Source organism: Mesoplodon mirus (assembly GCF_964341445.2).
Source record: "Mesoplodon mirus genome assembly, chromosome: 3".
NCBI lineage: Eukaryota > Metazoa > Chordata > Mammalia > Artiodactyla > Ziphiidae > Mesoplodon > Mesoplodon mirus.
In genome coordinates, this window is record NC_138978.1 from 123650952 (window position 1) to 123939309 (window position 288358).

The following is a 288358-nucleotide window of genomic DNA, read 5'->3' on the forward strand; positions in this document are numbered from 1 at the left end:
TGAGTCCTCTCCGTCTTTTTCTTGATGAGTCTGGCTAATGGTTTATCAATTTTGTTTATCTTCTCAAAGAACCAGCTTTTAGTTTTATTGATCTTTGCTATTGTTTTCTTTGTTTCTATTTCATTTATTTCTGCTCTGATCTTTATGATTTCTTTCCTTCTGCTCACTTTTGGTTTTGTTTGTTCTTCTTTCTCTGGTTCCTTTAGGTGTAAGGTTAGATTATTTATTTGAGATTTTTCTTGTTTCTTGTGGTAGGCTTGTATAGCTATAAACTTCCCTCTTAGAACTGCTTTTGCTGCAATCCATAGGTTTTGGATCAACGTGTTTTCGTTGTAATTTGTCTCTAGATATTTTTTGATTTCCTCTTTGATTCCTTCATGATCTCTTGGTTATTTAGTTACTTTTTGTTTAGCCTCCATGTGTTTGTGTTTTTTACATTTTTTCCCCCTGTAATTGATTTCTAATCTCATCCTGTCGTGGTCAGAAAAGAAGTTTGATGTGATTTCAATTTTCTTAAGTTTACTGAAGCTTGATTTGTGACCCAAGATGTGATCTATCCTGGAGAATGTTCCATGCACACTTGAGCAGAAAGTGTAATATGCTGTTTTTGGGTGGAATGTCCTGTAAATATCAATTAAATCTATCTGGTCTATTATGTCATTTAAAGCTTCTGTTTCCTTATTTATTTTCATTTTGGATGGTCTGTCCATTGGTGTAAGTGAGATGTTAAAGTCCTCCACTATTACTATGTTACTGTCGATTTCCTCTTTTATAGCTGTTAGCAGTTGCCTTGTGTATTGAGGTGCTCTTATGTTGGGTGCATATATATTTATAATTTTTATATCTTCTTGGATCGATCCCTTGATCATTATGTAGTGTCCTTCCTTGTCTCTTATAATATTCTTTATTTTAAAGTCTATTTTGTCTGATGAGTATTGCTGCTCCAGCTTTCTTTTGATTTCCATTTGCATGAAATATCATTTTCCATCCCCTCACTTTCAGTCTGCATGTGTCCCTAGGTCTGAAGTGGGTCTCTTGTAGACAGCATATATATGGGTCTTGTTTTGGTATCCATTCAGCAAACCTGTGTCTTTTGGTTGGAGCATTTAATCCATTCACGTTTAAGGTAATTATCGATATGTATGTTCCTATGACCATTTTCTTAATTGCTTTAGGTTTGTTTTCGTAGGTCCTTTTCTTCTCTTGTTTTTCCCACTTAGAGAAGTTCCTTTAGCATTTGTTGTAGAGCTGGTTTGGTGGTGCTGAATTCTCTTAGCTTTTGCTTCTCTGTAAAGCTTGTGATTTCTCTGTCGAATCTGAATGAGATCCTTGCCGGGTAGAGTAATCTTCATTGTAGGTTCTTCCCTTTCATCACTTTAAGTATATCATGCCACTCCCTTCTGGCTTGTAGAGTTTCTGTTGAGAAATCAACTGTTAACCTTATGGGAGTTTCCTTTTATGTTATTTGTCAGTTTTCCCTTGTTGCTTTCAATAATTTTTCTTTGTCTTTAATTTTTGCCAGTTTGATTGCTATGTGTCTTGGCGTGTTTCTCCTTGGGTTTATCCTGTATGGGACTCGCTGCACTTCCTGGGTTTGGGTGGCTCTTTCCTTTCCCATGTTAGGGAAATTTTCGACTATAATCTCTTCAAATATTTTCTCTGGTCCTTTCTCTCTCTCTTCTCCTTCTGGGACCCTTATAATGCGAATGCTGTTGTGTTTAATGTTGTCCCAGAGGTCTCTTAGGCTGTGTTCACTTCTTTTCATTCCTTTTTCTTTATTCTGTCTGCAGCAGTGAATTCCACCATTCTGTCTTCCAGGTCACTTATCCGTTTTTCTGCCTCAGTTATTCTGCTTTTGATTCCTTCTTGTGTAGGTTTCATTTCAGTTATTGTATTGTTCATCTCTGTTTGTTTTTTCTTTAATTCTTCTAGGTGTTTGTTAAACATTTCTTGCATCTTCTCGATCTTTGCCTCCACTCTTTTTCCGAGGTCCTGGATCATCTTCACTATCATTATTCTGAATTATTTTTCTCGAAGGGTGCCTATCTCCACTTCATTTAGTTGTTTTTCTGGGGTTTTATCTTGTTCCTTCATCTGGTATATAGCCCTCTGCCTTTTCATCTTGTCTATGCTTCTGTGAATGTGGTTTCTGTTCCACAGGCTGCAGGATTGTAGTTCTTCTTGCTTCTGCTGTCTACCCTCTCCTTCCAATTTTTTTGTATGCATACAAAATACATTTATATCTTCTCTGCTCACCTCTCATACAAATGATATTCTACTGTTTTGCACCTTGTGTGAAGACATGAAAAGGATAAACTGTAGAAGATAATATTGATAAACTTCACTGTATTGAAGTAAAACACCTTTTGTTTAACTAAAAAATTCCTTGATGTGAGTAAAAAAGATTCATCATAGATGGGGAGAAGATATTTACAATGTATATACTTGTATTATTATAATGGATAAATACATATAGATCTCCTATAAATCAAAAGAGAAAAGACAAATGATTTAATTAAGATTGGGCTGCAGAGATGACAGGGAATCCAAATGCCCAATAAACTATTAAAATATCAGAGAAATACAAAATAAAATTGCAATGTGAACTAAAACTTCCTTTCACATTCATCAGATTAGCAAAAATGGATGTATGACAATATCAGGTGCTGGTTGCAGATGAGGCAACAGAAGTGAGAACTGCTTCAATCATTTGGAAAACAATTTCATATATCTGGTAATCTTGATGAGGCCCCCACCTGATAACTTGTAATTCTGTAATTAGGCAGAGGACCTAGAGAAACTCTGAATATGTACATAAGGAGACATGTACATTTCAGTCTTCTTTTAAATAGATAAACAAAGCAAAGGGGGAAAACCCCTCAACTTAAATATCCACCATTGTGGTTTATTCATATAGTGGAATACTACACAGCCATGAAAACAAACCATAGCATCATGGATAAACATGAATGAATTTTTCAATCACAATATTGTGCAAAAAAGAAAATTATAGAAGAATACATGTAGTATACTACTTGAAAACATACATCATAATAGCTTTTGTTGTCTAGGGACACAAATGTAGTCAAAATATTTTAAAAATGCACAGGAATAATAAGCACCAGTATACTTGGCAAGTATACTTTCAATTAAGAAAAGATAATTTATATGGTAATCTAAATTTATAAACTAGGTCCTGACTACACAGATTTTATTATTATCCTTTATATTTTTCATTTGTCTGAAATATTGAAAAATAAATTGTGTGATTTTGTGTAGTGCTGTTAATTTTGCTGAGATCCAAATGTTTTGCTGAGATCCAAATATTCATATTAATTGAATATTTGAATAGCATTTTAAAATTTCCAAAGCATTTTCTTATTTTATTTAATCTACAACATAATTTTTGATCACTGGTTGTAAAGAAATCTGCTAACTCACATAATAAAATAAGAAGTTTGCTAGCATAAGGAGACTCTCTACATGAGCTATGGTGCCTGAGTCCAGGTAACAGCTCTCCCACTTATGTTCTTGTTCCCTATTTGCCTTATCCATGAGTATTTTTCATTTATGCCATTATGACTCAACATTAGACTCACAAATTTCCACTTACTTCCTCAGCGCATGGACAAGACCTTCCCTTCAGGAAAAACTTCACTCTTGCCCAAAGGGGTGAGGTGTTTCCTTGGGACCTCCACAGGTCCACCAAGTAAGAATTCAAGGTTTTAAGCTCCCCATAGTAGCAACGTGTCACAGACAGGAGAGCTGGAGGGGTTGGAGTTTATTTAACAAATTAATGGATAAGAACCTTACCTATCATTGTGGCTCTCATCCACTGCAAGCTAATGACTAGGCCAAAATAATAGTGCAGACTTCTCTGTGGTCCCTGAAGTGGTCTGATGGAGGTCATTAATACTTGCCAGGTTTCCCATCACTTGCAACATGTCATTCTAAGCTCAGTAATTGGACACCTGTCAAATGATTGATGGGGTAATACCTCAATTTTAGCTTCACTATCACTATCCCAGTCTGGAATAAAAATTTAATAGACAAAGAAGAATCTTCTTCTTATGCTTCTATGTCTGTAGCTGGACCATAATATTCACTCAATTTTAAACACTGGAGTTGGTCTCTGTGAGTAACGGTGGAACTGGACAAAGGTGAATTTTGGCCAGTGCAGTTGAGGAGATAGGGCCTTTTTCATACATGCTCTAGGACTGAGAAAAATCCATATAGTACTTTCATACTGATCACCTTTGCAGGTGGTCCTCACAAGGTAATTCAACAGTAGCAAAACCCTTCGCAATTTTTCACTTCTGCGCCATGCTTTTGGGGTTTGGCAGCTTCACTACATGAAGTAAGTAATCATCGATAACTAGTCTAGCCACTGCAACCCGGGTCACACATACCCTGCAAGCATCCTTGAAAAGGGAATCCTCTGAGTAAAAGATAATGTAAGCTAAATGGGGGAAGAGTATTGTGTTTGCTCAGTCTAAGTATTTTCATTTTGAATTTTTTTTTTTTTTTTTTTTTTTTTGCGGTACGCGGGTCTCTCACTGTTGTGGCCTCTCCCGTTGCGGAGCACAGGCTCTGGACGCGCAGGCTCAGCAGCCATGGCTCACGGGCCCAGCCGCTCCGCGGCATGTGGGATCTTCCCGGACCGGGGCACGAACCCGTGTCCCCTGCATCGGCAGGTGGACTCTCAACCACTGCGCCACCAGGGAAGCCCCATAGTGTTTACATTTTTGTATAAATTTCCTTCTTTCCGCATGTTTCTTTTTTTGTTTTAAGCTGGTTGAGACTGAATATAAAATAAGTCAGAGATTTTAAACTTTCTTTTGGTTCCAGGTTTAAACTGATCTTCCAGCCTTTGGTCCCTCTTGCTGATGGTGAGTGGGGTGGGGTAACTTATGAAAGTGGAGTGAGGACCATCGGCAAAGTCCATCCTGTTTTTGCAGTGGATACATCCCACTTCCTATTTATTTTTTAATGTTCTATACAGAAATAGCATGAATCCAAATTTAAAAAAGGAGTTTCAGAGTGGAAAAACCAAGCCACCTGCTGACTTTGGTGAGGCAGAAATCCACCCTAGTCTGAACAGCCTGCAGCTCTATCTTAAAATGGACCTTGCACATCCAAGGGCTGCTGCCACCACTACCCTGAAAGCCTCGGCAGACCAAGCCTCAATGGCACATCTGGGTCTCCTGGAAAGGCACCTTGGCATTTGTTTTAGAATCCTTTCAGGGCTTTGGTTCTTTGTGAATCGAGGGGGTTTGATTGGGTGACCTCTAGGTGGCTTTTTGAGAGGTCTTGTTCTCTTGAGTTCTAGGATCTCAATTTTGCACTAGGAGGTTGGGGTTAGAAAGAGTATGGCTTAATTCCCTCTTGAGAAACTCAAGTGTTGCATTCACATCTGACTCTGTGTGGAAGGCAGTGTCGGCTCTATCCTAACTCCTGTTGGCTGCTTTGCTTCCAGTGCTGTCAGGGTGATCAATGATAATATACTAACATGGACATGTAAGAGGATAAAAATAGTCATAGTGCTTGCATGGAAACGTGTTCTTTTTCAAAACATATTCATATAATTTTTTGCACCTTTCTGAAACTCTCTGAAGAAATATGAGGGAAGACAATGGGACCCAATAACATGACTAGCATCAGTTATTTCCAAAGTGCCAGGCATTGTGCTAAGCTATTTATATATATACTGTTAACACATTCTTCATTTACATTTATGTATACACTTCAGAACAGCTCTATAAGATAGGTACTACTACTACAGCTGCTTTACAGATGAGGAAATCAATGCCTTAATAACTTAATCAGGTCACAGGGATACAGCTCGTAAGCACGGCTGGGATTTAAACCTAGGTCTGCCTGACTCCAGAACCCCAGTGCTTACCCACTAGTCAACATTGCTTCTCTACAGAAGCAGGGGTAGAAAGCTCCTATGTGGTCTTAGAATCCAGGTTGGAGCCTAATTAGTCATCTTAGAACCTAGGTTTCCTGACTGCTAACGAATGCTTCTTTCTTTTTTTATTTTTTTTTATTTTTATTTTTTTTTGAGGTACGTGGGCCTCTCACTGCTGTGGCCTCTCCCGTTGTGGAGCACAGGCTCCGGACGCGCAGGCTCAGCGGCCATGGCTCACGGGCCCAGCTGCTCCGCGGCATGTGGGATCTTCCCGGACCGGGGCACGAACCCGTGTCCCCTGCATCGGCAGGCGGACTCTCAACCACTGCGCCACCAGGGAAGCCCTCTTTTTTTATTTTTTATTGTGAAATAGATCGTATTGTATAAACACACATATATACGTATATTTTATATTGAGCCATGTAAAATTGTCAATATTTGCTCAGATTTGACATATAAAATGGCAATTTCATGATTTAATATACTATGTACTTTTTCATGAACTAGTTTAAAGTTAAAGCACATTCTAGTATAACCACCATCCCAGTTTAAAGAATAGAACATTGTTTTCTGTGTCCCTCCCTGGCACATGCTCCTTCTTCCCCCTTCTAGGTAACACTGTCCTGACTTTGTGATAATCATTTCTTTTCCTTATAGCTTAACAACTGTTAAGCTTCAGGGATGTTGGCATCCCTAAAGAATATGGCTTATTTTTTGCTTGGTTATGTCTTTATATAAATGGATCACACCACACATGTTATTTTGTGACTTGCTTTTTTCATGCATCCCTATGTATGTGAGCTAGATTGATGCCTGCAACTATAGTTTTTTTGATTGTTGTTGTATAATATTATATCATGTGAATAAATCACAGTTTATTTATGCATTTTATTGTTGAAGAGCATTTGGGTTGTTTCTAGGTTTGAGCCAATAAGCACAGTGCTTCTGTGAACATTCTTGCATATGTCTCCTGGTGCACCTGTCAGGAATTCCTTCAAGTCTAAGGTGTACATTTTTGGGTAGAATTTCTAAGTGGAAGAAGAAACTATTTATACCAAATTTCCCTGCACCCAGCAGGTGTAACTTATACCAAGTTTACATTGCTCTATGTTCCTACACTTGATATTATCAAACTTAAATATTTTTGTATTCTGAAGGGGTGTAATGGTACTTCATTTTGGTTTTAATTTGCATTTCTGTGATTATTAAAAAGGCTGAGCAATTTCTCATGTCTTCATTGACCATTTGGAGTTCTTCCCTGCCCTTTGGGAAATGTCTGCTCATATCTTTTGCCTCTTTGTTTTATTGTCTCTCTCTCTCTCTTTCTTCATAGGAGTTCATTATATAATTCTGGATATTAGTCCTTTGTCAGTTATATATATATTATAAATATCTGCTCTCAGTTTGTGGCTTGGCTTTTCACTTTCTTGATGATTTCTTTAGTTGAACAGATTAAAAAATTTAATGTATGAGTATGATTAGTGCTTTTGTGTCTTGTTTAAGAAATCATTTCTTATGCCAAGATCATCAAGATATTCTCCTATATTGTCTTTGAAAATCTTTATATTTTTGCCTCTTATATTGAGGTCTTTAATATTCCTGGAATTGCGTTTTGTGTATGGTGTCAGATAGGGGGAGGAGTCCAGTTGTTCCAGTGTGATTTATTTAAAAAATCCATCCTTTTCCCACAGACATGCACCACTACTTTCCACTATGGGTAATCAATGACCCCCTGTTCAAATTTGAGAACAATGGAATTATTAACTTTGTATACCTATTGTTTTACTCTTCTCACTTATTGTTTCCATGTAGTTATTTTACAGATGTAGTATTATGAAAATACTGAAGTATTATCAATATTGTGTATCTCCTAACTTCCCTGAGTTGAGGACTACCACATTCATAACGACCTGTAAATTCCCCTGGATACCTGTCCCGTTCTGCTACCTTGCCCCAAGCCACACAGATCAGAGATGCTTGTGTGGTGACTCTTGTCAATAGCTGACTCTCAGGTTTTGAAACTTTGGAGAGAACAAAGGGATAATTCAAGCCACCAAGCAAAGAGTTAGGGAAATGAGCCAGGGGAGCCAAGTTGTGCACTGGGCCTGGAAGCAAGAAAGCCTGGGTCCGTTCTATAACTATTTTCTGTGTGATTTTAGACTGACCTCAGTTTTCTTATTTGTTGGGCTACATGAATTATAATGACTCTTTCACTTCTAAAATTCAAATGGGACTCAGTCATTATCTTTCTGTGTGACTATATGTATATATACATATATAGATTTTAGTTTCTTTTTCTATAGCTCTAGTTTCTCTTGCATGTTTATTCAGAGTGAGTGCTTAATAAATATCTGATTTCTTACCTGTTTTAGGACAATAACACTGATGTACCCAGGGAAGAAATGGAAAGGAGGTATGGCGAGAGTTGGTGAGAAGTTTACAAGAAAGGGTAAGGCTCACCAGTCTGCCCCCTCAGTCACTATAAAGTTCTTTAACAATACATGTACCTCTTTGAAACTGTTTCCTTCACTTGCAAATGAGGATAACAGTACCTACCTCATTTACTTTATATACTTGTTGGGAAGATCAAAGGAGATATTTGAAATATAAATAATGAAGTCTTTAAAAAAATGGAAGCAGTTATATATACACTCACTGGGTACTGTCTCTGATCCTGCAAAAACAACACATAATCAATTCCAGCCTTCAAGGAGCTCACAATCCACAGAGACAACATGGTATAGTGGCAAAAACACTGCAGTAGAAAAAGGCGCCCTGTTTCCTGGTATTATATTTGTTGTGTGAACTTGGACAAGTCTTTTAACCTCCCTGAACCTGATCTTTTATTTGCAAAATGGGCAGGGAAAGATTAAACCACACAGTTGATAACATTGCTTCTAAAATTCCCCCGATTCCATGCTCCTGGACAAATTACAACTATTCTTCCTCTTTTTTTTTCTTTAATATTTATTTATTTATTTATTTTGGCTGCACTGGGTCTTCGTTGTGGCAGGCGGGATCTTCATTGCGACACGCGGGATCTTCATTGCGATATGTGGGATCTTTAGTTGTGGCATGAGGACTTCTTAGTTGAGGCATGCAGACTCTTAGGTGCAGCATGCAAACTCTTAGTCGCAGCATGCTGACTCCTAGTTGCAGCATGCAGGCGGGATCTAGTTCCCTGACCAAGGATTGAACCCGGGCCCCCTGAATTGGGAGTGTGGAGTCTTACCAACTGGTCCACCAGGGAAGTCCCTCCTCCTTTTTCTTTTTTTTCCTTCTTAAAAGAAACATTGTGAGGGTCAAGCAAGATGTGCAAAAGGACTTTGAAATCTTAAGGGGCTGTGTGAATGTGATGTGTGGTTATTTCTATCTCCCCCACCTCCCACCTTTGGTGTGAGTGGGTTTTAGGACCAGCTATGTAATTTGCATGGCCTGTTGCAAGATGAAAACATGGTCCCTTATTAAAAAGTTATTAAGAATTGCAGGACTGCAACATCAGAGCATTAAACCAAACACAGGGACCTTCTCAGTGTGTGGCCCTGTGTGACTGCACAAACCACAAGACTGTGAAGCCATCCCTCGTGGTTTTGTAATTTCCCAAGTATCCAGCTCTCCTAGAACCTCTTGGTGGTTTACAGGTTTATGACCTGTCCACCTGTCTTTTTACTCATCTGTTGCAATGCACAAGGACCAGTCATGCAAGTTATTACCCACTTAGTAGAAAGTGAGGGAATTCATGGCATGCGGTAATATACCAAAATGTAAGTATTCTGAGTTTTAGTTTCATTTAAAATTACACAGTAGTGTTTTGATCTACTTTACTGACAGGTCTTCTTGACTTGGTTGACCTCAAAATTCTGCCTTGAATGGTCTTAAACAGTCCCTTGGACTTTTCAACTCATGTCACCTAACCTCTTGCTCTGTTGCTTCTCATCCTCTACCCCAGACAAGTTCTACAGACATCCTGATGTTCCAGCCCATCTTCCAAGCCTATGCTCAATTGGCTTCTTTTACTTACTTCAGTTTTCTGTTTGAAACACAAGTGCTTAAGAATAATACTTTTTAAACCTTCCCCTGGTACTTCCCTTGGATACTAATTTAATGCTCAGTCCAAGAGATCCCCAACTTTTTCCTAGAACAGATAGTTTTGATTTTTACAGTCTTAAGTTTTCTGGAGTTAGGACTTCCTGAAGCTTTTGAGCTGAGGGTTAGGGCTTACAGGAGGTAGCCCATGTGAGGCTTCAATGCTTTAAAGAATAACTGCAATAAATGGACCCGACCAAGGATGAAACGGGTTCTTAAATAAGACCGTTACTTACCTATCACTGAATGTTGTCTAACTATGCTCGGTAACTATAGAGGCATTTGAGCATGGGTGGAAGTTTGAGTGAGATCGTCTTAAGAGGTCTACAACACTGACAGTCTGGTGATTCTGTGTTAGCAAAGTTATTATCAGGTTGACTCCTCCTCCTTTACTTTTTTGAAAATCTCTTAAACTGCAAATGAGCATAAGGTTCTTTTTTGGAGTGATGGAATGTTTTAAAATTAGATTATAGTGATGATTGCACAAGTTTGCAAATTTACTAAAAATCGTTGAACTGTACACTTGAAATGGATGAATTTATGGTACATAAATTATACCTCAATAAATCTGTTTTTAAAAAGTCTTGAGAACATACACTGTCACATTTTTAAAACAATATATTTATTTTACATTGTCATTATATATTTTTAAAGTATATGCTAAGAATTGGGATAGTTTCAAGAGACTAGATACTCAAATAAGAAGTTAAATCTAATGCCTGGAAATTTATCTAGAATATGTTAAAATGATGTAAACTTTAAAAAAAGTATGTGAATCACCACTGAAGTTATTAACTCATTCTTTACAAAATTATTTAATTAGTTTTAAATTTACACACAGTAAAATTCATTCTTTGTGATATATACTTCTGTGGGTCTTCTCAAATGCATATAGTTATATAACCACCACCACAATGAAGATATGGAGCAGTTCTATCACATTCAGAAATCCTCTTGTGCTGCCCATCTGTAGTCAGCCTGTCTCCCATCTGCAGACCGTGGCAACCACTGAGCTGTTCTCTGTCTCTATAGTGTTGTCTTTTCAAGGACATTACATGATATATACATTTTGAAAAGATTTTCAAACAGCGATTACTAATTTTAATTTTTAACTGAGATATAATTGACATATAACATTATATTAGTTTCAGGTGTACAAAATAATGATTCAATATTTGTATATATTGTGAAATGATCACTACAATATGTTTAGTTTACTAAACATCTGTCACCTTACAGAAAAAGTTGTAACAAACTTTTTTTCTTGTGATGAGAACTTTTAAGAACCACTCTTTTAGCAACTTTAAAATATACAATAAAGTATTATTAATTATAGTCACCATGCTGTGCATTACATCCTTATGACTTATTTTATAACTGGAAGTTTTTATTTTGTGACCACCTTCACCCATTTTGCACACACACCCCCTTCCAATGACACCACCAATCTGTTCTCTGTATCCATAAGCTTGTTTTTGTATTTGTTCTTTGGAGGGGGATGGGGAGGGGAGGTTTAGATTCTACATATAAGTGAGATCATATGGTATTTGTCTTTCTCTGTCTGATTTAGTTCACTCAGCATAATGCCCTCAAGACCCGTCTAGGCTGTCGAATTTTATTTTTTGAATTACAAAAATAATGGCTATTTTGGGGTTGTGGGAATTTCCCTGCTGAAAACTAGTCAGATTGAGAAGGCTGAGATAGTCACAGACAGGATGAGGTTAGTCTGAATTCAGTTATTCTCATAGACTCACACGCTTTTAGAGCTGGAAGGATTTTTAGAGTTATTTAGCCAAAATCCTAATTTTAAATATAAAGAAACTGAGGTCCAGAAGAGAAGAGTGAATCTCAAGCTTATGTAACTAGTAGTAGAGTTGACCTGGCACTCAGTTTCTTTTTTTTTAATTTAATTTTTAAAAATAGAAGTATAGATGATTTACAGTGTTTCAGGTGTATAGCAAAGTTACATATATGTAAATATTTCAGATTATTTTCCATTATAGGTTATTACAAGAAATTAAATATAGTTCCCTGTGCTATATAGTAGGTCCTTGTTGGTTATCTATTTTATATACAGTAGTAAGTATCTGTTAATACCAAATTCCTAATTTATCCCTCCCCACCCCTTTCCCCTTTGGTAACCGTAAGTTTGTTTTCTATGGCTGTGAGTATATTTCTGTTTTGTAAATAGGTTCATTTGTATCATTTTTTTTTAGATTCTACATATAAGTGATATCATATGGTGTTTGTCTTTCTTTGCCTGACAACTTAGTATGATAATCTCTAGGTTCATTCATGTTGCAAAAATGGCATTATTTCATTCTTTTTAATTGCTGGGTAGTATGCCATTTTATGTATATATCACATCTTCTATATCTATTCATCTGTTGATGGATATTTATGATGCTTCCATGACCTGGCTATTGTAAATAGTGTTGTTATGAACATTGGGGTGCATGTATCTTTTCAAATTAGCGTTTTCATCTTTTTGGGGTATATGCCCAGGAGTAGGATTGCTGGATCAAATGGTTACTTTATTCTTAGTTTTTTTTTTTTTTTTTTTGCTATACGCGGGCCTCTCACTGTCGTGGCCTCTCCCGTTGCGGAGCACAGGCTCCGGACGCGCAGGCTCAGTGGCCATGGCTCACGGACCCAGCCGCTCTGCAGCACGTGGGATCCTCCCGGACCGGGGCACAAACCCACGTCCCCTGCATCGGCAGGTGGACTCTCAACCACTGCGCCACCAGGGAAGCCCTATTCTTAGGTTTTTAAAGAGACTCCATACTGTTCTCCATAGTGGCTGCACGAGTTTACATTCCCACCAATAGTATATGAGTGTTCCCTTTTCTCCACACCCTCTCCAGCATTTTTTGTTTGTAGACTTTTTGATGGTCATTCTGACTGGTGTGAGGTGATATCTCATTGCAGTTCTGATTTGTATTTCTCTAATAAGTAATGATGTTGAGCATCTTTTCATGTGCCTATTAGCCATCTGTATGTCTTCTTTGGAGAAATGTCTGCTTAGGTCTTCTGCCCATTTTTTGATTGGGTTGTTTGTTTTCTTGATATTGAGCTGTATGAGCTGTGTGCATATTTTGGAGTTTAATCCCTTGTCAATTGCATTATTTACAAATATTTTCTCCCATTCTGTAGGTTTTCTTTGTTTTGTTTATGGTTTCCTATCCTGTGCAAAAGGTTTTAAACTTAATTAGGTCCTACTTGTTTATTTTTGCTTTTGTTTCCATTTCTCTAGGAGATGGATCCAAAAAAATATTTCTGTGATTTATGTCAAAGAGTTTTCTGCCTATGTTTACTTCTAGGAGTTTTATAGTATCAGGTTTTACATTTAGGCCTTTAATCCATTTTGAGTTTATTTTTGTATATGGTGTTAGAGAATGTTCTAATTTATTCTTTTACTTGTGTCTGTCCAGTTTTACCAGCACCACTTTTTCAAGAGACTGCCTTTTCTCCATTGTATATTCTTGCCTCCTTTGTTGCAGATTAATTGACTATAAGTGTTTGGGTTTATTTCTGGGCTTTCTACACTATTCCACTGATCTATGTGTCTGTTTTTGTGCCAGTACCATACTGTTTTGATTACTGTAGCATTGCATTATAGCCTGAAGTCAGAGAGCATGAGTCCTTCAGCTCCGTTCTTCTGTCTCAAGATTGTTTTGGTTATTTGGGGTCTTTTGTGTTTCCACACAAATTAAAAATTTTTTTGTTCCAGTTCTGTGAAAAATGCCATTGGTAATTTGATAGGGATTGCATTGCATAGTGCTAAGCTCTATATTAGCACTCAGTTTCTTAACAGTCAGATTCAGTATGCTATTAACTATTATATAACATGATTTTTACTATTGGTTTTGTCTGACTTTCAGTTCTAGCACAAATTCTGCCTTTTTGTACTTCCTCTGCCACATTCCTGATTGCTGATGATCAAAGCAATACTTGGTATATATCACTAATACTGAAAAAAGGATGGTTTTGGACTATGATCTCATTGTTAATTCCTGACTCTTTGCATCATGAAACTATTTCAGTAACTCACTCATTAATATTTATTTGGTGGCTGTTCATTCTGCTTATAGGAAAAATGCCCAAGAGAAAACACACAATCCAGACTCAAGTCTTTTTATTTTATTTTATTTTTTATGGTCAGAGAGGTAAAGTTTTTTTTTTTTAATTGGGGGTATAGTTGTTTTACAATGTTGTGTTAGTTTCTACTGTACAGTGATCAAGTCATTTTAAATAGTGAGAACAAGAAAGGCCTTTATAGATCATTTGAGGTCGTTCTGAGGCATTGTTAAGCATCTGTAGAGTCCCCACCTGGAGCACCCTAGTAAAGGGGTAAAGAAGGGTTGAGTGGTAGCTGTGCTACCTCCTCTGATGAAACCGTTTGGTATCATTATCATTCTTCCTGAAAGGCTTCCTTTGACATTTCTTGTGGTGCCAATCTGCTGGTGATGATTCAGTTTTTGCATGTCTGAAACAGTCTTTATTTCAGTTTTGTTTCTGAAGGCTATTTTCACTGGATATAGAATTCTAGGTTGACAGGTTTTTTCTCTCACTCTCAAGATGTTGCTCCACTGTCTACTGTCTTGCATTGTTTCCAATGAGAAATCTGCTGTCATTCTTACCTTTTTTCCTCTGTACATATGTCCTTTTTCCTTTGGCTGCTTCTAAGCTTCTCTCTTTATCACTGGTTTTAAACAATTTGATTATGATGCACCTTGGCATAGTTTTCTTAAGTTTTTTTGTGGTTGGAATTTATTGAGTTTCTTGGATCTATGGGTTTATAATTTCATCAAACTTGAAAAATTTTACTGTTAATTTTACTTCAAACTTTTTTCCCCTCCCCTTTTCCTGGACTCAAGTTACATGTATATTGGTCCATTTGAAGTTGCCCTAAATGTCAATAGTTCTTGGTTATTTTGTTTTCAGTCTTTTCTCTATGTTTCATTTTGGGTAGTTTCTGTTGCTAATCTTTTTTTACACAGAGTTTAAGTTCGCTAATCTTTTTTTTAATGCAGCGTTTAATAAGTTCTTACTTTCAGCCAGTGCATTTTTTTATCTCTAGAAGTTCAGATTGGGCCTGTTTTATATCTTTCATGTCTCTCCCTTTTTTTTTTTCCTGGCCATGCTGTATGACTTGCAGGATCTTAGTTCCCCAACCAGGGATTGAACCCAGGTCATGGCAGTGAAAGTGCCAAGTCCTAACCACTGGACCACCAGGGAATTCCCTTCCATGTCTCTCCTTAATATGCTCATGCTCTCTTTTACCTTCTTGGACATATAGAATATGTTTATAATAGCTGTTTAAATGTCCTTTTCTATTATTTTTATCATCGGTGTCATTTTTTGGCTGTTTTTTTTTTGTCCTCAAAATGAGTCATATGACCCTGATTCTTTGCATGTCTGATAATTTTTTTATTGGATGTCAGTTTTGTGAATTTTAGGTTATTTGAGTTTTTTTTTTTTTTTTTTTTTTTTTTGCGGTACACGGGCCTCTCACTGTTGTGGCCTCTCCTGTTGTGGAGTACAGGCTCTGGACATGCAGGCTCAGTGGCCATGGTTCACGGGCCCAGCTGCTCCGCGGCATGTGGGATCTTCCCAGACCAGGGCACGAACCCGTGTCCCCCGCATCGGCAGGTGGGCTTTCAACCACTGCACCACCAGGGAAGCCCAGTTTTTGTATTTTTTAAAAATAATTCTGAGTTGTGTGTGCTGTTGATTTATTTGGAAACTGTTTAATATTTTGAGTCTTGCTTTTGAGTTTGTTAGGTGAGATTAGAGCCAATCCTCTTTATTCTTTAGTGTACATCCAAATTTCCATCTGCAATCTTTTTATTTTAGCCTTAAGAACTTATTTTAATATTTCTTGTAGTGTATGTCTTCAAGTCATGAATTCTATCCTTTTATTCTTCTTTAAAAGTCTTTATTTTGCCTTATTTTCTGAAAGATATTTTCTCTGGAGAGAACTCTAGATTTAGTGTTTTTTCTTTCAACACTGTAAGGATGTTTTTTGTCTGCTTGCTTGCAAAATTTTTTGACTAAACATCTGCAATAATTCTTATCTTTCTTCCCCTGTATGTAAGGCTCCTTTTTCCCTTGGCTGCTTTTAAGATTTTTTTATCACTGGTTTTCAACAATTTGTTTATGATATTACTTTTTGTGGTTTTTATGTGTATCTTGCTTGGGGTTGACTGAGCTTCTTGGTGCTGACTGAGCTTCTGTGAGTTTATAGTTTTATCAGATTTGGAATATTTTTGGCCATTATACCTTGAAATATTTCTCTGCTCCCTCTTTTGGGTCTCTGATTACATTTATGTTATTCTGCTTAGCAGTGCCACACTTCACTGAGATACTGTCCTTGTCTTTTTTTTTAAAGTAATTTTTTCTCTCTATTATTCAGTTTGGATGGTTTTTATTACTATGTTATCAAGTTCACTGGTCATTTCTTTTGTAACTGTTAAGCCCAGCTAGGGAATATTTATTTCAGATATGTATTTTTTAACTCTATAACTTCCATTTGATTGTTTTCTGTGTCTTCCATTTTTTCCCATATGAACACAATAAGGAGAGAAGTTGAAGTATAGAAAAGAACCAAATGCAACATCAGCTTAAAACATTTTAAAAAATTGATGTAGTCATGAAAGTATGTCACTGAGATCTTTTGTTGCAGAAAGGCTAATTGATTGATGACTCCAGCAGCATGCTCTGATCATGGTTTTCATGGGCTGCTCATAGTCAGTGATTGAATGTGGTTTGTATACTAATGCAGACCTTTTCTTGTAAGACGCAGACTCCTCTGATGGGTGATTTTGGCTTGAGGACTCATCAGCCTAGCTGAGACTTTCTTAGAACTGCATAGCAGTTGGAAACTCTACTAATCCAATTCTTCTTCCTTTCCTCTCTTTTTCCTAAGGGTCAGATCTACATCATGGTCTGAAAAGCCTCCCTCCTTCTCCAGTTCCTTCTCTTTTTCTCATAGGCATCTCCCTCAGTAAATCTTTGGCATCTTGTTCATTGGCGGATCTGAACAAATATATTTATTATTATTTTATTTTGTTTTCAGTCCGTATAGAATTTCATTTAAATAAAAGTTTCCAGATCTAAAAGTTTTTGAGAACTAGTGATCTATTTTATGTCATTTATAGTTTAGATACTGAAGCTCAGAGGTTCCTTCTGAATATTGAGTTTGTGAAGCAAAACCAACCTATATTATGGCAGTAGGTCATAAAGGCTTATTCTCCTATCTGGTGACCTGAGGTCCTGGATAAAGAATCAGGAGCCCTGACATTACTGCTAACTCTCTTTTGTACCTAGACAAGACACTTAACTTCTCTAAGTTTATTAAAGCGTTTGGGCTAGCTCACCTATATAGACCCTTTAACTCTAAAATGTAATTTTGTAGATGAGAAAGCTTAAGTAATTTACCTGTCCAATTATCCAAAATTTTGTTAGTGAATATCTGGATTGGACTTTTTTCCCTAACAAACAGCCAACAAATGGCCCAAGACTTTTTTTGTATTGAACTGTCTTTAGGAAAATACCTTGATAAACCACTCGTGGTAAAGGATATAATCTGAGAACATGGATTTTGGGGCCAATATAATGAAAAAAGTGGCTGAACTGTTCTGCATAAAAAGAGAAGCCATTTAGTTTTGACTCTAAGAGGGAATAGAAAAGAGAAGGAAGAAGCAAGGAAAAAGAGTGAAGCTATCAAAAGAGTAAGAAGCTAGAGAGCTACATGGGGTGAACATTCCTGGGTGTAGAATGGGGAAAGGGCTTTTAAGGCTAGAGATACACAACATTTAATTGAAGCTTTTTGTTGTTGTTGTTTTCTCTGTATGAATTAGGCTTCTCTGTTTGAAAGTAACACAAACCCAATTCAAAGAAGCTTCAATAAAAAAAATCTTAGTGGCTCACAAAGTTTGGAAAGATAGGAGAGTTTGTAGCATCTAAGGAAGAGTTACAGAAACCAGAGCTGCAGGAACTGGAACCAAAAACTTGATTTAACATTGCGAGATCTTCGGAGGAGCTCCAAGATGGCAGAAGAGTAAGACGCGGAGATCACCTTCCTCCCCACAAATACATGAGAAATACATCTCCATGTGGAACAACTCCTACAGAGCACCTCCTGAACGCTGGCAGAAGACCTCCCAAAAGGCAAGAAACTCCCCAGGTACCTCGGTAGGGTAAAAGAAAACAGAAAAAACAGAGACAAAAGAATAGGGACAGGACCTGCACCAGTGGGAGGGAGCTGTGAAGGAGGAAAGGTTTCCACACACTAGGAAGCCCCTTCGCGGGCGGAGACTGCGGGTGGCGGAGGGCGGAAGCTTCGGAGCCACGAAGGAGAGCGCAGCAACAGGGGTGTGCAGGGCAAAGTGGAGAGATTCCCACACAGAGGATGGGTGCCAACCGGCACTCACCAGCCCGAGAGGCTTGTCTGCTCACCCGCTGGGATGGGTGGGGGCTGGGAGGTGAGGCTCGGGCTTCAGAGGTCGGATCCCAGGGAGAGGACTGGGGTTGTTGGCTGCGTGAACACAGCCTGAAGGGGGCTAGTGCGCCACAGCTAGCCGGGAGGGAGTCCGGGAAAAAGTCTGGAGCTGCCGAAGAGACAAGAGACTTTTTCTTCCCTCTTTGTTTCCTGGTGCACAAGGAGAGGGGATTAAGAGCGTCACATAAAGGAGCTCCAGAGACTTGCGCAAGCCTCGGGTATCAGCGCGGACCCCAGAAACGGGCATGAGACGCTAAGGCTGCTGCTGCCGCCACCAAGAAGCCTGTGTGCAAGCACAGGTCACTGTCCACACCTCCCCTCCCGGGAGCCTGTGCAGCCCACCACTGCCAGGGTCCCGTGATCCAGAGACAATTTCCCCGGGAGAACACACGGTGAGTCTCAGGCTGTTGCAACGTCATGCTGGCCTCTGCTGCTGCAGGCTCGTCCCGCATCCGTACCCCTCCCTCCCCCTGGACTGAGTGAGCCAGAGCCCCCGAAGCAGCTGCTCCTTTAACCCCGTCCTGAGTGAAGAACAGACGCCCTCAGGCGACCTACACGCAGAGGCGGGGCCAAATCCAAAGCTGAAACTCGGGAACTGTGCGAACAAAGAAGATAAAGGGAAATCTCTCCCAGCAGCCTCAGGAGTAGTGGATTAAATCTCCACAATCAACTTGATGTACCCTGCATCTATGGAACACCTGAATAGACAACGAATCATCCCAAATTGAGGAGGTGGACTTTGGGAGCAACGATATATATATATATTTTTTAACCCTTTTTCTCTTTTTGTGAGTGTGTATGTTTATACTTCTGTGTGTGATTTTGTCTGTATAGCTTTGCTTTTATCATTTGTCTTAAAGTTCTGTCTGTCACTTTTTAAAAAATTCTTTTACTTAAAATTTTTTTTCTTAATATTTTTTATTTTAATAACTTTATTTTATTCTACTTTATTTTATTTTATCTTCTTCTTTCTTTCTTTCTTTTTTTCTCCCTTTTATTCTGAGCCATGTAGAGGACAGGCTCTTGGTGTTCCAGCCAGGAGTCAGGGCTGTGCCACTGAGGTGGGACGGCCAAGTTCAGGACACTGGTCCACAAAAGACCTCCCAGCTCCATGTAATATCAAACACTGAAAATCTCCCAGAGATCTCCATCTCATGCCAAGACCAGCTCCACTCAACGACCAGCAAGCTACAGTGCAGGACACCCTATGCCAAACAACTAGCAAGACGGGAACACAACACAATCCATTAGGACAGAGGCTGCCTAAAATCATAATAAGGCCACAGACACGCCAAAGCACACTACCAGATGTGGACCTGCCCACCAGAAAGACAGGATCCAGCCTCATCCACCAGAACACAGACACTAGTCCCCTCCACCCAGAAGCCTACACAACCCACTGAACCAACCATAGCTACTGGGGGCAGACACCAAAATCACCAGAAACTATGAACTGGCAGGCTGCGAAAAGGAGACCCCAAACACAGTAAGTTAAGCAAAATGAGAAGACAGAGAAACACACAGCAGGTGAAGGAGCAAGGCAAAACCCCACCAGACCTAACAAATGAAGATGAAATAGGCAGTCTACCTAAAAAAGAATTCATAATAATGATAGTAAAGAGATCCAAAATCTTGGAAATAGAATGGAGAAAATACAAGAAACATTTAACAAGGACCTAGAAGAAATAAAGGGCAAACAAACAGAGATGAACAACACAATAAATGAAATTAAAAATTCTCTAGAAGGGATCAATAGCAGAATAACTGAAGCAGAAGAACGGATAAGTGACCTGGAAGATAAAATAGTGGAAATAACTACTTCAGAGCAGAGTAAAGAAAAAAGAATGAAAAGAATTGAGGACAGTCTCAGAGACCTCTGGGGCAACATTAAACACACCAACATTCGAATTATAGGGGTCCCAGAAGAAGAAGAGAAAAAGAAGGGGACTGAGAAAATATTTGAAGAGATTATAGTTGAAAACTTCCCTAATATGGGAAAGGAAATAGTTAATCAAGTCCAGGAAGCACACAGAGTCCCATACAGGATAAATCCAAGGAGAAACACACCAAGACACATAATAATCAAACTATCAAAAATTAAATACAAAGAAAACATATTAAAAGTAGCAAGGGAAAAACAACAAGTAACACAAAAGGGAATCCCCAAAAGGTTAACAGTTGACCTTTCAGCAGAAAGTCTGCAAGCCAGAAGGGAGTGGCAGGACATATTTAAAGTGATGAAAGGCAAAAACCTACAACCAAAATTACTCTACCCAGCAAAGATCTCATTCAGATTTGATGGAGAAATGAAAACGTTTACAGACAAGCAAAAGCTGAGAGAGTTCAGCACCACCAAACCAGCTTTGCAACAAATGCTAAAGGATCTTCTCTAGGCAAGAAACACAAGAGAAGGAAAAGAGCTACAATAATAAACCCAAAACAATTAAGAAAATGGTAATAGGAACATACATAGCGATAATTACCTTAAACATAAATGGATTAAATGCTCCAACCAAAAGACATAGACTGGCTGAATGGAAACAAAAACAAGACCCGTATATATGCTGTCTACAAGAGACCCACTTCAGACCTAGGGACTGAAAGTGAGGAAATGGAAATATAGACTGAAAGTAAGGAAATGGAAAAAGATATTCCATGCAAATGGAAATCAAAAGAAAACTGGAGTAAAAATTCTCATATCAGACAAAATAGACTTTAAAACAAAGACTATTACAAGAGACAAAGAAGGACACTACATAATGATCATGGGATTGATCCAAGAAGAAGATATAACAATTGTAAATATTTATGCACCCAACAGAGGAGCACCTCCATACATGAGGCAAATACTAGCAGTCATAAAAGGGGAAATCGACAGTAACACAATCATAGTAGGGGACTTTAACACCCCACTTTCACCAATGGACAGATCACCCAAAATGAAAATAAATAAGGAAACACAAACTTTAAATGATGCATTAAACAAGATGGACTTAATTGATATTTATAGGACATTCCATCCAAAAACAACAGAATACACATTCTTCTCAAGTGCTCCTGGAACATTCTCCAGGATAGATCATATCTAGGGTCACAAATCAAGCCTTGGTAAATTTAAGAAAATTGAAATCATATCAAGTAACTTTTCTGACCACAACGATATGAGACTAGATATCAATTACAGGAAAAAAATCTGTAAGAAATACAAACACAAGAGGCTAAACAACACACTACTTAATATCCAAGAGATCACTGAAGAAATCAAAGAGGACATCAAAAAACACCTAGAAACAAATGACAATGAAAACACAATGACCAAAAACCTATGGGATGCAGCAAAAGCAGTTCTAAGAGGGAAGTTTATAGCTATACAAGCCTACCTTAAGAAACAAGAAACATCTCAAATAAACAACCTAACCTTACACCTAAAGCAATTAGAGAAAGAAGAACAAAAAACCCCTAATTTATCAGAAGGAAAGAAATCATAAAAATCAGATCAGAAATAAATGAAGGAAAAGATAGCAAAGATCAATAAAACTAAAAGCTGGTTCTTTGAGAAGATAAACAAAATTGATAAACCATTAGCCAGACTTATCAAGAGAAAAAGGGAGAAGACTCAAATCAATTGAATTAGAAATGAAAAAGGAGAAGTAACAACTGAGACTGTGGAAATACAAAAGATCATGAGAGATTACTACAAGCAACTCTATGCCAATAAAATGGACAACCTGGAAGAAATGGACAAATTCTTAGAAATGAACAACTTGCCGAGACAGAACCAGGAAGAAATGGAAAATATGAACAGACCAATCACAAGCACTGAAATTGAAACTATGATTAAAAATCTTCCAACAAACAAAAGCCCTGGACCAGATGGCTTCACAGGCGAATTCTATCAAACATTGAGAGAAGAGCTAACACCTACCCTTCTCAAACTCTTCCAAAATATAGCAGAGGGAGGAACACTCCCAAACTCATTCTATGAGGTCACAATCACCCTGATACCAAAACCAGACAAAGATGTCACAAAGAAAGAAAACTATAGGCCAATGTCACTGATGAGCATAGATGCAAAAATCCTCAATAAAATACTAGCAAACAGACTCCAACAGCACATTAAAAGGATCATACACTATGATCAAGTGCAGTTTATCCCAGGAATGCAAGTATTCTTCAATATATGCAAATTAATCACCATGATACACCATATTAACAAATTGAAGGGAAAAAAACATATTATCACCTCAGTAGATACAGAAAAAGGTTTCAACAAAATCCAACACCGATTTATGATAAAAACCCTCCAGAAAGTAGGCATAGAGGGAAATTTCCTCAACATAATAATGGCTATATATGACAAACCCACAGCCAACATCATCTTCAATGGTGAAAAACTGAAATCATTTCCACTAAGATCAGGAACAAGACAAGGTTGCCCATTCTCACCACTATTATTCAACACAGTATTGGAAGTTTTAGCCACAGCAATCAGAGAAGAAAAAGAAATACAAGGAATCCAAATCAGAAAAGAAGAAGTAAAGCTATCACTGTTTGCATATGACATGATACTATACATAGAGAATCGTAAAGATGCTACCAGAAAACTACTAGGGCTAATCAATGAATTTGGTAAAGTAGCAGGATACAGAATTAATGCAGAGAAATCTCTTGCATTCCTGTACAATAATGTTGAAAAATCTGAAAATGAAATTAACAAAACACTCCCATTTACCATTGCAATAAAAAGAATAAAATATCTAGGAATAAACCTACCTATGGAGACAAAAGACCTGTATGCAGAAAATTATAAGGCACTGATGAAGGAAATTAAAGATGATACAAATAGATGGAGAGATATACCATGTTTTTGTATTGGAAGAATCAACATTGTGAAAATGACTCTACTACCCAAAGCAATCTACAGATTCGGTGCATTCTCTGTCAAACTACCACTGGCATTTTTCACAGAAGTAGAACAAAAAATTTCACAATTTGTATGGAAACACAAAAGGCCCCGAATAGCCAAAGCAATCCTGAGAAAGAAAAATGGAGCTGGAGGAATCAGGCTCCCTGACTTCAGACTATACTACAAAGCTACAGTAATCAAGGCAGTATGGTACTGGCACAAAAACAGAAAGATAGATGAATGGAACAGAATAGAAAGCCCAGAGATAAACCCACACACATATGGTCACTTTATCTTTGATAAAGAAGGCAAGAATATACAGTGGAGAAAAGACAGCCTCTTCAATAAGTGGTGCTGGGAAAACTGGACAGCTACCTGTAAAAGAATTAAATTACAACACTCCCTAACACCATACACAAAAATAAACTCAAAATGGATTAAAGACCTAAATTTAAGTCCAGACACCAACAAAGTCTTAGAGGAAAACATAGGCAGAACACTCTATGACATAAATCACAGCAAGATACTTTTTGACCCCCCTCCTAGAGAAATGGAAATAAAAACAAAAATAAACAAATGGGACCTAATGAAACTTAAAAGCTTTTGCACAGCAAAGGAAAACATAAACAAGACAAAAAGATAACCCTCAGAATGGGAGAAAATATTTGCAAATGAAACAACTGACAAAGGATTAATCTCCAAAACATACAAGCAACACATGCAGCTCAATATCAAAAAAACAAACAACCCAATCCAAAAATGGGCAGAAGACCTAAATAGACATTTCCCCAAAGAAGGTATACAGATTGCCAACAAACACATGAAAGGATGCTCAACATCATTAATCATTAGAGAAATGCAAATCAAAACTACAATGCAATATCATCTCACACCGATCAGAATGGCAATCATCAAAAAATCTACAAACAATAAATGCTGGAGAGGGTGTGGGCAAAAGGGAACCCTCTTGCACTGTTGGTGGGAATGTAAAGTCATACAGCCACTAATGGGGACAGTATGGACATTCCTTAAAAAACTAAAAATGGAACTACCATGCAACCCAGCAATCCCACTATTGGGCAGATATCCTGAGAAAACCATAATTCAAAAAGAGTCATGTAGCAAAATGTTCATTGCAGCTCTATTTACAATAGCCAGGACATGGAAGCAACCTAAGTGTCCATCAACAGAGGAATGGATAAAGAAGATGTGGCACATATATACAATGGAATATTACTCAGCCATAAAAAGGAATGAAACTGTTATTTGTAGTGAGGTGGTTGGACCTAGAGACTGTCATACAGAGTGAAGTAAGTCAGAAAGAGAAAAATGAATACCATATGCCAACACATATATATCGAACCTAAAAAAAAAAGAAAAGAAAGAAGAAAATTGTCAGAAGAACCTAGGGGCAAGACAGGAATAAAAATGCAGACCTACTAGCGAATGGACTTGAGGATACGGGGAGAGGGAAGGGTAAGCTGGGACAAAGTGAGAGAGTGGCATGGACATATATACACTACCAAACGTAAAATAGATAGCTAGTGGGAAGTAGCTGCATAACACAGGGAGATCAGCTCAGTGCTTTTTGACCACCTAGAGGGGTGGGATAGGGAGGGTGGGAGGGAGGGAGATTCAAGAGGGAAGAGATATGGGGACATATGTATATGTATAACTGATTCACTTTGTTATAAAGCAGAAAGTGACACACCATTGTAAAGCAAGTATACTCTAATAAAGATGTTTAAAAGACAAAAAAACCAAAAAACATTGCCATATCTCTCTCTCTTTCCCTTCTTCCCCCCTTCCTTCTTTTCCTATCTTGCTCATCTCTGCTTGTCTTTTTCTTTCCATGCCAAGTTCACTCTTTACTGCAGACAGGACTTTGCCTTGTGGTAGGAAACATGGTTCCTGCCAGACCCAGCTCAGTGACCACAGAAACAGAGCTTTTTGGGTTCCAAGTATGCATATAACAATCCTAGGGGCCTTCTCTAATTAGCCTTGCTTGGATTACATTTCTATCCCTTGGATCAATCATCAGTGCCAGTGATAAAAGGCACTATGATTGTCCTACACAAGTCATGTGACTACATTTTTGCCTAGAGGGGAAGGGTCTATTACCAGAAGAATGGGAATAAAAATACTTACTGGGAAGATAAAAATAAGAGTGGAACTTTGTGTTGCTTAAACTCTCTTCCAAAAACCTTCAGTACAATCTTCTATCCATGCAACAGCTTTGTGTAAATGGAGCTTTTCAGGTGGAAATTTTGGAAAGAACCTTAGGTCTTGTCTGCTCTTTTTAAAAATATACCTATTTATTTATTTATTTAGGCTGCACAGGGTCTTAGTTGCAGCACGCAGGAACTTTGTTGCGGCATGAGGGCTCATAGTTGCAGCATGTGGACTCTTAGTTGCAGCATGCATGCAGGGTCTAGTTCCCCAACCAGGGATTGAACCTGAGTCCACTGCATTGGGAGTGCAGAGTCTTACCCACTGTGCCACCAGGGAAGTCCCCTTGTCTGGGTTTAAGGTAGTAAGGAGTAGGGAAACACACATAGGTGGTCAAATGATCCATAAACTGAACTAATTTAGCAGAAGCAGGAATTTGGAACCAGTAGTGACAATGAGAACAATGCCATGAAAGAGGGCATTGGATTACTAAAAGATGTAGGTGGAGATTTGAGGCCATCTTATGTAGTTCTGTGACCTGGAAATGGGCAGATTAATATTGTTGGCTTATTAAAATGGGGTATTGTAGGTTCTTCAAAGATTCCCCTGCTGGGAATCTGTAAGTGTAATTCCTGTCATGTGGGTGATGCTTCTTTTCTGACAGGCTGGTTTTAACTTCAACTCCTAGGAATGAGCCTCCTATAGTAAACATAGGTACCTCTATGGAGTCATGAGTTTTCAAACTGGCTCCAGGTCAACTCCATTTTAGAAAACCTGTGTCTGGTATGAGGAAACATTCTTATTTCTGTTCTGCCATCTGTGGATGGTCAGCCTTCTTTTTTCTCTGCTCTGTGGCCTCAGGCCCATGAATCCACAGCCTCTCTTCACAGTCCTTATAAACCCCAAACTCCAGAGGACACAGGTAACTCTGAATGATCTACTGTTTATGATTCTATTGAAGCCCATCCAGTTGGTTTAGGGTGAAGGGAAGTCCCCCTTCCCCGTGCTGTGAATACGAGCATTTACACAGCTCTTTTTTTTTTTTTTTTTTACAGTACACGGGCCTCTCACTGCTGTGGCCTCTCCCGTTGCGGAGCACAGGCTCCAGACGCGCAGGCTCAGCAGCCATGGCTCACGGGCTCAGTCGCTCCGCGGCATGTGGGATCTTCCTGGACCGGGGCACGAACCCATGTGCCCTGCATCGGCAGGCGGACTCTCAACCACTGCGCCACCAGGGAAGCCCTATACAACTCTTTTAAAGAAATTCTGTGCTTCCCCTTCTCTTCAACTTTAACTCCTGATACAGGGGATGTGCTAAGGGTCACAAAGCCAGCTTTTGATTATCTCCTTAGTAAATTCCTGAAAAAGAGGGCAAGCTTTGTACTGTGAGGAGAGCTTGGCATCTATTGTTTTATTTTTGGTTTTGTAGACTTAGCCCAAACTAACAAAGAAAGAATACCGTTTTAAGCTCCTTTTACACAAGCATCACCTCACTTAAACATTTCAATATATTGGTCCCATTTTACACATGAAGAAACAGGTTTAAAAAGGTTATGTGACTTGTTTGAGATCATATAGATAGCAAGTGGCAGGGAAAGAATGTGAACGCACATCTTTCTGACTTCAAACTTTATGCACCTTCAAATTTAAAAGTGTTAACTGATTACCAGGGAGGCCGAGAGTCTTGCGGTTATGCTCTGAATCAAGTGTGAGGAGCTTGATCAAGTGCTGGTTCCTCTGACTCACTATGGTGCCAGTCCATTCACCTTTGTGTCTCAGGTTTCCTTTTTGTGAGCTGTGGAACATAAAAGTAATAATTTTATTTATTTATTTATTTTACTGCTTCCAGGTTGGTGGGTAGAAAAAGAATCTGTAGGATTAAAATTTACTGAGCATCCACTACTATGTTCCAGGCTGGCCCTATGATAGGCTCTTTACACACTATTTCATCTAACCAGTATTGACTAAAATCATTTAGCAACAGGTATAGCACAGTCGGCAATCAGGATGACGCTGGCCATTAACAACCAGTAGGCTGTGCTCTTGAGGCCTGCCTGAGTGTGGGCCTCAAGGAAACAGGCTTACAGGGCAGCTCCTACAGGTCAAACAGCTAGCAAGGAGGGACCAGGACCATTTTCAGGTCTGACCCACGACAAAGTCCCTGCTCTTTCCAGCTACTTGATGAACACTTCAGAAGAAAGTATCTACACAGAGTTGAGCTATTATTATTCTTAAATGTAGGTATTTTGATGTTATTTAGGAAAGGTAAACAAGGCTAAGAGCTTTTGTTTTTATGATTCTCCTTTCAAAGGAGCACTGTTTTGCCCCTTTCTCTTACCTGCCTCTTTCTCATGCCTTTGGTGGAATAAGAGTAGTTCAGTTATGAACCTCAAAATCTTATGTTCAGGATCTTACTTCCTCTCCTTGTGACAATGCTCCCCAATCAAGATACATGTGCATTACTGAGAGCAATACAAAAGAAAAAGAAAGAAGGACAGTGGGGGAACAGATCAAAAAGAAAGAAAAGGAGTCAGAGAAAGACAGAGAAGAAAGGAAGGAAGGAAGGAGAGAGAGAAGAAAAAAAGCCAGCAAGAAAGAAAGCATTCAGACCAGGGCTAGTTCTGGAGCTTTGTTTCTACAGTTTAATCAGATAGGCTCACAGTGAATGGAAAGTTTGCAAATTTAGAAGTTATTTCTGACTCCCTAGCAGCTTTCAACATCAAAGTGCTTCAGACTCCCCAGTGTATTCACTCAACACCAGGGCTCCAGTAATCATGACCTGGGAGGGGAGGTAAGGGTGAAGGGTACAGACTCAACTGTTACTTGTGGAAAAACCAAGGATAAACAGGAAGAATTAAAACAGGAAATGACTCATAAACCATAGAAGGGGGCACTCCCTTTACCTTGATCATTCCTCTCACAGAAAGAAGTATTTCCATTATCTTTGTTTTTAGGATTTTTCCCTCAACAACTCAAACTCTCTTAACTCCCTCCTATGAGGCAAACTCAGTTTTTCCGAAGAAGTCACGACAAACTTCCCTGGCCTCTTCTTTCACTCTGACTTCTTTCAACCATACTGAATACTTGTGTTGAGTATTTGCTATTGAAGAAAACAGGATTGATCAAAGATTTGTAAATGCATTGCTTATAAAAAAGCACAGCAGCAGCTGCAAATTTTATGGGTCTGGTAAAATCATTCAGAGAAGTGATGGATTTAGAAAAGCTCCTCAACAGGCCTGTTTGGTTCAGATCCTGTTCTGATCCTGTTCTGAAAAGGGAACAACTGTGACAGAGTTCAAATTGGTCTGCATAATAAAGTAATAGGTGTGTTTCAGTTTTCCCCTTGGGGAAGGCAAGTGGTGTGTTAGCAAATGTTTAAAAACCACTTCTCTGGGCTTCCCTGGTGGAGCAGTGGTTGAGAATCTACCTGCTAATGCAGGGGACATGGGTTCGAGCCCTGGTCTGGGAAGATCCCACATGCCGCGGAGCAACTAGGCCCGTGAGCCACAACTACTGAGCCTGCACGTCTGGAGCCTGTGCTCTGCAACAAGAGAGGCCGCGATAGTGAGAGGCCCGCGCACTGTGATGAAGAGTGGCCCCCGCTTGCCACAACTAGAGAAAGCCCTCGCACAGAAACAAAGACTCAACACAGCCAAAAATAAATAAATAAACAAATGTGGGTTTAAAAAAAAAAAACCACTTCTCTAATAAAAACTGCAGATGAACAGAAAACCCACAAAACCCTGATTTATAGCATTTGTCCATTCTGTGGTAGCATTTGCATAAAAATGTGTACCATTATACAGTATATCCACTCAACAGGTAAAATAGATGTAAATAGTCTCAAGAGCATCGAATACTAAAGTGTAGTAACATAATTAGGAAGTGAATACTTACTATCTTTTAAAAATATGATTTATTTAAATGTAAGCTTATATAATTTAGTTTTTAATAATGGCTGTGTTTAACAACAGGCTTGTGAAATTCCTGAAATTTTAACAATGGACTTATGTGTACCTGTATGCAGCTATGGCATACCACTAGCTTTGGGAGCCTGAAACTTTAAGAGGAGAAAGAATGAGAATGGTCTCTCAGGAAGGGTACATGCCAGAACAACAACAACAAAGCGATACCCAATGAGAAACTCTCTGTGCAGAGATGACCAATGGACTTTGAAGACAGTGATTTAAATAACTCAATTTTAATTTGTTTTTTATTCCAGCCTTTTTCCTCAAATCTTTAAGTGTGTTAAATAATGATTAAAGAAGACAGTTTAGGTGATACAAACAATCTTTACCTACCATGTTATGAAGAGGAATGTCTCCATTTGGAGAACTGCAAAATGGGGTGGAGGGCAGGAGCTTTTCTTTTTTTCTTTCTTTTTCTTTTTTTCTTGAAGTATCATTGATTTACAATGTTGTGTTAGTTTCAGGTGTACAGCAAATTGATTCAGATATATATATATATATATATATATATATATATATATATATTTCAGATTCTTTTTGGCAGCAGCTTTTACAGGGTAAAGACTAAGGCAAAAGCAAGTAAGTATAGAGCCCAGAGTTGTCTTGGTGTTTAGGAATTGGCTGACTGGATATACCGTGTTTCTGGTCAAGCAGAATGTAGGTGAGCAAAACTTGCCACCCCAAAACGTCTCTTTCACATGAGGATTATTTTGAGCTGAAAACAATGAAGTCTTAAAAGACTCAGGAAGAAATTTCTACCTTCCCCCTAATTGCCTAAAATAATTTAGATAGACTGTTCGTGGAATAGGGCTGTCACCAGAGATAATCTGCAAAGAATATGGACTAGGGGTGGTGGGGAAACTCAGCAGGGCCTATTGATAAGAGTCCACTCTGTGAACTATTGTCTCAGGTGGCCCAGCAAACATTTGTTTACCAAACATTTCCTTTTCAATCTCCATGTGAGTTACTTTCCTCCCCTTTGAGGTCCCAAACCACTACACTCACCATCCCCTTTTGTCTTTAGCTGAAGATGATATTTAAGGTGAGGGTTTTGACCATTTTGGTAAGTTACTCAGTTTTCCGGGATCTCTCCCACTTGCACATGCTATTAAATTTTCGTTTTATTTTCTCCTGTTCATCTGTCTCATGTCAATTTAATTCTTGGGTCAGCCAGAAGAACCTACAAGGAAAATTTCTTCCTTCCTGACAAGAGCATTTACTAGGACATGAAAGTTGTCAAAGTTTTGGTTTGATGACATGGCATCTGGGGGAGGCAGAGCTCCATCTTGGGCCCAGAAAGTTATTTGAACAAGTGAAAGTGTGATAGACACACAGACTAGTGTTTGGTGGTACTTTCAGGGTCAGGGTCCATGTAAATGTAAAACAAAGAATGTTGCCCACCATCCTTGGGCTGTCTGTGAGGATTAAGTCATTAGCCACTGCAGTTGCTGACTGACAGTATGCCCTGAAAAGAATACCAGATGAAAAACAGCATAAGGCACCCTGTGCTTTGGAAAAACAAGCCCCTTAGTTAGTTAGATATCCCAGAAAGAATTTTAATGAACCCAAATTCTTGTGTTTTCCCACATATATATTTTAAAAAGCACTTAGATCATTAACAGAGATACCTGTTCCTCGTGACTAGCAGTTACGTTTTACTGAGATGTGTGTGTATGTATATAGGCTGGTCCTCCTACCTCTTCAGAGCAGTTAGCCAGAGCTACCTGAGAGGCTGTTTCCCTGGCTATAGTGCTCAGTAAGACCCTGAATAAAATTCAACTCAAAGCTCTGACATGTATTTTTTTTCAGTCAACACTAGTGATGAAATAGTATGGAGAGAACACAGCTGTAGAAGGTGAAAGGACAATAGGAAATGGAAACTCTATAGGTGTAGCAATTTGGAGTGAGGTTACCAGGTGAGTATAAGCACTGCTTCTGTCCCACCCATACAGCAATCCCCTGGAACAGGAATTTCTGAGTGTGGGATGGGGCTTGGGGTGTTTTATCTGGGTGTTAAAGGAAAGGGTGACCCTAGAAGTCTAGAAGAATTAAAAACATTTGGCTTGGACTTCCCTGGTGGCGCAGTGGTTGAGAGTCTGCCTGCCAATGCAGGGAACACGGGTTCGAGCCCTGGTCTGGGAAGATCCCTCATGTCACTGAGCAACTAGGCCCATGAGCCACAACTACTGAGCCTGCACATCTGGAGCCTGTGCTCCACAAAAAGAGAGGTTGCGACAGTGAGAGGCCCATGCACCGTGATGAAGAGTGGCCCCTGCTCGCCACAACTAGAGAAAACCCTCACACAGAAACGAAGACCCAACACCCCACCCCCCCAAAAAAAATAAATAAATAAATTTAAAGAAAAGGTTTAAATGAATAAGAATGACACAAAGAGATAAGGCTTCATTATTTCCTTTGGATATTAGATAAATGAAGAGTTTTTGTAATTAATAGCGGTCATTTTTCCATTTCCACTTTTGTCTTGATGATAAGGATGGCATGGCAAAATGTATTGAATGCTAATAAAGTTAATTTACGTAATGGGACTCACAAAATGGAGGCTGCCCCAGTGGCCTGCTCCACATCACAAATCTAAGCCTAAGTCAACCTGCACTTATGGGAAGCACCTGTCAAGGAACCTAACATCCACCAGTCACAATCCTCCAACTCAACTTTGCCTAGCTCACCTTACCCTAGAAACTAGGACCTGGTAGCCTTATAAGGAAATCCCTAACCTCCTAGCCAATCATGTTCTGTTCCCATGTTGCCTCTTCTAATGTCCTATAAAACTCGCTTTTGCCCAAAATCCCATGGGAAGAGTGCTCCACTACTTGTGAGGAACTGTACTCTCCCAATCCATAGACTGATTTCCCTTGAATAAAATTCATCAAACTCGTTACCTAATCATTTTAGTTTTCTCATTTGACAGTACTAAAAGCAAGTTTCAAAAGTTGTGTCAGCAAAATTATTATAAAAATTGCCCCAGACTTCTGGAAACTTTAGACGTTCAGATTACCTGACCAGGAGAAACAGTTTATAAAGAAGATCTGGGCTGCTGGACTGCTAAAATGGCTGCCACCATGCCTTTGTCTACAGCTTTGTAGGAGAGGTCCTTGGGTCATCTTTCAGAGTCCACCAAATCTTAATTCATATAGAACCAGTGGCACTGTATTTCTCTGACCACAGCAAAAATGAAACATCAGGTTAAAAGGTACTGGGTTAGAAGAGACAGGTTCTATGACAAAGGAAGTAACTATTGTTCTCCTGACATAGTAGGAGATTTTAGAAAATAGAGTACAGTAATTAATAGTTCTAATAACACACATGATTAATCAAGAAATGGTAAAATAATAGTTACTATCAACTATTTAAGAAGGCGGGTGCTAATTAACTCTTCTAGACAGATTTCCATAAAAAATGTTTACAATATATAAAGAAGTTACTTGAAGGGGTAAACTTCAGTTACCTGAAAAAAATGCATTAATACAAATCACTTTGTTCCTTAAGCATCCTGGTTAAATGCAGATTTACTATATAATTTTTACGTTTGATTTTTTATTAATTTATTTTTTGCTGCACTGTGTGGCACGTGGGATCTTAGTTTCCTGACCAGGCATCGAACCCATGGCCCCTGCAGTGGAAGAACAGAGTCTTAACCACTGGACTGCCAGGGAAGTCCCTACATTTGAGTTTTTAAAAAAAATCTGTAACCACTTTCCTAATTTGTCAGAGTTGTTGAATAATAACAAGAAGTCTAAATTATGCCTCTTGCTACACTTTTCCATCTGATGTTCTGCTTTCATCTCATTCTCAATTTATTGACAACCAAACTCATAAATTTTCCTATGAAATAACAAAAAATATATATTGGTCTCTTCCCCCAGTTCCTGGCACAGAGCTCCTAAAACCCTGGTAATTTCCTAAGTCTTAAGGGCACTAGGAGCATCTTTTGTTCTAATATTTGGTCTTTGATCCCAGTTTCTGACACAGCAACCAAATACCTTGGAATTCAAGAAATTAGGTGGCAGAAGTGTCTTTTGTCCTGAAGACTCTTGGTGGGATCCTGGATAGTTCAGGATGGGGGCTGGTCACAAGAAAGACCAGCTCATGATTAGAAGCTTGGAACTTTCAGCTGCATCTCCCATCCTCCAGGAAGAAGAGAGGGCTGGAGATTGAATTGATGATATATCATCTGTACGTGATGAAGACTCCATAAAAATCCCCAAAGTATTGGGGTTTGGAGAACTTCTGGGTTGCTGAACACATGGAGGGACTGGAAAGGGGGCATGCCTAGTGATAGCATGGACATTCCATGCCCCTTTCCCCATACCTTTCCCTATACATCTCTTCCATCTTCATGTTCATCTGTATCCTTTATCATATCCTTTTATAATGAATAAATATAAGTGTTTTCTGGGTTCCGAGAACAATTTAAGCAAATTATTGAACCCAAGGAAGGAGTTGTGGGAAACCAGATTTATAGCTGATTGTGCAGAAGTGTAGATAGCAATTGAGGCCTTGTGATTGGCATCTGAAGTGGGCGTGGGGTAGAGTTTCATGGGACTGAAACATTAACCTGTGGGATCTGATGCTAACTCCAGGTAGATAGCCTCAGAACTGAATTGAATTGTAGGACAGCCAGTTGGTATGGAGAATTGCTTGCTTGACACCACACATTTGGTGTCAGAAATGTTGTGAGTGTGGTAGTATTATGAGAGTAAAGTAGAAACACAGGAGTGTTTTCCAGCTCATCTTCCAAGTTGACTTCTCTACATTCTCAAGTTTCTATTTTTGTATCACAATCATCAAGTGTGAGGCTTAGGATTCATCTTTGAATAACTATTTCCCATGTGCAATCAGTTTTAAAGTTCTGTCAATGTTTCCTTGGTAATGTTGCTGTCCCTCCATTTTTATTCTCCTGGTTAACCCTTATCATTTAACACCCAAGTTATTCCATAGCTCTCCAACTGTAATGGTTTCTGGTTTTCTCGGCTCTTTCTCCATACTATACTGTAAACTGGCTGTCATCACATTAGGCTTTTGAAACCCATTTCTTTCTGTGGTGTATTGATTCAAAGTGTGGAATTTGCTTTTAGTCTTGGATTTTAGTCCTAGCTCTACCTCTTTCTCTTGTGGGAACTTGGGCAAGTAACTAAGCTTCTAAGCTTCAATTTCTTCATCTATAAAACAGAAATAATAACAGTGGCTAAACCATAGAGTTGTTGTGAGGATTAAATGAGGTAGTTTGTATACAATATTAGTATGGGGCCTGACACATAACAGTGGCTTCTCTCTCACCTCTCTCACCACTCCTTGTCAGACTACTTTGTTGTATCTTCCTCTTCCAGAGGCAGCAATCTATCTGACTTTGCCTCTTCTCTTTTCAATCTATACTCACTCTCTAGGTGACCTTATTTAGACTCATGCCTTGAAATATTACTTATATGTTGATGATTCCCAGGTATAAGTTGTCTATGCCCACTGGTTTTACTGGGTTGTTGACTTCTTCAGCTCCAAGCTTGGGATATATGAAGCAAAAACAAAACACAGGGAACTCACCACTGAGTCATTCTTTGGGTCCTGAGTTCCCTAGACTGTCTGTCTTCTTCTGTTCACTTTTCAGAGTCTTCTCATGTTTGTTTTACATATAATGTCTAGGGATTTTCATTGTATTTAGTGGGAAGAATAGAAAAAAATATATCTATTTCATCTTGGTGGAAATATCTATTGAATTAAAATTTTTAAAAATTTTAAAATTGTGGTAAAAGACACATAAAATTTATCCTCAACTCTCTTTAAGTTACAGTTCAGTAGTGTTAACTATATTCACATTGTTGTATAACAGATCTCTAGAATTTTTTAATCTTGCAAATCTGAAACTATACCCATTGTACAACTCCCAATTTTCCCCTCTCCGACACCCGGCAACCATCATTCTACTTTTGTCTCCATGATTTTGATGACTCTAGATATCTCTTGTAAGTGGAATCACACAGTAATTGTTCTTTTGTGTCTGGCTTATTTCACTCAGCATAATGTCTTCAAGGTTCATCCATGTCGAAGCATGTAACAGGATTTCCTTCTTTTTCAAGTTGGAATATCTATTGAGCTTTCAGTTTCAGTGATTATATGCTTCATTTCTAGAAATTAAATTTTATAAAATTTAATTTTAAATTAAAATTAAATTTGCTTTAAATTTTAATTTTAAATTAAAATTTAAATTAAATTAAATTTGCTTTTTGTTTTACTTTATGTCTTTAATAATTTTAAGCATTAATAATTTAAATTCTACTCCACATTGTCAATCTGTCATTTTACATGATTGAGGGCTCTAATTTTAATTTTCCTTTTTTATATGCAGACTTTAACTTATAATGAATTGCTTCCTTGTGTGCTTTACATGTTTTAATGTGTGCTCACAGATTTTTGTTAGATAACTAATTCAGATACCATAAATGGTTTTCCTAGTTTACTCTTTTGCTAGTTTAAGGCCTTAAATCTATCCTTGATAATCTTGATCTAGTACTTTAATCTTCTTGATTCAAATCTTTATTTTTACCACCCTCTTCTATATCCACAAACTAGATCTTGCCAATTGCCATCTAGAATTGTTCCACCTGTCTGAAATATTAAACTTCTATATCCTACCTTTTGACCACAACTTTTAATCCTTCTAGCTTTTGTGTCATGTCTCTGCACAAATTATAAGCCTCATCAATATCTCTAGTCCAATGACGGACTCATTTTTTCTCAATTTACTTATCTTCTCTATGACCTCACTTTGATTTTCTACCATAGTTGACCTATTGCTTTTCTGTATGCTGAATCCTATATCTTTTGGGAACTGCTCTTCTTCCCTTCCACATGGTATTGGTAGGGCTGTTGATCATGTGTTCTAACCACCTCACCATAGGTGTGGGCACCTGACCCAGGCTGTCCAAGCAATCTTTGTTAGGGATTGATATGTATACAATGAGAGAAATGGTCAGGATCAGGCTATGGGGTCATGAGCTCTAAAGAATATATAAAAGTCGAGCTGCCGGAGGTTGTCCTGCCATATATACTTGGAGAGATTTGGGATAGAATGAAGTCAAGCAGAGACAAGTAGAGCTTAGAGATGAGAACAAAAACCTTCCTTCTCATTTACCTCCATCCACGTCCTAGCTAACATCTAAATCTTCTCTTTTTCTATTGAACTGAGCTTCTCAAAATATTAATAGCCAGGCAGTCCCAATGCAGGAGGCCTGGGTTCCATCCCTGGTCAGGGAACTAGATCCCACATGCCGCAACTAAAATTCCTGAACGCTGCAATGAAGATCCTACACATGGCAATGAAGATCCTGCATTCCACAACCAAGACCCAGTGCAGCTAAATAAATAAACAAATATCAAAAAATAGTAATATCCAATTTCAGTCTCTACTTTCATACCTTCCAGCCATTTCTCAACTCATTGTTTACCAGCTTCAACACTACCATGTCAGTGAACTGTCTTTGCTAAGGTCCCTGATGACTCCCTACTTATCAGACTCATATATTATGTAAGTCTACTGCAGAATTTATTTACACATATCCTATTTCTTTTTTTTTTTTTTTTTTTTTTTTTTTTTTTTGCGGTATGCGGGCCTCTCACTGTTGTGGCCTCTCCCGTTGCGGAGCACAGGCTCCGGATGCGCAGGCCCAGCGGCCATGGCTCACGGGCCCAGCCGCTCCGCGGCATATGGGATCCTCCCAGACCGGGGCACGAACCCGTATCCCCTGCATCGGCAGGCGGACTCTCAACCACTGCGCCACCAGGGAGGCCCCACATATCCTATTTCTTGCAAATATCCCTTTCCTTGAATTTTTGTGACACTCTCTTGGAATTAAATTATAGAAGAATTGTAGCTTTTGGTACTAGTGCATGACTATAGGAGGTATCCAGTCAGCAGAATCTAGGGACACAAGTCTCTTTATGGTACAGAAGTCATAAGAGAAACCAAGACAAGGAGAGGTAAGGAGGGGCTGGAAAGACAAAGGAGTATACTAGGATGGTGCACCTGAAAGGCTAAAGGAATGAAAGGAGTGGAGGACAAATTCATTGGAGGAGAGGAAGTCAAGAATCTAAAAAACTAGGCTGATGCAAGGACCATCTACTTGGATAGAATTATGAAATTAGTAGTGTTGAAGAATATAAGTTAGCCAGAAGCTAAACTCTTCAGGGAATGTGGGGAAGATTACCGTAACAGGAATAGTGATGTTATAGTCTTAAAAAACGAGATTCAAAGCAAAATTGCTCATCTTATGGTCATGCATGACATCCTACTTACCAAAAATTTTATCTTAAGTTTTCTGCATAATTTGTCATCACTTCCACTTTCTTGAACTTCTCTTTTCTTGAAATTGTTTGATCTTGAGATCTGTTGGTTCTCCTACCTCTCTGTCAATACCGTTTGTTGTCATCTCTTAGGTTCTCCTTCTCAGCGGTGTTACCCACAGCTCCCTAGATGTCATTTTCTCTCCTCACTATATGCATACTCCCTGGGTGATCTCACCAATCTCATGGTTTTAGCTGCCACCCAAATTCATGTGGTTCTCAAATCTCTAGCTCCAGCCACAACTATGCTCCCTTGCTCTAGTCCTGTATTTCTGATTGCCCACTGAATAATATTTGGATGTGCTTCAGACAGCTTAAATTCATTCAAGAGTGAATTAATTATCTTCTTCCCCAAACTTCCATCTCTTCATTTTTGAATTTTAATCACTAAGATATATTTGACTCATCATAGTCCAATTCCTCTTCCTCATCTCCCAAACGTAGTCAAGTCATGAATTCCGTTTCTCTACTATGAATTCTATTTCTGAATTGTCAGCACTGATTAAATCCAGCTCTTTGACTCCTTCAAACCTATATCTATATAACAAAAATTTGGTGAAAAAAAAACCCCACAAAAGGCATTGCCCCAGTCTCATGGAAGTCTAGAAAATATAGTTTATCAGATGCTCTGTTTCTATAGCACAGAGAGGCACATAGAAGGAAGATGGAATGGATGTTGAAAGTCAACTCATTACACTGACATATCAGTTATGAGGCATGGGGCTTCCCCAAAGCAGGCTTATTCTAGGTTGAGAATTCTTCTAGTGTGTGTGTGTGTGTGTGTGTGTGTGTGTGTGTGTCCACACCAGATAAGAAGTTTTTGTTGCATTTTGATATTTGCAAATTAAAAAACAAAAACAAAAATGAAAAACTCACTACCTCAGAGAAACCTTCCTTGATCACCTTACCTAGGTAGGATTTTCCCTATTATTCTTATTGTTCCTTCATTGATTTACCAAATACTTAGAGTACCTATTTTGTGTCAGGCACTATTCAGAGTGATAGGAATATAGCGAAGAAAAGAGACAAAATCCATACCTTCATTGAACTTAGAGTCTAGTGGGGGAGCCAATCAAGAAACCTGTATGGAAATACATAATGTATTTTCCAATAGTGATCCATCCTATGGGAAAATAAAAGATAACAGAACAGAATAAATGGTGGTGGGGAGGCTGGGAGAAATTTTAGGTAGGAAAATCAGGGAAAGCCTCTTTGAGAAGATGAGGTTTTAGTGTAGATATGAATGATGAGAAGAAGCTAGCCACACAAGGACCTCGGGGAAGAGATCTCCACAGAGAGCAGAAATTGTAAAGACCCTGATGTATACGTGCTTGGCATGTTCAAAGATGCTGTCAATATCTCTGAAAGCCTCCTTCAAAGCACTTATCCCAGGCTGTAATCATATGTTCATTTGTGCTTACCTAGTTGGATCTATTATATATTTGCTTATTGTCTTTTATTCCCATGTTTCCTGAGGACCAAGTCTGTGTTTATCTTGTTAAAGTTTCATACTTAGCACCTGGCACACAGTGAGTAGTTTAATGTTTACTGAATGAATAAATAAATAACAACTATTTAATAAAACATTTTATTTGTAGTATTAGCTGTTGAAGAGGTACTTTTTTGTTTTCTAAATATAAAATTACAATTTTGACTATGCTCTTTCAAACTACATATTCTATCATATCATAAGTAGGCTCTTTTCCTGTACCCTTCCTCCCTTGAAAATATCTGTTCTAAGATGTTTGATATTAAAGTTTCTTTTCCCTTTATCTTCAATTGTCATGAATTCACTCTATGATTTGGATTTTTATCAGACCCTAAGAGGGGCTTTGATAGAGATATTCTCCATTCCTTGGGTCACTAGAAGCATTAATCATATTCAGTCTATAGAAATGAATGAAGGGAGAGAGAAAAGTAAAATTTAAGGTGATTATGGGACATTCAGGTGTCCATTCAGCAGAGTCTAGGGAGACCAGTCTGTTTATGGAACAGGAATTGTAAGAGAAGCCAAGTTAAGAAGAGGTAAGGAAGAGCCAGAAGATGGAGAAGAAGACTAGGATGGTGCAACTTAATGAGAGCTGAAAAGGGGGAAACTTAAGGGTAGGGAGGATTCTGTAATGTCAAATGCTGCAGCAAGCACCAGAATACAGAGTAAAGACCCTTGCGTCTGGACATTTGTACCTTTTAAGACTGCAGCTTCAGAAGAGTAGTGGGGCTAGATGAGAGGAAGTGAAAGCTTTGGACATGAGCCATTCATTCTAGAGGTTTGGTAGCATAAGGTCAGTTATAATGCCCCCATCCTTCCTTCACACAGGAAGTGTCTTTAGCTCACCTCTGGGAAGAGGGAAGTCAGGAGGTCATACTCCCTTCCTCTCTAGTTGAGAAGTCACTTCTCAGCCTATTCTTCTCATCACTTTGAAATTCAGGATGAAATGTCTCCCTAGTGATTCTGGAACAGGGTTCCTGTCTCTCGGTTCTGCAACCATCAGCAGCAATCTTCCTATAGCAACATATACACTGGACCCTGAGGGAGGGGTTAAGTGGTTCTTTACTGAAAGCTTCAGGTGAATATTTTAAAGCCACACAGGGTCCAAGTGTTGTTTTGAGGGTGGATTGGGTAGTGGACAAGGGAGATCAGGCATTGTTATTTTAGGTCTGGCTAATTTGCTCCTTTGACCAGCATGAGGTGGGGCAAAGCTTCACGGCTTAGGCTAACAGTTGGAAACTTAAACATTTATAGGTATCAGGCAGGTATAATAAATGAATGAAGCAGGCAAGGCAGGCCAGGGATGAAGTGTAGAGTGCAAGCTCTGTTTAGAATAAGATGAATGCTACTCAGCACCAGATAGTTGTTGCCCTGTAGAAATGTGGTTCCACTGTGGTCAGATATCTGGAAAACATTTTAAAAAATCAGGATCTTTAAGTGAATTGTCCCAATTTCTCATTTATAAAAAAGCACAGTGGGGGTGAACATCTGTAGATAGGATCCTGATCTCCAGCTGCCAGTTTGTGATTTTTTTTTTTTTTTTTGGTGGCCCTGTGGCTTGCGGGATCTTAGTTCCCCGACCAGAGATTGAATCCCGGCCCTTGGCAGTGAGAGTGCAGAATCCTAACCACTGACTGTCAGGGAATTCCCAGTTTGTGATTTCTGGTTTAGAACTTAAGGAAGTATGACAAGGGAGTACTTTCCTCTTTCCTTAATTCTTACTGGTCACTCCCCACCCCTACAACACTTCCATCATGGAGTCCTGGGCCCCCTTTCCTCAGGCACTCACTGAATTTGGATTATTTTCTCATCCATCCTTATCTGTTAGCTCTGAGGGAAGTAGAAGGATGGGCAATACCCTATAGGTAGGAATGGGGAAAAGATTGTAGCTTTTTCAATTCCAGTTTGGTTTCTCACATCCACAAGGATGCTATCAGTTTTCTCCTATAATACCTGAAGATAAACTCATAACCTCACTGAGAAGGTTAATTTTTTCTTAAAGACCACCCCATGTAATCTACATGCAAAAGTGAATGTTTCTCCTATTAAGTAGACTGGAATCACCCAAAAGTTAAAAAACTATACTGATGACTGAGTCCCATCTTAGACCAATTAAATCAGTATTTCTGGGCACTGTAGTTTAAAAAACTCCTCAAGTGGTTCTAAAGAGCAGCCTTAATAGGTGATATGGAGGATATTATTGAGAATATGTGAAGGGTGAGAGTTTGGAATGGCTAGGAGAGTAAAAGTATCATTGAATGGAGCAAAGACCCAAAGAGAAATTAAATGGATCTGTGGTGTGTTGCATGCTTCACTGATTTTCTTCTACGGACTTTGCAGGTTAAGTGTAGTCACTGGGAAATTGAGATGGAGGATAGAGGATCCTTTGGACTGGATACTGACCCAGCAAACTGGAAAACTAAGGAAGAGGGAACACAGAGTATTAATGATGACTTTATTGATCTGTGGAAAGGGAATGAAAGATACTTAGATAGGGACTAAGGACCTGGATGACTTAAAATGCATGAAGGAGAGAGGAAACACCAGTGAGTATAGGCGAAGTGTAAGGAAGAGGAATAAGGGTAATTGCAAATTTGAGATTTCAGAGGCAGATCAGGCCATTGTGTTGAGAAAGTTCGGGTTTTGTCATCCTGGTGTGACTCCATTGAAGAGCTGTCCCTCCGTTTGAAGGAACCCCCTCATTGACTTTCTATCTGTCATTTATCCATTCATTCAACAAGTATTTACTGAGTGTCTACTTGATGAACAAGGTAACATGTGAGGTTCTGGGGAATTTTCTATCCTCTTGGAATTTCGAGGCCAGTGGAGATATATGTCTAGATATATAGATATATCAAACATAAAATTACATAAATGCTTATAAAATTACAGTTTTTATAAAGAAATACAGGGAGCTATGAGACAATATAACAGGTGTAGCTGACTTAACTAGAGGTAAGGATAGATATGTCAAAGAAGACTTCTCTGGAGAAATGATGTAGAAGCTATGTCCTGAAGACTAAATAAGAATTAGCCAGCCTGCTTCTGTGTGTGTGTGTGTGTGTGTGTGTGTGTATCTATGTATAGAAGGCATTGCAGAGGAAACTGAATATGTAAAGGCACAGAAGCAAGAGAATTTGGATAATTCTAGGAGCTGAATGAAGACCAGTGTGGCTGGGATACTGTGAAAGGAGTGACGATGTAGTAGGGGTCTTGGAGGTCATGCCAAAGGTTTGGAACTGCCAGTTGGTGTGACTGGGGTCTGCTTAAAAGGGAAAAGGACTTTTCTTCCCTTTTATTACCTTCCCAGGACAGTGAATCACAATCATCTTATCTCAATCAAAGCAGTTTAATGGTGATATCGTTTCCTCCATTCTATTAAAGAACAAGCTTACTTTCTGGACATAGAAAGGTTTTTTTCTGGGTTGAAATTTTGTAAGCATTGCATATTTTCTTCCCTGATGGCAAAATGCATAATTTATCTTTTGGGAATGGAGCATCCAGTTCTTCATGTGTTTACCTACAGAGCGATAGATTAGTTACAGTTGGTTAATTTCTTTTGTTTCCCATAAGAAAGGAAAAAGTAATTAATTACATGGTGAGAGTTGAGTGGTCTTCAGGCCTATAAAGGAGCTCTGACTGAGAGTGTCCTACAGCAGTGGTGCTATTTACTCTTATGAGAAAGAGTAGTAGAAGAAAAGACTTGGAGAGGAAATCCAGAGTTTTCTTTTTTTTCTTCTTTTTGACATATTAAGTTTGATATGTGAATTAGACATATCAAAGATTCCAAGTAGGCAGTTTGTGAGGTAAGCCAGGAGGCCAGGGCTAAAGATATAAATTTGGGAACCATTAGCATATATATTGTATTAAAGCAATGGGAATGGTTGACATCATATAATAAGACGTAGATAGAGAAGTAAAAGGGGCCCATGTCTGAGCCTTATTTCCAGTCCTTACTGGTCCTACAGAGGAGAAAGAGATTCAGAAGAAGACTGAGAAGCAACTCAAATTCCTAGTTCTTGTTTTAGTAGTGATCTTCCTCAGTGCTGCCCAGACTCAAGGTGAATTCTGGTAGATTTCCTGATCTTGACCGTTTAGCAGTCCCTTCCATGCCATGGTCATTATTATTATTATTATTATTTTGCTGGTTTTGGGCATCCTAGATGTTGAAAACATTTCTCTACCTGCCCTGACTTCCAGATTATTCATTTTTACCCTCTGAAAGACCTTGGAAATCTTATTTTTTTTTCTTGTCCCCCTTGAGAACAAGGCATTCTCTTGTCTACCCAAAGAGATTTCCCCCAAACTTTAGGCCATCTTGCATGAGCATAGTAGTAACTCTCTTCTTTTTTTTCTTTGATGCCTCCATGACTCTATCCCTGGAAGTCCTTCCTTCTTCCTGAACAAATTTCTCAGTCCTGTCCTATTCCACTGACTGATAATGTAATTAGTAACCAGTATTTGAGATTAATTTAACTTTAGTGAATTTTGTTTTGCTCATATATTGTTCGCATCATTATTTCAGTTCTTCCCTACTCAACTATTCCACCCCTTCCCATTAAGTCTTGAGGTCTTGAGAGCTGGTCTTCATTACACAGTTTCCAGCACATGGGCTCTCTCCAACAGTCCTGTGTTGTTTAAAATTTTATAGTTAATTAAAAAAATTAATTAAAAATTTTAGAAGAATTTGACTGGTTTAAAATCCCCCAAACAATACACCCTTACTATTTAAACTATGTAACTATTTAAACAATTCAGAGGTATATAGAGAAAATCATGAGATACAAAAATTAGGGTCTCTCACAAAGAAGGTAGGTAAAATGGTTGTCTAAGATGATGACAAAGGGAAGTTCCAAAACAACTGCTTTGCCTCAGGCATAGAAAACACCAGTTCAGGGTTGAATACGAGGTCAGATGCTCCAAAAGTCAGAATTAAGTCTCTAGAAGAGCATGAAGCTGATAAATTATTTAACAGACTTAACTGGATGGAGAATTATATTGAAATCACTTTTTACAGAACTAGTGGAGAGTGTGGGAAGACAGTCAGATGTTCAATGAAAACAAAGCAAAATGGAAAATGAGGCAATTCACTCTAAGAAAAACTGAGAGTTGTACAAGGGGGTAAATGGAATTGTAGTCACTTCTTGGCTCAGCAGCCAAGAATATTTTACATGGTGATAATGATGAAAGCATTTGAATATGTATTTAACCAAAATTGAGCTTTCTTTGTATTAGGAGAATCAGGCAAGGAAAGAATGAATTTAAACACATAAAAAGTCAATACATAATATTTTTTGTGTGGAGATGTGTGGAGAAGGGGAAGTATTGGAGAGGGGAATATAAAATAAGAGACTGTAATTAGTTGTTTTATGCATTTTAAAGCACTATTTTAATTTTAACTATCTGTAGGTAAAACTGATAAAATTTAATCAAAAGCAAAAAGAATGTAGTAGAGCTACATATTTTGACATTTGAAAGTTGTTTAAGAAATATTCTTAAGCAAAAAAAAAAAAACCCAAACAAATTCTAAAAAAATTTCATTCTGGTGAAAAATTTGTTCTTTTAATATGGAATCATTAATGATGGTTATCTTAGAGATTGTAGGGGATTTTTGCTTGTGGAATGTTTGAATTTACAATGAGCATATATTTATTATTTTGTGATCAGAAAAATACACACTAAAGAAAAGATATATTAGGATGACATCAGGTAGATGGTGGAATAAGAGGTCCTAGCCTTCGTCCTCTCACAGAAACACCAACTTAACAACCATTCATGGACAAAAATACCTTTATGAGAGCTCCAGAGTCCAGTTGAGAGGTTCTAGCACCATAGTGGAACAAAAAATATGAGAATGAGGAAGGGGGCAGAAAGCTTGTTTAAAGAAATAATAGCTGAAAATTTCCTGAATCTGGGGGAAAGAAATAGATGCACAGATTCATAAAGGCTAAAGGGTTCCAAAAAAGTTGAATCCAAAAAGGTCTACACCAAGACACATTGTAATTAAATTGTCAAAAGTCAAAAACAGAGAATTTTGAAAGCAGCCAGAGGAAAATGACTTGTCAAATACAAGGGAATCCCCATAAAACTGTCAGAGGTTTCTCAGCAGAAACCTTGCAGGTCAGGAGGGAGTGGAATGATATATTCAAAGTCATGAAAGAAGACAGCTGCCAACAAGAATATTATACCTGGCAAAACTCTCCTTTAGAAATGAAAGAGAGATAAAGACTTCCCAGACAAATAAAAACTGAGGGAGTCCATCGTCACTAGACCTGCCTTACAAGAAGTGCTAAGGGAAGTTATTCATATTGAAATGAAAGGATGCTAAACAGCAACACCAAAGCATATGAAAATATAAATCCCATTGGTAAAGGTAAGCACAGACAGTCCTTGGCTTATGATGGTTTAACTTACAATTTTTTGACTTTACAATGGTGTGAAAGTGATATGCATTCAGTAGAAGCCATACTTTGAATTTTGATCTTTTCCCAGTTAGCAATATGTGGTATGATACTCTCTTGTGATGCTGGGAAGGGCAGTGAGCCACAGCTCCCTCTCAGCCACATGATCATGAAGTTAATAACTGATACACTTACAACCATTCTGTACCCATATAGCCATTTTGTTTTTCACTTTCAGTACAGTATTCAATAACTTACAGGAGGTAGTCAACATTTTATTATAAAATAAGCTTTGTGTTAGATGATTTTGCCTACCTGTAGGCTAACATAAGTGTCCTGTGCACATTTAAGGTAGGCTAGGCTAAGCTACAATGTTCGGTGTTGGTCAAGGATATAAAGTTTCAGTTATGCAAGAGGAATAAGTCCCAGAGATCTACTGCATAGCATAGTGTCTATAGTTAACAACATTGTACTATACACTTAAAAATTTAAGAGGGTAGATCTTATGTTATGTGTTCTTATCACACACAAAAAATTAAAAATTAAAAAAATAAAGAAGGTGGAGGAAACTTTTGGTTATGATGGATATGTTTATAGTATTAATTGTGATGATGGTTTCATGAATGTATACTTATCTTCAAACTCACTAAGTTGTTTGCATTAAGTATGTGCAGCTTTTTGTATGTCGGTCGTTCCTCAATAAAGTTTTGTGTTTTTTTTTTTAAAGAGAATTCACCCCAGAGGAAAAGGAGGGTTATTTCTCATATGAGGTAAAAGAATGGAATTAGAAAATTTGAGCAGAGGAAAGGTAGGAAATAATGTGGAAGTGGCATACACAGACAATTATCCTTTTTCCTTTCTTATTGTGCTGAAGGCATGTAAGAAGATTCTGTCAGTGCAGGAGAATGTAGTTTAATAATAATAATAACAACAACAGCAACACAACAATAATGATGACTGGCTGACATTTATTGAGTTCTTTTATGTGTTAACCATTATGGTAAGGGTTTCAGGTGCATTGTTTTACTTAATTCTCACAAAACTCTATTACATATTTTATTTATTTATTTATTAAAGATATTTATTGAACATTGTGCTAGATACTCTGCTAGGTGCTAGGGATACAGTGATAAACAAAATTGTCATGGTCCCTATTCCTGAAGAGCTTATGGTATAGAAGGAAAAACAGACATTAAACAAATAAAAATAAATATTTAATGACACACGATAAATGACATGAAAGGTGTGACTGAATAATAGGGAGATCTACTTCAGATAGAGGGACCTGAGAAGGTCTCTCTTAGAAGGTGACATATGTAAGCTGACATCTAAAAATAAGAAGGATCCAGGCAGGCAGAGGAAGGGCCTTGAGGCAGATGTAAATAACTCTAACATAGAGTACTCTTTCCTCTAATAGGGGAGCTGAAAGAAGATCAAGGAAGCTAAATAAAGACAGTGGAGGGAGAATGATGCTAGCTGAGGCTGGGATGGGCCAGACTATCCAAAACTATGTTACTGGGAAGTCTTGCAGGATTTTAAGCAGACAAGTGAAGGCTCTGATTTATATTAACAGTAATACTTTTGTTGTGTCGTGGAGAATGGATTGGAGGGAGCTAAGGGCAAATGTTGGTGAGAGTTGCTCAGAGTTTATTGCAGTATTCCAGGCTGAGAGGATGATGGTTGTATATAGGATGGTGGTTGAAGATTTTGAGAAAAGTAGATAGGTCCACTAGTTGGAGGTAGAGTCCAAAGGGCCTGGTGATAGAGAAGCTGAAGCCAGCGATAACTCAGGTTCCTGGTTTGAATAAGAGGGCTGAGGTACTGCTAGCCTCCTTTTTCAGTCTAGGAGACCAAAGCTCCAAGAGGTTAGGTAAAATGTCCCAGGAGGTATATCTAGTAAATAATGTATGACAATTTGAGCATGGGCCTGTTCAACTCCAGAGACAACACATATAACCAATATAACTCTACTGTCTCCCAGTGAGTCACAATCCTGCTGCTCTCTAAAAGGAGAGAAGTGGTTGTCTTCTGAATTATAATCTCTCTGCCAACCATAACTCCATTTGCTTAGTTACCAAACAGAAAGTGAATATCCAGACTTTTTTTTTTTACCCTTCCCCGCTGGTAACCATAAATTCATTCTCTAAGACTGTAAGTCTGTTTCTGCTTTGTAAATAAGTTCCTTTGTATCATTTTTTTAGATTCCGCATATAAACAAGTTCATATGATATTTGTCTTTCTCTGTCTGACTTTCTTCACTTAGTATGATAATTTCCGGTCCATCCATGTTGCTGCAAATGGCATATCTCATTCTTTTTAATGGTTGAGTAATATTCCATTGTATATATGTACCACATCTTCTTTATCAATTCATCTGCTGATGGACATTTATGTTGCTTCCATGTCTTGGTTATTGAAAACAGTGCTGCAATGAACATTGGGGTGCATGTATCCTTTTGGACCACGTTTTTCTCCAGATATATGCCCAGGAGTGGGATTTCTGGATCACATGGTAGCTCTATTTTTAGTTGTTGTTGTTTTTTTTAATCTTTTAAATTTATTTACATTTATTTATTTATTATTTTCAACTGCGTTGTGTCTTCATTGCTGTGCACAGGCTTTCTCTAGTTGCAGAGAGTAGGGGCTACTCTTCATTGTGGACCACGGGCTCTGGGTGCACGGGCTTCAGTAGTTGTGGCAGGCAGTCTCAGTAGTTGTGGCTTGTGGGCTCTAGAGCAAAGGATCAGTAGTTGTGGTGCACAGTTTCAGTAGTTGCTCCGTGACATGTGGGATCTTCCCGGACCAGGGCTCGAACCTGTGTCCCCTGCATTGGCAGCCAGATTCTTTACCACTGTGCCACCAGGGCAGTCCCTATTTTTAGTTTTTAAAGGAACCTCCTTACTGTTCTCCATAGTGGCTGTATCAATTTACATTCCCACCAACAGTGTAGGAGGGTTCCCTTTTCTCCACACACTCTCCAGTATTTATTGTTTGTGGATTTTATTTTATTTTTTTTGCGGTACACGGGCCTCTCACTGCTGTGGCCTCTCCTGTTGCGGAGCACAGGCTCCGGACGTGCAGGCTCAGCGGCCATGGCTCACGGGCCCAGCTGCTCCGCGGCATGTGGGATCTTCCTGGACCGGGGCATGAACCCGCGTCCCCTGCACTGGCAGGTGGACTCTCAACCACTGCGCCACCAGGGAAGCCCTGTTTGTGGATATTTTAAAAGACTTTATTTTTTATTTTTATATTTAAAAATTTATTTATTTATTATTTAATTTTGTTGATTTTTGTCTGCATTGGGTCTTCGTTGCTGCATGCGGGTTTTTCTCCAGTTGTGGCGAGTGGGGGCTACTCTTCACTGTGGTGTGTGGGCTTATTGCTGTGGCTTCTCTTGTTGAGGAACATGGGCTCTAGGTGCATGGGCTTCAGTAGTTGTGGCACGTGGGCTCAGTAGTTGTGGCTCACAGGCTTAGTTGCTCCGTGGCATGTGGTATCTTCCTGGAGCAGGGCTTGAAGCCGTACCTCCAGCATTGGCAGGCGGATTCTTAATGACTGCGCCACCAGGGAAGCCCATTTGTGGATTTTTAATGATGACCATTCTGACTGGTGTGAGGGGACATCTCACTGTATTTTTGATTTGCATTTCTCTAATAATTAGCGATGTTGGCCATCTGTATGCCTTCTTTGGAGAAATATCTATTTAGGTCTTCTGCCCATTTTTGGATTGAGTTGTTTTTTTTTTTTTGATATTGAGCTGCATGAGCTGTTTGTAAATTTTGGAGACTGATCTCGTCTGTCACATTGTTTGAAAATATTTTCACCCATTGTGTTGGTTGTCTTTGTTTTGCTTATGGTTCCCTTTGATGTGCAAAAGCTTTTGAGTTTAATTAGGTCCTATTTGTTTATTTTTGTTTTTATTTCCATTACACTGGGAGTCCGATCGAAAAAGATATTGCTGCAATTTATGTCAAAGAGGGTACTACCTATGTTTTCCACTATGAGTTTTATAGTATCTGGTCTTATATTTAGGTCTTTAATCCATTTGGAGTTTATTTTTGTATATGGTGTTAAAGAATAATTTAATTTCTTTTTTTTGCTTATATGTGGAATTTTTTTCTTTTTTTAAAACATCTTTATTGGAGTATAATTATTTTAAAATGGAGTGTTAGTTTCTGCTGTATAACAAAGTGAATCAGCTATACACATACATACATCCCCATATCTCCTCCCTCATGCATCTCCTTCCCACCATCCATCCCCTCTAGGTGGTCACAAATCATGGAGCTGATCTCCCTGTGCTATGAGGCTGCTTCCTGCAAGCTATTTTACATTTCGTAGCATATATAAGTGCATGCCACTCTCTCACTTCGTCCCAGCTTACTCTTCCCACTCCACGTGTCCTCAAGTCCACACTCTATGTCTGCATCTTTATTCCTGTCCTTCCCCTAGGTTCTTTTTTTAGGATTATTTTTTTTATATTCCCTATATATGTGTTAGCATATGGTATTTGTATTTCTCTTTCTGACTTATTTCACTCTGTATGATAGACTCTAGGTCCATCCACCTCACTACAAATAACTCAATTTCGTTTCTTTTTATGGCTGAGAAATATTCCATTGTGCATATGTGCCACATCTTCTTCAACAATTCATCTGTCGATGAACACTTAGGTTGCTTCCATATCCTGGCTATTGTAAAGAGTGCTGCAGTGAACATTGTGGTACATGACTCTTTTTGTTTATTTTATTTTATTTTATTTTTAACATCTTTATTGGAGTATAATTTCTTTACAGTGGTGTGTTAATTTCTGCTTTATAACAAAGTGAATCAGCTTTCCATATACATGACTCTTTTTGAATTATGATTTTCTCAGTATTTGCCCAGTAGTGGGATTGCTGGGTCATATGGTGGTTCTATTTTTCATTTTTTAAGGAACCTCCATACTGTTCTCCATAGTGGCTGTACCAATTCACATTCCCACCAACAGTGCAAGAGTGTTCCCTTTTCTCTACACCCTCTCCAGCATTTATTGTTTCTAGATTTTTTGATGATGGCCATTCTGACCCATGTGCGATGATATCTCATTGTAGTTTTGATTTGCATTTCTCTAATGATTAATGATGTTGAGCATTCTTTCATGTGTTTGTTGGCAATCTGTATATCTTCCTTGGAGGAATGTCTACTGCCCATTTTTGGATTGGGTTATTATTATTATTATTTTTTTTGATATTGAGGTGCATGAGCTGCTTGTATATTTTGGAGATTAATCCTTTGTCAGTTGCTTCACTTGCAAATATTTTCTCCCATTGTGAAGGTTGTCTTTTCATTGTTTTTATGGTTTCCTTTGCTGTGCAAAAGGTTTTAAGTTTCATTAGATCCCATTTGTTTATTTTTGTTTTTATTTCCATTTCTCTAGGAAGTGGGTCAACAAGGATCTTTCTGTGATTTATGTCATAGAGTGTTCTGCCTATGTTTTCCCCTAAGAGTTTTATAGTTTCTGGCCTTACATTTAGGTCTTTAATCCATTTTGAGTTTATTTCTGTATATGGTGTTAGGGAGTGTTCTAATTGCATTCTTTTACATGTAGCTGTCCAGTTTTCCTAGCACCACTTATTGAAGAGGTTGTCTTTTCTCCATTGTATATTCTTGCCTCCTTTATCAAAAATAAGGTGACCATATGTGCGTGGGTTTATCTCTGGACTTTCTATCGTGTTCCATTGATCTATATTTCTGTTTTTGTGTCAGTACCATACTGTCTTGATTACTGTAGCTTTGTGGTATAGTCTGAAGTCCAGGTCCAGCTCCGTTTTTCTTTCTCTAGATTGCTTTTGCTATTCGGGATCTTTCATGTTTCCATACAAATTGTGCAATTTTTTGTACTAGTTCTGTGAAAAATGCCATTGGTAGTTTGATAGGGATTGCACTGAATCTGTAGATTGTTTTAGGTAGTATAGTCATTTTCACAGTATTGATTCTTCCAGTCTAAGAACATGGTATATCTCTCCATCTGTTTGTATCATCTTTAATTTCTTTCATCAGTGTCTTATAGTTTTCTGCATACAGGTCTTTTGTCTCCTTAGGTAGGTTTATTCCTAGGTATTTTATTGTTTTTGCTGCAATGGTATATGGGAGTGTTTCCTTAATTTCTCTTTCAGATTTTTTTCATCATTAGTGTATAGGAATGCAAGAGATTTCTGTGCATTAATTCTGTACCCTGCTACTCTACCAAATTAATTGATTAGCTCTAGTAGTTTTCTGGTAGCATCTTTAGGATTCTCTCTGTATAGTATCATGTTATCTGCAAACAGTGACAGCTTTACTTCTTCTTTTCCGATTTGGATTCCTTTTATTTTTTTTCTTTTCTTATTTCTGTGGATAAAACTTCCAAAACTATGTTGAATACTAGTGGTGAGAGTGGGCAACCTTGTCATGTTCCTGATCTTAATGGAATAGGTTTCAGGTTTTCACCACTGAGAACAATGTTGGCTGTGGGTTTGTCATATATGGCCTTTATTATGTCGAGGTAGGTTCCCTCTATGTCTACTGTCTGTAGAGTTTTTAACATAAATGGGTGTTGAATTTTGTCAAAAGCTTTTTCTGCATCTACTGAGATTATCATGTGGTTTTTAATCCTTCAATTTGTTAGTATGGTGTATCACATTAATTGATTTGCATATACTGAATAATCCTTGCATCCCTGGGATAAACCCCACTTGATGATGGTGTATGATCCTTTTAATGTGCTGTTGGATTCTGTTTGTTAGTATTTTGTTGAGGATTTTTGCAGCTATGTTTATCAGAGATATTGGCCAGTAGTTTTATTTTTTTGTGACATATTTTTTTTTGTGTGTGTGTGACATATTTGTTTGGTTTTTGTATCAGGGTGATGGTGGCCTTGTAGAATGAGTTCAGCAGTGTTCCTCCGTCTGCTGTATTTTGGAAGAGTTTGAGAAGGATAGGTGTTAACTCTTCTCTCAATGTTTAATAGAATTCGCCTGTGAAGCCATCTGGTCCTGGGCTTTTGTTTCTTGGAAGATTTTTAATCACAGTTTCAATTTCAGTGCTTGTGATTGGTCCGTCTATATTTTCTATTTCTACCTGGTTCAGTCTCAAAAGGTTGTGCTTTTCTAAGAATTTGTCCATTTCTTCCAGGTTGTCCATTTTATTGGCATGTAATTTCTTGTAGTAATCTCTCATGATGCTTTGTGTTTCTGCAGTGTTTGTTGTTACTTCTTTTTCATTTCTAATTCTGTTGATTTGAGTCTTCTCCCTTTTTTTTCTGATGAGTCTGGCTAATGACTTATCAATTTTGTTTATCTTCTCAAAGAACCAGCTTTTAGTTTTATTGATCTTTGCTACTGTTTCCTTCATTTCTTTTCATCTATTTCTGACCTGATCTTTATGATTTCTTTCCTTCTGCTAACTTTGGGGTTTTTTCTTTTTGTTTTTATTCTTGTTCTTCTTTCTCTAATTGTTTTTGGTGTAAGGTTAGGTTGTTCATTTGAGATATTTCTTGTTTCTTGAGGTAGGCTTGTATTGGTATAAACTTCCCTGTTTGAACTGCTTTTGCTACATCCCATAGGTTTTGGGTGGTTGTGTATTCATTGTCATTTGTTTCTAGGTATTTTTCGATTTCTGCATTGATTTCTCCAATGACCTCTTTGTTATTTAGTAGTGTATTGTTTAGCCTACATGTGTTCTTTTTTTTTTTTTACAGTTTTTTCCTTATTATTGATATCTTCTCATAGCACTGTGGTCAGTAAAGATAAATGATATGATATCAATTTTCTTAAATTTACCAAGGCTTGATATGTGACCCAAGATATGGTCTATCCTGGAGAATGTTCCATAAGCACTTGAGAAGAAAATATATTGTGTTGTTTTTGGATGGAATGTCCTATAAATATCAATTGAGTCCATCTTGTTTAATGTGTCATTTAAAGCTTTTATTTCCTTCTTTATTTTCATTTTGGTTGATTTGTCCATTGGTGAAAGTGGGGTGTTAAAGTCCCCTACTATGATTGTTGTACTGTTGATTTCCCCTTTTATGGCTGTTAGCATTTGCCTTATGTATAGAAGTGCTCCTCTGTTGGGTGCATAAATATTTACAATTGTTATATCTTCTTCTTGGATTAATCCTTTGATCATTATATAGCATCCTTCTTTGTCTCTTGTAATATTCTATTTTGTCTGATATGAGAATGGCTACTCCAGCTTTCTTTTGATTTCCATTTGCATGCAATATCTTTTTCATCCCCTCACTTTCAGTCTGTTTTGTCCCTAGGTCTGAAGTGGGTCCCTTGTAGACAACATATGTATGGGTCTTGTTTTTGTATCCCTTCAGCCAGTTTATGTGTGTTGGAGCATTTAATCCATTTACATTTAAAGTAATTATCAATATGTATGTTCCTATTACCATTTACTTAATAGTTTTGGGTTTGTTTTTTTTAGGTCTTTTCCTTCTCTTGTGTTTCCTGCCTAGAGTAGTTCCTTTAGCATTTGTTGTAAAGCTGGTTTGGTGGTGCTGAATTCTCTTAACTTTTGCTTGTCTGTAAAGGATTTATTTTCTCCATTGAATGTGAATGAGATCCTTGCTGGTAGAGTAATCTTTGTTGTAGGTTTTTCCCTTTCATCACTTTAAATATGTCCGACCACTCCCTTCTGGTTTGAAGAATTTCTGCTGAAAAATCAGCTGTTAACCTTATGGGGATTCCCGTGTATGTTATTTGTTGCTTTTCTCTTCCTGTTTTTAATATTTTTCTTTGTATTTAATTTTTGATAGTTTGCTTAGTATGTGTCTTGGCTTGTTTCTCTTTGGGTTTATCCTGTATGGTACTCTCTCCTGTATGGATTTGATTAACTATTTCCTTTCCCATATTGGGGAAGTTTTTGACTATAATCTCTTCAAATATTTTCTCAGACCTTTTCTTTTTGTCGTCTTTTTCTGGGACCCCTATAATTCGAATTGGTGCATTTATTGTTGTCCCAGAGGTCTCTGAGACTGTCTTCAATTCTTTTCATTCTTTTTTTCTTTATACTGCTTCCTGGCAGTTAATTCCACCCTTTTATCTTCCAGGTTACTTATCCGTTCTTATGCCTCAGTTATTCTGCTATTGATTCCTTCTAGAGTATTTTTAATGTCAGTAATTGTGTTGTTCATCACGGTTTGTTTGCTCTTTGGATCTTCTAGATCCTTTTTAAATATTTCTTGTATTTTCTCCATTCTGTTTCCGGGATTTTGGATTATGTTTACTATCATTACTCTGAGTTCTTTTTCAGGTCGGTTACCTATTTCATCTTCATTTATGTGGGCTTATAGGTTTTTACCTTGCTCCTTCATTTGTAACATAATTTTTTGTCGTTTCTTTTTTTTTTTTTTTTTTGCTGGGTAGTGCTGTATTCCTGTCTTACTGGTTGTATGGCCTGAGATGTCCAGTACTGGATTTTACAGACAGTTGGATAGAGCCGGGTCTTGATGCTGAGATGAGGACCTCCAGAAGTTCTCACTCCTACTGATATTCCCTGGGGTTTGACATTCTCTGTTAGTCCAGTGATTTGGTCTTAGAGCTCCCACCACAGGAGCTCAGGCCCAACCTCTGGCCTTGGAACCAAGATTCCACAAGCTTCATGACACAGTAAAAGAAAAGAAAGAAAGAAAGAAAGAAAGAAAGAAAAAAAGGAGCAGTACAATATCAAAGTTAAAAACCAAAATAAAATTAGAAAGATAAAAAATATATTAGGAAAAATAAAAGTTTAATTGAAACAACTGCAACAAGGCAAAATAAAACCAAAACAGAAAAAGGAAAAAAAGAAAAGAAAAAAAAAAGAGTGGTGGTGGGGAACAAGCCAAAAGTAGAGAACAATAACAAAATATAAAGAATAAAATAAAATTAGAAAAATAAAAGATTTATTAGGAAAAATGAAAATATAAAAGAATCAACAACAATGAATCAACAAGGTAAAACAGAACCCCAATCTAAAAGAGGAAAGAAGAGAGAAAAAAAAAAACCCAAACAGCCTTGGCTATGGGGGTGGAGTTTAGGTGGTGGTGGAACTTAGGCAGGGACGCAGGGATGGAGTTTAGGGTGGGGCGGGACCTAGGCAGGTGGGAGCATGACGTTTGCGTGTGGGCCAGGGCCTAGACTCAGGACCACATAGCCAGAAAAGGCCCTGGGGGCGGGGCCTAGGCTGGGTGATGTTCAAGCGTGGGGCGGGGCCTCTGCTTAGGACCTGCATGGAAAGGAAGAGGCAGCACGTAGAAAGGAGGGCCTCTGGAGTGTGGAGTTCTGGAGTTTGGAGGTAGGGCCCTGAGTGAGGGTGTGTGCGTGGTGTTTAGGCCCCGCATTGGAGGGCATCTCAGAGGGGTCTCCGAGAGTAGAGGTAGAGCCCTGGGTGGGGGTGTAGGAACAGGGCTTGGGCTCTGCAGGTAAGGAGGGAGACTCCAAGGGCAGAGGATTAGGCCAGGGAGCCCAACAGGCTCTCTAGTGCCTAAGTGGACAGGGAAAGCACTGGCCACATTCCCTTCCATTCCTTTGTGCCCCTCCCTCACTGTCACCTCCAGGGTCTCCCCTGTAGCCACTGGACCCCTAACCATGGATGGGTCCCGCTAGGTGTAGGAACTCCTCCCCTCCCCCAGCCGCCCCTCAGGGGTGCCGGTCCTGGAGGTCTGGCCTTTACTTTTGCTCCCCCTTCCCTCTCTCCTTCTCCCTCAGACCCGTGTGGCTGGAGGATCCCTAGGTGGGCAGAGGATCAGGCCCAGGATCTCAGCAGGTTCCAGGGGGCCCAAGTGGACAGGAGAAACCTAGCCACACTCCCTGTTGATCCTCTGCCTTCCCAGTGGTTCCCCAATTTCCCCCTTCGAGCGTGGAATCCCTTCCCCTCCTCCAGCCACCCCTCAGGGGCACCAGTCCCCTCTGACCTCCACTTCTTCTACCCCTGCACTCCCCCCACGCTCTATCTGGTTGCTGGGGGTTCCTCCTGTCCACTTAGGTGTTCATGGTCCCCTACCAGTGCCCGGTAGGTGCCCTAGTTGTGAGGAGATGTGAATTCCGCATCCTCCTAGAATGCCATCTTGACTCCACCCCCTTATCATATGGTTTTTATTCTTCAATTTGTTGATGTGGTGTATCACACAGATTGATTTGCAGATATTGAAATTGATCAATTGATATTGATCATGGTGTATGAGTCTTTTAATGTATTGTTGGATCGGATTTCTAGTATTTTGTTGAGGATTTTTTTCAAGCATGGTATCTGATGTATGTTTTCACTTGGAGCTGATTAGAAATTGTTATTTGGGTCATATGCTGAAGATGATGTTATTCCTTAAATGTTTGACCTAGGTAAGCAGATTCAAGTCTGATAATCCTAGATATTCAAATTCTGTTGTCAGCCAGAAACCAAGCTCTGTTCTCTCTCATAGGATTAGGAGAAGATGTGTCGTTCCTGAATTCCATTGAAGATTTTCAGCAACTTACATGACATTGTGAAGGGCAGTTGTCCTGGAATAGATGGGCTTTCTGTAATGGAAAAAAGAGAAAAATAAAGTAGGTCAATAGGGACTACAGCGTCAGGCCACTCCTCATGGATATAGAGGTGGTTTGGAGAGTGCTAACAGGCAGAAAGGGATATTGACAGCATAAGCAGGATTAAATTTAAAAAACAAGTAGCTTAAAAACTCAGTTATGTGTGGTGATCCTAATACAAGATAGCTTCTTGGATATGTTTTGGAGCTGTGCTGAGACTTTCTGTATCCTGCTGGTATTTGTGCATCTGTAAAATGGTCCCTTTACTTTTACTATATTTGCAAAGTCATAGGTCTGAGAAGAGAGGTAAGAATGTAAAAAGAGGTGTCAGTCATAGGCTTACCTGTTGGGACTGTTGAATTTCAGAGTAAATTGTGGTGGAGTCATTGTTTTTCACAGGTTTTGGGATTTCCATTTCCTGTAAAACACAATCATACCAATTTGGCTCACATAAAGAGAAATGCACATATGCACAGATACAGTAAGTCCCCTACCTATGAGACTTCAAGTTGTGATATATCAAAGATGTGAACGTGTGTTCACATGTCCAATCACATAAGTTAGTTCACGTGTCTGGTGTACATTGTCATGTCAAGTGGTTGTGTACTTGACAACAAAGTAAGTACATAAGCTTTTGTGTACTTACTTTGTGTAGCTTACTAATGAAGACCTGATAGAATTGGAGGCTCAAAGCAAAAAGAGAGACAAGAGGAAGAAGAAGTAATTGAAGAACTGAATAGATTCATGATATAGGAAATGGCAAAGGGATTTTCTTTATTTGAGGAGGCACTGTTAGTTTTTGAGGCACAGGACCCAAATATAGAACAGTATATGAAGGTTGCAGCAGCCGTTCAGAATGTGATCCAGTGCTACCGTGTCATCTATGGTGAGAAAAAAAAAGCTACTACCCAGACATCACAGGATCATTTCTTCAAGAGAATAGACAAAATTGAATGCAGCAAGGAGCCAGAACCTGTGCCATCAGTGTCAGGTATGGGTGAAATTGCAGCTTGCCCTCCACCTCCTATTGCAGGAGATCCTTCAGCTCTGCCATCTCCCATGTCCTCTTCCTCTGCCAGTCATAACTCTTCTTGCCTGTTCACTCGATGCCAGCCCCTGTATGCTAGCTCTTGTACCATATTACTGTACTTTTCAAGGTACTGTACTGTAAAATTAAAAATGTTTTCTTTATTTTTTGTGTTTTTTGTTTTGTATGTATTATTTTTGTGAAAGGTATTATAAAACTATTACAGTACAGTACTATATAGCTGATTGTGTTAGTTGGGTATCTAGGCTACTTTTGTTGGACTTAAGAACAAATTGGACTTATGAGCATGCTCTCAGAACAGAACTCATTCGTATTTAAGGGACTTACTGTATATTCTTGGGAAAGGCAGTGTGACAAAAGAGGGATGATGTCAAAGTTCTTTAGGAGGAATTCTAGGGAGTGTTTAGCAAGAGAAGCTGGAAACAAAGCACCACTAGCTCAAACCTGTGAAGGATTAGTCACCTTCCCTGAGCCCTAAAAAGAAGCACAACACTCCAGCAAACCGGTGGTCTCAAGAACCAGAGAGAGACAGAAGGGCGACCTTGTTGGCAGGTGGTGTGAAGGAAAGAAAGCATTCTTGTCCTGCATCCAAATATACTCTCCTTCCTCTATTTTTAGGAACTAACCTACACACCAGATGGTTATTGTATTATATCTTTTGTCTCAGATCTTTACTACCTATAACTGGAGTTATTGCCTGCTTCATTTTACCCCTGTGTTTCTATTTGCCTGGTCATCATGTCATTGGGGTTCTCCTCAAGCATGGGGAACTGGTAGAGCAGGAATATCTTGTCTTAAGAATGGCTCTGCTTGTAATAAAAAGTCCAGCAGTAACAGAAGTCCCCCATGCTCATAGTTTTTGGCATTTTAAATTAATTAAGGCATATTTTGGGTGTTATCAAAACCTCTGAAACTCTTCAAAGTACCATGTTTTGCTAAGCAAAAGATAACAAACTTGCCGGAGAGTTTCTTGGTTTGTTGAGAGTAATTCATCTTGTCTTCAAGAGGAAATTGGAAAGGCAATTGAAATATCTGAAGTGAGAACACTTCTTATTGTTGGCTAGCTTCAGAGGCTACTTTGCAAATACCTGTGAAGGGCTTTGTGAAGGGAGATTTGCTTGTGGAATCCAAGATTTCTAGGCAGACCATTGTTTCCATCAACTGAAGAATGATGGCTCTCTTGGCTTGTTTTTCAGAAGACATGGAAATTGGCCTCTCAGGATGTGTAGTGTTATTTAGAAATGTACCACCTGCGGGTGCTTTATTTTGGGTTGATGGGGAATTACTGATGCATGGCGAGGAGTTCCTGATGCCTGACCAAGGCCATCCTGTTATGTTGCTAGAGGGCAGGGGACGATTGAGGACTGCTCATGCCTTTAGTGTCCTATACTGTTGAGGGATTGCAAATTCTTGCCCTTCTTTCCCTCTTGAGAGATTCTTCTGAGCTCCCCTATTTCCCCTACATCCAGGATGAGAAAGCCCCTGATACAGAATCGTGCCCTCTGGGGGCTCTCAAACTTAAATGAACTCTGATCCATCCAGCAAGTATTTACTGAGCATCATGCTAAGACATAGGGGAAGAGAGAGGAAGACATAATTTTCACTTCCAGGCAGCTTGTAATTAAGCTGAAGGGACAAGACTTACTGATGCATTAAGCAGTTAGATTAAGCAATGTAAAGCAGGATATGAGTCAACATTCTACTGAGGTGTGAACATTGAGGTCTAGAAAGGTCCCTCACATAACTCTGCAGTTCTTGTCGCTGCCTTTGCCTCTCCTCAATGGTGTATGTCATTTGAATTTAGAAAAGTTTGGTGACAAGGTCATGTATAATGACTGTAAAAATAATGACCATGAAGGAGTATAAACCTGAAAGTACTCACCCTGTTTGAATGGGTGACCTGAGCATACACAGTGCTCCCTGGAGAGAAGGAAGCATACTCTAAGTTCCTCACAGTCTCTGCTGTTAACACAGGAAGGCACAGTCAGTAGCTGAAGGACTCTGGTCTGCTCTCCCAGGACCTTGTCTACCCCAGGCCATTCTCTGACCCCAGAGAGGCAATTGTTCAAAGCATGGCCCTTCCTTAGGGTTCATTCATTTTTGATAGTCTTTGGAGTTCTGGATTGAACCAGAACATTCTCAGTCATGTGATCTATTTCTGACCTCATCTCCTTAGGGACACATGGCCTTGAGCTATCCTAAAGCCTCAGAGTCTCCCTCTGACTTCACAGGAAGGGAAGCTTCTGGGACCAAATAGCACTGCCTACACAGGAGCTAGAGAACCTCACTGGTGAGCATAATGGAGCCAGATTATTTCACATATATAATACTATTAAACTTTTTAGAGCTCCTTAGAGTGGATTTGATTATATTAGAGATGAGGAACTGGAGGCTCAGAAAGTTTTACAGACTTGGTGCAAACTCACACAGGAAGTGATCAGACAAGAATTTGAATGCATGCCTTGTGACTCCAAACCTCATGCCAGGTCCTCCGTGCATGAAGTCATGTATCTCTCACCCATGAAATGAGACTCAATGCCAATCTGAGTCCAGAGCCTGTGTTTCTGTCTCTATATCATACTTTCTCTTTTGACTGTGTCCACTCAGTGCCCAAACCCTGGCTGAAGAGAGTGATGGGGTCAGGCAATTTGTCTTTGGGCATTTGATGCCATAATCCTGTCTTTACCCTGCTCCTCCTGTTGATAATGGACAGGTCATGAGTCCTTTCACTGGCGCTTAGTCTCTCCATTGGCAGAGCGGGGAATGACCCTAATCTACCCCAAGAAATTGCATGAGTGACCGGTTTGCATGTTTGTAAGGGACCCTGTAAGTCACACAAGGGACAAACTTTCACAGTTCCAGGTGTTATCCCCTTGCACCATCTGGTCCATCTGGGTAATGACATTCTGACTCCCTCCTCTCTCATTATCCGGCCCTCTGACCGCCCCCCTTTCCTTTTCACTTGGTTCTTCCCATCTGCTTTATGATTGGGAGTTAAGAGTCTGGACGCTCACCAGGACACTGGGTTTGCTGAGTAGAGAATTGAAAGAAACCTGAAAAATAAAATCAGGGAAATTGAAATCTGTGACTATAGTGAGAGAAGCCTTCCACCCCCTACCCCTAGATGTATCTCTCTAGAGGGTGTGTTGGAAGGGGACCCGAAAGGGAAGGGCAGGCAGGCCCTGAGACTGGGTCCTGCATTTTCCAGTAAGACACTTTTCTAGGAGATTAACACATGTGTATTCACAACCCAGGTGTCGTCCCAGTGGACCAGCTGAACCAGGGTTTGCATCCTCCTTCGCTTTATCTGTCTTCTACAAGACAGAGTCTTGTGGAGGCCCCAAACACTAAGTCTCTGGAACTTTGGAGAAGAGACAGTAAGTAGGAAGAAAGGAAACCTATTTTTTTCCTGCAAACAAATAACGACACGATGATGACTACGACTATACATATTGAAGAAACTGCCACTACAATCCACATGGTATCCAGGTGTTCATTTTTTTCATTAGTAACACCTAAAGAGAAAAAAAAGAAGTTGCACTTGAGACACATCGAGTGAGGGCCAGAGTGGTTTTTTAGAGCCTCTACTGCATCTCTTCTAGACCATCTTTGGGGGTTGGGTGGGTTCTTCTATACCCAGAGGCTCTGGTGGTCTGAGCAGGCTTTCTGGGAGTGGGAGTCCCATTTAGGCAGACAGGGCATGGTGGAGCCTGGTAGAGCCAGTGGGAGTAAGCAATCGTGCCTTCCCAAGGACTTTGCTCTTGGGCTCTGAGTGGGCTGGAGAAAGGGTTGGTGGAGGGGGAGGGAGGAAGGAGAGACCTTTGGGGGAGTGAGAGGCATGGAGCCCCAGGGGATGTCTGTCCCTTCCCAGTGTCACTTGGCTGTCTCATACTGGACTGCTGTTTTAGGAATCATAAAGAGCACAAGAGACACCCCACACCCCACAGCCACTCAAGGATCTCAGAGAAACCTGAGACAGACTTACTTTTGCAGAGACTCTGGACAGAGACAGAGAAGGATGAATTGCTGACAGGATTCTCAGCTACGCAGGTGTAAGTCTCTTCATCGAAACTCTTGGGGTCCCAGGAGATAGTGAGGTTTGCTTCACTTTGAAGTGTGTTTCCTGAGACCTGCCACCTGAATAAGATGTTATCATTTGGATCCTCCACAGAGCAGGTTAGGTGGATCTCACAGGTCCTATTTTTAGACCATTTGGTGTGAGGGACAACTTGTAAGTTCCTCAGTCGTCCTGTGTGCAGAGAAGAGGCTTGGATTAAGGACAAATGGCTTGACTCAGCCCTCTGTGAAAAATATGTCTCACCTCGACATTTCTGTATTCCACCTGACACTGCTGTGTACTCTGTAAATAACTCTGCATGTACTGCCTAATTGATGACATCAAGGTCTGGGGTGACCAAATGATAAGGGACATCAGTATGAGAGAGAGTAGGCAGTGGGAGAGAGGGAAGGGAAAGGCTGGGGTTGTTGCCAACTAGTCTGGTGATTTTGAGCTGATCACTTTAATTTTTGGAGCTCCAGTTTATTCCTGGGGGTCCTTCTAACCCTTGTTCACTGCCCCTCATGTAAAAATAATTTGGAGACTAAGCTAAGGGCCAGCCCTACCTTAGCCAGGTCCGAAACCAGAAGACCAGGCACACTTCTCCATTGTCAGAATTCCCTAGATGGGATGGAAGATAAAAGCTTAACACTCTTGGAGAACTGTATTTCCCACAAATATGTGGGAATATTGGTTCTCACTGGAGCTGATGCTGGCTCAAATGATGACAAAGAGACCTTGATGTAGAGTGCCACCAGGTCAGAAAGGGAAATGTTGAGAACTAAAGAATTAGGAAAGGAAAAAGTGAAGAAACAGAGAGAAAACAAGAAATTCTGAGGAAGAAAGAAGTGCAATATATTTGGGACTACATATGTTGCAGAAATATCTGAGAACAGAGCCCAGAAAATATCACCTAGTAAGGTGTCAGTGGCTGTGAATCAATGGGGACATGAAAGCAGTACAGAAAAGCTCTCTGACCTAGACTCCGCCCAAGGGTTGAAATAAAGGTGACCCAATAGAAACAGAATGACTCCAACTGTCTGATTAGAAGAGATTAAGTAATGCTTTAAGCTTAGCTAACTGAGTAGGGATGGTGGAACACAACTTGCTAGAACAGATTTTTCATGTCATGGCAAGAGTGTTGGATTTGGAGTTAGGAAGACCTAGGTTAGAATCACGGCTTTGTCATTTACTGGCTACATGGACAAATTTTAGTCTCTTCATGCCTAAGTTTCCTCATCTATAAAACTGGGCAATAATACTTACTTCTTGGGTAACTATGAGGATTAAATGAGATAGCATGTAGCACAGAAATGGAAAATATTTGGCATGAATATTACATCTCCTTCAGCCAATGTCTGTTGCTGACCTCAAAAACCTATCTTGATATCTTTCTCCACTTGATGAATATATAACTACTGACTTGACATTTCCACCTGGATATAATGTATATCTCCAACTCAACATGTTCAAAAAGACTCCTGTTTTTCTCTCCAAAACCTTCTCAGTCTGCAACTTTCCCCATCTTAGTTGACAACAACTGCATCCTTCCAGTCATCCAAGCCAAAAGCCCTGGAGTCATCCCTGACTCATCTTTTCCTCTCATATTCCCACATCACAAAATCCTGGTGGCTTTACCTCTAAAATATATCCAGAATCCAACCACTTCTCACTACCTCCACTGCTCCCACTCTGGTCCAAGCCAGTATTACCTCTTGCTTAGATAGTTGCAATGGTTTCCTAATTGGTTCAGTGGCTTCCACCCTTGTCTAAAGAGATCCTTTAAATAAGTTAAATTATATTACTTCTCTGCAAAACCCTCCAATAGTTGGCCATTCCCCCCAAATAGAAGCCAAAGTCCTTATGATGGCTCTCATAGCCTTGGAAGATATGGCCCCCTACTTCCTTACTGACCTCATTTCCTATTGCTCTCTCTTACTCTGCTCCTTGATGTTTGACCTTCTTTATATTCCTTGAGCTGCCAAACACAGGGAGTGCTTGTGCGGGATGGCTCTTCCTCCAGATATCTACATGGCTCACTCTTTTACCTCCAACATGTCTTGGCTGTAATGTCATCTTCTCAATGAGGCCTATTATGACCACTCCATTTAAAATTGACCACTGCTCTCTGGCACTTCTGATGCTCCTTATTCTGTTCTAATCTCTCTTTCTCCATAGCACTCGCAGCTTACTGTGTCATTTGTTTATATATTATGTGTACTATTTATTATTGCTCCCATATTCCCTTCCCAGAATGTCAGTTCCATGAGGGCAGGGACCTTTGTTTTGTTTGCTGATGTATTTCAAGGGCCTAAAACAGTGTCTCGTATATTATCCCTGGTTAACAAATATTGTTGACTCAGTGAATAAACAACATGACTCTGATATCTTTCTTAACACTGAACCCTAGACAGTTACTCCCAGTTAATTGATATTGGTCCATAAGATCAAATCTTTGTCATCCCTAGCCTAGTACATACAGAACAATTGGCCAGGGTTTTTTTTTTTTTTTTTTTTTTTTAAACTATATAATTTATATCTTAAAATTCCTTTGCACAATTGTAAAACATGTTGGTGTAGCTTACACATCTCTCTGTGTATGTGCCTTTGAAGGAGAGGTACTCCAAAAGGTCCTGAGAAGCCATTGGCATTCAGCCTCAGGAGTGTGGTTGTTGCAGAAGAAGTTGTGCTTGGTCTTCTAAATAGTGGCAGAAGAAACTTGTCTCAACAAGTGTAATGGAGCCTAGTACAGGGTCTAGAAGTCACAAGATTTAGGTTCTAATCTCAGCTCTGTCACTAACTGCTGTGCAATGCCATTGAATTGTTTTGTTGCTGGACCTCAGTCTAGCTCCAAATGCCATGCTTTTTACCACTAAGCTATAGTGCACACTTGCAGTCACATAGAATTGAAATATGTACTATTTTTCAGTCCATACACAATTAAACCCCATGCTTTGACTCACTGAAGATCCTCAGATAATAACTGATAAACAGTGAAGAGGTCAGTGTGGTTATCTGGGCGCTGTAAGGTCCTGTGTCTGCCATCGTCAGGTTGCTGAGCTGCAAGGAGTAGGACTCGGTGACATTCAATCGATTTTTCCGCTTTGGGTCAGTCACCCTCTTTAGTGTTTCATTTGGATCTATGAAGATGATAGATTTTCCACCATGAAGCCAGGTGATGGACATGATCTTCTCTTCCACAGGAAGCTTCAGGGTAAGTGTTACAGAGTCCCCCATGACCCCGTTCACAATCAATGGGGTTGAGCTGGTTTGTGAAACTGTGTTCCCTGTGAACACAGAAAGGAAACTGCTATAACTCTCCCTGCCCTCCCCCTGCTCCCCACACCCTTTCTCCATCCTCTGCCAGCCAGTTAGAGCTCTCTGATACTGAAGCCCAGAAATGTGATGAAAAGGGAAAGGGTTAGGAGGAGTGTTGAAATGGGCAATCACAGAGGCTCCACCCCAGCAAAATGTCTGGCACTCTTGTTTAATGAGTACTTGGTCCAGATGATCCTGGCCAGTCTACCCTCCCACACTAGCTGGTCACTCCTGGGTCATGGCCACACTATCTGACCCCAGCTTCTGACTTATCTGGGCATGAGATAGAGAGGGGCAACTATATCAACTCTCTGGCACAGACTTCAAAACACACAAGTCTTTGATGATGAAATATAATCAAAGCTTGACATTTATCAGATACCTACTGTGTTCAGCATAATAGGCTTGTGAGCTTTAGAGGACTAATAATAGGAATTTACAGTTCTTATACATTATTTCATTCAATGCTGACAACAATTCTGTGAGGCAGTAGGATGAATATTACCATCTCCATTTATAGACAAGGATCTGAGGCACAAAGAGGTTACCTAGTTTTCCCAGGGTTATCTAGCTAAGGAATAACAGAGTCAGGATTCAGACCCAACTCCTTTGACTCTAACTACTTTGTGCTCTTTCCATGATACCAGAAGATATCTTTTCTTCTCCCAAAAGATTATTGTCTAGTAGTTGAGGAGATAAAAACTGATAAGCATAAAAGTAATACATATAACCTCAAAGTAACATATAATGACTATACTCTCATAAGCCTATCTCAGAGCCATTAATATTCAAGCAAAAATGGTGAAATAGTCACAATCATTCTTAAAGAAGATGTTTCTTTACCATCCTTTGCCAAATTCCTAGCATTTATCATACCATTTTTTAGCCCTCTGTTTACTTGTTTGTCCAGCTGACCATGCCTTAATTATCTTTATATCTCAGCACTGTGCCTGACACAAAGTAGGATCTGGAAATGTTTGAGTGAATCAATGAATAAGTAACCATTACCACAACCTCAACCTTCTCAAGACCTCTTACTTCTCAGGAGAGGATCTGAGTAGGGGAGGAAATATCTCTTGGGATCTTTGCACTCAGGTCCTGGGTGACCTCACACTTCCTCTCTTTCTCTCAAATTGTCACATGCATGCCTGTCACATGAACACTGCCATCAATTCCCCCTCTTTACTACATCTTTCCCATCAGCACTTTAACATGCTGTTGTTTGTCATTTGACCATTCTTCCCTCTCGGAATCACATGGGTGAATATCACAAGCAAAATCTTGAGTGAAAAAAGAAAATACAAATACAAGTAGAATACAGTGGCATGCTTACATTTATTTAAAGTTAAAAAACAGGCAAAACAAATCTATTATTTTAGAAGTCAGGATAGGGTTACTTTTGAGGAGAAGGGAGGGATAGCAAGTAGGAGGGAGCATAAAGGGGGTTTTCTGGGCTGCTGGTAATGTGCCATTCCTTAACCTGTGTCTGGATACACAGATTTATTCATTTTATGATTATTCATTGAGCTGACACAAAGGATTTGTAATTTTCTCTTTGTATGCTATATTTCAGTAAAAGAGGTTAAAACAACAAGAAAAAAAACACAAAGCAATTACAATGGTCTATGAGGGCCAGAATGATCTGGTCATTTTTCTCTTTTTAGCCTAATTTCCTATAACTCTCCCCCTTGTTCCCTTTTCTCACACTATGCTGGCCTGGTTATTCCTTGAACAGGCCAGAGTTGTATACTTGTAATTCCCTCTGCCTAGAAGGCTCTTCCCCCAGGTGTCCACAAGGCTCACTCTTTCATCTCCATAAGGTCTTTAATGTAAACATCACCTCTCAAGGAGGCCTTCTGTGACCATGTTTTCCTCACCACAAGCCCTCACTCCTGTGTACTCACTGCCTTTGAATTTGTTTTTCTCTGTAATACTTACTTTCTACCACACTTTGTAATTTGCATATTTGTGTTTTTTTTGTTGTTGTTCTTTTTCCCTTCTATAAGAATGTAAGCTCCATGAAAGCAAGGATTTTTTCTGTCTTGTTCACGGTGCTGGACATTCTTGAACAGTGCTTTGCACATAGTAGGCACCCAATGAATATTGCTGAGTGAATGAGCATAGCTCCATCCCTTGTTTTGGAGGTTCTCTGCCCAGGATGTTTAGGACCAGTTTCTCTTTGTAAGGGGTCTTGGCATACCCTGTGGCCCAAAGACTCTCCAGGAACTGTTCTTCCTTCTCTAGCACAGACCTTTAAGTTTCCTTTGTTTTTATAGATTGAAATCATTCATTTATTTAACAGGCCATTCATTGTACTATTTGCTCAGCTCTATGCAGATTCAGTGAGTAAAAGCCTTAGAAATCATGGCATTCAGACCATATTTATTAGACTCCTTTTATGTACCAGTTTCTGGACTGAAGACTGAATATAGAAATGAATAAGACATTATCCGTTCTCTGGACTCACCGTGTGGTAGAGGAGTCTGACAGGTAAACATGTAGCTATGGTGTGGTGAGTTAGGCATTAACCTAGGATAGGGTTTGCTTCTGCATTGCCCTCACACCACTAATTGCACCCTGAACACTCAATATCTTTCTCTTAGATATAGTTAAAATGTTCTTTTCCTCTATTTTTCATAATCTTGAGGGTAGGGATTATGCTTATTATCTCTGTATTCCTAGCATTTAGCACAATTTTGAGCTCAATAAATGTTAAATTGATAGAGATAAATGCTCTATAAGAGAACAAATAGTGAAAATGATGGGGTAGAAAGGGTTGGGGGTTGTCAGAGAACACTTCGCAGAGAAGGTAACATTGTAGTAGAGTTTTGAATAAAAACAAGAAGTTCTCCATTGCTTGATTATTTCAAGAATACCCAGCTGTTTCTTTGCTCTATTGTTCCCTTTGCCTGAAATACCTTGCTCACATTTTCCCATCTGGTGAGCTCCTATTTATCCTTCAAGGATAAGTTCAAATATCTGTTTGCCTTTGCTTATATTTGTGGGGTTTGCATTGGTACAGGGGAGGAGAAAGGAGTTTGTGGTGGGAGAAGAGGAGAAGTTATAGAAGGAGGAGAAGGGGTTGGTAGAAGTAATTCCCTGCAAGTCTAAGAAAAAAAAGAAGATAAGAGTCACTGTGCTTAATGAAGGTGAAGGTAAGAAGTTACTGAAAAAGTTCAAAGGCTCCTCTGAAAGACTTTGGACTGAAGGAGAGCTGCTTTGGGACCCAGATGATGTGGTGTGGCCCAGAAGGCACAAGAAGGCCTTTTTCTCTACTCTGTCTGGGATCAGCACTGATGCTTTGGGAATGTCCTGGGTCAGCATGTTTGGCATGAATATCTATGTTCTCTGCAGAGCATTGAGGTCTTCTGTAAGTGGTTCAGCTGGCAGCAGATTTGGAGGACTAGAACCAGAAAAGAGTAAGAATTGGGAGAATGCCTTATGACCTTAACAGAAGGCTGCTTTGTGGGCCTATGTGAAGCATCCCTTAAAAGTCACTGGGAGCCACTTGGAGCATGGGGGTGGTGCTGAGGCCCATACCCTGGTGTGGATGTTCAGTCAGCAGAAATCTGGGATATGTTTGTTGACGTGTTTCACTCACTCTGGAAACATGAGTAATGTATCAGTCAGCTCTTTATGCCCCCAGAATCTGGCCCAGGGAACTTGGAATACTAAATAGGTTGAGATTAGAATGTAAAGTGTCTTGAATGATTTTTTTTTTAATGTATTAAGGAACATGGAGTGTTTTTGAGAAATGCGAAGAAATAAAGAAAGCAGGTAAGGTTGAACTGATTCTGAAAAAGAGAAAAGTCAGAGAAACTTTGGGATATCTAACCTAGGGGAATGGCTTAGGCCTAGGACTGGCTTAGGCCTATCTATAGGAAAAAGAGATATAGTGGGTTGTTTCAGCTCAGCATGAAACAAGTTCAGAAGGAGGGTAGGGGCTGATTTCTCAAGAGGTTTAATAGAGAAGGGAAGAGATATATAAGGCAGGATCTTGAGTAAGACAAGTGAAAATGAAAATACAACCTACCAAAACTTACAGGGTGCAGCGAACACAGTGCTCAGAGGGAAAATTTTTTCTTTGAAAAGATCAGGAAGATTGACATACTTTTAGCTAGATTAATTGAGAGAACAATAGACAAGGCTCAAATTACTAAAATTAGAAATGAAAGAGTGGACATTACTGCAGACCTTATAGAAATAAAAACGATTATAAGAGAACATTATGAATAACTGTATGGCAACAAATTAGATAGCTTAGATGAAGTAGACAAATTTCTATAAACAAACAGATTACCAAGACTGACTTAAGAAGAAATAAAAAAATCTAAGAGGACCTTTAACAAGTAAAGAGATTGAATCAGTAATCAAAAACCTTCTGGCAAAGAAAAGTCCAGGACCAGATGGTTTCACTGGTGAATGCTACCAAGTATTTAAAGAATAATTAACATCAATACTTCTCAAACACTTCCCCAAAAAAGAGAAGAAAACACTTTCTAATTCATCCTATGAGGCCAGCATTACCTTTACCAAAGCCAAAGATATCATACACACACACACATGCACACACGCACAAACTATGGACCACTATCCCTTATAAGCATTGATGTAAAAACCCTCAACAAAATATTAACAAACTGAATCCAGCTGCATATTAAAAGGATTATACACCACGACTAATTGGAATTTATTTCAGGAATGCAAGAGTGATTCAACATATGAAAATCAATCAATGCAATATACTACATTAATAGAATTAAGGAAAAAAGACACATGATCATCTCAATTAATACAGAAAAAGCATTTAACAAAATCCAACACTGTTTCACACATAAGAATCTAAGAATAGAAGGGACATTCCTCACCTTGATAAAAGGCATTTGAGAAACCCACATCTAACATTCTATTCAAGAATGGAAGGGACTTCCCTGGTAGCGCAGTGGTTAAGAATCCACCTGCCATTGCAGGGGACACGGGTTTGATCCCTGATCTCAGAAGATCCCAAATGCCTTGGAAAACAAAGCCCATGCACCACAACTACTGAGCCTGTGTTCTAGAGCCCGTGAGCCACAACTACTGAGCCCGTGTGCCACAACTACTGAAGCCTGCATGCCTAGAGCTTGTGCTCCACAACAAGAGAAGCCACTACAATGAGAAGCCTGCCTACTGCAATGAAGAGTAACCCCAGCTCACTGCAACTAGAAAGAACCCACCCACAAAAACAAAGACCCAATGCAGCCAAAAATAAATAAATAAATAAATAGATTTTTTTTTTTTTTAAATGAAAGACGGAAAGCCTTCCACGTAAGGCCAGGAACAAGATAACAATGCCTACTTCCATCACTTCTATTTAATATTGTACTGGAAGTTCTAGTTACAGCAATTAGACAAGAAAAAGAATAAAAGGTATCTTAATTGGAAAGGAAGAAGTGAAACTATTCCTATTCACAGATGACATGACCTTATAGATAGAAAATCCTAAAGAGTCCACAAAAATAGATTGGTTCAAAACAGTGGAGTAGAAGGACATGGTCTCACCTCCTCTTGCGAGAGCACCAAAATCACAACTAACTGCTGAACAGCATTGACAGGAAGACGCTGGAACCCACCAAAAAAAAAAAATCCCACATCCAAAGACAAAGGAGAAGCTGCACTGAGACAGTGGGAAGGGCACAATCACGATAAAATCAAATCCCATACTTTCCAGTTGGGCAATCCACAAACTGGAGAACAATTATACCACAGAAGTTCTCCCACTGGAGAGAAGGTTCTGAGCCCAATGTCAGACTTCCGAACCTGGGGGTCTGTCAGTGGGACTAGGAATCCCCAGGGAATCTGACTTTGTGAAGGTCAGCGGGATTTGATTGCAGGACTTCCAAAGGACTGGGGGAAACAGAGACTCCACTCTTGGAGGTCACACACAAAGTCTTGTGTGCATGAGGACCTGGCTAAAAGAGCAGTGACCCCATAGGAGACTGAACCAAACCTACCTGCTAGTGTTGTAGGGTCTCCTGCAGAGACGGGGGCAGTTGTGGCTCACTACAGGGACAAGGTCACTGGCAGCAGCAGTTCTGGGAAGTACCCACTGGTGTGAGCCCTCCCAGAGGCCACCACTAGCCCCACCATATAGCCTGTAGGCTCCAGTGCTGGGTCACATAAGGCCAAACAACTAACAGGGAGGGTAAACACAGCCCCACCCATCAACAGACAAATGGATTAAAGTTTTACTGAGCACAGGCTCTGCCCACCAGAGCAAGACCCAGTTCTACCCACCTCCAGTCCCTCCTATCAGGAAGCTTGCACAAGCCTCTTGGATAGTCTCATCCATCAGAAGGCAGACAGCAGAAGCAAGAAGCAATCCTACAGCTTGCAGAACAAAAACCATAGTCACAGAAAGATAGACAAAATGAAAAGGCAGAGGACTATGTCCCAGATGAAGGAACAAGATAAAATCCCAGAAAAACAAGATGAAGTGGAGCTAGGCAACCTCCCAGAAAAAGAATTCAAAATAATGATAGTGAAGATGATCAAGGATCCTGGAAAAAGAATGGAGGCAAAGACTGAGAAGATGCAAGAAATGTTTAACAAAGACCAAGAAGAACTAAAGAACAGAGATGAACAATATAACAACTGAAGTGTAAACTATACTAGAAGGAATCAATAGAAGAATAACTGAGGCAGAAGAACTATCATTATTCTGAATTCTTTTTCAGGTAGACTACCTATTTCCTCTTCACTTGTTTGGTCTGGTGGTTTTTACCTTGCTCCTTCATCTTCTGTGTGTTTCTCTGTCTTCTCATTTTGCTCCACTTACTGTGTTTGGGGTCTCCTTTTCACAGGCTGCAAGTTCGTAGTTCCTGTTGTTTTTGGTGTCTGCCCCCAGTGGCTAAGGTTGGTTCAGTGGGTTGTGTAGGCTTCCTGGTGGAGGGGACTAGTGCCTGTGTTCTGGTGGAGGAGGCTGGATCTTGTCTTTTTGTTGGGCAGGACCATGTCTGGTGCTGTGTTTTGGGGTGCCTGTGACCTTATTATGATTTTAGGCAGCCTCTCTGCTAATGGATGGGGTTGTGTTCCTCTCTTGGTAGTTGTTTGGCATAGGGTGTCCAGCACTGTATCTTGCTTGTCATTGAGTGGAGCTGGGTCTTAGTGTCGAGATGGAGATCTCTGGGAGAGCTTTTGCCATTTGATATTACATGGAGCTGGGAGGTCTCTGGTGGACCAATGTCCTGAACTCAGCTCTCCCACCTCAGAGGCACAGGCCTGACACACGGCCAGAGCACCAAGACCCTGCCAGCCACATGGCTCTGAAGAAAAGGGCAAAGAAAGAAAGAAAGAAAAAATAGATAAATAAAATAAAAGTTATTAAAATTAAAAATAATTATTAAAAATAAAAAAGTAAAGAAAAAAAAGAAAGAAAGAAAGAAGAGAGCAACCAAAACAAAAAACAAATCCACCAATGATAACAAGTGCTAAAAACTATACTACAAAACAACAACAACAACAAAATAATGGACAGACAGAACCCTAGGACAAATGGTAAAAGCAAAACTATACAGCCGAAGTCACACAAAGAAGCATACATATACGTATTCACAAAAAGAGAAAAAGGAAAAAATCTATCTATCTATCTATCTATCTATCTATCTATAAAAGGAGGAAGAGAGCAACCAAATCAATAAACAAATCTTCCAATGATAATAAACTCTAAATACTAAACTAAGATAAACACAAAACCAGGATCAAATTAGACGCAGAAAGTAAACCCCAAGTCTACAGTTGCTGCCCAAATCCACCGCCTCAATTTGGGGATGATTTATTGTCTACTCAGGTATTCCACAGATGCGGGGTACATCAAGTTGACTGTGGAGATAAAATCCACTGCTCCTGAGGCTGCTGGAAGAAATTTCCCTTTCTCTTCTTTGTTCACACAGCTCCTAGGGTTCAGCTTTGGATTTGGCCCCGCCTCTGTGTGTAGGTCACATGAGGGCGTCTGTTCTTTGCTCAGACAGGACGGGGTTACAGTAGCAGCTGATTAGGGGGCTCTGGCTCACCCAGGCCAGGGGGAGGGAGGGGTACGGAATGCCAGGTGAGCCTGTGGCAGCAGAGGCCACTGTGACGTTGCAACAGCCTGAGGCGTGCTGTGTGTTCTTCTGGGGAACTTGTCCCTGGATCACGGGACGCTGGCTGTGGCGGGCTGCACAGACTCCCGGGAAGGGAAGTGTGGATAGTGACCTGCTTGCACACAGGCTTCTTGGTGGCTGCAGCAGCAGCCTTAGCATCTCATGCCTGTCTCTGGTGTCTGTGTTGATAGCTCGCACCTGTCTCTGGAGCTCGTTTAGCGGTGCTGTGAATCCCCTCTCCTCATGTACCACTAAACAATGGTCTCTTGCTTCTTAGTCAGGTCCAGACATTTTCCCAGACTCCTTCCCTGCTAGCTGTGGGGCACTAGCCCCCTTCAGGCTGTGTTCATGCAGCCAACCCCAGTCCTCTCCCTGGGACTTGACCTCCAAAGCCTGAACCTCAGCTCCCAGTCTCCACCCACCCAGGCTGGTGAGTGCTGGTCGGCACCGATTCTGTGTGGGAATCTCTCCACTTTGCCCTCCACACCCCTATTGCTGCACTCTCCTCCATGGCTCTGAAGCTTCCCCCCGCCCATCCCCCATCTCCACCAGTGAAGGAGCTTCCTAGTGTGTGGAAACTTTTCCTCCTTCACAGCTCCCTCGCAGAGGTGCAGGTCCCTTCCCTATTCTTTTATCTCTATTTTTTCTTTTTTCTTTTGCCCTACCCAGGTACGTGAGGAGTTTCTTGCCTTTTGGGAAGTTTGAGGTCTTCTGCCAGCGTTCAGTAGGTGTTTTGTAGGAGTTGTTCCACATATAGATGTATTTCTGATGTATTTGTGGGGAGGAAGGTGATCTCCATGTCTTACTCCTCCACCATCTTGAAGGTCTCTCTGGCATGATATATTTAAAACGATGGAAGGGAAGAACCTGCAACCAAGAATACTCTACCCAGCAAGACTCTCATTCAGATTTGAACGAGAAGTCAAAACCTTTACAGACAAGCAAAAGCTAAGAGAATTCAGCACCACCAGACCAGCCTTGCAACAAATGTTAAAGAAATTCCTCTACACAGGAAAGAGACTAGCAACTTACAAACAAAGAAACAAACAAAAACAATAACTACAAAAAAACCTTGCACATATATAGACTGATATATCAAAACCTCATGGGAACAGCAAACCCCAAAACTGCAACAGATACCCACACACAAAAGAAAAAGCAACCCAAACACAACACTAGATACAGTCATCAAATCACAAGAGAAAAGAACAAAAGAGGAAGGGAAGAAAAAATACTAACAAAAACAAACCCAAAACAACTAAGAAAATGGCAATATGAATGCACATATTGATAATTATTTAAATGTAAATGCATTAAATGTGCCAACCAAAAGACATAGACTGGCTGAGTGGATACAAAAACAAGACTTGTATATATGCTGTCTACAAGGGACCCACCTCAGACCTAGGAACACATACAGACTGAAAGTGAGGGGATGGAAGAAGTTATTCCATGCTAATGGAAACCAAAATAAAGCTGGAGTAGCAATACTTATATCAGAAAAAATAGACTTTAAAATAAAGACTGTTATAAGAGATAAAGAAGGACACTACATAATGACCAAGGGATCAGTCCAAGAAGAAGATATAACAATTGTAAATATATATGCACCCAACATAGGAGTACCTCAATATATAAGGCAAGTACTAACAGCCATAAAGGGAGAAATCAACAGTAACATGATAATAATGGGGGACTTTAACAGCCCACTTTCATCAATGAACAGATCATCCAGACAGAAAATCAATAAGGAAATGCAGGCCTTAAATGACACATTAGACCAAATGGACTTAATTTATATTTATAGAGCATTCCATCCAAAAGCAGCAGAATACATATTCTTCTCAAGTGTACATGGAACATTCTCCAGGGTTGACCACATGCTGGGCCACAAGGCAAGCCTCAGTAAATTTAAGAAAATTGAAATCATATTAAACATCTTTTCTGATCACAACGTTATGAGATTAAAAATAAACCACAGGAAAAAAACCATAAAAAACACAAACATGTGGAGGCTAAAAAATATGCTACTGAAGAAAAAATGGATCATTAAAGAAATTAAAGAGGAAATTAAAAAATACCTAGAGACAAATGAAAATGAAAGCACAATGATTCAAAACCTATGGGATGCCTCAAAAGCAGTTTTAAAAGGGGAGTTTATAGCAATACAATCTTACCTCAGGAAACAATAAAAATCTCAAATGAACAACCTAACCTTACACCTAAAGCTATTAGAGAAAGAAGAAGAATAACAACAACAACCCCCCCCCCAAAGTTAGTAGGAGGAAAGAAATCATAAAGATCAGAGCTGAAATAAATCAAATAGAGACAAGGAAAACAGTAGCAAAGATCAATGAAACTAAAAGCTGGTTCTTTGAAAAGATAAACATAATTGATAACGTTTAGCCAGGCTCATCAAGAAGAAAAGGGAGAGGATTCAAATCAATAATATTAGAAATGAAGGGCTTCCCTGGTGGCGCAGTGGTTGAGAGTCCACCTGCCAATGCAGGGGACATGGTTTCGTGCCCTGGTCTGGGAGGACCCCACATGCCGTGGAGCGGCTGGGCCCGTGAGCCATGGCCGCTGAGCCTGTGCATCCGGAGCCTGTGCTCCACAACGGGAGAGGCCACAACAGTGAGAGGCCCGCATACCACACACACACACAAAAAATAATAATAATATTGGAAATGAAAAGGAGGAGTTACAAATGACACCACAGAAATACAAAGGATCATAAGAGACTACTACAAGCAACTGTATGCCAATAAAATGGACAACATGGAAGAAATGGACAAATTCTTAGAAAGATATAGTCACCCAAGAATGAACCAGGAAGAAATAGAAAATATGACAGACCAATCACAAGTACTGAAATGGAAACTGTGATTAAAATACTCCCAAAGAACAAAAGCCCAGGACCTGATGGCTTCACAGGTGAATTCTATCAAACATTGAGGGAAGAACTCACACCTATCCTTCTGAAACTGTTCCGAAAAATTGCAGAGGAAGGAAAATTCCCAAACTCATTCTATGAGGCCACCATCACCCTGACACAAGACAAAGATACCAGAAGAAAGGAAAATTACAGGCCAATATCACTGATGAACATAGACTCAAAAATCCTCAATAAAATACTAGCAATCTGAATCCAACAGTACATTAAAAGGATCATACACCATGATCAAGTGGGATTTATCCCAGGAATGCAAGGATTTTTCAATATCCACAAATCAACCAGTGTGATACATCACATCAACAAATTGAAGAAAAAATAACATGTGATCATCTCAATAGATGCAGAAAAATCTTTTGACAAATTCAGCACCATTTATGATAAAAATTCCCCAGAAAGTAGGCAAAGAGGGAACATACCGCAACGTAATAAAGGCCATATATGACAAAACTATAGCTAACATCATACTCAATGGTGAAAAGCTGAAAGCATTTCCTCTAAGATCAGGAAAAAGACAAGGATGTCCACTCTCACCACTTTCATTCAGCATAGTTTTGGAAGTCCTAGCCATGGCAATCAGAGAAGAAAAAGAAATAAAACGAATTCAAATTGGCAAAGAAGAAGTAAAACTGTCTCTGTCTGCAGATGACATGATACTATACATAGAGAATTGTAAATATGTTACCAGAAAACTACTAGAGATAATCAATGAATTCCGTAAAGTTGCACAATGTAAAATTAATACACAGAAACTTGTTGCATTTCTATATACTAACAATGAAATTCAGAAAGAGGAACTTAAGAAACAATCCCATTTACCACCACATGAAAAAGAATAAAATACCTAGGAATTTACCTACCTAAGGAGAGAAAAGACCTGTACTATGAAAACTGTAAGATACTGATGAAAGAAATCGAAGATGACACAAACAGATGGAAAGATATACCATGTTCTTGAATTGGAAGAATCAGTACTGTTAAAATGAAAATACTACCCAAGGCAATCTACAGATTCAATGCAATTCCTATCAAATTACCAATGGCAAGTTTCAGAGAACTGGAACAAAGAAAATCTTAATTTGTATGGAAACACAAAAGACCCCAAATATCCAAAACAATCTTGAGAAAGAAAAATGGAGCTGGAAGAATCAGGCTCTTTGACTTCAGACTATACTACAAAGCTACAGTCATCAAAAGAGTATGCTCCTGGCACAAAAATAGAAATACAGATCAATGGAACAGGATGGAAAGCCCAGAAATAAACCCACACACCTATGGTCAATTAGTCTATGACAAAGGAGGCAAGACTACACAATGGTGGAAAGACAGTCTCTTCAACAAATGGTGTTGGGAAAACTGGACAGCTACATGTGAAAAAATGAAATCAGATCATTCTTTAACACTATACACAAAAATAAACTCAAAATGGATTAAAGACCTAACCTATAAAACTCCTAGAGGAAAACATAGGCAGAACACTCTCTGACATAAATCGCAGCAATATCTTTTTTGATCCGTCTCTCAGAATAATGGAAATAAAAACAAAAATAGATGAATGGGACCTAATTAAACTTAAAAGATTTTGCACAGCAAAGGGAACCATAAACAAAATGAAAAGACAACCCACAGATTGGGAGAAAATATTTACAAATGATGTGACCAACAAGGGATTAGCCTCCAAAATTTACAAACAGCTCATGAGGCTTAATATCATCAAAACAAACAACCCAATTAAAAAAATGGGCAGAAGACCTAAACAGACATTTCTCCAAAGAAGACAGACAGATGGCCAACAGGCACCTGAAAAGATGCTCAACATCACTAATTATTAGAGAAATGCAAATCAAAACTACAATGAGATATCACCTCATACCAGTCAAAATGGCTATCATCAAAAAATCCACGAACAATAAATGCTGGAGAGGGTGTGTAGAGAAGGGAACCCTCTTACACTGTTGCTGGGAATGTAAATTGATACAGCCACTATAAAGAACAGTATGGAAGTTCCTTTAAAAACTAAAAATACAGCTACCATATGACACTGCAATCCCACTCCTGGGCATATATCCAGAGAAAAACATGGTCTGAAAGGATACATGCACCCCAATGTTCATTGGGGCACTGCTTACAATAGTTAAGACATGGAAGAAACCTAAATATCCATCAACAGAGCAATGGATAAAGAAGATGTGGTATATATATATATATATATATATATATATATATATATATATATATATATATATATATATGATGGAATATTACTCAGCCATTAAAAAGAATGAAATAATGCCATTTGCAGCAAAATGGATGGACCTAGAGATTGTCATACAGAGTGAAGTAAGACAGACAGAGGAAGAAAAATATTGTATGATATCCCTTATATGCAGAATCTAAAAAGAAATGATACAAATGAACTTATTTACAAAACATAAACAGACTCACAGACTTAGAGAATGAACTTATGGTTACTGGGGGGAAGGATTGGGGAAAGGGATAGTCAGGGAGTTTGGGATTGACATGTTCACACTGCTATATTTAAAATGGATAACCAACAAGGACCTACTGTATTACACAGGGAACTCTGCTCAATGTTATGTGGCAGCCTGGATGGGAGGGGAGTTTGGTTGAGAATGGTTACATGTATATGTATGGATGACTGAGTCCATTTGCTGTGCACCTGAACCTATCACAACACTGTTAATCAGCTACACTCCAATATAAAATAAAAAGTAAAAAAAAAATCCACAAAAAACTATCAGAGCTAATAAATGAATTAAGCAAAGTTGTAGCATAGAAGATCAATTTACAAAACTTTACAATTACAACACGTATTTTTAAAATTGTAAATTTACAATTGTATATTTTTAATTTGTATTTTACAAATACACATTGTATTTTGTGTATTTGTACACAAATCTGAAAAGAACAATCTGAAAAGGAAATTAGGAGAACAATTCCATATATAATAACATCCAAAATAATTAAATATCTATGAATAATTTAGCCAAGGAGATTCAAGACTTATACACTGAAAACTATGAAACATCTTGAAAGAAATTAAAGAATACCTAAATAAATGGAAAGACATCCTATGTTCATGGATTGTAGGATTTAAGATTAAGTATTTGGCAATACTACCCAAAGCAAGTTACATATTCAGTTCAATCTGTATCAAAATTCCAATGACTTTTGTGACTTTTTTTTTCATAAATAGAAAAGCCATTCTTCAAATTCATATGGAATTGTAAGGGACCCCAACTAGCCAAAACTATATTGAAAAATAAAAACAAATTGGAGAACTCGCACTTCCCACTTTAAAAATTTTCACAGCTACATTAATCACATGCCAGTGCATTGCTGCTATCAGGATAGACATATAGATGTCTATATGGAATTGAATTGAGAGTCCATAAATAAACCCATACATTTATGGACAATTAATTTTTGACAAGAATGCCAAGATAGTTCAATGGGGAAAGAATGGTTGCTTCAACAAATAGTGCTGGGAAAACCGGATGTCTATAAACAAAAGAATGAAGTTGAACACCTACCTCACACCTATACAAAAATCAACTCAAAATGTTTCAATGACCTAAATATGAAAGCAAAACATTATGAAACTCTTAGAAGAAAACATAGGGGTAAATTTACATGATCTTGGACTTGGCAATGAATTCTTAGATATGACAACAAAAGTGTGAGCAGGAGAAGAAAAAATAGTTAAATTAGACTTCATCAAAATTAAAAACTTTTGTGCATCAAAGGACATTATCAAGTAATGAAAAGAAAACCTACAGAATAGGAGAAAATATTTATTAATCATATATCTGATAAGGGTCTAATATTCAATGTAGTTAAAGAGCTCTTATAGCTCAAAAAAAAGACAAATAATCCAATCAAAAAGGGACAAAGGACTTGAATAGACATTTCTCCAGAGAAAATATACAAACAGCCTATAAGCACATGAAAAGATGCTCAATATCATTTGTTGTTAGGGAAATGCAAATCAAAACCACAAGACACTTTACATGTACTAAGATGGTGATTAATAATAATAACAACAATAATAATAGTAAATAATTGGAAAATAAGTTTTGGTAAGGATTTGGAGAAATTAGAACCTTTATACATTGCTGGTGGGATTGTAAACTGGTATAGCCACTGTGGAAAAACTATTTAGTGATCCCTCAAAAAATTAAGTACAACATTACCATATGATCCAGCAATTTCATTCCTGGATATATACTCAGAAGAATTGAAAACAATACTTGTACAAAAGTCTTCATAATAGCACTGTTTGCAAAAGCCAAAAGGTGGAAACAACACAAATGTCCATCAGTAGATGAGTGGATAAATAAATATGGTACACACATACAATGGAATATTATTCAGCAATGAAGAGGAATGAAGTACTAATATGTGATACAATATGAATAAACATTGAAAACATTGTACTAAGTGAAAGAAGTCAGACATAAAAAGTCACATGTTGCATGACTTCATTTATATGAAATATTCAAAATAGGTAAACCCATTGAGCCAGAAATCAGATTGGTGTTTGAAGAGGGATAGGGGGAAGGAGAAATGAGAAGTGATTGCTTAATGGGTACAAGGTTTTCTTTTGGGGTGACTAAATGTTTTGCAGCAATAGAAGTGGTGGTAGCCCAACATTGTGAATTTACTAAATGTCACTAAATTGTACATTTTAATATTATTATTTTGTTTTGTGAATTTCACCTTAATGAAAAAAAGAAAGACAAAAATTTTGTGTGCACATGGAGACACAACTAAGGCTAGATCTGTAGTGGGAGGCTGAAAACTGGGAGGTGTGAAAGGCTGGCAGTCCAGTGGGCACAGACCACAGACTCTGAGAGGTGGAAAGACACAGTTGTCCTTGAGGATAGTGACAAAATATAAACAACTCTCTGCCTGTGGTGAGCAACAATAAACATTTGAAGATGTGGATGGTTAGATAATGCTGCTCAGGGGAAAGCGAGTCATTGGATTACAATCTCTTAGAAGAAGAGCCTGTAAGTTTTTGACTCAAAACATCAGAATCATTTGGTTGGCCCATGTGTATTGGCTGTACATATATTTACTACCACTGTTCTCTCTTCAGCATCAGAATACCTGTATCTGCTTCTTGCAAACACACTTGAAGAATTTGTTCTTATTTCTCCATCCCTCCAACCCCACTGTGACTAAAGTCTCATGAGTGTGGTTCATGAAGCAGCATTGAGGTTGCCTGGGAGCTTGTTATAAATGCAGAATCTTAGTCTCCATTCCAGAATCAGCATTATAAGATTCCCTAATAATTTGTATGCATATTGACATTTGATAAGTAAGTTCCCACCTATAAAGAATAAAACGGAGAAGCAAATGAGATTCATTTTCTCCAGGGCATGATAATGTCTGATTTCAGTTATACCAATTGGGATTATTTCTTAACATGGTTTATCTTTTCAGATACATTTCTTAAAACGAGCAAGTTATGGTATCCAGCCCCTTGAAAGAATGTAGGCTGGCATGAGTCATCTTCCTTCATGCTTGTTTTCAAGATTGATTTTATTTGTGCCATACTCTTGTCACAGTAGTTTTCTTTCCCTTCCTTAATCACTCCAAACTCTTCCCTGTACCAGGGCCTTCGCATATGTAAATCCCACTGCTTTGAATCCTTCTTCATTAGACTCCTCCCCTGTTTGACTTCTCATACTCTTTAAATATCAGAGGAGATGCTACCTTTCCAGAAAATCCATTCCACATCACCTCATCCAACGCAGATCCTCTTGTTTTTCTCTCCAGTGGTACTGAAACCAAGAAGGACACTGGGGACTCCTGGGCATGGAAGGCTTTATGTCCCCCATTTCTTGTTTGTAGGGAATAGACTCCAGCCTCCATGACCTTCCCTGAGTTCCAAAGGGCAGATTATAACAGTTGCTAATCAAGGAAGAGAGGGGATGCAGAGATGAGAGAGGAGCAGCCAAGAAACAATAGTATAGCCTTGGGACAGGGTCCTGGTTCTGCCTCAAGGGTTAAACAACAATATCTTTGAGCTCTTCTACAGAACTAAAACCCCCAAAATGGAAGATATCAGCATTCTTCATTCCAGATTTAAGGGACCAGAGAAGTTCTTCAAGAAGTCCACCCAAGGCCAGATTAAAGGAACCATAGAAACTCATCAGATTACCTGAGACCAAATTAAAGGAGTGCAGGTTCTGCACACACCCTAAACTTATCAGCAATCCCAACCTTGAACCATTGCTATAAAACTCCTCACCAGGGCTTCCCTGGTGACACAGTGGTTGGGAGTCCGCCTGCCAATGCAGGGGACACGGGTTCGTGCCCCAGTCCGGGAAGATCCCACATGCCGCGGAGCGGCTGGGCCCGTGAGCCATGGCCGCTGAGCCTGTACATCCAGAGCTTGTGCTCTGCGGCGGGAGAGGCCACAGCAGTGAGAGGCCCGCATACCGCAAAAAAAACCAAAAACAAACAAACAAAAAACCCCAAAAACCTCCTCACCAAATTGTCCCAGGTTGGGACACACAGTTTTTGAGGACAGGAGCCTGCTCTGTCTCCCTTGTCTGGCAAAGCAATAAAGCTACACTTTTCTATTTCACCCAAAACTCTGTCTCTGAGATTCAATTCAGCACCAGTGTACAGAAGCCAAGTTTTCGGCATCAGTACCCTGCTTATTTTCTTCCTAGCATCACAGTTTATAATTGTATATACATTTATGTGAATACATAACTGTGTATAAACTAACTAGCAGAGTAAAGTGGTTATGAACACAGACTCTGGAGCCAGGCTCCCTGATTTCTAACCCTGGCGATCACTGCTTTCCTCCTGGGCCTCAGAACACCTGCAAAACACATTCAAGTATGTTTCTTTTCTGCACCATCCCCACTTCCCCCATAACAGTGTGACATTAAGCAAGTTACTTAAGTGTTGTATGCCTTCTTTCCTCTTCCTTAAAGTGAGGATAGTGTATATTTCATAGGGCCCTATGAGAAGTATTGATGGGAATGAGGAGAAGCAGGGGAATTTTAACCTGAGGACATTCAGAATATTTAATTCTAGAGATGGGTTCAATTTTGCAAGTAGGCAAAGACATGGGTCTCTGCTCCCACGCTGGGGAGTGGCTCTTGAATGTGTAAGTGAATTCTCCCTCTTTCTACATCTTATACATATTTCCCAAGTTTCTGTCCTCCTTACACTTTTCTCCTTAACTTCATTTATTACTTCTATGCTGTGACTTCTAAGCTTCCAGCCTCAGCTCTACCTCCAGTCCTAAATTTCCAGCTGCTTTCAGGAAATCTTCTCATGGATATCACACTAACATCTTAAAATTAATAGCTCCAAAATAGAAATCACCTTCTCTTCATGGCTGCTCCCTCATCCCCACAACTTTGTAACCTTCTTTGGCTACTCTGAAATTTCATCCCCCTCCCCAGTATTTCATATTTCCTTTCCCTGTTTGATTTATTTCATTCTTATCATTTATCACTATCAAATATAATATTTCACTTATTTATCTTGTTTATAGTTTGTCTCCCCTGCTAAAAATTTAACTCCATGAGAGCAGGAATTTTTGCCTCCTTTGTTCATGGTGTATCCCCAGGAACTAGAACAGTGCCAGGCATCCAGTAGGTGCTCAATGAATATTTATTGGACGACAGTGAATTCTCTTCCCCCCTAATTCCCATTGCCAGTTAATCTAGTTAATTCTACATCTATGATGATTTTTGCTTCTGTCCTTCTTTCTCTTGTGCAGCTACCATGTTTATTCAACTGTCACTGTTCCTCAAAAATATTGCAAGAGCTTGCCACCTACTGGCTAATGAAATTTGGGCAAATTATTTAAAAAGGGGATAATAATAGTATAGACTCATAGAACTGTCATAAGCCTTATGTATATGATGTATGTACAGCATTTGACCCAGTTCCTGGAACAGTATGAGCCCTCAATGAATATTAACTATTTTTATCTGCTACCCTGGGCTAGTTCTGGGCTAGCTTTCCTGTTTTGTCTTCTGCCCCATCTTATACTTTGGCGCCAGTTGACCACTTGTGATTCTCCAAACCTGACATGAACCTTCATGCTTTCCATGGAATGGACAGCAGGGAATGAGAAGCAGGCAGGATCAGAGAATTCCTTTCTGTCTGCCAAATTAGGTACTGCTGGATTAGATAGCCCCTGATTTGCCTCAAAGGAAAAGAAAGCTGGAGAACGCTTTTTATCACAGTAAGCAAAAACTGAGAGGACTATTTCTAGTGTTTTAGTTGGGTTCAGAAATTTCAGCTAAGCTGAACCATAGAGTTTCAATATTTCCAATGAAGATCGTGAGGCTCAGGAGGAACGTGTAACCTACCTGTGATACCACAGTAAGTAAGAAGGCTTCTTTTCTTAACTTTAGGTCTCCTTATACCACAACATGCTGGTCATAAACCCCAAACAGTCTTGTCTCATAAAATCACATTTCCCATGCCCCAGCAGATAATTCACTTAAATGAAAACACAGTTGAAGCTGTTAACTCTGAACCATCTCAGGCCATAAGCTTTTAGGTTGAGAGGCAATTTATCAGGCACCACTGTGAGCCCCACCAGATCCCTTGGCAGAAAGACAGACAGACACCTATAAATAGGTGATTTAGATTGAGCAAGCTGCACAAAACCAGGAGTGACTCATGACTACATGGGTCCGCTTCAGCATTTACCTGGGCCAAGGCAGAAGACAAGCGTGGACTGGAACAGCCAGATCATGCTCTTAGCAGTGGAGAATGGTGCTGGAGACCTCAAGGCAGGCAATGTTCTTGACATTCTCTCATAAACTGAAAGTGCTTCTACTGAAACTGCCTTCTTCCTCTCAGAGGCGTGGCAAGGCCTTCTTCCCACATACAAAGAGTCCCAGTTTTATTTTATTACTCTTTTTACTTCTTTTCTGAGCAAAGTGCAAAAATCTTGTGTGTGATGTGAATTGGAATTTTCACTATCTATATCCTTTTTTCTTTCTTTTTTATGGTAGTAAAACAACCTAAATTACATATTGTGGTTAGGCAACCTAAAATTTACTGGGTTTTTTTTTGAATTTTATTTTATTTTTTTATATAGCAGGTTCTTATTAGTTATCCATTTTACACATATCAGTGTATATATGTTAATCCCACTCTCCCAATTCATCACACTCCCACCCCCAACCCCCTGCCACTTTCTCCCCTTGGTGTCCATATATTTGTTCCCTACAACTGTGCCTCTATTTCTGCCCTGTAAACCGGTTCATCTGTACCATTTTTCTAGGTTCCACATATATGCATTAATATACAATATTTGTTCTTCTCTTTATGACTTACTTCACTCTGTATGACAGTCTCTAGATCCATACACGTCTCTACAAATGACCAAATTTCGTTCCTTTTTATGCTTGATTAATATTCCATTGTATATATGTATCACATCTTCATTATCCATTCATCCATCAATGGACATTTAGGTTGCTTCCATGACCTGGCTATTGTAAATAAAGCTGCAATGAACATTGGGGTGCATGTGTCTTTTTGAATTATGGTTTTCTCTGGGTATATGCCCAGTAGTGGGATTGCTGGGTCATATGGTAATTCTATTTTTAGTTTTTTAAGGAACTTCCATACTGTTCTCCATAGTGGCTGTATCAATTTACATTCCCACCAAGACGGTAAGAGGATTCCCTTTTCTCCACACCCTCTCTGGCATTTATTGTTTCTACATTTTTGAATGATGATGGCCATTCTGACCGGTGTGAGGTGATACCACATTATAGCTTTTTTTTTTTTTTTCGGGTATGCGGGCCTCTCACTGACGTGGCCTCTCCCATTGTGGAGCACAGGCTCCGGACACGCAGGCTCAGCGGCCATGGCTCACGGGCCCAGCCGCTCCGCAGCATGTGGGATCTTCCCAGACTGGGGCATGAACCCGTGTCCCCTGCATCGGCAGGCGGACTCTTAACCACTGCGCCACCAGGGAAGCCCGAACATTATAGCTTTGATTTGCATTTCTCTAATGATTAATGATGTTGAGCATCCTTTCATGTGTTTGTTGGCAATCTGTATACCTTCTTTGGAGAAATGGCCATTCAGGTCTTCTGCCCATTTTTGGATTGGGTTGTTTGTTATTTTGATATTGAGCTGCATGAGCTGCTTGTATATTTTGGAGATTAATCCCTTGTCAGTTGTTTCATTTGCATATATTTTTTCCAATTCTTTGGGTTGTCTTTTCGTCTTGTTCATGGTTTCCTTTGCTGTGCAAAAGCTTAAGTTTCATTAGGTCCCATTTGTTTATTTTTGTTTTTATTTCCATTTCTCTAGGCGGTGGGTCAAAAAGGATCTTGCTGTGATTTATGTCAGAGTGTTCTGCCTATGTTTTCCTCTAAACCTTTGACAGTGTCTGGCCTGACATTTAGGTCTTTAATCCATTTTGAGTTTATTTTTGTGTATGGTGTTAGGGAGTGTTCTAATTTCATTCTTTTACATGTAACTGTCTGGTTTTCCCAGCACCACTTACTGAAGAGGCTCTCTTTTCTCCATTGTATATTCTTGCCTCATTTATCAAAGATAAAGTGACCATATGCAGCAGGCAGATTCTTAACCACTGTGCCACCAGGGAAGTCCCTGATAGTATCATTTGATGCACAAAAGTTTTTCGTTTTAATGAAGGCTGGTTTATTTGTTTTTTCTTTTGTTGCCTATGCTTTTGGTGTCATATTCAAGAAATCGTTGCCAAATCCAATGTAATGAAGATTTCTTTTTACATCTTTATTGGAGTATAATTGCTTTACAATGGTGTGTTAGTTTCTGCTTTATAACAAACTGAATCAGTTATACATATACATATGTTCCCATATCTCCTCTCTCTTGCGTCTCCCTCCCTCCCACCCTTCCTATCCCATCCATCCAGGTGGTCACAAAGCACCGAGCTGATCTCCCTGTGCTATGTGGCTGCTTCCCACTAGCTATCTATTTTATGTTTGGTAGTGTATATATGTCCATGCCACTCTCTCACTCTGTCACAGCTTACCCTTCCCCCTCCCTATATCCTCAAGTCCATTCTCTAGTAGGTCTGTGTCTTTATTCCCGTCTTACCCCTGGGTTCTTCATGACATTCTTTTTCTTTGATTCCATATACATGTGTTAGCATACGGTATTTGTCTTTCTCTTTCTGACTTACTTCACTCTGTATAACAAACTCTAGGTCCATCCACCTCACTACAAATAATTCAATTTCGTTTCTTTTTATGGATGAGTAATATTCCATTGTATATATGTGCCACATCTTCTTTACCCATTCATCCGATGATGGACACTTAGGTTGTTTCCATCTCCTGGCTATTGTAAATAGAGCTGCAATGAACATTTTGGTACATGACTCTTTTTGAATTATGGTTTTGTCAGGGTATATGCCCAGTAGTGGTATTGCTGGGTCATATCGTAGTTCTGTTTGTAGTTTTCTAAGGAACCTCCATACTGTTCTCCATAGTGGCTGTACCAATTCACATTCCCACAAACAGTGCAAGAGTGTTCCCTTTTCTCCACACCCTCTCCAGCATTTATTGTTCCTAGATTTTTGATGATGGCCATTCTGACTGGTGTGAGATGATTTCTCACTGTGGTTTTGATTTGCATTTCTCTAATGATTAATGATGTTGAGCATTCTTTCATGTGTTTGTTGGCAGTCTGTATATCTTCTTTGGAGAAATGTCTATTTAGGTCTTCTGCCCATTTTTGGATTGGGTTGTTTGTTTTTTTGTTTTTGAGCTGCATGAGCTGCTAATAAATTTTGGACATTAATCCTCTGTCATTTGCTTCATTTGCAAATATTTTCTTCCATTCTGAGGGTTGTCTTTTCGTCTTGTTTATGGTTTCCTTTGCTGTGCAAAAGCTTTGAAGTTTCATTAGGTCCCATTTGTTTATTTTGTTTTTATTTCCATTTCTCTAGGAGGTGGGTCAAAAAGGATCTTGCTGTGATTTATGTCATAGGTGTTCTGCCTATGTTTTCCTCTAAGAGTTTAATAGTTTCTCACCTTACATTTAGGTCTTTAATCCATTTCGAGCTTATTTTTGTGTATGGTGTTAGGGAGTGATCTAATCTCATACTTTTACATGTACCTGTCTAGTTTTCTCAACACCACTTGTTGAAGAGGCTGTCCTTTCTCCACTGTACATTCCTGCTTCCTTTATCAAAGATAAGGTGGCCATATGTGCGTGGGTTTATCTCTGGGCTTTCTATCCTGTTCCATTGATCTATCTTTCTGTTTTTGTGCCAGCACCATACTGTCTTGATTACTGTAGCTTTGTGGTATAGTCTGAAGTCAGGGAGCCTGATTCCTCCAGCTCCGTTTTTCATTCTCAAGATTGCTTTGGCTATTCGGGGTCTTTTGTGTTTCCATACAAATTGTGAAAGGTTTTGCTCTAGTTCTGTGAAAAATGCCAGTGGTAGTTTGATAGGGATTGCATTGAATAAGTAGATTGCTTTGGGTAGTAGAGTCATTTTCACAATGTTGATTTTTCCAACCCAAGAACATGGTATATCTCTCCATCTATTTGTATCATCCTTAATTTCTTTCTTCAGTGTCTTATAATTTTCTGCATACAGGTCTTTTGTCTCCTTAGATAGGTTTATTCCTAGATATTTTATCCTTTTTGTTGCAATGGTAAATGGGAGTGTTTTCTTGATTTCACTTTCAGATTTTTCATCATTATTATATATGAATGCCAGAGACTTCGATGCATTAATTTTGTATCCTGCTACTTTACCAAATTCATTGATTAGCTCTAGTAGTTTTCTGGTAGCATCTTTAGGATACTCTATGTATAGTATCATGTCATTTGCAAACAGTGACAGCTTTACTTGTTCTTTTCCGATTTGCATTCCTTTTATTTCCTTTTCTTCTCTGATTGCTATGGCTAAAACTTCCAAAACTATGTTGAATAAGAGTGGTGAGAGTGGGCAACCTTGTCTGGTTCCTGATGTTAGTGGAAGTGCTTTCAGTTTTTCACCATTGAGGACAGTGTTGGCTCTGGGTTTGTCATATATGGCCTTTATTATATTAAGGAAAGTTCCCTCTATGCCTATTTTCTGCAGGATTTTTATCATAAATGGGTGTTGAATTTTGTCGAAAGCATTCTCTGAATCTATTGAGATGATCATGTGGTTTTTCTCTTTCAATTTGTTAATATGGTGTATCACGTTGATTGATTTGCATACATTGAAGAATCCTTGCATTCCTGGAATAAACCCCACTTGATGATGGTGTATGATCCTTTTAATGTGCTGTTGGATTCTGTTTGCTAGTATTTTGTTAAGGATTTTTGCATCTATGTTCATCAGTGATATTGGCCTGTAGTTTTCTTTCTTTGTGACATCCTGGTGTGGTTTTGTTATCAGGGTGATGGTAGCTTCGTAGAATGAGTTTGAGAGTGTTCCTCCCTCTGCTATATTTTGGAAGAGTTTGAGAAGGATAGGTGTTAGCTCTTCTCTAAATGTTTGATAGAATTCTCCTGTGAAGCCATCTGGTCCTGGGCTTTTGTTCATTGGAAGATTTTTTTTTTTTTTTTTTTTTTTTTTTTTTTTGTGGTACGCGGGCCTCTCACTGCTGTGGCCTCTCCCGTTGCGGAGCACAGGCTCCGGACGCGCAGGCCCAGCGGCCATGGCTTACGGGCCCAGCTGCTCCGCGGCATGTGGGATCCTCCCGACCGGGGCACGAACCCGTGTCCCCTGAATTGGCAGGCGGACTCTCAACCACTGCACCAGCAGGGAAGCCCCTGTTGGAAGATTTTTAATCACAGTTTCAATTTCAGTGCTTGTGATTGGTCTGTTCATATTTTCTATTTCTTCCTGCTTTAGTCTTGGCAGGTTGTGCATTTCTAAGAATTTGACCATTTCTTCCAGGTTATCCTTTTTATTGGTATAGAGTTGCTTGTAGTAATCTCTCATGATGTTTTGTATTTCTGCAGTGTCAGTTGTTATTTCTCCTTTTTCATTTCTAATTCTATTGATTTGAGTCTTCTCCCTTTTTTTCTTGATGAGTCTGGCTAATGGTTTATCAATTTTGTTTATCTTCTCAAAGAACCAGCTTTTAGCTTTATTGATCTTTGCTATCATTTCCTTCATTTCTTTTTCATTTATTTCTGATCTGATTTTTATGATTTCTTTCCTTCTGCTAACTTTGGGTTTTTTTGTGTGTTCTTCTTCTTTCTAATTGATATAGGTGCAAGGTTAGGTTGTTTATTCGAGATGTTTCCTGTTTCTTAAGGTAGGATGGTATTGCTATAAAATTCCCTCTTAGAACTGTTTTTGCTGTGTCCCATAGGTTTTGGGTCATCGTGTCTCCATTGTCATTTGTTTCTAGGTATTTTTTAATTTCCTCTTTAATTTCTTCAGTGATCACTTCGTTATTTAGTAGTGTATTGTTTAGCCTCCATGTGTTTTTATTTTTTACAGATCTTTTCCTGTAAGTCATATCAGGTCTCATAGCATTGTAGTGGGAAAAGATACTTGATAGAATTTCAATTTTCTTAGATTTACCAAGGCTTGATTTGTGACCCAGGATATGATCTATCCTGGAGAATGTTCCATGAGCACTTGAAAAAAATGTGTATTCTGTTGTTTTTGGATGGAATGTCCTATAAATATCAATTAAGTCCATCTTGTTTAATGTATCATTTAAAGCTTGTGTTTCCTTATTTACTTTCATTTTGGATGATCTGTCCATTGGTGAAAGTGGGGTGTTAAAGTCTCCTACTATGAATGTGTTATTGTCGATTTCCCCTTTCATGGGTGTTAGTATTTGCCTTATGTATTGAGGTGCTCCTATGTTGGGTGCATAAATATTTACAATTGTTATATCTTCTTCTTGGATCAATCCCTTGATCATTATGTAGTGTCCTTCTTTGTCTCTTCTAATAGTCTTTATTTTAAAGTCTATTTTGTCTGATATGAGAATTGCTACTCCAGCTTTCTTTTGGTTTCCATTTGTATGGAATATCTTTTACTATCCCCTTACCTTCAGTCTGTATGTGTCTCTAGGTCTGAAGTGAGTGTCTTGTAGACAGCATATATACTGGTCCTGTTTTGTATCCATTCAGCCCATCTGTGTCTTTTGGTTGGAGCTTTGAATCCATTTACATTTAAGGTAATTATCCATATGTATGTTCCTATTCCCATTTTCTTAATTGTTTTGGGTTCGTTATTGTAGGTCTTTTCCTTCTCTTGTGTTTCTTGCCTAGAGAAGTTCCTTTAGCATTTGTTGTAAAGCTGGTTTGGTGGTGCTGAACTCTCTCAGCTTTTGCTTGTCTGTAAAGGTTTTAATTTCTCCATCAAATCTGAATGAGATCTTTGCTGGGTAGAGTAATCTTGGCTGTGGGTTTTTCTCCTTCATCACTTTAAATATGTCCTGTCAGTCCCTTCTGGCTTGCAGAGTTTCTGCTGAAAGATCAACTGTTAACCTTATGGGGATTCCTTGTGTGTTATTTGTTGTTTTTCCCTTGCTGCTTTTAATATGTTTTCTTTGTATTTAATTTTTGACAGTTTGATTAATATGTTTCTTGGCGTATTTCTCCTTGGATTTATCCTGTATGGGACCCTCTGTGCTTCCTGGACTTGAGTGACTATTTCCTTTCCCATATTAGGGAAGTTTTCAACTATAATCTCTTCAAATATTTTCTCAGTCCCTTTCTTTTTCTCTTCTTCTTCTGGAGCCCCTATAATTTGAATGTTGGTGCATTTAATGATGTCCCAGACATCTCTGAGACTGTCCTCATTTCTTTTCATTCTTTTTTGTTTATTCTGCTCTGCAGTAGTTATTTCCACTATTTTATATTCCAGGTTACATATCCGTTCTTCTGCCTCAGTTATTCTGCTATTGATCCCATCTAGAGTATTTTTAATTTCATTTATTGTGTTGTTCATCATTGCTTGTTTCATCTTTAGTTCTTCTAGGTCCTTGTTAAATGTTTCTTGTATTTTCTCTATTCTATTTCCAAGATTTTCAATCATCTTTACTATCATTATTCTGAATTCTTTTTCAGGTATACTGTCTATTTCCTCTTCATTTGTTAGTTCTGATGGGTTTTTATCTTGCTCCTTCATCTGCTGTGTGCTTTTCTTTCTTCTCATTTTCCTTATCTTACTGTGTTTGGGGTCTCCTTTTTTGCAGGCTTCAAGTTCATAGTTCCCCTTGTTTTTGGTGTCTGCCCCCAGTGGCTAAATTTGCTTCAGTGGGTTGTGTAGGCTTCCTGGTGGAGGGGACTAGTGCCTGTGTTCTGTTGGATGAGGCTGGATCTTGTCTTTCTGGTGGGCAGGTCCACGTCTGGTGGTGTGTTTTGTGGTGTCTGTGGACTTATTATGATTTTAGGCAGCCTCTCTGCTAATGGGTGGTGCTGTGCTCTTGTCTTGCTAGTTGTTTGGCATAGGGTGTCCAGCATTGTAGCTTTCTGGTCGTTGAGTGAAGCTGGGTGTTGGTGTTGAGATGGAGATCTCTGGGAGATTTTCACCATTTGATATTATGTGGAGCTGCGAGGTCTCTTGTGGACCAGTGTCCTGAAGTTGGCTCTCCCACCTCAGAGGCACAGGACTGACTCCTGGCTGCAGCACCAAGAGCCTTTCATTCACACGGCTGGGAATAAAAGTGAGAAAAAAAGAAAAAATAAGAAAGAGTGTAAAATAAAATAAAATAAGATAAAATAAAATTATTAAAATAAAAAATAATTATTAACAAAAAAAATTTTTTAAGTAAAATAAAAAACCACCACCAACAACAACAACAAAAAACGGTTGGATAGAATCCTAGGACAAATGGTGAAAACAAAGCTACATGGACAAAATCTCACACAGAAGCATACACACTCACAAAAAGAGGAAAAGGGGAAAAAACAATAAATCTTGCTCTCAAAGTCCACCTCCTCAATTTGGGGTGATTCGTTGTCTATTCATGGATTCCACAGATGCAGGGTACATGAAGTTGATTGTGGAGATTTAATCCGCTGCTCCTGAGGCTACTGGGAGAGATTTCCCTTTCTCTTCTTTGTTTCCACAGCTCCCAGGTCTCAGCTTTGGATTTGGCCCCGCCTCTGCATGTAGGTCGCCGGTGGGTGTCTGTTCTTTGCTCAGACAGGACGGGGTTAAAGGAGCAGCTGACTCAGGGGCTCTGGCTCACTCAGGCCATGGGGAGGGAGGGGTGAGGGTGGGGCAAGCTGCGTGACATTGCACCAGCCTGAGGCATGCCATGCGTTCTCCTGGTGAAGGTGTCCCTGGATCCCGGGACCCTGGCAGTGGTGGGCTGCACAGGCTCCCCGGAAGGGAGGTGTGGATAGTGACCTGTGCTCGCACACAGGCTTCTTGGTGGTGGCAGCAGCAGCCTTAGCATCTCATGCCCGTCTCTGTGGTCTGCGCTGTTAGCCGCAGTTCGCACCCGTCTCTGGAGCTCTTTTAAGCAGCGCTCTTAATCCCCTCTCCTCACGCACCAGGAAACAAAGAGGGAAGAAAAAGTCTCTTGCCTCTTTGGCAGGTCCAGACTTTTCCCCGGACTCCCTCCCGGCCAGCCGTGGCGCATTAACCCCTTCAGGCGGTGTTCACGCCGCCAGCCCCAGTCCTCTCCCTGGGGTCCGACCGAAGCCCGAGACTCATCTCCCAGCGGCCCCCCGCCCCGGCAGGTCAGCAGACCAGCCTCTCGGGCTGGTGAGTGCCAGTCGGCACCGGTCCTCTGTGCGGGAAGCTCTCCACTTTGCCCTCCGCACACCTGTTGCTGTGCTCTCCTCCGCGGCTCCGAAGCTTCCCCGCTCCGCCACACGCAGTCTCCGCCTGCGAAGGGGCTTCCTAGTGTGTGGAAACCTTTCCTCCTTCACAGCTCCCTCCCACTGGTGCAGATCTCGTCCCTATTCTTTGGTCTCTGTTTTTTCTTTTTTCTTTTGCCCTACCCAGGTACGAGAGGAGTTTCTTGCCTTTTGGGAGGTCTGAGGTCTTCTGCCAGCGTTCAGTAGGTGTTGTAGGAGTTGTTCCACGTGTAGATGTATTTCTGCTGTATCTGTGGGGAGGAAGGTGATCTCCACGTCTTACTCTTCTGCCATCTTCCCAGGAGTCTGAATTAAGATTTTTAACATTTATGTTAATAAGTGAGACTGATCAATATCAGGAATTGACAAATTTTTCTGTAAAGGTCAAGATAGTGAATATTTTTAGACTTTGGGGGCTGTACAGTCTCCACTGCAACTATTCAACTTTGCTGTTGTAACATGAAAGCAGCCCCAGTTAATATGTAAATGAATGAGTATTGGGAGTGTTCCAGCAAGATTTTATTTATTAACACTGAAATTTGAATTTCATATAATTCTTGCATGTCACCAAATATTATTCTTCTTTTGAGTTTTTCCAACTTTTAAAAATTGTAAAAACTATTCTTAACCCACGAGCTATATAAAAACATTTGGCAGACTGGATTTGTCCACAGGATGTGGTTTGCTGATCCCTGGTCTATATTTTTCTTTTTCGGGAATCGTCCTCATGTAGTTTGGAGTCAGTGCTATATTAATAGTGATCAATGAATTTTGATTTTCCACTAGTTTTTACACTTTGGAACAGTTAAAATTACATAGAAATTATCCTTTCATTGAAGGTGGCGGAGCTAGCTCATTAGACCATCTAGGCTTGGTGCCTCTTGGGGAATTAGATAACTGAGTAGTTTTTCCATTTTATCTCTGGTTAGAGAAGTTCTTCTAGTTAAAACCTTTCAACTTATGAACTATTATGAGTGTAAAGCTATATACCAGAGCAATCCATTTGTTCTTCCTGCCACAAGATGGCATTATGTTTGTGTTTTGGAAAGATCACTCTGACTATGGTGTAGAAAATGGATTGGACCAGGGCAAGTGTGACTTCAGGAGGTAAAGTGCTGTTGTCCAGGTAAGAGATGATAGTGCCTTGACTGCTGTAGCTACTGCTGGATGGAAGAAGAAAAGTTGGATGGATTATAAAAACATTCAAGGAGGTATGTCAGGGATTTTCAAGACCACTTCCACGTTCAATGGTTCACTACAAGGACTTATAGGATTCAGCATATAGTTATATGCATGGCTGTGAGTTATTACAGTGAATAGATAAAAAGCAAAATCAGTAAAATGAGATGGTATATAGAGTGGTGTCCAGGAGAAACCAAGGTACAAGCTTCCAAGAGGCTTCTCCCAGTGGAGTCACATAGGATATACTTAATTCCTCTAGTGACATGTGATGACAACACATGTGAAATATTTTCTAGTAGAGAAGTTTGTCTGAGCCTAGGATTCCAGGGTTTTTATCAGTAGTAATGCAGGCGCTATCTACCTAGCATGTACAAAATTTCAGAATCCCAGAAGGGAAGCAGGTGTTCAGCATAAAGCAAATTGTTTGTATAAACAGTTTAAGTTCAGTGACTCCCTCTTATCAGGGAATGGTAGAACTCTCCCCAAATCCAAGTTCCCAGACACCAGCTAAGGGCCAACCTTGTAAGCACACCTTTCAAAGGATAGCAGTCTTAGGCTCACATTGTTAATGTTAACTATTTTCTGTGTTTTCTAATTCTTAACTATGTTTTATACACAGGAAGTAAAGCCAGTATTTTTCTATTGCATTTCTATCTGAAGGTTGGAAACTTATTAAGGGAATATACTTTGGAATAAATAGCTTTGTCATTGAGACATGTGCCAAAGAATTACTCATTCCAGGTAAGGTAAGACAGTTAAAGCCTGTACAAAACTGTTGCATCTTCACTAGTTAATCAAAATATTATACATTGAGGACTTCCTCTGTAACTTGCACAGGATCAGACATTGTGGATACAAATGATGAGCAAAATCAGATGTGATCTGTGCCCTGATGGAGCTTACAGTCTAGTGGGGAAAGAGAGACATTGATCAGATAATCACAAGGAGAAATATTTAAAGACAAAATTTGAAAACTGCTGTGGTGGAAAGAGATCTAGTGTAATGAGAGTAAAAATGGGCATCAGACATGGTCTGAAGAACAGGAAGACTTCCCTCAGGAAGGGACATTTGAGCTGAGCCCTGAGGGATGACTGGGCATTAACTAAGTGAAGTGTGTATTAGAGGTGGTGAAGGTACGGAGTGGGTGGTAAAGCATTTCAGACAGAGGGAGAGTCCTAAGGCTAACGTGTAGATTAAATTAAATGAAATGTGCCAGAACCTCAGAGGGCACTAGAAAAACACCACCAAAAATTAAAAAAAATCTTCTCAAGGTTATCTGTATCTGTTTATAAAGTTGCTACACAGGTGGCTCTGAAATTCTTCTGGGTAGTGGTTCCATTTCAGCCCAACAAAAAACTGATAAAGAGATGTAACTGTGGGAGCTGGGAGCCCAAGCGTATTTGCAAAGAGTTGCTCAGAGCAGAGGATCTGAAGCTTCTTTGGTAAGTAGAGAGTAAAGGAAGTGTTTTCAGATCTAGAAGATACTGTTTGCTATCTCACATACCACCTCTTAGCAAGTCATTTCTTCAAAGTTTTACAAAACATCCTGAGGCCCTGCACCCATAGTTCTGAGGGAACCACACCCTAGTCTCGTCATTGAAAAACCTAGTCCTTTTATCCCTTTTCTCCAAGTGGCACTGTGGGTGACCCATACAATCTTACTCTCAAATTCCCTAGAAACAGACTCAAAGTGGTTTCCAGGACTTCTATTCTACTCTTGATGTCTGGGTTCCAATCCGAGTTCAGTTCAACAATTTATTTATTTATTTATTTATTAACATCTTTATTGGTGTATAATTGCTCTACAATGGTGTGCTAGCTTCTGCTTTATAACAAAGTGAATCAACAAATATTTATTAAGCTCTCCTAGGCATTGGCTTCTGTGATGAGAGCTCTTACTGAAGAGATGAATAAGACAAAGCTCTTGTACAAGAGGGAGATGGACCCCAAAACATATGATTTAAGTGCCCAATTTCTCTGTTTCTGGGATGATCAAGGCAGAACTCCCTGCTCTACCTCTAGACATATGCCTCTGCTGTGCTCTGGTTTCTTGTTTCTGGTCCTGGTCCTCCCTCTCTCTAGGTTTTCCATTTTCTCTCAGGATCCTGGTCATCTCTCTCACAGCAGACTCCCTTTTCTCCAGTCTCTGTCTGACTACCTCAATCCATGGTAACTTTGTGTCTATTCAGGGTCTGAGTTCTCAGCTGCACAGAGCCTTTGTCATATTGTTGATAGTCTTTGATGTTTCAGCTACTTATTTTATCTCTTCTTTTCCTGAAAAAGCCAAGTAAGACACAAACAGAATAGATGCATCATCAAATATGTGTGTGTTTACTTGCTGAAATGGAGCTTGTAGTCTCATTTCTTAGGCACTTACAAGGTGTGGACAATAGTTTATTAATGGAAATTTACAAATGCATGAAATAAAAGATAACATGTAGAAAGGATAAAATACCCTGTTACAAACATGGCACCTAGCTTCTGAAATAGGTTTAGCAGCATTTGTTACTAGTGAGCATAATCTTCATGCTTGTATTAATTCATCCAAGTTTTTGAGGATCCAAGGTTTATTAGGTACTGTGGACACAAAGAAGAGGAGAAAGTCTTCTGAGCCAAAACAACTTATTGACCAGTTGGGGAGACAGTTAAGAAAATGCCACAGCTATATAATTATAAAAGAATATGATAAATGCTACTATTATGCACTTATGTACTAAATGCTGTAGGAGTGTAAATAGGCAGCTATATATTTAGCTTTGAGTGGGAGGTTTTGGAAGGCTACACAAAGAAGGGATACTTGGTCTGATCCTTGAAATATGAAAGAGGCAGAGATGGAATGGAGAGAAAGGCATTTCAGGTAGGGGATGAAGCATGGGCAAAGGCATGGGAGTGGGAAAGGATTTGGTGAGTTCATGGACCCATGATATTTCTATGTGGCTGGAGCCTAGGGAAGAGGCAGGTGAGGGGCCTGGAAAATCTGATGGGTCAGATTGCTAAGGAGTCTTGTCCTACAGGAAAATTAAGTGATAATTTCCATGTTTTAGAAAGATTGCTCTTCATGTGATAGCAGCCCAGGTAATAAATGATAAAGGAATGAACTGAGAGACTGGGATAGAGAGGGAGGGTGTGTTTGAGAATTAGACAGATTGAGGAGACATGGTTGAGAGGGGCCAAATAGAGGAGTTGGAATTATTTATTTATTTATTTATTTAACATCTTTATTGGAGTATAATTGCTTTACAATGGTGTGTTAGTTTCTGCTTTACAACAAAGTGAATCAGTTATACATATAGATATGTTCCCATATCTCTTCCCTCTTGCGTCTCCCTCCCTCCCACCCTCCCTATCCCACCCCTCTAGGTGGTCACAAAGCACCGAGCTGATCTCCCTATGCTATGCGGCTGCTTCCCACTAGCTATCTATTTTACGTTTGCTAGTGTATATATGTTCATGCCACTCTCTCACTTTGTCACAGCTTACCCTGCCCCCTCCCCATGTCCTCAAGTCCATTCTCTAGTAGGTCTGTGTCTTTATTCACATCCTACCCTTAGGCTCTTCATGACTTTTTTTTTCTTAGATTCCATATATATGTGTTAACACACGGTATTTGTTTTTCTCCTTCTGACTTACTTCACTCTGTATGACAGATGAGGAGTTGGAATTGACAGGACATAATAGCTGATTAGATGTAGGGGTGAGGTGAGGTGATGGGAAGAAAGAAAGAAGACTCAAGGATAAAAGATTTCTCTGCTTTGGGTAGCTGTTGATTGGTGAAGCAGTGAAGAATAGCAGTTCAGGACACAGTCCCTGGAGTTGGAAGACTAGGAATTGATTCCTGGTTTTAATATTTGTTTGTCTGAGTTACTTAGCCTTTCTGTGACTCAGTTTCTTAACTTGTAAAATGGAGGATGATTGCAACTACTTTGGGGGTAGATAAGTTTCAATGTTTCTTATGGGATTTAAATGAGTGAATACATATAAAACATCAGTGCGGGAATGGTACATAGTAAGCACTCAGTAAATGTCAGCTATTATGATTTGGTGGGCCATTAACTAGCACAGTGGAAACAGACAGAAAGCAAGTTGGGGAGGTCAAGGAAAGACCTGTGAGTTCAATTTTGGGCACACTGAATTTAAGGTGACTTCTGACATCCATGCAGAAATGACCCATAAACAGTTGGAAATATAGATTATAAATTAATGATTGAGATTATGTGTATTTTTAAAAATTCCCTGACAGATAATTTATGTAATTATTTGCCTATGATAAAACCTCATAAGAAAAAAATCTCTATTTCCCACTTGCAAAGATATGGCCACTTTCAGGTCCCAGAGTTGATGCAGCTAAACCCAGAGGCTTGTGTAGGGCTATTCAGAACTCCCTGGGCAATCAGCCAGCAAGAGCGATGATAATAATTATTATCCAAAGAGAGGATAGTTCTCTTATGCATTATCTAAATAAATTTCTCAAAGTCTACAAGCCTCTAAAGAATGTACTAGTCATTACTTTGCTTCCTCAAATCAGAGATTCAGGACTTTTACTAATGGGCCTTTGTCAAAATGTATTAACACTTTAATATGAAAAACCATCAAGGGCTCCTCACACTTGGATGGAGGATCATTAAAATCTCAAGCTGTGTAGCTGTTTCTTAACCATGAACTAGTAGAGCACAACTCCCCAGCTCTTACCTCTTCTGTTCCTGTTTTTCTTGTGGTATCAATAGTGGAAATTTACACTGTGTTTTTCTCATTCTGTAACAACTCATCAGAAATGCTTAAGACCTGGATTCCTTGTTTGCTAGGAAACTAGCTCTGTCCAAAATGCAGAGAGGGCTTCTATCCAAGCTTCTTTAATGGCTGTTTCCAAAAGGAAAGCTGGGTAGTTATCCAGAGAACAACGGAATTAATATATGAACATATTGACTTGGAGCTGCAGTTATTGTCTTTAAAATATTATTATATGTACATATTCATTCAACAAATATTTGTGGGCCACCTATTATGTCAAGCAAGGTGCCAGGTGTTGGGAATCCAGAGCAGGTAAAGGGAGGCAGCATGGTAGAGTGCAAGTATTTAGCCCTTGATAACAAGAAGTCCTGAGTTCAAATCCTGTCTTCCCAAGCTTACTGGCTTCACTAAGGTATTTACTCCCTCAGCCTTAATGTAAACTAGAAGAGTTAATTTCTATTTTACAGCATCTAGTGTAGCAGTTGGTGTACAAAGTAAGCCCTCAATTAACTATTACCATCTCCCTGCCCTCAAATAGCTCTTTATTTCCATCACTATTATTCAGACATAGTCCCTGTGCTCTCACTAGTTGAGGAGAAAGGTATGCTATCAGGTAATTAGGATGTAGTGTAATAAGTGAAATAATAGGAGCAGATATTGAGTTGAGGATTGAGAGTTAAAAGCTTGATATACCATGTTAATTTAGCACAATATCAGGTACACTTGTGTTGCAAGAACCTTATTTCATAATTTTGGTTTAGCATCTTATGACGGTTTCAGGCCTATAAGAACAGCTAATGTAATGATCCAGGGCTTTACTGTGTGCAGGCACAGAACACCTCATTTAATCCCCACATCAACCCTACAAGGTAGGAGCCAGTATTATCCCTATTTTACAGATGGGCAAACTGAGACACAGAGAGGTTAAAATAACTTGCCTAAGGTCACATATCTAAGAAACCAGCGTTCAGACCCAGGTGCTCTAGCATCAGAGCCCACACTTGTGACTACTCATTACACTTTTTCCTATTGTGTCCTTAAGCTTCATTTTACAGCCAATAGGGATTCTCACTAATTCCATGCGAGAAAATTTTACAAATCAAGGGAAATTCAGGGAAAATTCAAATAGAAGGAAAGTAATGGATCTTGAAGAAAATATAGTCCGGTCATTTCTTTTCTTTTTTTTTTTAAATTTATTTATTTTTGGCTGTGTTGTGTCTTCGTTGCTACGTGCGGGCTTTCTCTAGTTGCGGTGAACAGGGGGGCTACTCTTTGCTGTGGTGTGCAGGCTTCTCATTGCGATGGCTTCTTTTGTTGCAGAGCACAGGCTCTAGGCGCACAGGCTCAGTAGTTGTGGCACACGGGCTTAGTTACTCTGAGGCATGTGGGATCTTCCCAGTCCAGGGCTCGAACACGTGTCCGCTGCATTGGCAGGCGGATTCTTAGCCACTGCGCCACCAGGGAAGCCCCCAGTCATTTCTTTTCTCCAGGAGTAACCATGAGAAGTGCTCTCTGTTTACATAGCCTGGACCAGCCAGGCTCCTTCCTATGCCCACTTTCCATAGGTGGCCCAGTCCAGCTCTTCTCTTGTGGGTTGTGCAGTTCATAATGTTCTATAGCTTTAAAAAAAAATCTCATTTTAAATCAGCTTCACTTTCTTTTTCTGAAAGGCATTAACTCAGTTCCCTGGTAAAGCCCACGTTGACTTGCGAGGGAGTGTCCTGTCTTACCGCTGCTTTCCACTAGAGGGCCCTGCCCCTGAGATTTCAATTTCAATGCACATTTTTAAACTAGCACATCTTTGTCTGATACAAGATCCTCTCCATTGAAAGAATACTTTGATTTTATAGACCTGTTGTTCATAATCTAGTTTGTATGGAAATATGTGAAGGGGAAAATAAGATCACATTCATTTTACAGAAGGATTATCTGAGAACTGAGCCCTTGGGAATGGGGTGAGTAGCTTATGTCTTCATAAATCAGAAGATTCACAGGAAAGAATCAAACACAGTGGTCCTGAGTCCCAAAGCCCACTTGAAGAATTTCTGTGCACTGGTTCCATCCCAGGCTCGTTCTCCTGGAAGACCTAAGGAACACCTATCTCTGGTTCTTTCCTTTCTTTCTTTCCTTTCTCTCCCACCCCACCTTTCCACTGGGGTGTTAGTATACCTAAGAATGTGACTGAGTAAGCACACCAGAGAGAGGCAGGTGCAGCAGTTACAGAATGAAGATATTCAGGAGCAATCCCTCAACTCACATAAAGGAGTACTTTTATTTTAGAAGAAACAGCCTGTTCAGTGTGACTTTGGAACTTCTTCATCCTTTAGGACCACATCTTTTTATTTCCTCCTTCATACCCTTTCCTAGGGTGACTGCCTTTCACCTCTTCACACCTGGTTCATTGCATCACTTGATGTCTTAGCTGGTCTGTCTAACTCTGAAAATCTTCTCCCTCCAAAGTGTCCTTACACTAGGAATAGACTCTGATGTCTGCCTCTTGATATGTAATGCTTGCCATGATTTGATTCCACTGTGCTTATTGGCTCCTATCCATCAGTATTTCCAATATGTATCTTCTTTGCAAGCTGGCTGGTCACTTTCAATTCTATTCAACAGCATTTATAGCTCACAAGCAAGGTACAAGGCACCATGCTGGCTGGCGGTAGATACAGAGATGAATAAAACTATTACCTCTCATGATCACCTCTTCATGATCATGAAGTCATGGGCCTTGCCTTTAAGTAATGGACAACATAGAGGGAAACAAATAATAATCTATACTGTAAGGTAGAATGAAATAAGTTTTAATGACAGAAAGACCAAAGGGGTGGGGGAAGGAGTGCAAAAAGAACCATAGTTAATTTGGCTAGTGATACCAGGGAAAGCTTCATAGACGAGGTGACATTTGAGCTGGGTATTGAAGGATGTGTAAATGGACAGGGGGTGGGGGCATACATTCCAGCTGAGCACTGTGCCACACACAGGCAAGGGACTGTGAACATGTGTGGTATATCTGGGGAGGTATCCCAAATATATGACACAGATCCAGTCCTTTTCTTTCTTTCATGCCTTCCTCACTTGGATGCCTTCTGTCTTCTTCATTCTCTGCCAAATTCCATCCATCCTTTTGAGGTCCAGCTTCAGCTGCACTTCCTCCATAAGATCTTTTCTGACTGTGCTAGCTCATGCCACTCCCTGTAGCATGTAGTTCAGAATTTAACTGTAGTGTTTGTACTTTAGCTAGACCAGGGCAGACATCATGCTCATCTTACACTTTGGAGGCCTTGCAACCCCCAACACAGTGCTAATGAGAGTCAGGGCTAGGTGGTTCTATGGACCCATTAATGGGGACTAACAACTTCATTCTGCCTAAATCCAGTTTATTTCTGCTATCCATCCTGGGATTGTTCATGGGGGTTTAGGATTTAGCTGGTTATATTTTGCTAACACATAAGGGAAACAATTTTTCAAATGCTTACTTCAGTGTTCTGCTCAGCCATAGGTGATTCCTCCTCAGTGCTGTCAGGGGAAGGGGGAGGGTCATTAACATCAGCTTGAACTCCACTACTTTCTGGGATGAGCCTTAGGAGCTGAGGTGAACCCAGTTTCATCATCTATACTGTCATTTACCAAGTTCCCTCTAGAGAATGACTGCTTCCTTCAAGGTCTATTGTTTTGATGGTTGGGTTCCCCTAAAGTGCCAGAAATATAGCTGAGCAATTCCTTTTAGAGACTGAGGTTCTTCTTCTTCTTCTTCTTCTTTTTTTTCTTTTGTGGTACGTGGGCGTCTCACTGTTGTGGCCTCTCCCGTTGTGGAGCACAGGCTGCGGACGCACAGGCTCAGCGGCCATGGCTCACGGGCCTAGCCACTCTGTGGCATGTGGGATCTTCCCGGACTGGGGCACGAACCCGTGTCCCCTCCATCAGCAGGTGGACTCTCAACCACTGCGCCACCAGGGAAGCCCTGGCTTCTTCTTCTTGATGAGGCTGTTTGGAGAGTGTATTAGCCTGGTTCTGCAGAGAAACAGATCCAACAGGAAATAGCTATAAAGGAATTGACTCATGTGGTTATGGAGATTGAAAAATTCCAAGATCTGTAGTCAGCAAGCTGGAGAGGTGATGGTATAGTTCCGGTCTGAGTCCAATGGCCTGAGAACCAGGAGAGCTGATCATGGACATTCCAGTCCATGTGCAAGTCCTAAGGCAGGAGAAGACTGATGTCCCATTTCAAAGACAGGCAGAGAGAGAATGGATTTTCCCTTACTCTGCTTTTTTGTTCTATTCAGGTTTTCAATGGATTTGGTGATGCCCACCCACACTGGAGGGGAAGATTAATCTGCTTTACTCAGTCTACCAATTCAATTGTTTATCTCATCCCTCACACTCACAGCCTGAATAATGTTTAACCAGATATCTGGGCACCCCATGGTCCAATCAAGTTGACACATAAAATTAACAATCACAGAGTGATATAGAAGGAAAACTTGGCCAGAAAAATATATATTATGAAGTTTCTGAAGTGGAGCCTGAAGAATAATGCCCCAGCGGTCTAGTTCCTACAGAAAGAGCATTTTCCAACACTCTATTGGGAGACTGTGTCTGCACAGCTGAGAGCCACAACTCTGATGGCTTCCCATACCACACAGTCATATAGGGTTGGGCTGGTCCAGCAAGGTGTACCCTGAACAAAGTTTCCCAGGCAAAGGGACAAACAGAGGCTGAAATGCAGTCCACACTCTACATGCCAAGCCATGTACTCATGTGAGGGGCTCATCTGCCCAAGGTGCAGTGTGGACTTGGGGAAGTCAGGGACCAGGGCTCCTCCCATATATTGAGTGTGAGAAGAGGCTCCTAAGTGGTGTGTCATGGCAGATTACAGGTGTGCAAAATGTGGATCCTTCACATATGGGGTTGCTGGGAATGGTCATCACCTCTGGTCATACACAGCCTCCAGCCATGAGCAATCTTGACTGTTTACTCCATTGGGCCATAAAAATATTTTCTCCATGTGCTGCGGTGTGAAGAAGGGTGGGAAGCACTTGTCATTCATCAGGAAGGGAGCGATTTCAGAAAGGGCATACATCCATTTGCTTATCTAGGCACAAGCTATGCCCAGCAACAGAGTGTTTGCTTCTTTGCTTACGTGTTGGGATCTGGTGATTTGCAATCTCCAGGTAAGATCTGAGCCGAGCAAGTCTAGGTCTGGAGCATCTGCCAGTAGGTATGGTTGTAGCTCAGTTTCCATGGGGAGAATTCCATCTGGGAGCCTAGATCACAATTTCATAGCTTGAAGTCCCAGGAGGTTTGCTGTCTTGAGTGTTGGTTTTCCCCATCTGCACAAAAGGGAGAAGGAGGACATGTTGACTGAAAGGTGCTGGTAGGGAATTCCAGTCCCACAAGGAGCCCTCAAGAGTCATGCAAATGGCCTTAGATTTCCCTGGTTCTGGGGTAAACTGGGTAGCAGGGCCTTGTCCTTTGCTGAGTCGCTCACCTCTGTTCCAGCCACGCAATTTGGAAGCCCTTGGGTAATCAACTTCTTAGCTTAGGAAAAAGCAGCAGTAGAGAATGTGGATATTTGCACTGATTTTGATTATAGACTTGAGGCAACATCCAGGCTCAAGCTACCCATGTTCCATGTTCCTAGTTCAGCCTTCATTCCTTCTGTATCACAGTAACTGCACCTTGGCCTATATTTAGTGGTGAGTCACCTCCACTGGTGTCATATGCTCTAGTTACTTAGAATACTGCAGACAACTCTCCCATTGGCTTGCAGAGTCCTAGGTTTTAAATTACACATTATCCAAATTAATAATTGTCATCCAACTTGTCTAGAGGGTTTACTTTGAGATGTCTCAATCCAAGAGTCCCTGACTAATCCCTCAAGTCTAGTCTTTTCCAGTTGTATTTTCTTCTCTGTTTCCTCCCACTCTCTTTCCAATCCTGGTTCAAACATGCGGACACCTTGCTTCCCGCTTCCTGCTTCTCCTCCCTTTTCCCTCCTCCTCCTCTTTCCTCACTCACCTCCTTCTTTTCCTTCTCCCTCCTTTCATCTCCTGATCACTGAGGAAGTCAAGGTCCTTTTACCTTGTTCTCCAGGACACTTAGCTTATCTTTACATTCAAACTGACCTGTGCATTGAGTTCCCTTACGACCTTCCTACTTGGCCAACTCATAGATGCCTCATAGAATCAGCTCTTAATTCTTATTCATGGATTCATTTGCATTCCATTTTGATATCCCTATATTTCTTCTCACTCTTCATTTGTTATCATTATTATCCCTTTCCTCCGAGACTTCTGGGTTCAAATTTATCTTTCATGATGAACTTCCTACCTATTAGCTCAGCTATTAAACAGAAACACTGCCAAAATATTTGATTCACTCAGATACCCCAGAGCTGTCCTTACTGTAGCAGAAATGAGGACCCTCAGACAGTATCAACTCCTCACCAGATCCCCCAAACTGAAAGTCCTGTCAAAGATCAGGACTTATCTTCTCTCTTTGCATAATTGAGAGAAGGACACTGAGGCACAGGGAATGTGAGTGTCACTAGAGCTCTACAAATGGTTGGGCATGTTACACACTGTGAGGGTCTGCTGAGGGAGCAAATGGGAACGGGGGTTCAGCTTGTGTTCTACTTGCCCTTGTGTTCTACTGTGCACTTGGTGTGGGCCTGTGTCTGCCCGGGGTAGGGGGAAGGTGGGGGACACCTGCTTTCTAATTTCCACACTGTGAGCTAGCAATGGCCTTGGATGTTATAGAGGCTGGAGTTTCCACACTGTAGTTCAGAGGCCTAGGGGCTCCTGCATATAAAGTGTGGGATCAGCATCAAGGAAGCCAGCTTGTGGATGGTCATGGACCTGGGAAGTAGGGCTCTGTGCATAGGTGGAATGAGACCAAGGCCCTCAGCAATTAATCCTGAGAAGCATAGAGTCCCAAGGGAACCAGCTGATTCCTGGTTGTATGGACAAGATACAGCAGAAAGGTTGGAATAGACAGGACAACAAGGCTAAAAATCAGAAAGTCTTTACCTTATCAGAGTACTGCACTATGGAATAAATCGTGTTCACTGGCTCCTCCTTGGTGGGGAGCACCTGTAAAATACCCATCTTCCCTCAGTGAGGGAGCCCAGGTAAAATCTTATGAGTCCCCCTTCTTACTTCTGCTTCTGCCCATCAGCCCTCTCTGGTTGCACTTTCACTAGGTGGCCTCCTCTCCAGCTTCAACTCTGGTTCCATCCAGCTTTGGAGAGGATCAGGTTCAGGTGGAGGTGAGCATGGGACAGTTGACAGCCATTGGGAAAAATCTTCAGAAGCCAAGAAGAGGGGTCAGACTGAGTCTTGCTTAGTCAGAATTTTAGCTTTCCATGGGCTCTATGGACCCAGCTGACCTATCAGTCCAAGTACAAGGCTGGACTGACCTAGCAGACCTGTTTCCCTTTCACTCCTTGGAGACTTTAGGAGAGCACGCTGGTGGGGGCACAGAGAAAGGCAATACCATGTAGAAGTCTGGTTCAGGGTGGAGGTGAGGGAGGGACAGGCAGGTAAAAGGCAGGCGAGAGGCAAGGCTGTGGGACAGAGTGAATCAGCCTGAGGAAAGCAAGCTGTTGCTGCAGCCAGACCAAGAAGTCAAGTTCAAGGGGACCTCTCTCAGTTCTGTGACCTTGAAACCCCCTTAGCAAATTGTTCACCTGTAGTGGCCACATAACAGCTCTCACCTAACAAAAGGGACACCCCTGTTGTGGGTCCCATATAGAAGGTGCTTTGCTCTTAGTCATGACTCTCATTTAACCTGGAGCCAGGCTCTCATGTGGAAGCATGAGGCTTCAACCCTGGGAGGCTGTTATGGGGTGACACTTGACCATATTCTTGTCCTCATAGAAAGACTTATGGCATCATTTCCCTGACCTGGTATTTCCTGGTTGGACCCCGTCAGGCTCTTGGCTGTGGCTGCTGCCCATGACTCCCTGTCCTGGGGGGTTGTGGTGGAGACCCACGAGTAGCATCACCTCACCTTGGACTGTGGGATTTCATCATAGATCCTGGGCTCTGCTGTCTGGGTGTCTCTTGGAACTGTGACGTATGTGTATATTGTTTTCTTTGAGGCAGCATCTGTGTCACAAACAAACATAGAACCACAGTATGTGAAATGTGGATGAATTTTTCGAGGTGATCTATTCTAATGTTCTCTTTTTCAGATGAAGAAATAAAACCCCAAGAGGTTAAATGACTCCCATCCTCTTGAGATGGATGCTTGGATCCTTGACTCTCTTTTCCTTTTCTAGGGATGGCATGTGGTATGGGAGACACCTGGCTCAGGTTTCATCCAGAGCTCAGTGGGAATTCTTTTCTGCTCCAAAGCCCACATTAGGGTAAAGAGATTCTCCCCAATCCCGGTGTTGGCACTGAAGGTAGCTTTTCCACCCAGGGTCTTAGTGTCTCTGGCACTTAGCATCCACTGCCTTGCATGGCTAGTTTTCTTTTCACGTGAGGGTCTTAATTTTTCGACTAGAATGATTCTCTCTAGTTATACACTGTGTTGGCCTCTTCTGGTGCATACCTTTCTTTTACCACCTCAATGTTAGACCTGTAGTAGATGCTCCACAAATATTTGTTGCTTGACTGATTCACAGAGTCAAAGATTTGTTAAGCTCTCTCCACATGCCAAGCTATGTATGAGGTCACGGAGCAGCAGACAAGAGAGATAAGTCCCTACTTTTAAGAATTCGTGGGCATTCCTCCCAGTGTACTGCTTTTCTTTGCTCCTAACATGGAACATTTTAGGGTCAAGTTGAAAAGAGATAGCCAGAATTTGGGGCCTTCATATTCCAGGACACCAGCATATCCGCAGACAACAAGTCTGAGCTGAGTGATATTACAGGGATCCAGTGTTTCAGAGTTTAGTCCTGTTGTAGCCCCTGCCTCAGACCTGGTGAGTGAGCCGGACCCAGTGCTCTCTCTTATCTCATTTGCAGATGAAAAAATAGCCCTTATTCCTTCCCACGAGGCTGTGAGAGATTGGAGGCAGATGCCTCTTTGAGGAGCCCTAAACATCACCTATGGCCTGGGCAGGTTGTGTGATTTCTCCCCATCATGACGCCATTTGAGTTACAGTTCATGTCACAGACTCTCTTCTGCCAGAATGCCTCCTTCTGTGCCAAGCCCAGGTTGGTCGATTGTAAGTATAGTATCTAACACTAACTGAGTACTTACGAGGTACCAGGCACTGGGCCAAGTATTTTATATGTGTAATTCATTAAATCCATTTAATATTTATATGCAGTACATCCTATTTTTATGCATATTTTACAACAGAGAAAACTGAGACAGTGATCAAATAACTGGTAGTTGATAAATGGTCAAGCTGGCACCTTCACCCCAGACTGCCTGCAAAGTACAAGCTTAGGCTTAACCACTCTGCTGTGAATGCATCTCTTCCATCACACAGGGAAACTCATGGCTGAGAACTTACCAGGGTTCTTACTGAAGGTCTTTAAGTGGGAACCTGAGGAATCAGACACAAAGGAGAGTCAGGAATATGGAATCAGATGTAGAGCCTCGCTACATTCAGGCTTGTTATTATGATCAGTGGGAAAGCAAGATTTTGGGTGGACACGGAGTTAGGAGGAATAGGAGGGTATAATGATCCCCTAGGGCCAAAGATCAGGTTTTCTGAATTGAGAATGGTCACAATTACAGAATGATCCAGAGGGACCCAAAGGGATCTAGTGACAACCATGGAATATAAAATTAGTACATGTCCCTCAATGACATTTCAAAGCTCACAGTTTTGATGGAATCGGAAGTGACCTTGGAGACCTAGTCCAAACCTCATTTCACATGTGAGAACATTGAGTCAGAGAGGTAAAGACATGTATCCCATGAAGCACAGATTGTTAATGCCAGTGCTAAACTCGAACCCAAGTTCTAGGCCCACCACATCTTGGTGATCCCAGTAACATATTTTGAAGACAGTTCAGGATAATGTTATATAGTCCTCAGTACAATCTTTCTGGGAGATGGTAAGGTGAGGGACTGGGGATTTTAGGAAGGCTAATTCCCTGGAACAAAGGATATTTCCACCCCACCTTGGATAAATGACTTCAGTCCCAGGAAGAAGGAAGAAGGAAGGTGCATTTCCACATTTTAACTTCTGAGAAAATCTTACCTTGTCCTCTTTTGTGCAAAAGGAACAAAATCACTGAAGCTAGAATGATTAGAAGCAGAGAGAGCACAGCCAGCCCACTCAGCAGCACAGTGCGGTGAGTATGGAGGCCCATTGCGATGTCTGGAAATAGAAGATGCTGTGAGACTTGACTCTCAGGAAATAGGCCTTAGAGGCTGAGCAAGCTTGTCCACATTCAGGGGCACTCCCCTGGAGGACACTCAATATGGATAGAGGGGAGTGCCAAAGCTCCGAGGGAAACTGTACTTCCTGCTATTAAAGGTCAAGATCAGAAACTGAATTGGGGAGCTGAGCGGGGGCTGCCTCAGAACACCCTGAAATGCCCAGCATCACCCAGAAGGCTTTGGATTCTTTTCTAGGGCTTTTTGGGAAGAGAATTCCCCTGGGTCCAACCCTGGCATAAGGGAGGCACCTTCCCCTGGAGAGCTAGGGCCGATTCAGGCCTTGCAGCAGGTTATAGTGATTTCTGAGACTCCAGGAGAGATGGACAGAGATGGTTACCTGCACAGAGCTGCTTGGCAGAGATGGAGTCAGAATTGTTGCTGACAGGGTTCCATGCTGTACACGTGTAAGTCAGTTCTTGGTTGTCAGGGGTCTGGAAGACTCGAAGAACATTGCCTTCTTCCCCCAGTGGACTCCAACTGTATGTCACATTCTTTTCTTCTTTCTCGACAGAGCATGTCAGTGTGACATTGCAGGTGCTATTCACAGATGTCATTAAACTCTGAGTAATTTTTGGCTTCCCAAGCCGACCTATGAGGAGAAAACACATGAGCCAGTGGTAAGCTGGAGCTGGCCTATACCAGCTTGTGGGAGCCAACTGTTAAATTTTCAGAAATTTTCATGATGGATGTTAAAAACTTACAATGAAATAAATTATATTAAAAACAAAGCTAATAACTCTTCAAAACTCATCACTTTCTAATTTTTTTGGACAATTTACTATAATCTATGCTCTAGAGGTTATTTACATCTATTGTATCTATCCCTTGTAATGATGTATCAATGTAAAGTCTTCCCAACTTTGCAGGTCTTAAAATCAGCCAAAGTGGGAGTATTTACACCAAAGAAATTGGCAAATGCTGCAAACTAGGGCTTGACTTACTGTTTTCTTGATTGTCACACTAGACTTAAGAAAGCAATGAAGGAGAGGGTACTGAAGCAGATTAAACTAACAATGCATCCTGTCTGTAGCCATTATATTGTGAATAGCACACAAAAAATTGGAAATGTTCTTCCAGTATTTGAAAACCACTATCCAGTTCAGCAAAGAAGTTGCTCACATCATTGATGAACAAGTGAAGCTCCAATATATATGTCTTTGTTGAATCACTTTTTTCTTATTACTGAACTTAAATGAAAATGTCAACCAATATATATGTTGGTTGTGTTTATCCACTCCTCATGTTGGTTCCCTCATCAGTTGCAATGATATGTTGGCTAGGGATATAAATGCTCAACAAAAACTACTGAAAGGGGGGAGACCTTCAAGATGGAGGAGGAGTAAGACGTGGAGATCACCTTCCTCCCCACAAATATATCAGAAATACATCTACATGTGGAACAACTCCTACAGAACACCTACCTACTGAACGTTGACAGAAGACCTCAGACTTCCCAAAAGATATATGTATTTTTTTCCTTTTCTTCTTTTTGTGAGTGTGTATGTGTATGTTTCTTGGTGTGATCTTGTCTGTATAGCTTTGTCCTAGGGTTCTGTCTGTCCGGTTTCTTTCTTTCTTTTTTTTTAGTGTACATTTTAGAGTTTGTTATCATTGGTAGATTTGTTTTTTGGTTTGGTTGCTCACTTCCTTCTTTCTTTTCTTTTCTTTTTTATTGCTTTTTAATTTTTTCTATTGTTAATAATTATTTTTTTATATTAATAAATTTTTTTATATTTATTTTATTTTATTTTTTGTTCTTCCTTTTTTTCTCCCTTTTCTTCTGAGCTGTGTGGCTGACAGGGTCTTCATGCTCTGGCTGAATGTCAGGTCTGTGCCTCTGAGGTGGGAGAGCTGAGTTCAGGACATGGGTCCACTAGAGACCTCCCAGCTCCATGTAGTATCAAACGGTGAAGGCTCTCCCAGAAATCTCCATCTCAGTGCTAAGACCTACTCCACTCAACGATGAGCAAGGTACAATGCTGGACACCCTATGCTGAACAGCTACCAAGACAGGAGCACAACCCCACCCATTAGCAGAGAGGCTGCCTAAAATCATAATAAGGTCACAGGCACCCCAAAACACACCACTAGACGTGGTCGTGCCCACCAGAAAGACAAGATCCAGCTGAATCCACCAGAACACAGGCACTAGTCCCCTCCACCAGGAAACCTACACAACACACTGAACCAAACTTAGCCACTGGGGACAGACTCCAAAAACAATGGGAGCTAGGAACCTGAAGCCTGTGAAAAGGAGACTCCAAACACAGTAAGTGAAGCAAAATGAGAAGACAGAAAAACACACAGCAGATGAAGGAGCAAGGTAAAGACCCACCAGACCAAACAGATGAAGAGGAAATAGGCAGTCTACCTGAAAAAGAATTCAGAAAAGTGATAGTAAAGATGATCCAAAATACTGGAAAAAGAATGGAGAAAATACAAGAAACATTTAACAAGGACCTAGAAGAACTAAAGAGCAAACAAACAACGTTAAACAACACAATAGATAAAATTAAAAATTCTCTAGAAGGGATCAATAGCAGAATAACTGAGGCAGAAGAATGGATAAGTGACCTGGAAGGTAAAATAGTGGAAATAACTACTTCAGAGCAGAATAAAGAAAAAAGAATGAAAAGAAATGAGGACAGTCTCATAGACTTCTAGGACAACATTAAAGGCACCAATATGCGAATTATAAGGGTCCCAGAAAAAGAAGAGAAAAACAAAGGGACTGAGAAAATATTTTAAGAGGTTATAGTTGAAAAGTTTCCTAATACAGTAAAGGAAATAATCAATCAAGTCCAGGAAGCACAGAGAGTCCCATATAGGATAAATCCAAGGAGAAACATTCCAAGACACATACTAATCAAACTATCAAAAATTAAATACAAAGAAAAAACTATTACAAGCAACAAGGGAAAAACAACAAATAACATACAAGGGAATCTCCACAAGGTTAACAGCTGATCTTTCAGCAGAAACACTGCAAGCCAGAAGGGACTGGTAGGACATATTTAAAGTAATGAAAGGGAAAGACCTACAAACAAGATTACTCTACCCAGCGAGGATCTCATTCAGTTTCAACAGAGAAATTTAAAGCTTTACAGACAGGCAAAAGCTAAGAGAGTTCAGCACCACCAAACCAGCTTTACAACAAATGCTAAAGGAATTTCCTTAGGCAGGAAACACAAGAGAAGGAAAAGACCTACAATAACAAACCCAAAACAATTAAGAAACTGGTAACAGGAACATACATATGGATAATTACCTTAAATGTAAATGGATTCAGTGCTCCAACCAAAAGTCATAGACTGGCTGAATGCATACAGAAACAAGACCCTTATATATGCTGTCTACAAGAGACCCACTTCAGACCTAGGGATACATACACATTGAAAGTGAGGGGATGGAAAGATATTCCACGCAAATGGATATCAAAAGAAAGCTGGAATAGCAATTTTCATATCAGACAAAATAGACTTTAGAATAAAGACTATTACAAGAGACAAAGAAGGACACTACATAATGATCAAGGGATCAATCCAAGAAGAAGATATAACAATTGTAAACATTTATGCACTCAACATAGGTGCACCTCAATATATAAGGCAACTGCTAACAGCCATAAAAGGGGAAATTGACAGGAACACAATCTTCGTATGGGACTTTAACACCCCACTTTCACCAATGGACCAATCATCCAAAATGAAAAAAAAAAAAGGAAACACAAACTTTATATGATACATTAAACAAGATGAACTTAATTGATATTTATAGGACATACCAACCCAAAACAGTGGATTACACTTTTTTTTCAAGTGCTTAGGGAACATCCTCCTGATAGATCATATCTTGGGTCACAAATCAAGCCTTGGTAAATTTAAGAAAATTTAAATCATATCAAGTGTCTTTTCTGACCACAACACTATGAGACTAGATATCAATTACAAGAAACAATCTGTAAAAAATACAAACACATGGAGGCTAAACAATACACTACTTAATAACCAAGAGATCAATGAAGAAATGAAAGAGGAAATCAAAAAATACCTAGAAACAAATGACAATGAAAACACGATAACCCAAAACTTATGGGATACAGCAAAAGCAGTTTTATGAAGGAAGTTTATAGCAATACAATCCTACCTGAAGAAACAAGAAACATCTCATGTAAACAACCTAACCGTACACCTATAGCAATTAGAGAAAGAAGAACAAAAAACCCCCAAAGTTAGCAGAAGGAAAGAAATCATTAAGATCAGATCAGAAATAAATGATAAAGAAATGAAGGAAACAATAGCAAAGATCAATAAAACTAAAAGCTGGTCCTTTGAGAAGGTAAACAAAATTGATAAACCATTAGCCAGACTCATTCAAGAAAAAAAGGGAGAAGACTCAAATCAATAGAATTAGAAATGAAAAAGAAGTAATAACTGACACTGAAGAAATACAAACGATCATGAGAGATTACTACAAGCAACTATATGCCAATAAAATGGACAACCAGGATGAAAGGGACAAATTCTTAGAAAAGCACCACTGTCCGAGACTGATCCAGGAAGAAATAGAAAGTATAAACAAATGAATCACAAGCACTGAAATTCAGACTGTGATTAAAAATCTTGCGACAAACAAAAGCCCAGGGCCAGATGGCTTCACAGGCGAATTCTATCAAACATTTAGAGAAGAGCTAACACCTATCCTTCTCAAACTCTTCCAAAATATAGCAGAAGGAGGAACACTGCTGAACTCATTCTACAAGGCCACCATAACGCTGATACCAAAACCAAAGATGTCACAAAGGAATAAAACTACAGGCCAATATCACTGATGAACACAGTTGCAAAAAATCCTCACCAAAATACTAGCAAACAGAATCCAACAGCACATTAAACTGATCATACACCATGATCAAGCAGGGTTTATCCCAGGAATGCAAGGATTCTGCAATATATGCAAATCAGTCAATGTGATAAACTATATTAACAAATAGAAGGAGAAAAACCATATGATCATTTCAATAGATGTAGAAAAAGCTTTTGACAAAATTCAACACCCATTTATGATAGAAGCCCTCCAGAAAGTAGGCATGGAGGGAACTTACCTCAACATAATTAAGGTCATATATGACAAACACACAGCCAACATAGTTCTCAATGGTGAAAAACTGAACCCATTTCCTCTACGAGTGGGAAGAAGACAAGGTTGTCCACTCTCACCACTATTATTCAACATAGTTTTGAAAGTTTTAGCCACCGCAATCAGAGAAGAAAAAGAAATAAGAGTCCAAATCAGAAAAGAAGAGTAAAGCTGTCACTGTTTGCAGATGACATGATACTATACATAGAGAATCCTAAAGATGCCACCAGAAAACTACTAGAGCTAACTAATGAATTTGGTAAAGTAGCAGGATACAAAATTAATGCACAGAAATCTCTTACATTCCTATACACTAATGATGAAAAATCTTAAAGAGAAATTAAGGAAACACTCACATTTACCATTGCAAAAATAAGAATAAAATACCTAGGAATATACCTACCTAAGGAGACAAAAGACCTGTATGCAGAAAACTATAAGACACTGATGAAAGAAATGAAAGATGATTCAAACAGATGGAGAGATATACCATGTTCTTAGATTGGAAGAATCAACATTGTTAAAATGACTCTACTACCCAAAGTAATCTACAGACTCAATGTAATCCCTATCAAATTACCAATGGCATTTTTCACAGAACTAGAAAAAAATTTTCAAAATTTGTACTGAAACACAAAAGACCTGAAGAGCCAAAGCAATCTTCAGAAAAGAAAAACAGAGCTGGAGGAATCAGGCTCCCAGACTTCAGACTATACTACAAACCTACAGTAATTAAGACAGTATGGTACTCGCACAAAAACAGAAATATAGATCAATGGAACAGGATAGTAAGCCCAGAGATAAGCCCACACACATATGGTCATCTTAACTTTGATAAAGGGGGCAAGAATATACAATAGAGAAAAGACAGCCTCTTCAATAAGTGGTGCTGGGAAAACTGGATGGCTACATGTAAAAGAATGAAATTAGAGCACTCCCTAATACCATACACAAAAATAAACTGAAAATGGATTAAAGATCTAAATGTAAGGACAGACTTCATAAACTTTAGAGGAAAACATAGGCAGAGCACACTATGACATAAATCACAGCAAGGTCCTTTTGACCCACCTCCTAGAGAAATGGAAATAAAAACAAATTATTGGGATCTAATGAAACTTAAAAGATTTTGCACTGCAAAGGAAACCATAAACAAGACGAAAAGACAACCCTCAGAGTGGGAGAAAATATTTGCAAATGAAGCAAGTGACAAAGGATTAACCTCCAAAATTTATAAGCAACTCATGCAACTCAATATCAAAATAACAAACAACCCAACCCAAAAATGGGCGGAAGACCTAAATAGACATTTCTCCAAAGAAGACATACAGATCTCCAACAAACACATGAAAGAATGCTCAACATCACTAATCACTAGAGAAATGCAAGTCAAAACTACAATGAGGTATCACCTCACTCCAGTCAGAATGGCCATGATCAAAAAAATCTACAAACAATAAATGCTGGAGAGTGTGTGAAGAAAAGGGAACCCTCTTGCACTGTTGGTGGGAATGTAAATTGATACAGCCACTATAGAGAACAGTATGGAGGTTCCTCAAAAAACTAAAAATAGGACTACCATACAACCCAGCAATCCCACTACTGAGCATATTCCCTGAGAAAACCATAATTCAAAAAGTGTCATGTACCACAGTGTTAGTTGCAGCTCTATTTGCAATAGCCAGAACATGGAAGCAACCTAAGTGTCCATCGACAGATGAATGAATAAAGAAGATGTGGTACATATATACAATGGAATATTACTCAAAAAAGAAATGAAATTGAGTTATTTGTAGTGAGGTGGATGGAACTAGAGTCTGTCATACAGAGCAAAGTAAGTCAGAAAGAGAAAGACAAATACTGTATGTTAACACATATATATGGAATCTAAGAAAAATAATGTCATGAGGAACCTAGGGGTTAGACGGGAATAAAGACACAGACCTACTAGAGAATTGACTTGAGGATATGGGGAGGGGGAAGGGTAAGCTGTGACAAAGTGAGAGAGTGGCATGGACATATATACACTACCAAACGTAAAATAGATAGCTAGTGGGAAACAGCCACATAGCACAGGGAGATCAGCTCGGTGCTCTGTGACCACCTAGAGGGGTGGGATAGGGAGGGTGGGAGAAAGCCACAAGAGGGAGGAGATATGGGGATGTATGTATATGTATAGCTGATTCACTTTGTTGTAAAGCAGAAACTAACACACCATTGTGAAGCAATTATACTCCAATAAAGATGTTTAAAAAGAAAAAAATGATAAAAGTTCATTTAAAAAATGTTTTTACTAAAGCAATGAAAAAGTGAATGATAAAAGTTGTAGGTAGTAAAGGGTTACCTAAAAACCAATTATATATAAGTTGAGGCAATAGCTAGATCTGGAGCTGCCAGAAAGAAAGGAAAAACCTTTTACCAGGAGATAAGAAAAGGACCATATTCAGAGCTGATAAGTTTAGTTCATTCTTGTCAAAACTGCTGCAATGTGGTTTTCTCCTCCCACTATTGCCATGTGAGGGAGGAAATAGAGGAAGGAACAGGCACATGACTTTCTAATTAATGTGGAGTCTGTAAAGGCAATAAATTCAGCACTGTAAATGTAGGAACCATTTGTCTGTACATGTGAGGGAGTGGAACATGGGGACTAAGAGCTGTAAAGTCTTTGATTCCAACCTAACCAGATATTCTGGTCCTAAGAGTCTCTTAGAGGGAACCATTCCAGATCAGAATTAGTGATAACTTGCCAAAGAACTTCTAAACAAGTTTGGAGTAAAGACCTTGATTAGCTATAACAGTGATAGATACAGATATGTATAGTGAAAAAGGAACCAAATGGTGTGTGTGTGTTTCCGTAGAAACTTGATTTACAACAGTGTTTAAGTCTCTGCTTGTTGTTCACTTATTTTTAAAAAGAGTTTTTTTTATGTGTGGGTGTCAAGGTGGGGGATAGTGGTGAAGAATAGGATTCCATCTCATTTTTCTCTGCAGGAACAGAGATGTTACCTACACAAAGCTGATGGGCAGAGAAGGTCAGGATTGTGGCTGACAGGCCTTCATCCTCCCAAGTCAAAGTGTGGAGAAGCCATTGGAGACTAGGTTCAGAATCCAGGCTCCACTGTTCTCTAACTATGGAATGGTGGAGAAGGTATCCAGCTGCACTGAGCTTTGGTTTCCTCAATTATGACACGGGGACAACAATTTTCTCTAGTTAGGGTGGTTGTGAGGATTGGATGAACTATTATATATAAAGACCACTCTACTATCTATCTATCATCTATCTATCTATCTATCTATCTACCCAGCACCAATCTATCTATGCTTATATGTACTTCAATTTTCTACAGAAGAAGCAAAATAAACTGGCAATAATGACTGCCTCTGAAAAGGAGGAGTTGCATTTCATTGTATTATCTTTTGCTCTGTTTGTGCATATATTGCCTAAATATGTATAATCTTTATGTATTTTTAAAAATTAGGTGGTAGAATGCCATACAAATAGATAGTGTTCATTAAATGTCAGTTTCTTTCTCTTTATCTTCTCAGCTAACTACCCCAAAACTGCAGATTTTGTTGTATGGGCTTTCTCTAAGACTTTACAGTAGTCTGCCCTAATTGCAGATGGTTTAACACCCCCTAAAGACTGAGTGGGTAAAACTAAACATATAACGGGATGAAAACGAACATCATAAAATTGAATGCCCTCTTTATTTTCTCAGCCAAAGTTCTTGAATGAGTCAGATATTTTCTGAAGTGTCCACACTTGGGTATGGTTCTTTGACTCTGTCGCTCATGCTCAGTTCAGAGCCTTCTTCATCTAGGAAGTTCTTCCTAACTAGAATCTAAAAAGGGGACAAGGGTTAAAAAATTAATAACAACAGCTAGTTATTGAGCGTCTACTTTAAGGCTTGCACTGTACTAGGAGCTCAACTAACACTATCTCAATTAATCCCACCTATTACAATCTACATTTTATAGATAAGGAAATTTAGGCCCAGACAAGGTAAGCAACTTGCCCAGGGTCACACAGTTGGCAAGGGTTCTAATTCTAACATTAATGTTCTTTACAGTATGCACCCTATCCAGATGCAACCCGATTGAATTATGCTATATTAATTGAGCACTTACAATTGCCAGGCACTGTATTAGGACCTGGGACTATTATGATTAATTCATTTTTCCATTCAACAAATACTTCTGCAGCACCCACTATGTGCCTGGCAAGGTAGGAGCTGGGAACATGCAGTGTATCATATACCAGTCTCTGCCTTTATGGAGCTTGAACTTTAGTGGATTAACTGTATACCTGAATTTTATCTGTTAGTCGCATTTCTGTGTTTTTCTGCTGTGGGGCAGATGGACAGTAAAATCCTTGAGACATGGTTCAAATATTCTCTATGCTAGAAATTAGTGCTGAAATAAAATGTTAATCACTTATGTAATTTAAATTTTTCTAATAGCCACATTAAAAGTAGTGAAAATAAACAGGTGATGTAATAATGTATTTTATTTAACACAATATATCCAAAATGTTATCTTAACCTGGAACCAATATAAAATTGATTAATGAGATATTTTATGGGTTTCTTTATTGATGCTAAATCTAGTGTGTATTTTACACTTAGAGCACATTTCAATTTGAACTCACCACATTTCAAATACTTAATAGCTACATGTAGCTACTGACTACCATATTGGACAGGACAGTTCTAGATTAGCACTTCTCAAACTTCAGCACACATAGGAATAGTTCAGAGAGAATGTTAAAACACAGATTCCTGGGCTTCACCACCAATGGTGAGGATTGTGGCCTGAGAATTTGCATTTCCAATAAGTTCCCAGGTGATGTTGATGCTGCCAGCACACAGACCACACTTTGAGTAGCATTACATAACACACCACACACATCTCCTAGTGAATTGCAGCAATTTTAGTGATGATAACAGTGTTAATATTTTACCTTTTAAAAGCATTTTGCATTAGCTACTGGAGAAATTAAAATTAAAAACCAAAATGAAATATACTACTCACTCATCAGAATGACCAAAATAAAATACAGTGACAACACTAAATGCTGTGAGGATGTGGAGATACTGATCATTCGTACATTTTTGGTGGGAATGCAAAATAATTTGGCAATTCTTTTAACACTAAAAATGACTCAAAAGTTCTGGAGAGAGCTATCAACCATGAAAAGATATGAAGATAACTTAAATGCATATTACTAAGTGGACGAAGCCAACCTTCGTTAAAAGGGTTACATACTGTGTGATTCCAACTACATGACATTCTGAAAAAGATAAAACCATGGAGACAGTAAGATCAGTGGTTGCCAGGGCTTGGGGGGAGGGATGAATAAGCAGAACACAGAGGGATTTTAGGGCAGTGAAACTATTCTGAATGATACTGTCATGGTGGATAAATGTCATTATATATTTGTCATTACCCATAGAATGTATAACACCAAGAGTGAACCCTAATGTAAACTGTGGACTTTGGTTGCTAATGATGTATCAATGTACATTATTAATTGTAATAAATATATCACTCTGGTGGGGGATGTAGATAATGTAGGAGGCTATGTATGTCGTAGAAGTCAGGGTGCATATGGGAACTCCGTACTTTTTACTAAACTTTTGTATGAACCTTGAACTGCTCTAAAAAATAGAATCTATCTAAAAGGGAAAAAAATTTTCTGGAGTCAAAGAGTGGTGATGATTGCACAACAATGTAAACGTACTTAATGCCACTGAATGTTACACTTAAAAATGATTAACATGTTAAATATTATGTATATTTTATCACAATAAACCATTTAAAGAAAGAAAAATGGATTTACCATATGATTTCTTTCTTGGACATTTATCTTAAAGAAACAAAAACTTATTTCATGCAGAAACTTGTAGGCAAATGTTCATAGCAGCTTTATTTGTAATAATCCCCAAACTAGAAACAACTAATATATCCCTCAATAGGTGCATGGTTAAACAAAGTAGTACATCTGTACCATGAAATACTATCCAACAATAAAAATATATAACCTATTGATACTGGTAATAATTAGGATGGCTCAAAGAAATTATGCTGAATGAAAAAAGCCAATCTCAAAAGCTTGCATACTGCATGATTCTATCTATGTAACATTTGTGAAGTAACATAATTTTAGATATGAAGAATGGATTAATGTCTCCCAGGAGTTTGGGAGGGGAAATGGGGTGGCAATGAGTGACTATAAAGGGACGAAGGAATCTTGTGACATCGGTACAGTTAAGTATTTTGATTATGGTAATGTTTACATAAGGCTATTTATGTGAATAAATTGTACAGAGCTACAGACATACACATAAATAAATGCCTATATAACTGGTGAAATCTATTCAATAAATAAGCTCTACAGATTGTACCAATGTCAATTTCCTGGTTTTGATATTGTACTCTACTTATGTAAGATGTTACCATTGGGAGAGGTGGGGGTGAAATGCACACAGGCCCTCCCTATACATTTCTTTACACCTTTCTATGCATCTATAATTATTTCAAAATAAAAAGGTTTTTAAAAAGTACTTTGCATACACTGTCTTACTTGATCTTCACAATAACTATGGGAAGTAAATAGTATGATTATTTACATTTTATAGGAAAGAGAAACAAGGTCCACAGGAAGAGTACATAGCTAAAAGCAAGCAAAGCCACATCCTCTTAAGTACTGATATATTTATGTAAGTATTTATAAGTATAAAAAGATTTAGGGAATCCAGCTGTCAGAAATAAAAGTGTTCTTTAGACAGCAAATTTCAAAGTAAAAATAAAAAAACAAGCCCTCTGTCTTCCCACACTTACGATAGACTTGAAGATTGTAGCACCTGGTGGTGGTGGTGATCATTTCAGAGGTCTTTACATTTATGTCAGCTTTGTAGATCCCTGAGTCTTCCAATCTCAGATTTCTGAGCTCCAGGTTATAGTTCTGACCTGAGACATTTATTCGTTCATGGTAATTTTGGTGGGTTATGGAAATTGTGGGTGCTGCTTCTGAGTTTCCTGGTGTTACAAAAGCGACAGATGTTTTGGAATTCCAAGAAATGCTCATAACTTTCTGTGATTGTTGGATATTTAAGGGGAAAGTAACTGACTCCCCCAGAATCCCATTCACCATGAAGATGTCTGTGTCACTTCCAGCTGCTTCCAGACCTGAGGACATAAATAGAAAATCATAACCATTTGACTGTTGCAACTTTTAGAATTCCCTGTTTCCCCAGGCTTGAATCTCCCCAAGGAGCAGCTCATCCAGTTTCTTGATGATATCTTCTTTTTTTGTGGGGGGAGCATTCTGCTTTAAATATATTTAATATGATGGCTAAATATTCTAAAGGATTCTCTTTCAAAAACTAAGTTTTCCAGTGAATTTTAAGGGATCCATTTCATTAAAATTTATTTATCTAGACGTATAGACTCTGAGAGCTAGATGGAATTTGAGAGATGAAGGCCATAAACTTCCATGAGGTCTGAGATATTAAATGTTCTTTCTTTCCCAAGTCATATTGCCAAGTGGTCAAAGAGCTGGGACAAGAGCCTACGATGGCTACTGTGGTCTTTGCAAATAAAGAGCTACATGTATGCCTCTATTCCTAGAAGATATAGGCAGAGAGTGCTTTAGAGGCTCTGGAGTAAATATTCTCCAAGCTGGTGATTTTGGGGGGTCTTTTTTGTTCATTGCTATATCCCCAGTCTTTAGACAAGTACTTGACACATAGTGGGTGCTTAGTAAATATTTGTGGAATGAATTAATAAATGGAGTTAACTTATGTGTTGCCTAGGATCTTTTGGAGCAACTTCTGAAGTAAGCAAAGTTCATTTATTCATTTATACTTTTATGAATGAATGCATGTATTTATTCAAGGTCAGCTTTGTTCCAGATACTATGGCAGGTATTTATTAATTTAATTATAATACAAACATTTGTTGAGCATCTACTCCTTAAAGCATGATGTAAGGAGATGGGGGTACAATGGTGAGTAAAAATAGACATAGTTCCTGCTCTCTGGAACTTAACAGTTAAAGAAGAGAACAGGTTTGATTAGATAAGTGCAAATGGTATTAAGTGTCATGGTACTTCGAGAGAGAATAAAAGGGGACTTGATTTGTTCTGGGAATCCAGGAATACTTTCGGGTAAAAGCTGAAGGATGAATGCTTTTAAAATCTAGCATGGAAAAAATGAAATTATTTTTTCTCTTCTCCTCCATTACCTTATGAAGATAAATTGATTTAATACATAGTTTGTAAAATGAAAGGCAATATAATTATAGGGTGTTTTTTCTCCTCTTCCTTCTATTCTTTCATCACTTTGTTATTCTCACTGAGCTATATAGTGTGAAATACTGTGTTAAGCCAGCATGTATGATATTCAAACTGTTTAATAACCAATAAGTACAGGCTCTGACCAATCAAGTAGGGCTTCAGCCATAAAGAGTAAAAGGGTCGGGGACCCCGGAGGAAGATGGCGGAAGAGTAAGACGCGGAGATCACCTTCCTCCCCACAGATACATCAGAAATTCATCTACACGTGGAACAACTCCTACAGAACACCTACTGAACGCTGACAGAAGACCTCAGACCCCTCAAAAGGCAAGAAACTCCCCCATATACCTGGGTAGGACAAAAGAAAAAAGAATAAACAGAGACAAAAGGATAGGGACGGGACCTGCACCAGTGGGAGGGAGCCGTGAAGGAGGGAAGGTTTCTACACACTACAAGCCCCTTCGCGGGCGGAGACTGCAGGTGGCGGAGGGGGAAAGCTTCGGAGTAGCGGAGGAGAGCACAGCAACAGGGGTGTGGAGGGCAAAGCGGAGAGATTCCGCCACAGAGGATCGGTGCCCTCAGGCACTCACCAGCCCGAGAGGCTTGTCTGCTCGGCCGCCGTGGCGGGGGGGGGGGGCTGGGAGCTGAGGCTCGGGTATCGGCTTTCAGTCAGAGCGCAGGGAGAGGACTGGGGCTGGCGGCAGGAAGAGAGCCTGAAGGGGTTAGTGCACCACGGCTAGCCCGGAGGGAGTCCGGGGAAAGGGTCTGGAGCTGCCGAAGAGGCAAGAGAGTTTTTTCCCTTTTGTTTCCTGGTGCGCGAGGAGAGGGCATTAAGAAGGCTGCTTAGGGAAGCGCCGGAGACAGGCGCGAGCCGCGGGTAAGGCGCGGACCTCGGAGACGGGCGTGGGCGGCCGCCGCCGCTGCCGCCGCCGCCGTCGCCGCGGCCCGCCGCCGCGGCCCGCCGCCGACGCCGCCGACGCCGCTGCGGCCCGCCGCCGCCAACGCCGCGGCCCGCCGCCGCCGCCGCTGCGGCCCGCCGCCGACGCCGCCGCCGCCGCGGCCCGCCGCCAACGCCCGCCACCGACGCCGCTGCCGACGCGGCCCGCCGCCGCCGACGCTGCGGCCCGCCGCCGACGCCGCTGCCGACGCGGCCCGCCGCCGCCGCCGCTGCGGCCCGCCGACGACGCCGCCGACGCCGCCGCCCGCCGCCGCCGCCGCCGACGCCGCGGCCCGCCGCCGCCGCCCGCCGCCGCGGGGCCTGTGTGCGGGCGCAGGTCGCTGTCCGCCCCGCCTTCCGGGGGGCCTGTGCACCCCGCCACTGCCGGGGTCCCGAGACCCGGGGACGGCTTTCCCGGTAAAGCGCACGGAGCGCCACGGGCTGCTGCAACGTCACGCCGACCTCTGCCGCCGCAGGCCCGCCCCACACTGCGCGCCCCTCCCTCCCCTCTGCCTGAGTGAGCCAGAGCCCCCGAATCAGCGGCTCCTTTAAACCCGTCCTGTCTGAGCGAAGAACGGACGCCCTCCGGCGACCTACGCACAGAGGCGGGGCCGGGTCCAAGGCTGAGACCCGGGAGCTGTGAGAGCAGAGACAGGGGAATCTCTCTGTGCAGTCTCGGAGGCAGCGGATTAAAGCTCCACGGTCCATTTGATGTGCCCTGCGTCTGTGGAGTGCATGAATGGACAGCGAATCATCCCAAATTGAGGAAGTGGACTTTGAGGACAAGATTTAAGACTTTCCCCCCTTTTCCTCTTTTTACAACGAATTATTCCAAATTGAGGAGGTGGACTTGGAGAGCAAGATTTTTGATTTTTCCCCCTCCTGCTCTCTTTTTGTGAATGTGTATGTGTAATCTTCTGTGTAAGATTCTCTCTGTATAGCTTTGCTTCCACCATATGTCCCAGGGTTCTATCGGTCCGTTTTTTTTTTTTTTTTCAATAATTACTTTCTAATTTTAATCACGCTACTATATTTCATACTTTATTCTAATTTACTTTACCTGCTCTTTCTTTTTTTCCTACCTTCCCTTCCTCCCTCCCTCCCTCCGCTCCTCCTTTCCTTCTTTCTTCTTTCCTCCCTCCCACCCTTCTTCTTTCCACTTTCTTTTTCTTTCCTTCCTCCCTCCCTCCCTCCTGTCTTTCTTTCTTTCTTTCCTTCCTCCCTCCCTCCCTCCCTTCTTCCATTCACTCTTCCTTTTGCTTTCATTCCTCCCTCCCTTCCTCCTTTCTTTCCTTCTTTCTTTCCATCCTTCCTCCCTCCCTCCTTTCTTTCTTCCTTCCTTCCTTCCTTTCTTCCCTTCTTCCTTTCTTTCCCTCTCTCTTTCTTTCTTCTACTAATTCTTTCTCTCTACCTTTTCTCCCTGTTATTCTGAGCCGGGTGGATGAAAGGCTCTTGGTGCTGCAGCCAGGAGCCAGTGCTGTGCCTCTGAAGTGGGAGAGCCAACTTCAGGACACGGGTCCACAAGAGACCTCCCAGCTCCACATAATATCAAGCAGCGAAAATCTCCCAGAGATCTCCATCCCAACACCAGCACCCAGCTTCAGTCAACGACCAGCAAGCTACAGTGCTGGTCACCCTATGCAAAGCAACTAGCAAGGCAGGAACACAACCCCACCCATTAGCAGAGAGGCTACCTAAAAACATAATAAGGCAATAGGCACCCCAAAACACACCACCAGACGTGGACCTGTCCCCCAGAAAGACAAGATCGAGCCTCAACCACCAGAACACAGGCTCTAGTACCCCCCACCAGGAAGCCTACACAACCTACTGAAACAACCTTAGCCACTGGGGTCAGACACCAAAAACAACGGGAACTACGAATCTACAGCCTGCAAAAAGGAGACCCCAAACACAGTAACATAAGCAAAATGAGAAGACAGAAAAACACACAGCAGGTGAAGGAGCAAGATAAAAACCTCCCAGACCTAACAAATGAAGAGGTAATAGGCAGTCTACCTGAAAAAGAATTCAGAATAATGATAGTAAAGCTGATCCAAGATTCTATTTCCAAGATCCATAATCTTGGAAATAGAATAGACAAAATGCAAGAAACAGTTAACAAGGACCTAGAAGAACTAAAGATGAATCAAGCATCGATTAAAAACACAATAAATGAAATGAAAAATACTCTAGATGGGATCAATAGCAGAATAACTGAGGCAGAAGAACGGATAAGTGAGGTGGAAGATAAAATAGTGGAAATAACTGATGCAGAGCAAAATAAAGAAAAAAGAATGAAAAGAACAGAGGACAGTCTCAGAGACCTCTGGGACAACATTAAACGCACCAACATTCGAATTATAGGGGTTCCAGAAGAAGAAGAGAAAAAGAAAGGGACTGAGAAAATATTTGAAGAGATTATAGTTGAAAACTTCCCCAATATGGGAAAGGAAATAGTTAATCAAGTCCAGGAGGCACAGAGAGTCCCATACAGAATAAATCCAAGGAGAAATACACCAAGACACATATTAATCAAACTGTCAAAAATTAAACACAAAGAAATCATATTAAAAGCAGCAAGGCAAAAACAACAAATAACACACAAGGGAATCCCCATCAGGATAACAGCTGATCTCTCAGCAGAAACTCTACAAGCCAGAAGGGAGTGGCAGGACATAATTAAAGTGATGAAGGAGAGAAACCTGAAACCAAGATTACTCTACCCAGCAAGGATCTCATTCAGATTTGATGGAGAAATTAAAACGTTTACAGACAAGCAAAAGCTGAGAGAGTTCAGCACCACCAAACCAGCTCTACAACAAATGCTAAAGGAACTTCTCTAGGCAAGAAGCACAACAGAAGGAATATACCTACAATAACAACCCAAAGCAATTAAGGAAATGGGAATAGGAACATACATATCAATAATTACCTTAAATGTAAATGGACTAAATGCTCCCACCAAAAGACACAGATTGGCTGAATGGATACAAAAACAAGACCCATATATATGCTGTCTACAAGAGACCCACTTCAGACCTCGAGACACATACAGATTGAAAGTAAGGGGATGGAAAAAGATATTCCATGCAAATGGAAATCAAAAGAAAGCTGGAGTAGCAATTCTCATATCAGACAAAATAGACTTTAAAATAAAGACTATTAGAAGAGACAAAGAAGGACACTACATAACGATAAAGGGATCGATCCAAGAAGAAGATATAACAATTGTAAATATTTATGCACCCAACATAGGAGCACCTCAATACATACGGCAAATACTAACAGCCATAAAAGGGGAAATCGACAGTAACACAATCATAGTAGGGGACTTTAACACCCCACTTTCACCAATGGACAGATCATCCAAAATGAAAATAAATAAGGAAACACAAGCTTTAAATGATACATTAAACAAGATGGACTTAGTTGATATTTATAGGACATTCCATCCAAAAACAACAGAATACACATTTTTCTCAAGTGCTCATGGAACATTCTCCAGGATAGATCATATCTTGGGTCACAAATCAAGCCTTGGTAAATTTAGGAAAATTGAAATTGTATCAAGTATCTTTTCCGACCACAATGCTATGAGACTAGACATCAATTACAGGAAAAGATCTGTAAAAAATACAAACACATGGAGGCTAAACAATACACTACTCAATAACGAAGTGATCACTGAAGAAATCAAAGAGGAAATTAAAAAATACCTAGAAACAAATGACAATGGAGACACGACGACCCAAAACCTATGGGACGCAGCAAAAGCAGTTCTAAGGGGGAAGTTTATAGCAATACAATCCCACCTTAAGAAACAGGAAACATTTCGAGTAAACAACCTGACCCTGCACCTAAAGCAATTAGAGAAAGAAGAACAAAAAACCCCCAAAGCTAGCAGAAGGAAAGAAATCATAAAGATCAGATCAGAAATAAATGAAAAAGAAATGAAGGAAACGATAGCAAAGATCAACCAAACTAAAAGCTGGTTCTTTGAGAAGATAAACAAAATTGACAAACCATTAGCCAGACTCATCAAGAAAAGAAGGGAGAAGACTCAAATCAATAGAATTAGAAATGAAAAAGGAGAAGTAACAACTGACACTGCAGAAATACAAAAGATCATGAGAGATTACTATAAGCAACTCTATGCCAATAAAATGGACAACCTGGAAGAAATGGACAAATTCTTAGAAATGCACAACCTGCCAAGACTGACTCAGGAAGAAATAGAAAATATGAATAGACCAATCACAAGCACTGAAATTGAAACTGTGATTAAAAATCTTCCATCAAACAAAAGCCCAGGACCAGATGGCTTCACAGGCGAATTCTATCAAACATTTAGAGAAGAGCTAACACCTATCCTTCTCAAACTCTTCCAAACAATATCAGAGGAAGGAACACTCCCAAACTCATTCTACGAGGCCACCATCACCTTGATACCAAAACCAGGCAAGGATGTCACAAAGAAAGAAAACTACAGGCCAATATCACTGATGAACATAGATGCAAAAATCCTCAATAAAATACTAGCAAACAGAATCCAACAGCATATTAAAAGGATCATACACCATCATCAAGTGGGGTTTATTCCAGGAATGCAAGGATTCTTCAATATACGCAAATCAATCAATGTGATACACCATATTAACAAGTTGAAGGAGAAAAACCATATGATCATCTCAATAGATGCAGAGAAAGCTTTCGACAAAATTCAACACCCATTTATGATAAAAACCCTGCAGAAAGTAGGCATAGAGGGATCTTTCCTCAACATAATAAAGGCCATATATGACAAACCCACAGCCAACATTGTCCTCAATGGTGAAAAACTGAAACCATTTCCACTAAGATCAGGAACAAGACAAGGTTGCCCACTCTCACCACTCTTATTCAACATAGTTTTGGAAGTTTTAGCCACAGCAATCAGAGAAGAAAAGGAAATAAAAGGAATCCAAATCGGAAAAGAAGAAGTAAAGCTCTCACTGTTTGCAGATGACATGATACTGTACATAGAGAATCCTAAAGATGCTACCGAAAAACTACTAGAGCTAATCAATGAATTTGGTAAAGTAGCAGGATACAAAATTAATGTACAGAAATCTCTGGCATTCCTGTACACTAATGATGAAAAATCTGAAAATGAAATCAAGAAAACACTCCCATTTACCATTGCAACAAAAAGAATAAAATATCTAGGAATAAACCTACCTAAGGAGACAAAAGACCTGTATGCAGAAAATTATAAGACACTGATGAAAGAAATTAAAGAAGATACAAATAGATGGAGAGATATACCATGCTCCTGGATTGGAAGAATCAATATTGTGAAAATGACTGTACTACCCAAAGCAATCTACAGATTCAATGCAATCCCTATCAAACTACCACTGGCATTTTTCACAGAACTAGAACAAAAAATTTCAAAATTTGTTTGGAAAAACAAAAGACCCCGAATAGCCAAAGCAATCTTGAGAACGAAAAACGGAGCTGGAGGAATCAGGCTCCCTGACTTCAGACTATACTACAAAGCTACAGTAATTAAGACAGTGTGGTACTGGCATAAAAACAGAAAGATAGATCAGTGGATCAGGATAGAAAGCCCAGAGATAAACCCATGCACATATGGCCAACTTATCTTTGATAAAGGAGGCAGGAATGTACAGTGGAGAAAGGACAGCCTCTTCAATAAGTGGTGCTGGGAAAACTGGACAAGGACATGTAAAAGTCTGAGATTAGATCATTCCCTAACACCATACACAAAAATAAGCTCAAAATGGATTAAAGACTTAAATGTAAGGCCAGAAACTATCAAACTCTTAGAGGAAAACATAGGTAGAACACTCTATGACATAAATCACAGCAAGATCCTTTTGGACCCATCTCCTAGAGAAATGGAAATAAAAACAAAGATAAACAAATGGGACCTAATGAAACTTCAAAGCTTTTGCACAGCAAAGGAAACCATAAACAAGACCAAAAGACAACCCTCAGAATGGGAGAAAATATTTGCAAATGAAGCAACTGACAAAGGATTAATCTCCAAAATTTATAAACAGCTCATGCAGCTCAATAGCAAAAAAACAAACAACCCAATCCAAAAATGGGCAGAAGACTTAAATAGGCATTTCTCCAAAGAAGATATACAGACTGCCAACAAACACATGAAAGAATGCTCAACATCATTAATCATCAGAGAAATGCAAATCAAAACTACAATGAGGGCCTCCCTGGTGGCGCAGTGGTTGAGAGTCCGCCTGCCGATGCAGGGGATGCGGGTTCGTGCCCCGGTCTGGGAGGACCCCATGTGCCGCGGAGCGGCTGGGCCCGTGAGCCATGGCCGCTGGGCCTGCGCATCCGGAGCCTGTGCTCCGCGGCGGGAGAGGCCGCAACAGTGAGAGGCCCGCGTACCGCAAAAAGAAAAAAAAAAAAAAAAAAAAAAACTACAATGAGATATCATCTCACACCAGTCAGAATGGCCATCATCAAGAAATCTAGAAACAATAAATGCTGGAGAGGGTGTGGAGAAAAGGGAACACTCTTGCACTGCTGGTGGGAATGTGAATTGGTACAGCCACTATGGAGAACAGTATGGAGGTTCCTTAAAAAACTACAAATAGAACTACCATATGACCCAGCAATCCCACTACTAGGCATATACCCTGAGAAAACCATAATTCAAAAAGAGTCATGTACCAAAATGTTCATTGCAGCTCTATTCACAATAGCCCGGAGCTGGAAACAACCTAAGTGTCCATCATCGGATGAATGGATAAAGAAGATGTGGCACATATATACAATGGAATATTACTCAGCCATAAAAAGAAACGAAACTGAGCTATTTGTAATGAGGTGGCTAGACCTAGAGTCTGTCATACAGAGTGAAGTAAGTCAGAAAGAGAAAGACAAATACCGTATGCTAACACACATATACGGAATTAAAAAAAAAAAATGGCATGAAGAACCTAGGGGTAAAACGGGAATAAAGACACAGACCTACTTGAGAATGGACTTGAGGATATGGGGAGGGGGAAGGGTAAGCTGTGACAAAGCGAAAGAGAGGCATGGACATATATACACTACCAAACGTGGGGTAGATAGATGGTGGGAAGCGGCCGCATGGCACGGGGAGATCAGCTCGGTGCTTTGTGACCGCCTGGAGGGGTGGGATGGGGAGGGTGGGAGGGAGGGAGATGCATGAGGGAAGGGATGTGGGAACAGATGTATGTGTATGACTGATTCACTTTGTTATAAAGCAGAAACTAATAAAAAATTAAAAAAAAAAAAAGAGTAAAAGGGTCATTCTGATGAGTACTGGTTGCATGTAAGCCCCAAAGAGCAGAACAAAATTTTCCCATGTAAGTGAGTTCAGGTCGACCCTAAAGTTTATCCAGGCTTGACATAAAGAGGGCAAGAATAGGGCTTCCCTGGTGGCACAGTGGTTACGAATCTGCCTGCCAATGCAGGGGACACAGGTCCGAGCCCTGGTCTTGGAAGATCCCACATTCCATGGAGCAACTAAGCCCGTGTGCCACAACTACTAAGCCCATGTGCCACAACTACAGAAGCCTGTATTCCTAGAGCCAGTGCTCCACAACAAAGAGAAGCCAGGACAATGAGAAGCCTGCGCACCGCAACGAAGTGTAGCCCCTGCTCGCCACAACTAGAGAAAGTGCGTGCGCAGCAATGAAGACCAAACACAGTCAAAAAAATTAATTAATTAAAAAAAGAAAAGAGGACAAGAATAAAGGTCATTGAGAATACAAGTCATTTTGAAGTGTCAGAAAAGCAAAGATATTTCTTAACCTGATGGTGCTGTCTCACTATGGCCACCCCCGCTCTCCAACACAGTAACTCCTTAATGAGCCAGGGACTGCTAATATAAACCTCTTTCCTTTCAGAACATCCAAGATTTTCCCTTAGGATGAATATCCCAGGCAAGGACTGGTGACTTAGTTGGGGTGGGCTAAGTACAGAATGAGACGTAACAGGGCCCTGAGGGAAAGAGCGACACAAATGATCCCTATCTACAAACATTTATTAAGGGCTAATTAAGTGCCAGATGCTGTGTTAGGGACTCAGGGATGAATAGAACATGGTGGCAGCCCTGAGGAGCTCACAGCCCAGAGAATAAGACACATGAGCATTCAAGTGAACAATAATATGATATGATGAGTACTAAATGGTAAAAGCAAAAGGAACAAACCACTAGGGGAACAGGAGAGACTAAGCTTGCCTTCGGTGACAGGAGTCAGAGTTTGTTAAAATCCATTCCTTGAACATTAATTCTCCACAGAAAAACTTTTCCACTGGGCTGATAAGGTCGGGTAGAGGGGAACTTAGAGTGTCCCAGCCTGAATTCTTGGATGTCCCAGTTATGGACATGTGACCTGTGCAGTTGTACAGAACCTTGAGCTCAGAAGGACCTGAACTTGATTTAATGCTGCCATGTCACTTTGAACTTCTTAATATTATTTGAACAAGGGACCCCATATTTTCATGTTCTACTGGGTTCCACAAATTATATGGCTGGTCCTGGTGCCAGATCTCCCACATCTCATAAGGCTTTTTTTTTTTTAGTCAGGCCCTTGTGCCTAAGTTCCATTCTGCTCTTTGGATTCAGGTTCAGTGTGAGAAGATGGAAAGGGTGTGGGTTCCATAGACTCATAATTCTCTTATCAAACTCCAGGAAGTGGTGGGCAGTTTGTTAAGGCTGGGGCCTTCTTAATAGGAGCACAATTGTGTGGTCATAAAATGATTGGTGTGTGGTGTTGTTTTTGAAGTATGTCTTGTCTTCTGTAGCAAGTCATTCAGGAAGCGATGCTGGGGCATCAAAAGATAAGGCAGTGGGGGTGGCAGATATGCTAAGCTAGCGGAAGCCCTGTTGCTATTTTATGCTGTGGTGTTGGGGGTGAGATTCCTGGGCTTGCTGAGGAAAGGTGTAGGGCTTACACAAGCGTAATATGCACCTTTGGACATTCCATCTGAGGTCTGAGGCAGCTGCAAAACCATAGCATGCAGCGTAAAGATAAGGAGGCTGAAGACATAGGTGCTAGTACTTCTACTTATGAGCTGGGCAAACTTAATAAAGCCAGAAGACTTTTCTGAGTCTCAGTATTTTCATCCACAGAATGGAAATAATAACTATAAAAATCGCCTATCTAATTAGTGATCAGAAAATCATGAGTAGAAACTCTGGTAACCATCAAGCCAAAATAAATGTTAGTAATGACTCTCATTCTCATCCTCACCTTAACAATTAGGACATGCCCTTTAGGGCTTCCCTAGTCCATCTCTATGATGGCCTTCATGACACCAGGGCCATACTGAAGAACGTATGAAGAGCCATTATTAAGGGCTAATTCAAGTAAAGCACAGAGGGATAGAGTTTTCAACACCACTCCACTTGGTGGCCTTTATTCTTCTCTTAAAGACTTCAGTCTTTTAAAAAAAGAATCTCCATATTAACCAACCCTAATATTTATTTTTCTAGGTGCTGAGGGGACTCAAACATTATATTAGTGTTGGAGGAGACCTTAAGAAAACTCAATTTCAGAGAGAATTCGTGGCACAAAAATTTCTTAAGGACTTACTATGAAATGGACTATGCAAGTCTATGACCAAGACAAGTTTCCTGTCTTTTTTAGAAATTTCGTATATGCTTAGGGAAATAAGACACACACACAGACACACATAACTCTCCTTTACAATATGAAGTGGAAAATGATAAATTTAAGCAAATGGTAGAGACAATAATTGCAGTAGGCTTTCAAGGAATGGAGAGATCACTTTGATCTGCAGTGGTTAGAGAAAACTTCTTGGAGGAAATAGAATTTGAGGAAGAACTTGAAGAGTGAATAGAATTTTATTGGATAGAAAGAGAAAGGATGGGTGTCTCAGGTCCTCAGGTCCTGAATAAAAGTATAGAAGCAGGAGAATGTGTGATATAGGTTGAATAAGTATAGATTTGCATAACAGAGTAGAGAGCAATAAGGCTGGAGATATAAATTGTTTAAATTTGGGATAGCCCTGAGTTTGAAGTCTACACCACAGGCAGAGGGGAGCTATTAAGGTTTTTGAGAATAAAGATTAAATGATGTTTTAAGGTCATAGTAATATGGTAATAACACATAGGAAGAATAAGAGGAAAGAGAAGCTGGGCTTAAGAAACCATTTCATAGGCTATTGTAGCCATCTGGGCATGAATTGGGGGATGATGATGAGAATGGAAAGGAAGGGCTGAATTTGAGAGAGAGCACAAATAAAGGCAAGGAATAAGGAGGCATGTCACAGAATTCAACAATATATTTTGAGTGTCTACTTCATGTCAGTGGAAAACTAATAGCTACTGGAAATTGATTAAGTTTATGCTTGAAAGAAGTCAAAAGGAGAAGACAAGTTTAGTGTCAGAAATATTGAATGTGAGATGATGGTGGACCATATAAATAAGGAGTTGGAAGTATGGAAGATGAGAAAAGTTAATGGATTCAAAGTATTATTTGGGGGGCTGTGACAGAATCTGCTAGTTGTTTTCTAATATTTGTTTTCATCTCCATTCTTAGTAACACATATATATGGAATCTAAGAAAAAAAAAAAGGTCATGAAGAACCTAGGTGCAGGACAGGAATAAAGACGCAGACCTACTAGAGAATGGACTTGAGGACACGGGGAGGGGGAAGGGTAAGTTGGGACAAAGTGAGAGAGTGGCATGGACATATATACACTATCAAATGTAAAACCGATAGCTAGTGGGAAGCAGCTGCATAGCACAGGGAGATCAGCTCGGTGTTTTGTGACCACCTAGAAGGGTGGGATAGGGAGGGTGGGAGGGAGGGAGATGCAAGAGGGAAGATATATGGTGATATATGTATATGTATAGCTGATTCAATTTGTTATAAAGCAGAAACTAACACAACATTGTAAAGCAATTATACTCCAATAAAGATGTTAAAAAAAACAAACAAACAAAAGACTACATTGCCCAGCCTTCTGCTAGCTCAGTTTGGTCATGTGACTAAGTTCAGGTCCATAGGATGAAAGTGAAAGTATTGTATCAACTTTTATGTCTTTAAGAAGAGGATGCTTTGTTTTCATTTCTTCCTTGTCTCTTGCAGGCTGGAATGCCATGACAACTGGATCTTGGACATTTTGGGTCAAGAAGAGGAAGCCAAGTACTGAGAACTGTGGAGCAGGAAGACTGAAAAAGTCTGGATTCCTGATGACCTTGTGAACTATTCTACCAACTGAACTGCCAACTGCAGACATTTGACATGAGCAAGAAATAAACTTTTTTCTTCTATAAGGAATTCTTTTTTTTTTTTGAGTCTTTGTCATTTGCCATCAAACTGAAATTCAAGTGGTTTAGGAATCATCTATGGAGAGATGATTGAAGAAGAGGGGCACTCAGGAAGAGTTGGCTGAAGTTCAAGGCTGAGCCTTGTGAGCAGCGCTTACATTTCTAAAAGAGGCACTATCAAAAAAACTGAATAGACCAAGTGGTAGGAGTGGCAAGAGAGGAACCAATAGTGGACAATATCATGAAATCCAGCAGGACAAAAAATCTCAAGAAGGGGACTATAACTGATGTCTAGTGATTCAGAGTCTTCAAGTAAGGTAAAGACTGAAAGTGATCCCTAGATTTGTCCATTAGGAGGTTATTGATGGTGCTTGAGAATGTAGTGCAAGTTAGGATGATTCAAATGGAGGCCAGAGTACAGAGGATTGAGGATAGAATATGTGGTAAAGAAGTGGAAAAGCTTGATAGTGAAAGAAATGTTATAAGATAGAATAATAGCTAGAGGGTCAAGAAAAACTACTATTTGATTTTGTTTTAAAGTAGAAGGTATTGGTGGGGGAAGGTTGGTAAGAAGGGAGAGAAGATAGAGATTTCCCTGATTATGCCTGCTCTAGGTTACATGCTCCTACTCATGGAGTTTGGTGTTTCTCTCTAATAGTACTTGCCACACTGGCTGGTAGCCATGAATCCATGTGTCTGTTTCTGGACACTGTGAATCACTTGAATCCAGGGACCTTGCCTTCAAATCCCAAGCGCCTAGCACAGTGCAGGATACACTGGCCACTAATGCTTGTGTGGAACAAAAGATGGAATGGAAATGGTGGGCAGAGAAAAGTATAGGTTTTCAATCAGAGGAGGGTAATGCCTTCATCTGAAGTGGAAGAAAAAAAGGAAAGGATGAGTGAAAGCATACGGGTATTTTGAGGTCTTGTTGGGAGTAGGGATAGAAGAAAGTCTGCTTTGTGAAGTGGAGGAAACATAGGTTTGAGCCAGATGGACCTGTGTTCAAGTTCAATCCCTGACATTTACTGAGGCCCTTATATTACTTAACTACAAGATAGGATATAATAATGCCTGCCTCATGGAATTGTTGTGAGGGCACACAGAAGGTGTTTAATACGTAGTGGACATTTTGGAGTAGGGAAGTTAAAATAGTAGACAGTCATGGTTGATAGCCTTCATCTCTTCAGTAATGTAGGAGATAAGAAGAGGCAAGAGTGGGACTAGTTAGGAAGCATAAAGGTTACAGACACACATTTTGAATCTAGGTATATATGAACCTACATATATTATCTTGAGAAAATTATTGAAATTCTCTGATCCTCAGGTTCCTCACCTTTAAAATGTGGATAATTATTCAATGCAATTAAAAAGATAGAGCACTTAGCACAATGCCTGGCACATAAAAATGGTAGTTGCTATTATTATTTTGATGAATGTAAAAATTTTGAGGAAATGCTGCTCCAGGGAACACCTCAGGGAGTTAACAAGGGATTGATTAAGTGGATGAAGGTACTGCTGAGCAGGCTTGGGAGCCTAACGAAGAATTTTCTGTGTGATTTCCTGACTCCCATAGCCAGACCACAGCAGGGGTGGGTAGGAGAAAGATACTACTTCTAGAGGAGAAGCAAAGGCAAGAAAAGGCTGGAACCCTGGGATGTGGGCTTGGATGGGAAAATATGTTCGCTGTGACCCCTAGGTAGCTATGGTGAAGAGAGGACCAGAGGGGAAGGATGACACCAGCTTATACAGCACCGTGGACAGGTTATTCACTGGAGCTGGATTTCCCCTCCTGGAAGGGAAGCTGGGCACATTTTCCAGCCTAATATATCTTTCGTGTATTAGGTGATAACTCCTGTTTCCCTGGATGAACCCATATGAATGGGTGGACTTCACAAATGTACATTTCATGATAAAGTAGCTGCCAAAAATCACTGACTCACTAACTGGAAGAAGGCAATAGAGAATATGAGAATAAGAAATGTGTTTGGAAAAAATAAAGAATCAGAAACTTCATCTGGGTTAGAAATATTGATGGGGCAGGAGAACATTAACTGAATAGAGGGAAATTCTTCATAGCTGAGCAAGGGAAATTTACTATGAAGTGTTGGGTGGAATCTAAAGAGATTTTGAAATATTAAATATTGATGACAACAAAGAGGGTGTTTAGGCTTAAACCTCATAGTTCTCCTTAGAGTCTATTAAAAACAAAGACAGTGTACATTTGGGGTTTTGAGGGGCTCCCTAGTCTCCTTTCATATACTTTGCCACCATCTACTAGATCCTGTCTGGTCTGCCCCTGCTCTCCTGCCTCATCTCCTACCTTTCTCTCCCCTACTCACTCCAACCACACTGACTTCCTCATTCTTCAAACCAGCCGCTGTTGCCTTAGAGACTTTGTACTTGCTGTCCTCCTTTTCTACACTCTTTCCAGCACTCCCTTACTGTGAAACTCTGCTCCAATGTCATCTCATCAGAGAGAGCTTTCTTAATCACCATGTTTAAGTAGCAGTCTCCTTCCCATCACTCCCTATTGCGTTGTCTTACTTTATTTTTCCTCATAGCAGTTTTGACTACTAAAGCATTGTATGTGCGTATTTACTTATTGTCTTCCCCACTTTGCACCCCCGTGAGAATATAATTGCCATGCAGTCCTTGTCTGTTTTGGTCACTAGTATTTCCCTAACAATTAGTGGATGATTATTAAATATTTGTTGAAAGAATAAATAATTTTTTGGCTACTGACCCAGTTACCTTTTTTTTCTAGCAATAAAAAGCAAGGTAGAAAACTCAGAGCAAGAGAGAGAGTGAGGGCAAGAGATAACTCTACTGCTTTCTGCGTCTTGGTGTGGAAGGTCCATGGTGTAAACTGATTAATAAGAAGGAGAAGTTGGCTAACTGTAACTGCTTTCCATTCCAATATTCTCATGTTGTTAACAACAACAACAAAAAATTACATAGGTCCAGAGGCTGGGGCTTCAAAGCATGGTTAGTAAAAGTGTCCTGAACTAGGGATCAAGAAACATGTTCTAGTCAAGGCTCTGTTGCCAACCAGCTAAATGACCATGACTAAGTCACTTACCTGTTAAACCGCAGAATTCTAGTTGGTAAATGAAATAAAATTCCTCTACCACTTTGAGGAATTATGAAGATTAAATGACACTAGGCAGCTCTACCCACCACCAGTCCTTCCCATCTGGAAACTTACACAATCCTCTTAGATAACCTCATCCACCAGAGATCAGACAGCAGAAGCAAGAAGAACTACAGTCCTGCAGTATGTGGAACAAGAACAACATTCACAGAAAGATAAGCAAGATGAAAAAGCAGAGGGCTATGTACCAGATGAAGAAACAAGATAAACCCCCAGAAAAACAACTAAATGAAGAGGAGATAGGCAACATTCTAGAAAAATAATTCAGAATAATGATAGTGAAGATGATCCAGGACCTCGGAAAAAGAACGGAGGCAAAGATCGGGAAGATGCAAGAAATGTTTAACAAACACCTAGAAGAATTAAAGAAAAAACAAACAGAGATGAACAATACAATAACTGAAATGAAAACTACACTAGAAGCAATCAATAGCAGAATAACTGAGGCAGAAAAACGGATAAGTGACCTGGAAGACAGAATGGTGGAATTCACTGCTGCAGAACAGAATAAAGAAAAAAGAATGAAAAGAAATGAAGACAGCCTAAGAGACTTCTGGGACAACATTAAATGCACCAACATTCGAATTATAGGGGTCCCAGAAGGAGAAGAGAGAGAGAAAGGACAAGAGAAAATATTTGAAGAGATTATAGTCGAAAACTTCCCTAACATGGGAAAGGAAATAGGCACCCAAGACCAGGAAGCATACCAAGTCCCATACAGGATAAACCCAAGGAGAAACACACCGAGACACATAGTAATCAAATTGCCAAAAGTTAAAGACAAAGAAAAATTATTGAAAGCAGCAAGGGAAAAAGGACAAATAACATACAAGGGAACTCCCATAAGGTAAACAGCTGACGTCTCATCAGAAACTCTACAAGCCAGAAGGGAGTGGCATGATATAATTAAGTGATGAAAGGGGAGAACCTACAACGAAGATTACTCTACCCGGCAAGGATCACATTCAGATTCAATGGAGAAATCAAAAGCTTTACAGACAAGCAAAAGCTAAGAGAATTCAGCACCACCAAACCAGCTCTACAACAAATGCTAAAAGAACTTCTCTAACTGGGAAACATAAGAGAAGAAAAGGACCTACAAAAACAAACCAAAACTGTTAAGAAAATGGTAATAGGAACATACATATCGATAATTACCTTAAACATGAATGGATTAAATGCTCCATCCAAAAGACTCAGGCTTGCTGAATGGATACAAAAAAAAGACCCATATATATGCTGTCCACAAGAGACCCACTTCAGACCTAGGGACACATACGGACTGAAAGTGAGGGGATGGAAAAAGATATTCCATGCAAATGGATATCAAAAGAAAGCTGGAGTAGCAATACTCATATCAGAAAAAATAGACTTTAAAATAAAGAATGTTACAAGAGACAAGGAAGGACACTACATAATGATCAAGGGATCAATCCAAGAAGAAGATATAACAATTATAAATATATATGCACCCAACATAGGAGCACCTCAATACATAAGGCAACTGCTAACAGCTATAAAAGAGGAAATCGACAGTAACAGAATAATAGTGGGGGACTTTAACACCTCATTTGCACCAATGGACAGATCATCCAAAATGAAAATAAATAAGGAAACAGAAGTTTTAAATGACACAATAGACCAGATAGATTTAATTGATATTTATAGGACATTCCATCCAAAAACAGCAGATTACACTTTCTTCTCAAGTGCGCACGGAACATTCTCCAGGATAGATCACGTCTTGGATCACAAATCAAGCCTCAGTAAATTTAAGAAACTAGAAATCATATCTAGCATCATTTCTGACCACAAGAGAAATTAGAACTCTTGCATTCCTATACGTTAATGATGAAAATTCTGAAAGAGAAATTACAGAAACACTCCCATTTACCATTGTAACAAAAAGAATAAAATACCTAGGAATAAACCTACCTAGGGAGACAAAAGACCTGTATGCAGAAAACTATAAGTCACTGATGAAAGAAATTAAAGATGATAGAAACAGATGGACAGATATACCATGTTCTTGGATTGGAAGAATCAATATTGTGAAAATGACTATACTACTCAAAGTAATCTACAGATTCAATGCAATCCCTATCAAATTAACAATGGCAGTTTTTACAGAACTAGAACAAAAAATCTTAAAATTTGTGTGGAGACAAAAAAGACCCCGAATAGCCAAAGCAGTCTTGAGGGAAAAAAACGGAGCAGGGGAAATCAGACTCCCTGACTTCAGATTATACTACAAAGCTACAATAATCAAGACAATATGGTACTGGCACCAAAACAGAGATATAGATAAATGCAACAAGATAGAAAGCCCAGAGATAAACCCACACACCTATGGTCAACTAATCTATTGCAAAGGAGGCAAGGATATACAATGGAGAAAAGACAGTCTCTTCAATAAGTGGTGCTGGGAAAACTGGACAGCTACTTGGAAAAGAATGAAATTATAACACTCCCTAACACCATACACAAAAATAAACTCAAAATGGATTAGAGACCTAAATGTAAGACAGGACACTATAAAACTCTTAGAGAAAAACATAGGAAGAACACTCTTTGATATAAATCACAGCAAGATCCTTTTGACCCTCCTCCTAGAGAAATGGAAATAAAAACAAAAATAAACATATGGGACCTAATGAAACATAAAAGCTTTTGCCCAGCAAAGGAAACCATAAACAAGACGAAAAGACAACTCTCAGAATGGTAGAAAATATTTGCAAATGAATTAACGGACAAAGGATTAATCTCCAAAATATATAAACAGCTCATGCAGCTCAATATTAAAGAAACAAACAACCCAATCCAAAAATGGCCAGAAGACCTAAATAGACATTTCTCCAAAGAAGATGTACAGATGGCCAAGAAACACATGAAAAGCTGCTCAACATCACTAATTATTAGAGAAATGCAAATCAAAACTACAATGAAGTATCACATCACACCAGTTAGAATGGGCATCATCAGAAAATCTACTAACAACAAATGCTGGAGAGGGTGTGGAGAAAAGGGAACCCTCTTGCACTGTTGGTGGGAATGTAAATTGATACAGCCACTATAAAGAACAGTATGGAAGTTCCTTAAAAACTAAAAATAGAATTACCATATGATCCAGCAATCCCACTCTGGGCTGGGCATATACCCAGAGAAAACCATAATTCAAAAAGACACATGCACTCCAATGTTCACTGCAGCACTATTTACAATAACCAGATCATGGAAGCAGCCTAAATGCCCATCCACAGATGAATGGATAAAGAAGTTGTGGTGTGTATATACAATGGAATATTACTCAGCCATAAAAAGGAACGAAATTGAGCTATTTGTTGAGATGTGGATGGATCTAGAGACTGTCATACAGAGTGAAGTAAGTCAGAAAGAGAAAAACAAATATCGTATATTAATGCATGTACATGGAACCTAGAAAAATGGTGCAGATGAACCAGTTTGCAGGGCAGAAGTTGAGACACAGATGTAGAGAACAAATATATGGACACCAAGGGGGGAAAGCCATGGGAGTTTGGGGATGGTGGTGTGCTGAATTGGGTGATTGGGATTGACATGTATACAATGATGTGTATAAAATTGATGACTAATAAGAACCTGCTGTATAAAAATATAAAATAAAATTCAAAAATTCAAAAAAAATGACACTAGATTTCTCTCAGGTGTATATATCAACAGAGAAGAATGTAGAACCCCCAAAGGGAGTCTTGCCATGAGGAGCACCCTCTTTCTGCCCCCATGTCATGCACCATGACTTAGTGATGAAGATTCAGACTGCCTGAGCTTGAATCCTGCTTCTTCCAGGCACTAGCCATGAGACTTTGGGAAATTTAACCACCTCTCTGTGTCTCAGTTTTATCAGCTTCTAAATGAAGCCAATAGACTAATAGCACTTACTTCATAGAAGCGTTATGAGAGTTAAACAAGTTAATATATGTAAACCTATTGGAAAAGTACCTTGAATATACTAGGCACCATAGGCATTTGTTATGTAAAATGAAAGCATTATTACAGAGATTAAGATAATACCCCAGACAACTTTTATGTGTTCCAAAAGAAGAGTTGCAGTATTGGGGAGATGTTAGAGAAGGCCAACATGAAGCTATTCATGGGAGTGGAAATAAGGAAGGGTAGACTGTTGCTTAATAGTGACCCAAACCCCCTCACTTCTTCAGGATTCTTCAAGTCAGTATTTCTTGTCCTTTTTTTGACTCCAGCTAACCTTCCCCTCCTCTCCTCCCGTTCACTGCCTGCCTGAATATTGCAGGCCTGGAAGGGTGACCAGACGTAGCACCACCCAATGGCACCCAGAAGAGAGGTGGTTGTAACCAGTTATTCTGAGTGAAGTGAAGTAGCAGGCAAAGAGGAAACAAAGTGTTAGCAGCCAGAAGTTTTGTGTCATTCTCCATGAGGATGGAAAGTCCTTGGTTATGAGGTTTTAGAAAAAAGGAACCTACCACCCCCATACAATAGTATGCTATTTTCTGCTGGATTTTATTTTATTTTATTTTATTTTACTTTATATTATCTTTATTGAGATTTGGGTTGACTTGAATCCACTTCTGCAACACACACACACACACAGATTCCCAAAACAGAGATGTGGTCCTGGCCACCCATTGTTTTATCACTACTCAGCACTGTAAGCATATAATAAAAAATCGAGTATAACAAAGGAAATGTGGGTACATACCTCTACTAACATCAGCCCCCCAATTGATTTTCACACCTCTTTCTTTTCCAACTTCCATGTAGATGAGTTTAGATACCCCCAAACTTACAGATTCATCCTTCTCTTAGGTTCAAGAGAAGAAAGGTTTGATTTAGGAAATACTTGAGTAGCCCAAGTGGCCTAGCACTGACTTTTGGGCTCCTGTTGTGAAGTCACTCTGGCTGCTTTGTGGTTCACCATATTGATCTCTAGGGCTGCTTTGTGGATTGGGTTGGTGTGGTGGGTCATACCCCCTCTACTGGAGTCCCGTGTTGTCACAAGTATGCAGCTTCAGGCCTCTACTTGGAGACTGGATTTTTAAGTTAATGTCCTGACACCTAGTTTTCCCCATACTTAATACATTTTTTCTTGTCTATAACTGGGCTTTTGCTTTTTTTTTTTGAGCAATAGCCAATATTTATTGAGCACTTACTATGTGCCAGACATTTGTGCTAAGCTCTGTATCATTGAATCTTTACAATGATTTGCTTTATTTATTTTTAAAAATATTTTTATCAATTATACTCCATTTAAAATTATTAGAAAATAATGGCTATATTTCCCTGTGCTATACAATACACCATTTTGCTTGTCTGTTTTATACATAGTAGTTTTTTTTTAACAACTTATTGGAGTATAATTGCTTTACAATGGTGTGTTAGTTTGGGCTTTTGCTTTTAAGCCATTTCTGAGTGTCTATGGTAGTAGTCTGCTCAAATTGCTTTCTAGAACAGAGGCTTGGTCTTTATCTTGAAAGCCTCTCTTTATTAGGACTTTGGACTAGTGGCAAATTGACTCTTGCCAGGACCCTTCTCCAGGCATGAAGTCCTGTCTCTAACCCCCAGGATGATGGTTGGGGCCTACTTATCCAGAAACAGATATCCAGAGGGGCCCGCTCACTTCCCTTGTACTTTTTTTTTTTTTTTTTTTTGCTGTACGCGGGCCTCTCACTGCTGTGGCCTCTCCCGTTGCGGAGCACAGGCTCCGGACACACAGGCTCCGCGGCCATGGCTCGCGGGCCCAGCCGCTCCGCGGCATGTGGGATCTTCCGGGATCGGGGCACGAACCCGTGTCCCCTGCATCGGCAGGCGGACTCTCAACCACTGCGCCACCAGGGAAGCCCCCTTGTACTTTTAAGTATCACCTACTGGAACACACCATGACTGTGCTCTACGTTCAACAAGACATCAAGACCTTGTTGATACTGGACCCTTGTTTGTTTTGAAAAAGAAAATTCAAGTCAACACATAACCATGTTCATGTGAATGATACCTGAACCTGTCTGGATATGGTCATTTACTTGGATATTCTGCCTTGCTGGCCTGCCTAAACTTCTGTTATTGGCAAAGGTCTGGCCTCTAACCCCCATCCTCCTCTGTAGGTAGGTATAGAGATAGGCCCAGCCTCTTCTGAATAATCCTTTCTTGTTGGGAATAAATCACCATTCATGATAAATCCTAAAGTTGGATAACCATCAATCTCAGGGACAGTTCTACTTCAGCATCAAAGTGGGTGAAGGCAGCACTGCTTAGTGGTTAAGCCTAAAGATACTGGAGTTCAAATCATACTTCCCCCACTTTTTGGCTAAATGACTTCTGATTTTCTGTGTTAATGTCTTCATCTGTAAATTGGGATATTAATAGTATCCATCTCATAAGGTGTTGTGAGGATTAGACAAAATAACAAACGTACGTTACTTAGAGTAATGCCAGGCATGTAGTGATTGCTTCATAAATGGTTAATTATTACTATTATTGACAGGAGAGAGGAGAAAGGAGCAAGTGGAGGGGCTGGAGAAAGAGAAGTGAGAAAGGTGTGGAGAAAAGGAAGAATTAAAGGAGTGTGAGAAAGAACACATAGAAGGGCATGAAGCAAAAGTGGTGGATTCTTGTCTTCTACCCCAAAGGGTAGGTAGCTAGTAGAATACTTGGAGGGACAGTCAGAGTCACAGTGTTCACAGGTCACGATGAGGAAGTTGAGATTACAGAGCATAGGACTGTGAGTCTTGGTACTTAGAGAAAACTTTTCCAACATGGAATGGTCATGAGCTTTGCACACTCAGACTCCTCTTATTTCAGTGGTTTCAAGGGAAAATGGGATTTCCAACCCCCTTTTCCCACTGCATTTCAGCTGCTTCCACTGCTCTGAATTCCAGGGAAGTAAGTAAAGTCAGTGTTGATGTCTAAGCCCAGTGCTAAATATAAGGGACCACCTTTGCCAGGAATAGCAGCAGGAGGGATTTCGGGTATATTTTTGACTCAGGAAATGTTGGTGGAATAAACTAAAAGGTAAACAGATCCATTCAGCAAAGGCAAATTGTACCTGAAAGTACTTTTAGTTTTACTGCTATAAAAACAAGTCCCTACCCCTCATTTATGGATCCCTGACAAAATGAATATTTCATCCCTGTTTTTCTCTTATGGAACCCAAAAGCCCACACCTAAGCTTAAATTCCCACCATCTTTTCATCTGCTCACGTTCCTTGGATCATCCTAAACAGAGGAGTCTCACCCAGGATCTCAGTGCAAGAAAGCCCTGGCTCCTCCTAAAACCATGTGAAAAGCAAGTGTGAAAAACAACAGCATTAGCTAATATTTGTTAAGCACCTACTATATTCAGATACTGTGCCAAGTGTTGTACATGGATTATCATTTTGGTTCTCAAAAAAATCCTATTTTACTAATAGTTCTCCCATTTTGAAATCTAAATAACATTTTTGGGACCCAGGATGGGCTGCCCCCAAATATGCCACAATGGCATATTGATTATTATTATTACTTTTTGGCCATGCCACTTGCAGGGATCTCAGTTCCCCTACCAGGGCTAGAACCCGGGCCATGGCAGTGAAAGCCCAGAATTCTAACCATTAGGCAACCAGGTAATTCCCAATGTTGATTATTTTGAATTGAATTTCCTTAAGAAGCAGCCAATGCAAGAGGGAAACTCTGACTCTTCTCTGTCCCCCTGAAAGCAGAAAATAAATCTCCCATGTGAAAGGTGCACTCCCTATATCTGGAGGTACAAGGACATCCTTATCACCAGAGACAGGGAATTTGGGGCAAGAAGCTTGTATAAACAAACCTTGTTACTTTAATTTACTACTTCAAGCCCAAACTCTGTTTACATTCTTCACTGATTGAGCACCCAAAGCCTAAGTTTCTTTGTCCTGTTGATTCTTCACAAGTTTATTTTTTCTTTGTCTAAAAAGTATAAAAGCTGTTTGTGTTGACCACTTGTTAGGTCTAATTTCTATGAGACTTCTGTGTGCACAAATTAAAATTTGCCTCTTTTCTCCTATAATCTGTCTTGTGTCAATTTTATTATTAGTCCAGACACAGGAACTCAAGAGGGGGAAGAGGGGAAATAGTCCCCTTCCTGACAACAGGTGGAGTTTATATAACTTTCCCAAAGTCCTAAAACTAATGGATGAATGATTCACTGCTAGCTGATTTGACAACTTCGATTTCAGTTTCAGTAAATGAGGCAAGTGTATCTTAGAGCTGCCTTTCATCGTAGCATGTTTTGCCCTTTGAAGAGTATCAAGGACATGGAAACTGAATGAGTGAAGAAGTCAGAAAAGTGTGGAGCAGAAAGAACTATAGCCCTGGGGTTAACAGAACAAATGTCCATTTCCAGCTCTACCAATTTCAGGTTGTGAAATGTCAGATGAATTGTTTAACTTGAATCTTAGATTACACTTTTTTTTGCATAATGGAATTAATAATATCTCTCTTGCTTATTTAAATGATTTTAGTATGTATCACATAAGAATGTGGGCATAAAAATTGTAAAATGCTTTCCAAGTTAAGTGGTATCAAGTACCACCCTGTCCAGCCCTTCTTTGGAAGATTGGGAACATCCCTAGATTTACACTTAGGTTCTATCCAAATTTTTTCCCCATCTACTTGCATTTTCTACGTGTATGTCAGGATGACTAACATAGGCTCTAAAAACTTGACCTGCCCAGTGGATACAACCTCTATGAATCTCACATTAAATGAGCCACAGCTTTAAATGGTTAAGGGAACCAGAGAGACCAAGGTGCATGGATTCTACCTTTTCAAGAAATCCTAACCCACTAGATTCTCTGTGTTCTAACTCATGCCAGGAATTTGCTAGTGCATTTCCAAAGTTGGTAAGAGACACTATAAGTAGATTTAGAAGTGCCAAATATAGTCAGTTTTTACAGAAATAAGGCAATTGTTAGGATTCAATGAGATAATATGTGCAATGACAGGGCACTCCCAGAACTATGTTGATGTTACATAGTTTTCTTTGTACTAACAACAACCAATATTCATTTGACCTTTATACTTTACTGTAAGCCATAAGTAAGAAAAACAGAATTTTCAGTTCAACTTCTCTGTTTATTTTTTGAGAACTAACTTATTTGTAAAACAGGGATAATAATCTCTTCTCCATTTATTTTAAGGTTTTTGGAGGACAGAAGCAGAGCAATAGCTCCGAATTTGCTTTGAAAATAAAGGGGGCTTATAGCGATGAAATTTTTACAATGATAATTATAGTCATGCATCTCTCTAATCTGCTGGAACAATGAAATAATTGAGAAGGGTCTATCTCTGTTAAAATCTATATAACACATTCTAACACCCCCCAAAAAATTGCTTTTAAGTTTTTCAAGGTTTTGGATTATCTGTTCCTCTGTTGGATTTCTGGGCAGGTCTACTATGTGCTGACTCTTCTGAGCAGAAGGGTTTGTCTCAGATCTTTAGAGACTGAATACAAATAAAATTCAGAAATATAAACTCTAAAGCTGAAAAACAGTTAGGTTTGGATCTTAGGTCTCTTCCCAGTCAGTTGGATCCCTTTTGAGACCCAGGATGTTTCTGTTAAAGCAGATCAAAAGGGCATTTCAATGTCTTCCTTAAGGGAAATTTCTAAAACAACAGAAAATTAGGAGGGGATCAGCAAGGGTCAGAACTCACAGGTTTGTAGGCAAAGGAGCAAGATCCATAGGTGGTGAAGAGCCATCTTCTTCCAGAGTATGAATTTCTGGGCAAAAGTATGGCTGTCTTCCCGTGGAGAATCAGTCTCACTTCTGCTTTCATGCCCCTTTTTATAGAAGGCATTGAAGAAAGGAAGTGAGTTAGCTGATGAAGGAAATGCTAGGTTTTTTTTCTACTGTATAATTAATTATTTTTTCAACAAATATTTATTGAATACCTACTATGTGTCAGACACTCTTCTGGGCACTGGCACTATAAAGAGCAACAAAGCACTTGATCACCCTCCTTTCATGGAGCTCATATTCTTTTTGGGGAGATCAATATTAACAGGCAATATAGTGTGATAAGCGTTGCCGAAGAGAAAATAATGGGAACTGAGAGGGCAGCGGGGAGTTCTAACCCAGACTAGGACAGTGTGGGGAAGGCCTCCTGAAGGAACTGACAACCAACCTGAGTCAGGTCTGAAGAGTAAATTAACATTATTAGGAGAAAGGTGGTAGGGATTATGAATAGGAAGAATGTGTTAACACTATAGGAGCTTAATAAGTGGTAGCAGTTAATATTACATAGTTATAGTTGCATGTAATAATAATTATTTATAATTCTATTATACAATTTTATAATTGTATATAACTGTAAAATTATTTATACTGCATAATAATTATATTGTATGTAATAGTAATATAATGTATATTATCAGATAATATATAATATATAAATTATATTATACATTGTAATGTATATATGTATATACATAAATAATGTATATAATGTATAATTTGTATAATTATGTTTTGATTGAGCTAGAAGTAATACAGGACTGTTCTCTAGTATACTTCTAGGATACTTCTCTAGTTATGTTCCTAGCCAATCCCTGTTAGAAGTATAACAAGGACCTTTTCTGTGTGGGGTGTGTTGGAGAGTGGTAATGTGAGTAAATATTTGGGAGCAGATGCCAAGCAGTTTGAACTTGGACCCAGATGTTTTGGGGAGTGCTGGGAAAACTGAGGAGATAGGTCCTGAGACCTGGGGAAGTAAGATTTTATGCAGCCTTTCCCTCAGCCAGCTAGCTCATTTCTAGGGGTCCTGAGCATCTGGAGTCATTCATAGAACAATCCTGCTCATCATTCTCCATATATACTTTTTTTTTTTGTAGTACGTGGGCCTCTCACTGTTGTGACCTCTCCCGTTGCAGAGCACAGGCTCCGGACGCACAGGCTCAGCAGCCATGGCTCACGGGCCCAGCCACTCCGCAGCATGTGGGATCCTCCCAGACAGGGGCACGAACCCGTGTCCCCTGCATCAGCAGGCGGACTCTCAACCACTGTGCCACCAGGGAAGCCTTCTCCATATATACTTATTCAATATTGAATACTTGAGTGCCTTTATGTAGATATAGTGAACTGGGAAGCTGGGACCAAAGAAGGATTAAAATAAAAATAAAATTTCCCAGGCTACATAATATAATGTACATTCCCTCTATACCCATTTTTTAGAGAATTTTTATCATGACTTAATGATAATTTTTCCAAAATTTTTTTCATCTACTGAAATTATCATATTATTTTTACTTTTCACTCTATTAATGTGATGTATCACATTGACTGATTTGCAGATGTTAAGCCATCCTTGAATTCCAGGGATAAATCCCACCTGATCATGGTGTATGATCTTTTTAATGTATTGCTGAATTTGTTTTCTAAAATTTTGTTGAGGAATTTTGCATCTATGTTCATCAGGGATATTGGTCTGTAATTTTCTTTTCTTGTTGTGTCCTTGTCTGGTTTTGGTATCAGGGTAATACTGACTTTGTAAAATGAGTTTGGAAGTATTCTCTCTTCTTCTATTTTTTGGAAGAGATTGAGGATTGATATTAATTCTTTTAATACTTGGAAGAATTCACCGGTGAAGTCATCTGGTCCTGGGGTTTTATGTGTTCGAAGATTGTTGATTACTAATTCAATCTCCTTATTCACTATTTGTCTGTTCAGACTTTCTATTTCTTCATGATGAAGAAAGAATGTATGTATGTATGTACATTGTATGTTGTATGTTTCTAAGAATTTATCCATTTCTTCTAAGTTGCTTAATTTGTAGTTGGATAATTATTCATAACCAGCAGGATTTTTAACAGAAATTTACAAGATGATTCTAAAATGGAAATGCAAAAAACCTAAATAGGTAAAACAACTATGAAAAAGAAAATCAAAATTGGAAAGCTACCAATAATAATTATGAATTTAGAGCTGAATAGTGTAGTATTGGTTTAAAGATATAAACAGATCAATGGAATAGAATAGAGAGTCCAGAAAGAGACTCACACATATATGGACAAATGGATTTTGATGAAAGCACAGAAGAAATGAAGTCCATAAAGGGCAGTCTTTCCCACAAATGATTTTAGAATAATTGAATATCCATATGAAAAAGAAGATAAAGAAAGGAAGGAAGAAAAAGAAATAGAAAGAAAGAAAAGAAATGAGGGACTTCCCTGGTGGTACAGTGGTTAAGAATCTGCCTGCCAGTGCAGGGGAAACGGGTTCAATCCCTGGTCTGGGAAGATCTCACATTCTGTGAAGCAACTAAGCCTGTGCACCACAACTACTGAGCCTGCACTCTAGAGCCTGTGTGCCACAACATCTGTGCCCGTGCACCACAACTACTGAAGCCCGCATGCTCTACGGCCCACGTGCTGCAACTACTGAAGCCTGTGCACCTAGAGGCCATGCTCTGATACAAGAGAAGCCACCACAGTGAGAAGCCTGTGCACTGCAATGAAGAGTAGTTCCCACTCACAGCAATTAGAGAAAGCCTGCATGCAGCAATGAAGACCCAATGCAGCCAAAGAGAGAGAGAGAGAGAGAGAGAGAGAGAGAGAGAGAGAGAAAGGAAAGGAAAAAATAGAAAAACAACTTTGATTCATACATTGTACCATATTTTAAAAAGTCCATTCAAAATAGACCGTGACCTAAAGGTAAAACCTAAAAATTATAAAACTTCTAGAAGAAAACATAAGAGAACATATTTGTCAAATATTTGTAATTTTGTGGCAGATGAAGATTTCTTAGACACACCACCAAAATCACAATCCACAGAAGAATAAATTGACAAATCTGACCTGACCAAAATTAAGAACTTCTGCTTTTCAAAAGACACTGTTAAGAGAATGAAAAGAAAAGCCACAGAGAGGAATTTTTTGCAAACTATGTATCTGTCAAAGGACTTATATCCAGAAAATACAGCAATCTCAAAACTAAATAATAAGAAAACAAACAACCCAATGAAATAAATGGACAAAAGTTTAAATAGACACTTCATCGAAGAAGATATAAGGCTGGCAACTAAGCAAATGAAAAGATGCTCAACTTCATTAATCTTTAGGGAAATTGAATTAAAACTACAATGAGATACATTTAAACATCCTTTAAAATTAAAAAGACTCACTGTGATGGTTAATTTTATGTGTCAACTTGACTGGACCATGGGATGCCCAGATATCTGGTTACACATTATTTCTGAGTGTATTGTGAGGGTGTTTCTGGAAGAGATTAGCATTTGAATTGGTGGACTGAGTAAAGTAGATTGCTCTCCCCATTGTCAGTGGGTATGACCCAATCTGTTGAGGGCCTGAATAGAACAAAAAGGTAGAGGAAGGTTGAACTGGCTCTCTGCCTGACTGCTTGAGCTAAGACATTTGTCTTTTGCCCTTGGACTGGGATTTACACCATCAGTGTTCTTGGTTCTCAGGCCTTCAGACTCAGACTGGAATTTACACCACCAGCATTCCTGGTTCTCCAGCTTGCAGACAGCAGACTGTGAGACTTTACAGCTTCCATAATCATATGAGTCAATTCCTTATAATAAGTCTCATTCTGGTTATATATGTATATATTCTATTGATTCTGTTTCTCTGGAGAACCTTGACTAATACACTCACCATACCAAATGTTGGCAAGGATATGGAGGAACTAGAACTTTTATACACTTCTGGTGTGTATGCATGTTAAATGGTTGCTATAAACTGAATGTTTGTGTCCCCCTAAAATTCATATGTTGAAACCTAACCCCCAATTTGATAGTATTAGGAGGTGGGGGCCATGGAAAATGACTTGATCATGAGGCTGGAGCCCTCATAAAAGGAATTAGTGCCCTTATAAAAGGGGTCTCAGAGAGGCAGAGTCAAGATGATTGTGCAGGAAGATGTGGAGTTAGCATCTCCCTACAACTAGGGCACCTACTAGCCACTGGTGGGAGACTCTGATGCCCAAAGAGATGGAAGGAACCCCAAAGTGAACTGGTAGGATGTAGGGTGACTGAGGGGGGAGGAGAAGTGGAGGCCAGACAGGATTGGCACCCTTGAGGTCAGGGAGATCAGGAAAGGCAGGTGGGAGGGACTCTCTGGCAAGAGTGGGAGAGGAGTGGAGGGTGATTGCCTTGCCCACTTGGGCTGGGGAGCCTGCTGAGCTCTCAGGCCAGCTCCCTGCCCTCCAAAACCCCCTCCGTACTTCGTGGGTCCTTGGGGGCATAGGAGGGAGGCCAGGGAGATCAGGAGAGGCAGGCGGGAGGGGCCCTCCCAGACCAGAGGAGCAGGAGAGGAGAGGAGGGCATTTGCCCCACCCACTAGAGCCCAAGAAACCTGCTGGGCTCCCAGGTGAGGTCCCCTGCCCTCTGAGACCAGGGGTGGGGACACACCAGGGTCTCTTCTGTTTTTTGAGCCTAAGCCCCACACCCCACAGCCCCCAGGTCCTTTTCCAGCCCTGTGGATCCTGAGCATTGGCCCTGCCCAACACAGCTAAGGCCTTTCCATCCCTCCCCCCCCACCTTTTTTTTCTTTCTTTCCCTCTCCTCTTTTTTACTATTGTGGTACTGATGTACAACCCAGTTGTCAATTCATCTATATTTTTTTTCCTTTTTTTTTTTTTTTTTTTTGCAGTATGCGGGCCTCTTACTGCTGTGGCCTCTTCCGTTGTGGAGCACAGGCCCCAGACATTCAGGCTCTGCAGCCATGGCTCACAGGCCCAGCTGCTCTGCAGTATGTGGGATCCTCCCGGACCGGGGCACAAACCTGTGTCCCCTGCATTGGCAGGCAGACTCTCAACCACTGCGCCACCAGGGAAGCCCCTATATTTTAATTTTTATATTCTTCCTAACATGTTTGTTAGTTTCCTGGTCTAATTTTATTTTTTACTTTGTTATTTATTTATTTTTGCTCCCTCAGGAAGCTTGCAGGATCTTGGTTCATGAGCCCAGGGTCCAGCCAAAGCTCCTGTGGTGGGAGCTCTGAGTCCGAACCACTAGACTAACAGAGAACCTCAGACTCCAGGGAATATTCATCAGGGTGAGGTCTCATGGAGTTTCCCATCTCAGCACCAAGACCCAGCTCTACTCAATAGCTTACAAACCCCAGTTTTGGAAGCCTCAGGCCAAACAACCAGTAAGAGAGGAACAAAATCCCACTCATTAAAAAAAAAGAGAGAGACAGCAAAAAATATATCACAGATGAAGAAGCAAGGTAAAAAACTACAAGACCAAATAAATGAAGAGGAAATAGGCCATCTACCTGAAAAGAATTCAGAGTAATGATAGTAAAGATGATCCAGAATCTTGGAAATAAAATGGAGGCATGGATTGAGAAAATACAAGAAACGTTTAACAAAGATCTAGAAAAACTAAACAAACAAACAGAGATGAACAACACAACAACTGAAATGAAAAATACACTAGAAGTAATCAATAACAGAATAACTCATGCAGAAAAACGAATAAGTGAGCTGAAAGACAAAATGGTGGAAATAACTGCCAAGGGGCAGAATAAAGAAAAAAAGAATGAAAAGAATTGAAGACAATCTCAGAGACCTCTGGGACAACACTAAACACACCAACATTCAAGTTATAGGGGTCCCAGAAGAGGAAGGAAAAAAAAAGAGTCTAAGAAAATATTTGCAGAGATTATAGTTGAAAACTTCCCTAACTTGGGAAAGGAAATATTTAATCAAGCCCAGGGAGCACAGAGAGTCCCATACAGGATAAACCCTAGGAAAAACATACCAAGGCACATATTAATCAAATAGCAAAAATTAAATTCAAAGAAAAAATATTAAAAGCAGCAAGGTAAAAACAAAAAATAACATGCAAAGGAATCCCCATAAGGTTATCAGCTGATTTTTCAGTGGAAACTCTGCAAGCAAGAAGGGATTGGCAGGATATACTTAAAGTGATGAAAGAGAAAACACATACAACCAAGATTACTCTACCAGCAAGGATCTCATTTAGATTTGATGGAGAAGTCAAAAGCTTTTCAGACAAACGAAAGCTAAGAGAATTCAGCACCACCAAACCAACTTTACAAAAAATGCTAAAGAAACTTCTCTAAGCGGGAAATACAAGAAAAGAAAAAGACCCACAAAAACAAACCCAAAACAATTAAGAAAATGGTAATAGTAATATACATATTGATAATAACCTTGAATGTAAATAGATTAATGCCCCAACCAAAAGACACAGCCTGGCTGAATAGATACAAAAACAAGGCTCATATATATGCTTTCTACAAGAGATCCACTTCAAACCTAGGGACACATACAGACTAAAAGTGAAGGGATGGAAAAAGATATTCCATGCAAGTGTAAATCAAAGGAAAGCTGGAGTAGCAATACTTGTATCAGACAAAATAGACTTTAAAATAAAGACTCTTACAAGAGATAAGAAGGGACACTACATAGTGATCAAGGGACCAATCCAAGAAGAAGTTATAACAATAATAAATGTTTATGCACCCAACATAGGAACACCTCAAGACATAAGGCAAATGCTAACAACCATGAAAGGAGAAATCGACAGTAAGACAATAATAGTAGGGGACTTTAACACCCCACTTACAGCAATGGACAGATCATCCAAACAGAAAATAAATAAGGAGCCACAAGCTTTAAATGACACAATACACCAGATAAATCTAATTGATATTTATACAGCATTCCACCCCAAAATGACAGAATACACTTTCTTCTCAAGTGCACATGGAACATTCTCCAGGATAGATCAGATCTTGGGTAACAAATCAAGGCTCAGTAAATTTAAGAAAATTGAAATCCTATCAAGGATCTTTTCTGACTACAATGCTATGAGATTGGAAATCAATTACAGGAAAAAAACTGTAAAAAACACAAATACATGGAGACTAAACAGTGCACTACTAAATAACCAAGAGATCACTGAAGAAATCAAAGAAGAAATTTAAAAATACATAGAAACAAATGACAATGAATACATGACGATCCAAAACCCATGGGATGCAGCAAAAGCAGTTCTAAGAAGGAAGTTTATAGCAATACAATCTCACCTCAAGATACGAGAAAAATCTCAAATAAACAATCTATCCCTACACTTAGAACAATGAGAGAATGAAGAACAAAGAAAACCCACAGTCAGTAGAAGGAAATAAATCTTAAAGATTGGAGTAGAAATAAATGAAATAGAAACAATAGAAAAGATGAATAAAACTAAAAGCTGGTTCTTTGATAAGATAAACAAAATTAATAAACCATTAGCCAGACTCATCAAGAAAAAAATGGAGAGGATACAAATCAATAAAATTAGAAATGAAAAGGGAAAAATCACAACCGACACTTCAGAAATACAAAGGATTATAAGAGACTACTACAAAATAACTCTATGCCAATAAAATGGACAACCACGAAGAAACGGGCAAATTCTTGGAAAGGTACAACTTTCCAAGACTGAACTAGGAAGAATTAGAAAATATAAACAGACCTATCACAATTAATGAAACTGAAACTGTAATTAAAAATCTTCCAACAAACAAAAGTCCAGGATCAGATGACTTTACAGCTGAATTCTATCAAACATTTAGAGAAGACCTAACACTGATCCTTTTCAAAGTCTTCCAAAAAATTGCAGAGGGAGAAACACTCCCAAATTCATTGTATGAAGCCACCATCACCCTGATACCAAAACCAGAAAAAGATATCACACAAAAAAGAAAATTATAGACCAATATCACTGATGAACATAGATGCACTGATGAACAAAATACTAAAAAACAGAATCCAACGACACATTAAAAGGAGCATGATCAGGTGGGATTTATCCCAGGGATGCAAGGATTCTTCAATAAACATATATCAATCAATGTGATATACCACATTAACGAATTAAGGAATAAAAACCATATGATCATCACAATAGATACAGAAAAAGCTTTTGACAAAATTCAACACCAATTTATGATAAAAGCTCTCCAGAAAATGGGCATAGAGGGAACCTACCTCAACATAATATAGGCCATATATGACAAACCCACAGGAAGCATCATACTTAATGGTGAAAAACTGAAAGCATTTCCACTAAGGTTAGGAACAAGACAAGTATGTCCACTCTCACCACTCTTATTCACCATAGTTTTGGAAGTCCTAGCCACAGCAAAAGAGAAGAAAATGAAATAAAAGGAATACAAATCAGAAAAGAAGAAGTAAAACTGCCACTGTTTGCCGATGACATGATACTACACATAGAAAATCCTAAAGATGCCACCAGAAAACTTCTAGAACTAATCAATGAATTTGGTAAGGTTGCAGGATACAAAATTGATGCACAGAAATCTCTGGCATTCCTATACACCACCAACAAAAAATTGGAAAGGAAATTAATGAAACAATCCCATTCACTGTTGCAACAAAAAGAATAAAATACCTAGGAATAAACCTGCCTGAGGAGGCAAAACACTTGTACTCAGAAAACTATAAAACACTGATGAAAGAAATCAAAGATGACATAAACAGATGGAGAAATATACCATGCTCTTGGACTGGAAGAATCAATATTGTGAAAATGACTATACTACTCAAAGCAATCTACAGATTCAATGCAATCCCTATCAAGCTACCAATGGTATTCTTCACAGAATTAGAACAAAAATTTTTGCAATTCGTATGGAAACACAAAAGACCTCCGAATAGCCAAAGCAATCTTAAGAAAGAAAAATGGAGTTGGAGGAATCAGGCTCCCTGACTTCAAACTATACCACAAAGCTACAGTAATCAAGACAGTATGGTACTGGTACAAAAACAGAAATATAGATCAATGGTACAAGATAGAATGCCCAGAGATAAACCCACCCACATATGGGCACCTAATTTATGACAAAGGAGGCAGGAACATACAATGGAGAAAAGACAGCTTGTTCAATAAGTGGTGCTGGGAAAACTGGACAGCTACATGTAAAAGAATGAAATTAGAACACTACCTAACACCATACACAAAAATAAACTCCAAATGGATTAAAGAATTAAATGTAAGACCAGACACTGTAAAACTCTTAGAGGAAAACATAGGAAAAACAGTCTTTGACATAAACCACAACAAGATCTTTTTTGACCCACTTATTAGAGTAACAGAAATAAAAATAAACAAATGGAACTTAATTAAACTTAAAAGCTTTTGCACAGCAAAAGAAACCATAAACAAGAGAAAAAGACAGCCCTCAGAATGGGAGAAAATATTTGCAAATCAAACAACAGACAAAGGATCAATCTCCAAAATATACAAACATCTCATGGAGGTCAATATCAAAACAAACAAACAAACAAACAATCCAGTTAAAAAATGAGTGGAAGACCTAAATAGACGTTTCACCAAGGAAGACATACAGATGGCCAAGAGGCACATAAAAGATGCTCAACATCACTATTATTAGAGAAATGCAAATCAAAATTACAATGAGGTATCACCTTATGCTGGTCAGAATGACCACTATCAAAAAATCTAGAAACAATAAATGCTGAAAAGGGTGTGGTGAAAAGGGAACCTTCTTGTACTCTTTGTGGGAATGTAAATTCATACAACTACCATGGAAAACAGTATTGGTGTTCCTTAAAAAACTAAAAATAGAACTACCATATGACCCAGCAATCCCACTACTGAGCATATACCCTGAGAAAACCATAATTCAAAAAGAGTCATGTACCACAATGTTCACTGCAGCACTATTTACAATAGCCAGGACATGGAAGCAAGCAAAATGTGCATCGACAGATGAATGCATAAATGGCACATATATACAATCGAATATTACTCAGCCACAAAAAGAAATGAAATTGACTTATTTGTAGTGAGTTATTTGTACTTCACAGAGTGAAGTAAGTCAGAAAGAGAAAAACAAATACCGTATACTAATGCATATATATGGAATCTAAAAAAAAAAAAGGTACTGATGAACCTAGTTAAAGGGCAGGAATAAAGAGGTAGACATAGGAAATGGACTTGAGGACATGGGGTGGGAAGGCAAAGCTGGGGCAAACTGAGAGTAGCATCGACATGTATATACTATGGAATGTAAAATAGTTGGCTGGTGGTAAGCAGCAGCATAGCACAGGGAAACCGGCTTGGTGCTTTGTCATGACCTAGATAGGGTGGGATTGGGAGGATGGGAGGGAGGCTCAAGAGGGAGGAGATATGGGGACATGCATATGCATATGGCTGATTCGTTTTGCTGTGCAACAGAAACTAACACAGTACTGTGAAGCAATTATACTCCAATAAAGATCTATTAGAAAAACTAGTATAATGTCATATGTCAATTATATCTGAATTAAAAAGTAAATAAAATCTAAAAGAAAAAAAAAAGAGGTCCCAGAGAGCTTCCTCCACCCTTCTACTATGTGAGAACGCAGCAAAAAGGCAGCCATCTATGAACCAGGAATTTTGCCCCCACCAGACACCGAATCTGTTGGCTCTTTGATCTTGGACTTCCCAGTGTCCAAAACTGTAAGAAGTAAGTTTTTGGTGTTTATAAGCTGCCTAGTTTATGGTATTTTTTTTATAGCAGCCTGAATGGACTTAAGACGATGGACAACCACTTAGAAAACAGTGACAATTTCTTAAAAAATTAAGCTACACCTATCATAAAATTCAGCTATTCCACTTCTGGGTATTTATTAAAGAAAATGAAAGCATATGGCTGTTCAAAGTCTTGTAGATGAATGTTCAGTACAACTTTATTTGTAATAGCCAAAAACTGGAAACAACCCCAATGTCTCTCAACAAGTGAATGAATGAATAAATTGTGTTATAGGCATTGAATACAATACTACTCAGCAGTAAAAAGGAATGAACCATTAATACACATGAAACATGAACTACATAGATGAATCAGCATAATTATGCCAAGTGAAAGAAGTCAGACACAAAACATACTCTAAATTCCAGTTATAAAAATTTTTAGAAAATGAGACATCTATAGGGATAGAAAGCAGATTAGTGGTTACAAAAAAAATTTGGCGGTAATGGATCTGTTCATTATCTTGAATGTAGTAATGTTTCATTGTGTATACATATGTGAAAAATGTATATATTCACACATTTAAGCAGAGAACTTTTGGAGTCTCCTACATCTGTTCCCTTGAGTAGAGAGCAACTTGGGTACCTGAAACTCAAGTTACACTATTTTCAATGTTTGTCTTAAGTGTGCAGATTTGACTGAATACCTCCAAATGTCATACTATCAATATTACTATTAGACATTTTAAACAATTAGTTTCACTTCTCCTTGGAAAATGGTAGATTGTGCAGCATCTTGTGCATCATCTAGTTCCAAGTCCTCAAATTTACATTAAATTGTCAAGACTCTGGGTGTTACCAAGCCTCCAACATAATTTCTAAATTTCCTTTTTATATGAGCTTTGTGTAATAAGCACATTGTAGTATGTTGTTTGAATGAGAAAATGCATGATGGTAAAAAAATATATGCAATATACTTAAAAGATATAGTGATCATAAAACTTTAGGCACCTAACAACATAGCATTTACATTCCTATATATAAAAAAGCTTAGAATACAAGTAAAATTTGTCAGAAGGATGGTTATGTTTCTTTTCATTCTAATTAACTTGGCCAGTTAACAGTCTCATGACGGTGTCTCTTGTCCTGCTCACTGCAGTGTTTTCTTCTAATTTCTATTTGGTGGAGCTACTTAGCCTCATATCCACAAACTGGTTAGTCAGAAGTCAGTTTTTCTACTGCCAAGTTCTTTCACCCATGTGTCAATGCCTTAACAGACTGGGCTAACTTTTGAAACTAATCTGTTCTATTAGTGGTTACACATAGCATTTTAAGGAACATACAAATCTATATTTTTCTATCAGTAATGAGAATTAATTACTGTTGATATCCCTAACTCCAAGCAAGATGAAATATTAGCATTTATTTCTCTCAGTCTCTTCATTTCATTAAAATAACCTGGAATTGTATTCCTTTATTACTTTAAAAAATCATTTCCTGTTTTACGAATTCTCTCCTAGTAATACTTATGTTAGAAATTTTATTCTCATCAGTTTGGGAATTTACTATTACTGTTTTCTTTGCTCACCAGTATATCTTGAGTTCCATAACTTGCCCCTCTTTTTGGAAATATTTATTTTAATCTATTTTTTAAGTTGAAGTATAGTTGATTTATAACATCATACTAGTTTCAGGTGTACATCATAACAACTCAACATTTTTATAGATTATACTCCATTGAAAGTCACCATAAAATAATGACTATATTTCCCTGTGCTGTACAATACATCCCTGTAGCCTATCTGTTTTACACATTTGTATTTCTCAATCCGCACCCCATCCCACCTCTCCACACCTCCCTCTCCCTTCTGGTAAACACCAGTCTGTTCTCTATGCCTGTGAATTTTTTGTTTTGTTATATTCATTCATTTTATTTTTTTAGATTCCACATATAAATGATAACATCCAGTATTTATCTTTCTCTCTCTGTCTTATTTCACTTAGCACAGTATCCTCCAGGTTTATCCATGTTGTTGCAAATGGCAAAATTTTATTCTTTTTTATGTGTGAGTAGCACTTAGACTTGCATACAAAAATATGCTATTTTTATTCTTGTTCTGTAATTTCTCTGTCTGGAAATATTTAAGACTTTCTCTTTATCCTAGGTTATTAAACCAAACTGTTTTCCTTTCTTTCTTCATTTTCTCACTTCTCTGATTAAATTTATTCTTTGACTAAGTTTTTCTACAGACAAAATGCAGGCAGAGGACATGGGGGGCGGTATGTTCAGGAAAGGCCCCATAGAGACCTGTTCAGTTACAATTCCCCCCTTTCCTTGGATACTCCTCAATCTTGAGAGAGAACAGATGCAGAACAAGAAAGGGAATAAACTTTTGGACTGAGAGGTTAATCATAAACTTGGCAGAGGAACTCAGTTTTAGTTTCCATTTCTGTTTCAATTTTCCCCAACTCTTTGAGGGAATAAGGTGATGACAACTCTGGCTACTTCCTGCTGAAATGGGGCATAGTCCTGCCTAATTTGGGAAATAGACACAGAACTGGAAATAGTCTCTAGTTCCAAGTTCAGCATCAATATTTTGTATTATGAAAACAGTACTTCCATCTTTGATTGTTTTGTTATAGCACCTGGACAAACATTTGAATATTAATAGACATATTACAATGAGGATAATGATCAAACTACACCCTTATAGTATTTTTCAAAAGAGTCCTCCTACTTTAGATGGCAACCAGGAAAATAAGTTTTAGAGTGTTTCCTCTTTACACACATTCAGTAATCAAGTAGATTTTTGAATTGTTCTATATTTGGTTTTTAACTTTTCCAGGGGTACTAATTATACATAACAGTAACTATTGGCCACTATACATGTCTCCCTTTTTTTTGACCAAAGTATAATTTAAAGTAATTTTATTAGCTAATATTATTCTGACTAAAGAAACGAGTGCCTTTTGCTGGGAGGCTATAGCTTGAGCTGTCTAATTTACCAATACTATTTCTAAAGTGGGAAAAGGTTTCATAGTTACAAGGAGACATTGAAACCATAAGGTTGCAGTTGGCAGCTGTTAGCAGATATTGTTTCAAGAACAGCTGGTGATGTCCTTAAGTCTAATAAAGTTTAGAAAACAAGTTCTCAGTAATATAGGAATGTGTCTGAACCCAGGTCCACAATGGCCACCTATCTCCATTTTGGATTTCTGAACCACAGTTACTCCATTCTGATTTTTTAAATGTATGTTTCCTTAATGGCTAAAGCAGATATACAATGCATGTTTAATAGCTCACAAACAGGCTGTTCTGGTTAGCCTAAAGCCAGAAAGACCTCCACATACCTCAATATGTAAAAATTTCTTTCATTATTTTCAACTTTTGATGGCAAATCTTTCAATAGAAAGTACTGATAATCAGAATATCTGTCCCTTGATGCTGGGGTGGTTCAGCTGTCTGCCCCAGGGTTAGATCATGTCCCTAGGTGCTAGGCCTCCTTTATATTTGCCTAGTTATGCACTTTGGGGGAAACTAATCAGATATTGTGAACAGGCTCAGAGGTATGTTAATGGGGAAACATTTTATAGGCTATACATTTTATCAATAATTGTCACAAAAATCAATTGTCACATAAGCATTGCACATGAGCTTTCAGCAATAGGTTTAAACCAGCAGTTTTACACATCATGAGTAGTTATACTCTGTGAAAGCTCCATTAGACAATTATATTCCTATCCTAAACACTGAGGGTAACAGTGTGGTTAAAAGTAAAACAGTAACTTTCAATGTTGATAGGGAGACAAACATTTGGTAAACAGTTGCATTAGATTTGTATGATAGGCCTTACAGGTCCAGTCTGGTTCAACTGCCTACCACTGCTGTTGTCTTCTTCTCATTCTGGTATTAATATTGTTTGGAGTCAGCAGTCCTTTCTATAGACCAGTCCAATGCAGAGGCCTTTCTTAAGTAAGAATATGAATTTGAGTTAATTCACTTCAGTTGCTTTGTCTATGATGTACTTAAGAATACCTGATAAGTAGTCTTTCATCTAGTTTGGAGATAGTCCTTTAAATGATGCTTTTTCCGGTATGCATAATCCCCTGGTTATAGATCATGAGGCATCTGATCTTCATCCAAAAATAGATTACAGTGATCAGAAACAAGCTTAGAATATCTTCTTAATAACTCAATTAAGCTTTACAATAATGTAACATAGCAAAAAAGAGCTATTTGGGAAATGAGTTTTAGACAGTAAATACTGATGTCAATTAACAAAACTAGAATTGAATATATAACAAAACACAATCTTTTTCTCTCTAAAATTACCCTCATTTTTACCAAATATAGCCAAATTAAGATTAATTTGTTTGTAAAATAAGTCTGATTAATTGATCACATAGGCTTTTAAAAAATTGGCTGTGCTTAAACTTTTCATAAGGAATCTCAGACTGAACTTTTAAAAGGAATCTCAAGGCCAGTAAAGCCACACCAAGGGTTGTCACAGATTCTGCCTGCAATATCTATAGATTTGGGTGAATTCTTCTCTTCTCAAGGTCCCCCAAATAGCTTGAGATTTTACATGCACACACACACACACATATATATGCCACAGCAGTGACAGCACTGAATCCTAAACACTAGGCCACCAGGGAACTCCCTTGAGATTCTTGAACTTGTTGAGAGGTGGCCTGCCTTATTAATCTGATAAGGCTTCTGGGAACCTGAAAGTTTCTAATTTCTGGAGGGATCAGGTAGAGAGAAAAGATAAATATTTCAATTTATAAGGTATAATTTACCAAATTGTTATAAATCATAATCAGCTTAAGGGGAAAGGTTCCCTTACATCTGAAAAACAAAGATTGAAAGCCAGTAATATGTCAGACAAAATGTCATAAAAATTATAATCATATTTTTCAGTTCTTTCAGTCCCATGTAATTAATTTTTATTCTGTTTGAGTCCATTTTTTCCATTAGTTTTGTTTTTCCTTAACTTCTCTTTCAGATTTTCACCATTAGTGTATAGAAATGTAAGAGATTTCTGTGCATTAATGTTCTATCCTGCTCCTTTATCAAATTCATTCATTTGCTCTAGAAGTTTTCTGGTAACACCATTAGGATTATCTATTTATAGATAGTATCATGTCATCTGTAAACAGTGACAGCTTTACTTCTTCTTTTCCAATTTGGATTCCTTTATTTCTTTTTCTTCTCTGATTTCTGTGGCTAAGACTTCCAAAATTATTTTGAGTAATAGTGGTGAGACTGAATCACCTTGCCTTGTTCCTGATCTTAGAGGAAATGGTTTCATTTTTTCATCACTGAGAATGATGTTTGCTGTGAGTTTGTCATATATAGCCTTTATTATGTTGAGGTAAGTTCCCTCTATGTCTACTTTCTGGAGGTTTTTTTTTTTATCACAAATGGGTGCTGAATTTTGTTGAAGCTTTTCTGCATCTGCTGAAATGATCATATGGTTTTTCTCCTTCAATTTGTTAATATGGTTTGTCATGTTGATTGATTTGCATATATTGAAGAATCCTTGCATTCCTGGGATAAATCCCATTTGATCATGGTGTATGATTCTTTTAATGTACTTTTGGATTCTGTTTGCTGGTATTTTGTTAAGGATTTTTGCATCTATGTTTATCAATGATATTGGCTTGTAGATTTCTTTCTTTGTGACATCCTGGTCTGGTTTTGGTATCAGGGTGGTGGTGACCTCATAGACTGAGATTGGGAGTGTTCCTCCTCTGCTATATTTTGGAAGAGTTTGAGAAGGATAGGTGTTAGTTCTTCTCTAAATGTTTGATAGAATTTGCCTGTGAAGCCATCTGGTCCTGGGCTTTTCTTTCCTGGAAGATTTTTAATCACAGTTTCAATTTCAGTGCTTGTGATTGGTCTCTTTATATTTTCTATTTTTTCCTGGTTCTGTCTCAGAAGGTTGTGTTTTTCTAAGAATTTGTCCATTTCTTCCAGGTTGTCCACTTTATTGCCATATATTTGCTTGTAGTAATCTCTCATGATCCTTTGTATTTCTACAGTGTCAGTTGTTACTTCTTTTTCATTTCTAATCTGTTGATTTGCATCTTCTCCCTTTTTTTCTTGATGAGTCTGGCTAATGGTTTATCAATTTTGTTTATCTTTTCAAAAACACAGCTTTTAGTTTTACTGATCTTTGCTATTCTTTCCTTCATTTCTTTTTCATTTATTTCTGATCTGATCCATATGATTTCTTTCCTTCTGCTAACTTTGGGGTTTTTTTTTCTTCTTTCTCTAATTGCTTTAGGTGTAAAGTTAGGTTGTTTATTTGAGATGTTTCTTGTTTCTTTCTTTTTTTTTTTTTTCCGTGCGTGGACCTCTCACTGTTGTGGCCTCTCCCATTATGGAGCACAGGCTCCGGACGTGCAGGCTCAGTGGCCATGACTCATGGGCTCAGCCACTCCGTGGCATGTGGGATCTTCCCGGTCCGGGGCATGAACCCATGTCCCCTGTATTGGCAGGTGGACTCTCAACAACTGCGCTGCCAGGGAAGCCCTCTTATTTCTTGAGGTAGGATTGTATTGCTATAAACTGCCCTCTTAGACCTGTTTTGCTGCATCCCATAGGTTTTGGGTCATGCTGTTTTAATTGTCATTTGTTTCTAGGTATTTTTTTATTTCCTCTTTGATTTCTTCTGTGATCTCTTGGTTATTTAGTAACGTATGGTTTAGCCTACATGTGTTTCTATTTTTTACAGATATTTTCCTGTAGTGATATCTAGTCTTATAGCGTTGTGTTCAGAAAAGATACTTGATACGATTTCAATTTTCTTATATTTACCAAGGCTTGGTTTGTGACCCAAGATATTATCTATCCTGGAGAATGTTCTGTGAGCACTTGAGAAGAAAGTGTAATCTGCCATTTGGGGATGGAATGTCCTATAAATATGAATTAAGTCCATCTACTTTAATGTGTCATTTAAAGCTTGTGGCTCCTTATTTATTTTCATTTTGAATGATCTGTCCATTGGTGAAAGAGGTGTGTTAATATTCCCTACTATGATTGAGTTACTGTCGATGTCCCCTTTTATGACTGTTAGCAGTTGCCTTATATATTGAGGTGCACCTATGTTGAGTGCATAAATATTTATAATTGTTATATCTTCTTCTTGGATTGATCCCTTGATCATTATGTAGTTCTTCTTTGTCTCTTGTAATAGTCTTTATTTTAAAGTCTATTTTGTCTGATATGAGAATTGCTACTCCAGCTTTCTTTTGATTTCCATTTGCATGGAATATCTTTTTCCATCCCCTCTCTTTCAGTCTGTATATGTCCCTAGGTCTGAAGTGGGTCTCTTGTGTACAGCATATATACGGATCTTGTTTTTGTATCCATTCAGCTAGTCTATGCCTTTCGGTTGGAGCATTTAATACATTTACATTTAAGGTAATTATTGATATGTATGTTCCTATTACCAGTTTCTTAATTGTTTTGGGTTTGTTTTTGTAGGTCTTTTCTTCTCCGTTTTTCCTGCTTAGAGAAGTTCCTTTAGCATTTGTTTAAAAGATGGTTTGGTGGTGCTGAATTCTCTTAGCTTTTGCCTGTCTTTAAAGGTTTTAATTTGTCTGTCAAATCTGAATGAGATCCTTGCTGTGTAGAGTAATCTTGGTTGTAGGTTTTTCCCTTTCTTCACTTTGCTTTTGTATATGTCCTGCCAGTCCCTTCTGACTTGGAGAGTTTCTGCTGAAAGATCAGCTGTTAACCTTATGGGGTTTTCCTTGTATGTTATTTGTTACTTTTCCCTTGCTGGTTGTAAGAATTTTTCTTTGTATTTAATTTTTGATAGTTTGATTAATATGTGTCTTGGCATGTTTCTCCTTGGATTTATCCTGTATGGAACCCTCTGTGCTTCCTGGACTTGAGTTACTTTCCCATATTAGGGAAGTTTTCATCTATAATCTGTTCCAATATTTTCTAAGTCCCTTTCTTTTTCTCTTCTTCTTCTGGGACCCCTATAATTCGAATGTTGGTGTGTTTAATGTTGTCCCAGAGGTCTCTGAGACTGTCCTCAATTCTTTTCATTCTTTTCTCGTTATTCTGCTCTGTGGTAGTTATTTCCACTGTTTTATTTTCCAGGTCACTTATCCGTTCTTCTGCCTCAGTTATGCTGCTATTGATTCCTTCTAGATAATTTTTAATTTCATTCATTGTGTTGTTCACATTGTTTGTTTGCTCTTTAGTTCTTCTAGGTCCTTGTTAAATGTTTCTCGTATTTTCTCCATTCTATTTCCAAGATTTTGGATCATCTTTACTATCATTACTCTGAATTCTTTTTCAGGTAGACTGCCTATTTCCTCTTCATTTGTTTGGTCTGATGGGTTTTTACCTTGCTCCTTCATCTGCTCTCTGTTTCTCTGTCTTCTCATGTTGCTTCACTTATTGTGTTTGGGGTCTCCTTTTTGCAGGGTGCAGGTTTGTAGCTGTCATTGTTTTTGGTGTCTGCCCCTAGTGGCTAAATTTGCTTCAGTGGGTTGTGTAGGCTTCCTGCTGGAAGGGACTAGTGCCTGTGTTCTGGTGGATGAGGCTGGATCTTGTCTTTCTGGTGAGCAGGGCCACGTCTGGTAGTGTCTTTTGGGGTGCCTGTGACCTTATTATGATTTTAGGCAGCCTCTCTGCTAATGGGTGGGTTTGTTTTCTTTTCTTGGTAGTTGTTTGGCATAGGGTGTCCATCATGGTAGCTTGCTTGTCATTGAGTGGAGCTGGGTCTTAGCATTGAGATGGAGATTTCAGGGAGATCTTTCACCATTTGATATTACATGGAGCCGGGAGGTCTCTGGTGGACCAATGTCCTGAACTCAGCTCTCTCACTTTAGAAGCACAGACCTGACATATGACTGGAGCACTGAGACCCTGTCTGCCACATGGCTCAAAAGAAAATGGAGAAAAAAAGAAAGAAAGAAAGAAAGAAAGAAAGAAAGAAAGAAAGAAAGAAAGAGAAATGAAATAAAGTTATTAAAATAGAAAAAATTATTTAAAATTAAAAAAAAATTTTAATAATTAAATAAAATCAAAAACAGACAGACAGAACCTCAGGACAAATGGTTAAAGCAAAGCTATACAGACAAAATCACACAAAGAAGCATACACATATCCATTCACAAAAATAGAAAAAGGAAAAAATATATATCTATATATATTAAGAAAACGACAAGAGCAACCCAATCAATAAGCAAATCTACCAATGATAATAAACTCTAAATACTAAACTAAGATAAAAATAAAATCAGAAACAAATTGGATGCAGAAAGCAAACCCCAAGTCTACAGTTGCTCCATAAGTCCACTGCCTCAATTTTGAGATGATTCATTGTCTCTTCAAGTATTCCAGAGATTCTGGATACATGAAGTTGATTTTGAAGATTTAATCCACTGCTCCTGAGGCTGCTGGGAGAATTTTCCATTTCTCTTCTTTGTTCATCCTGCTTCTGGGGTTCAGCTTTGGATTTGGCCCTGACTCTGCATGTCGGTTTCCTGAGGGCATCTGTTCTTCACTCAGAGAGGACGAGGTTAAAGTAGCAGCTGATTCAGGGGTTCTAGCTCACTCAGGTTGGGGGGAGGGAGGGGTACGGGATGCGGGGCGAGCCTGCAGCAGCAGAGGCCAGTGTGACGTTGCAACAGCCTGAGGCGCGCCGTGTGTTCTCCTGGGGAAGTTGTCTCTGGATCACGGGACCCTGGCCATGGCAGGCTTCACAGACTCCTGGGAGGGGAAGTGTGGATAGAGACTTGTGCTTGCACACAGGCTTCTTAGTGGCTGCAGCAACAGCCTTAGTGTCTCCTGCCCATCTTTGGTGTCTGCGTTGATAGCTGCAGCTGGTGCCCTTCTCTCAAGCTTGTTTATGGGGTGCTCTGAATCCCCTCTCCTCGAGCACCCTGACATAATGGTCTGTGGTCTCTTAGGCAGTTCCAGATTTTTTCCCAGACTCCCTCCTGGCTAGCTGTGGTGCACTAGCCCCCTTCAGGCTGTGTTCATGCAGCCAACCCGTCCTTTCCCTTGGATCTGATCTCCAAAGCCCGAGGCTCAGATCCTAGCCTCCACCTGCCCCAGTGGGTGAGCAGACAAACCTCTCAGGCTGGTGAGTGCTGGTCGGTGCTGATCCTCTGTGTGGGAATCTCTCTGCTTTGCCCTCTGCACCCCTATTGCTGCATTCTCCTCTGTGGCTCTGAAGTTTTCTCCCCGCCACCCCCTGACTCTGCCAGTGAAGGGGCTTCCTAGTGTGTGGAAACTTTTCCTCCTTCACAGCTCCCTCCCAGAAGTGTAGGTCCCATCCCTATTCTTTTGTCTCTGTTTTTTCTTTTTTCTTTTGCCCTACCCAGGTACGTGGGGAGTTTCTTGCCTTTTGGGAAATCTAAGGTTTTCTGCCAGCATTCAGTAGATGTTCTCTAGGAGTTGTTCCACTTGTAGGTGTATTTCTGATGTATTTGTGGGGGGGAAGGTGATCTCCAAGTCTTACTCCTACGCCATCTTGAAGGTCTCTTCAGTTGTATTTTAAAATGATTGATTTGTAAACATTTACTTTTCTTTAAGCTAATTAAATAAAGCTCATTTACAAATTAACCTCAGCAATATTATCCAAAGACAAAGACACATAATCATATTGAGACTTACATATATCCAGACAGATATCTCATAGCTTCATCTTAAAATTTAATCATGAATCAGATATTTTAATATAAAACTTATTAATTTATAAATTTTACCTACTTCCCTCTCTATTGTAAAACAGCTGTAATTACATAAGTCGCATAGTTCAGGGATCTACCTGTGGGTCACTTTTTCCCCTGAATCTTAGGAGTATTACCGCCAGGCCATATTACAAGGGAAAATCATCTTTTTATATATCACTGGCTTATAAATGAAATTATCCAATTCTGGAGAATGCACCTCAAAGGGCTGCATCTGGCAAACAAATTTTTGAGTTTCCCACAGCTGGCACACTTACACACAAGATAAAATGCAAACACACACACAAAGAACAAAATCTAATTCCTGTGGGAAAGAAAAAAAGGGTGAAGTCCAACAATTTTCTCAGTTTTTCAAACAAGGATCCCTCTTTTTAACAACAAACAACATGTAAATGGAAAGGTAGGGAATAATGACCACACGTGTCATGGCAATTTACCCGGCAAATGCAAAATCAAAAAAATAACATTAGGAATAAGTTAAGTTTACTTACTTGAGCTTAAAAGGTCTCTTTATACTTTTTTCCTTGGTTTGAAGTTCTATTTATTAACCCAAGGCCAAAGTCTCAGGCAAAGGTGAGCTGTGTTTGTATTTCAAGGACATGATAAGAGTTAAAGCTTCAAGCTTTTTCCTAGGAATATTTTTGTTTTCTCAGGGTCAGAATTCTGAAGTATTTTATCAAGCCAGCTTTTCCTAACTACCTGTGCAAAAAGAATGAGTTTTGGAATTTCAAAAGAGTTTCATCCTAACCAGTTTTCTCCAGAGTCTAAACAGTATTGTGGCCACAGAGTTTTAAATCATTTTTTCCTTAGTCATAGGTTCATAGCTATAATAAGATCATTTTTCCAAAATATACCCCAGAGGGCATGTTCCCCAGACAAGAGAAACAAAACACAAATGATGCCCCCAAAACCAAATGTTAGCATCCAAATAAACAAAGAACCAGTTCACAAATAGGGTAGAAGTCCAACAACTATTCCTCTTTCCAACAAGGTACCCCACACCAACATGAAAAAAACAGGCTTATTCTGGGGAGGAAAAGCCCAGGGTAGAGAGGAAAGGAACTTTTGGTTTTACACACAAAAGCCTCTTACCCTCCTACACTGAGTCTGTCAACTCCCAAATGTCTGTTCATTAGTAGAGACAAATCAAAAACAGAGTTTTTTTTCCTTCATCACAGAATTGAAAGTACTGTGAGCCAACAATGTCTGGTCAACCGCAAGAACTTGGGGCTGCCCCCAAGACAAAGGTGCTCAGGCAGCTGCTGAACAGGATTCAAGAGCCACCGTCTTCCAGGCGCTGATGTGTCATGGGCAAGACACCCACTTGGGACTTCCACCCCAGCTGGGGTGCCAACATTGTTACCAAACAGAACTTGGGTCCACTTGCCTGTGCACAGTAAAGCCAGTCTACTGACATCAGGTTGTGGTGAAGGAAAGTGTAACGTTTATTACAGGGCACCAAGCAAGGAGTCCAGGTAGCTAGTGCTTAAAAGACCTGAACCCCTGGAAGGTTTTCAGGGAAAGGTTTTTAAAGATAGGGTGAAGGAGAGGGTTGTGGGGTATGTGATCAGCTCATGGACATTCTTTTGATTGGTTGGTGGTGAGGTAATGAGGAGGCAACACCATCAACCTTCTGATTCCAACTGGTCTGTGGTCTACATGCTTGTGGGCAGCATACAGTTAACTTCTCCCACGTAGAGGGGGTTTCAGCATCTGCAAAACAGCTCAAAGGACAGGGCTCAGAATATTATCTGTAGTTCTTGAGGAAGAACTAAAAGCCCTTGACTTTGATTAATGGCTGAAGTATTATTTTGTCTTGCTTGACTGGTTTCCTTTCTTTCTGTGTTGTCTCACTTCTTTGATTCATTTTGTTCTTTTATTAAATTTTTTCTACAGAGAAAAGGCAAGCAGAGGATATTGGGGGAGGGGTGTTCTGGGAAGGGCCCATAGGGTCCTGCTTGGTTACACTTGGATTTCTAGATTTCGCCAGGATGTGTTCAAGTGTGTTTTTTTTTTCTTCAATATATTCCTGTATGGTACTGATTTTTTTCTTCAGTAAAGGGCAATTTTCTTCTGTTTCCTTGATTATTACTTCTTTTCTAGCCTCTCTACTTTTTATTCCTGAAATTCCTATTAAAATATCTGAAGCTATCCTCCATATGGATGAATTAACATCTCCCAGTTTTCTCTTTGTCTTTCTGTTTTACATTCTGTTATAATTACTTATAGACATCTTATGGAACATCTTCCAAACACAGGTTTCAACCATGTTCATACTGCTCTTCAGCTTTTTGCTTGAGTTTTAAATTTTGGTAATAAATATTGATTTCTAAGAGTTTTTTCTTAGCCTCCATTTGTACCTGACTCTTGATTTATGATTATCTTTAATTCCATGTTTGGGAATTCTCTACACTAGAAAAAGTGTATGCTAAAAAAAAAAAACATATCGACAAAACCCTGTAAGAAACAACTATGACTGGAAGAGAAGGAAACTGTGAAAGAATTGTTAAAGTGGTCAGAGGAAAACAGGAGATGTAATGCCATGAAATTCAAACAAAGAAGGTTTTACATAAGAAAGGAATGTTGAAGAATTTTTAATTCTGCAAATAATTGAATGAGAAATGAAAGAGTACGTGCAATTTTTAAAATAATGTAAGCAAAATTTAGGTTCTGAGAAAGAAATAAACCAAATAACCAAGTGGCATAAAAAGGCTCAAAATCCATTTACCTGTATGGCCATAGCTTTGAGCTTAACAAAAAAATCCCAAAAAAAACTGTCAAGAGGGAAGAGAAAGGAGGATACCACAATTTAAGTGAAAAACAAGGGGAAAGTTATAAGATAACAATGTTGTACAAATAGTTGAAAACATGAGAGAAAATGCAGAAGACTACAGTCCCCACCCCTTTGCTATATTACCCCATCAGGTTTTTATTAACCATTCTAGGCCTTGGTTTCCTGATTTGTAAAATAAGGACAAACTATAATAGTACCCTAAGTTTGTTTTGCAGTTTCAATGAGAATGTCTGTAAACAGTTAGCAAAGTGTTGGCACATTGTGAGCTTTCAATAAATGTTAGTTCTTAATATTATCATTACTAAGAAATGAATAATAAATAGCATATCATTTGAACAACATTAATGATCAGGAAACTGTCCACCAGAGGGCAACTGATGGTGAAACATGAGGCACTAACAACAATAAGAAAGACATAATTATCTTTTATTGATTGCTGAGTTTGTTTCCAGGACTATGTTAAACAATTCCAGATGAGAAATATTTGAAGGAATTGGGGTTGATTAGCTTGGAAAAGAGAAAATCTGGTGAGGGGGCTGGGATTAAGGTGGGGAGTGGAACAGTGTAATAACCATGGCCAGATATTTGAAACACTGTTGTTTGGATGATGGCATCAAGGTGCCTCCATAAGGCAGAACTAGTCACCATGGATCTTGTTCCAGGAAGCGGACTTCAGTTCAACATAAGGTTTCCTGCCGGTCCTCCTGCCTCCACCAACAAGTGTAGTCATTCCCCAAGGACTACACCTGGACCTCTAGTACGCAGATGCTGCTGTGGGAATGTCTCATTTTGTAGTTGAATCTTGAATGTACCCAAACAAAATTTTTTAAATTCTGTGTCTCATTCTTATGAAATCCTCCCTAGCTACCTAGTGTATGGGGCCATGAACTTAGAGGTTCTTAATCTAATAGATTTTGTCTTTCTAGCTGGCTTAAAAAACCATCAGCAGCTGTGGGTAACCTAAAATGATAAATATCAGTGGAGGAGGGGATAAATTCTGCAACAATTTTGATATTCTCAGCATGCAAACTAAAATCAATCACTTTTTATATCAACATATGGAAATCTATTTTGGGGTCATGAAAAACAAAGATGCTTATGTTTAATTGTTAATCAGAGACAGTGTGAAACGCCTGAAGCTTACTAATGCTGTCTCCAGTTGTTTGGAGAAAAAAATCATGTGGAGAACAGTAAGCCCCCTACACACACACACACACACACACACACACACACACACACATGCTCAAGTGCACATCTTCCTTAAGTTATTTGCTCAGAGTCCATTATTAGCTTCTAATCCATATCTCCTGTGCATAAGGAGAGGTTCCATTTTTAAATACAACTCATTTTTTTCTTCCTCTCTCCTCATCTCTCTTATTTCTCTCCTACTTTTTAATCAAAAATTATTTGAAGAGAAGGTAAGAGAACTAACTTAAAAACAGAAAGATCAATGTTAGTTTAAAAAGTATATTCTTCTAAAAATTTCCAGTAACCTGGAATTAGAGACAGATACAAATGAAAAGCTAAAAAAATTCTGTGACTATGTACCAGGGATAATTATTCAATTTATGTTATTCTATTTATGTGACTTTTAAAAAAGACAAATAATCATGGAAATTAAGTGGAATAAAGAAGAGAAAACAAATATGCTTTTCAGAAGGGACAGTATGGTGGCTCTGAGTGAAAGGTCAATCTTCCTCCTTGTTATTTGGACTTTACCCTTTTCCCTCCATCTTGCAACACCAATTTCTACCTCATCACTGGACAGCAATGTAAATACACAAACATGCTTTACAAACTAATCCCCAGAGTATCATATCCTAACCTCACATCTTCTACCACAGGGGTCCCCAACCCCCAGGCCATGGACCGATATCTGTCCATGGCCTGCTAGGAACCAGGCCGCACAGCAGGAAGTGAGTGGCGGGTGAGTGAGTGAAGCTTCATCTGTATCTACAGCTGCTCCCCATCACTCACATTACTGCCTGAGCTCCACCTCCTGTCAGATCAGCAGCAGCATTAGATTCTCATAGGAGCCTGAGCCCTGCTGTGACTACACATACGAGGGATCTAGGTTGCACACTCCTTATGAGAATCTAATGCCTGATGATCTGAGGTGGAGCTGAGGCAGTGTCGCTAGCAATGGGGAGTGGCTGCAAATACAGATTATCATTAGCAGAGAGGTTTGACTGCACAGAGACAATAATGAATGAATTGCTTGCAGACTCATATCAAAACCCTATCAGTAAGTGACAAGTGAAAACAAGCTCAGGGCTCCCACTGATTCTGCATTATGGTGAGTTGTATAATTATTTCATTATATATTACAATGTAAAAATAATAGAAATAAAGTGCACAATAAATGTAATGTGCTTGAATCGTCCCCAAACAATACCCCCCCACCCTAGTCTGTGGAAAAATTATCTTCTACGAAACTGGTCCCTGGTGCCAAAAAGGTTGGGGGCCACTGCTCTACCATATACCATCTCATTTTCTTTCCTCTTATTGAAAGCAAGACTTATTGAACTATGAAAATATTGTCATTGTCTTCATGCCCTTACTTTACTTTCTTATTTCAGCCCTCTCCAATAAATCTCGACTCCACTGAAACTCTTCCTGTCAAGTTAATCTGTAACCTCCACATTGTGAACTCTATGGGTTGATTCTTTGTTCTCTTCTTTTTAAAATAATTGTATAATTTATCATCGAAACCAGATGTTTGAGATTTAAAGGGACACTTTAATACTATTCAATTTTTTGAAATATTAGTATTTTGGATGACAAATTGATTTTTATTATAATGGTGAACTGGTAAAATAGTTTTGTAAGAATATTTTCAAAATGAAATTTTTTTCTAAAAAGACATGTTTATGTTTATTGAAGTAAAATAAAAACTTTATTACTATTTATACATTAAATTATATTTATATTATTGGTCATCTGAACATCAAAAATAACATAAAATAAAAATTTTAAATAACATAAATAGAATAATTATCCCTGGAACATAGTCACAGAGCTTCATTAGTTTTTCAGTTGTATCTATCTCTAATATCAGGTCACTGGAATTTTTTATCATATTTTAAAAAAATTTATTGGAGTATAGTTGATTTACAGTGTTGTGCTAGTTTCAGGTATACAGCAAAGTGAATCAGTTATACAGATACATATATCCACTCTTATTTTAGATTATTTTCCCATATAGGCCATTACAGAGTATTAAGTAGAGTTCCCTGTGCTATACAGTAGGTTCTTATTAGTTATCTATTTTATATAGAGTAGTGTGTATGTCAATCACAATCTCCCAATTTATCCTTCCCCCCACTCCTTATCCCCTGGTAACCATAAGTTTGTCTGATACATCTGTGACTCTTTTTCTGTTTTGTAAATAATTTCATTTGTACCACTTATTTAGATTCCACGTATAAGCCATATCATATGATATTTGTCTTTCTGTGTCTGTCTTACTTCACTCAGTATGACAATCTCTAGGTCCATCCATATTGCTGCAAATGGCACTATTTTGTTCTTCTTTGTGGCTGAATAATATTCCGTTGTATATACGTACCACATCTTCTTTATCTATTCCTCTGTTGATGGACATTTATGTTGCTTCCATGTCCTGGCTATTGTAAATAGTGCTGTAATGAACATTGGGGTGCATGTATCTTAATTTGAAGCTTCTTTGGTTATTTTATACATAATATACAGCTTTATATTGAAAATATTCTATGCAGAAAAAACTATGATTGATAATAATGAGAGAAAATAGACATTAGAAGCAGACCTACAGATATAGATTAAATAAAGATTTTAAAATAACTATGATTAATATTTTGAAGAAAATAGAGGAAAAGATGTACACAATAGATGAAAAGATGGAGAATTTCAACAGAGAATTTGAATCTATTAAAAAAATTAATTTGACATACTAAACCTATTAGATGATGAAATAGAAGAATATCTTTATAACTTTGAGAGTGAGGAAATTTTTTAACCAAGATATAAAAAATGCAAATAATAAAGTGAAAATTTTGTTCTTTTTTATGGCTGAGTAATATTCCATTGTATATATGTACCACATCTTCTTTATTCATTCCTCTGTTGATGGACATTTAGGTTGCTTCCATGTCCTGGCTATTGTAAGTAGTGCTGCAATGAACATTGGGGTGCATGTATCTTTTTGAATGTTTTTCTCCAGATATATGCCCAGGAGTGGGATTCCTGGGTCATATGGTAGCTTTATTTTTATTTTTTAAGGAACTTCCATACTGTCCTCCATAGTGGTTGCACCAGTTTACATTCCCACCAATAACGTAGGAGGGTTGCCTTTTCTCCACACCCTCTCCAGCATTTATTGTTTGAAGTTGTTGTTTTTTTTTTTTTTTTTTTTTTTTTTGCAATACGTGGGCCTCTCACTGTTGTGGCCTCTCCCGTTGTGGAGCACAGGCTCCAGACGCGCAGGCTCAGTGGCCATGGCTCATGGGCCCAGCCGCTCCACGGCATGTGGGATCTTCCTGGACCAGGGCTCGTGCAGGCGGACTCTTAACCATTGCACCACCAGGGAAGCCCTGAAGATTTTTTTGATGATGGTCATTCTGACTGGTGTGAGGTGATACCTCATTGTAGTTTTGATTTACATTTCTCTAGTAATTAATGACATTGAGCATCTTTTCGTGTGCTTTTTAGCCATCTGTAAGTCTCTTTTGGAGAAATGTCTATTTAGATCTTCCACTTATTTTTTGATTGAGTTGTTTGTTTTTTTGATACTGAGCTGCATGAGCTGTTTGTATATTTTGGAGATTAGTGCCTTGTCAGTTGCTTCATTTGCAAATATTTTCTCCCATTTTGAAGGTTGTCTTTTCATTTTGTTGATGGTTTCCTTTGCTGTGCAAAAGCTTTTAAGTTTCATTAGGTCCCATTTGTTTATTTTTGTTTTTATTTTTATTACTCTAGGAGATGGATCAAAAAAGATCTTGCTGCAATTTACATCAAAGAGTGTTCTGCCTATGTTTTCCTCTAAGAGTTTTATAGCATCTTACCTTACATTTAGGTCTTTAATCCATTTTGAGTTTATTTTTCTGTATGGTGTTAGGGACTGTTCTAACTTCATTCTTTTACATGTAGCTGTCCAGTTTTCCCAACGCCACTTATTGAAGAGACTATCTTTTCTCCATCGTACATTCTTTCCTCTTTTGTCATAGATTAGGTGACTATAGGTGCTTGATTTTATCTCTGGACTTTCTATCCTGTTCCACTGATCTCCATCAATAGAAGAATAGGTAAAGAAGATGTGGTACATATATACAGTGGGATATTAGTCAGCCATAAGACGAACAAAATAATGCCATTTGCAGCAACGTGGATTGACATAGAGATTGTCATACTGAGTGAACTCAGACAGAGAAAGACAAATATCATGTGATATCACTTATATGTGGAATCTAAAAAAAAGTTACAAATGAACTTATCTACAAAACAGAAATGGAATTATAGCTGTAGAAAGAGAACGTATGGTTACCAGGAGATAAGGAGTGGGTAGGGATAAATTGGAAGATTGGGATTGACATATACCCATTACTTTATATAAAATAGATAACTAATAAGGACCTACTGTATAGCACCGGGACCTCTACTCAGTACTCTATAATGGCCTATATGGGAAAAGAATCTCAAAAAGAGTGGATATATGTATCTGTATAACTGATTCACTTTGCTGTACACCCGAAACTGATACAACATTGTAAATCAAGTTACACCAACAAAAAAGTGAAAATTTACAACTACATCAATTTAAGTTTTATACTTAGAGAAAGACACTATGCACAGTGTTAAAAGAGAGGTGTATGTAACCAACTGAGACTTAATATCCCAAACATATAGGAATAACCTGCATATTATCAAGAACAGAACAGAATATCTCATGATACTGAGTCAATAATATGCATAGGCAATTCATAAAAGTGGAAACTAGATCAGCAAACAAGTATATGGAGAGATGCAATACCCCTCAATAGGGATCAGAGGAGTGAAAGTTAAAACAACTATGCTATATCACATACTTGAGTGGCCAAAACAAACAAACAAACAAAACAGATAATATCAAGTGCTGTTGAGGAAGGGGGAAAGGAGAAACTCTAATGAACTCTCAGCGAGAGTATAAATTTTGCAGAACAATTGCACATATCTAGAGAGCTGAGTATTTGCATAATTTATTACCCAGCAATTCCATCCCTGTTACTACCCAGAAATCACTTATATGGGTGGCAAAAGAGATATAAAATGATGGATATATGGTCGTTCATCATAGCATGGTTTGAAATAATAAAGAGTTAGAAAAACTTCAATGTCTATCAATAGGGAAATTGATAGATGAAAATGTAGCATGTCTGGAGGATGTAATACTATACAGTATTGAAAAAGGTTGATGTAAAGCTACATGTTTCAGCCTAGAAAGATCTAAAAATCACAACATTGAGCAACAAAACCAAAATGAAGCTGAGAAGCAGAGTGAGGTGTCTATATACGTAACTTGAAAACAATTCTAGATATTCATTTATACTTATAAACACACACATAAATAAATATATAGATAATTAACTAAAAGGTCACACATTAGATAAATTCTATTCAAGGACATGGAGGAGGGAAAGAGAACAGAGATGTGGTATGAAGGGGGAAAATAAGGATAAAATTAAAATGAGATAAAAGAGGTGTGGTACATGGGCCAGTGATGATCATATACCATGAATTGAGGAATATGCTTAAATGTATTCATCCATTTCTGTAGACCTGAGTCCAACTTAAAAACCAAAATGACTGTATGTTGCTCATATCATGGAAGATAACAGTTCCATTCTTGTCTGCATTGGTACATCTGAAGCAGAGTTCAATCTTGAGCAGTAAATTTTAAGAGGCATTGACAAACTGGACTGTGTTCAGAGGAGAGTAGTCAGGACAGGAGGGAAATGTAAGGGGCGTGTGTCATGTAACAGATAATTGAAGAAAAAGGAGACTTAGACACAATAGAATCTTAGGAGAAGGAGGTCTTCATTTCCACTGTTACTTAAACCATTTTAACTTTAATAAGCTTACTCTTCTCACTCTTGAAGTCTGAATTTTGTGCACCTCCTCTGTGCTTACTGAATATCCCTTACCCTCTATGTCATTAGGGGGACTACACATTCTGATTTGCCCAGCCATTGCCACAGTATAATTATTAACAGCACCTCCTTTTACTTTCAAGCAGTCCCAGTAGAGCATATGGTTGTCTACCTACTGTAGTATTTTATTTATTTATTTATTTTAATTTTACTGGAGTATAGTTGATTTACAATGTTGTGTTAGTTTCAGGTGTACAGCAAAGTGATTCAGTTATACATATATTCATTCTTTTTTTAGATTCTTTTCTTATATAGGTTATCACAGAATATTGAGTAGAGCTCACTGTGCTATACAGTAGGTCCTTGTTGGTTATCTATCTTATATATAGTAGTGTGTGTGTGTGTTCATCCCAAGCTTCCGATTTATCCCTCCCCCCACATTTCCCCTTTGGTAACCATAGTTTGTTTTTGATATCTTTAAGTCTGTTTCTATTTTGTAAATAAGTTCATTTGTATCTTTTTTTTAAATTAGATTCTACATATGAGTGATATCATATGACATTTGTCATTCTCTGTCTGACTTACTTCACTTAGTATGATAATCTCTAGGTCCATCCATGTTTCTGTAAATGACAGTATTTTGTTCATTTTTATGGTTGAGTAGTATTCCATTGTATATATGTGCCGCATCTTCTTTATCCATTCCTCTGTTGCTGGACATTTAGTTGCTTCCCTGTCCTGGCTATTGTAAATAGTGCTGCAATGAACATTGGGATGCATGTATCTTTTTGGATTACGGTTTTCTCCAGATATTGGATATTGTAGTATTTTAATTGCCTGTATTTTTTGTATCTCCTACTGGATGACAACCCCTAATGCTTAGTGGGAACTTAATAACTATTTGTTAAATGAGTGAAGCACTGAGCAGAATTAGGAGTCTTCTGTGAAAGAAACTTATTGCAGTTAACTTTGATTACAGTCTGTTATCAACTCACATTGGGCCTCCTTATCTCTAGGGGGAGGGGTCAACGCTCCTTCCAGCCTGTAAGTGCTGTGAACTGGTGAGAATCCAGCCACCATTTCAGCAAGTCTATGACTAAGTCCACATCCTTTAGATGCAAGCGAAGTGGTGTTGGAGATGCTGGTGTGGGGTGGACTATATTGCTACATCTCCCTCTTGTGGTTGTTGTGTGGAACTCTTCACAAAATCCTCTGGTTATAACCATAGCCTCTAAGTTGGTGGTTCTATAGATCGGGGTCCACAACCCCCGGTCCACCTACCGGTTCTGGTCCGCAGCCTGTTAGGAACTAGGTCGCACAGCAGGCAGTGAACAGCAGGCGAGTGAGCGAAGCTTCATCTGCCGCTCCCCATCGCTCGCATTACCACCTGAACCCCTCCCCCCTCCTACCTCCCACCCCTCCCACCCCGGGACCACAAAACTGGTCCCTGGTGCCAAAAATGTTGGGGACTGATGCTATAGATCTTCACCCAGATTTTATTTGTGTTTGAGGTAGGGTTTGGGCAGGGAGCTCTAATATTTAGATAACCTTGGTAATATTGGCAGATGTGGGTCATGCTTAAGTGACTAGGTGACCACTTTCAAAGTATGATTTTTGATAGATCTACTACTTGGTATATTGATGTATATTTAGTCTATGAAAAGATGACTAGGGAGCCAGTATGTTTCTAGATTAGCAGCTCTCAATTTAAGGGTTCTCAATCAGTGGGAAGATTTTGCCCAGTAAGGAATATCCGTCAATGCCAGGAAGCATTTTTGATTGTACTGACCAGGGACAGGGGATGTGCTACTGGCATCTAGTGGGCAGAGGCCAGGGATGTTGATAAACATCATATGATGTACAGAACAGCCCCCATGTCAAACAATTATCTGGACCAAAATGTCAATAGTGCTGCAGTTGAGAAACGCAGTCTAGATTTGCTCCACAAGGGCAATTTGGAGAAATTCAGGGAAGACAATTACCCTGGCAGTGACAAAAATTAAACAATCCTTTAAAAACAAGTTATCTTCTCCATGTGGAGTATGACTTCTGACCTTCCCCCTAAGATAAGGACAACTTCATACTTCATCAAATCAAATCAGCCACCTTCAGTGCTTCACACCATAGCTATAGAGATACAAGGTCATGAAACATGTTTTGCCACACTGCTATGCTATGCATTCTCTGGGCAACACAAAGACAAAAGTGCAATTTCTTGGATGGACTGTCCATATTTTACTCATTTACAGGAGGTAGAAAGAAAATCTTGAGGAAGAGAAGTAACTTACTGTAATCAGTGGTTTCTTGGTCAGTGTATGGACACTTTACCAATCACATCCTGGTCGTGTAACTAGAGTTAGTGTCCTAAGGAAGCTCAAGGTTATGCCCAGCTGTATTTCAGAACCCCAGCCACTTAAAACTGAGAATGGGCCTGTTCCTCCTGAGTTCTCCAGAGTTCAGATATGCTCAGTCAAAAGAAAACATTAGAGAAGAAACATGGGGAAACCAGAAATTGAAGTATCAGTTTTATTTTAAGCCCGAGGAAGAAGAAAACTTCAGCTCATGCCTTAGGGGAAAATTGGAGAATGGTAAGAGAATAATCTGAGGGGTTCTCTGCTTTCCCACTTGAACCTGGGACCTGGTGATGCAGGACATACTCAAATATTGTTTGAAGAATGGCTCCAAAGACTCCTAATCACAGCCATCCTCCCAGTGAGCTACTGAGTTTTGTCAGGGAATTTTGAGGGGATAGCCTCTTCTTTCCCCCTTTATTTCTGCCCTTCCATCAGGTAGAATTCAGCCACAGGAAAAACCCAAATGTTGGGAACTGAGCTGTTAAAACAATCTGAGTTATAGTAAAAGAATGATTGCTCATAACCCCAGGGTTTACAAATCCTGGTTAGTAGCTCCTTGGTTTTTTAGTATAGACAGCTAATGAGCCTAAGATTATAGAAGGGTGGTATAGTGGACATTGTGTGTGTGTGTGTGTGTGTGTGTGTGTGTGTGTGTGTGTGTGTGACTGTCCAGCATGGAATCTCACTGCTTGTGTTTGGGGAATTCCCTAATTCATAAGAGACAGATCCCACCACCACCGCTATGAACATGGAAATTGTCAGGTATTCAATTCCCAACCTCCCTTGGAGGTAGAACATGGATGTGTGACCTAGGATTGGCCGCTTGGTCCTGGACTCTGATTTAGAAACTAGAGATGAAAAGCTGAAGAATGGACCCTGGAGAAGTCACTTTGGTACAGATAGTACAACAGCAATTTGGAGTTTTCAAGTCCAGCTGAGGTAGGGAGGGAATGATGGAGTCTGGGTCTAGTGCTGGGAGGACAATAGCAAAACAACTGGTGCCCAGCATTGTCATCCCTGGGCTGTTTTTTTTAATTTGGGCTGTGGCCCTAGTCACAGTCCAAGTCTCCCCTTGTTTGCTCATTTTCAAACCATCATTTTACAGAACCTCCTAGCAGTTATCTGAACCAACCAGTATCTTTTCCATAGATTCCTTTTATACATAGAAGGATGCAGAGTCAGTTTCTGTTCTTCACAAAAAAGAATACTACTGCATTTGTTCCAGGAAGTGGGATGCTCCAAACACCAGAGCTAAAATGTGAATTGATTGAATAGAGGGGATAAAATACAAGGCTATAAGGAACTCAGAGTTTTGAGCTGGAAAGTTGATGACCCTTATTATATGGGTGTAAGACAGTTGGTGATTTCTTAAAGTGCTCACTAGGGTCACACAAGACCCTATCAGAAAGAAGTGCTTAAATTGAAGAAGGCCTATCTGAAAGCGAGAATAGAAGGGAAATAGGACGTTAATGGAAGAGGCTCTTTCTGTCTGCAGCCAATAACTTAAGTTATTAAGCATTCAATTACTTGAAACTATTGGGCCAATATATATTATTGTCTACTTCAGGATAAATTTAGTGATGGGGAGAGGTATGCAAGGATTAAGAAGTGTCTGGTAGAGACCTTGAGGATGTGAGGCCATGGATGTAAAATGAACTAAGAATCAGTTTGAAGAGTCTTAGTTGAGGCTCCAGGTTTGTTGTTCAATGGGGTAAGCAGAGAACTAGGATTTAAAAATCATTTTGGGGAGTGAAAAATCACTCTGGGACAAGTTCTGATTATCCCAAGTTCCTTTGTAACATCATCACCAAACACTTACCACTTTTCTTTAAATCTGAACATCATTTGCACAGAACTATACTTTTAAGAATCTTAGATTTTTTTTCATTCCATTATTCAAAGCTCAGAGACCTCAAAGTCATATTTTCAGTTTATTGATTCTTAGCTTCCAGGTTTTACAAATAAAATACATTATTAGCTTCTTTTATGGAATAATCTCAGAGTGTTTATTAATCTCATTGAGACAATAATCTCATTTTCTATTCAGAGAGAGAAACTGAGGCCCGGAGCCTTGATCAAGTCTGCACGGTGATCGGGAGCAGCTCCCAGACTGAGGACAGGCAGCCCAAGTGTAAGCTGTTCCAGACTTTGTGGCTGGTGGTCAGCTGTCTGAGATAGGTACTAGATGTCCTGTCCTGGCTTTCTGCCTTTGGCTTTTATTACCCAGTTGCACCAAAGAGCAAGACACCTTACTGGACCAGCATTATCCATTTCATCTGCTACACCACAGAGATGGAAAGCTATTCCAAGCAGCTCTCTGTTCTGAGCCTGTGCCTCCCACAGAGCAGGCTAAGTGCTTGGGAAGCCTCACTTCCTTATCCATGTCTCAGGTAGATGTGGGAGAAACATCACCAGGGAGTCGATCCGAGAAGAGTACAGATGTGTAGATGTCACAAGAAACTTGGGACTTGGGACCAAGTTCAGTGTTTATTTTGGCTCCTCCGTATTCCTTCAGAAAGTCCCTTCACTGGATTTGTGGTGTCAGCTCTCTGGAAGTGTCACACTGGCATATACTGTGATGGAGCTTGATTCCTGGGAGCAAAACAGAACAAGTCTGTAGGTGGAGGGGCCAGCACTAGGTTCACAGGATACAAATGGAAACAGTGATGCTTAGAAAAAGGAAAAGGTCTCAAGAATCAGGTAACATTGCAGCTTGCTCAGGGTCTGCCACAGCTGGGTATTGCTAGATGTAGCACTCAGCTTCCCAGACTGCCTGCTCGCCCACAGCTCCCTTCAAGCATACGCATGTCATCAGGGAGACTAGGAGACCTGTCCCAGTCATCTGAGGACCTGCACTCAGTTTAGAGAAGCCAAAAGAGTTCTAAATTACTGAGCTTTAAAAAGGGGGGGGGGATTAGTGAGACCCAAAGAGAGAAGAAAGAAGTGGTTCTGGCAAGAGAGGGATGGGGAAGAGATGAAGGTTGTGGGCAAAGACCTCTCACAGGGAGAGGAGATTCAAGAGTCTGAGACAGAAAGAGACAGGAATGAGGGAATTTAGGTGGTTTTGCTGTAAAATGTGAAATATACCGAGTGTTGTGTTTCTTCCCCAAGAAAACATCATTAAAAATCTACATTATTTAAAGCTTTTAAAGTCAGGTTTATGTTTTTACTTCCCTTTGGATAGGAGAGTGGTCTGTGAATACACCTCAAGATGAAGACGAGACATCCTCCCAAGCATTGCTGAGTATGTGTACAGTAGGAGCTTTGAGGAAAATGGGTAAATGTAGGCATTTCTGTGGCCTTTTGATCCTCCATTGTCTCCTAAAATGCTTTATTTAATAGGGTCCAACTAAAGCCAAGATTTTAGCCCAGAGTTTACTTCTGTTTGTTTAGTAAAAGGAAAGATTCCTGTCAAGTAAATTTAATCCATGCTGATCTTGCAATGGGGTAGAACAGGTGGGCCATGTGTCATACTCTCTTCTAGGCTTTACACCTGTGCAGAGTTCTACTCCTAAGTGTTCTGATTAAACAGGGCTGAGTGGAGGCTAGGCAAATTTCCCCTGACAATTCTGTTATGCAGCTGGACTTGAGAACTCCTGGATTCAAGGTGTGATTCCTGAACTTAACTGTGCATCAGGATCACCAGGAGGATGCTGTTTTTTAACATGTAGATGCCTGGTTACCCACCATAGACATTCTGATAGAACAGAATTCTGGGTAGAAGGTCCTGGGAACCTTTATTTTTTAACAAATATGCCAGTTGATTCTGATGTGACAGCTCTCAGAGAAAGCCTGGTGAGCAGAGACTGAGCAGAGACCCCATGTAAGCAGCCATGAGGGGTTTCCCGGAAGCCCTGCAATTGAGGCTGCAGATGCTCCTTGTTACCTGCTTGCAAGGGCCTACGTCCTCCATTTCAGCTCTACACAGGTTCCACCCTTTCCTCTCCTCCACCTATTCCCTCTCTACAGAGAGGAGGCACAGAGCGATGCCTCACCTGGACGGGCTCTGGAACAGGCTCTGTGGCAGCAACGTAAATAGTGGTGCAGGGGTCCTGAGCTGGCAGAGAGTCAGGTTTCTCCTGAACAGACTACAAGGGAAGAAAAGAAAGCAGGAGATTAGCTGAGCAGCAAGTTATTTCCCATTCAACTTTCCCCATGGAGAGGTGTAGCATCAAGAAGTCTTGAGTTAGAAAGCTCCTTGGAGTCATTTGGTCCAGCCTCCTTCCCAGGTGAAAATTCTCCCCCAAATTCCCTGGAACTCAATTCTCTGGGCTTTGCTCAGACTCCCCGAGTGACATCTTGGAGCTCACAGCCTTGTGAGGCAGCCTGCTTCATCATTAGCACTTCCCAGATGTTTTAAACATCTTCCTCACAGTGAACTGAAATTGGTGTGGTTCTTACATGGGCAGCTGAAGGGAATAGGATTTTTATAGTATTTTCGTCTCACTCATATCACCCACAACATGAAGTCTTGCTATTCCTCACTCTAATATGGTTTCTCATCAATTCTCTTTCCTGTCCAAATATTGAACTTAATAATAACCACACATGTGCAAGTGTGTTAAAGTTTACCAAGTTCTTCACATATATCTTCCCATTTGTCTCACAACCACTCTATATGTTAAATACTGTTACTCACATTTTACAGATGAAGAGGCTAAAGCCCAGAAAGATTTAGTACTTTCTTGATGTGCACATGCAAGAAGTATCAAAGCCAGGATTTTAACTTAAAATATCTTTTAAATTAAAGCACATGTATTTTCCATTATACTGTTCTTCTTTGGTTACCCCAACTTATAATGACCTCTCCTTTACCTAAATCCTCAGGTACCTAAAGTCTAATTCACACATTACAGCACTTAACTGTATACTGTATTTAAGACACTCTGATATATTTACACATCACTTCTCCAAACAGACCATCAATTCCTTGAGAAATAGCCTATTTTTTCTTTTCATTCCCCACGAAACAGTGCCAGGCACATAAGAACCTTCCGTTGATGTTTGTTAATGTTACTTAGAATGAATTAAAATCCACAATACCAGGACAAAGTCAGTGTAGGCATAAATTGAGACCCTGTCCCTCTAAGATGGAGATGACATATCTTATGCCTGGAAAGTCATCTTTTCAACATACTTGGGGGCACTGGTGTAGGATAATGCTATTCTCTGCCTTTCCTGGACATAGAACAAGCCTTAAAACTGAAGCACATGGGAGAGAACTTGGAATCTTGTCATCTGATGGAAGAGATAAGGAATTGGAAAACTTTACTGGAGGAAAGAAGATTCAAGGTGGGACATGATCTTTCTCTTCATATATCTGATGGGTTGCCATGTAGAAGAGGAATTACATTTGTTCTGTACAGTCTGTCAGCTTTAAACCAAGGTTGGAATTTTTAGGGTAATATTTTGGTTCAATATAATGAAGATCTTTCTAATAGTAAGAAGTGCTCAAATGTGGGATGAATTACCTTGAGAGGCAGTGAATTTCCCATAACTGGAAGTGCTTGGAGTAGAGCAGGGCTTCTCACACTTCAATGTGAATATGAATTACCTGGAAATCTTGTTAGAAGTCTGGTTCTATTTCAGAAGATCTGGGGTGGCACCTGACTTTTTGCATTTCTAATTAAGTCCCAGGTAATGCTTTTAGTAAAAGGTCCTTTTAGTAAAAAGGCCCTTTTGGTAAAAAGGTCCTTTTAGTAAAAAGGAGCTAGCCAGCACTTTGGAAGTAATGTTGCAGAAGATAATTCAAGGAGTGATTGGGTAAAATTAAAGAAGATCTAAATAAAGGAAAGGATATATCATTTTGTGAATTGAAAGACTCAATAGGAAAACATATATGGTCTTCTGAAATTGATCAATGTAGTTCTAATTAAAATTCCAGCAGGATTTTAAGGAGGATTTTTACAAACTGAATCTAAAATATATAGATGAAAATGCAAAGGACCAAAAATGGCCAAGAACTTAGAACAAGAACAAGTAAAAAGATTTGTTTTACCAGATATCAAACTTGTAATAAAGCTGCAATCACAGATTTGTTAAGATAGTATGGTTCTGGTGCAATTGTAAAGAAATAAACCAATGGAGCAGAATAGAGAACTTCAAACTGGATCCACACACAGATGGACCCTTGATTTTTTTTTTTTTTTTTTTTTTTTTTTGCGGTATGCGGGCCTCTCAGTGTTGTGGCCTCTCCCGTTGTGGAGCACAGGCTCTGGACACGCAGGCTCAGTGGCCATGCTCACAGGCCCAGCCGCTCCGCGGCATGTGAGATCTTCCCATAACAGGGCATGAACCCATGTCCCCTGCATTGGCAGGTGGACTCTCAACCACTGCACCACCTGGGAAGCCCCTGGACCCTTGATTTATAATGAGGTGGCACTGCAGTGGGGCAAGGACAGTTTTTAGATATAAATAGTCAATAGGATATCCATATGGAAAAAAATAAAACTTGACCCATCTCACACCACACTCAAAAAATCATTTTCAGGTGCATAGCAGATATAAGTTGAAAAGATAAACCATACAGTTTTTAGAAGATGATAGAAGAATATCTTCATACCTGGGAGTAGAGAAAGATTTCTTAACTGGAATACAAAAAGTGTTATCTTTTTATAACACAAAGGAAGAGATGATGAAATTGTTCTACACTAAAATTGAGAACTTTCCTTTAACAAAATGTATCTTTGAGAAATTGCAAAGGCAGACCACAAGATGGGTGAAGGTATTTGCTAAAATATAACTGCTAAAAATATTTAAAGGCCTTATAATAATCCCACCCCAAACAGACTGAAACACAGGGAAAATTGGCAAGAGATTTAACAGTCACTTTAAGAAAGAGGATATTCATACAGCCAATAAACATATGAAAAATTGTTCAACTTTCTTAATAATTAGAGGAATGCAAAATAGAACTATAAAAAGACACATCCAAAAGAATGACTAAAATTTAAAAGACCAATAACACCAAGTTTTGATTAGAATGTGTAGCAACTGAAACTCTTGTATGTAGTTGCAAAAAAGTAAATTGGTACACCCACTTTGAAAAACAGTTTGGCCTTATCTAATCAATTTGAGGATATGCATACTCTATGACTTAGCAATTCTACCTTTAGATATATCCCTAACTAAAATATGTGCACATATCTACCAAGAAGCACACATATGAATATGAATAACTGCAATTTTCATAATAGCTTCAGACTGGAAATAACACAAATGTCCATAAGTAGTCAACTGGAAAAATAAACTCTTGTATATGTATACATTGATATTCCATAAAGCAATGAATATGAATGCATTATATCTAAGCTCAAAGACATACATGAATCCCCTAAAAGGTAATATTGAGCAAAAGAAACCATACACAGGAGGAAAAATGCTAGAAGATTCCATTTTTATAAAGTCCAAAGGAAAAAAAAAAGAGTAAACTATATTTTCAGAAAGTCAGGATAGGGGATCTTTGGGGAGGAGAGAGAAGATAGTGATTATGAGGCACACAAGGAGGTCTTCTGGGGGTGGGGCAATGTTCTGTTCCTTGATCTGGGTGGTAGTTTTATGGTCTTGGAAGACTCAATACTGAAATATATAATTTCTCCTCAAATAGATCTGCAGATTAAATGTAATCCTAATAGGATTTTTCCCCTTTCTGTGATACTTGAGAAGCTGATTCGAAAATACATATGAAAGTACAAAGGGACAAAAATAGCCAAAAACTCTTGAAAAAAAACAAGCTGGGGAGACTTACTTTACTAGGTATCAAGATGAAGTAATTCATTGAGCTGACATTTATACATTGTGCACTTTTTGGTATGGATGTCATACTTTACAGTAAAAAGAGGGATGCCAGCAACATGAGATAGAATAGATAGGGAAGGCACCATGGTTAAGTTGAACCTGATTACCTAAATGTGTATATGCAAAAGAGGTTGCTCTTGGGACTCATATATTTAAATGGAGTTTGGTTCTCAACGGTGGTCATGACCTGTGTAATAAACCCTCCCGGCCACTAGGGGACAGCAGAAAGAAGGGCTTTGTCCAAGAGTTTATCCCTGGTTATCAGAAATGCATTTACTGTCATCTGATGCAATTTTCCAAGGTGCTAATCAAAGCTGTCTTTACCTTCACATCTTTTACTCAAGAATTTGCCTTCCCCTACACCCTGAATGGCCATATTCTGGCCTATACATCACCTAGAATTGCCTTCATGTCTGAAAAACTATAATATCTTCATATCTAGCCATCATTCTTTAGCCTCCCTCTTACTTCTAACTTATCTGCTCCTCAGCTTCATCATGACTCTAGTTTTTTTAAATCCATCTCTTCTGTTTCAGCCCAACCATCACTCTGTCACAGTTTTGCTTTCATCTGCTGCCTACATACCATCTTCCATCTCACCAACCATGCTCTAGACAGAATCCTCAAGATCTTCCTTCCTTGTCCCTTTGATGTTTGCAAACTCTTAAGCTTGGATCAGACCAACATGTCACAAAATAGTCTTTCTCAATCTTCCCCTCTCTCCTCAAGCTGGCACCCTTTTCCATAGAGAAGGAAAAAGTTTGATAACAGAGAACCGTAGACTCCTAGAATGCCAGAGCTGGAAGGAGTCATACATCACATGTTTCTAGCTTCCTTAATTTTTCCTACGAAGAAACAGATGACCAGAAAATTACCCAGTGTTTCCCATTATTTCAAATAATAAATAGTCCCATCTAACACCAAAGTTAATGTCCTTTTAGAGAGCTCTTGTTCTTGACTTCTGCTTTCTTAATTTCCTCTGCTTCAGAACCCATGTAGAACCATGAATGTCAGACATGCAAAGTGAACTGAATGACCAGGGATTCCACGTGAAACAAGACAGGTCCACCCCAGACAAAGACAATATAGGACTTACACCTGATTTCTGGACTTGGGCATAGATAGTAAGGCTTTTTGCTTCCATTGTTGGCTGGTAATTGTCTGTTTTACCTGGGGAAAAGAAACCATAGTGGTTATCTCCCTCTGGTCCCCAGCATGAACTCTCTGCTCAGACCCGTCTGGTCTTTACCCCCCATTGCACACCCACCTTCCCCAGAAGTACCACAGGAACAAAGCACTGAGTCCCAAACCCCATGCACATTTGTCATATGACATTAGGTTAGTTACTTAATCTCTCTTGGCCTATTTCCCTATCTGTAAAATGGGATTGAAATACCTGCCTCACAGGGCTGTTGTGATGATTACATGAGATATTACTTGTAAAGTGTATAGAACAGTGCCTGGCACATAGTGTTAGGTGTAATTGTTTGGTGTAATTGATATGCCATTCAATTATTTTGATCTCTATTGTTTGATGTGCATATCTGATCTCCTAATAGAATTCTAAGTTCTTTAGGGGCAGGGCAAGTTATTTATACCTCTTTTGAATTCTTCAGCTCATAGCATGTTGTTTCATTCACAGCTTTCTCACCTCCCTGTTTCTGGGGGACTTGGTGTATGTGTAGGTGGAAGAGGTGTAAGAGGGATGATCTGCCTGGGACTATTTGGAATAAAGCTGCAATGTCAGTCTAATGTCTACCATCTTTTTTTGCTCAGAGCCTAGGGTCTCTGGAAATTAATATGTTGTAGAACATTTAAATTTTTAACCAGTTTTTAAATTTTTTCTTTTTAAATTATAGGAATAATTCATTCTTGTTACAAAAATTTAAATAATAGAGAGTAAAAAGTATGTCCTCCTTCCCCCATTAACCAGTACAATTTCATTCTTAGAAGTAATTGCTTTTAACAGGTTGATGTATATCCTTCCAGATCAGCTCTGTACAACAGAACATCATCTTTGATGATGGAAAATTTCCATATTTGCAGTCTACTATGGTAGCTGCAAGCCACAAGTCACTACTGAGCACTTGAACTGTGGCTAATGCAACCGAGAAACTGAATTTTAAATTGTTTTTAATTCTATGAAGAAGAATGTATATATATGTATAACTGAATCACTTTGCTGTACAGCAGAAATTAACACATGTTAAATCAACTAAACTTCAATAAAAATTTTTAAAATTGTGTTTAATTCTAATTAATTTAAATTTAAACAGCCACATGTGGCTGATGACTACCATATTAGATGGTACAGTTCTGGACACTTGCTATACTTATACAGATATTTCTTCTGCAAATACAGTCATTCCATACACTTCTCTGTAACTTGACCCTTTCACTTAAAATGTGTTGAGGACATTTTTCATGCTAGTGCAGTAGACCTATCTCATTCTTTCTAATGTTTTGTGGTATTCTTTGGATATATCATGTAGCAGTGAGAAGGATGGAGGGTAAAAAACAGACGGGAGCAGGGAGGCCTGTTTTGGGACTATTGCAAAGTCCAGGCAAAAGCAATGGAGACTTGATTCAGAGGAAATCACATGAAGCCTTTAGGGTAGACTTATTTTAACACCAATTAATTTATTCTCTTAAAAACCTAGGAGCATGTCTCTGAGGGAATAGCACTTAGGAGAGGTATATTTTTATTTGGAAGGGAAAGGCCTTGTATTTATGTACGTGATGAAGGTGGTGGAAGGTGCTGCATGAGGGTATGACACTTAGGAAGGAAATGATGGGCAGCCGCTGGGAAGCTTAAAGAATTCAAAGCCAACGTATGGTTTTCATGTGCCTGTGTGGGCATGGAGTACCTGCCTGGTGGTTCCTACTTCACTTTTTTGGTCAGGGTTGATAACTGGCTGAGGATGCATGTGTGTGGGGTGTATAGGGAGGGAGGATAGGGTTTGGGGTGATCAGAGGAGATAACAGAGGGGGCACAAGTTAGTTCTGTGAAATACATCCTTTGGTTCAAAGCCATGAAAGTTGGCACAGTTAGAAGCCCCCACTCAGCACTGTCTTAGGTGTTGTAAGGGAACAAATAGTGTAGAGAACAGATCTCGGTCCTTAAGGACTTTCAGTCTTTCAGGTCAGCTCAGGCTGAAAATTACAATTGAGGGGACAGTCCTAAATGGTCAGAGAGATGGAAAAGGCAAGGCTCAATGTTGCTTCTCAAAAAGACCGCTGGATCAAGATAGTTCAGTCTCATGTTTTTTTCCCCAATGCAGGAACAGGTTTTCAGGAGCCAGCTCAACTCTAGTCACTGAGGCCTTAGGATCTAATGAAAAAGGTCTTGACCTTAGAATTGGGGTATCCACCTTCTAGCCCTCATTAGCTGTGTGGCATTGGACAACATGTCATCTCAATGAGTCTCTTCTCTTACCATAACTGTAAAATGAAGGCATAGTCGGTCTAATATCCTTTTCAGCTCTCATCTGAGGCATAAAGTTGTCTTATGTTACCCTAACCTCAAGTACTTTAAATCTGTTCTAGGTGCTCTTCCCAGATCCTTCCAGTGCTGCCCTCTGCTGGCAATAGGGATTAAATATTGATGCCTACATTAAGAGATTAGTCTTTCTGTGTGTGTGTGTGTGTGTGTGTGTGTGTGTGTGTGTATCTATCCATCTATTTATCCATCTCTCATCCATCATCTATCCATGGAAGCCATCGTGTTCAGTGCTTTCAGTGTATTGACTTACGGATCCCCACAACAATACCATGATGTACATATTATCCCCATTTTGCAAATTTGTTTGCATTTCGTTTGATCACAGAGCTTGTCAGTGGCAAAGTCTGCATTTGAATGCTAAAAATCTATGTTCTTATCTAGTGTATCCTGGACACGAAATTTCCAGAGAGTCCATTTGAAAACCTTCAGAGTCAGGCTGCATTCTGGCGGTGACACCATTAGAAGTTGGCAACAGAATCTCTTGAGCAAAGTCTTATGGGGGTACAGCAATTAAGTATAAGCTTTTCCCACAGACTTAAGGCAGGGTTTTGTATGTTCCTGGCTTACAAGGAATACACGGTGATTAGAAACAAGGATGGGTACATGTGCTGGGAAAAGTAGTAGAGAATTGTAGTGGGGCGGGAAACACTATTCCCTTCAGAGACAACCATGTGATGAGCAGGATGTAGTCGAGAAAAGAGCGGGGGTTAGGATCCCAGGACCTTCACTAGCTGGGTTAATGCAGGTATGTTAATCTCAGTTTTCTCATCACTGGTATTTCACTGATTCCTTATTGTCTAAGACAAATGTGGTTGCCCTGGCCTATCCCCATAGACTATCATCATGATTTCTGTCTGCATTGCCGCACTCCCCCCACTCCTCCCCAGCTACCTCTTAGATGGAGGAAATGAGACAAAGTAGGTGGCTTGCTATGACCTAGATTTTTTTACATAAGCAAAACCAACATCAGAGTGCTGAGACAGGGCTTTTCCAAGAAGGTTATATGTGGAGAACACTGATCTACTTGAGAATGAGATTGGCCATCAGATCTGTGGTGTGAGGATCAAGTTCTATTCTCTCCATGGGAAGACCAGCCCAGGGATCTGTCCTGATCGTGGGGCAGGACCTTCTGATGCTAATGTGGGTGGGTGGTGGGTAGTGTGGCTGAGGGGAGCACACTGCCCAGGATATTAAATCATAGGACAACTTGGAGGGGAGGCCAGGAGACACTAACTCTAGGCATTGAAACTGCAAGGGAATAATTGGGCCCTAATGGTTTCAGTCTACCCTGGTTGACTTTCCATAACTATTTAGTTTGGCTTTAAGTGACCTCATGAATTGCACACTTGTCCAAGGTGAGTCAGAATTTGTGCTAAAAAGGTAGTAAAGTGTGTTCTTTCTGCTGTCTTCTGATAACCTGTGGGCCTTCCTAGAGGAACATGCCCTGGTAGTTGGGACACATAGTTGCAGTTCTGATTCCCTCACCAATCAGTTGGGTGACTTTGCAGGAGTCAGTCTCTCTGTGCCTTGGTTACCCCATTGCTAAGTCACATAGAAACAACTATACCCTCCTTTTCTCAGAGGGATATTGTAAGCATAAAAAGAAATTATAGAGACTTCCCTGGTGGCACAGTGCTTAAGAATCCACCCGCCAAGGCAGGGGACATGGGTTTGAGCCCTGGTCTGGGAAGATCCCACATGCCGTGGAGCAACTAAGCCTGCGTGCCACAACTACTGAGCCTGCACTCTAGAGCCCGCGAGCCACAACTGCTGAAGCCCGCACACCTAGAGCCTGTGCTCCGCAACAAGAAAAGCCACTGCAATGAGAAGCCCGCACATCGCAACGAAGAGTAACCCTCACTCGCCGCAACTAGAGAAAGCCCGTGCACCGCAACGAAGACCCAACGGAGCCAAACATAAATAAAATAATTAATTTAAAAAAAAGAAATTATAGAAAGGTTTCAACCCTTGGGTAAAAGCATCCTTTTTATTATTAGTTAGTAGTTTTAACTTTTCTGTTGAACAATATTCAAGGGTCCTCTGTATTCTGCTCCTGGTGAATATTTTAAGCTTCTTATCTGGATCCCTTCAGCATCCTGTACACACCTCTGCTGCAGTGTTAGTCATACATACTGAATTTAAATTATCTGGGTCATGTCTCCCATGTTAAATACCTGTGGTTCATCTATCTTTTTATCCTCACAGACTAGTGTGCTGGGATCAAGCAAGATGTTGAATGAAACTGAATTGAACAAGATCCCAGAATATGTTTATGTAAGTGTTTTTGCAAAGGCATTCCCTGCAGAAAAGCCACAGTGGTGAGAGCAAGTGCTTGTGGGGAGCACAGGGAGTCTGATAAGAATCTATTGTCACCTACCTCTTCTTCTCAACAGTAGTATTACCACTTGCAGAATCATGATGACACCAACGATGGCCCCTAAGAAGAGCCCAGCATACAGTGCCCATTGTCTTGATTCTGAAAAAAAAGTCAAAGGGCAGTCTCAAAAGTGCTGTGAGTTTAAAAACATCCCATGCAGAAGTGGGGAGACCTAGCCTCATGTTTTCTGTCTACGTTCTTTCTCAAGGGAGACATTCGATCTTATGGTTTTAGAGATCAGCTTTAGACCACTGAAGAGTTCCAGATCTGTTTTCTTATCCCGATTTCTCTCACTACTATTGACTTTCATACTCCTAATTTCTTTAAAGGTTCTTCTATTCAAATGTTTTATTTTTCACTTCACTTTAGTCAGTTTACCACATGACTAAAATTAAACTTATCTTTGCTTTTTCTAAGTCAACTTCTCTGCTCAGTTTCTCTGTTTTTAAATTTCTAATGTGTCCTGTATCCATTTTGGTAGAAAGTGCATAATGGCTGCATGTGCTGTCCCCATACTCTCACACCATTCTCATGAGACACTGGGAGGAGGGAGGATCTACTTATGTTTTTTTAAAAATAAACATAATAGTGCTATTATTGTCCTTCCATGCAAATAACTGTATTGGACCCACTAGACCGGAAATGAAAGGAAGGCATGTAGTTTTCCTCTGAATCAGTCCTGTGTTTAATATTAGCACTAGAGTACATCACCCAGGCTAAAAATCAGAGAGTCAATTTTCATTGTTTTTTCTCCTTTGCTCCTTTTACCAAATCCTTCTGAATCAGGAGCAGCACTTTGGAAGACAGTGGACGAGGCCCCTTACCCCAGTAAATAAGACGTTTAGCTCAATAAGATAATAACAGACAACTACTGAGCATTTACAGTGGGCCAGGCATTTTTTTTTTTTTAGTGTATCTTGTTTAGTGGTGTATTTAATCCTCACAAAAATCCTGTGAGGTTGATACTCTTATTACTCCCATTTTATGGATAAGGAAGCTGGCACAGAGATCCTCAAGAACTAGAGGTTGGTCTAGGAGTAGAAACATGGCTGAATACTGAAGACAGACTTCTTGGAGAGCCAGGGAGACTTATGGGCTTGGGGTAAGTTACACCAGGATAATTAACGGTGGGGGACAACCTGAAGCACCACTAGGGTTCTAAGTAATAGCATGTACGTTCTAAATAGAATAATACCAGGAGGTAACATTAATGTGTAAGGGTAACTTATAAGGATGGTTGTGGAATCAGCCTGCTTGTTGTTGAACTTATGATGGATTTGTTGGGAAGAAACTGAAAGGAAGAAATAGGTAGGGTACAAAGGGGTAGAGTGCTTGCAGACACAATTCAGATGTTTACAGAGTTGACCAAAGATACAGACTGAAGTCTCAACAACTTGATGAAATGCACCCCACCAAGATCCAAGTGGGCCATCAGCCTGATAGATAACCAGAAGTTGCCTCCTGGGTTTGAAAATATTCTCTTTTTCTTTCTAGGTGTTTCACATATCGTCATCCCAGGGAATCTCACTGAACTGGTTTTGTAAAGATCTTGACGATAGAGTCTCTTCCCAGAATTAAACATGTTTTAACCCTGTCAGATACCAACTTTGGCAGTCTTTTGACCCCTGATCAAAAAAGCTAGGGGGCCAGCAGAGAGTTGTAGTAAGACTCCTGAATTTATATAAAGCATGAAATATGACCACAAAATCACTGCTGAGGCTGGAATTGCCCTGTGAGCAGCTGTACCCTGAGTAACCACTCTGAATGGCTTATGGTTGCTGAGAACTCACTTCACAGGTGTGTGTGTGTGTTTTGTCCAAGAAACAGTGAGAGACTGGTTATTCAGATTGGTGTTGCCAACACCAGAAACCCATGGAGAAAGCTTTCAGATCCTAAGATAAAGAAGCAGAGCCAGAAGCCTAAGTACCACCAGGTTTCATCAGCCCATGGAACTGACCCAGCAAATAGTTATAGTAGCACTTAGTATTTCAAGACTATTTCCTCTTTTTTCTTCCTTCATGTATTTTGAGACCTTCTAAAACAACGGTTAATTTAAGAACAAACACTGCAACTATTTAAGTCATTTAAAAAAATACTAGTTCTCTCAAATTTCATTCAGATAAAAATAAAATAAAACCAACAAGGTGGTGCATCTAAAACTAGAAAACAGCAAAATAAATAAATACATAGATACATCCATAAAATAAAATTAGGAAATAACAGATGACATAGTGCATCTGTAACACTTCTGCCAAGTGAAACTTTTTCCTGTTGCTGACAACTCAGCTGCCCACCTACTCACATAAACTAAAAACAATGGGGACATACTACTGACCCAGAGGACACAATAACACCAGCCCTCTCTTTCTTTTCAGGGTCTCAGGGGGATGAAAGCTATCTGTTCCACTTGTCCTATGACATACATGTCCAGCTTCGGCCAGTCCAGTCAGATCTGAGAGGCAACCTGGCCACAGTCCTGAAAGATATTTCAGAAGTCCAAGTTTTCTCCTAGTGTTTGGATACAAAGTAATATGAATCTACTGGAGGATTTAAGTTACAGGACCATAGACTTTTGTAACCTTAGAGGAACTGTAGTGCTTATCTCACCCAGCTCACTAATTTTATGTTGAGGAAACTGAGACTCAGACAAGTGTACCTAGAGTCACAGAAGAAGGTGATGGTCAAGCCAGGTGACATAAGACCTGCAGAATTTATAGTTTGTGTTTTAGCCTGTGGTGGTGAGGCCTCCACATGGAAAGCAGCAGAAGGCTGGGATGCCTGGGGGACCTCGTGAGTCAAAAGCCCTCTGAGGTGCCAACTAGTCCCTTAACCATCTTCTATCCAACACCTGTGCATGTGCTCGGTCCTCTATTCTCCCTCCTGCTACACCTTCAGCGGTCCACCCCCCCCAACCCTACTGCCGAGTCCTGACCCCCCAGGCCAATCTTACATCCTCTGTGTTACTTTTCCTGACCATTCCAGCTCCCATTCTTCCCTCCCCCTTGGACTCTGAAGCACCTTGGTTTATGTGCTACATCTTTGAATTATGTCTGCTGTGGAGACTATTTTCAGTGAGGGCATTTGGAGCCAAGCAGATGGATTCAAATTCTGGGTCTACCACTTGATAGCTCTGTGACCTCAGATAGGCTGCTCCTACTCTCTGAGGCCCCTGTTTCCTCATCTGCAAAATGAACATAAAAATAGTCAGTTCACAGAGTTGTTCTGATGAACCAATGAAATAATGTATGGAAAGTGCTCAGAGCAATGTCTGAAATCCAGCATGTGGTGAATAAATGTCAACTCCACTTGCCTCAATTCTCTAACTAGCTGCTAGGGTCTTGGAGGCCAGAGACCACCTCTTTACTTCTTTTGCATCTCTCTTACTACTTGACACATAGAGGTCCTTGGTAAATTCTTGCTGGTTGATTATAAGGACAAGGAGATAGGTTTGATCTCAAGTCCAGAGTGGTCCCTGAACATCAGTGAAGGATGGATGCTTCAGCACCATCATGCCATTTGCTTATGACTTAATTTCTCTATCTGTCTACCAGGTCCAAATATTTCTACACTTGGTGCTCATCTTTTTGGTGCTCTTATTCAATTATGATATGTATATGGAAACTAAATGTCAGAGACTCTAGGCTGTCAGGAATTTGGGTAAATATGGACAAAATTCTACTTTTTCAGCTTGGTGGGGTCAGGCTGCCCATGATTTCTGTAATTTCTAGGAATAATTTCTTCATGGTTCTCTAAGTTTTCTCTCCTGCAGCTCTACTTGTTCTAGTCTCGGCTGTCCTGGGTGCAAGGTTCAGTGCCTTCATCAGTTTCTACAAAAAACAAAACAAAACAAAACAAAAAAACCTACATTAAGAATTTTGTGGGTTCAAATCCTCTAGTGTAGATTTGAAAGGTCACAAGGAGCAGATTCCATCATGAACCAGGCAGCTTCCCACCATCTGACAGGCTCAGACCCTCTCTCTCTCTTCCTATATCTGCACAAGCAACATCTTCCGCCATTATAATACAGAACTATCTAAACTACAGCTGGATTCGTTGGGGAAGGGGTCTCACCTTCTGCAGTCTAGCATTTATGAAGCTACTATCCTAAACAAACTCTGTTCCCTTCCAAAGAGGAATTCTAGTAGTAATTTCCTTAATATGGTCATATTTTTCTACCTAGTAGCTTCTGAGTCCTATCTAGATTGTAAACTCCTTGAAGGTAGATGCTGTACCTTATGCTTCATATGCATTACCCTTCCCACATGACACAGTGTAGGGCAGGAGGGCACTCAGTATACCCGTGATGGACTAAGTTAATTTAGAGGCAATAGAATGAAGCTTAGAGAATTCTGTCATGTACATTTTGTTAAGAATTATCAGAGCACTAAGTATTAGAAAGTCTGGGAAGGAATGCAGTCACCTTCTGAATGGCCCAAGGCAGGAGTAGAAGGGAACAAGCAATGACCTACTTGGCATGTGCATTATTATAACAAAATGGAACCAGGAAGAAGGTGTGCATCTGTGCTCTCAGCACCATCTGTGTTCCTATTTCAAACCACCATTTCCTGTGGCAGAATCTCCAGCTCTCCTTCTTTTTGCTCAGTCATGTAGTGAGGCCCCTCAGGATGGCAATGCTCAAAAATCAGGCCAATATTGTTCTGGGGTCCACAGGTCCCATTTTTCATCCACAAAAAAATGTTATCTTAACATTCTTAAACAGGAGGTTTGGGACTTTTTCTCCTGTGGAGCCTCTTAGAGGTAGCTGAACAGGCTGGTTGAGAACTCCAGTACATTTTATGAAGAGTTCTTTGCACAAGTCTCCACTCCTGGTCTTCTATTAGATTGGCTGTGGTTTAAACCTGATAACTTGGCATGTAGACATGCCTCCAAGGAAAATGCTGAAGGGCCTTTTTTATCTCTGAAAGTCTGCCCGCCACAGAAGCACAAAAGCTCCTCTCTCTCAAGTCCCCAAACCTTTATTCTTTAAGGCAGGTAAAGAAGAAAATAAAAAGAATCTGAGAAACAAATGTAGCTCACCCCAGGAGATACTGAGATGCTAATGTAACCGTCTGAGAGTGCCAGATCTCTTTCCTGCCTTTCATGTGGTTCTGTCAGAAAGGCCGCCTGCCTGGAGCACATCAACTTGAAGAAGTCAACCATCTTCAAGAGACATCTTTTTGTTGGTGGAAGTTTCCTCTCAGAATTGTTAGTGGGGGAAGGGTGGTCCTAAACCATACCATACACTAATTTAAGATCTGGGACCAACCAGGTAAAACTTATTACAGAGTTCACAGCTTCCAGAAAAATCCCTTACAACTGCCTATCCTACCCAGCACTGTGTTGCAGGGGCTACTAGGTGTGCCTCCAGGGGCATTTTAATTCTCCCACGACAATGCAAGTCTTGTCCAGTCACATGGCTGCCCAGCTAAGGATTACATTTCTCAGCATCCTGTGTAGCAGGTGTGGCCATGTGACAAGGCTCTGGTCCAAGGGAAGTGTCCAAGTTCCATCCTTCCAAGATTGTTGCCATGCTTCCTGGATTGGGAGTACCAGGGAGAGGGACCTGCTCTGTGCATGGAACAGCTAGGTGACTCTGTAACAATGGGAGCTCCCTTTTGATGAAATGGCCTTGTTAGAAAGGGGGAGCCCCCAGAACACACTGGCAGGTGTCAGCTTTTCCTTCCACTGAGCTAACCCAGACGTGCTGAGCCAACTTTTTGCTAATCTGCAGAAAGGGGTCCTCTTTTCAAGATGAGCTTCCAGGGGTATTCCCTTTGAGTTGGGCTATTTAAGGTTTAGTATTACTCATTCTTGCACAGAGAGAACTATTTCAGAACATGGTCATGAAGGACAGCAGCATGTCACACACTGTCAAGTGCTGACCCACATCGACATGCGCTGCATGACCTAGGAGAATGCTTGGTAGCACCCTTGGAAATGGACTTTGCAGTAAAGAGGCATCATAACAATAGACATGAAGGTGTTTCTTGCTGTAAAACACTGAGATAGCAGTTGGAATAATGATTTATATATGATGGAGAGCCTAGACAGTTGTTAGAAAGAAAAGATTTTGAGGAACAGGGAACTCCCTGGCAGTCCAGTTGTTAAGATTCCACGCTTCCACTGAAGGGGTCCCTAGTTCCATCCCTGGTTGGAGAACTAGGATCCCACAAGCCACGCAGTGTGGCCAAAAAAATGAATGAATAAATAAATAAAATAAAAATAGATTTACCTTTAAAAAGAAAGAAAAGATTTTGAGGAAGAAATATGTTCTTTTGCGGTTTAGTTTGAGTCCTGATGAGAAGCAGTGCTGACATCATGTCTCATTTGCTCTCATCACATCATTAACCACTTTGAGTTTTTCATTAACGAAATTGAAAAATCTTAAAATCACTGTCCTCATTATAGATGGTGAAGTGACCTCTCATAAACCCTCACACTCCACCACTTCAGCCCAAGGCTGGGGTTTCCCTTGAATGGAGTCTTTGTTAAACAAACAGCCACTGCTCTGGTTCAGGCCTCATCATCTCTTGATGGGTGTCTGAAATAATGGGCCCTCCTCATAACTAGTCTCTCTTTATTCTGTTTCTTCCCCACCCCAATTTATTCTCCACACCACTGAATTTTCTCTCTGAAAGGCAAAGCTGATCTTGTTACTCCTCTACCTAAAACTATCTATTAGTTCCCATCAGGATTCTATAGGATAATACAGAACAAGTCCCAGTTATATCTACCTTTTCCTTTTCCTGGAATGTCTTTCTTTTATCTGCTTGGGTAATTTCTACTTGTTCTTCAAAACTTTGTTTATGTCCCATCCTCTGTGAGGCTCTTTCTGATTACCTGAGATAGTGTCAATCATTCCCTCCTCTTGGTTAACTTGCACATACTTCTGTTTGGCACCTGTTGCACTACCAGACCTGAGATAATTAGTTATTTATAGAACTATTCCTTCCTTAAGGGCAAGGACTGTGTCTTTTTTTGTCTTTGTGTTCTCAGCAGCTAACACAATGTTGGAACATAGTAGAACCTCAGTAAATGTTTTGTCAAACTAAGCACAGTATTTTAAAAATCAGTGACATTCATTTGCAAACACAAATCAATGAACTAACAAAACTCTGTTTTTCATATTTAGGCAACCTGGTATACTGCAAACGGCATGCCACTAACTAGCTGTGTGATTTGTTTCTGACATGCTGTGGTTCCCCATCCCGGGAGGCAGGGGAGGGGATCTTTACTTGTGTTATGGGTTGAATGTGTTTCCCCAAAAATTCATATGTTGAAGTCCTTAGAATGTGACCTTATTTGGAGACTGGGCCTTTACAGAGGTAATCAAGTTAAAATGAAGTCATTAGGGTGAACCCAAATCTAGTCTTACTGGTGTCCTTATAAGAAGAAGAAACCTGGACACGCTAAGAGACATTACGGATGAACATGCCCAGAGGAAAGACTGTGTGAAGACACAGCAAGAAGGTAGACATCTACAAGCCAAGGAGAGAGCCCTCAGGAAAAATTCAACCCTGCCAGCACTTTGATCTTGGACTTCTAGCCTCCAGAACTTGTGAAAATAAATTTCTGTTATTTAAGCCACTTCGTCTGTGGTGTTTTGTTATGGCAACCCTAGCAAACTAAGTACAGGTGGGTCCTAATCCAACATGACTGGTGTCATTATAATAAGGGGAAATTTGGACAGATATACACATAGAGGGAAGACAACGTGAATAGACAAAATGAGAAGACAGCTATCTACAAGACAAGGAGAGAGGCCTGGAACAGATCTTTCCCTCACAGCTCTCAGAAGGAACCAACCCTGCCGACACCTTAATTTTGGACTTCTAGCCTCCAGAACTGTGAGACAATAAATTTTGGTTATATAAGCCACTCCGTTTATGGCATCTTTTTACAACACCCCTAGCAAACTAATATACCTTGGTAATGCTTTATTAGCATTTCTTATTCAGGTACATACAAACTGAATCATAGAATATTTACTCTGGAAAGAATGTCACTAGTTCACCATTTTCATTTCACATATAATGAAACAGAGGCCCAAGAAAGTACAGTGGCTGCTGGGTATTTCTTTTAATGCCTGAGCTGAGGTCCTGACAGGCTTCCCCATGGTGCCATGCTTCCGCTTCTTCTTGTCCTTCCCCATCTCACAAAAGCTTGCTCCATACCCAGTAAATCTGGTCACACTAGGGCATACTTGGTCCTCAAAGTGACTTAGATGGGTAACAGCATCTTTACATGTTTTTTTTTTAAGAGTACTTTAAAAAAATTTTTTTTTTTTAGTTTTTGGCTGCACTGCATGGCATGCGGGATCTTAGTTCCCTGATCAGGGATCAAACTTGCACCTCCAGCGGTGGAAGCACAGAGTCTTAACCACTGGACCACCAGGGAAGTACCTTTACATGTTTCTTTCTTTTTTAAAAAAATTAATTTATTAATTAATTTATTTTTGACTGCGTTAGGTCTTCGTTGCTGTGTGCAGGTTTTCTCTAGTTGTGGCGAGCGGGGGCTACTCTTTGTTGCAGTGTGCGGGCTTCTCATTGCGGTGGCTTCTCTTGTTGTGGAGCACAGGCTCTAGAGCACAGGCTCAGTAGTTGTGGAGCATGGGCTTAGTTGCTCCGCAGCATGTGGGATCTTCCCGGACCAGGGCTTGAACCCGTATCACCTGCGTTAGCAGGCAGATTCTTAACAACTGCACCACCAGGGAGTCCCTATATGTTTCTTAAGAATGTCCTGAGCTAAGTGCCCCTACCCGAAGCTTTATGGCCAAGACTTTGGAAAACATTGATTAAATTCTCATTAAACTATATTGAGGAGCATGAAGAAAATTATTCCTCTTTTCTGAGGTGGGTCAGGGTAAAACATTTGGCTCCCTGTCTTTACTCTAAGAGGGTTGCTACGACCAGAGAAGGCTGTGCAGGGGTAAGGGCTACTACTTCCTCAGCACTGAGGGAAAAACACACATTTTTATTATGATTTATAAGGCATTTAAAAAGTGTATTATCTGTTCCACTAGTACCTATGAGAATTTCAGAATCAGACAACTCAGCTCTGCCCCTTGCTCTGTGTGTGACATTTCCATATCTTTCTTTCCTCATCTGTAAGGTGGGGATACTAATACTATTTGGTTGCTGGGAGGATTAAATGAGATGCCACATATTGACACATAGTAAACAATTAAGACCTTTTAGCCGTTATTATTTTAGATAAAGAATCTAAGTCTTAGACAGGTTAAGTGGCTTATCCTTGTGAGTAAAAAGGGTAATATTGGATCTAGGATAACTGGGGCCACATTCTGTAAACTCCGCACTCATGCAAGACTGCTTTCTTGATCCCACCAGCACGTTCTGAATAGCTGTGGTCAGAGAGAGAGGTCTGAACTGGAGGAGGAGCCTGTGAATGTGGCTTGTGTGCAAGGTGGGCAAGCAGGCAGACACACTGAGTGGGTGGACAGGTGGCCAACTCTGCCATGAATGGCTGGGGGAGGAAACAGGCAGTTGGTTAGGCTCACCAACGAACTCTCAGATGCAGAGACCAGGTAGATTTTCCCAGCATTCCCTCTGGAATACCTCAGGGGAGTCACTGACTGGACATGCTATGCTGAAGGGCATGACCTGGCTGCATTCCCCTGTCCCTGGATCCTTGGTCATCTGGAAAAGCCCTCCACATATACACCAAGTCTACTGTGGGCAGGAGTCTCCTTGGAATGACTCTTGTTTCCTCCCAGTGGATGCAGAGGGAAGAATGTCAGAGCACAGGTAATACCTTGCAGGGCCAGCACCCTGGTTCTTCTGTCCCTGAACCTACCTGAGGCATGGACACAAGATCGATTAATGAAAAGGCTCAGTGGTCTATCCTGTTTCCAATCTCAAGTGGGTAGATGAGCTTACTTAATCAGTCCTTCATTCATTTTGATAACAGAATAATGATGCTTTATCTTTCCAGAGAAAGATCAGTCAGAAGATCTAGGTTTAGGTACTGACTCTACCATTTATAAGCTGAAGAAACTTGAGGAGAGTACTTACATGCTATGAGCTTAAACTTCCTAATTTGTGAAATGAAGATGATGACAACACTTATCTGATAAGACCATTGTGAGGATCAAAAGAGATCATACAGTTGAAAGTGCTTTGCCAATAATAAAGTGCTCTATGATTTACCATTTTCCCAAACTTCACAGTCTAGGTCTTAGTCAGAGAACTGACTACCCTGGCCCTCTGACCTGCTATGGGATTCACAGTACATTTCATGAAACGTGGCCCTTTATTACCTCCTGCTTTTCATTATTGAGCACATGTTTCATGTCTTATTTTATAACATGTTGATGGAGAGCAGGGGTCATTTATCATATCTATTCCCAATTTCCTACAGAATAGGTGATTGATAAATTCTTATTGATGGTGTAGAACCATCCCACCATTAGTAGAGCATGGGCTTGGGAGTCAGGACCTGCCACATGCACTCCCTCACCCGACCAGCCTTGCAGGTTGGTGCCATGGCAGGAGGGGAGAGGAAGGATCACAACTTGAGACCTGGGCTCTGGGTCTGGCTCCATCGTTTCTCATTGGTCTCCTCAACTGTGAACTGAGCATAATGCCACTCTGGTCATTATGAAGAGTAACCACTCACTGAATGCACATGGGAGGCTTTTACAAACTATAGAGAAAATATAAAGTGTTGTCCCCAAGGTGAAGACCATGGCTATGGAAGAAGAGCAATTGGTCCAGGTGGGGACTGAGCCCATATCATTAATATGTCACACTAGCCACCACAAGGGCACTCACCTGAGGAACCAAGGCTGCATCTGGACCATGGGATGAAGGTCTGAGAGCCATTGCTGACGGGGTTGCTCACGGTGCAGATGTAGATGTTGTTAGCATCCTGAGGGCCAAGGGTGAGATACAGGAGGTGGGAGTTCTTGGTGGGGCTCAGCAGTGGGGCACCCGCCTCCTCACTCCAGTTGTAAACTACATGGTCCCCCTTCTCCACCATGCAGGCCAGCATCAGGCTACAGTTCCCGTTCTCCTGGCTGGAGTTCAACACCTTAATTTCCGGAGTGGAGACCTGCTCTGTCAGGAGGAGGAGGAAGGGAGCCATCACTGAAATGAATCCTCTGGAATGCTGACTTAACCTTCTTGTTAGAAGAAAATGCAACCTAATGGCATCTTTCCCTCCCTGTGGATCTGCACTGTGATTTATTTCTGTGGGGACCTACAGCTTTGCACCATCCCTCTCTCATATGCCCCTCCCCCATACTCCTTTCCAGGATCACCTTGGGATAAAATAGAGAATAAAAAATTGTCTTTTAGTTCCCCCCAACCAGTACTGTTAGGGTTCCCCTTGCCTTTCTGTTGTTCCTCATCTAGGTTGCTCTCCTGTATTCTACCTGTGGAGTTTGCTGTCAGCTAACTCCCCCATGGGTTTTAACTGTCCTTGGCTAAAGTATTACCTTCCAGATCTAAAAGAATGACTTTTTACTGGTGAGATTTCATCTATACTCTGTGTGTGTGTGTGTGTGTGTGTGTTATAGGAAGTGCTTTAGGGTGTCTGAAATTGGGATAGCCACAGGCCTCACCAACTTATCTCACTCTAATGTTGTGAAATAGACAAGGTAAAAGGGAAAGTCTTATTTATTTAGTACATACTATAGGATAGGCATAATACTAGAATTTCACATTCATAATATTTTTTAATCTTTTCAACAACTTTCTCAACAATTATGAACCTAGTTATAATTATTCCTATTTTATCGATGAGGAAACTGAGACCCAGAGAGGTGGAGTGTATTACATAATGTCACTCAGCTTCTAACAGCCAAACTGAGATCTGAAACTACATCTTTCTGACTCCAAGATCCAGACTCTTTGACTTGAGAAGAAGTCAAAGAGGATATGGTTGCAGGAACCATATTTTCTAAGTTAAGAATTTGATCATAAAAGACAAGATGTGACAAAGGCAATGAACTGTTCTAGAAAATGCATGTGTAATCTTTGTGCTCATGGCAGTCTTGCCCCAGGAACACTATTGGAATGGTCAGGACACCCTGATACCTGGTGGAGGGCTGTGGGAATTCTGCATACACTGTTTGGAGGGAAGGGAATGCTAGGGCCAGGGGAAGGGCAGGGAGGGTATTTCTGTCTCTCCTGTCAGTACCTGAGGATTTTAAAGAAATGTTGGCTGTTTGGGACTCCCTGTCCCATCCTCAGAGATAAGAAACTCACTGTGAAGAAGCAGCGTAGCCCACATGGCTGCCAGGATCCCTGGGAATTCAAGGGAGCCTTGGGACTTAAGAGACAAACTCTGGGTGTGTTCAAGAGGAGCTGGCAGTTAAAGAAGTTCAAAAATGCACTGGCCTTAGATTTAGATGGACCTACATTCTAGTTAAGTTCTGCAGCTAAACAATTTTATAATCAGAGCATTTGTTTAAATGAGAAAAATATGCCTCTTCCACCAGGTAGATGCAATCCTCTGCCAGGATGCGGGGCTTGGTGAGTGGTGTGTGGGCTGAATTTCAGCCCTCCTTCTCCCAGGACTCCTAGTGCAGTGAATCCACCTATGCAGATGTGGGTAGGAACGTGCAAACCACTTATCTCTAGATTTCAGTGCCCTCATCTATGAAAGCGAGGTTGAGCTTGATCAGTGGTATTTTTTAAATTAAAAAAAAAAACACCTTTTTTCAAATAAAATCTTATTTGTAAATTGAGACTCTTGGGGCTCCAGGCCCTCTGGCCCACAGGCAGCGGGACTGTAGGCAAGAGGGCCTGGAGCCCCAAGAAAATGGGGTTAAAGGTAACTTGTGCCAATCAGCTATCACTAACATGCAATTTGGACGAAAAAAAGATTTGTGAACTTCTAAAACTTCTTCCTGAAGGACGGTTTACCCCTGGACTGAGATGTCTTTCAAGTTGCTTCCAGCTCTGAATACCCTTTGCTTCTGAGAGAGGCCTAAATTCTTAGGCAAGGAACTATCTCATCCCTCCAGTGGGGACTGGGGAAGCCACCATCATTACCATAGAGCTTCAGTTGCAGGCAAAATTGCTGGACTGAAACATTTTCCTCCAGGCTCATAAAGTACCAGCCCTCATCCTCCTTCCTGCTTTTCAGGATCCTCAGGCTCAGGTTTTCTGGATGAAACTCATAGCCATTCTCCAGATGATGTGGAGAGTCACCTTTCCGCAGATCCAGAGACACTATTTTCTTCTTGATGGTGTCTATGGGTGATTCTGCCATTGTGACAAGGATGTGGATACTCTTATTCATGCTCTTACTTATCCCATCAGATGTCAGGGGCAGCAGCACACTGCTTCCCAGCCGCCCAAGGATCATCACTGGGCAATTCGTTGAGCCCTCACCTGCAGGAGGAAGGAGAATGAAGTCCCTTATTATGGAAGCCTTTGAGACTCACATCCTGTCTGTGGATCAGGAATAATAGACTGGACGATCTCCCTCTTCCTCTTGGCCAATCCCTGGGGTTGCCAGGTCCTTAGTAGTTTATAAGAACTGTCACGAGGATCCCACTATATTCTCAGTATTTCCCACTATATTCTCAGTATTCAAAAACTCCAGTGGAAATCTTAAAATCACTTATTATAGAGCTGTATAGACTAATTAGGACACTGGGTTTCTTTGATCTAGGAGGGAATTCTATCAACTCAGATTTATAGTTAAGGCACCTAAGGCATAGAGAAGTTAAATGACTTTGTTAAAGTCATATAACTAGTAACTGGATTAATTCCTCAGCCAGACTTCCCACCACCATTGGATATATAGCATGAAGCATGGAGAGTAACTGAAACTAATTCTGAGCTTGTGAGCCCAAGAGACCAAGATTACAGAAGCATCATTTCAGATGAGGAGGAAAGAGAAAAGTCTGAGGGATGTGGAGTCCAGGAGGAGATGAGCCTCATATTCAAACTGTGGAATCCTAACTCCCCCAAAAGCTAAAATATTTAACAATGTCAAGGGCAAGAAATTATTTTACTTCTCTTTTTCAAAAAAGCTGAGCCAACAACCAAAAAAAAAAAAAAAAAAAACCCCACAACCTCAGTTAATGACCCTGCTTCTCATTTCACTGAAAAAGGAGAAGAAACAAAAGAGGACTTCCATTTGTTTCCACCACCAAGTCAACCTACCTACTTGGATGGATGGTCTCTGCTCCCAGATAAGGCTAGCCTCTTCCTTCATGGAGCACTCACTCACTTCAAGGCTTTCCTCCTGCAACTTCCCCCACCCCTTGTGTCATCAACTTTGTTATTGTTATGGTATGTTGTGGGTTATTTCTATTAACACACTACATACCAACATGTAATTTCCCTCATCTTAAAAACCCCTCCCCTGGGGCTGCCCTGGTGGCGCAGTGGTTGAGAGTCTGCCGGCCGATGCAGGGGACACGGGTTCATGCCCCGGTCCGGGAAGATCCCACATGCCGTGGAGCGGCTGGGCCCGTGAGCCATGGCCGCTGAGCCTGCGTGTCCAGAGCCTGTGCTTCTCAACGGGAGAGGCCACAATAGTGAAAGGCCCGCGTACTGCAAAAAACAAAACAAAACAAAAAAACCCTCCCCTGGTCCCAGGTCCATCCCCAGCCACCTCCCCATTTCTCTGTTTTCTTTTATCCCAAAGTCCCTTAATGTGTGTTTATACCTTCTGTCCCCATTTCCTGACTTATTTTTCCTTGTACCCACTCCAGACAGGCCTTCTCCTTACTACTCCTTGGAACCACTCTTGTCAAGGTCACCGTATATTCCATGATACTAAGTCACTTCTCCATCTTCATCCTTGCTTTCTCATCTTGCTTTCAGTTGGCCTAGTTCACATTCCCCCTTTGAAACACTGCCTTCATTTGGCCTGGGGAACAACACACTCTCCTGGTTTTCTTCCTATTTCACTGGCTGCCCTTTCTCAGTCTCCTTGCCTGAAACCTTCTACTCTTAAAGACCTCTAAGACTGGAGCATCCCAGAACTCAGTACTCAGACCTCTTCTCTTTCTCAGCCACACTTATCTAGTTGCATAGTTTGACATGTTTCTGGAATGCTTACAGAGATATATCTCTTACCCAAACCCTTCACAGTACTGCAAATTGACTACACCGATTGGTATTGGTATTTGGAGGCCTAAAGGGCATCTCAAACTTAGCAAATGAACACTTGATTCTATAGCCCCTTCTGTAAACAACATTACAATTCCTAGGCCAAAACACTGGAATCATCTTTGACTCCTTTCTTCCTCTGATACTCCACATTCAATCTATCAGCAATCCTGTTGACTCTGCCTTAAAAATATATCTGGCATCTCAGGACTTTCAACCACCATCATCACCAGCCTGGCCCTGTCATTGTCTTCCAACTTATCTCCCTGCATCCATGCAATGGACAGCGTAACCTTTTAAAACTATATCAGATTTTGTCTCTCTCCTGCTTTTAATTTTTCAGGGCTTTCTAAGCACCCATAGAATAAAATCTATAGCCCCTATTATTGCTTCAAAGACTGAATAACCCAATTCCTGGTACCTCTCCAACTCCATCTCCTGTCCTCACTGCACTATGGCCACACTGGCTTTGGCTGGTCTGTAACTCATCCAGAACATTCTCATCTCAGAGCTTTTGCATTTGCTGTTCTCTCTCTCTCTTTCTGGCAATCTCTTCCCTTACATATCTAAAGAGCTCATTCCCTCATTTTATTTTAGATTTCTGCTCAAAAAATCATCTTCTCTGAGAGACCTGCTCTGACTATCCTATCTATCCTATCCCTTCTTGTTGTGCTTATCACTGTCTGATGTTATACTGTATATATTATTCATTTTATTTTTTAACACTAGAATGCCAACTTCTCAAGAGGAAGAATTTGATTTTGTTCACTGTTTTGTCCCTAGGACTCACAACTGTGGTTGGCACATAGTAGGCTTTAAATAAATACCTGTTCAATTTATGAATGCTGAAAGCCATGTTACCTGACTAAACCTCTCTTATTTAGCTCTGCCCAATAGGTGACTGAACTTAATAATTGAACTTAACCATAAGCTAATGTTCATAAAAGAAGGAGCGCATGAGTCAGAGAAAGCACAAATTGTTCTAGTTGATAAGAAAGTCAGAAGAGTACAATAAAACTGTCTGCCTAAGTAATGCAGCCACCTAGAAAAGACACAATAACTAGTGGTTAAGATGGATGTTGGAAATTTGGGCAAACTGATTCAGATGTTCTTGATACCAACATGCTCTGAGATCCTGTAAAGGGCCCAGCTGATATCAGACTAGAGATTCAGAGGTTGGGAAAAAAGAAAAATCAGGATTTGAGTGGTTGACACGTAGTATTTTTTTTCTTTTGCCATGCATGTCACGTAGCTTGCAGGATCTTAGTTCCCCAACCAGGGATTGAACCCTGGGCCCCGGTAATGAAAGCCCCGAGTTCTAACCACTGGACTGCCAGGGAATTCCTGACACTTATAATTATTAAGGAACAGTGAGAAAGACAATTAGGCATTTGCTCTTTGACATGTTGCCAATACATCAACTCTTGAAACAGAGTGCTCTCCCTTGTTGCTTAATTGATTCGATAAGGACTGCTGTTCATGGTGCTGGTGTTGCTGTTTTTATAAAGATAAACTGGAGGGCATGTCGGAATTCCTTCCAGCCACACTTATGGATGCCTGACTGTCCAGATAATGTGGTAGGTACAGTACCCAAGAGAGTAACCTCTTGAATCCTGAACTTAAACTTCTACCAATAAAGGGAGGACAGAAAACTAGAACCATCCATGCAAGGAGAAACGTCATGTGGTACATGGGCCCCCTGAAATTGTGTACAAAAGTGGTATAAATAAGCATATGTACATTCTCCTGGGAGCATAGCCATAAATGTCATCTCTCAAAGGAGTCTGGGCTTCAAATCAAGGTTGAGAATTGCCATCATACTGTTGATTTTTTTGGATCAATTTTAATATGGAGAAAAAAGAAATGGAAATTATACCCATTCCTAGACCATAAGTCTCCACCCTGCTGTGTCTCCTGTGTGCCCCTTCCTTCCGCCCATGTAACCCAACAAACTCTTTACACCATGGTTGTTTTCAAAGCTTGGAATTGGAAGGGAGTCAGGGGGAAGAGGAAATAGAGGATGGGGCAGGGAGTAGCCAAAAAAAAAAAAAAAAAAACAAAGAAATCAAAGAAAAAAATTTTTTGAAAAAAGAAAAGAAGAGGGTAAAGAGGGAAAGAAAGAGAGGGCAGATGAGAAGAAAAGCCTGCGTGGTTTAGGCAGACTCAGTCACAGGGAGTGGAATCAAAACTTCATCAGGAAGAGACCCTCACACGCTACAACCCACATAAAGAATGATGATGTGGCAACTAAGCGTGTGAGTGGCCAGGTCTGCAGTGGGTACGTGAACTCATTGCCACCTAAGCAAGAGTGGAAAAATAAGTGGGGACTTTAAAGTGGTTCATAAAACCCTTCAAGTAGAGTCCCAGCTCCTGAAACATCCTACTGCTTGATGAGTGTTTTCCAACAGGTCTGTGATTCAGTCAGCCCCTGGTTACTAAGAAAGTCTGGAGGAAACATTTGTAGCTGTTAACACCAACTCACTTTCCTTCCAGGGCAATTCTACTTAGAAAGTAGAGTGATTCACATGGGCCCGTGGATATTTTCCTGAAATCAGTAGCATTTAGCCAAACCTTTCACAAAATGGGATTCTACCAAATGATAACATTATTTTTTGCCCAGCCCTGATATTGGGCATCTTGCCACAGCATTTCTTTCAGGTAGGATTCAGAGCGCTCACAGTTCTTATGGGAAATCTAGGCTTACAAAGAAAAGATAATGTGTCTTTAATAAGTCTCCTTTTTAAACTGAAGTCCTATCAGCTGTTCTCCTAGTCCCATTCCTTGACGCTGCTGGGTCTTTCTATCTTAGAATATTTGCCCTCACCATTCCCCAGCCTGAAAGCCTGTTACTGCACTTTATTTGCCAGGTTAACTCCTTCTGTCCTTCAGGCCTCTGCCCTTGACCCTTGGCTTAGATTCGGTTTCTCTGCCATGTGCTTCCAGTGCACTTTGCATCTCTCCTTTCGTATCACTCAACACACTTTTAACTCTGGTTCAATGCTTGTCATCCTTATTCAGTTATAAGTTTCCAAGAGTAGGGACTGTGTCTGTTTTGTTCACTGCTGTAATCTTAATACCCACCTGGGACATGGTAGGAGCTCAATAAATCCTTTTTGCCCGAGAGAATGAAAAAACTGAATGAGATGAATGAATGAATGAACAAATGACAAAACAGAGTCTAATTTCTTCTCTCTCCAAAATCTGAATGTACTCTCCTTTATCTTTATACCATCCATAAGAGTTGTTTATGTAGGGAGATGAAGGAGACACTTATCCCTATTTGCCAGGTGAGGAGCTAGAAGCAAGTGCCTTAGCTATGAAACCTCTGTTTCAGGTACAACAGGCCACTTACAGTTCCCCCTGCAAACTCACAGCATTTTACCTCTGCATCTGTGCCTTCATCTAGAGTACTCTTTTCAAGTTATATAAAAATCCAACCTACCTGATGTACATATTTAAAAAGATATGCAAGAAACTGGTAACAGTAGGGAGGGGTATAGAAGGGAGATTTGTCTCCATTCTGTACCCTTTTACACTGTTGAAGTTTTATAGACATACATGTGATACTCTTCCAATAAACAAACTAGTTAACAAAAAATTAAATGAAAGCTACATGATGAAAGATGTTTCTATCCACTTTTCAAATTCCAGATCAAATAGCTCCATACGCCTTGTACTTCCTTCTTTGATTTTGTCAACTTCTCTCACCTTTTGAAAATTCTTATACTTCATTTCAGTTCAATTAAAATCAACTCATATGCTTCAATTATAGACAGCATATTCTAATTTTTGCCATGGGACCTGGAAACAAATTTTAGGATTCTCCTCCTCCCTAAACATAAGCTTATCGAGTTTCATTCATTCAGGCCTCTGGAGTCAGGCTGGGTGATTAAAGAGAAATTGCTAACTACTCTATGCCTCTTTTTCCTCTTTTATAAAATCATAAAGTAACAATAACTACACATATCTCATAGGGTTGGTATGATAATTAAATTAATAATATACATAAAGCACTTACAACAGTGTTTGATATACAGCAAGGATTCTGTACATACTATCATTATTCATTCAACAAACATTCATGGAAGGGCTCTCATGTACCAGATACTGTGTCAAGTGCTAGGCAGAGGCTGTGGTTGTTCATTTTACTTCCCCCACACCTCACATAGTGCTAGCCACATCGTGTGTCCTTAGTAGACCGTTGCTGAATGGGATTGTTCAAAGGCAATCTATGGATAAAACCAAATAGCCTTGAGGTTCTGATTTCCAGTCCAACACTGGAGACAGTGAAGGTAGTGGCATTATATCACAGTATTAAAGCTTTTGAGAGATGAGAGTGCCTAGATCTGCATCTCGGGGTACAATGGGCCAGTGAACAACAAGGTTGGGCCAAGTCTAGGTTGCCCCCACTTGTCCCTCACCTCTCCCCTCATGTGTGTGAAGGAGGTGAGGAAGACCTGAATGAAGGGATAAAAAATCCCACTGGGGTAGATTCATCAGTTGTAAGAGATGCACCACTCAGGTGGGGGATGTTGATAATGGAGGAGGCTGTGCATGTGTGGAGGTAGCTGGAAATCTCTGCACCTTCTGCTCAGTTTTGCTGTGAACTCAAAACAGCTCTAAAAAATGTAGTCTATTAAAAATGTATCATTGGGGGAAATGGAAAATTCACTTTATTGGGTGGAGGGACATGTGGACTTTTTGATTTTTACAGTTTTGACTGGGAATTGTAAGTCGAGCTGAGTAGAGATGTGAAAGGGAGTGGGTACTGATTTTACAAGAATGGGGTTTCTTGGTTGGGTGAATCTGTCATGAATGACCTGTCCCATTTGCAAAGCATTTCCATCTGGGTTTCATTGGGGTTTCACAAAAGGGTGCCTATTTTAAAATAAAAACACTAAGATTTTTGTACATATTTCAGAGAAGACAAAGGCAAGGAAGGGAGACACTACCGATTGGGTAGACATGTCTGTGGGGCTGGGCTGTTTCTTACTGACCAGTGACCTCCAAAGCTTTCTATGCAGCAGCTGTCAGCAGAACCTGAAATACCAGGGCCAGACTGGCCAGGAGGCAAGCCAGCACAGAAATAGAAAATCCCAGCTCACTGTTCAAACCCATCACGCCTGATAGTCACTAAGAAGAATTCCAAAATTGGTGGAGTCACAAATGGGGTGCACCCAGGAAAGTTTGACTCTCCCTGTGATGGCTTAAAGTCGTTCTGTTTGGCTTTCTGAGCCCTCAGTTCAATTATTGCTCTCTGAGACCTTGGGTAGCAAGAGCCATGGGTCTGCCTGATTCTGAGGAAAAGTGGGGCCAAGGAAGTGCTATTCATCTGGGAATCTGGCAAAAGACAGATCCCAAGTGCAGCCCCTCTGACAATCGTAGCATATCTCTGGGCTTCTCCTGGAAAAGTCCATAATGGATTTGTGGTCTTGAAAACCCCAAGAACAGAACATCCGGAGCCTCAGGAAGTCCCCCCTTCCTTAATGACACTTCCACTCCAGACTGCTTCCCACAGTCCCAAGGCATTTAAGCAGAAAGGAGATTCTCACCCACTCCATAGTGAGCCCAAAGTCTGCCCCTTGCTTGGCTTTTTCTTTCTCAAACACCTTTTCTCATAGCTCAGCTATTACTAAGCAGAGAATACCAGCAAACCAGAAAGACAGGAGCAGAGCCCAGCTCCAAACACTTTGTCTTGTGTCTGGCCCTACACTGGAGCTGTCCTGACCCTGAGCATTTCCAATTTGCATTTCTCACTTACTGTAACCAGCCCTGGGCTCCCCAAATCCTGGCCTCTCCCCCTCTTGCTGCCTTGGAGCCTTCTCTTCCAGGAAAGTAGCCACCAGTATGACCACACTGTGGCCACTATCTGTTCTCAACCAGTGCCTGGGGTTTTCACTTCTACCCTCTCTTCCCACTACAGCCCTTTCATGTAGGTGGAGCATGTTTTCCATTTGTCTGCTTGCGTATGTGAGGATCCCATCCAGGACAGGGTTGTAGGAGTAATATTCTCCCAGAGCTCCATCCCTACAGCTCATTCCCTTAGCCTGGGTCTCTGCCAGAAGGATACTCATACAAAACCAACCACTCAGCCAGGACTTTGACTGGAGCCTCTCACCCAGAGAGGCTGGTCTAGAATGTGACCAGTGCCTTTGGCTCAGAGCTCCTGGTTTCCTTGGAAACTAGGACTGGTGGGACTTAGCCTCAGAAGCCAGGAGCCCAGTAACTCACAATGTTCCTTCCTCTTTAAAAGAGGCAGGAAGAACTCAGAGTCAGTCTCTGAGGAAGAGGCAGCCGAAAAACAACCCATCACCCCTGCATCTTCTCTCCATCCATGGGTTACAGCTGATTCCTGGTAGGTAATCATGCGACCCAAGCCCTCAGACAGATGAGCACTCACCTGTTCTGCAGCTCAGCTCAAAAGCTAGGGAGAAAAACAGCAGGACGTTCAAGGAGAGGAGCCCCTTGGGATCCATCAGCCAGTGAGGAGAGGGAAGGGAGCCTGGTGAGGAGCCCGGCAGCTGCTCGCAGATGCCACGGCAGAGTGAGCTCTTTGTCAGACAAGTGCTGCCTCTACTGTCTAGTTTATGCATCAGGAACCAGTAGGCTTCCTGTCTCACTGGGACTTTTTCTGCCTGTGCCTCGAGGATTGCTCATCTCCTTTCAGGCTTTAAGTCACTCTGCTGTTCCCAAGAAGTCAAAGTCAGGTGCTTAGACTGCAAGAGCTGAGAAGGGAGCTGTGTAGTCACCTCGGTCAAACCCCAGCCTTGGGCAGAAATGTGCTCCCCCCCTCCCTTTCTTAGCTGTCTTCTGGAAAGGGATGTCAAGACTCTCTGGGCGGTTCTGTCTGGTAAATCTTTTTTTTTTTTTTTTTTTTTTTTTACATCTTTATTGGAGTAAAATTTCTTTACAATGGTGTATTAGTTTCTCCTTTATAACAAAGTGAATCAGTTATACATATACATATGTTCCATATCTCTTTGCTCTTGCGTCTCCCTCCCTCCCACCCTCCCTATCCCACCCCTGTAGGTGGTCACAAAGCACCGAGCTGATCTCCCTGTGCTATGTGGCTGCTTCCCACTAGCTATCTATTTTACGTTTGGTAGTGTATATATGTCCATGCCACTCTCTCACTTTGTCACAGCTTACCCTTCCCCCTCCCCATATCCTCAAGTCCATTCTCTAGTAGGCCTGTGTCTTTATTCCTGTCTTACCCTTAGGTTCTTCATTACATTTTTTTCCCTTAAATTCCATATATATGTGTTAGCATACGGTATTTGTCTTTCTCTTTCTGACTTAACTTCACTCTGTATGACAGACTCTAGGTCCATCCACCTCATTACAAATAGCTCAATTTCGGTTTTTTTATGGCTGAGTAATATTCCATTGTATATATGTGCCACATCTTCTTTATCCATTCATCCGATGATGGACACTTAGGTTGTTTCCATCTCCTGGCTATTGTAAGTAGAGCTGCAATGAACATTTTGGTACATTACTCTTATTATACAAATAAAAAGATGTAGTCGTGTCAGGCCACCCCAAATTTGGATGTGTTAGTTCAAAGTTGAACTTGGATGACTGACCTTTAATGAGCTGATGGACCTTTTACTTCTGATTTGTTCCATAATTTCAGAGAACACTTCTCCATGCAGTCAGGTCCTGGTGCCAAAGTCACAGAGAGATGGGGGTGGGCAAGGGTGGGTCAGCTGGCAGAAACCCAATTTCTCTGCTGGGTACTTGTGGTAGAATTTAGTGAGCCCTGTGCTGTGTTTGGAGGGGCCACCTTATTTTAGAATTTGTAACTAATTTTTTGTTGAGGAGAAGGGACTAGAGTTGACAGAAGAAAGATCTTGTGCTTTTCCATAAGTTAAGCTATAAACATGAAACATGGGAAAGATGCTATTATTGGCTCACAAGGAAATTGAAAGGCCATTTTAACAGGTATTTTTAAAGTCCATTTTAACAGGTCAAAGGCACTTTCCAATGGGCCTCCCTAAGAGGACAAGGGTAATAAGAACTGGTGATATATGTGAAAGTGCTCTTTATTCTCATCACCCCACCACACACAAACACCTGACATCCAACTTTCCTCCCCACAGCACTACCCAGTGGTGTGCTGGAGCCAGCATGTACCAACTCATGAGAGCCAATTGTTAAATTATCAGAAATCTTATGAGCTGGTTATTGATAAACATTACATTATTAAAAATTGAATTATATAAACTTACAATTAAATAACTTATATCAAAAACTAAGGGAATAAAAACTCATTACTTCTTATATTTTTACATTTTACTATTCTCTATGCTCTTGAGAACATTTACATCTATTGTATCTCTGTGGTGGACATAAAACATCATATCACTGTGAAATGCATAAAAAATTGAGGAAATATTCTCTAGTACTTAAAAACTATCATCTTATTCAGCATAAAGTCAGTAGTGTCGCTGAAGAGCAAGTGAGGTCACAATATATGTCTTCAAAATGGTTCCACATTTATTTAACTTTAAAAAATGAACTGCAAGCAAGAATTGAGAGTGGAGTAAAATATTTAAAGTGTTGAGGAAAATACCACCAACCTATAATTTTCTGTACCCTGTGAAATTACCCTTCAAAAGTGAAAGAGACATAAGGACTTTTTCAGACAAAAATGGAGGGAATTTGTTGCCAGTAGTTCTGACTTGTAAGAAATGTTAAAAGAAGTTCTTTATAGAGAAGGAAAATAATAAAGGTTAGAAACTCGGATCTACCAACATCAAAGCAAGGAAAGTTATCAGGATAAAGAAGGATGTTACATAATGACAAAGAGGTCAATTCTCCAAGAAGACATAACAACCCTTAACATGTACGTGCCTAACAACAGAGCTTCAAATATGTGCGACAAAACTGTTTGAACTACAAGGAGGAAGAGATAAATCCTCTGTCATAATTGGAGACTTCAACACCCCTCTATCAGAACTAGATGAATCCAACAGGCAGAAAATCAGTAAGGACATCATTGAACTCAATTCCACCACCAATCAACTGTATAAATGTACATCTATAGACTACTTCATTCAATGACAGAAGAACACACATTCTTCTCAAGCGCACATGGAACATTCACCAACATAGACCACCTTTTGGTGGTCCATAAAACACACCTTAACAAATTTAAAAGAATACAAGTCATACAATGTCTGCTCTTAGACCACAATGGAGTAAAACTGGAAATCAACAGAAAAAATGGAAAACTTCAATATATGTGGAGATTAGACAACACACTTTTAAATAAGATAGGTTAAAGAAGAAATCTCACGAGAAATTTTTGAATATTTTGAACAAAATGAAAATGAAAGCACTACTTATCAAAATGTGTGGGATAGCAATAGTAGTGCCTAGAAAGAAATTTATAGCATTGAATGCATGTATTAGAAAAGAATAAAGGACTAAAATCAGTCATTGAAGCTCCCACCTCATCAAACTAGAAAAAGAAGAGCATATTAAATCCAAAGTTAGCAGAAGAAAAGAAATAATAAAATTAGAACAGTAAGAAATGAAATTGAAAACAGGAAATCAATAGAGAAAATCAATGAAACCAAAATGTGGTTCTCTGAAAAGGTCAGCAAAATCGATAAAACTGTGGCCAGGCTAAATAAGGAAAAAAAAGATGATGCAAATTACTAGTATTAGAAATGAAAGAGGGGACATCACTACCAACCTCATAAACATTAAAAGGATAATAAAGAAATGCTATGACATCTCCATGCCCACAAATTTGAAAATCTAAATGAAATGGACCAACTCCTTGAAAGACACAACCTGCCAAAACTCACACAGGATGAAATAGACAATCTGAATAGGCCTACATCTATTAAATAAATTGAATCAATAATTAAGTACCTTCCAAAGCAGAAAGCATCAGTTCCAGTTGGGCTTACTGGTGAATTCTACCAAACATTTAATGGAAGAAATCATACCAGTTCTGTAGAATCTCTTTCAGAAGATAGATGTAAAGGGATTTCTTCTGAACTCATTATTTTCCATATTCTAACTCACTCTAATAACAAAACCAGACAAAGACTATGCAAGGAAAGAAACCCCACGGACAAATAACTCTCATGTGCATAGGCAGAAAAATCCTCAACAAAATATTAGCAACTCCAATCCAACAATGTACAAAAAGAATTATATACTACAACAAAGTGGGATTTATCCCAGGTATGCAAGACTTGTTTAACATTTGAAAAACAATTAATCCATCATACCAACAGGATAAAGAAGAAGAATCACATGACCACGTTAAGAGACACAGAAAAATAATTTGACAAAACTGAACAGTTTTTGTCTTCCCTCTGCAAAAATCTTTTATTTTTTTTAACATCTTTATTGGAGTATAATTGCTTTACATTCTTGTGTTAGTGTCTGTGGTATAACAAAGTGAGTCAGCTATACGAATACATATATCCCCATATCCCCTCCCTCTTGGGTCTCCCTCCCACTCTCCCTATCCCACCTCTCTAGGTGGACACAAAGCACCGAGCTGATCTCCCTGTGTTATGCAGCTGCTTCCCACTAGCTATCTATTTTTTATTTGGTAGTGTATATATGTCCATTCTACTCTCTCACTTTGTCCCAGCATACCCTTCCCCCACCCCATGTCCTCAAGTCCATTCTCTATGTTTGCATCTTTATTCCTGTCCTGCCCCTAGGTTCCTCAGAACCATTTATTTTTATTCCATATATATGTGTTAGCATATAGTATTTGCTTTTCTCTTTCTGACTTACTTCACTCTGTATGACAGTCTCTAGGTCCATCCACCTCACTACAAATAACTCAATTTCATTTCTTTTTATGGCTGAGTAATATTCCACTGTATATATGTGCCACATCTTCTTTATCCATTCATCTGTCAATGGACACTTAGGTTGCTTCCATGTCCTGGCTATTGTAAATAGTGCTGCAATGAACATTGTGGTACATGACTCTTTTAGAATTATGGTTTTCTCAGGCTTTATGCCCAGTAGTGGGATTGCTGGGTCATATGGGAGTTCTAACTTTACTTTTTTACTTTTTTAAGGAACCTCCATACTGTTCTCTATAGTGGCTGTATCAATTTACATTCCCACCAACAGTGCAAGAGTGTTCCCTTTTCTCCACATTCTCTCCAGCATTTATTGTTTGTAATTTTTATGATATGGCCATTCTGACCACTGTGAGGTGATACCTCATTGTACATTTGATTTGCATTTCTCTAACGATTAGTGAAGTTGAGCATACTTTCATGTATTTGTCGGCAATCTGTATATTTTCTTTGGAGAAATGTCTATTTAAGTCTTCTTTTTGGATTGGGTTGTTTGTTTTTTTGATATTGAGCTGCATGAACTGCTTGTAAATTTTGGAGATTAATACTTTGTCAGTTGCTTCATTTGCAAATATTTCTCCCATTCTGAGGGTTGTCTTTTCATCTTATTTATGGTTTCCTTTGCAGTGCAAAAGCTTTTAAGTTTCATTAGGTCCCATTTGTTTATTTTTGTTTTTATTTCCATTTCTCTAGGAAGTGGGTCAACAAGGATCTTGCTGTGATTTATGTCATAGAGTGTTCTTCCTATGTTTTCCTCTAAGAGTTTGACAGTGTCTAGCCTTACATTTAGGTATTTAATCCATTTTGAGTTTATTTTTGTGTATGGTGTTAGGAAGTGTTCTAATTTCATTCTTTTACATGTAGCTGTCCAGTTTTCCCAGCATCACTTATTGAAGAGGCTGTCTTTGCTGCATTCTATATTCTTGCCTCCTTTATCAAAGATAAGGTGACCATATGTGTGTGGGTTTATCTCTGGGCTTTCTTTCCTGTTCCATTAATCTATATTTCTGTTTTTGTGCCAGTACCACACTGTCTTGATTACCATAGCTTTGTAGTATAGTCTGAATCAGGGAGCCTGATTCCTCTGGCTCCGTTTTTCTTTTCTCAAGATTGCTTTGACTATTCGGGGTCTTTTGTGTTTCCATACAAATTGTGAAATTTTTTTGTTCTAGGTCTGTGAAAAATGCCATTGGTAGTTTGATAGGGATTGCATTGAATCTGTAGATTGCTTTGAGCAGTAGAAGTCATTTTCACAATGTTGATTCTTCCAATCCAAGAACATGGTATATCTCTTCATCTGTTTGTATCATATTTAATTTCTTTCATCAGTGTCTTATAGTTTTCTGCATACAGGTCTTTTGTCTCCTTAGGTAGGTTTATGCCTAGATATTCTTTCCATTACAATGGTAAATGGGAGTGTTTCCTTAATTTCTCTTTCAGGTCTTTCATCATTAGTGTATAGGAATGCAAGAGATTTCTGTGCATTAATTTTGTATCCTGCTGCCTTACCAAATTCATTGATTAGCTCTAGTAGTTTTCTGGTAGCATCTTTAGGATTCTCTATGTATAGTATCATGTCATCTGAAAACAGTGACAGCTTTACTTCTTGTTTTCTGATTTGGACTCCTTTTATTTCTTTTTTACCTCTGATTGCTGTGGCTAAAGCTTCCAAAACTATGTTGAATAATACTGGTGAGAGTGGACATCCTTGTCTTGTTCCTGATCTTAGTGGAAATGGTTTCAGTTTTTCACCATTGAAAATGATGTTGGCTGTGGGTTTGTCGTATTATGTTGAGGTAAGTTCCCTCTATGCCTACTTTCTGGAGAGTTTTTATCATTGTTGAATTCTGCCAAAAGCTTTTTATGCATCTACTGAGATTATCATATGGTTTTTATCCTTCAATTTTTTAATATGGTGTATCACATTGATTGATTGATTTGCATATACTGAGGAATCCTTGCTTTGCTGGGATAACCCCCCCTTGATCACGGTGTATGATCCTTTTAATGTGCTGCTGGATTCTGTTAGCTAGTATTTTGTTGAGGAGTTTTGCATCTATGTTCATCAGTGATATTGGCCTGTAGTTTTCTTTCTTTGAGACATCTTTGTCTGGTGTTGGTATCAGGGTGATGGTGGCCTCGTAGACTGAGTCTGGGAGTATTCCTCCCTCTGTTATATTTTGGAAGAGTTTGAGAAGACAGGTGTTAGCTCTTCTCTAAATGTTTGATAGAATTCGCCTGTGAAGCCATCTGGTCCTGGGCTTTTGTTGTTGGAAGATTTTTAATCACAGCTTCAATTTCAGTGATTGTGATTGGTCTGTTTATATTTTCTATTTCTTCCTGGTTCAGTGCCTGAAGGTTGTGCTTTTCTAAAAATTTGTCCATTTCTTCCAGGTTGTCCATATTATTGGTATATAGTTTCTTGTAGTAATCTCTCATGATCCTTTGTATTTGTACAGTGTCAGTTGTTACTTCTTTTTCATTTCTAATTCTGTTGATTTGAGTCTTCTCCCTTTTTTCCTGATGAGTCTGGCTAACGGTTTATCAATTTTGTTTATCTTTCAAAGAACCAGCTTTTAGTTTTATTGATCTTTGCTACTGTTTCCTTCATTTCTTTTTCATTTATTTCTGATCTGATCTTTATGATTTCTTTCCTTCTGCTAACTTTGGGGGGTTTTTTTGTTCTTCTTTCTCTAAATGCTTTAGGTGTAAGGTTAGGTTGTTTATTTGAGATGTTTCTTATTTCTTGAGGTAGGATTGTATTGCTATAAACTTCCCTCTTAGAACTGTTTTTGCTGGATCCCATAGGTTTTGGGCCATCGTGTTTTCATTGTCTTTTGTTTCTAGGTACTTTTTGATTTCCTATTTGATTTCTTCAGTGATGTCTTGGTTATTTATTAGTTATTGTTTAGCCTCCATGCATTTGTATTTTTTACAGTTTTCTTTTCCTCTGATTGATACCTAGTCTCATAGCATTGTGGTCAGAAAAGATACTTGATATACTTTCAATTTTCTTAAGTTTGCCAAGGCTTGATTTGTGACCCATGATATCTATCCTGGAGAATGTTTCATGAGCACTTGAGAAGAAAGTGTATTCTGTTGTTTTTGGATGGCATGTCCTATAAATATCAATTAAGTCCATCTTGTTTAATGTATCATTTAAAGTTTGTGGTTCCTTATTTATTTTTATTTTGTTTGATCTGTCCATTGGTGTAAGTGGGGTGTTAATGTCCCCTACGATGATTGTGGTACTGTCGATTTCCCCTCTTATGGCTGTTAGCAGTTGCCTTATGTATTGAGGTGCCCCTACGTTGGTTGCATAAATATTTACAATTGTTATACCTTCTTGGATTGATCCCTTGATCATTATGTAGTGTCCTTCTTTGTCTCTTGTAATAGTCTTTATTTAAAGTCTGTTTTGTCTGATATGAGAGTTGCTACCCCAGCTTTCTTTTGATTTCCATTTGCATGGAATATCTTTTTCCATCCCCTCACTTTCAGTCTGTATGTGTCCCTAGGTCTGAAGTGGGTCTCTTGTAGACAGCATATATATGGGTCTTGTTATTGTACCATTCAGCCATTCTATGTCTTTTGGTTGAAGAATTTAATTCATTTACATTTAAGGTAATTATCGATATGTATGTTCCTATTATCAGTTTCTTGTTTGAGGTTTGTTTTTGTAGGTCTTTCCCTTCTCTTGTGTTTCCTGCCTAGAGAAGTTCCTTTAACATTTGTTGTAAATCTGCTTTGGTGGTGCTGAGTTCTCTTAGCTTTTGCTTCTCTGTAAAGATTTTAATATATCTGTCAAATCTGAGTGAGATCCTTGCTGGGTAGAGTAGTCTTGGTTGTAGGTTTTTCCCTTTCATCAGTTTAAGTATGTCCTGCCAGTCCCTTCTGGCTTGCAGAGTTTCTGCTGAAAGATCAGCTCTTAACCTTATGGATATTCCCTTGTATGTTATTTGTTGTTTTTCCCTTGCTGCTTTTAATATCTTTTCTCTGTACTTAATTTTTTATAGTTTGATTAATTTGTGTCTTGGCATGTTTCTCCTTGGATTTATCCTGTATGGGACTCTCTGTGCTTCCTTGACTTGATTGACTATTTCCTTTCCCATAATAGGGAAGTTTTCAACTACAATCTCTTCAAATACTTTCTCAATCCCTTTCTTTTTCTCTTCTACTTCTGGGCCCCGTATAATTCGTATATTGGTGCATTTAATGTTGTCCCAGAAGTCTCTGAGACTGTTCTCAATTCTTTTCATTCTTTTTTCTGCTCTGTGGTAGTTATTTCCACTATTTTATCTTCCAGGTCACTTCTCCGTTCTTTTGCCTCAATTTTTCCTCTATTTTTTTGTTCTAGAGAATTTTTAATTTCATTTACTGTGTTGTTCATCATTGTTTGTTTGCTATTTAGTTCTTCTGGGTCCTTGTTAAACGTTTCTTGTATTTTCTGCATTTTATTTCCAAGATTTTGCATCATCTTTACTACCATTACTCTGAATTCTTTTTCAGGTAGACTTCCTACTTCCTCTTCATTTGTTTGGTCTCGTGGGTTTTTACGTTGCTCCTTCACCTGCTGCATTTTTCTGTGTCTTCTCATTTTGCTTAACTTACTGTGCTTGGGGTCTCCTTTTCACAGGCTGCTGGTTCATAGTTCCCGTTGTTTTTTGTGTCTGCCCCCAGTGGCTAAGTTTGGTTCAGTGGACTGTGTAGGCTTCCTGGTGGAGGGGACTGGTGCCTGTGTTCTGGTGGATGAGGCTGGGTCTTGTCTTTCTGGTGGGCTGGACTGCATCCGGTGGTGTGTTTTGGGGTGCCTGTGACCTTGTTATGATTTTCGGCAGCCTCTCTGCTAATGGGTGTGGTTGTGTTCATGTCTTGCTAGTTGTTTGACATGGGGTGTCCAGCACTGTAGCTTGCTGGTCATTGAGTGAAGCTGGGTCTTAGCATTGAGATGGAGATTTCTGGGAGACCTCTCACCAATTGATATTACATGCGGCCTGGAGGTCTCTGGTGAACCAATGTCCTTAACTCGGCACTCCCACCTCTGAGGCTCAGGCCTCACACCCGGCTGGAGCACCAAGACCCTATCAGCCACGTGGCCAGATACGTGGGCCATTTCTTTCCTTTTGGGAAGTCTGAGGTCTTCTGCCAGTGTTCAGTAGGTGTTCTGCAGGAGTTGTTCCACATGTAGATGTATTTTTGTTGTATTTGTGGAGAGGAAGGTGATCTCCTCATCTTACTCCTCCGCCATCTTGAAGGTCCTCCTGCACAAATCTATAAGCTCTTTTTTCTCCTTTACTCTTAGAGATCACAGAACATTAAAGTTCCAGAGTACCCAGGTAGATCATTTACCAACTGAACAGTTTTTCATGATAAAAACTCTTGGCCAGCTAGAAATAGTGGGGAACTTCTCAATTTGATAAAGAATATCCACAAAATCCTACAGTTAAGCCATCAAGTTTGTGGTAATTTGTTATAGCAGCCCCAGGGAAGAGTTACAGGACTTAAGAGGCAAGGTGACTTACCTGAGGTTTGCAGTTATCATACTTGGTGCACCAAGCTGCTTCATCAGCTATAAAGAAGATACTCTGGGGCTTCCCTGGTGGCGCAGTGGTTGAGAGTCCGCCTGCCAATGCAGGGGACACGGGTTCGTGCCCCGGTCCGGGAAGATCCCACATACCACAGAGTGGCTGGGCCTGTGAGCCATGGCCGCTGAGCCTGTGTGTCCGGAACCTGTGCTCTGCAACGGGAGAGGCCACAACAGTGAGAGGCCCACGTACTGCAAAAAAATAAATAAAAATAAAAGTTTAAGAACATACTTTGGCAGACCAACAACAAAAGATACACAGGTGACAATGCTTTGTATTTACAAAGCCATTTTCAAAGGCCTTCACATTCACTGCCTTATTTCATCTTTACAACAGCCCTATGAAGGAGGCAGTGCTGGTTGCGGTGTAAGGCATGCTCTGAACCAAACTTGGGAATCCTGACTCTGGGTCAAGACCTCTTTCTCTTCCCCTGGAGTGTACTCATTTTCCCCATGAATATTCAAGAGGGTAGGAAGAGGAAAATTCTGCTAACTCAACTCCCTAAATGTCCAGGGCCTCCACATACATTATTCCATTAATCTTTGTGATAGTAAAAAGCAGCCATATTTATCACTGTTTTACAGATTGAGGAAAAGAGCTGCTAAGTAACTTGTCTAATGGCTCATAGCCAAAAAAATGGGAGGATTGGATTCAATACTAATTTGACTCCAGAGATTGAGCTCTATCCACTCACCATACCACTTATTACACTGACAAGAAGCTTAACCAATCTTCAAGCTTGTGTTGGTCAATAGCCCATTATCCATGGAACATTCCATCTAGCACAGAGAAATGTATAGGCAACAAGAGCATGCTGGGTGAGCACCATTTCCTGCCCCACACCTTCATCACTTGTGACAAAGCACCACTTCCTTCCTTTGGCTATGTGGAACCCCTCCCTGAGAGCAAAGAGGACCATGTGTCTGTGGGAAAAACCCCTCCCTAAAAAATCTCAGGTGAGCTGCACAATGAGGTCATCTCCTGTTCTTAATCAAGAGAGTCTAAATATTCCCCTGAGACTTGCTGCTCTCTCTTCTGACACTTTAAGGCCTAGGATGTCAAAGTGACCTGCCTGAAGATACCTGGCTCTGGGCTGCCCCTGAGCATCCCATCTTCCCAGCCAATGACGGTTCTCATCACGGTCTCTGACTAGAGGTCCCTATAATATAAGCCAGCCCCACAGTGAAGGGTCACTGAGAAGCAGTCCAGACCACCTGGCCACTTGGAGCCCATGATGAGTACATTTATCTGGATAAGTAGAAGAAAATCAAAAAACAAAAACCCCACAAAAACAAAATGAAAGTATAAAATTCCCCCAAACTCTGAAACATCTCCTAGGAGATCTGATTGCAGAGTCTAAAACTGGCCTGGGGAAAGCACTGGGAAAAATACCCTGGGGTCAGCCCTGCTAGATGAGATGAGGAAGCCCATGGGGACAGGTGTCTGATATGGAGGCTGAGCAGACCAGTGTACCAAACAGCCCTGCCGTGGGCTGGGGTTGTAAGGTTGAGCGGAGATGGGGGCAAAAATGAGACTATGAGGTGGCTCTCTCTCAGATCTAGGCCCAGGTTTTATCCAGCATCTTTCCCCTGAGAATTCAGGAAGTCACCTTCCTGAGCAGATAGATGTGCCCAGGCTCAAGGAGGGGAACTGGGGACATAGCCCAGTATGGTCTGTGATGATGCCCACTGGCAGTGCCTTCTGGACCTTACCCAATCTATTCTACTCAGAAAGCCCACTCCAAGGCTTTTACCACTTTTCCCACATCAGTGCCTCCTCCAGGGTTCAGATCTGGTTCAGAGCACTGGCGTCTGGAGGTTGAGGAAAGAGATTCATGAGCATCTGTAATCTGATGATTTTCTCCCTGAATGCTTGTCACTTTCCTGATGCTCCTGCCATCCTTCCAGACCCCAGACCCAATATGTGGAATCTCTCCCCTTCTTGGGCCTTCCTGGGACTTGACCCTGAATTTCTCACGTCCCCGCAGTCTCCACAGCTCTTTGAGAAACATTCTTAGTAGGGTTGGGGGTACTTTTTAATGTCCCTCAAATTACCCTACATGGCAAGCCATGTAGTTTGCTAGCTTGCTTTCTGCTGCCATAAGCCACTTGAGAGAGAGAAATGTCTTTACCATTCCACAACTTCTAGGAAGGAATAGCATTTAGGGACCAGTAACCGTGATTGTTGAGTCACCAACCTCAAACCTTTTCTGTGCACCAAAAACTGCCTCCCATAACTCTGATCTACCTTCTTAGACAAGAGTGGTAAATATTACAATAATTTGTGAAGTACCCTAGAAACCCTGATTAACCACATTCAGCCTTGTTCTTCCCTCTGTACAAAGCTCAAACCAAGGCTGCATCTTTGGCCATTCTAGAAGACTCTTTGGTATATCCACTGAGCATTCTTCCTGCAAAGGCTGGCACAGAGCTGGATTCTCCTTTGTCTCTAAATAGTTCCAGTCCCCAACCAACCAAGGCTTCCCTGGGAGACAGAGACAGCTGGGGAATGAGGGCTGCATGCTCCACGAAGTCATTCAATGATCCTCTGAGATGCTCATGGGTCATGTATGCAGCCCAGAACAGGGATTCCTGTGCTGTCATGTCAAAGAAGTGGGCTGACTTGAAATGAGTCCAGGGAAGAGGGAGAAGTTAGGATACTGAGTTCTGAGAAATTCAGACTCCTTCCTCTTAACCCCAAGAAATACAGATTTTGGCTGGCCCACCTATTTGACTCTGTATTTATTTCCCAATAAAAGAAGGGCTCTTAAAGGCAAAAAAAAAAAAAACCCAAACAGAACAAAACAAACAAACAAAAAAAACAATACCAAAACAACAAGCTATAGACTAATAAGCTTCAGTGAAGAACTCTAGCTGGGATCACTGGAGAATGCAATGAATTGTGGGGACAGCCCCAGATGAAGCATGGTAGAGGAAGTCCAGTAGCTTCCTTTTCTCCATCCACTTGCCTGCCCCAACACTACCCTGAGAAAACCATTCCATTGGCTTAAAACATAATGACTCCAAACATCCTTTAATGATGTAATCATACAAGGACTAGCACATTTAATTATCCACCACTCAAATTACTTTATCAGATATCATTTCTAGTTAAGAGCAGGACATTTAGGATACGGGATTTTTAAATATTAGGGTTCTGTCTCCTATTTTAAAAATTACAAATGTAATACAGCAGTGAAGAAAATTTTAAAAGAAAGGAAATAAAATCTTCCATAGTTTTCTAATCTTGTCACAACTGTTTTCAAGTTTACAAATCTCATGTAAATCTTTGTTTATAAGGTACTAGCGTGACTGGTTCAGAACTTCAGCTCTGTGGGCAGGGAGAACTGGGGTTAAGTCCTCAGTCTGTTATTTATAGATCATGTGACCTTGGCAAGTTATTTAATCTCTCTAAGCCTTTCTTTCTTCAGCAGTAACAGAGTTAAGATGAACCATCTCATAGGGTTGTTGGGAGAATTAAATGACGCTAATGCAAGTAAGGTGTTCAGTGCAGTTTCTGGAGTATGGTGGCCATAGTGCATTTGGCATCTGTCATTTTCATTATTTCTGTAAAGTAGGCATATGTGATTAAATGACAAACCTCATGTAGCTGCAGCAGGTGATGCACAGGAAGTACTACCTGTGGTCAAGATCAAGGGCAATACTGAGACACCTGGAACAGAATGCCTCAGGCACCCCAGAAAGGGATGTCATTCCTGGGTTTCTTCATAAGACCACTGGTAAATCTGCAGCATAAGTTAGAGACAAAGCACATCATGGACCATTAAGAACTTTTAGCAATTGAAGACGGAAAGGGAGATCTTCTGCAATCAGTATTTAAAAGCCCTGTTATAAAACAATTGAAAATTCTCAGCACAGACCATCACATTTGATAAAGAAAAATATCAGTGTATAAAACAGAATAAGAACAATAAAATAAAATATGAATTAGAACTGAAAATGTAAAACAGAATGAAAATATGAACTGAACCCTTAGCCACACCTGATTCAGTTTTTCAAAATTCATGTGTGGGAGGATTTGAAGTCAGTATCAAAACCACACAGTATGGGCTTCCCTGGTGGCGCAGTGGTTGAGAGTCCACCTGCCGATGCAGGGGACACGGGTTCGTGCCCCAGTCCGGGAAGATCCTACATGCCACGGAGCGGCTAGGCCCGTGAGCCATGGCTGATAAGCCTGCGTGTCTGGAGCCTGTGCTCCGCAACGGGAGAGGCCACAACAGTGAGAGGCCCGCGTACCGCAAAAAAAAAAAAAAAAAAAAAAAACCACACAGTATAATAATTGCATTTATTTTTTATTTTAACTGTAACTGTATAAAGTACCTATAGGGTTCTCATTGTAGTGTGGGTTGGTCACCTCAATTTATGCTTTTGCTGTATTAAGAAATTTCAAGTCAAAAATGCCTTTAGGTATCATCATAAGTAAACGTCTGATAGTTGGGCTACTTCCAAATAATTACAATCAAGACAGGGTGGAGGGCTTCCCTGGTGGCGCAGTGGTTGAGAGTCCGCCTGCCGATGCAGGGGACACGGGTTCGTGCCCCGGTCTGGGAAGATCCCACATGCTGCGGAGCGGCTGGGCCCGTGAGCCATGGCCGCTGAGCCTGCGTGTCCAGAGCCTGTGCTCCGCAACGGGAGAGACCACAACAGTGAGAGGCCCGTGTACCGCAAAAAAAAAAAACCAACAAGACAGGGTGGAAACAGTGGGAGCGATACTCCTTACTGTGCAGTGGCTTAAGTTAAGTACTTTCTTGCCTCAGTGGACTACTTATTCTCTAAGCACATATGTAACTAAAACGACTGGTGTGCAAACAGTTTTATGTTTTTTAAATTTAACATAACACATAAAATGTATTGTTATATGTGTTGCTTAGTTTATGAACAGAGACTTCTTAAAAAATTTCACGTTTATTATCTTGCCTTGAAAAGAGAGCAAAGGAAGAGCAAAGGATTGTTTAAATTGTTAGGTTTTAGAAGACATTCTATGGGGTAAAAGAAGTACAGACTGTACCCCAAGACAGAGATTGCCTTCTTTAGTTTTGCTGTTTCTAAACTTTGTGCTGTTAAGCAAGATAACAGAGTTAAAATAGTAAGGAGCAGTTCCCATCCTATGATATTTTTCTGGGCATGAATAAGTGAATTAAGAGGAGGCCTTTAAAAAAAAAAAAAAAAGAGGAGGCCTCTATCTATGTTGTCTTATCTTTAGGAAGGATGGCTCATAGCTCCCAGTTCTGATGACAGAGCAGGAAAACAGACATTAAAATGCTGAATCTTGGTCTCACTGGGCCTCAAGTGGCTGAGATATTAGGTCCTACTTGCTCAGATGGCAACCTGAGCTCCAGCTGTCCTTCTCAAATTTCCCACCAGCTAGAGCCGACAGCAAGAACTTCTGCAGATGTTCCCCCCTGAATCCCAAAGTGTCCACTCTTCCCCCTTGGGGAGACTCCCACACTGGGACAGAGGGTTGGGAGAAAGACAGGCAATCATATTGCTTCCTGTGTTGTTTACTGAACTCTTTAAAATACAAGAATCTACTTTAAAAGCCTGGGTTCTAAAGTTGGTTTGTCCACACAGGTGTGTTAGGTCATGGGCGTGGAAGAATACGAAAATTCTAAAATAGAAACAGCTTATTTCTCCCATGAGTTCTGCACCAGGCCTAGACATTACAATTATTATCCCCAATTGAGAGGTGAGGAAATTGAAGCTTAGAGAGTTAAATAACTTGCTTGAGGTCACACAGTAAATAAGTAGCAAGTACAGCACTTGAATATAAGTTCTACCACCTCCTGCCACACTGGCTTGGAATACATGCTTCCTAGAAAAGCCATTATCAAAGCCCTTAATGTCTAGGGACAAGAAAGCCACATAAGAAGAGATCAGGGGAAGAGAATGGTTATGACCCTATGCCCTCATTCTATCACATTCTTTCTGGGCCCTGTACCCTGTATTCTATATATTTGTCCATAAGTGTCTATGACTCTTGACTTCTTTAGTACTTCCTGTCCTCTTCTTAGGAACTGCCTCCATTTTGACATTAGGCTCCCTCTTTCTCCCCCTCCCTCTGTCCCACTCCCATTAGCCCTTTGAGCTCTCTAGCTCCCAGGACATTTCTGGCCACTGGTCCAGGTCTGTGATTGCTGCCTTGCTAGCGTTTTCAGCTGCCAGTTTTCTACAAAGACTCATTCTGGGCATGCCATAAGCATGGTTCTGCTTTCCTTGTCCTCAATTTCACATCGAGTCTCCACAGGTCCTGATTCTTACTCTGTCTTTTCTCAGAAATCTCTATCTAGGACTTTCTTTTTTTTCAATTGAATTTTTATTTTATATTGGGGTATAGTTGATTTACAATGTTGTGTTAGTTTCAGGTGCACAGCTAAGTGATTCAATTATACATATACATATATCCATTCTTTTTCAGATTCTTTTCCCATGTAGGTTTTTACAGAATATTGAGTAGAGTTCCCTGTGCTATACAGTATGTCCCTGTTGATTATTTTATATATAGTAGTGTATATATGTTAATCCCAAACTCGTAATTTATTCCTCTACCCCAAGTTTCCCCTTTGGTAAACATACATTTGTTTTCGAAGCCTGTGAGTCTGTTTCTCTTTTGTAAATAAGTTCATTTGTATCATTTTTTTAGACTCCACATGTAAGTGATATTGTATGATATTTGTATCTAGGACTTTCAATACTTGACCTCACTATTGCTCAAATTCTTCCTCAAAGGATTAATGTGTATGACAGCTTATACTGCCACCCAAGCACCTGAGGGTTCGAGTTCGACTTTACGCTAGTGGAAATTTTTTTCCAAATTGCAAAGGTGTATGTAGTCAAAGGGGGATGGAATCAGAAAAATATGAATTTGAACCACAGAGTTTTCACTCACTACTTGTATAAACTCTAGGATAAGTCACCTTGTTGGTGGAACGCAGCTTTTCTACCTATAAAATAGTGCACTACAAGTTACCTAGTATATACTGTGATGTGCTGCTCAGACCTCCTCAGAACAAAAGCAATCATTCCCCAGTTGCTGGAAGCATTGGTGACTGACAGCTCTCAGCTGAGTCCCACTTCTGGAGCTGCCCTCAGCCAGTCCCTTCCCTGAGGGCCACTCACAACTAACAACTGGTCAGTTGGTCAATGAAAGGATATAGAAGTCCAGTCCCTCTGCCTCAGTTTAGAGCAGCCCTTCAGGAGCATCCCAGGTCAAGAGTTCCTCATGGAGCCAGCTGAGGTTTTTGCTGTAACTGCATTCAGAGTTCAACTCCTTTGTCTGCTCAGTCCTACATCCTTTGCTTCCCACAGGCGTTGATTCCACAAGTACTCCCCAATAAATTTCCTGCACACACATCTCCATCTCAGTCTATGTTGGGAAGAACTGACCTAAGATATAGCATATATTTTTTGAATGTTAAAACAACATAGGGTATATAAAGCGCAGTATTTGATATAGCATGGACACTCAATATTTGCTACTTCCCTCCCCTTCCTATTGTTCTTTTCTCTCACTGATTCCTAATGATACTTGACCTAGTGAACCTAGGCCTTCTGACAGGAGGCAATGTCCCTCCTCCCACCTGATCAAAGCTCCTTTTCACATACTAAGAGTTAAAAACATTCTTGGAAAGTCTTTCATCCTCTTGATGGGAGCCACCAAAAGTTTTAAGTTGGTCAATGACCAGGTCATATTTCTGTTTAGAAAGCTTACTTTGGCCATAGTGTGGGAGAAATTTAGGTAAAACTAGAGGCTGGGAAATGATTAACAGAAATAATGGTCTCCACTAAGAAGTGGCAATGAGGTGGGAGAGAAGGAGGTCCACTGGAGACATTTTATAGTTGGGTTTGGTAATGTTTGGTGACTGTTAGGATATGGAGTCTAAAGGAGAAGGACCTCTAAAGTGACGTTTAGACTTATGGTGTAGTTTCCAGGCATATAACAATGTCATTCTCTAAGATAGGAAGTATAGGAGATGGAGATAACTTTGGATCAAAATTGGGAGCAAGTGCTTAAGATTACTTTTTTGACTTGGGATATGTACAGTTGAAGTGGTTTTGGTTCACCCAGATGGAGATTTCCAGGGAGTACCTGAATACATAGAGCTGAATTTCAGAGGAGAGGTATAATCTGGAGAAAAACAGAAACAACAAAACCAAAAAAAACCTTAGAAGCCACTTTTCAAACTTCCTCATCTCACCCTCAGAAAGCTGAGGTTTAGAGGTTACCACTTCTGAGGGATTTGCCAGAAGCCACGTGGTCAGTTTTTGTAAAGCCATGACCAGAAATCAGGTCTCTTGGGTCAGTGTACCCATTCCCTGAGTTTCATTTTGCTCTATTTATATTTATGTTTCCCCAATCTAACAATGCCTACTATACAGTAGGTGTTAAAAGTGTTTGTGGAATGAACATACTAATTGCAACCATTCTTTGAGGTAGGGCTGGCCTCTCCTCTCCATGTCATCACTAAAACTATACCTCAGTGGCATCTTGGAAATCATCAGACCCAGAGAAGTCCTATTTAGCCACCAAATTTGCATTCCCTCAGGTACCTCCTGACCCATCTTCACTTCCTCTGAGAGCCAAATCTCTGTTGTGCAGGTCACACCAATGGGCAGGGTTTCTGTGGAGTCCACAGACCCGAATGGGAAAATTGATAAAAGCAAGAAGAATAGAAAGAAGGTATTATTTGGAGGCACAGAGATCATGTAATCAATTCCTTTTTATTCTACATTTGGAAAAACTTAGGCTAAGACCTTGTTCTGGATGATTTATTGAGGTTATCTTATTTAATCCTGGTGAAAAAATCATCCACTATTTTTACATGAGGAAACTGAGACTAGAAAGTTTACTTTTCCTGAAGTTCTAAAACTGGTGGATTTGGAACTCAAGCCCAAGGCTGTCTGGCTCCAAATGCTCTTTCCCTTATACCATGCAGCCTTCCAGAGGCTCCCATCGTGTGTGGTTCCAGGTCTTAAGTATAAGCATGGATACCAACCATGTCCATTCCAGTGCTTTCTCTAGGTACCAATCGGCCCTTCAGTTTTGCCATCTTAGCAAACCCTGCAGAATTCAGTGCTCTGGGGTCTGGGAGAATCCAGGAGACCCTTATGAACATAAAATAGGTAATGGGTCGAGCCCAAGGGAGTGCCTAGTGGGCATCAGCAAATCTCAAAGGAAGGAGAGAACATTTTTGACTTCCAGCCTCAACTCTGCTGGTAACTTATTACGTGGCCTTGGGCATATCACTTCCCTCTCTTGGTCTTCTAACATTGAAGAAAATATGGGGAAATGCAAATTTTCTGGACTTCCCTGCTGATGATTTCCAAGTCTTCTCTGTAATAATCATCTCCATCACACAGGGTATGGAAAGAGGTTATGTATGGGGAAAGAGAGAAACTCATCCTTAAGAAGTGGTTTGGGGGCTTTGGAGTAGCAACAATTAGTTTGAATCTTAACAAATGAGTAGGAGTTTGTTAGGCAAACAAGGAGGGGGAGGGGAGAGTCCAGGAAGTACAAAAGATTGAGCAAAGGTGCTGAGTGAGTTTGGGGAACTGCAAGTAGTTCAGGAAGGTTACAGCACTTGCTGTAAGGGAGGAGCCAGGTTAGAAATTACACAAGAGACATCCACAGAAGCCAAGTCATATAGACATTAATTAGTAACCTTGACGCCCTCTAAACAGTTTACCCTTGAAGATTGTAAGCATGGAGATGTCACAGTCAAACTTGTGTGTTAAAAAGACCCTTCTGCTCTGATTTCTGCCCTCTACCAGAGAATAGCACAGCAAAGAAAGGAGCTGCTCCTATTTCCTGGGAACTGGAATGGAAAGACATTTCTGGGACAGACCATCCAGAGCCACAGCCAGCCTGTAGCCCCTACTTATCTGTTATTCATGACAGCCCTCTTCTCTTCTTGATTGATTTGACAGAAAAATGGTAAGAAGAACACTGTTATCCACACCTCATAGAGCTGCAGAATTAATTAATTACCTCTATTGTTTTTGACAAACACCCCCAGGGGAAAGATTTTCACACTGTGTGATTTTCCAGCCAGGTTTAATAAAGACAGCCTTGCAGGTGGGGTCTTTCAAGAAACCACCAGACAGATCAAATAATGACAGTTCTCTGGGAATGAGGTTTTGAAAGAGTTCCAATCCCTTTCTACCCCTCCAGTGGCTTCCAGGCTGTTAGTTTTCACCATGATTGTGGGCTTTTGGTTTTAAAGGCAAGAGAGAGGCTAGAGAGAGTGGAGTGGGAGCAGAGCAGGTTAAAATGCCAGAAAGCTCACTGTTCTTACTGGGATTCAGCCATTTTTCTTGAATAAACATTCCTTGAATTGTTGTAAGCCTTTGGTTAATTTCTAGAATTCTGAAAAAGTTGATTCTGATCATTCCCCCCCACCCCACCCCCAGTTTTCTCATTGCTTTTACAGATGAGAGAGTTTTCGGAGGTCCATACTCTGCCATTTTTGCTCACATCTACTATTTAGGGGTGTGTGAAATTCTCTTTCTATTAAAGGGATCCTCATCTACTAGGTTGATTTTTTAAATTGTCATAAAATTTTTACATCTTTTCTTTGTTTATTGAAGTGATTGTATGCTTTTTCCCCTTTAATGAGCCATTGTGATTAACTGCATAAATAGATTGTTCAAAGTGAAACCATCTTTGTATTCCTGAGATAAACCTATGGTATATCTTATTGGGTTAAGGAATTCCATTTGTTAATATTTTATTTAGAATTTCTATCCACAAGTGAGATCGGCCTATAATACAGAGAACTAAAAGAAGAATAACTATCATTTGGACAACTGAACTCAGAAAAGTCAGTAACCATGACGTGACTTCTGTGTACAAGAGTTGGCTGTAACTTTTAGTTGGTTCCTCTTGGGAAGTAGGTAAATCCATTTGAGGCTACACATGGCGAATCAGTTAGCGTTAGGATTAGATGAGTTGAAGAAGGCTGAAAAAAAATGCTTTAAGCGAGATACATGTTTATTATTTCCTCAACTAAACTAAAAGAAGACAAGGGGTAGGCAGTTTATTTTAGTATGGTGGTTCTTTGGATATCTCTAGAATATCTGGGATAGCTCTAGGATATGGTGGTTCTACTATCCCTATGTTGTAACCCTTGTTCTCATGGTCCAAGTTGGCTACTGAAGCTCCATCCATTCATTTTTGTCCCAGGCAGCAGGATGAAGGAAGAAATGAAAAATACCTTCCCATTCATTCTCAGAAATCCCACACAATTTCTGCTTATATAGCAATGGCTAAAACCTAGCTATGTGTAAAGGAGTTGGGAAATGCACCCTTTAGATGAATGGAACACATCCAACTAAACATCAGGGTTTGTTAATTTGAGGAAAAAAAGGAAGATAAATATGTATTTAATAAGCAATTAGGAGTCTCTGCCACCCAGAGAATGGCTTGATCATGGAAGAGAGGACATATTTGTAATCAGATGTATGGGAAGAAGGTGAAAGTGTATGTGCTTACCTGAACATTTGCTTGGCAGTCAAGGAGAATGGGAAGGACATCTACCAACATTACGTGCTCATCTTATTTTCTCTGAGAACAGTGTCACAATAGAATTTATCCCTCACATTTATTAAAAGTTAAACTCAAGTTTCTTGGTCTGGGTGCTAATTTTACAGGTATGTTTACTTTGTAGAAATTTACCAAACACTTTTCAGAACATATGTAATATTCCAATAAAGAAAGATAATGAGAAATAGTGACTGGGAGAAAGTACTGACTTTTAAAGTTTTGTTTCAAATCCTTCCCTAATTTTATCCATTTGAGCCACAACACTTTGAACCTATTTTCTCTCCCCTTTCTATAGAAATATACTATTATTTAGCATATAAACATATTTATATTATTTTATTATCATATATAAATGCATAATAAATTTATATAAGTAAATATATTTATCAGGATCATTTCTGAGGCCCACAGGTCTACCTATAAAACCTTGGTATTGCATTACATTAATTATCCCATATCTAGAAAAAATTTATAAAATAAAACCAAATTAATATTCAGAATTTTTCAATGAAATATTTCAAATTTCACAATTTTCTAACTTTCCAACTCACCCTGCAGAAAGTTCACATAGAAACACTTCTATCAATACCTGTAACATCCTTGAAATTTCCCGTACATCAGCGAGAGCAACCTATCAAAGCACGAATCTGGCTGTGCAACTTTCCTGCTCAAAGCCAAGCAATGGCTTGCTAATGTTTTTAGGATAAAATTCCCAAGACCCTGCATGATATGGTCCCTGTTACCCCATCAGTCTTGTCTCCTGCTACGCTTTCTCTAGCTTTCCCAGACACACTGGTCTTCTCTCAATCTGAATCTCAGGAGTGGCAAGCTTCTCATGAATTATGGTTTCCTGAATTCAGTTTTGTATCTTTGGTGCTGATACAAGGCAGGAGGAGGTGGGAATTAGAGCAGTGTCTCTATAGGTGCTGGTCTATGGATCTGTCCAATGGTACCAATAACTATCTCCAACTCTACTTGGAAATTCATAAGAGGATGGGGCTGATTCTCCTTCAGCCTCACCGCTCCAGAGCCCTCACAAGAGATTGGAGAAGGATCACTGGCTCTTTTCAGAGTACCTCCTGCCTTTCCAGTTTTTCTCATAAAAAGAACACCCTAGCCTACTATAAATGTATATAAATTTCTTTACTGAATTGTCCACGGGATCTCAAAAGCCCAGGGAACTTTAGCAAAAACAGCGGTCATAGGAATTTACATATAAAGCAGAATGTCACAAGTCTGCAAGCGAAGCTGATTCACCTTGGTGGGGAACCCTAAAAATTTGCCCATTAAATCTTGCCACCTAGATGCCAGTGTTTAGCTTTTCTTTTGATTCTTCAATTTACTCCAAAGCCCTTCAGTGAGATTCTCTCCCACCTTTTTTGTTTGGGTATCTTGCATACAACCAGCTGATACACGAGGCACAGTTTCTGCCCTTTCAATCCTTTCTCATCTTTTGCAAATACAAATGCCCTGGCTTTGCCCTGACATTGCTTGAAATTCTCCTTTGCTCAATCAAAGTTGATTTTGAAGTGGAGAAAAGTAAATTCTAGTCTAAAGGGTGAGGGAGAAAATGGGTCCATTCCATTCTGATTGAGTCGCCTTGTCAGTGAAATTTTGCAGCTGATTTTCTCACTAGTATTCCTAAGAAATATGCAGACATCAGTCACATTAGGAAAATAAGATTTTTGGGGGGGGGGAGCTGTGTGGCATATGGAATCTTAGTGCCCCACCAGGGATCGTACCTGAGCCCCCTGCACTGGAAGTGTGGAGTCCCAACCTCTGGACCGCCAGGGAAGTCCCAGGAAAATAAGACTTTTCTTATTGATCTGACCTTGACTTTTGTGAAATTAAAGTCCCAGAATTATTGTGCTAAAGAACATTTGATTCTTTGAGAACTGGTTTATTTTTCAAGAGCCACCGCCCAAGATGGCTCTCTATTTTCCACCTAGAAATGTGGCAATAGCTTATTTTAGATACTTTTAAATTCAGACCTCTCCAGAAACCAGGTTGGTTTTTTCTTCCAGAGCATCCCTGCTTCATGCTCCTTTCCTCTTTCTTAAAGGCTCCTCCACACACCCGTCCCTGACCTATCTAATGTCTGCTCATTTTTCAGCCTCTGATTCCAAGGGGAAGTTCTCTCTGACCCTCAAAACCAGATCCAGTCTTCCTGGTTTGCATATGCTCAGCTCTCACAAGTTCATCTGTCTAGCAGTTGTCATATCTGACACCTGTCGCATTGTCATAATTGAAATTAAATTACCAATTTTCCTTTGTGCTGTCTTCCAGAGTAGAATGTAAGCTGCATGAAGGCAAGAACTGTGTCTGTCTTTCTACATGCTATATCTAGAATGGTGTTTGAATCATAGCAGCTGCTCAATAAATACATATAACCACTTTTTGAAATAGTCTGAACTTGGTTGTTTGGACACTAACATCAAAGAATGTGCTTTTCCCCCCATTTACATCAGGACTATGTCAAACTGCCTTCTGTCACTTAAGGATGTTTTGGGAAAATCCCTCAGTTTCATTTTTATCACTTCTAGTAACTTAACAGTACAGTTCAATGTAAAACTCCCCTTTAACCTCTTCCTGTCACTCCAGCTCAGGCTTGCCTCGTGGTCCAAAAAGTCTATAATAGGGAGGGGGGTATGGTTTAAACTCCCCCACACCCCTCCTATTTTACCTCATCCATTTCCAGCTTCTCAAGTGGTTTTAGGTCAGGGAGGAAAGGACCAAACTCTTTCTTAGTTACTTGGCTTCTGTTGGTTATCTCTGTTTCTCTGGATAATACTAATCCACTATAGATGCTTTCTCTGACAGCTATCTGAATATTGGCTTTTTGGTGGAGCATGAGTTTGAGTGTCTTGGTGGTGGTGGGGGTGACGAGTTCTCCACTGAAGAGTGCTGATGTGAGAGATGTTCTCTGGCTTCGCCTCTTCCTGCACTCCCCCGACTCAACTCCCACTGATGACGTACCATACAACCTCCTGCTTCTGAGACCTGCCTTCCTGGTGGCCAAGGTGTCAAGACAACTGAAACTTGGTACTTTCTGCAGAGTCCACTGTAGAAACTCATACATGTCAAGGAGTGAGTGTACAGGCTGCTTCTTCTTCTAGCTCCAATGTCGTGTTTCTACCTCAGGGAAGATTAATGGACCTACTGCCCAACTGGAGAGTAAGATGTTAATCTACACTTCCTTTGCACATCTTAAATCTCTCATGTAGTACTTTCAGGGCCCCCTTCATCTGGCATTGTGGAAAGGGGACCACACTCCTGAGGAGGGGAGGAGAAAGTCACAGGTCTCTCCAAACTCCAACAATCTTGATCCTGATGATTTTCTCCTCTCTCCCTAGTCTTCTGCTTATATAGAAGGGGGATGAAGAGTGCTGAGTGATTGCTGGGGAAGCAAATTCAGTTCAGTCACCCCTGACTAAACCTAGACATTGTGCTATCCCTGATTTATTTGAAGCTCTACTTAGAATATGAGGTCTCTTTCTTGTAGCTCTAAATGAGAGGCATTTGGAAAATTCCTGCCAGGAACTCCATTACAAATATCTGTTGAGCCAGCACCCACGGAGGGCAGAGGGGCAGGGGATTGAGCTGCTACAGATGGACAAGGATTTAATCAGTAGTGCCTAATGGAAGCTTCATAAAAACCCTAAATAAAGGGGTTCCAAGAACTTCTGGGTTGGGGAACCCGTCCACAATTTGGGATAGTGGCGGACCCTAAACTCCACGGAGACAGAAACTCCTGGACTCAGGACCCTCCCAGACCTCGCCCTCCACCTCTTTCTCTGGCTGTTCATCCTTTTATCATAAATGGAAAGACCTTCAAGATGGCAGAAGAGTAAGGCGTGGAGATCACCTTCGTCCCCACAAATACATCAGAAATACATCTGCATGTGAAACAACTCCTACAAAACACCTACTGAACACTGGCAGAAGACCTCAGGCTTCCCAAAAGGCAAGAAACTCCCCACTTACCTGGGTAGGGCAAAAGAAAAAAGAAAAAACAGAGACAAAAGAATAGGGATGGGACCTGCACCTCTGGGAGGGAGCCGTGAAGGAGGAAAGGTTTCCACACACTAGAAGCCCCTTCACTGGTGGAGACGGGGGTGAGGGGGGAAGCTTCTGAGCCACTGAGGAGAGCACAGCAACAGGGGTGCGGAGGAGAAAGCGGAGAGATCCCGGCACAGAGGATCAGTGCCGACCAGCACTCACCAGCCCGAGAGGCTTGTCTGCTCAACCACCGGGGCGGGCGGGGGCTGGGAGCTGAGGCTCGGGCTTCGGTCAGAGCGCAGGGAGAGGACTGGGGTTGGCGGCATGAACACAGCCTGAAGGTGGCTAGTGCTCAACACCTAGCCAGGAGGGAGTCCGGGAAAAGGTCTGGACCTGCCAAAGAGGCAAGAGACCATTGTTTCGGGGTGCACAAGGGGAGGGCATTCATTGTTTCGGGGTGCACCACCTAAATGAGCTCCAGAGACAGGCGCGAGCCACGTCTATCAGCGTGGACACCAGACACGGGCATAAAACGCTAAGGTTGCTGGGGCAGCCACCAAGAAGCCTGTGTGCAAGCAGAGGTAACTACCCACACCTCGCCTCCCGGGACCCTGTGCATCCCACCATTGCCAGGGTCCCATGAGCCAGGGACAACTTCCCCGGGAGAACACACGGCACACCTCAGGCTGTTGCAACATCACGCCGGCCTCTGCTGCCGCAGGCTCACCCCGCACTCCGTACCCCTCCCTCCTCCTGGCCTGAGTGAGCCAGAGTCCCCTAAACACCTGCTACTTTAACCCCGTCCTGTCTGGGTGGGAACAGACTTCCTCAGGCGACCTACACTCAGAGGCGGGGCCAAATCCAAAGCTGAACACCAGGAGCTGTGCAAACAAAGAAGAGAAAGAGAAATTACTCCCAGCAGCCTCAGGAGCAGCAGATTAAATCTCCACAATCAACTTGATGTACCCTGAATCTGTGGAATACCTGAATAGACAACGGATCATCCCAAAATTGAGCCGGTGACTTTGGAAGCAACAATATATATATTTTTTCTTTTTCTCCTTTTGTCACCGTGTATGTGTAGGCTTCTTTGTGTGATTTTGTCTGTATAGTTTTCCTTTTACCATTTGTCCTAGGGTTCTGTCTGTCCGTTTTTTTGTTATTGTTTGTGTTTCTTTTTTTTTTTTTTTTGGATAGTTTTTAGCACTTGTTCTCATTGGTGGATGTGGTTGGTTTTTTTTGGTTTGTTGCTCTCCTCTTTCCTTTCCTATTTCTTTTTTAATTACTTTTTAATTTTTTTATATTTTTAATAATTATTTTTTATTTTAACAACTTTTTTATTTTATTTTCTATATTTCTTTCTTTTTTCTCCCTTTTCTTCTGAGCCATGTGGCTGACAGGGTCTTGGTGCTCTGGGCAGGTGTCAGTCCTGTGCCTCTGAGGTGGGAGAGCTGAGTTCAGGACTTTGATCCACCAGAGACCTGTATCCACATAATATCAAACGGTGAAAGCTCTCCCAGAGATCTCCATGTCTACACTAAGACCCAGTTCCACTCAACGACCAGCAAGTTACAGTGCTGGACACCCCATGCCAAACAACTAGCAAGACAGGAACACAACCCCACCCATTAGCGGAGAAGCTGCCTAAAATCATAATAAGGTCACAGGCACCCCAAAACACACAACCAGACGTGATCATGCCCACTAGAAAGACAAGATACAGCCTCATCCACCAGAACACAGGCACTAGTATCCTCCACCAGGAAGCCTACACAACCCACTGAACCAACCTTAGCCACTGGGGGCAGACACCAAAAACAATGGGAACTACAAATCTGCAGCCTACGAAAAGGGGACCCCAAACATAATAAGTAAAATGAGAAGACAGAAAAACACACAGCAGAAGAAAGAGCAAGGTAAAAATCCACCACACGAAATAAATGAAGAGGAAATAGGCAGTCTACCTGAAAAAGAATTTGGAGTAATGATAGTAAAGATAATCCAAAATCTTGGAAATAGAATGAAGAAAATACAAGAAATGTTTAACAAGGACCTAGGAGAACTAAAGAGCAAACAAACAATGATAAACAATGCAATAAATGAAATTAAAAATTCTCTAGAAGGAATAAATAGCAGAATAATTGAGGCAGAAGAACGGAAAAGTGACCTGGAAGATAAAATAGTGGAAATAACCACTGCAGAGCAGAATAAAGAAAAAAGAATGAAAAGAATTGAGGACAGTATCAGAGATTTCTGGGACAAAATTAAATGCACCTACATTTGAATTATAGGGGTCCCAGAATAAGAAGAGAAAAAGAAAGGGACTGAGAAAATATTTGAAGAGATTATAGTTGAAAACTTCCCTAATGTGGGAAAGGAAATAGTTAATCAAGTCCAGGAAGCACACAGAGAGTCCCATACAGGATAAATCCAAGGAGAAACATGCCAAGACACAAATTAATCAAACTATAAAAAATTAAGTACAGAGAAAAAATACTAAAAGCAGCAAGGGAAAAACAACAAATAACATACAAGGGAATGTCCATAAGGTTAAGAGCTGATCTTTCAGCAGAAACTCTGCAAGCCAGAAGGGAATGGCAGGACATATTTAAAGTGATGAAAGGGAAATACCTGCAACCAAGAGTCCTCTAACCAGCAAAATCTCATTCAGATTCTATGGAGAAATTAAAACCTTTACAGACAAGCAAAAACTAAGAGAATACAGCACCACTAAGCCAGCTTTCCAAACAATTGCTAAAGGAACTTCTCTAGGCAGGAAACACAAGAGAAAGAAAACACCTACAATAGCAAACCCAAAACAATTAAGAAAATGGTAATAGGAACATACATATTGATAATTACCTTAAATGTAAATGGGTCAAATCCTCCAACCAAAAGACATAGACTGGCTGAATGGTACAAAAACAAGACTCAGGGACTTTCCTGGTGGTGCAGTGGTTAAGAATCCACCTGCCAATGCAGAGGACAGTGGTTAGAGCCCTGGTCCAGGAAGATCCCACATGCTGTGGAGCAACTAAGCCTATGTGCCAAAACTACTGAGCCTGCATGCTGCAACTTCTGGAGCCTGTGCACCTAGAGCCCATGATCTGCAACAAGAGAAGCCACCACAATGAGAAGTCCGCGCACTGCAACAAAGAGTAGCTGCTGCTCACCACAGCTAGAGAAACCCTATGCACAGCAATGAAGACCGAACACAGCCAAAATAAATAAATTTATTTTTTCTTAAATGTTAAAAAAAAAGACCCATATATATGCTGTCTACAAGAGACCCACTTCAGAGCTAGGGAAACATACACACTGAAAGTGAGGGGATGGAAAAAATTTCCATGAAAATAGAAATCAAAAGGAAGCTGGAGTAGCAATTCTCATTTCAGAAAACGTAGACTTTAAAACAAAGACTATTACAAGAGACAAAGAAGGACACTACATAATAATCAAGGGATTAATCCAAGAAGAAGATATAACAATTGTAAATATTTATGCACCCAACAGAGGAGCACCTCAATACATAAGGCAAATGCTAACAGCCATAAAAGGGGAAATCGACAGTACCACAATCATCGTAGGGGACATTAACAGCCCACTTTCACCAATGGACAGATCACCCAAAATGAAAATAAATAAGGAAACACAAGCTTTAAATGATACATTAAACATGATGGATTTAATTGATATTTATAGGACATTCCAGCCAAAAACAACAGAATACACTTTCTTCTCAAATGCCCATGGAACATTCTCCAGGATAGATCATATCTCTTGGGTCACAAATCAAGCCTTGGTAAATTTAAGAAAATTGAAATCATATCAAGTATCTTTTCCAACCACAGTGCTATGAGACTAGATATCAATTACAGGAAAAAATCTGTAAAGAATACAAACACATGGAGGCTAAACAATAGACTACATAATAACCAAGAGATCACGGAAGAAATCAAAAAATACCTAGAAACAAATGACAATGAAATCATGATGACCTAAAACTATGGGATGCAGCAAAAGTAGTTCTAAGAGGGAAGATTATAGCAGTACAATCCTACCTCAAGAAACAGGAAACATCTCAAATAAACAACCTAACCTTACACCTAAAGTAAATAGAGAAAGAAGTACAAAAAAACCCCAAAGTTAGCAAAAGAAAAAAAAATCATAAAGATCAGATAAGAAATAAATGAAAATGAAATGAATGAAACAGTAACAAAGATCAATAAAATTGAAAGCTGGTTCTTTGAGAAGATAAACAAAATTCATAAACCATTAGCCAGACTCTCATCAAGAAAAAAAAGGAGAAGATTCAAATCAATAGAATTAGAAATGAAAAAGGAGAAGTTACAACTGACACTGCAGAAATACAAAGGATCATGAGAGAGTACCTCAAGGAACTTTAAGCCAATAAAATGGACAACCTGGAAGAAATGGACAAATTCTTAGAAAAGCACAACCTTCTGAGACTGAACCAGGAAGAACTAGAAAATATGAACAGACCAATCACAAGCACTGAAATTGAGACTGTGATTAAAAATCTTCCAACAAACAGAAGCCCAGGACCAGATGGCTTCACAGGCGAATTCTATCAAATATTTAGAGAAGAGCTAACACCTATCATTCTCAAATTCTTCCAAAATATAACAGAGGGAGGAACACTCCCACACTCATTCTACGAGGCCACCATCACCCTGATACCAAAACCAGACAAAGATGTCACAAAGAAAGAAAACTATAGGCCAATATCACTGATGAAGATAGATGCAAAAATCCTCAAAAAATACTAGCAAACAGAATCCAACAGCACATTAAAAGGATCATACACCATGATCAAGTGGGGTTTAACCCAGGAATGTAAGGATCATTCAATATAGGCAAATCAATCAATGTGATAAACCATATTAACAAATTGAAGGAGAAAAATCATATGATCATCGCAATAGATGCAGAAAAAGCTTTCGACAAAATTCAACACCAACTTATGATAAAAACCCTCCAGAAAGGAGGCATAGAGGGAACTTACCTCAAAATAATAAAGGCCATGTATGACAAACCCACAGCCAACATCGTTATCAATGGTGAAAAACTGAAACCATTTCCACTAAGATCAGGAACAAGACAAGGTTGCCCACTCTCACCACTCTTATTCAACATACTTTTGGAAGGTTTAGCAACAGCAATCAGAGAAGAAAAAGAAATAAAAGGAATCCAAATCGGAAAAGAAGAAGTAAAACTGTTACTGTTTGCAGATGACATGATACTATACACACAGAATCCTAAAGATGCCACCAGAAAACTACTAGAAATCATCAATGAATTTGGTAAAGTAGCAGGAAACAAAATTAATGCACAGAAATTTCTTGCATTCCTATACACTAATGATGAAAAATCTGAAGGGAAATTAAGGAAACACTCCCATTTACCACTGCAACCAAAAGAATACAATACCTAGGAATAAAGTGACCTAAGGAGACAAAAGACCTGTAGGCAGAAAACTATAAGACGCTGATGAAAGAAATTAAAGATGATACAAACAGATGGGGAGATATACCATGTTCTTGGATTGGAAGAATCAACATTGCGAAAATGACTCTACTACACAATGCAATCTACAGATTCAATGCAATCCCTAGCAAACTACCAATGGCATTTTTCACAGACCTAGAACAAAAAATTTCACAATTTGTATGGAAACACAAAAGACCCTGAGTAGCCAAAGCAATATTGACAAAGAAAAATGGAGATGGAGGAATCAGACTCCCAGACTTCAGACTATACTACAGAGCTACAGTAATCAAGACAGTATGGTACTGGCACAAAAACAGAAATGTAGATCAATGGAACAGGATAGAAAGCACAGAAATAAACCCACGCACATATGGTCACCTTATTTTTGATAAAAGAGGCAAGAATATACAATGGAGAAAAGGCAGCCTCTTCAATAAGTGGTGCTGGGAAAACTGGACAGCTTCATGTAAAAGAATGAAATTAGAACACTGCCTAGCACCATACACTAAAATAAACTTAAAATTGATTAAAGATCTAAAGGCAAGGCTATAAAACTCTTAGAGGAACACATAGGCAGAACACTCTATGGCATACACAGTAAGATCCTTTTTGACCCACCTGCTAGAGAAATGAAAATAAAACCAAAAATAAACAAATGGGACATAATGAAACTTAAAAGCTTTTGCACAGCAAAGGAAACCATAAATAAGATGAAAAGACAACCTCAGAATGGGAGAAAATATTTGCAAATGAAGCAACTGACAAAGGATTAATTTCCAAAATTTACAAGCAGCTCATGCAGCTCAATGTCAAAAAAACAAACAACCCAATCCATAAATGGGCAGAAGACCTAAATAGACATTTCTCCAAAGAAGATATACAGATTGCCAACAAACACATGAAAGTATGCTCAACATCACTAATTATTAGAGAAATGCAAATCAAAACTTCAATGTGGTATCACCTCACACCAGTCAAAATGGCTATCATCAAGAAATCTACAAACAATAAATGCTGGAGTGGGTGTGGAGAAAACAGAACCCTCTTGCACTGTTGGTGGGAATGTAAATTGATACAGCCACTATGGAGAACACTATGGAAGTTCCTTAAAAAACTAAGAATAGAACTACCACACGACCCAGCAATCCCACTACTGGGCATATACCCTGAGAAGACCATAATTCAAAAATAGAGTGAAGTAAGTCAGAAAGAGAAAGACAAATACCGTATGTTAACACATATATATGGAATGTAAGAAAAAAAAATGTCATGAAGAACCTAGGGGTAAAACAGGAATAAAGACACAGACTTACTTGAGAATGGACTTGAGGATATGGGGAGGGAGAAGGGTAAGCTGTGACAAAGTGAGAGAGAGGCATGGACACATACACACTACCAAACCTAAGGTAGATAGCTAGTGGAAGCAGCCGCAAAGCACAGGGAGATCAGATCGGTGCTTTGTGACCGCCTGGAGGGGTGGGATAGGGAGGGTGGTAGGGAGGGAGACACAAGAGGGAAGGGATATGGGAACAGATGTATATGTATAACTGATTCACTTTGTTATAAAGCAGAAACAACACACCACTGTGAAGCAATTATCCTCCAATAATGTTGTAAAAAAAAATAGTCTTGTACCCCAGTGTTCATTGCAGCTCTATTTACAATAGCCAGGACATAGAAGCAACCAAGTGTCCATCGACAGATGAATGGATAAAGAAGATGTGGCACATATATACAATGGAATATTATTCAGCCATAAAAAGAAACGAAATTGAGTTATTTGTAGTGAGGTGGATGGGCCTAGAGTCTGTCATACAGAGTGAAGTAAGTCAGAAAGAGAAAAACAAATACCATATGCTATATATATACATAGAATCTAAAAGAAAAGTTTCTGAAGAACCTGGGCAGGACAGGAATAAAGACGCAGATGTAGAGAATGGACTTGAGGACACGTGGAGGGGGAAGGGTAAGCTGGGATGAAGTGGGAGAGTGGCATGGACATACAGTAACAAATGTAAAACCAATAGCTAGTGGGACGTAGCCACATAGCACAGGGAGGTGAGCTTGGTGCTTTGTGTCCACCTAGAGCGGTGGGATAGGGAGGGTGGGAGGGAGATGCAAGAGGGAGGAGATATGGGGATATACGTATACATGTAGCTGATTCACTTTGTTACAAAGCAGCAACTAACACACCATTGTAAAGCAATTATACTCCAATAAAGGTGTTTTAAAAACAAACAAACAAACAAACAAATATTTGTTGAGGGAATGAGCCAATGGATTTGTTGTGCTGTCTGCTCCATAGGGAGCCTCTGCCCAAGCTGGGCTCCCAGGCACAGAGGTTACTGTCCTGGGAGGCATTCATTCAGGAGATCACATTTCTCATTTCATTAAGGAAGGAAAGAAACCATCCAAGGTACTGCCTATCAGGAACTGTGCAGACCCTCATTGGCAGATGGTACATCAGAGGCAGAAATGTCTGGGTAAAAAGCAGGAGTGTTGAAAGAAATAATCACTAGGGTGAAGTGGAACAGAGGAATGAAAAATTAAGAGATAGGAAGATAGTGGAATAGAAAATGAGGATGACAGAAATTTGGAAAGATAGAAGATGGAGGAGAGAGGAGAGAAGACTAAGAGGTGGGCGTGATCGGGAGGGGACTGGGCAAAGGGACTGTGCTATAGCTTGCCCAGCTGGAGCATGGGGGGATGGATCTATAGCTTGCACAGCTGGAGCATGGGGGGATGGGTAGAGCAGCTGGTGGAAGAGGAAAAAGTCCTGTGGTTACCACTTTCCAGCTGGTACAGGTGTCTCTGGGCTAAATCTGTCCCCTCCCTCACCATGCAATCTTCTGAGAAGGTGGGGGGAGTGCAGGAGAATAGCAGGAGGTTGGGAGGAGAGGAAAGCCCACCTCTCCAGGTGCAGGGGCTGACACTTTAACAAATGCACTTAAATATAACCCAAAGGTACTGGAGGAGGTTGATCCTGTTATTCCTGGACAAGAAGTAAGGATAAATGATGGAACATTTCTACGACTGCTTTGCTCTCAGCAAGAGTTGTGTAAATACACATGGTCAAATAAGCCATTTAAATCTAAAACCCAATGAAGAATTTTGGAAAGACTCCTTCTGCCGACACCCAGCATTGTTTCCTTAAAAAGAGTGTTCAGGGGCTTCCCTGGTGGCGCAGTGGTTGAGAATCTGCCTGCCAATGCAGGGGACACGGGTTCAAGCCCTGGTTTGGGAAGATCCCACATGCCGCGGAGCAACTACGCCCGTGCGCCACAATTACTGAGCCTGCGCGTCTGGAGCCTGTGCTCCGCAACAAGAGAGGCCGCGGTAGTGAGAGGCCTGCGCACCGCGATGAAGAGTGGCCCCCACTTGCCGCAACTAGAGAAAGCCCTCGCACAGAAACAAAGACCCAACACAGCCAAAAATAAATAAATAAAATTAAAAAAAAAAAAAGAGTGTTCAGGAAAAGAGCTTGACACAGAGCCAGGCACATAGACAACCTCCATCATTGTTAGTTCTTATTAAGCAGCTCCCAACACAGAGCCTCAGTACGCAGCATGGCCAGACACTTGCTAAATATGGGCAGGGAATGAATGAACTCATTGATCCAAGGGTCCAGGCTTAATTTGCCTGGTCCCACCTTCAGGGCCAATCCAAGATGTTTGTGCAGAGTCAGATATGAAAGCTGCATTCTCTCAGTTCACAGGAGCTCCTGGCCTTGCAAACCTTCCATGTGTCACCTTGTGCTGCCTGTTGGAACAAGCTGGTCCCTGGTGGCATATCCGATGCACCGGAGGACCACGGGAACCTGGGAGGGGCCAATGGAAAATTTAACTTGAGATGGGAAGGTGTGTGGTATCCAGGAGCAGAGTAGGGCAGGCAGTGGAGGAGCGAACCAAGTCCCATGCACAGGCGTAGAATCATGAAGCTAAGTCCAGAACAAGGAAGCTTAGAGACATTTTCTTGTGCCTTGAGGCTCAGAAAGTGGTCCACGGACAGCAGCATTAGCATCCTGTGGGGGTCTTGTTAGAAATGCAGAGTCTTGGTCTTCACCCCAGACCTACTGATTCAGAGCTTGCATGTTAACAAGATCCCAAGGTGATTTGCTACTGTTAAAGTGAAGGTTAGAGAAGCACTGGACTAATCCAAGACTTTTTTTTTTCTTTTTTTTTTAACATCTTTATTGGGGTATAATTGCTTTACAATGGTGTGTTAGTTTCTGCTTTATAACAAAGTGAATCAGTTATACATATACATATGTTCCCATATCTCTTCCCTCTTGCATCTCCCTCCCTCCCACCCTCCCTATCCCACCCCTCTAGGTGGTCACAAAGCACCAAGCTGATCTCCCTGTGCTATGCGGCTGCTTCCCACTAGCTATCTGTTTGGTAGTGTATATATGTCCATGTCACTCTCTCACTTTGTCACAGCTTACCCTTCCCCCTCCCCTTATCTTCAAGTCCATTCTCTAGTAGGTCTGTGCCTTTATTCCCATCTCACCCCTAGGTACTTCATGACCTTTTTTTTTTTCTTAGATTCCATATATATATGTTAGCATACGGTATTTGTCTTTCTCTTTCTGACTTACTTCACTCTGTATGACAGACTCTAGGTCCATCCACCTCACTACAAATAACTCAATTTCGTTTCTTTTTATGGCTGAGTAATATTCCATTGTATATATGTGCCACATCTTCTTTATCCATTCATCTGTTGATGGGCACTTAGGTTGCTTCCATGTCCTGGCTATTGTAAATAGAGCTGCAGTGAACATTTTGGTACATGACTCTTTTTGAATTATGGTTTTCCCAGGGTATATGCCCAGTAGTGGGATTGCTGGGTCATATGGTAGTTCTATTTGCAGTTTTTTAAGGAATCTCCATACTGTTCTCCATAGTGGCTGTATCAATTTACATTCCCACCAACAGTGCAAGAGGGTTCCCTTTTCTCCACATCCTCTCCAGCATTTATTGTTTCTAGATTTTTTGATGATGGCCATTCTGACCCGTGTGCGATGATATCTCATTGTAGTTTTGATTTGCATTTCTCTAATGATTAATGATGTTGAGCATTCTTTCATATGTTTGTTGGCAATCTGTATATCTTCTTTGGAGAAATGTCTATTTAGGTCTTCTGCCCATTTATGGATTGGGCTGTTTGTTTTTTTGACATTGAACTGCATGAGCTGCTTGTAAATTTTGGAGGTTAATCCTTTGTCAGTTGCTTCATTTGCAAATATTTTCTCCCATACCAAGACTTTTTTAAACTTAAACTTGCTGCCATGGAGCCAGCAGAGGGCAGTGCTGCAGAGCTCCCCAGAGCTGACTGAAGGATGACAGGAAACTTGTCTTCAGACTTCAGTTCACATGAGGTTATTCATGGTAAGAATTTTGGGCCAATGCTGGAATATCTTCTTTGCACAAAGACAAATGGCTTGAGTTCACTGATAATCATCCCACTAACTTTTGAAATATATGAGGGTCTGGGGAACACATGAGGATCAGGTTTGATCACTGTACTAGATCTCTCAGAGAAGCAATTGTCGTGGCCGTAGGGTATGAGACATCCTCGAGGCAAACCTGGCTTCATGGGCATGTGACCTAAGCAATCAAACAGGGCCCTCTGCTCAGAAGGCTGCTGCGCTTGGTTCAGTATTCTGCTGTCACAATCTTGAAATTCTTTTTTTCCCCTTTTTTGTAATTTAATTTTTATTTTATAGTGGGGTATAGTTGATTTACAATGTTGTGTTAGTTTCAGGTGTACTGCAAAGTGAATCAGTTATACATATAAGTATATCCATTCTTTTTCAGGCTCTTTTCCCATATAGGTTATTACAGAATATTGAGTAGAGTTCCCTGTGCTATAGAGTAGGTCACTGTTGATTATCTATTTTATATATAGTAGTGAGTATATGTTATATCCAAACTCCTAAATTATCTCCCTCCCTCACTTCCCCACCCCACCACCCGGCAACCACAATTCTGCTCTCGAAGTCTGTGAGTCTTTCTGTTTTGCAAGTAATTTCATTTGTATCATTTTTTTTAGATTCCACATATAAGTAATAACATATGATATTTGGAGTTGAAATTCTTAATAATTTTATCTTTCAACTTGTGTTTTAAGTGATGTCCATTGAGACAAGGGAGCACACACATGAGCAGGAGATGTGCTCACTATGCATGTCAGTCACTGTTCCTTGTGGCCTCATTCATGGTACCACATGAGTGCAGAATTCAGTGGATGCACAATGCACAGGAGTTCAGTGAGACTCAAAACAAGTACAAAGGAATTGTGTTACGGAAGCCACTGGCTTCCATAGAGTGCTGGTAGAATGTGTGTGGATGTATGAGCTATGAAATATGAACTGAGTAATTTCAATGATTCTACATACAAAGTAAATATTCTTGTATTTCTTTCAAAACTGACATTGCACAATATAAACAGTAAAATTCATAGTCATAATTTAAGATTTTAATTTTCCTTTACTTAGAACATCTTTAAATAGCAAGTTAAAAACTACCATCCCAAGTAGAGAGAGTCTGTGGAAGAAAGGAAAAAAGCTTCATTTTGGTACATTTAATGGCACTCTTTTCCTGCTTTTTGAACAAGTGGTCCTTCATTTTCATTTTGTACGGAGCCCACATATTTTGTATCTGGCACTGCCTCAAGGGATGGGAGAGGCAGAGAAGAGTTGCTGCTGGTGACCTAAGCTATCTAAGGTGGGATTTGCCGCAAGTTTTTAAGTAACTAGAACCAATAGAAACGTGATGCCTGGAGAGGTGTGCCTGTTCCTTAGCAGCCCAGGAATATGCTGATTTGTGATATAAAGTGACATTTCTTTCCTCTTACTACTTTCTCCAAAAATGCTCTTTTATTCCATTCATGTGTATGTGTGCATGCGTGCCCGTGTGTGTGTGTGTTTCTCCCAACAAAACCTCCTCCTCTGCCAAAATAAAGTGAAGGAAGAGGGGAGGACACTGCATACAGAAAAGAGATCTAGACAGCCTGATTGGAGGATGCAAGCTGATCAGAGGTCAGTTTGGGATGGGACTGCAGTCTGTGCTGAAAGAGAAGAGAGAGGGTGTCTTAGGGAGCCCAGGTCATCTTGTTGTAACAAACAAACCCAAACTTTCTTGTCATGCATGTCCAATGCAGATCAGACAGCCAGCTTCCAAGCAATGGTTTGAACCGAGGCTCCTTGCATTATGTGGTTCCACTTCTGAGTCCCTCACTTTCTGTTACATCAATTCTACCCACATTCTATTGGCTAAAACCAGGTACAGGGCCCCAGTTAGATGAAAAGGGAGCTGGGGAAAAGGGTTTTTCTATTGGCTGATGTATTAGTCAGGGTTTTCCAGAGAAACAGAACCAGTAGCACACCACACACACACATTTAAAGAGATTTATTATGAGGAATTGGCTCATGCAATTATGGAGGTTTACAAGTCCCAAGATCTGAGTTAGCAAGCTGGAGACCCAGGAGAGCTGATAGCGTAGTTCCAGTCCAAGTCCGAAGGCAGGAAAAACCAAATGTCCCAGCTTGAAGGCACTCAGTTAAGAGGAGTTCTCCCCTACTTGTGGGAGCGTAAGGCCTTTTGTTCTTTTCAAGCCTTCAACTGATTGGATAAGGCCCACCCACACTGGAGAGGATAATCTGCTTTACTCAGTCTACTGATTCAAATGTTAACCTCACTCAGAAACACCCTGAGAGACACACCCAGAATAAGGTTTGACACATAAAATTATTAACCATCGAAGTCCAGAAAGAAAATGCAAGGGTTTGCTGAACACACAGTATTATCTCTGCCACAGAGGTGATGAGGGGAAGGGGAGGTAAGGCTGATTTGGTGTAAAAAGAAACTTGTCTGTGGTGGGACAGTTCATTGAAAGGGAAGTACATCCTTTAGTGACCCTCTCAGCTCCAGGCCCATGGAGAACCTTAGAGGAGGAGAACATACAGCAAAAAATCCAGGTGTTATGTCGATGATGGGCCTGGTAGCTCTTATCTTCCTATAATGAAAGACCCTGGTGACAGCATTTAGTCGATTTGATAGTTTTTTGGATCTCAGGACACAACTAGGATGTGAAGAGCTGCCCACACAGCAACAATGGTGAAAAGAGGAGGAGAGGAAACTCAGCTCCCAATAAGAGGCTTGGGAAGGACCTTCTTTATGTGGTAAAGCTGCATACTCAATATATATGGAATCTAGAAAAATGGTACTGATGAATGTAGTGGCAGGGCTGGAATAGAGACTCAGACATAGAGAATGGACTTGTGGACACAGGAGGGGAAGGGGAGGCTGGGATGAAGTGAGAGAGTAGCATTGGTAGATATCACTGCCCTGTGTAAAATAGATAGCCAGTGAGAAGCTGCTGCATAGCACAGGGAGATCAGCTCGGTGCTTTGTGGTGACCTAGAGGGGTGGGATGGGGAAGGTGGGAGGGATGCTCAAGAGGGAGGGGATATATGTATATGTAGAGCTGATTCACTTTGTTATACAGCAGAAACTAGCACAACATTGTAAGGCAATTATACTCCAATAAAGATGTAAAAAAATTCAGGGCCAAAAAAAAGAAAGCTGCATACTCAGTTCTGGGGGAGTAATCCTGACCCCACATTCCCAGGAAACCTAATAAGTATGTTCCTCACAGAGGCTAGAACAAGGCAAAACACTGAGAAGGAGACCAGAACTTGGTGGGGGAGGAGTTTGAGAGCTGGAACCCCAGGAGGTTTGGCAAGGATGTGGAAGCTAGAGTTAGAGACAGCACAAATTACCCCCCAGCCACGTAGGCACACAGGAAGCAGTGGTCCCAGGTGTTCCCCTTTGTATCTCCATGTTCCAGTTTGTCTAGGCTAATGGAGCAGGCATTGTCTGACAAATTTGGGGCACCTTTAGGAATCCACTTTGGCAATCATATCAAATATTTATTCCAACAAGAAAACATTGCATAATATATTTTGCCCATTTTTTGGTGGGAAGAATGCATGTAAATATGTATGTTAAAAAACAACTAGAGGATATAAAATAAAATATTACTGTGGTTTAAAAAAGTTAATTTGAAAATCCTTGTAGACATCTCAATACTTTCCCCCATCCTATATAGCAAGAACTTCTGTCCTGGTTACTATTATGGTTCCTGATGAGGACAAGATCTTGCATTCTTGAAGGTTCACTCTTGAGTTAGAAGAGCTTATCTCAGATCCATAGGAGACCAAGAACAGTGGCTACCATGATCACTAGCCAAGTTGCAGTCCAAGCTACTCCAGAGGATGGGGCTGAAAGAACAAGAAAACACAAAAAAATTTGGTGTCTTGATTAATGTGTTGAGAAGGGTCAAGGGTACTGGACATTGGCATGGGAGCTTATAGAGCAGGGGAATTATTTCCTCCCACAATCCAGACCCGGTGTGCCTGGGACATCCTTTTCCCAGATTGAGCAAAGCTCAAACTCCCATATGTAAAGTATAAAGAGTACAGAAATCCCTTAAATATCACTGGCTTAGCTGAGTCCTGTACTTGAAAGTTACCTTGGCACATCTGTGGACCTGGGAAAGAATCACTCTCCTACACTGGGCAGCAATTAAGTAGGGCAGAGCTTCAGGTGCAGTTGATAATATGATGCTATGCACTAACTTTAGGGAAGGAAGTATTAGTTCCCTTCCCTGTTTCTCTACACTACTAACCATCAGTACCAAATAGGAGGAAAAAAGGGGTAGGAAAAAAAAAGAAAGGGAAATAAAGAGACACAGAAGGGGAAGGCAGGGGAGGGGAGGAGAGGATACTGATAAATTAGGGAAGAAGAATTAGGGATAATTTTCTAGGATAATTTGGATAGCTAAAAAGTGACAAGATGGGCTTAACCCTTCAAAAAATAGATGTATTATTGCTTTCATCCTCTCTGTGAACGAGCAGCCACCTTCATTCAATAAAGGACAGGGATTGTTTCTCTTCCTTTTTCTGGATCTCAGGATATGGTGGTGATAAAAAGGTGGTGTTAGAACCACCCAGCCAACTGGAGGTCTTATGGTCAGACACCAAAGTGTCATACTGGGTCTATGGTGGCAGAAAAGTAGGGCATATCAGGAAAGACTAGAAGAGACATGACCAGTTAGTTGGGAATAATACTGAACATACAGTTTCCATAGCTCATGTGTGGGAGCAGAGGTAAAGAAATCAGCACAGATGGGCAGAGTAGACTGGGTCCAAGAAGACCATGAAAGAGCTATGTCTCCAGGGGCCGTGATCCCTGATGATTGGATATGACAGGGATCTCAGGTAAATGTTGGCACCACAGGTATGAGTTATTCTGGAGGGATTTGTACACCAGGGCTTGGGGATATGATTTCAGGTGTGTGGAGAGTACAGGGCCTGAAATGCTGAAGATGGTGATCCAAATTTATTAAGTGGTTCCCAAATCCCTAGTGTCTCTAGAATTAAAAGGATTGGGCCTAAGTTAACTACCATTCATTGAGGACTTGTTAGTTACCGTGCTAGGTAGTTATCTGTATTGCCTTGTTTAATCCTTATAACAGTATGAGATAAGAACTATTATTTTGTCTTATTTAAGAAGGACATGACTTCATACAGAGTGAAGTAAGTCAGAAAGAGAAAAACAAATAGCCTAGGCTAATGCATATATATGGAATCCAGAAAAATGGTACTGATGAACCTACTGGCAGGGCAGGAATAGACACGCAGACGTAGAGAAAGGACTTGAGGACACAGTGGGAGAAGGGGAGGCTGGGATGAAGTGAGATAGTAGCCTTGACAGATATACACTACCAAATGTAAAATAGATAGCTAGTGGGAAGATGACGCATAGCACAGGGAGATCAGCTCTGTGCTTTGTGACCACCTAGAGGGGTGGGATAGGGAGGGTGGGAGGGAAACTCAAGAAGGAGGGGATATGGGAATATATGTATACATACAGTGATTCACTTTGTTGTACAGCAGAAACTAATACAACATCGTAAAGCAATTATACTCCAATAAATATGTAAAAAAAAAAAAAAAGAAGGACATGACTTGGAGAAGCTAAGTAACTTGTTTAGCTAGTAAGTGACAGTCCCAGGATTAATCCCAGGTGTAACTGACTCCAAAACCTATGCTCATAGCTACCCCACTATGGGACCTGTGTAGGCTTGAGAGAGAACGAGGAGTGATGATCTAATGAGAGGATCCTCCCAGGAGACAGAGAAATCTGAAACATGAAACCCAGAGTTTGCTTTTCCAACTTCATCAAGGAGCATACACCTGGGGAAGAGCAGAAAGTCTCTACCTTAGGATCAGGCTCTCCTGTTCACCACTTATTCTCGCTCATGCTCGTCCCTTGGCCTTTTTCTCCTTCACTGCCTACCAGAAATGCCTCTGTGTTGCTGTGCAACAGTGTCTGGACTGTTCCCCTACTTGCTCTTTTTCTCCCTGCTCACCCTGAAATCTCAGATTATCCTGCAAGGACACTGGCCTCAGATTCCAGGACCATGCACTGTTAGAGCATGGCAAGAGAAGGGGAAATCAGAGCCCCTGTGCCAACTGCCCTTTGCAGATGAGGACACTGAGCTCCACAAAGCCGAGGTGAGCTGCTGAGAGGCAGTGAACCCTCTCAGCAAGGCAGTGAAACCTTAGAGAACCCAAGTCTTCCATGCTTCACAGACACATTTGGGATTCTCCACTAATTTCTGTGCCAGGAGGCTGAATAAGATCTCCACACTTTTCTTCCTTCAAGAGAAAACTAGTTACCCTGTGCCCACCTCAGCTCCCCTGGCAGTATCTCTTACCCAGTACACAGGGTGAAGTGAAGTTGACTGTGTTATTTTGGCTGCTCACAGGATTGCTGACTTGGCAGGTATAAGACCTGGAGTAGTTTTGTGGTACATGGATCACTTCAAGCACACTGCTCTGGAACTCTGTTGGAAGGGACTGTGCATACCAGGTGTAGTTTACAGGCTCGTCCTGGATCACACAGGACAAGGTCAGGTAACACTTGTTCACTTCCTGTGTCTTCTTGACTTTTATGTCAGGCTTTGGTACAGGGTCTAAAAATGAATACGTTAAGATGAGACAATGGGTTTATGCATTTATGAAGCATTTATGCTGGGAGGGTTTAACCAACAAAGTACAAAGGGAGCCCCAGAGGACTGCAGGAGCAGTCATGGAGAAGAGGCCCCTGCAGAGGGAGCCAGTGAGCAGCTTTGACCTCTGGAGGCTTCAGACTGAAAGAGTTACTCCTTGGAGTGAAGCTAAGCTGGATCCAGAAGGGGAAGCCATGCGCCCAGAAACAAAAATGGGGTTATGACCATCTTTGGGCCAGAAAGAACAGCAGAGGTTTAGCATAGAGATCAGCGGGGTTGGACTTGATATCCCAACTGTCTGAGCTACTCAGGGCCCCTTTTCTAGCAATGGTCCACACTTGGCACCTTGGCCTATCAGTGCTTCAAGAGTTCTTGGGCTCAGATTCAGCAAGAGTCCTGGGGTAAGAGGTGCCACCCTATACCTTTCCTGGATGCTGGCAGAACTCCAGAGAAGAACCTCATGGAATTCACAGGCAAAATCAGTAGTGATGAACAGCACTGCATCAGTTAACTTTGGTATCTCAGTGCCAGCCACAGAGCAGGTATTCTATAAGTATCTGATGAAAGGGATAGGTGGATGGATGGATGGATGGATGGATGGATGGATGGATGGATGAATCAGTTATGCGATACAAAAGACAAAACACTTGCTTTACAGTGAGACCAGCCTGTGTCCTGGACTTGGCCCTGGTAGAGTGACATTAGGCAAGATAATTAACCCCTTGAACTTCCTTCTTGCATGTAAGATGACTCTGCTTCACAGCACAATGTTAGTAAGATACGATGCCATCGTCCGTGAGGAAGTGCTTTTGCAGGGTGTAAGCATTACATGCATGTTGGAGGTCACAGCATTATCACTGCTGTCATCCTGCAGCCAGATTGGTTGAGAGGTAATCCCATCATCTGCTCCTTCCTTGATTAGGACTGCTTTACCTGAAATCCTCTGGGGTCTTTTCCTTCTGGTCAAAGGTAAAACACTTACAGAATCAATACAGCTCAGATGTCATAGGATTAAAATGTGGCAGAGAATTGACCGAATCAGTGCTGGCCTCTGGGTTGTATGTCTGTGAGGGGCAATGGACACTCTGCCATCTGACCTCCTGAGCTCTAGATCCATCTCCTCCATGAAACCCTATCAGATTGCTGGACTTCTCCTGCATACTTTACATGAGCAATCTTCACACTGTCTTTCATCATTTCCTGTGGTGTGGCCTCAAGTCTTGCATACCTTCCTCATTTCCCATGGTGAGCAGCAAAGCCCTGAGCACATTGTGGACAGAGACAGCTAGGGCAGACTGGCTCCAAGATGCCCCCTTTGAGTTGTCAGAAATTCCTGGGCTGGACTGAAGGATGATTCTTCTGCTAATCGCATCCTCAGTGTCTTATCCCTAGGCAAGTGCACTAAAGCCAAGCCAGCTTGTGGATTTTAAGATATTCAGAAATGTTGCAAGCTGGTTGTGAAACCGTTAGCATTTTGGAGGTGGCTGTGGTGGGAGTATTTACCACAGAATTTGGTAATGATATAAATTTGGGATTTTTAAAAAAACCATTGTGAGAGTCTTTGACTCTTTCCTGTTCCCAGTACATCTTGAATGTTCAGGCCATATGACATGGAGGAAGTGAGTGAGTAGGGGATTTTAGCCTCTTAGACCGTTCTTCCTCCCCTTCAGCCCTTCTTCACTCTTCTAAACCCCTTGCATTGCTTTAAATAGTCTTATTTTTCTTTTTTTAAAGAAATTCTTTTTTGCTAAAGGTACTTCAAATTGGTCTCCATCACTTGCCATCAACAGAATCTTACCTAATGGGGCAGAGATGGCAAGATCTTTCTCCAAGTTCACACAGCTAGTAAGTTACTGACCAGGGTTTTAAACCCAGGTCTGTCTGACTCCAAGTATAATGTTCTAGCCCTTACTTCACATATACTGGTTAGGCTGGCTCTAGGAGTGGAAGTTTTTGTCCCACTCATTCAGAAAGGTAAAACCACTCTTGAACAGCTCTTGTCCAATCCTTTATCTCTTCTATCTTTTTCCTTATGTTTGATGAAGTCTTTGTTCAGTTATGTTATTAAGAAGAGCTCAGAACTGATTTGGGTTGGTCACAGGAGAGCATGAAGAGAATAGGGAGGAAACCATCCTCTGTTTTCTTTATCTTCAAATCTTAGACTTCTTAATGTTAGAAGAGGTTTTAAATGTCCCAGAATAATCTACTTCGAGTCTGGCTGGCCCAGCCTCACTTCCAAGTGGAACTGGCTCCAGGAGAAATGAATTAAGCCTATCCTGAGGTTTTTCTCTCCCCCTCTCAGGGAGAGTCCCCTCCCAGTGGTCTGTCCAGGGCCCCGGAGTGGGGACTTTCCCTTTGGTTCCCCTAACTCACCAAGCACCATCAGTGAGATCTTCCATTCGTCCTCGTCCCCAGTGTCCTTCAGCACCATCAGGAGGTAAGTGCTGCTGTCCTCCTTCTGTACATTATGGATGTGCAGTGTGCCACTTTGAAGATCAAGCTTGACCCTGTCCTTAAATTTAGTATTGAAGTATTTAGGCTGACCAGATTCCCATTCTACAATCTTCTGTTCAGTAGTATAAAACCAGGTGAGTGATTTGCAGTTACTTGGCAAACTGGAGATTGGCAGACTCACGTTGCTGCCGGAGACGGCATATTTTGAATAATCTGCCAATGAGAATCAGAGTGAGTGAGACACATTTTAGAGAAAGCAGAGCTGCCCAGTGGCCCAGGCTTTGGCCTGGGCTGGTGGAACAAAGAAGAAGGAAGAGCCCTTTGCTTGGGAGCAGTGAGTATGATCTTTATCAGAGGGCCTGACCCCTGATCAGGAACTCAATGAAAGTCAGAGTTTGAGAAGTGGGCATGAGGACAGGAGATGTGCTTATAATCTGTCTAATTCTGCCCTAGACGATAAAGGAAAAGGACACTGAGCCAGCCCTGGCTCTCTCTCTTACTCTCATAACAGGACATTTTCAAAGAAAATGATGACGAGTCACGTCTCCTCTCTGTGCTTGTGTTCCTTGTGGTTCAATTTAGTTCTCCAGCAGGAGGTAAGAAGTAAAGGAGAAACACGGTTAGAAATGAAAGGGAACCAGAGTTAGTCAGTGGTAAAGTATTATAGGAGAGTGAAAGCATTTTGTTAATAAAAATGTTGTGCTATTTTTCTGGCTTTTGTGATTTTTGTATTTGTCAGCTTTTAAAAAAACTTGTGATACACTGGGCTTTCTTTTCTCATTCTAACTACATTCATTTGTGTTCCTATTTGTATTTACAGTTCTGTTCTCTTTCTCATGAGGGCACCCCAAATTGTATAAGCCTCAGTTCTAAAAAACCTGGTTTCTTGAATGCAAGGAGAAAGAAAAGGTGATAGCCAGAAGACATAAGATGAAGGGAGGTCTGCTAACTCTCTCTGTGGAGGGAGGAAAACTAAGTGTAAATGTATAGGCTGAGAAAGAGCAGTAGAAAAAAGCTAATGGTAGAGGAAAGAAGAAATATGATCTATATCACTCTTACCTCATATACTGTCACACAAAACTTCATATTAACATCGTATCTATACCTATTTACTTTCCACATGTCTATCATTTCCCAAAACATTCTTTTCAATAAAGATTCAAAATGCCTGTGTCCCCACGTCTTTCAAGTTCCTAGTCACTAATCCTTCCAACCATCCATCTATCCATTCAACAACCAGTTATGGAGCATTTAATCTATGCCTGGTGCATTCACAGACACACACAGGCATTTATTTCCACAGTGTTTCTGATTGATCTATTCCATACTTTATAATCTCTGACAGCCTAGGTCAGTGTTTTTCAACATTGGCATTATTGACTTTTTGGACCAGAGAATTCCTTGCTGTGAAGGGCTGTCCTTGTGCATTGTAGGATATTTAGCAGCCTCCCTGGTCTCTGCCCACTAGATGCCAGTAGCATCATTCCAGTTGTGACCATCAAAAATATCTCCAGACAATGCCAAATGCCCCCTGGGAGGAAAAATCTTCCTGCCTTCATTCTGGTTGAGAACTGCTGGCCTGGGTCATCCTTGATAGACTCTCCAACAAGTCTCAGACATATGCTTAGGGAGATAGCACAACCCACAATTAACTACTTTATTTCTCAGTAAGAAGTCACAGCCAACCACCAAGATGGCTTTTTTTGAATCATTACACATAACTGGTGAAGGAAGGAGGAAGGAAAGCTACAATATCCTGTGCATATCTATATCTTAGAACTCAGATCATATTAAAGTGATCCATTTAATGTCTATTACTTGCCTTTATCACCAGACCACATGCTTCTTAAGGACAAAAAATGAGTCTTATGAGTTTAACTCATTTTCCATTGTAGTATGATGGTTAAAACCATGGGCTCTGGGGACTTCCCTGGTGGTGCAGTGGTTAGGAATCCGCCTGCCAATGAAGGGGACACGGGTTCAAGTCCTGGTCCAGGAAGATCCCACATGCCGCAGGGCAAATAAGCCAGTGCACGACAACTACTGAGCCTGTGCTCTAGAGCCCACGAACCACAACTACTGAGCCTGTGTGCCACAACTACTGAAGCCCACGTGCCTAGAGCCCGTGCTCCACAGCAAGAGAAGCCACTGGAATGAGAAGCCTGTACACTGCAACAAAGAGTAGCCCCAGCTCGCCACAACTAGAGAAAGCCTGCGTGCAGCAACAAAGACCCAATACAGCCAAAACTAAATAAATAAATAAAAGAAAAAAAAAAGATCATGGGTTCTGGAATTAGACTATTCAAATCCTGGCCCACTTATTAGTTGTATAACCTTGAGCATTTTACCTAACATCTCTGCCTTTGTTTTAGTATTTATCTTACAGAGTTTGTGAAGGGGAAGTTCATGTGTCAAGTTTACTGAGTTAAAGGATGCCCAGATAGCTGGTAAAACACTATTTCTGGATCATCTATAAGGGTTTTTCTGGAAGAGATTAGCATTTGAATCAGTAGACTGAGTAAGAAGATCACCCTCACCAATGTGTGTGAGCATCATCCAATCTACTGAGGGCCAGAATAGGAGAAAAAGGCAGAAAAAAAGGCAAATTTGCTTTCTACCTTGAGCTGGGATATCCATCTTCTATTACACTATTACATCAGTGCTCCTGGTCCTTGGACCTTAGGACTTGGACTAGGAATTAGACCATTGGCTCCCCTGAAGCCTCTTTGTGGAAGGATGAATAAAGATGAGTCCACTGAGAATGAAGAACACAGAGCATATAGACTCAAATCATGAGTCTATATATTCTCAGGCCTGTGGATTTGTACTGGAACTACACCTGTAGCTTTCCTGGCCTCCATCTTGCAGATGGCAGATAATGGGACTTCTCCAAAGAAGTACATAATATGGGTTATGTTTCCATAACTGCATGGGCCTCATAATAAATCTCTTTCTATATATTTATATATATCCTATTGGTTCTTTTTCTCTAAAGAACCCTGACCCAGAGTTACACAAATAAATGCTTAGAATACAATTAAATTAATACAAATAATCAATACACATAAAGTACGTAGACTAATACTTGGAAGATTAGTAAGTATTCAATAAATGTCATGTATTGTTTTATTATTATTACCTACGTTAATTTTGTATCCATAACATCTAGTACTATGCATTAAGTACTGAGATGTTTAACAACTGCCTGTTGAACTTACTTTATTGTACCAAAACAGTGGTAAAATAAGGACTAGACTAATGATATATTTTTTAGGAATGACTGCCTATATGTGAATCTGGAAGAGTGAAGAATGTTGAAGTAGGGGCCAAAAATCCAAAAACCTGTAGCAGCTCCTGAAGAAGCTTTCACTTGTAGGGTAGGTCTAAAAGTAAAAGACATCAGCATGCACAAAAGAAAAACAAAACCAGGTCTTTGGCTAGGACATGTGATGATAAGAAAGAGGTCCCAGCACCATGGTAAGACCAGAGAACTTATCTGAAGCTTCCTTGGGGAAGGAGGAATGAAGATGAACCCAATGAGGAATGAAGAATACAGAGCATATAGACTCAAGTCATGATCCAGACCCAGTTATAATACATACCATTTCTCCTTGTGAGAATGTAGTCTGCTTTATAACAATGAGAACTTGTTTGTCCAGGGTATCCCCAACATGCTCAAAAGAACTTCAAACTAAAGTGTGAGGGGGAGGGAGAAACTATAACAGACACATAATCACTAAGACTGTGAGCTTCTCAAAGGCAAAGACCATGTCTTACTCAAGTTTGAATCCCCACAAAACTTGGCTCACATTTGTTGTTTAGTATAGACTGAAAGAATGAATGAATGAATGACAGGGACAAAAAAGCATACATAAGTGTTCCCAGTCGTCTCCTCATGACCTCCTACTAGTCACATTTTTCTTATTTTTACTCCCATTTAGCTTTTTTTTTTTTTTTTTTTGCTTACTTCTTAAGATTGATTTGGACTGAAAAGGCAGAGAGGAAAGGAGAAGATAAACCTCCTGAGGGGCCACTCAGGTTGGTTTAGGAAATAGGGGTGCTATAGTATTAAGGCTCAAGAGTGAGAATCTCTGGGCAGCAGATGAATGGGATGGTTTGAGAAGACTGAAGAGGACAGGAGAGGTTATGATAGGAAGTATCACTATAGCTTATAAATTGGATTCCCTTTAACATCCTTTGAGAGACTTCAAGTAGAAATTTGAGTTACTATTTAATTACTTATGACCAATGAACTGTGTTTCTTAAGTATCATAATGTGCCCAAACTGGGCCAGTGCAGCCCTGTCTTATGGTTGGGTCGTGAATAAATGAATAAAAGATGACTATTATGACATAGACAGCAGAGGAGCAATGGAGAAGCCGCCCAGAAACTCTCAAAAGAAACAACATAAAAGAGTGTTGAGGAGACAGGAGAAGATGGCGGAAGAGTAGGACGAGGAGATCACCTTCCTCCCCGCAGATACATCAGAAATACATCTACACATAGAACTGCTCCTATAGAACACCTACTGAACGCTGGCAGAAGACCTCAGACCTCCCAAAAGGCAAGAAACTCCCCACGTACCTGGGTAGGGCAAAAGAAAAAACAGAGACAAAAGAATAGGGATGGATCTGCACCAGTGGAAGGGAGCCATGAAGGAGGAAAGGTTTCCACACACTAGGAAGCCCCTTCGCAGGGAGACTGCAGGTGGCGGAGGGAGGAAGCTTCGGAGCCGCGGAGGAGAGCGCAGCAACAGGGGTGCGGAGGGCAAAGCGGAGAGATTCCCGCACAGAGGATTGGGTCCCGTACGGCACTCACCAGCCCGTCCGGGCGGGGCTGGGAGCTGAGGCTCGGGCTTCGGTCGGAGCGCAGGGAGAGGACTGGGGTTGGCGGAGTGAACACAGCCTGAAGGGGTTAGTGCACCAAGGCTAGCCAGGAGGGAGTCAGAGAAAAGTCTGGAGCTGCCGAAGAGACAAGAGACTTTTTCTTGCCTCTTTCTTTCCTGGTGCATGAGGAGACGGGATTAAGAGCACTGCGTAAAGGAGCACCAGAGACGGGCGCGAGCCGCGGCTAACAGTGCGGACCCCAGAGACGGGCATGAGATGCTAAGGCTGCAGCTGCCGCCACCAAGAAGCCTCTGTGTGAGCACAGGTCACTATCCCCACCTCTCCTCCCCAGAGCCTGTGCAGCCCGCCACCGCCAGGGTCCCGCGATCCAGGGACAACTTCCCCGGGAGGACGCACGGCACCTCAAGCTGGTGCAACGTCACGCTGGCCTCTGCTGCTTCAGGCTCGCCCTGCATCTGTACCCCTCCCTTCCCCCGGCCTGAGTAAATCAGAGCCCCGGAATCAGCGGCTCCTAAATTTAACCCGGTCCTGTCTGAGCGAAGAACAGACGCCCTCAGGCGACCTACACACAGAGGCAGGGCCAAATCCTAAACTAAACCCCGGGAACTGTGTGAACAAAGAAGAGAAAGGGAAATTTCTCCCAGCAGCCTCAGAAGCAGCAGATTAAAGCTCCACAATCAACTTGATGTACGCTGCGTCTGTGGAATACCTAAAGAGACAACGAATCATCCCAAATTGAGGAGGTGGACTTTGGGAGCAAGATACATTATTTTTTTCCCCTTTTCCTCTTTTTATGAGTGCGTATGTGTATGCTTCTGTGTGAGATTTTGTCTGTATAGCTTTGCTTTCACCATTTCTCCTAGGGTTCTGTCTGTCCGTTTTTTGTTTGTTTGTTTTCTTGTGTTTTTTTACTTTTAATTTTCTTCTTAATAATTATTTTATTTTTTATTTTAATAACTTTATTTTATTTTATTTTATTTTAGCCTCTTTCTTTCTTTCTATTTTTTCTCCCTTTTATTCTGAGCCGTGTGGAGGACAGTCTCTTGGTGCTCCAGCCAGGTGTCAGGGCTGTGTCACTGAGGTGGGAGAGCCAACGTCCGGACACTGGTCCACAAGAGACCTCCCAGCTCCACGTAATATCAAACGGCAAAAATCTCCCAGAGATCTCTATCTCCACACCAAAACCCAGCTCCACTCAACGACCAGCAAGCTACAGTGCTGGACACCGTATGCCAAACAACTAGCAAGACAGGAACACAGCCCCATCCATTAGCAGAGAGGCTGCCGAAAATCATAATAAGACCACAGACACCCCAAAACACACCACCAGACGTGGACCTGCCCACCAGAAAGACAGATCCAGCCTCATCCACCAGAACACAGGCACTAGTCCCCTCCACCAGGAAACCTACACAGCCCACTAAACCAACTTTAGCCACTGGGGACAGACACCAAAAACAACGGGAACTACGAACCTGCAGCCTGCAAAAAGGAGACCCCAAACACAGTAACATAAGCAAAATGAGAAGACAGAAAAACACACAGCAGATGAAGGAGCAAGATAAAAACCCACCAGACCTAACAAATGAAGAGAAAATAGGCAGTCTACTTGAAAAAGAATTCAGAATAATGATAGTACAGACGATCCAAAATCTTGGAAATAGAATAGAGAAAATGCAAAAACATTTAACAAGGAACTCGAAGAACTACAGAGGAAGCAAACAATGATGAACAACACAATAAATGAAATTAAAAATACTCTAGAAGGGATCAATAGCAGAATAACTGAGGCAGAAGAACGGATAAGTGACCTGGAAGATAAAATAGTGGAAATAACTACTGCAGAGCAAAATAAAGAAAAAGAATGAAAAGAACTGAGGACAGTCTCAGAGACATCTGGGACAACATTAAATGCACCAACATTCGAATTATAGGGGTCACAGAAAAAGAAGAGCAAAAGAAAGGGACTGAGAAAATATTTGAAGAGATTATACTTGAAAACTTCCCTAATATGGGAAAGGAAATAGTTAATCAAGTCCAGGAAGCACAGAGAGTCCCATACAGGATAAATCCAAGGAGAAACACGCCAAGACACATATTAATCAAATTGTCAAAAATTAAATACAAAGAAAGCATATTAAAAGCAGAAAGAGGGGGCTTCCCTGGTGGCACAGTGGTTGAGAGTCCGCCTGCCGATGCAGGGGACACGGGTTCGTGCCCCGATCCCGGAAGATCCCACATGCCGCGGAGCGGCTGGGCCCGCGAGCCATGGCCGCGGAGCCTGTGTGTCCGGAGCCTGTGCTCCGCAACGGGAGAGGCCACAGCAGTGAGAGGCCCGCGTACAGCAAAAAAAAAAAAAAAAAAAAAAAAAAAAAGCAGAAAGAGGAAAACAACAAATAACACACAAGGAAATCCCCATAAGGTTAACAGCTGATCTTTTAGCAGAAACTCTGCAAGCAAGAAGGGACTGGCAGGACATATTTAAAGTGATGAAGGAGAAAAACCAACAACTACGATTACTCTACACAGCAAGGACCTCATTCAGATTTAATGGAGAAATTAAAAGCTTTACAGACAAGCAAAAGCCGAGAGAGTTCAGCACCACCAAACCAGCTTTACAACAAATGTTAAAGGAACTTCTCTAGGCAAGAAACACAAGAGAAGAAAACGACCTACAATAACAAACCCAAAACAATTAAGGAAATGAAAATAGGAACATACATATCAATAATTACCTTAAATGTAAATGGATTAAATGCTTCCACCAAAAGACACAGACTGGCTGAATGGATACAAAAACAAGACCTGTATATATGTTTCCTACAAGAGGCCCACTTCAGACCTAGGGACACATACAGATTGAAAGTGAGGGGATGGATAAAGATATTATATGCAAAAGGAAATCAGAAGAAAGCTGGAGTAGCAATTCTCATATCAGACAAAATAGACTTTAAAATGAAGACTATTACAAGATATAAAGAAGGACACTACATAATGATCAAGGGATCAATCCAAGAAGAAGATATAACAATTGTAAATATTTATGCACCCAACATAGGAGCACCTCAATACAGAAGGCAAATACTAACAGCCATAAAAGGGGAAATTGAGAGTAACACAATCATAATAGGGGACTTTAACACCCCACTTTCACCAATGGACAGATCAACCAAAAGGAAAATAAGTAAGGAAACACAAGCTTTAAATGATATATTAAATAAGATGGACTTAATCATATTTATAGGACATTCCATCCAAAAACAACAGAATACACATTTTTCTCAAGTGCTCATGGAACATTCTCCAGGATAGATCATATCTTGGGTCACAAATCAAGCCTTGGTAAATTGAGGAAAATTGAAATTGTATCAAGTATCTTTTCCAACCACAACACTATGAGACAAATATCAATTACAGGAAAAGAGCTGTAAAAAATACTAACATATGGATGCTAAACAATACACTACTTAATAACACAGTGATCACTGAAGAAATCAGAGAGGAAATTTAAAAAATACCTAGAAACAAATGACAATGAAGACACGACGACCCAAAACCTATGGGATGCAGCAAAAGCAGTTTTAAGAGGGAATTTTGTAACAACACAATCCTACCTTATGAAACAGGAAACATCTCAAATAAACAACCTAACCTTGCACCTAAAGCCATTAGAGAAAGAAGAACAAAACCCCCAAAAGTTAGCAGAAGGAAAGAAATCATAAAGATCAGATCAGAAATAAATGAAAAAGAAATGAAGGAAACGATAGCAAAGATCAATAAAACTAAAAGCTGGTTCTTTGAGAAGATAAACAAAATTGATAAACCATTAGCCAGACTCATCAAGAAAAAAAGGGAAAAACTCAAATCAATAGAAATAGAATGAAAAAGGAGAAGTAACAACTGACACTGCAGAAATAGAAAGGATCATGAGAGATTACTACAAGCAACTCTATGCCAATAAAATGGACAGCCTGGAAGAAATGGACAAATTCTTAGAAATGCACAACCTGCCGAGACTGAACCAGGAAGATATAGAAAATATGAACAGACCAATCACAAGCACTGAAATTGAAACTGTGATAAAAAATCTTCCAACAAACAAAAGCCCAGGACCAGATGGCTTCACAGGCGAATTCTATCAAACATTTAGAGAAGAGCTAACACCTATCCTTCTCAAAATCTTCCAAAATATAGCAGAGGGAGGAACACTCCCAAACTCTTTCAACGAGGTCAACATCACCCTGATACCAAAACCAGACAAAAATGTCACAAAGAAAGAAAACTATAGGCCAATATCACTGATGAATATAGATGCAAAAATCCTCAACAAAATACTAGCAAACAGAATCCAACAGCACATTAAATGGATCATACACCACTATCAAGTGGGATTTATTCCAGGAATGCAAGGATTCTTCAAGATAGGCAAATCAATCAACATGATACACCATGTTAACAAATTGAAGGAGAAAAACCATATGATCATCTCAATAGATGCAGAGAAAGCTTTCAATAAAATTCAACACCCATTTATGTTAATAACCCTACAGAAAGTAGGCATAGAGGGAACTTTCCTCAAAATAATAAAGGATATATATAAGAAACCCACAGCCAACATTGTCCTCAATGGTGAAAAACTGAAACCATTCCCACTAAGATCATGAACAAGACTAGGTTGCCCACTCTCACCACTCTTTTTCAACATTATTTTGGAAGTTTTAGCCACAGCAATCAGAGAAGAAAACGAAATAAAAGGAATCCAAATTGGAAAAGAAGAAGTAAAGCTGTCACTGTTTGCAGATGACATGATCCTATACATAGAGAATCCTAAAGAGGCCACCAGAAAACTATGAGAGCTAATCAATGAATATGGAAAAGTAGCAGTATACAAAATTAATGCACAGAAATCTCTGGCATTCTTACACACTAGTGATGAAAAATCTGGAAGTTCAATTAAGAAAACACTCCCATTTACCATTGCAACAAAAAGAATAAAATATCTAGGAATAAACCTACCTAAGGAGACAAAAGACCTGTATGCAGAAATTTATAAAGACACTGATGAAAGGAATTCAAGATGATACAAATAGATGGAGACATATACCATGTTCTTGGATTGGAAGAATTGACATTGTGAAAATGACTCTACTACCCAAAGAAATCTACAGATTCAATGCAATCTCTATCAAACTACCACTGGCAATTTTCACAGAACTAGAACAAAATATTTCACAATTTGTATGGAAACACAAAAGACCCCAGATAGCCAAAGCAATCCTGAAAACGAAAAATGGAGCTGGAGCAATCAGGCCCCCTGACTTCAGACTATACTACAAAGGTACAGTAATCAAGAGAGTATGGTACTGGCACAAAAACAGAAATGTAGATCAATAGAACGGGATAGAAAGGCCAGAGATAAACCCATGCACATATGGTCACCTTATCTTTGATAAAGGAGGTAAGAATATACAGTGGAGAAAAGACAGCCTCTTCAGTAAGTGGTGCTGGGAAAACTGGACAGTTACATGAAAAGTATGAAATTAGAGGACTCCCTAACACCATACACAAAAATAAACTCAAAATGGATTAAAGACCTAAATGTAAGGCCAGAAACTATCAAACCTTTAGAGGAAAACATAGGCAGAACACTCTATGACATAAATCACAGCAAGATTCTTTTCGACCCACCTCCTAGAGAAATGGAAATAAAAACAAAAATAAAGCAATGGGACCTAATGAAACTTCAAAGCTTTTGCACAGCAAAGGACACCATAAACAAGACCAAAAGACAACCCTCAGAATAGGAGAAAATATTTGCAAATGAAGCAAATGACAAGGGATTAATCTCCAATATTTATAAGCAGCTCATGCAGCTCAATAACAAAAAAACAAACAACCCAATCCAAAAATGGACAGAAGACCTAAATAGACATTTCTCCAAAGAAGATACACAAACTGCCAACAAACACATGAAAGAATGCTCAACATCATTAATCATTAGAGAAATGCAAATCAAAACTACAAGGAGATATCATCTCACACCGGTCAGAATGGCCATCATCAAAAACTCTAGAAACAGTAAATGGTGGAGAGGGTGTGGAGAAAAGGGAACACTCTTGCACTGTTGGTGGGAATGTGAATTGGTACAGCCACTATGGAGAACAGTATGGAGTTTCCTTAAAAAAATTACAAGTAGAACAACCATACGACCCAGCAATCCCACTACTGGGCATATACCCTGAGAAAACCATAATTCAAAAAGAGTCATGTACCAAAATGTTCATTGCAGCTCTATTTACAATAGCCCAGAGATGGAAACAACCTAAGTGTCCATCATTGGATGAATGGATAAAGAAGATGTGGCACTTATATACAATGGAACATTAACTCAGCCATAAAAAGACAAAATTGAGCTATTTGTAATGAGGTGGATAGACATAGAATCTGTCATACAGAGTGAAGTAAGTCAGAAAGAGAAAGACAAATACTGTATGCTGACACACATATATGGAATTTAAGAAAAAGAAATGTCATGAAGAACATAGGGGTAAGACAGGAATAAAGACACAGACCTACTAGAGAATGGACTTGAGGATATGGGGAGGGGGAAGGGTAAGCTGTGACAAAGTGAAAGAGTGGCATGGATATATATACACTACCAAACGTAAGGTAGATAGCTAGTGGGAAGCAGCCGCATAGCACAGGGAGATCAGCTCGGTGCTTTGTGACTGCCTGGAGGGGTGGGATAGGGAGGGTGGGAGGGAGGGAGATGCAAGAGGGAAGAGATAGGGGAACATATGTATATGTATAACTGATTCAATTTGTTATAAAGCAGAAACTAACGTACCATTGTAAAGCAATTATACTCCAATAAAAAAAATTTTTTTAAAGTGTGTTGAGTAGAGCATTCATGGTTTCAGTATCAACAAATCAATAAAAAGCAGCTAAGGGAAACCTTGAAATATAAACCCAGTAGCCTCTCATGGCCTGAGACTCATGCTTGAGAATAGCAAAGGAAAAGTGAGTTTGGGGAAAAGAATCTGAAAAGGAATGAATATATGTTTATGTATAAATGAATCACTTTGCTGTACACCTGAAACTAACACAATATTGTAAATCAAATACACTCCAATATAAAATAAAAATTAATTTAATAAAAGCAAAGTGAGTTTTGCTATGAAATATCTAATGAAAGGGTGGGTTTAAAAAGCAACATGAACCTAAAGATAGAAACAGTACAAAGAATGCTTGATTTACCATAAAAAAAGGGAAAAAAATATTCTAGTCTTCTGGAAGGATTCTTTAATCCAATCACAATTTGAAGAAAGATGCATTAATATTACTAATATAGATTGTAAAAATTAATGCACAGCCATTGTAGTACAATTTGGGATATCAAGGTTATGGTTTAGTCTGTTGCAGAGGATTGTCTAATAAATTCAGATAGATAGATTCACTTATATTTTTCTTATATATAATATATTTATGTACTTTTTCAATTTTTAAAGTAAATTGAAAAAAAGCTTGATTTGCCTTCCTAACAATTCCATGTTTTAGAAGTAGAAAACTACTTAAAGAAAAGTACTATTCTGATTTAATTCTATCAAGAAGAAGTAGTTGGTTATGTGTGTGGATGCTTAGGATAAATTAACTGTGTTTACCTGTAGTTTATAACAGAAAATGAAGCAGATCTTTCCTGTGCTTACCCATGTTTCTTGTCTGTAGAGAAGCAAAACTAAAACGGGGTGGGGGGGGAAATTCAGATCAAAGGAAGTTGTAATTTCATACAAAAAGTGTCTATCCAGGAAGGAGAAAGAGGTCCTAAAGGGGAAATTCTGATTATTCTAAAAACAAGTCATGTGATTTCTAGTAAAACTTTGAAGAACTGAAAGAGGTGAGTTTTAAAGATATTAATATAGAGTTACCTGGAGCTCTCTAATGAGATCAACTATTTAACAAACCTGTACAAACCTTTCAAGGAATTAATTTGTCAATAGTTATCAAGACTCCAGATGTGTGTCATGGTGGACAAGATGAACAGAGAGAGTGCCATTTCCGGAGATGGGAAGTCTAATGAGTTTAATCGGCCAGATTGCAATGAGTAAATTGAAGGTGAGGAAGTCCCAGTGTTGTGGTGGCTTGTTATGCAGCAGTAGATAGCTGGAACAAAGATGGGGAGTTAGATTTTGGAAATGTGTTTGGAGAGTCTGGAGAAGTTTAAAAAGCAGTTAGAAATTCAGGTCTGTGTCTCAGGAGAGAGTTCTGGGCTTTGGAGTTTCCTTATGTTCTTATCAGTTCTTATCTACCTCAAATTGTATGTGGTCACAAATCACAGAGCAATTTCACATTCTTTATTTCTTTTTACCTTAACAATAACCCCTTGAAAAAATGGTGAGCATATCCATAACAGAGTGGAGAAAATTGAGGCTCAGGAAGCTTTCACAATTTATAGAAAGTCCCATGGCATGGAACTCAGAACATAGGTCTTCTGATTCCCAGTTCAAGCTGTTTCCACCACACTCTGTTTCCACCACTTGTACTGAAGGGAGACAGGGAAGATGCCTACTAGTGATGAGGGGGCCCTGAGGTCAGAGAGCTGAGAAACTCAAGTCTGAGGAGGGATTAAGGAGAAGATTTAAAACTACTTCTTAAATTTCTTCACAAGAGCATCCCTTACTGGGGAGGAGAGAATTACTATACTCCTAGGAAGATCTGGACAGATAACCTGAAAGGAAGTTCTTTGATGTCATTCATTCATAGGATTAACAATTATTTATTGAGCCCATGCCATGTTCTAGGCACTGTGCCAGGTTCAGCACTGGACAAGGTCCCTGTCCTCACGGGGCTCAAGGAAACAGACAATCAAGCAGTTCACCAACCATAACTTGGAGACTGAGGTTTCCAGGAGGAAGTCACATGAAAATGGAATGCTAAGGGAGGAGCTGGAGAGAAGAGAGTGAAGGAAATTTTAAGCAGAAGGAAAGGCATTTATATAGACCTAGAGGTAAGAGAGACAGAACCTCCTTCAAGGCAAAGAGCAAAGTTAAATTTAGATGAAATGTGGTTATGTGGTGAGGGAGTCATAAATTGAGGATAAAAGGACCATCTGTAGGCATAATCTAGACATAAAAATATTTAGACACATTGACCTAAGTCTAGAAAAGTCCTGAAATATTCCAGTTCTCTTGGGGTCTCTATCTTTCCCAACAATTGGATGAATACTTCATGCCAGCCCCCACTCCCAAGGTCATATCAGTGTCCTATGAGTAGACTCAGTCCCATGGAGCCCATACAGCCATGAGTACCCTGAAGACATCATGTCTCTAGGCTTACACGGCCTAAGGGAGCAGAATTTGCCACCCTAATATATGTTTCTTTGGTATATTAATTGTTTTAAGCTGGTTATTTTCTAAGGAAGGGGAAGATGTGGTAAACATTCTGAAAACCATGTAGGAGTTACCCTTTTGTAAGAAACATTTATATTTGTAAGGGAAATTTTCATTTGTAAGGGTGTCTCCCTCTCTGTACCGGAAGAGGGCAGAGAGGGAGACCAAATCTCTAGAAATTCTTATCAACGGAGTTGACCAAGTCACTAGAAACTCTTATCAACGGAGAAGGCGCTAACTTATGCCTGCCTAACAACCTTACCCTTGTTTACTGTGCTTTTCCTGATAACCTCCCAGAACTGTCACCCTCAACATCCTCTTTTTCTTTCTTTTACAACTTTATTGGAGTATAATTGCCTCACAATGGTGTATTAGTTTCTGCTTTATAACAAAGTGAATCAGTTATACATATACAGCTGTTCCCATATCCCTTCCCTCTTGTGTCTCCCTCCCTCCCACCCTCCCTATCCCACTCCTCCAGGCAGTCACAAAGCACCGAGCTGATATCCCTGTGCTATGCAGCTGCTTCCCACATCCTCTTTTGTCTTTAGCTGAGGATGGTATTTAAGGTGAGGGCTTCAGCCATTATGGCAAGTTACGCAGGTTTTCTGGGTTTCTCCCATGTACACAATATTAAACTCTGATTTTCTCTTGTTAATATGTCTCATGTCAATTTAATTCTTAGACCAGCCAGAAGAAACTAGAAAGGTAGAGGAAAATTTCTTCCTCTCCTAAACCAGTCATAAACCAGATCCAATGTATTACCACCCTGAGAGGCCTTGCATGAGTGGCCAACAGGGTTTCCTTTAAGCATTGCTATCTCATCTCCCTAAAAGTTACATACTGTCATAATTCTATGACGTTATATTTGCTTCCCATACGAACATTCACTTTTACTCATTTTTTCCCATAGTGGTGAGCATTAAAGCCCCTTAAATGAAAAAGACCTGAGTATTTATTAGGGGGAATAGTGAGAAAGACAATAGCTTAGCTCTCAATTCTCAGACAGGTACTGGAGGGCTGGGGAGATGTAATAGGGAAAGGAAAGTTAGCACACGAGGGGACCAGAACAAGCCCATGGCAGAAGAATGAACCTGAACTCTTAATCAGATGTTTGGGGGTTCCTCTTATACTGAGTCCTCTGTTCAGACTCTCACTCAGAGACCCTAGACAAGTTTCCTTTCCCACAGTTTTGATCTCTCTCTGGGACAATGACAACATCATTTACCTTTGCTCACGACACAACTCCTTGCATAGACAAAGGTCTCAAAGAATGCCTCAAGGAGCACAACACACCTGAGCATAAAATGTGGCGGCTATCAGAGTAGCTTCCTGTTATTCACAATGCAATTAGACTTTACAGAGGACAAGTCACAGCACTCAATATGAAGGGCGTACTTCCCCATCTCACCAAGGTCCTAATTTTCTCACGTCCCCTTGGGGAAAGAGATGGAGTCTGATTCTCCAGGCTAAGGATGGCTCCCCAACTCACCACAGCCCTGCTACTAGGATGAAAATACCTGCTGCCTGGAGCCCCTACTCCACTTCCAGGTGGAACCACACCCCATATTCCCTTTTCCGTCTGACAGGGCTTTCAGTGCACAATTAGAGGCAGACAATTTGTGGAAAGTACCTTGTATGATGGTTGCCAGGAACAAATGAGGCAGCAGTAGAAGTTCCAGAGACAGAGACAGTTCCCACCTTCTGGAGCACATGTTACTCTCCAGAACTTCCCAGGAACTCTGGAGACAGGCCAGAACCAAGCTAGAAAGGGACCGAGGGCTCTCTTGAATTAGTGTCTTAGGGTTAGAGAAAAAAAAGCACCGAGCTCTTCTCTATTCAGCAACTCGTGGGTGGGGCCTGGGCACCAGAAACAGGAAACCCCATTTTTTTTTTTTTTAATGCAAGCACAACGGAAATGAACCATTTTGTTTGAATGTGTGTTCGTTTTGTTTTCTAGTGAGAGGATCCATAGCTTCTACTGGTTTTCAGAGGTGACAGTGCTCAGAAAAGATTAAAGACCCCTGATAGAGAGTATCTGCTTTTGGTTTCCCAGTTAGGAATCACCCTGATTAATCCAGAGGCTAAAATTTGCAGGTACCCACCCAAGGGGATTTCTGGCCTGAGCCAACTTTAAATCATGTGAGGAGTAGATCATGTGTGGGTAGGCTGAGAGCACAAAGTGTGGGAAACCAGATCTACACAGTTTGAATACTGGTCTCCCACCCCCAGTCTCTTGTATTTCAGGCCCATCCCTCTTGTACCTAAATGATTTATTTGCCCATCCAGGACAATTTGGAGACCCATAAGGTAGCCACAGTCCCTGATACAGCATATTAGTAGCTATTTCCAAATTGGGGACATTTCTGATTCTCAACATGAAGATGACAAATAAAAACACTGCTTTCCTCAATCTCTGAACTCTTGTCTTGGAAGTAGTTACCTTCCCCAAAGGATCAGCATGGGGAAATGGATTCGGCTAAATACCGGAAATTGTATGACACTTGATCATATTGGAACCCTGTAAGGTGAGAAGGACAGGTATTACTACCTGCATTTCCAAACTGAAACTCAGGGTCAGACTTGCCTGAGGTCATGCTTCAGATCCAGTCAACCCCAGTTTTCACTCAGATCTTCCCCCAACGTGGACAACAGTAAATACTTGGACTAGAAGATAAGATGAGACAGGAGTAGAATGAGCAAGGTTGAAGTGGAGTTAACTAAGGAAAACTTTAAAGTGAACCATGAAAAAGAAGCTGAGGAGGAGTAGGTGGAGTCAAATGACAGAACAGAGCAAGGGATGGAAGTCAAGGGCATGGGATTTGCTGAGACTGACTCTTCTGAGGATTTTTCAAAAGGGCTGTTGCCCAGTGGGGTTTTTTTTTTGTTTTTTTTTTTTTGGTTTTTGGTTTTTCTCTTGATCTTTCTTTTATTTTAATTTTTGAATTTTATATTACTTATTTTTTATACAGCAGGTTCTAATTAGTTATCCATTTTATATATATTAGTGTATACCTGTCAATCCCAATCTCCCAATTCATTACATGACCACCACCACCACCCCACCGCTTTCCCCCCTTGGTGTCCATAGGTTTGTTCTCTACATCTGTGTCTCAATTTCTGCCCTGCAAACCGTTTTATCTGTACCATTTTTGTAGGTTCCACATATATGTGTTAATATATGATATTTGTTTTTCTCTTTCTGACTTACTTCACTCTGTCTGACAGTCTCTAGATCCAGCCACGGCTCTACAAATGACCAAATTTCATTCCTTTTTATGGCTGAGTAATATTACATTGTATATATGTGCCACATCTTCTTTATCCATTCGTCCATTGATGGGCATTTAGGTTGCTTCCATGACCTGGCTATTGTAAATAGTGCTGCTGTGAACATTGGGGTGCATGTGTCTTTTTGAATTATGGTTTTCTCTGGGTATATGCCCAGTACTGGGATTGCTCGGTCATATGGCAATTCTATTTTTTAAGGAACTTCCATACTGTTCTCCCTAGTGGCTGTATCAATTTACATTCCCGCCAAGAGTGCAAGAGGGTTCCCTTTTCTCCACACCCTCTCCAGCATTTGTAGTTTGTAGATTTTCTGATGATGCCCATTCTGACTAGTGTGAGCTGGTACCTCATTGTATTTTTGATTTGCATTTCTCTAATGATTAGTGATGTTGAGCAGCTTTTCATGTGCTTCTTAGCCATCTGTATGTCTTCTTTGGAGAACTGTCTACTTAGGTCTTCTGTCCATTTTTTGGATTGGGTTATTTGCTTTTTTAATATTGAGCTGCATGAGCTGTTTATATATTTGGGAGATTAATCCTTTGTCAGTTACTTCATTTGCAAATATTTTCTCCCATTCTGAGGGTTGTCTTTTCGTCTTGTTTTATGGTTTCCTTTGCTGTGCAAAAGCTTTTAAGTTTCATTAGGTCCCATTACTTTATTTTTGTTTTTATTTCCATTTCTCTAGGAGGTGGGTCAAAAAGGATCTTGCTGTGATTTATGTCATAGAGTGTTCTGCCTATGTTTTCCCCTAAGAGTTTCATAGTTTCTGGCCTTACATTTAGGTCTTTAATCCGTTTTGAGTTTACCTTTGTGTATGGTGTTAGGGAGTGTTCTAATTTCATTCTTTTGCATGTAGCTGTCCAGTTTTCCCAGCACCATTTATTGAAGACACTATCTTTGCTCCATTGAATATCCTTGCCTCCTTTATCATAGATTACTTGACATAGGTGCATGGGTCTATCTCTGGCCTTTCTATCCTGTTCCATTGATCTACATTTCTGTTTTTGTGCCAGTACCATATTGTCTTGATTACTGTAGCTTTGTAGTATAGTCTGAAGTCAGGGAGTCTGATTTCTCCAACTCCATTTTTCTCCCTCAAGACTGCTTTCGCTATTCAGGGTCTTTTGTGTCTCCATACACATTTGAAGATTTTTTTGTTCTAGTTCCATAAAAACTGTCATTGGTAATTTGATAAGGATTGCATTGAGTCTGCAGATTGCTTTGGGTAGTAGAGCCATTTTCACAATATTGATTCTTCCAATCAAAGAACATGGTATATCTCTCCATCTGTTGGTCTCATTTCTTTCATCACTGTCTTATACATTTCTGCATACAGGTCTTTTGTCTCCTTAGGTAGGTTTGTTGGAATGGTGAATAGGAGTGTTTCCTTAATTTCTCTTTCTGACCTTTCATTGTTAGTGTAGAGGAATGCAAGAGATTTCTGTGCATTAATTTTGTATCCTGCTACTTTACCAAATACATTGATTATCTCTAGTAATTTTCTGCAGGCATCTTTAGGATTCTCTATGTATAGTATCATGTCATCTGCAAACAGTGATAGTTTTATTTCTACTTTTCCAATTTGTATTCTTTTTATTTCTCTTTCTTCTCTGATTAACATGGCTAGGACTTCCAAAACTATGTTGAATAATAGTGGTGAAAGTGGACATCCTTTTCTTTTTCCTGATCCAAGAGGAAACACTTTCAGTTTTTCACCATTGAGAATGATGTTTGCTGTGGGTTTGTCATATATGGCCTTTATTTTGTTGAGGTGGGTTCCCTCTATGTCCACTTTCTGGAGAGTTTTTATCATAAATCAGTGTTGAATTTTGTCAAAAGCTTTTCTGCATCTATTGAGATGATCATATGGTTTTTTTTTTACATCTTTATTGGAGTATAATTGCTTTACAATGGTGTGTTAGTTTCTGCTTTATAACAAATTGAATCAGTTATACATATACATATGTTCCCATATCTCTTCCTGCTTGCATCTCCCTCCCTCCCACCCTCCCTATCCCACCCCTCTAGGTGGTCACAAACCACCTAACTGCTCTCCCTGTGCTATGCGGCTGCTTCCCACTAGCTATCTATTTTATGTTTGGTAGTGTATATATGTGCATACCACTCTCTCACTTTGTCACAGCTTACACTTCCCCCTCCCCATATCCTCAAGTCCATTCTCTAGTAGGTCTGTGTCTTTATTCCCGTCTTACCCCTAGGTTCTTCATGACTTTCTTTTTCTCAAATTCCATATATATGTGTTAGCATATGGAATTTGACTTTCTCTTTCTGACTTACTTCACTCTGTATGACAGACTCTAAGTCCATCCACCTCGCTACAAATAACTCAATTTCATTTCTTTTTATGGCTGAGTAATATTCCATTGTATATATGTGCCACATCTTCTTTATCCATTCATCTGATGATGGACACTTAGGTTGCTTACATCTTGTGGCTATTGTAAATAGAGCTGCAATGAACATTTTGGTACATGTCTCTTTTTGAATTATGGTTTTCTCAGGGTATATGCCCAGTAGTGGGATTGCTGAGTCGTATGGTAGTTCTATATTTGTAGTTTTTTAAGGAACCTCCATACTGTTCTCCATAGTGGCTGTACCAATTCACATTCCCACCAGCAGTGCAAGAGTGTTCCCTTTTCTCCACATCCTTTCCAGCACTTATGGTTTCTAGATTTTTTGATGATGGCCATTCTGACTAGTGTCAGATGATATCTCATTGTAGTTTTGAGTTGCATTTCTCTAATGATTAATGATGTTGAGCATTCATTCATGTGTTTGTTGTCAATCTGTATATCTTCTTTGGAGAAATGTCTATTTAGGTCTTCTGACAATTTTTCGAATGGGTTGTTTGTTTTTTGATATTGAGCTTCATGAGGTGCTTGTAAATTTTGGAGATTAATCCTTTGTCAGTTGCTTCATTTGCAAATATTTTCTCCCATTCTGAGGGTTGTCTTTTGGTCTTGTTTATGGTGTCCTTTGCTGTGCAAAAGCTTTGAAGTTTCATTAGGCCCCATTGCTTTATTTTTGTTTTTATTTCCATTTCTCTAGGAGGTGGGTCTAAAAGGATCTTACTGTGATTTATGTCATAGAGTGTTCTGCCTATGTTTTCCTCTAAGAGTTTGATAGTTTCTCACCTTACAATTAGGTCTTTAATCCATTTTGAGTTTATTTTTGTGTATGGTGTTAGGGAGTGTTCTTATCTCATACTTTTACATGTACCTGTCCAGTTTCCCCAGCACCACTTATTGAAGAGGTTATCCTTTCTCCACTGTACATTCCTGCCTCCTTTAACAAAGATAAGGTGACCACATGTGCGTGGGTTTATCTCTGGGCTTTCTATCCTGTTCCACTGATCTATATTTCTGTTTTTCTGCCAGTACCATATTGTCTTGATTACTGTAGCTTTGTAGTATAGTCTGAAGTCAGGGAGCCTGATTCCTCCAGCTCTGTTTTTTGTTCTCAAGATTGCTTTGGCTCTCTGGCATCTTTTGTGTTTCCATACAAATTGTGAACTTTTTTGTTCTAGCTCTGTGAAAAATGCCAGTGGTAGTTTGATAGCAATTGCATTAAATCTGTACATTGCTTTGGGTAGTAGAGTCATTTTCACAATGTCGATTCTTCCAATCTAAGAACATGGTATATCTCTCCATCTTTTTGTATCATCTTTAATTTCTTTCATTTGTGTCTTATAATTTTCTGCATACAGGTCTTTTATCTCCTTAGGTAGGTTTATTCCTAGATATTTTATTCTTTTTGTTGAAATGGTAAATGGGAGTGTTCTCTTAATTTCAATTTCAGATTTTTCTTCATTAGTGTTTAGGAGTGCCAGGGATTTCTATGCATTAATTTTGTATCCTGTTACTTTACCAAATTCATTGATGAGCTCTAGTAGTTTTCTGGTAGCATCTTTAGGATTCTCTACGTATAATATCATGTCATCTGCAAACAGTGACAGCTTTACTTCTTCTTTTCCAATTTGGATTTCTTTTATTTCTTTTTCTTCTCTGATTGCTGTGGCTAAAACTTCCAAAACTATGTTGAATAAGAGTGGTGAGAGTGGGCAACCTTGCCTTGTTCCTGATCTTAGTGGAAATGGTTTCAGTTTTTCACCATTGAGGACAATGTTGGCTGTGGGCTTGTCATATATGGCCTTTATTATGTTGAGGAAAGTTCACTCTATGCCTACTTTCTGCAGGGTTCTTATCATAAATGGGTGTTGAATTTTGTCGAAAGCTTTCTCTGCATCGATTGAGAGGATCAAATGGTTTTTCTCCTTCAATTTGTTAATATGGTGTATCACGTTGATTGATTTGCATATATTGAAGAATCCTTGCATTCCTGGAATAAATCCCACTTGATCATGGTATATGATCCTTTTAATGTGCTGTTGGATTCTCTTTGCCAGAATTCTGTTGAGGATTTTTGCATCTATATTCATCAGTGATATTGGCCTATAGTTTTCTTTCTTTGTGACATCCTTGTCTGGTTTTGGTATCAGGGTGATGGTGACATTGTAGAATGAGTTTGGGAGTGTTCCTCCCTCTGCTATATTTTGGAAGAGTTTGAGAAGGATAGGTATTAGCTCTTATCTAATTGTTTGATAGAATTTGCCTGTGAAGCCAACTGGTCCTGGGCTTCTGTTTGTTGGAAGATTTTTAATTACAGTTTCAATTTCAGTGCTTGTGATTGGTCTGTTCATATTTTCTATTTCTTCCTGATTCAGTCTTGGCAGGTTGTGCATTTCTAAGAATTTGTCCATTTCTTCCAGGTTTTCCATTTTTTTGGCATAGAGTTGCTTGTAGTAATCTCTCATGATCCTTTGTATTTCTGCAGTGTCAGTTTTTACGTCTCCTTTTTCATTTTCATTCTATTGATTTGAGTCTTCTCCCTTTTTTTCTTGATGAGTCTGGCTAATGGTTTATCAATTTTGTTTATCTTCTCAAAGAACCAGCTTTTAGTTTTATTGATCTTTGCTATCGTTTCCTTCACTTCTTTTTCATTTATTTCTGATCTGATCTTTATGAGTTCTTTCCTTCTGCTAACTTTGGGGGGTTTTATTCTTCTTTCTCTAATTGCTTTAGGTGCAAGGTTAGGTTGTTTATTCGAGATGTTTCCTGTTTCTTAAGGTAGGATTGTATTGTTATAAACTTCCCTCTTAGAACTGATTTTGCTGCATCCCATAAGTTTTGGTTCATTGTGTCTCCATTGTCATTTGTTTCTAGGTATTTTTTTATTTCTTCTTTGATTTCTTCAGTGATCACTTCCTTATTAAGTAGTGTATTGTTTAGCCTCCATGTGTTAGTATTTTTTACAGATCTTTTCCTGTAATTGATATCTTGTCTCAAATGTTGTGGTCAGAAAAGATATGTGATACAATTTCAATTTTCCTCAATTTACCAAGGCTTGATTTGTGACCCAATATATCATCTATCCTGGAGAATGTTCCATTAGCACTTGAGAAAAATGTGTATTCTGTTGTTTTCGAATGGAATGTCCTATTAATATCAATTAACTCCATCTTGTTTAATGTATCATTTAAATCTTGTGTTTCCTTATGTATTTTCATTTTGGATGATCTGTCCATTGGTGAAAGTGGGGTGTTAAAGCCCCGTACTATGAATGTGTTACTGTTGATTGACCCTTTTATGACTGTTAGTATTTGCCTTATGTATTGAGGTGCTCCTATGTTGGATGCATAAATATTTACAATTGTTATATCTTCTTCTTGGATCGATCTCTTGATCATTATGTAGTGTCCTTCTTTGTCTCTTGTAATAGTCTTTATTTTAAAGTCTATTTTGTCTGATATGATAGTTGCTACTCCAGCTTTCTTTTGGTTTCCATTTGCATGGAATATTTTTTCCATCCCCTCACTTTCAGTCTGTATGTGTCCCTAGGTCTAAAGTGGGTCTCTTGTAGACAGCATATATACAAGTCTGGTTTTTGTATCCATTCAGCCAGTCTGTGTCTTTTGGTGGGAGCATTTAATCCACTTACATTTAAGGTAATTATCGATATGTATGTTCCTATTCCCATTTTCTTAATTGTTTTGGGTTTGTTATTGTAGGTCATTTCCTTCTCTTGTGTTTTTTGCCTAGAGAAGTTCCTTTAGCATTTGTTGTAATGCTGGTTTGGTGGTGCTGAACTCTCGGCTTTTGTTTGTCTGTAAAGGTTTTAATTTCTCCATCAAATCTGAATGAGATCCTTGCTGGGTAGAATAATCTTGGTTGTAGGTTTTTCTCCTTCATCACTTTAAATATGTCCTGCCTGTCCCTTCTGGCTTGCAGAGTTTCTGCTGAAAGATCAGCTGTTAACTTTATGGCGATTCCCTTGTGTGTTATTTGTTTTTTTTTTTCCCTTGCTGCTTTTAATATGCTTTCTTTGTATTTAATTTTTGACAATTTGATTAATATGTGTCTTGGCGTGTTTCTCTTTGGATTTATCCTGTATGGGACTCTCTGTGCTTCCTGGTATTGATTAACTATTTCCTTTCCCATATTAGGGAAGCTTTCAACTATTATCTCTTCAAATATTTTCTCCGTCCCTTTCTTTTTCTCTTCTTCTCCTGGGACCCCTATAATTCGAATGTTGGTGCGTTTAATGTTGTCCCATAGGTCTTGAGACTGTCCTCAGTTCTTTTCATTCTTTTTCTTTATTCTGCTCTGCAGTAGTTATTTTCACTATTTTATCTTCCAGGTCACTTATCCGTTCTTCTGCCTCAGTTATTCTGCTATTGATCCTTTCTAGAGTATTTTTAATTTCATTTATTGTGTTGTTCATCATTGTTTGCTTCCTCTGTAGTTCTTCGAGTTCCTTGTTAAATGTTTTT

At 40.0% G+C, this 288358-nt stretch overlaps 4 protein-coding genes across 9 annotated transcripts; all 4 read right to left on the reverse strand.

Annotated features, from left to right (window-relative positions):
- Positions 1-55681: 55681 nt before the first annotated feature.
- On the reverse strand, positions 55682-85633 carry SLAMF6 (SLAM family member 6; the record flags this gene model as incomplete). 3 transcript variants are annotated; one of them, XM_082614595.1, is made up of 8 exons in its annotated part: positions 55682-57310; positions 57660-57734; positions 60247-60323; positions 61379-61417; positions 61763-61879; positions 62350-62613; positions 65385-65708; positions 85531-85633. In XM_082614595.1, 8 exons carry the CDS (start codon positions 85631-85633, stop codon positions 57257-57259), a joined length of 1053 nt encoding a protein of 350 aa, XP_082470721.1. In that variant the 3' UTR covers positions 55682-57256. The 3 variants fall into 3 exon arrangements, with proteins under 3 accessions (XP_082470721.1, XP_082470720.1, XP_082470722.1); XM_082614594.1 differs by having other exon boundaries at positions 60247-60326; XM_082614596.1 differs by lacking the exon at positions 61763-61879 and having other exon boundaries at positions 60247-60326.
- A 17762-nt stretch (positions 85634-103395) lies between these two features.
- Positions 103396-149616, reverse strand: CD84 (CD84 molecule). 4 transcript variants are annotated; one of them, XM_082613751.1, is made up of 8 exons: positions 149384-149616; positions 122853-123200; positions 111211-111462; positions 110692-110811; positions 109996-110028; positions 108538-108635; positions 107556-107618; positions 103396-105854 (listed from the first exon to the last, which is right to left on the reverse strand). In XM_082613751.1, the coding sequence occupies exons 1-8, from the start codon at positions 149427-149429 to the stop codon at positions 105792-105794; spliced, it is 1023 nt and encodes a 340-aa protein (XP_082469877.1). In that variant the 5' UTR covers positions 149430-149616; the 3' UTR covers positions 103396-105791. The 4 variants fall into 4 exon arrangements, with proteins under 4 accessions (XP_082469877.1, XP_082469876.1, XP_082469878.1 ...); XM_082613750.1 differs by having other exon boundaries at positions 103396-105857; XM_082613752.1 differs by lacking the exon at positions 107556-107618 and having other exon boundaries at positions 103396-105857.
- A 35628-nt stretch (positions 149617-185244) lies between these two features.
- Positions 185245-218536, reverse strand: SLAMF1 (signaling lymphocytic activation molecule family member 1). The gene is made up of 7 exons (XM_082612977.1): positions 218349-218536; positions 209873-210214; positions 207647-207931; positions 196857-196955; positions 192074-192147; positions 187176-187268; positions 185245-185772 (listed from the first exon to the last, which is right to left on the reverse strand). Exons 1-7 carry the CDS (start codon positions 218422-218424, stop codon positions 185722-185724), a joined length of 1020 nt encoding a protein of 339 aa, XP_082469103.1. The 5' UTR covers positions 218425-218536; the 3' UTR covers positions 185245-185721.
- A 38362-nt stretch (positions 218537-256898) lies between these two features.
- On the reverse strand, positions 256899-280008 carry CD48 (CD48 molecule). Its single transcript, XM_082613754.1, has 4 exons — positions 279851-280008; positions 263904-264197; positions 261237-261494; positions 256899-258735 (listed from the first exon to the last, which is right to left on the reverse strand). The coding sequence occupies exons 1-4, from the start codon at positions 279930-279932 to the stop codon at positions 258656-258658; spliced, it is 714 nt and encodes a 237-aa protein (XP_082469880.1). The 5' UTR covers positions 279933-280008; the 3' UTR covers positions 256899-258655.
- Positions 280009-288358: the final 8350 nt, after the last annotated feature.

Bases quoted from the DNA above. Each gene is read 5' to 3' on its own strand.
- CD84 (XM_082613750.1), bottom strand. From the start codon at position 149,429: ATGGCTCTTCACCACCTATGGATCTTGCTCCTTTGCCTACAAACCT. The intron at 107,619-108,537 runs GTGAGGTGATGC...GGTATTTTACAG, and splicing joins ATGAAATCCCACAGTCCAAG to GTGCTCCCCACCAAGGAGGA. The intron at 105,858-107,555 runs GTAAAGACTTTC...CCTTTTGTGCAG, and splicing joins TAGTGCAGTACTCTGATAAG to ATGGGGAAAACCAACACTCA.
- CD48 (XM_082613754.1), bottom strand. From the start codon at position 279,932: ATGTGCTCCAGAAGGTGGGAACTGTCTCTGTCTCTGGAACTTCTACTG. The intron at 264,198-279,850 runs GTACTTTCCACA...TCTCATTGGCAG, and splicing joins CCTGGCAACCATCATACAAG to ATTATTCAAAATATGCCGTC. The intron at 261,495-263,903 runs GTGAGTTAGGGG...ATTCATTTTTAG, and splicing joins GATCTCACTGATGGTGCTTG to ACCCTGTACCAAAGCCTGAC.
- SLAMF1 (XM_082612977.1), bottom strand. From the start codon at position 218,424: ATGGATCCCAAGGGGCTCCTCTCCTTGAACGTCCTGCTGTTTTTCTCC. The intron at 207,932-209,872 runs GTAATGATGGTG...TCCTCCTGACAG, and splicing joins CCTGCAACTGAAGCTCTATG to AGCAGGTCTCCACTCCGGAA. The intron at 192,148-196,856 runs GTAGGTGACAAT...TCTTTTCCCCAG, and splicing joins ACTACTGTTGAGAAGAAGAG to GTAAAACAGACAATTACCAG.